Source organism: Corylus avellana, chromosome 1 (genome assembly GCF_965113065.1).
Source record: "Corylus avellana chromosome 1, dhCorAvel1.hap1.2, whole genome shotgun sequence".
Taxonomy (NCBI): Eukaryota; Viridiplantae; Streptophyta; class Magnoliopsida; order Fagales; family Betulaceae; genus Corylus; species Corylus avellana.
In genome coordinates this window covers 170,233-443,600 of record NC_142490.1, presented here as the reverse complement: position 1 = coordinate 443,600, position 273,368 = coordinate 170,233, and the positions used below count along the sequence as shown (strand labels likewise).

General features: G+C 35.8%; 34 protein-coding genes and 1 pseudogene across 52 annotated transcripts; 20 read left to right on the top strand and 15 right to left on the bottom strand.

Moving 5' to 3' along the window:
• The first annotated feature begins 1,547 nt into the window (after positions 1-1,547).
• LOC132168915 (polypyrimidine tract-binding protein homolog 2) lies at positions 1,548-6,766 on the top strand. 5 transcript variants are annotated; one of them, XM_088511879.1, is made up of 8 exons: positions 1,548-1,650; positions 2,741-2,842; positions 3,976-4,035; positions 4,126-4,199; positions 4,596-4,691; positions 4,900-4,957; positions 5,299-5,403; positions 6,148-6,766. In XM_088511879.1, exons 2-8 carry the CDS (start codon positions 2,759-2,761, stop codon positions 6,160-6,162), a joined length of 492 nt encoding a protein of 163 aa, XP_088368005.1. In that variant the 5' UTR covers positions 1,548-1,650; positions 2,741-2,758; the 3' UTR covers positions 6,163-6,766. The 5 variants fall into 5 exon arrangements, with proteins under 5 accessions (XP_088368005.1, XP_088368017.1, XP_088367958.1 ...); XM_088511891.1 differs by lacking the exon at positions 1,548-1,650 and adding an exon at positions 2,006-2,180; XM_088511832.1 differs by lacking the exon at positions 1,548-1,650 and adding an exon at positions 2,929-3,134 and having other exon boundaries at positions 2,752-2,842.
• A 7,350-nt stretch (positions 6,767-14,116) lies between these two features.
• Positions 14,117-19,326, top strand: LOC132185452 (kinesin-like protein KIN-14E). 3 transcript variants are annotated; one of them, XM_088511776.1, is made up of 4 exons: positions 14,117-14,198; positions 15,292-15,548; positions 16,905-17,232; positions 18,505-19,326. In XM_088511776.1, the coding sequence occupies exons 2-4, from the start codon at positions 15,310-15,312 to the stop codon at positions 18,505-18,507; spliced, it is 570 nt and encodes a 189-aa protein (XP_088367902.1). In that variant the 5' UTR covers positions 14,117-14,198; positions 15,292-15,309; the 3' UTR covers positions 18,508-19,326. The 3 variants fall into 3 exon arrangements, with proteins under 3 accessions (XP_088367902.1, XP_088367865.1, XP_088367881.1); XM_088511739.1 differs by lacking the exon at positions 18,505-19,326 and adding an exon at positions 17,408-17,653; XM_088511755.1 differs by lacking the exons at positions 14,117-14,198; positions 18,505-19,326 and adding exons at positions 14,642-14,731; positions 17,408-17,653.
• Positions 19,327-19,399: 73 nt separating this feature from the next.
• On the bottom strand, positions 19,400-20,912 carry LOC148587831 (kinesin-like protein KIN-14I). The gene is made up of 4 exons (XM_088512409.1): positions 20,634-20,912; positions 20,092-20,271; positions 19,775-19,890; positions 19,400-19,579 (listed from the first exon to the last, which is right to left on the bottom strand). Exons 1-4 carry the CDS (start codon positions 20,910-20,912, stop codon positions 19,486-19,488), a joined length of 669 nt encoding a protein of 222 aa, XP_088368535.1. The 3' UTR covers positions 19,400-19,485.
• A 4,890-nt stretch (positions 20,913-25,802) lies between these two features.
• On the top strand, positions 25,803-30,917 carry LOC132168738 (polypyrimidine tract-binding protein homolog 2-like). 4 transcript variants are annotated; one of them, XM_088511678.1, is made up of 12 exons: positions 25,803-25,885; positions 26,996-27,097; positions 28,248-28,307; positions 28,398-28,471; positions 28,868-28,963; positions 29,175-29,232; positions 29,574-29,678; positions 29,787-29,858; positions 29,923-29,969; positions 30,326-30,416; positions 30,523-30,561; positions 30,752-30,917. In XM_088511678.1, exons 2-12 carry the CDS (start codon positions 27,014-27,016, stop codon positions 30,806-30,808), a joined length of 783 nt encoding a protein of 260 aa, XP_088367804.1. In that variant the 5' UTR covers positions 25,803-25,885; positions 26,996-27,013; the 3' UTR covers positions 30,809-30,917. The 4 variants fall into 4 exon arrangements, with proteins under 4 accessions (XP_088367804.1, XP_088367822.1, XP_059435749.2 ...); XM_088511696.1 differs by lacking the exon at positions 25,803-25,885 and adding an exon at positions 26,338-26,424; XM_059579766.2 differs by lacking the exon at positions 25,803-25,885 and adding an exon at positions 27,184-27,389 and having other exon boundaries at positions 27,008-27,097.
• Positions 30,918-33,047: 2,130 nt separating this feature from the next.
• LOC132171325 (phosphatidylinositolglycan-like protein) lies at positions 33,048-35,894 on the top strand. Of its 2 annotated transcripts, none has more exons than XM_059582615.2 (6): positions 33,048-33,276; positions 33,386-33,606; positions 34,256-34,340; positions 34,465-34,519; positions 35,162-35,300; positions 35,581-35,894. In XM_059582615.2, the coding sequence occupies exons 2-6, from the start codon at positions 33,430-33,432 to the stop codon at positions 35,689-35,691; spliced, it is 567 nt and encodes a 188-aa protein (XP_059438598.1). In that variant the 5' UTR covers positions 33,048-33,276; positions 33,386-33,429; the 3' UTR covers positions 35,692-35,894. The 2 variants fall into 2 exon arrangements, with proteins under 2 accessions (XP_059438598.1, XP_059438597.1); XM_059582614.2 differs by having other exon boundaries at positions 33,376-33,606.
• A 441-nt stretch (positions 35,895-36,335) lies between these two features.
• Positions 36,336-41,452, top strand: VPS11 (vacuolar protein sorting 11). Its single transcript, XM_059582483.2, has 5 exons — positions 36,336-36,767; positions 37,408-37,581; positions 37,739-38,062; positions 38,162-39,922; positions 40,549-41,452. Exons 1-5 carry the CDS (start codon positions 36,543-36,545, stop codon positions 40,942-40,944), a joined length of 2,880 nt encoding a protein of 959 aa, XP_059438466.2. The 5' UTR covers positions 36,336-36,542; the 3' UTR covers positions 40,945-41,452.
• A 719-nt stretch (positions 41,453-42,171) lies between these two features.
• On the bottom strand, positions 42,172-52,183 carry MLH3 (MUTL protein homolog 3). The gene is made up of 26 exons (XM_088517395.1): positions 51,988-52,183; positions 51,664-51,800; positions 51,484-51,535; positions 51,348-51,395; positions 50,473-50,627; positions 50,303-50,360; positions 49,686-49,743; positions 49,490-49,582; positions 49,246-49,408; positions 49,128-49,143; positions 48,793-49,013; positions 48,320-48,389; positions 48,146-48,229; positions 46,436-47,908; positions 46,260-46,353; positions 46,060-46,172; positions 45,624-45,685; positions 45,341-45,538; positions 44,773-44,817; positions 44,644-44,697; positions 44,436-44,542; positions 44,061-44,109; positions 43,360-43,419; positions 43,164-43,236; positions 42,703-42,788; positions 42,172-42,575 (listed from the first exon to the last, which is right to left on the bottom strand). The coding sequence occupies exons 2-26, from the start codon at positions 51,787-51,789 to the stop codon at positions 42,402-42,404; spliced, it is 3,732 nt and encodes a 1,243-aa protein (XP_088373521.1). The 5' UTR covers positions 51,790-51,800; positions 51,988-52,183; the 3' UTR covers positions 42,172-42,401.
• Positions 52,184-54,026: 1,843 nt separating this feature from the next.
• On the top strand, positions 54,027-56,400 carry LOC132170774 (PHD finger-like protein). The gene is made up of 2 exons (XM_059581877.2): positions 54,027-54,208; positions 54,882-56,400. Exon 2 carries the CDS (start codon positions 54,969-54,971, stop codon positions 56,136-56,138), a length of 1,170 nt encoding a protein of 389 aa, XP_059437860.2. The 5' UTR covers positions 54,027-54,208; positions 54,882-54,968; the 3' UTR covers positions 56,139-56,400.
• Positions 56,401-60,403: 4,003 nt separating this feature from the next.
• LOC132171799 (Protein kinase superfamily protein) lies at positions 60,404-63,933 on the bottom strand. Its single transcript, XM_059583199.2, has 4 exons — positions 63,342-63,933; positions 61,982-62,761; positions 61,026-61,073; positions 60,404-60,942 (listed from the first exon to the last, which is right to left on the bottom strand). The coding sequence occupies exons 1-4, from the start codon at positions 63,522-63,524 to the stop codon at positions 60,622-60,624; spliced, it is 1,332 nt and encodes a 443-aa protein (XP_059439182.2). The 5' UTR covers positions 63,525-63,933; the 3' UTR covers positions 60,404-60,621.
• Positions 63,934-66,887: 2,954 nt separating this feature from the next.
• LOC132170383 (amino acid transporter AVT3B pseudogene) lies at positions 66,888-68,601 on the bottom strand (annotated as a pseudogene).
• Positions 68,602-73,179: 4,578 nt separating this feature from the next.
• MRPL11 (mitochondrial ribosomal protein L11) lies at positions 73,180-73,938 on the bottom strand. The gene has a single exon (XM_059583336.2). The coding sequence runs from the start codon at positions 73,899-73,901 to the stop codon at positions 73,434-73,436; it is 468 nt and encodes a 155-aa protein (XP_059439319.1). The 5' UTR covers positions 73,902-73,938; the 3' UTR covers positions 73,180-73,433.
• A 952-nt stretch (positions 73,939-74,890) lies between these two features.
• LOC132171122 (putative protein phosphatase 2C 47) lies at positions 74,891-78,639 on the bottom strand. Its single transcript, XM_059582352.2, is given in 5 exon segments — positions 74,891-75,571; positions 75,680-75,885; positions 76,381-76,575; positions 77,714-77,877; positions 77,880-78,639. Coding segments are annotated over 5 exon segments (1,155 nt in total). The 5' UTR covers positions 77,914-78,639; the 3' UTR covers positions 74,891-75,015.
• Positions 78,640-80,279: 1,640 nt separating this feature from the next.
• Positions 80,280-83,921, top strand: LOC132172887 (glutamate receptor 3.6-like). The gene is made up of 6 exons (XM_059584447.2): positions 80,280-80,547; positions 80,666-81,993; positions 82,123-82,400; positions 82,774-82,805; positions 82,907-83,313; positions 83,454-83,921. The coding sequence occupies exons 1-6, from the start codon at positions 80,280-80,282 to the stop codon at positions 83,919-83,921; spliced, it is 2,781 nt and encodes a 926-aa protein (XP_059440430.2).
• A 9,042-nt stretch (positions 83,922-92,963) lies between these two features.
• Positions 92,964-95,125, bottom strand: LOC132172895 (rust resistance kinase Lr10-like). The gene is made up of 2 exons (XM_088517827.1): positions 94,428-95,125; positions 92,964-94,011 (listed from the first exon to the last, which is right to left on the bottom strand). The coding sequence occupies exons 1-2, from the start codon at positions 95,123-95,125 to the stop codon at positions 92,964-92,966; spliced, it is 1,746 nt and encodes a 581-aa protein (XP_088373953.1).
• On the top strand, positions 93,681-97,138 carry LOC132172900 (uncharacterized). Its single transcript, XM_059584459.2, has 4 exons — positions 93,681-93,828; positions 95,816-96,682; positions 96,847-96,888; positions 97,074-97,138. The coding sequence occupies exons 2-4, from the start codon at positions 95,821-95,823 to the stop codon at positions 97,136-97,138; spliced, it is 969 nt and encodes a 322-aa protein (XP_059440442.2). The 5' UTR covers positions 93,681-93,828; positions 95,816-95,820.
• A 2,679-nt stretch (positions 97,139-99,817) lies between these two features.
• LOC148587830 (rust resistance kinase Lr10-like) lies at positions 99,818-100,843 on the top strand. Its single transcript, XM_088517855.1, has 2 exons — positions 99,818-99,998; positions 100,101-100,843. The coding sequence occupies exons 1-2, from the start codon at positions 99,818-99,820 to the stop codon at positions 100,841-100,843; spliced, it is 924 nt and encodes a 307-aa protein (XP_088373981.1).
• Positions 100,844-105,401: 4,558 nt separating this feature from the next.
• On the top strand, positions 105,402-115,097 carry LOC132172902 (glutamate receptor 3.6-like). Its single transcript, XM_088512407.1, has 7 exons — positions 105,402-105,468; positions 111,827-112,102; positions 112,197-113,551; positions 113,638-113,915; positions 114,183-114,208; positions 114,311-114,723; positions 114,861-115,097. The coding sequence occupies exons 1-7, from the start codon at positions 105,402-105,404 to the stop codon at positions 115,095-115,097; spliced, it is 2,652 nt and encodes an 883-aa protein (XP_088368533.1).
• A 12,577-nt stretch (positions 115,098-127,674) lies between these two features.
• On the top strand, positions 127,675-131,485 carry LOC132172911 (glutamate receptor 3.6-like). The gene is made up of 7 exons (XM_059584472.2): positions 127,675-127,788; positions 128,061-128,338; positions 128,436-129,790; positions 129,882-130,159; positions 130,332-130,363; positions 130,454-130,860; positions 130,954-131,485. Exons 2-7 carry the CDS (start codon positions 128,071-128,073, stop codon positions 131,395-131,397), a joined length of 2,784 nt encoding a protein of 927 aa, XP_059440455.2. The 5' UTR covers positions 127,675-127,788; positions 128,061-128,070; the 3' UTR covers positions 131,398-131,485.
• A 3,747-nt stretch (positions 131,486-135,232) lies between these two features.
• LOC132172922 (glutamate receptor 3.6-like) lies at positions 135,233-140,028 on the top strand. The gene is made up of 7 exons (XM_059584481.2): positions 135,233-135,278; positions 136,568-136,828; positions 136,931-138,279; positions 138,375-138,652; positions 138,908-138,939; positions 139,041-139,447; positions 139,567-140,028. The coding sequence occupies exons 1-7, from the start codon at positions 135,239-135,241 to the stop codon at positions 140,026-140,028; spliced, it is 2,829 nt and encodes a 942-aa protein (XP_059440464.2). The 5' UTR covers positions 135,233-135,238.
• A 1,854-nt stretch (positions 140,029-141,882) lies between these two features.
• LOC132172462 (glutamate receptor 3.6) lies at positions 141,883-147,406 on the top strand. 2 transcript variants are annotated; one of them, XM_059583970.2, is made up of 7 exons: positions 141,883-141,994; positions 142,543-142,848; positions 143,726-145,074; positions 145,160-145,437; positions 145,862-145,893; positions 145,997-146,403; positions 146,852-147,406. In XM_059583970.2, exons 2-7 carry the CDS (start codon positions 142,584-142,586, stop codon positions 147,338-147,340), a joined length of 2,820 nt encoding a protein of 939 aa, XP_059439953.2. In that variant the 5' UTR covers positions 141,883-141,994; positions 142,543-142,583; the 3' UTR covers positions 147,341-147,406. The 2 variants fall into 2 exon arrangements, with proteins under 2 accessions (XP_059439953.2, XP_059439954.2); XM_059583971.2 differs by lacking the exon at positions 141,883-141,994 and adding an exon at positions 142,063-142,133.
• A 626-nt stretch (positions 147,407-148,032) lies between these two features.
• Positions 148,033-161,125, bottom strand: LOC132172689 (glutamate receptor 3.6). Of its 2 annotated transcripts, none has more exons than XM_088511497.1 (7): positions 160,712-161,125; positions 160,329-160,610; positions 158,864-160,203; positions 158,402-158,679; positions 149,763-149,794; positions 149,253-149,659; positions 148,033-148,597 (listed from the first exon to the last, which is right to left on the bottom strand). In XM_088511497.1, exons 2-7 carry the CDS (start codon positions 160,585-160,587, stop codon positions 148,358-148,360), a joined length of 2,556 nt encoding a protein of 851 aa, XP_088367623.1. In that variant the 5' UTR covers positions 160,588-160,610; positions 160,712-161,125; the 3' UTR covers positions 148,033-148,357. The 2 variants fall into 2 exon arrangements, with proteins under 2 accessions (XP_088367623.1, XP_088367619.1); XM_088511493.1 differs by having other exon boundaries at positions 160,718-161,125.
• Positions 161,126-162,311: 1,186 nt separating this feature from the next.
• IRE1A (Endoribonuclease/protein kinase IRE1-like protein) lies at positions 162,312-170,763 on the bottom strand. Of its 3 annotated transcripts, none has more exons than XM_059584234.2 (7): positions 170,317-170,763; positions 169,198-169,432; positions 166,695-168,226; positions 165,820-165,992; positions 165,214-165,460; positions 163,805-164,108; positions 162,312-162,667 (listed from the first exon to the last, which is right to left on the bottom strand). In XM_059584234.2, exons 1-7 carry the CDS (start codon positions 170,463-170,465, stop codon positions 162,503-162,505), a joined length of 2,805 nt encoding a protein of 934 aa, XP_059440217.2. In that variant the 5' UTR covers positions 170,466-170,763; the 3' UTR covers positions 162,312-162,502. The 3 variants fall into 3 exon arrangements, with proteins under 3 accessions (XP_059440217.2, XP_059440219.2, XP_059440218.2); XM_059584236.2 differs by having other exon boundaries at positions 169,188-169,340; positions 170,317-170,405; XM_059584235.2 differs by having other exon boundaries at positions 169,198-169,340; positions 170,317-170,405.
• A 3,548-nt stretch (positions 170,764-174,311) lies between these two features.
• EMB2763 (ribonuclease II family protein) lies at positions 174,312-186,422 on the top strand. The gene is made up of 25 exons (XM_059581295.2): positions 174,312-174,481; positions 175,078-175,218; positions 175,306-175,443; positions 175,530-175,687; positions 176,198-176,253; positions 176,752-176,874; positions 177,023-177,153; positions 177,265-177,505; positions 178,213-178,366; positions 179,222-179,462; positions 179,691-179,847; positions 180,042-180,110; positions 180,535-180,660; positions 180,784-180,836; positions 182,309-182,415; positions 183,049-183,103; positions 183,216-183,315; positions 183,638-183,749; positions 184,288-184,408; positions 184,525-184,584; positions 184,696-184,801; positions 184,891-184,986; positions 185,440-185,521; positions 185,608-185,673; positions 185,943-186,422. Exons 2-25 carry the CDS (start codon positions 175,165-175,167, stop codon positions 186,139-186,141), a joined length of 2,805 nt encoding a protein of 934 aa, XP_059437278.2. The 5' UTR covers positions 174,312-174,481; positions 175,078-175,164; the 3' UTR covers positions 186,142-186,422.
• Positions 186,423-187,133: 711 nt separating this feature from the next.
• On the bottom strand, positions 187,134-191,881 carry LOC132170924 (protein PIN-LIKES 7). Of its 2 annotated transcripts, none has more exons than XM_059582084.2 (11): positions 191,617-191,881; positions 189,820-190,060; positions 189,513-189,592; positions 189,007-189,131; positions 188,786-188,907; positions 188,483-188,698; positions 188,269-188,388; positions 188,061-188,161; positions 187,873-187,925; positions 187,592-187,777; positions 187,134-187,494 (listed from the first exon to the last, which is right to left on the bottom strand). In XM_059582084.2, the coding sequence occupies exons 2-11, from the start codon at positions 189,952-189,954 to the stop codon at positions 187,370-187,372; spliced, it is 1,263 nt and encodes a 420-aa protein (XP_059438067.1). In that variant the 5' UTR covers positions 189,955-190,060; positions 191,617-191,881; the 3' UTR covers positions 187,134-187,369. The 2 variants fall into 2 exon arrangements, with proteins under 2 accessions (XP_059438067.1, XP_059438066.1); XM_059582083.2 differs by having other exon boundaries at positions 191,672-191,881.
• A 4,442-nt stretch (positions 191,882-196,323) lies between these two features.
• Positions 196,324-199,185, bottom strand: LOC132172125 (uncharacterized). Its single transcript, XM_059583576.2, has 5 exons — positions 198,995-199,185; positions 198,267-198,387; positions 197,574-197,673; positions 197,084-197,170; positions 196,324-196,638 (listed from the first exon to the last, which is right to left on the bottom strand). The coding sequence occupies exons 1-5, from the start codon at positions 199,053-199,055 to the stop codon at positions 196,504-196,506; spliced, it is 504 nt and encodes a 167-aa protein (XP_059439559.2). The 5' UTR covers positions 199,056-199,185; the 3' UTR covers positions 196,324-196,503.
• Positions 199,186-201,991: 2,806 nt separating this feature from the next.
• LOC132172969 (MLO protein homolog 1-like) lies at positions 201,992-206,005 on the top strand. Its single transcript, XM_059584538.2, has 14 exons — positions 201,992-202,117; positions 202,212-202,269; positions 202,371-202,612; positions 202,705-202,821; positions 202,958-203,018; positions 203,583-203,668; positions 203,807-203,881; positions 204,341-204,429; positions 204,582-204,631; positions 204,743-204,783; positions 204,893-205,066; positions 205,246-205,281; positions 205,371-205,499; positions 205,628-206,005. The coding sequence occupies exons 1-14, from the start codon at positions 201,992-201,994 to the stop codon at positions 206,003-206,005; spliced, it is 1,662 nt and encodes a 553-aa protein (XP_059440521.2).
• Positions 206,006-211,696: 5,691 nt separating this feature from the next.
• On the top strand, positions 211,697-218,788 carry LOC132168699 (MLO-like protein 10). 2 transcript variants are annotated; one of them, XM_059579719.2, is made up of 15 exons: positions 211,697-212,348; positions 213,427-213,484; positions 213,675-213,880; positions 214,279-214,395; positions 215,217-215,277; positions 215,435-215,523; positions 215,788-215,862; positions 215,936-216,024; positions 216,150-216,199; positions 216,294-216,334; positions 216,414-216,587; positions 217,248-217,283; positions 217,434-217,501; positions 217,789-217,849; positions 218,162-218,788. In XM_059579719.2, the coding sequence occupies exons 1-15, from the start codon at positions 212,145-212,147 to the stop codon at positions 218,561-218,563; spliced, it is 1,731 nt and encodes a 576-aa protein (XP_059435702.2). In that variant the 5' UTR covers positions 211,697-212,144; the 3' UTR covers positions 218,564-218,788. The 2 variants fall into 2 exon arrangements, with proteins under 2 accessions (XP_059435702.2, XP_088373681.1); XM_088517555.1 differs by lacking the exon at positions 214,279-214,395.
• A 1,457-nt stretch (positions 218,789-220,245) lies between these two features.
• LOC132171183 (RING-H2 finger protein ATL8) lies at positions 220,246-221,474 on the top strand. The gene has a single exon (XM_059582432.2). The coding sequence runs from the start codon at positions 220,578-220,580 to the stop codon at positions 221,193-221,195; it is 618 nt and encodes a 205-aa protein (XP_059438415.2). The 5' UTR covers positions 220,246-220,577; the 3' UTR covers positions 221,196-221,474.
• A 1,945-nt stretch (positions 221,475-223,419) lies between these two features.
• On the bottom strand, positions 223,420-226,439 carry LOC132172465 (GTP binding protein). The gene is made up of 6 exons (XM_059583975.2): positions 226,260-226,439; positions 225,927-225,987; positions 225,629-225,764; positions 225,185-225,512; positions 224,483-224,611; positions 223,420-224,354 (listed from the first exon to the last, which is right to left on the bottom strand). Exons 1-6 carry the CDS (start codon positions 226,345-226,347, stop codon positions 223,861-223,863), a joined length of 1,236 nt encoding a protein of 411 aa, XP_059439958.2. The 5' UTR covers positions 226,348-226,439; the 3' UTR covers positions 223,420-223,860.
• An 822-nt stretch (positions 226,440-227,261) lies between these two features.
• LOC132172373 (monosaccharide-sensing protein 2-like) lies at positions 227,262-230,147 on the bottom strand. The gene is made up of 4 exons (XM_088512042.1): positions 230,069-230,147; positions 228,309-229,765; positions 227,794-227,981; positions 227,262-227,706 (listed from the first exon to the last, which is right to left on the bottom strand). Exons 1-4 carry the CDS (start codon positions 230,145-230,147, stop codon positions 227,262-227,264), a joined length of 2,169 nt encoding a protein of 722 aa, XP_088368168.1.
• Positions 230,148-231,813: 1,666 nt separating this feature from the next.
• LOC132172974 (transcription factor DIVARICATA-like) lies at positions 231,814-232,865 on the top strand. The gene is made up of 2 exons (XM_059584540.2): positions 231,814-232,127; positions 232,649-232,865. Exons 1-2 carry the CDS (start codon positions 231,814-231,816, stop codon positions 232,863-232,865), a joined length of 531 nt encoding a protein of 176 aa, XP_059440523.1.
• A 2,582-nt stretch (positions 232,866-235,447) lies between these two features.
• LOC132171320 (mitochondrial phosphate carrier protein 1, mitochondrial) lies at positions 235,448-239,077 on the top strand. Of its 2 annotated transcripts, none has more exons than XM_059582607.2 (6): positions 235,448-235,921; positions 236,384-236,733; positions 236,818-236,861; positions 237,251-237,465; positions 237,559-237,683; positions 238,664-239,077. In XM_059582607.2, the coding sequence occupies exons 1-6, from the start codon at positions 235,778-235,780 to the stop codon at positions 238,716-238,718; spliced, it is 933 nt and encodes a 310-aa protein (XP_059438590.1). In that variant the 5' UTR covers positions 235,448-235,777; the 3' UTR covers positions 238,719-239,077. The 2 variants fall into 2 exon arrangements, with proteins under 2 accessions (XP_059438590.1, XP_088366853.1); XM_088510727.1 differs by having other exon boundaries at positions 237,559-237,687; positions 238,664-238,742.
• A 3,262-nt stretch (positions 239,078-242,339) lies between these two features.
• LOC132171877 (plant intracellular Ras-group-related LRR protein 4) lies at positions 242,340-245,546 on the bottom strand. The gene is made up of 5 exons (XM_059583288.2): positions 245,227-245,546; positions 244,357-245,031; positions 243,200-244,113; positions 242,907-243,109; positions 242,340-242,645 (listed from the first exon to the last, which is right to left on the bottom strand). Exons 2-4 carry the CDS (start codon positions 244,961-244,963, stop codon positions 242,954-242,956), a joined length of 1,677 nt encoding a protein of 558 aa, XP_059439271.2. The 5' UTR covers positions 244,964-245,031; positions 245,227-245,546; the 3' UTR covers positions 242,340-242,645; positions 242,907-242,953.
• A 4,557-nt stretch (positions 245,547-250,103) lies between these two features.
• Positions 250,104-256,549, top strand: LOC132171567 (RNA polymerase I specific transcription initiation factor RRN3 protein). 2 transcript variants are annotated; one of them, XM_059582925.2, is made up of 16 exons: positions 250,104-250,322; positions 250,661-250,849; positions 251,029-251,112; positions 251,228-251,299; positions 251,389-251,460; positions 251,579-251,812; positions 252,506-252,616; positions 252,703-252,816; positions 253,095-253,217; positions 253,307-253,375; positions 253,504-253,610; positions 254,300-254,383; positions 254,470-254,557; positions 255,056-255,166; positions 255,413-255,597; positions 255,951-256,549. In XM_059582925.2, exons 2-16 carry the CDS (start codon positions 250,730-250,732, stop codon positions 256,174-256,176), a joined length of 1,800 nt encoding a protein of 599 aa, XP_059438908.1. In that variant the 5' UTR covers positions 250,104-250,322; positions 250,661-250,729; the 3' UTR covers positions 256,177-256,549. The 2 variants fall into 2 exon arrangements, with proteins under 2 accessions (XP_059438908.1, XP_059438907.1); XM_059582924.2 differs by having other exon boundaries at positions 253,083-253,217.
• Positions 256,550-257,053: 504 nt separating this feature from the next.
• On the bottom strand, positions 257,054-262,949 carry LOC132171566 (trafficking protein particle complex subunit-like protein). The gene is made up of 7 exons (XM_059582923.2): positions 262,501-262,949; positions 262,178-262,422; positions 261,709-261,789; positions 261,279-261,620; positions 260,717-260,883; positions 259,783-260,621; positions 257,054-258,778 (listed from the first exon to the last, which is right to left on the bottom strand). The coding sequence occupies exons 1-7, from the start codon at positions 262,925-262,927 to the stop codon at positions 257,298-257,300; spliced, it is 3,582 nt and encodes a 1,193-aa protein (XP_059438906.2). The 5' UTR covers positions 262,928-262,949; the 3' UTR covers positions 257,054-257,297.
• Between the last annotated feature and the right edge of the window lie 10,419 nt (positions 262,950-273,368).

The window sequence follows — 273,368 nt, the reverse complement described above, 5'->3', positions numbered from 1 at the left end:
TGTTCGGATAATGTATTATATGATCAATTCATAGTCTTATACGCATGCATATGTTTTTGACCTGACTTGTCGATTATAAACCATATTAATGACCAAACGGTTATAAAACAAATGGTTAACATTGATTTTTATTTCTCATAAAAAAACTCATTAAGATAATATTCAATAATAAAACGTTTTCAACCAATTGAAAAATGAATGTTTGTAACACGTACATATTACAGCAATTATATGAAAAAATAGAGAGATCACATGATTTGGTTCAGCAATTACCTCCACTACAAGGTTTAGGGACTAAATATGGCTATTAGAGAGCTCTTGTACCACTCTTGGAAGCAGCAGATTTATAGAAAGAAAAAAAATATATATATATATATATATATATATATATATATATATCATATGAAAAAATCTAAATAAACCTCTATACGATAGACAAACTGTAAATACATAAATATCACAGCAAACCCAACATGCAACGTAAGAGTTGACTAGTTTTGACACGACCTGACACGTAATTAGTGAATCAGAATTAAAAAAAAAAAAATTACTCAGGAAACAAATGGGCCTTAAAGTGCCAACACGGAACACTACACGTCACTTTAATTTTTTATACTTTCATTTTCACTAATGCAGTAGCATAAATTCATGAGTCAATCAATAATAAAAAGCCAAACAAAAGATTAGAAAGATACATTGAGTTTTATATATATATATATATATATATATATATATATATATATATATCGTAAAAATGGATATAAAGGAAATTAGCTAGCTAGGCCCCATATATAATCCTTTTTCTTTATGCACTGATGATGTGATATTTTCAAGGGCCAAACACAGAAAATGCAATCGTGAGTAGTGCATAAATTTATGCAACAGGCCTTGCAATAATCAGTGGGGTCACCACTGCACTAGACGTACGTATTGTTTTTTATTTTAAGATGAATTGTTCACTCTTTTTAAATATATTATCAAACAACTCAAATCACAAAATATTTATCAAACATGTATTTTTACATGGTCGTAGGATTACTTTGACAAAACAAATGTTTAATTTGCATAATAACTAATTTATTATTTTTTTTAAAAAAAATAAGAACGATTGTATGGCCACCCTACATGGATGAGCTTTTTTTTTTTTTTTTTGAATTTTCTGAAAATAGGCAAATATACAATATAAAAAAACATTTTTCTCAAATGTGCACTCTATTAATTAGAATACACTTCTAAAAACATTTACTACACATTAAAACACTTTTTTAAACCAAAAATACTGAGATACATTAGGAAACGTAAAATCGATCTATTTTAGTCTTGAAAATATTTGATATGAAAAATAGTTATTTAATAATTAATATTATGACCCGTGCCACCCTGGACCTGGATAAGCTTAAGCCCACATAACACAAGACTATCAGGCCCATCGTCATGGACCGTTTTTGATCGGCCTCATCAAAGTCCTACCTCCACCACTAAAAATTCGCCACCTCAGCCAAGTTACGCTCCAAAAAACATAACAAAAAAAATCAGCCCTACACCACACCACGATAATAAATCGAGGGACAAAAGAAAAAAGCTCTTTATAGCTCCCAATCTCTGAAACCCTAAAAAATCAAAAAAGCTCTAGCTCCGCGAATTCTTCAGGTGCTTCAATTTATTTTTCATTTCCTCTCCAATTTGCTCTAATTTTCGCAATCGTATGTGATTGTGTGTTTGCTTATATACACGCGGAAAACCCTTACCTTTTCGCTCCTCTATTTGATTTTGATTTTTCTGCTAATCTATCTCTCCCTCTCTCTACATACGAGTGTCTGCGTTAGAGAAATCAGGAAACAATAATTTGACGTATTAAACAGCAGATTTGAACAATATGTATCTATATATCATAAAGTTAGGATAAAATTGATATAGTGAATCAGTTATATGTCGTTAGAAATTTACTTTTTAGGTGAAATGTATATATATATCTTGCGCGTTCTTTTGGTTTGCTTGCTTTTGAAATTGGAATATGTACTGCTCAGCCAAATTGAATTTTTAGGACATAAATTTGGTTTTAAATGTCTCTTATCATAATCATAGGTGATGCATGGTTAAAGTATTATCGGCCTTCTTTATGTGTTCGGATTAGGTTATTGAGAAATTCTGCCTTTCTGTGTTCTGTTTGACTTGGATAGGTAATTCCTTTGGTTGGTACTCATGGTTAGTTTTCAATTTGTTGTTGTTGTCACCTCTGTTTTTGCTTGCTCTGGCTTGTGTTTGGGGTCTTTTGCTTCCACCTTGGAAAATGTAATTTGTGCTTCTGAAAAAGTAGATTGAAAAAGGCATTCTGGGAACTTATTTTACAATTTTTCTGACCATAAAGGGTTCGATACAACAAATTGGGTTTTTAGTATCCAGAATGCATTTTTAGTACCATAAATTTGGGTTCACAATTTATTGTTCTATTTCTGTTAGACAAGAATTGAGACAACAAGTGCGGGAAACAACTCCACAGAATTAGAGAAGAAACCCATCCAACTGTATATTTAGACTATGCATACTGCTATAATACACAAGGCATGCATGCCGGGAAAGGGAAATCATATTAATATTGGAAAGTGAAATCATATTAATATTGTAAAGGAGAAGTCAATTTTATTGAAGTACATACTTCTATGTCAGAGAGCCTGACTGTGAAATGGGTTTGTTTATAGCGATCCTTAGGCCTACACGTTTTCTTGCTGTTCTTTTATAGGGTGGGGTTACTGTTCGAATGGCAGATGTTGCTGGAAATGTACTGCTGGTAACAATAGAGGGCGACGATGCACACCTTGTCAGCATCGATGATGTACACTTGGTAAGCAAATTGCATGCTTTCCTTTACAGTTGAAGAGGTAAACTTGCTACTATGAGGATGTATCCACTGAATTATGTTGTAATTAGGTTGCGGTTTGTCACGTTTTGGAAAGCTTTTGTTTGACGTATATGTAAATGGATCAGTAGGCTCATTTCAAGGCAATATCTTCGATGGCAGCTTAATGCATTGGGAGAAAGAGTGCATGTGTGTTTGTCTCCTTTCTCCTTTCCTTAACACTGGCTCTTTCTTCCCTACTCTTCCTCCTCAACTTCCTATACCTACCATTCTAATGGTACAGGCTTTTATCAGTTTCTTTTCTCTTGTACATTCCTCTTCCTCTATTTTCTGCATGCCGTGGTTTTTTGCTAGTAGCATAGCTACATCTAGTATATCTCTTATGGAATTTTGTATTAGTCAACTATTTGATCTATGTAATTATATTAAAGTCTTGGTTGTATTTATTTATTTATTTATTTTTATAATTGAGGTGTTGGCATCGAAATGAATGCAAGCTTGATGAGGTTGATCTTCATTCCCTTTGTGGAGATAAATGTCATGGACAGACATTATCTTTCTATCCTTCTAAGTAATTAACTAATGATAGCTTTAGACACTAGTTCGTAGCTGAAGTTGTTAATTTTACAAAACCTTGATGCCAATCCACATGCCCAACAGCAGTATATTGTTAGCATTTTTCCATGGTGAATGCTAAAGGGATTATCAGAAATTCTTAGTTGGTCCTTTGTTTCTTTTATTCTTCTTAAGTTTGTGGTTTTTATTTGAGGGAGTTATTTATTTTACATAAACATAGTATTAGATGAAGTTTTAACCTGCATATTTCTCGCTGCATATTTTTGGCGGTAGTGTGAATGCTAAGTGCTGTATTTTTTAAATATTCTTTCTTTTCTTAGCAAATTATTATTCTTATTACTATGATTTTATACACATGAAATGATGGTTTCTATGTCTAGTGGCTTGTGTAATTGATAAAATCCCAGTGGTCTTTGTTTGAATTTATAGATGCTTCTGGTTTTCTGCAATTAATTCTGGGAAGGGATCCTAGATTGTTATTGGGTCTTGAGTTCATAGGACCTTTTTTTTTTTTTTTTTCTGAAAGTTATTTAATGATGCAGCTTTTTTCAGCTTTTGGATATGTGCAAAAGATTATAACCTTTGAGAAAGCCGGATTCCAGGTCTCTTATCCTTTTCCTTTTTTGGTCCTTTTCCCCTTATTCTTCCAGCGTTTGAGTAGAAACTCAGTTTGTATATGATCCTTTTTTCAGGCACTGGTACAATTTTCAGATACAGAGGCAGCCTCTTCTGCGAAGAATACCCGTGATGGAAGAGGAATTCCTAGGTGATAGTTGTATTAATTGTTTGACATGGTATTTAGTCCAACTTCTATGGACCGCATGGCTGTTACGTGGTGCACATGCATTTAGACTGGTCACCATTGGACCGTTGGACAACATTTGTGGTATAAGCGATTTGTTAGACTCTAGATTGACGTAAAGTTTTTTTGCCCCACTTGTATCTATAACATTTTCGATTGAACATGTGGAAAATATTGGCTTGCTGTGTTTTTCCAACAGGACCATTCTTTATGTAGAAAATGTGCTATGTCGGATCTTTGAATGGTAGATCCTAGCACATTCATGCGCTCATCTGACATAGCTATGCGCTTTATATACCTTATCAGTTATCGACTGTGCCTGCATTAGGATTTACTGACATTTTTTGTCGTTGGTTTCAGTTATCTTCTTCCTGATGATGTGGGACCATGTACTACTAGGATCACATATTCTGCACACACAGATTTGAGCGTGAAATTCCAGAGCCACCAAAGCAGGTATTCCTGTTTCTTTTTACAAGCATTAACAGTCTGAGTCTTTTTACTCCTAATTGTTTTGCGTGTAAGATGCATATTTCCCTTTTCGGTTGTACCTATATTGTGTATGCACTTCCTTATTTGTTACCTCTTTTTCGTCCTTCTTCCTTATCCTTTGCTGCAACCCTTTTATCTCCATTTTGCTCACATTATTATAACTACATTTCAGGGACTACACTGATTCTTTCCTTCCTATTGCTCCATCAGCCATTGACAGAAGTGGTCAGGTAAGGCTTTGGGAATTGACACCTCCTTCGTTTTATATACTTCTACTAGGTGGCACTCGGACAATTCTATAGGCATTTTAGTGATGGGCAAAGGTGTTGAACAGAGTACTGATTCTTGATTTTCACATAAGAGTCTTCCTATGTCAAATATTACTATTATTCAATGTTAATTCCTTTAGATGTTTTGAATGAGTTTTCATGCACAATAGCATAGCACGGCTACTGCCAAACTTGGTCATGCATGTGATTCATGACTTGCAATTTTTATTACTTAGACATGCTTAAAATCTATGAAATTTTACGTGGTTTGATTAAATGGAAGTGTTTTGTCATCATTGCAGTCAACGGTGGCGTTGGATGGGAAAAAATTAGAACCAGAGAGCAATGTTCTTCTTGCATCTATTGATAACATGCAGAATGCTGGCACCTTGGACGTTTTACACATGGTACTTACGATCGCATTCTGAGATTAAAGTCTTGGTTGACTCTTTTGTTCCTTATTATTATTATTTTTCTTTCTATTGGCTGACACATTTTCTTGTTATGGTAGGACTCTTAAGAGGTCTGATATATCATAGCTAGAGTACTTCTCAACAACTTAATTGACAAGTTTTGCTTCGACTCCCTGTTGAAGAATATTACAACTTTTCAATAGATTTCGTTTCTAAAAAATCTACTCTTTTAATTAATTCAGTAACAGTTGTGTTCCTTTTAGAGATTTTGATTAGTTTCTACCATTTTTTTACACTCAACATAACAATGCCTATATATGATAATTAAGGAATGGGCTTTTTAATATAAAAAAGAGGCCATATTTCTGCTAAGCTCATAGCTTATCTTGTCTTCTCTCATAAACTTAACAACATGCTCTTGGACCTCTCTTTTGTCATTGTAGCACTTATCTCTTAAACCTAATTATCCTGTACTAGCTGAGTCGTTGCCCTTTGCTGGTTTTCTCTAATTGCTTCTCAATTTATAGGGATCACTTTGTATTATCACAGCATTTACTTGATTCCGCTCAAGTGTAGCGTAGCTAGGAATAAAAAAGTATCTTGCTACATTCATGTATGAACACAAAGTTACACACACATGCAGCAGACATTTTATGTATGCATATATGTATGCATTAATTTTCAACTGTGAAATCTCAACCACAATCCTGTTATTACCTCTCTGATTAATCTTTGCAGGAAACGACCACCTGACTGGAAAGATGGAAGTGCCAGGGAGCTATAGTATTTATCACCACTCAGAAGATTATGGCATGTAGTTTGACACTCATTTTGTCCAGCATTGTTATTATACTTGACGAAGTTATATTGTCACTAGAAGCCATGTAGATCGCAGATTGTGGTTTTTGGGCTTGCAAGCAGCAATCAGTGCAAATCGATTCCGTCGAACCTATATATATATATATATATCTCGCCTAACGTAGTAGAGTGGACTCATATACTTATGGTTCAGCTTCAATGATACGAATGAACTGAAAGCTGGAGTGTAGATATACCAGTATGGCATCATAATTTGGGACTGGTTTTTTGCTTTTGACTGATTAATTTTGAGTTGCTTCTGTCTTTTGTTAACAGAGTGGGCTTAGATATGTCTTGAGCAGTTTAAAGGGGTATTGATGATGATGTTAAGTTTCTTTTAGACTTACATTATGATAGCTTTGTTTGCAAGGAAACAATTTGGATGTTTGCCTATTTCACTTTTTGACATTTTGCACCAAAGATGAAGAGTTTCACATGAGTGTTGTTTCAAAGGGGAGCAGCTAAGCGCAATCAAAGTGGCCGCTAATCATGATGATTACTATTGTTGTTGGCTATTGCTGTAATTATGATAAAGTTGTGAGGGTTGATTAAAGTGATAATAGCAGTGAACGATTCTGTGTAATTTGATTTTGAACCGCTGATTTTGAGTTGATTGCCTTTGAAGGAATCTTAGAAAATGATAAAAGACAAGTCCGTCACTATTAATGATTAAAGTGAATTCCACTATTAATTGTCTTTACTAGTAATTAACTTTATTAGAAGCAAGATCTTGAAATTTCTCTCCCCATCAATTCCAACTCCAAACCAGATTGGTATCTTTATGGTTAAAAAAAAAAAAAAAAAAACTACACGTACTTATGGCATTTATTTAACATACTTGAGAATAATAAGAAATAAATTTAATCATTATTATAACACTCTTTCTCACTTGTAAGCTCAAGCTTTCTTTTAAGAATTTGGATAATCTCCAGTTCATTTGGACTAGATACTATCCCGTTAGTTTTATTGGAGGGGTATTTTTATTCCATCAAAAAGTAAAAAAGACAAAAATACTCTTCCAATATAACTAAGTAGATACTCTCCCATTCAAATAAACTTGAGTGAATCTTGTTCCCTCTTTTAATAGGTAATGTCCAACACGTGGAATATTAATTTAAATAGGATTCGAACTTAAGACATTTGACTTTGATACCATGTTAAACTGCTACTTATCTTAAAAGTTTAAACTGAAAGGAAAAGGTAGATTTAGTAATTTAATAAATATTATTACATTTGTTTTATTTTTTAATGCTTCCCTTTCATATCCTAGTTTTTTTTTTTTTTTTTTTTTGACAAGCCTGCGCAAGAGGGGGAGGAGAGATTCGAACTAGCTAATGACCTCGATCCACTTCATGAGGCATGATCCTCAGTTGAGTGAGCTACCCCTTGGGGACCCTTGCATATTCTAGTTGATCACATCTTTGGGGGACTTGAGCTAAGACAGAAAAAGCATTCGACAAAATGTCATTAATTTTCGCAGATCTCCTTGCAAACAAAGGTCACACGAATCCATTGTCGCCACTATCGCCTGTGCAATCGTTGAAGCACGTAGTGTAGCAACTAGCAAGCCTGGTCCACTTTCATCTTGGCTTCTCCAACCTCCATGGATGCTAGCAAAACGATAATGGTGAGATAAAGCAATGTCGCAATCTTGCATGAACCCATTTTTTTTTCTTTTCTTTTTTCTTTTTGTTTTAATTATTACTGCCTTAAATGGAAGAAATTGGGAGATGTAGTCAACTTGTTTGTGTTTTATATATAGCCATTGCTCAAAGGATGATCGTTTTTGTGGCTTTGTGGAGAGCAGAGGCTAATGCGGAAAAGCCACTCGTCTTAACTCTCAAACCCACACCGACAATGTTCCTCTCACTTGCACTAAACAACCCCAAAACTATATATTATGGTTTTCTATTCAAGAAAATTGACACGTTTATTTTGTTAAAAACAACAAATTAAAGTGAGTAATGTTATTTGTTGGGATCGAATTGGGCTGACAAAACCAAACCCCGAAATTAAACCCATTAAGGCATAAGATCGAGAGAGTAGACATTTGAAAACCTTTCATTTGGAAAAACATAAACCAAGAAAAAAACTACACGTCTCATTATCATAAAAATTAACATCAAGATCGAGAACGTTTTTATTTTGTGACTTGAGTATTAAGTTATATAAAGAGAAGTTATTGATTAAAATTCTCATACTATTATCAATCATCATTATTTTAGATAAAGCGTTATGATCTCATTTGACAACGCATTTTTGGAAGATTTATTTATTTATTTTTACTTTTTAGCAAAAAAAAAGTAAAAATATTGATAAATTAAAATACAAAATATTCAAAATTATTTTTACTTTTATGCCATATTAGAATATTTTTTCAATCAAAAAAATTAAAGAGTAATGCTACATATTACACAAATATCCTACAAAACTAAGATGACAAGGTTTAGTAAATTAGGATCCTCTCCACTTCATAAACTGAAGAATATTCAGTTAGATACTCTCATGTTCAAAACTTCAAATGAACTAGAGAGAATATTGTTCATTTGAAGCATTTGAATCGGTCATAATTAATATTTACTAGCTGTTAGACCTTGCCCTATCAATTTTTGTGAGATATTTAAGATGCTTTTTTATTTTTTATTTTTTATGTAACACACTTATAAATTTTTTTTCCCATAACTATCTTATAATCATTTCATCCCTTAGACACATCACTTCAAGTTTTTTTTTTTTTTTTTTTGTTTGTTACTCTTCACTAACATTAGGGGTATAGTTGGACAGTTAAAAATCGCTCCACATTCGCTATACACCTGTCCGCATGGGTTATAACCGGGTTCTCAATCCCTATCTGCACATATGCAAACAAATAGCAAAATATAAGTAGGCGGAGGCGGATATGTGATGCGGTTTACACTCCTAACACAAACAACAACATTCATTATTTGTACAAGTCAATAATAAAAAGGCAATACACAAAATTGGAAAGGAAAACAGTGAGAGTTTTTAGTTAGAGCCTATTTGAGATTGCGTATGAGAAATAGAGCTTGTAAGTCAAAAAACGTTTTTGGGCAAAAAGTTCATTTTTAAGTTTTTGCCAAAAGTGTGTTTTTGTTATTTTTAGGCTTTTTGGATGCTTAAAATCGCTTTTAATTTTTTTTACCAAACAAGTACTTTTTTCTTCAAACGGGTTTTTTGAGTATTAAAAGCACTTTCAAGCTTATCAAATGCATCCAAAACAAGCCCTTAGGACATGTTTGAGATTGTGTTTGAAGGGCCTAAAAGTGTTTTTAAAACTTAAAAAGTCCGTTTGAAAAAAAAAAAAAAAAAAAATATTCGTTTGGTAAAAAAATTAAAAGCGCTTTTAAACTAGGGTAAAAATAGCCTAATGGTCAAAACGCATTTTTGGCAAAAGCTTAAAATGAAGCTTTTGTCCAAAAGCTATTTTTGACTTAAAAACTCTATTTTTCAAACACAATCTCAAACATGCTCTTAACTATCCGCGTAACTGCCTAAATGGTAGAAAAAGGGAATTAAATTAGGCAGATATTATTAATTATTAGATCCCATGCCTTGCCATGCATGCATCACCCTTTCATGCACATCCTCGTTTATGATCATATTTTGGGCCGACTTGAAGACAGAAAAAGCATTCGACAACCGTGCATTGATTACTGCAGATGTCCTTGCATGCAAAAACCACGTCTCCATTGTCGCAGCGTCCGCCTGTGCACGTCTTGAAGCACGGATCGTAGCAACCATGGTCCAATCTCCATTTGATGCCTTCTCCAACCTCCAACGATGCCACCAAAACCATCACGCTCATCAAAACCGCGGCCGCAGCCTTGCATGAACCCATTTTCCTGTCTTCAATCGGTTGCCCTTTTATGAACCCAACACGAGGTTAGCCGGGTAGAATTGAGAGTACGTACGTATGACCTATTTGAATAAATTGTTCGGGTTATGGTTGATTTATAGTTGTATACGCATGCATGTTTTTGACCTGGCCCGACAGTTATAAACCATATTAATGACCAAATGGTTATAAACCAAAATGGTTAATGCTGATTTTTATTTCCCATAAAAAAATGATAAAACATTTTCCAAAGATTGAAAAATTAATGTTTGTAAAGCATATTACAATAAACCTTTTTAATAAGGACAAAAATTTTCTCAAAACCAGTCTAGAAGAAATATCTTCCAACTCATAATAATTCTCATACTATTATGAGAATTAAACATAAGTTATAACCTCGAGATTGCAGATCTCATACTATTATTGGTCATCATTATTTTAGATAAGCGTTATGATCTCATTTGAGAGCGCATTTTTGGAAATTTTTAGCAAAAAAAGTAAAAATATTGATAACTCAAAACACAAAATATTCAAAATAATATATACCTTTATCTCACATCAGAATACTTTTTTAGCCAAAATATATATATATATCTTAAAGATTAATGCTACATATTACACAAATATCCTATAAAACTGACATGACAAGGTTTAGTAGCCTTTGAAATTGAATCAGCCATAATTAATATATATTAGCTGTTAGCTAGACCTTGCTAGATCAATTTTGTGAGATATTTAAGATGTTTTTGTGGTATGTAACACTTCTCAAATAAAAAAACACACTTATAAAATTTTTTTATTAAAAAATAATTTGTAATTTTCCCATAACTATATATCTTATAGTCATTTCATCCTGTACACACACACATCACTTCGATCAAGTTTTTATTTGTTATTTTTCACTAACATTAAGGGTATAATTAATTTAATTGAACAGATAAAAAATCGCTCCACATTCGCTATCCGCCTATCTGCATGGGTTATAAGCAAGTTTTCAACCCCTAATTCCAAGCAGCGAATGACGTACCATACTGGCAATCCGCGAGCACATATGCAAGCAAATAGCAAAATATTCATTATTTGTACAAAATATTCATATGTAATACGGATTACACTCGTAGTTAACACACACAACAACATTCATTATTTGTACAAGTCAATAATAAAAAGGCAATATTAATTATGCACAAAATTGGAAAGGGAAACATTAATTGAGAGTTTTTATTTAGTCATCTGCATTATATATATGTATACTAATTAAGTTATAAGGTGTAGAAAAATTGAACTAAATTAGGCAGATATTATTAATTATTAATTATTAGATCCCATGCATCACCCTTTGATCATTGCACATCCTCGTCTACGACGAAATTTTGGGCCGACTTGAACACAGAAAAAGCATTGGACAAAGGTGCATTGATTATTGCAGATGTCCGTGCATGCAAGAACCACGTCTTCTTTGTCGCAACGTCCGCCTGTGCACGTTTTGAAGCAAGGATCGTAGCAACCATGGTCCAATCTCCATTTGATGCCTTCTCCGACCTCCAAGGTTGCCAGCAAAACCATCGCGCTCATCAAAACAACCGCCGCAGCCTTGCCTGAACCCATGGCGCGCCCTTTCTGATCAATATCAGGAGTTGCAAGAATTTGGCAGATCGATCTCGATCTCGATCACTAACTTTTTATGTTTTTATATCCATTTCTCAACAATGATTTGTTTTTGTGGGTTTGTGGTGCAGAGGCTAATGCGCGTGGACAAGCCACTCAATCACCAACCTTTCTCACCTTCCCTAACCAATTACCCCACATTTCCGAGAATATTGACACAAAGGATCTTAGTGTATTCTGCCCACAATTTGTTACAACACGAGATTAGCCGATTAGAATTAATTGAGATTGCGTAAGTATGACCTGTTTAATTAAATTGTTCGGGTTATATATTATACGATCAATTCATAGTCTTATACGCATGCATATGTTTTTGACCTGGCCGGTTGATTATAAACCATATTAATGACCAAACGGTTATAAAACAAATGGTTAACATTGATTTTTATTTCCTATAAAAAACTCATTAAGATAATATTAAATAATAAAACATTTTCAAACGATTGAAAAATGAATGTTTATAACACATACATATTACAGCAATTATATGAAAAAATAGAGAGATCACATGATTTGGTTCAGCAATTACCTATTTACCTCCACCACAAGGTTTAGGGACTAAACATGGCTATTAGAGAGCTCTTGTACCACTCTTGGAGCTAGGCTGCAGATTTATAGAAAAAAAATTTATATATATATATATATCATATGAAAAAATCTAAATAAACCTCTATACGATAGGCAAACTGTAAATACATAAATATCATAGCAAACCCAACAAGCAACATAAGAGTTGACTAGTTTTGACACGACTTAACACGTAATTAGCGAATTAGAATTAAAAAATAATAATAATAAATAAATAAAAAATAAAATTACTCAGGAAACAAATGGGCCCTAAAGTGCCAACACGGAACACGTCACTTTAATTTTTTATATTTTCATTTTCACTAATGTAGTAGCATAAAGTCAGGAGTCAATCAATAATAAAAAGCCAATACAAAAGATTAGAAAGATACATTGAGTTTTATTAATTTACTTATGTATGTATAGTAACTTTTGTAGCTAGGCCCCATATATAATCCTTTTTCTTTCTGCAGTGATGATGTGATATTTTCAAGGGCCAAAACAGAAATTGCAGTCGAGAGTAGTGCATAAACTTAAGCAATAGGCCATGCAATAATCAGTGGGGTCACCACTGCACTAAACGTACGTTTTTTTTTTTTTTTTTTAATTGAAAAGGAGAAAATGTTACAAGGGAGGATCTTTGTCACTCTTAATCCGGATGAACGAGAAAACGGGTGATCCTATGAGAATGCTTCCAAACACTAGACGTACGTATTGTTTTTTATTTTAAGATGAATTGTTCACTCTTTTTAAATATATTATCAAATAACTCAAATTATAAAATATTTATCAAATGTGTATTCTCATAGCATTCCCAGTAGCTTCCCATTATTTTTTTTACATTTAACTATTAAAACTACTTTTTATTTTCCTATGTCAAAATACACCCCAATAGCTTCCCTTAATCATTCCCTATATCATTAAAATATTTATTTTTTTAATTATATTATATATATTAAAGGAGAAAGGAGAGAGAATCGTAAGAGGAGAGAGGAGAGTGTAGAGAAGAGAGAGAAACATTTTTGTTATGATTTTAATAATTATAAGAATTGCAATAGTGGAAGTGGAACCCTATACTTTGGGTTTCACTGTAGTGATCCTCATGGTTGAGGCTCATTTAAGGAATCTACTGTGAGACTTTTTTGTGATTTTTTGAACATATTTCCTATACATAGAGAACAAAGAAGTTTGCTGGAAATGCTCTTACATGGTCGTAGGATTACTTTGACAAAACAAATGTTTAATTTGCATAATAACTAATTTATTATTGTTTTATTTTTTTTAAAAAAAGATAAGAACGACTGTATGGCCACCCTACATGGATGAGCTTTTTTTTTTTTTTTTTTTTTGAATTTTCTGAAAATAAGCAAATATGCAATATAAAAAATATTTTTCTCAAATGTGCACTCTATTAATTACAATACACTTCTAAAAACATTTACTACACATTAAAACACTTTTTTAAACCAAAAATACTGAGATACATTAGGAAACGTAAAATCGATCTATTTTACTCTTGAAAATATTTAATATGAAAAATACTTATTTAATATCATGACCCGTGACACCCTGGACCTGGATAAGCTTAAGCCCACATAACACAAGACTATCAGGCCCAACGTCATGAACCGTTATTGATCGGCCTCATCAAAGTCCTACCTCCTCCACTAAAAATTCGCCACCTCAGCCAAGTTACCCTCCAAAAAACATAACAAAAAAAATCAGCCCCACACCACACCACGATAATAAATCGAGGGTCAAAAAATAAAAAACTCTTTATAGCTCCCAATCTCTGAAACCCTAAAAAATCAAAAAAGCTCCAGCTCCGCGAATCCTTCAGGTGCTTCAATTTACTTTTCATTTCCTCTCCAATTTGCTCTAATTTTCGCAATCGTATGTGATTTGTGTTTGCTTATATACACGCGGAAAACCCTTACCTTTTCTCTCCTCTATTCGATTTTGATTTTTCTGCTAATCTTCTCTCCCTCTCTATATATACGAGTGTCTGCGTTAGAGAAATCAGGAAAATCATAATTTGACGTATTAAAGAGCAGATTTGAACAATATGTATCTCTATATCATAAAGTTTGGATAAAATTGATATAGTGAATCAGTTATATGTCGTTGTTAGAAATTTACTTTTTAGGTGAAATGTATAAAGATATATCTTGCGCGTTCTTTTGTTTTGCTTGCTTTTGAAATTGGAATATGTATTGCTCAGCCAAATTGAATTTTTAGGACATAAATTTGGTTTTAAATGTCTCTTATCTTAATCATAGGTGATGCATGGTTAAAGTATGATCGGCCTTCTTATGTGTTCGGATTAGGTTATTGAGAAATTCTGCCTTTCTGTGTTCTGTTTGACTTGGATAGGTAATTCCTTTGGTTTGTACTCATGGTTAGTTTTCAATTTGTTGTTGTTGTCACCTCTGTTTTTGCTTGCTTTGGCTTGTGTTTGGGTCTTTTAAAATGTAATTTGTGCTTCTGAAAAAGTTAATTGAAAAAGGCATTCTGGGAACTTATTTTACAATTTTTCTGACCATAAAGGGTCCGATTCAACAAATTGGGTTTTTAGTATCCAGAATGCATTTTTAGTACCATAAATATGGGTTCACAATTTATTGTTCTATTTCTGTTAGACAAGAATTGAGACAACAAGTGCGGGAAACAACTTCACAGAATTAGAGAAGAAACCCATCCAACTGTATATTTAGACTCTGTTATATGTAGTATGTATACTGCTATAATACACAAGGCATGCATGCCAGGAAAGGGAAATCATATTAATATTGGAAAGTGAAATCATATTAATATTGTAAAGGAGAAGTCAATTTTATTGAAGTACATACTTCTATTTCAGAGAACCTGACTATGAAATGGGTTTGTTTATAGCGATCCTTAGGCCTAAACGTTTTCTTGGTGTTCTTTTATAGGGTGGGGTTACTGTTTGAATGGCAGATGTTGCTGGAAATGTACTGCTGCTAACAATGGAGGGTGCCTATGCAACAAAACTGTTCCAGATAATTTTGAAGTACATGGGAGTTTATTCATTTGATCGAGTTACTTCAGCAAATTTAGATGAACGGATTGAGCTTGTTGGAAAATTATACAAGCATACTCTGAAAAGTTCAGAGCTCCGAGATGAACTTTTTGTGCAGATTTTAAAACAAACAAGATGTAATCCTGATAGGTATGCCTCTAATTTGATACTCAGTTTTTATGATTAATAAATTTGGGGCCTGTAATTAGGGCTGTAAACGAGCCGAGCTTGGGCTGTCCAGGCTCGGCTCGTTTATTTTTGAGTCAGGCTTGAGCTTTCGAGCCTGACTTCACTGCTCGAGCTCGTCTATTTTGCTAGAGCTCGAGCTCAACTTTTTGTTTTTTTTTTGTAATTTAAGTGTATTAGATTACAAAAATCATCCATACAGAATATTTTGCACCTTAAAATACTAAAGAACATTAACAAACATAACAGATTAATGCCAACCTTACAAAACAAGAAAAAGATTGAAAAGCAAAATGAAAAGCTCACCTTAACCCATCTCTTATAACGTATTTTTTTTGTTTAATCAATCTCTTATAACATCATCAGCATCCATTAATGTTTAATTAAAACTTTAACAATAAAGAAGGGAAACTGCAAATAAAACTCAAGACTGCTGAATTAACACAGCTTATGCATATATCATTTATTAAGTAACAAATAACAATATATAATCAACATTACTCATTTACTAAATAATAACAAATATATTACATACCTTTGTTTTTTTTGTTATTTATGCATATGTGTGTATATATATTATATATATATATGTATATATTACTATAAAAAAATATATATAATAATATATACATATATATATTATATATACACACACACACACAATATCTTATATATAAAAATATATATATATATATATATATATATATATATATATATATATATATAATATACACATATATATATATATTTTTATATATATTATATATATTTCTTATATGTATATATATTTATATTTTTATATATATTTCTTATATACATATAAGAAATATATATAAAAATATATATATATATATATATATATATATATATTGTGTGTGTGTGTGTATATATAATATATATATGTATATCTTGTGTGTGTGTGTATATATAATATATATATGTATATTATATATATATATATATATATATATATATAATATATATATATATATATATAAAAATATATAAAAATATACATATATAAAAATATATGTATATATATTTATATATATATATATATATAAAAATATATATATGTGTATATTATATATATATATATATATATATATATATATATATATATATATATATATTGTGTGTGTGTGTGTATATATAATATATATATGTATATCTTGTGTGTGTGTGTATATATATATATATATATATATATATATATATTTTATTGATTCTGCCTCCAAATACATGTCCAACCTTTACAGTTAGAACTACTATCATTTCTATGCTTGATTCTGTTTATCACGCTTGATTTTGCTATTATAGGCAATACTTGCTCAAAGCATGGGAGTTGATGTATTTGTGTGCTTATTCTATACCTCCTAGTAAGGACATTGGTGGATATCTATCAGAGTATGTTCATATTGTGGCCCATGGTGTGGGTATGGATTCCGAGGTTCGAGTGCTTGCATTAAAAACATTAAATGCTTTGAAGCATGCTGTTAAGGTTGGTCCCAGGCATTCAATACCAGCTCGAGAGGAGATTGAGGCTCTTTTAACTGGTCGAAAACTTACAACTATAGTATTTTTCTTGGATGAAACTTTTAAAGAAATCACGTATGACATGGCAACCACTGTGGCTGATGCTGTTCAGGTACTTTTAAGCCTTCTTTAATGTTTGTATCTATGTGTGTATGTGCTTTTTTGTTGAGGAACTTTTATACTCTTTCAAGATAGGCTTATTTTTAAGTCGTCTGTATGCACTTTTTTGTTCTTTATTGAGTTTTAAAGCACTTCACATCAATTAAATTCATTTATATCCATTTCAGGAGCTTGCATGGATAATTAAACTGTCAGCATACTCTAGCTTTAGTTTGTTTGAATGCGCTCTTTCAATAATATTCACATCACTGAACACTCCTTGAAATGGATATAAATGAATTTAATTGATATGAAGTGCTTTAAAACTCAATAAAGAACAAAAAAGTGCATACAGACGACTTAAAAATAAGCCTATCTTGAAAGAGTATAAAAGTACCTCAACAAAAAAGCACATACACAGATAGATACAAACATTCAGATGGACCTAACAGTAAAGAAGGCTTAAAAGTACCTGAACAGCATTAGCCACAGTGGTTGCCATGTCATATGTGATTTCTTTAAAAATTTCATCCAGGAAAAATACTATAGTTGTAAGTTTTCGGCCAGTTAAAAGAGCCTCAATCTCCTCTCGAGCTGGTATTGAATGCCTGGGACCAACCTTAACAGCATGCTTCAAAGCATTTAATGTTTTTAATGCAAGCACTCGAACCTCGGAATCCATACCCACACCATGGGCCACAATATGAACATACTCTGATAGATATCCACCAATGTCCTTACTAGGAGGCATGGAATAAGCACACAAATACATCAACTCCCATGCTTTGAACAAGTATTGCCTGTAATAACAAAATCAAGCGTGATAAACAGAATCAAGCATAGAAATGATAGTAGTTCTAATTGGAAAGGTTGGCCATGTATTTGGAGGCAGAGGGCGCAACCCTAATGCAAAAATATATACAAGAGAAACCCCTACAGAATATACAAAAGAGCACATATTCAGGAACTCTTCAGTGACTGGAATTCTTCTATATTGGGCAATTATCCTATTGGAAAGGATGATGCTGCGCAGCTGTCTGCACTGCAGATCTTTGGTTGAGATTGGATTTGTTGATAACCCTGAATCATGCACGTGAATTTTTGTTACTATGTCTTACTCCATTTTATTGCTCTTCCCTTTCTTTGTCGCTTATGCTTTTATGGTGTTTAACTTGCTTTCGTATTCATAGTGATTAGAAACATAGGGGAGTTCTTTTTTACTTATCAATTTCCATAACCAGTTCTTTTGTACTATAATAATTTTGAATTTGTTGAATGTTTTCAGTGACTAGAATTCACTTTTGGAACGATTCCTTCCGAGACAAAATGCTATAAAACGAGCAAAGCGGGAATGGGAATTAGATATTCTTTCTTGTTACCGTTCTATGGTGTGAATTACAATTTTTAAATGAGTAACTTACTCTAAAGGGAAATTGTGTTATTAGTCCAATTGGCATTCTTCCCATAAGTTTCCTTGTAATTTTACTATGAAGCATTTGCAAGATATTTCAACTCATTAGTATACGATCTTGTTATTTTATTTTAAATAATAACTCCTCGTAATTGTGTTATTAGTCATGCCACAAAGTTTCCTCAACTTGCTTGCTTGTTGGAATCTGGTGGGGGTAGGGATATCTCTAATGTCATTTGGAGGATGGTTCCTTTGTGCATCACCTGGTGTATCTGGTGGGAGAGGAATGCTTGAACTTTTGAGGATAAGGAGTGTTCGGTGATGTGAATATTATTGAAAGAGCGCAGAGGGCGCAACGCTAATGCAAAAATATATACAAGAGAAACCCCTACAGAATATATAAAAGAGCACATATTCAGGAACTCTTCTATTGTCGGAACAACAATACGGTGGTGAGCCAACGTCCACAAGTGTAGCATAGATATCATATTCTTCCTCATCCCATCCACCGAACACTCTTTATCCTCAAAAGTTCTAGCATTCCTCTCTCACGAAATACACCAGGTGATGCACAAAGGAACCATCCTCCAAATGACATTAGAGATATCCCTACCCCACCGGATTCCAACAAGCAAGCAAGTTGAGGAAACTTTGTGGCATGACTAATAACACAATTACAAGGAGTTATTATTTAAAATAAAATAATATCTTATACTAATGAGTTGAAATATCTTGCAAATACTTCATAGTAAAATTATAAGGAAACTTATGGGAAGAATGCCAATTGGACTAATAACACAATTTCCCTTTGGAGTAAGTTACTCATTTAAAAATTGTAATTCATACCATAGAACGTTAACAAGAAAGAATATCCAATTCCCATTCCCGCTTTGCTCGTTTTATAGCATTTTGTCTCGGAAGGAATCGTTCCAAAAGTGAATTCCAGTCACTGAAAACATTTACTCAACAAATTCAAAATTATTATAGTACAAAACAACTGGTTATGGGAAATTGATAAGTAGAAAAGAACTCCCCTATGTTTCTAATCACTATGAATACGAAAGCAAGTTAAACACCATAAAAGCATAAGCGACAGAAAGGGAAGAGCAATAAAATGGAGTAAGACATAGTAACAAAAACTCACGTGCATGATTCAGGGTTATCAACAAATCCAATCTCAACCAAGATCTGCAGTGCAGACAGCTGCGCAGCATCATCCCTTCCAATAGGATAATTGCCCAATATATAATCATGTTGCAACTGTAACAAAATAATTATATATCAACAATCTAAAAAAGTAACAATGAAAACCGTTTAGTTAGGACATCAAAGATACATCTCTCATTGATGAAAGCAACATTTTCTACTTAAAGACGAGAACACACTTTCATAATGTTGACCAGGCAGTACTGTAAACTTCAAAATGAGCATCACTAGTCATTGAAATAAGAAATTACATACTTGAACATAGGATAACTGCACAAACATTGGATCTGTCACAGCTTCATCTGATTCACGAAATAGCTTCTTTTTAAATGTCAGGTTGCAGTGCAAATTTTCTGCTCCAGTTTCATCCTTTGCTGCCTTGAATTCCGCTAGCAGATCGCCAACGTATTTGTTATCATCTAGCCCAATATACTCCTATGCTTGACAACAAAGTCCAGAATAGATGACTATTTCTGTAAATCTGACTCGTAGAAACAATCAAGAAGTAAATAGAATCGATACCATTCCCAGGATCAGGTGATTTATAACCAGTAACAACTTTATGGCATTCAAACAAACTAAAGCTAGAGTATGCTGACAGTTTAATTATCCATGCAAGCTCCTGAAATGGATATAAATGAATTTAATTGATGTGAAGTGCTTTAAAACTCAATAAAGAACAAAAAAGTGCATACAAACGACTTAAAAATAAGCCTATCTTGAAAGAGTATAAAAGTTCCTCAACAAAAAAGCACATACACACATAGATACAAACATTAAAGAAGGCTTAAAAGTACCTGAACAGCATCAGCCACAGTGGTTGCAATGTCATACGTGATTTCTTTAAAAGTTTCATCCAAGAAAAATACTATAGTTGTAAGTTTTCGCCCAGTTAAAAGAGCCTCAATCTCCTCTCGAGCTGGTATTGAATGCCTGGGACCAACCTTAACAGCATGCTTCAAAGCATTTAATGTTTTTAATGCAAGCACTCGAACCTCGGAATCCATACCCACACCATGGGCCACAATATGAACATACTCTGATAGATATCCACCAATGTCCTTACTAGGAGGCATGGAATAAGCACACAAATACATCAACTCCCATGCTTTGAGCAAGTATTGCATGTAATAGCAAAATCAAGCGTGATAAACAGAATCAAGCATAGAAATGATAGTAGTTCTAATTGGAAAGGTTGGCCATGTATTTGGAGGCAGAGGGCGCAACGCTAATACAAAAATATATACAAGAGAAACCCCTACAGAATATACAAAAGAGCACATATTCAGGAACTCTTCTATTGTCGGAACAACAATACGGTGGTGAGCCAACGTCCACAAGTGTAGCATAGATATCATATTCTTCCTCATCCCATCCACCGAACACTCCTTATCCTCAAAAGTTCTAGCATTCCTCTCTCACGAAATACACCAGGTGATGCACCAAGGAACCATCCTCCAAATGACATTAGAGATATCCCTACCCCACCGGATTCCAACAAGCAAGCAAGTTGAGGAAACTTTGTGGCATGACTAATAACACAATTACAAGGAGTTATTATTTAAAATAAAATAATAACATCTTATACTAATGAGTTGAAATATCTTGCAAATACTTCATAGTAAAATTATAAGGAAACTTATGGGAAGAATGCCAATTGGACTAATAACACAATTTCCCTTTGGAGTAAGTTACTCATTTAAAAATTGTAATTCATACCATAGAACGGTAACAAGAAAGAATATCCAATTCCCATTCCCGCTTTGCTCGTTTTATAGCATTTTGTCTCGGAAGGAATCGTTCCAAAAGTGAATTCCAGTCACTGAAAACATTTACTCAACAAATTCAAAATTATTATAGTACAAAACAAATTATACCAAGTAACAGGAATCATAAAGTACAATAGAATATCAGTGAGATTCAATAATTTATATCTAACATGCAAATAAATATCAGATTATATATATTCCATTTGATCACTAGTACATAGATTGTTCATCAGTCAAGAGATCAAACCCACTAAGTATCAGAGCCTAGTGTTGAAAATATATATGGAAAAGGGAGAATTATGAAGGCAAAAATTCAGACTTCAAGGCTTGATCGCAATGAGGATTTCTTTAGAACATATTTTGTCCCATTTCTAAAGTGCTAAAAGAATTAGACAAAATTGTTCCTAGATACAATGAAGCCAAATAGTTACTTTAGAATATCACCTTCTAGAGTAACAGAATAACACCCTTTGGATGATAAATTACACAAAAAGAAATTTGTATGGAAGAAAAGATCACTTATGTTGTGTCTTTGGATATGATCATTTAGTCATATTATAGTGATTTTGTACTCATCTGATGGTACTAAATGATTCAATTCAACAGTCATGAATTGTAACCACCATATCCCACTTAATGGTCACTTAAATGACTGTGCCTCATAGCTCCTAAAGTTGCCCAAGCGTGGGCGGCGTTGCCGCAGCTAAGCCGTTCTTCTCCATCACTCAAATGAGAAATATTTCCCGTAAAGTGATCAACTTTTTTTTTTTTTATATCTAGCCAATATAGGGCAACTTTTCCTCCATTCAATTCAATACTTTGGTTTTCCTCCAAAATTTTGAATTAACTTTAATAAAGTAAATCTTGCACTTATTTAGATAGGAAAAATATGTTTTCTAATTATCTTAAATACTCAAAATAATTTATTTAATAAATTCTAACACCCAGCAATCAAACAGAACCTCCAGAAAAGCACTACGCACATTCAGATCACTTCCACCCCAATAATAATAAAACACACACCAACAAAGAAAGAAAAGAAAAGAAAAGAAAAAAAATCCATGTTTGTTCAAACCCAAGAAAGAAAAAACACAAAGAAAGAAAAAGGAGATGATGACCATGCGCCAACAGTACATGCAAAAAACTACATTTCATTACTTTGACTTATTAAGATAAAATAAAAGAAAATAGGAGAAAATTAAATAGAAAGAACAAAATAAAGAAAATAAAGAGGAAATTAAAATTACAAAAAATAGAGGACAACGTAACAAAGGAAGATTTAAAAAAAAAAAAAAAAATAGGGACAAAATTAATAAAACACCATTTTCTCACCAAGAGAGGGAAAAAATTAATGAAATAAAGGTGCAAAAATTGATTTAGAAAAATTGAAATAAGACAAACGTTTTTGTAAAACAAAACAAAAATGGCATAAACAAAATAATTAAGAAGATGAAAAAGGGGAAAAACAATAATGGAAAAAAGAAGAAAAAAATATGAAGAACAAAAAAAAAACGCAACATATGCGAAGAATAACAACCCTTTCCTCATCACATAGAGAGAGAGAGAGAGATTTTATATGGAAAGAAAAAAGTTATAAAGAATCAAATAACAACATAACAGCTTAGATGCTTCCAAAAAAAAGAAAAACCATAACAGCTTAGAAAAAAAAATAACAAAAAACAACAACACAACAGGAAAAATATGAAAGCTCTTGAAAATCAGAATCACCCATACAATAACGCAAAACACAAGCATAGGAAAAAAAAAAAAAAAAAACCCCACTACTAAAGAGCAAGGAAACTTAAAGAATGCTTATATCAATTGTTGAGCACAATGAAGGTGACAATGTAACTGTGTCACTAGTAATAAACCAAAACTTGTTTACAAAGCCCATAAATAACATACCTTCATACGGCTTCGTATTTAAAAGTACAACAAACTTCTTAAGGAAATTTGAGTAGAGCTACAAAAGAAATTGCAAAAGAGCACAAATCAAACTTAAGAACAAGGAATACCCAGACATGACATATAGTAGCCCTCCAAAATAAAAATAAAAGACTCCAAACAATATAAAAATCATAGAAAAATACAGTATATATATTAACAATTATTAAAATATAAGAATGATAATTTTTTTTTTTAGCAAAAAAAAAAAAAAAAACTAAATTTGAATGCCACGCGTTCGACAATTGGGCCCAACGAATTCCTGCAAAACAAGAACCCACAAATTTAAAATAGTAAAAGAATTGATGGAAAAAAATAGAGAGGTCATATGATTTGGTTAGGCAAATAAATGATGATTAGAGCTTATAGCTATTTTGGGGAGTGAGAATTTAAAAAATTCAGCCCCGACGGGATTGAAAGCCTCAACACTCTCAAGTCATTAATTAGAGAATGCTTAAAAACAACAATAATAAATAAATAAATAAATAATAGAAAATAATGGGCTCAACGAATTCCTACAAAACAAGAACCCACGAATTAAAAATAGTAAAAGAATTGATGGAAAAAATAGAGAGATCATATGATTTGGTTCAGCAATTACCTCCACCACAAGGTTTAGGGACTAAACATGGCTATTAGAGAGCTCTTGTACCACGCTTGGAGGCTGCAGATTTATATATATATATATATATATATATATATATATATCATATGAAAAAATGTAAATAAACCTCTATATGATAGGCAAACTGTAAATACATAAATATCACAGCAAACCCAACATGCAACATAAGAGTTGACTAGTTTTGACACGACTTAACACGTAATTAGCGAATTAAAATTAAAAAAAAAAAAAAAATTACACTGGAAACAAATGGGCCTTAAAGTGCCAACACGGAACACTACACGTCACTTTAATTTTTTATATCTTCATTTTCACTAATGTAGTAGCATAAATTCAGGAGTCAATCAATAATAAAAAGCCAATACAAAAGATTAGAAAGATACATTGAGTTTTATTAATTTACTTATATATATATATATATATATATATATAGTAAGTTTTGTAGTGTGTAGAAATTTAATAATAGATATATAGGAAATTACCTACCTAGGTCCCATATATAATCCTTTTTCTTTCTGCAGTGATGATGTGATATTTTCTAGGGCCAAAACAGAAAATGCAATCGAGAGTAGCGCATAAATTTAAGCAATAGGCCATGCAATAATCAGTGGGGTCACCACTGCACTAGACGTACGTATTGTTTTTTATTTTAAGATGAATTGTTCCCTCATTTTAAATATATTATCAAACAACTCAAATTACAAAATATTTATCAAATGTGTATTCTCAGGACATTCTCAGTAGCTTCTTCATTATTTTATTTATATTTAAATATTCAAACTATTTTTTATTTTCTTATGTCAAAATACACCCCAATAATTCTCTTAATCATTCTCTATATCATTAAAATATTTATTTTTTTAATTATATTATATATATATATATATATATATATATATGAAGAGGAGAAAGGAAAGAGAATCGTAAGAGGAGAGAGGACAGTGTACAGAAGAGAGAGAAACATTTTTTTTATGATTTTAATAATTATAAGGATTACAATAGTAGAACTCTATACTTTGAGTTTCACTGTAGTAATCCTCATGGTTGAAGCTCATTTAGGAAGTCTGTTGTTAATTTTTTTTGTAATTTTTTTGGACATATTCCCTATACATAGGGAACATACTTCCTTATAAGAAGTCTGCTAGGAATACTCTTACATTGCCGTAGGATTATTTTGACAAAACAAATGTTTAATTTGCATAATAACTTTTTTTTAAAAAAAAAAAAAAGAAAAAAAAAAAAAAAAGATAAGAACGACTGTATGGCCACCCTACATGGATGAGCTATTTTTTTATTTTTATTTTTTTCTGAAAATAAGCAAATATACAATATAAAAACATTTTTCTCAAATGTGCACTTTTAAACCAAAAATACTGAGATACATTAAAATCGATCTATTTAATTTACTCTTGAAAATATTTGATATGAAAAATATTTATTTAATATTATGAGCTGTGCCACCTTGAGATATGGTTAAGTCCACATAACACAAGACTATCAGGCCCAACGTCGGCTTCATCAAAGTCCTACCTCCTCCACTAAAAATTCGCCACCTCAGCCAAGTTGCGCTCCAAAAAACATAACAAAAAAACATCAGCCCTACACCACACCACGATAATAAATCGAGGGACGAAAGAAAAAAACTCTCTATAGCTCCCAATCTCAGAAACCCTAAAAAATCAAAAAAGCTCTAGCTCCGCGAATTCTTCAGGTGCTTCAATTTATTTTTCATTTCCTCTCCAATTGGCTCTAATTTTCGCAATCGTATGTGATTGTGTGTTTGCTTATATACACGTGGAAAACCCTTACCTTTTCTCTCCTCTATTTGATTTTGATTTTTCTGCTAATCTATCTCTCCCTCTCTATATATACGAGTGTCTGCGTTAGAGAAATCAGGGAAATCATAATTTGACGTATTAAAGAGCAGATTTGAACAATATGTATCTCTATATCATAAAGTTTGGATAAAATTGATATTGTGAATCAGTTATATGTCGTTGTTAGAAATTTACTTTTTAGGTGAAATGTATATATATATCTTGCGCGTTCTTTTTTTTTTTTCGCTTGCTTTTGAAATTGGAATATGTATTGCTCAGCCAAATTGAATTTTTAAGACATAAATTTGGTTTTAAATGTCTCTTATCTTAGCCATAGGTGATGCATGGTTAAAGAATTATCGGCCTTCTTTATGTGCTCGGATTAGGTTTATTGAGAAATTCTGCCTTTCTGTGTTCTGTTTGACTTGGATAGGTAATTCCTTTGGTTGGTACTCATGGTTAGTTTTCAATTTGTTGTTGTCACCTCTGTTTTTGCTTGCTCTGACTTGTGTTTGGGGTCTTTTGCTTCTACCTTGGAAAATGTAATTTGTGCTTCTGAAAAAGTAGATTGAAAAAGGCATTCTGGGAACTTATTTTACAATTTTTCTGACCATAAAGGGTTCGATACAACAAATTGGGTTTTTAGTATCCAGAATGCATTTTTAGTATCATAAATTTGGGTTCACAATTTATTGTTCTATTTCTGTTAGACAAGAATTGAGACAACAAGTGCGGGAAACAACTCCACAGAATTAGAGAAGAAACCCATCCAACTGTATATTTAGACTCTGTTATATGTAGCATGCATACTGCTATAATACACAAGGCATGCATGCCAGGAAAGGGAAATCATATTAATATTGGAAAGTGAAATCATATTAATATTGTAAAGGAGAAGTCAATTTTATTGAAGTACATACTTCTATGTCAGAGAGCCTGACTATGAAATGGGTTTGTTTATAGCGATCCTTAGGCCTACACGTTTTCTTGGTGTTCTTTTATAGGGTGGGGTTACTGTTCGAATGGCAGATGTTGCTGGAAATGTACTGCTGGTAACAATAGAGGGCGACGATGCATGCCTTGTAAGCATCGATGATGTACACTTGGTAAGCAAATTGCATGCTTTCCTTTACAGTTGAAGAGGTAAACTTGCTACTATGAGGATGTATCCACTGAATTATGTTGTAATTAGGTTGCGGTTTGTCACATTTTGGAAAGCTTTTGTTTGACGTATATGTAAATGGATCAGTAGGCCCATTTCAAGGCAATATCTTCAATGGCAGCTTAATGCATTGGGAGAAAGAGTGCATGTGTGTTTGTCTCCTTTCTCCTTTCCTTAACACTGGCTCTTTCTTCCCTACTCTTCCTCCTCAACTTCCTATACCTACCATTCTAATAGTACAGGCTTTTATCATTTTCTTTTCTCTTGTACATCCCTCTTCCTCTATTTTCTGCATGCCGTGATTTTTTGCTAGTAGCATAGCTACATCTAGTATAGCTCTTATGGAATTTTGTATTAGTCAACTATTTGATTTATGTAATTATACTAAAGTCTTAGTTGTATTTATTTATTTATTTTTTATAATTGAGGTATTGGCATCGAAGTGAATGCAAGCTTGATGAGGTTGATCTTCATTCCCTTTGTGGATATAAATGTCATGGACAGACATTATCTTTCTATCCTTCTAAGTAATTAACTAATGATAGCTTTAGACACTAGTTCGTAGCTGAAGTTGTTAATTTTACAAAACCTTGATACCAATCCACATGCCCAACAGCAGTATATTGTTAGCATTTTTCCATGGTGAATACTAAAAGGATTATCAGAAATTCTTAGTTGGTCCTGTGTTTCTTTTATTCTTCTTAAGTTTGTGGTTTTTATTTGAGGGAGTTATTTATTTTACATAAACATAGTATTAGATGAAGTTTTAACCTGCATATTTCTCGCTGCATATTTTTGGCGGTAGTGTGAATGCTAAGTGCTGTATTTTTTAAATATTCTTTCTTTTCTTAGCAAATTATTATTCTTATTACTATGATTTTATACACATGAAATGATGGTTTCTATGTCTAGTGGCTTGTGTAATTGATAAAATCTCAGTGGTCTTTGTTTGAATTTATAGATGCTTCTGGTTTTCTGCAATTAATTCTGGGAAGGGATCCTAGATTGTTATTGGGTCTTGAGTTCATAGGACCTTCTTTTTTTCTTTTTTCTTTTTTTTTGTATATTTTTCTGAAAGTTATTTAATGATGCAGCTTTTTTCAGCTTTTGGATTTGTGCAAAAGATTATAACCTTTGAGAAAGCCGGATTCCAGGTCTCTTATCCTTTTCCTTTTTTGGTCCTTTTCCCCTTATTCTTCCAGCATTTGAGTAGAAACTCAGTTTGTATATGATCCTTTTTTCAGGCGCTGGTACAATTTTCAGATACAGAGACAGCCTCTTCTGCGAAGAATGCCCGTGATGGAAGAAGCATTCCTAGGTGACAGTTGTATTAATTGTTTGACATGGTATTTAGTGTAACTTCTATGGACTGTATGGCTGTTACGTGGTGCACATGCATTCAGACTGGTCACCATTGGACCGTTGGACAACATTTGTGGTATAAGCGATATGTTAGACTCTAGATTGACGTAAAGTTTTTTAGCCCCACTTGTATCTATAACATTTTCGATTGAACATGTGGAAAATATTGGCTTGCTGTGTTTTTCCAACAGGACCATTCTTTATGTAGAAAATGTGCTATGTCGGATCTTTGAATGGTAGATGCTAGCACATTCATGTGCTCCACTGACATAGCTATGCGCTTTATATACCTTATCAGTTATCAACTGTGCCTGCATTAGGATTTAGTGACATTTTTTGTCGTTGGTTTCAGTTATCTTCTTCCTGATGATGTGGGACCATGTACTACTAGGATCACATATTCTGCACACACAGATTTGAGCGTGAAAATCCAGAGCCACCAGAGCAGGTATTCCTGTTTCTTTTTACGAGCATTAACAGTCCAAGTCTTTTTACTCCTAATTGTTTTGCGTGTAAGATGCATATTTCCCTTTTCGGTTGTACATATATTGTGTATGCACTTCTTTCTCATTTGTTACCTCTTTTTCATCCTTCTTCCTTATCCTTTGCTGCAACCCTTTTATCGCCATTTTGCTCACATTATTATAACTACATTTCAGGGACTACACTGATGCTGACCTTCCTATTGCTCCATCAGCCATTGACGGAAGTGGTCAGGTCAGACTTTGGGAATTGACACCTCCTTCGTTATATAGGCTTCTACTAGGTGACACTCGGACAATTCTGTTGGCATTTTAGTGATGGGCAAAGGTGTTGAACAGAGTACTGATTCTTGATTTTCACATAAGAGTCTTCCGATGTCAAATATTACTATTATTCAATGTTAATTCCTTTAGATGTTTTGAATGAGTTTTCATGCACAATAGCATAGCACGGCTAATGCCAAACTTGGTCATGCATGTGATTCATGACTTGCAATTTTTATTACTTAGACATGCTTAAAATCTATGAAATTTTACGTGGTTTGATTAAATGGAAGTGTTTTGTCATCATTGCAGTCAACGGTGGCGTTGGATGGGAAAAAACTAGAACCAGAGAGCAATGTTCTTCTTGCATCTATTGAAAACATGCAGAATGCTGGCACCTTGGACGTTTTACACATGGTACTTACGATCACATTCTGAGATTATAGTCTTGGTTGACTCTTTTGTTCCTTATTATTATTTTTTTTCTTTATATTTAAGTCATACTCTTTTCTTTTGTTTTTTTAGGATGCTCTTGTTAGCGCAGAAGTTTCACCACCAATCGGTGCAAGAATACAAATGTCACGTTCTGAAATGAAGGTTAGATCAATAACCCTTTTTCCAATACATATATTTTTCAACTCATATTTTTTTGTCATTGCAGGACTTCCTTCTTCAAGAATATCTTAAGGTTCTAAATACAGCTAACAAGTAAGTTTTTATGTTTTATGCAATGTATTCAAATTAGTGACTGCTTATGTTAACGAGCTTAGCCCCATGAAGTGACACTTCATTGACACTTGCCCCTAATTAACGTAACCAATGGGAACAATAGATTCAATTATTTTCTGACTAACAGATTTAAGCATTTGTTTGTAATTAACCTTTACAGTTTCATATATTAGTCTGTTGATGTGAAATGTATATAAAGTCTATTTTGTTGAGTTGTATATAAAGTCTATTTTGTTTGCCAATTAATTTTGCCACTTAACATACGATATTGCTAACCTCTATATTTTTGTTTGATTTTTTCTTTTTCTTTTTTCTTTCAATTCTCTTATCAATAGGGAGGGTTTGAAAAGACTTAATGGAATTGGAGAGAAGAGGGCTACCTATATTCTTGAACTTCGTGACGAAAAACCCGAACCATTTAAAAGTGTAAGCTGAAAGATTTTTAAAAGAAAAATAAATTAATTCCTTAGTTGATTTCAAACACTCATAAGACTTTTTTTTTTTTTTTTAATTCACAATTTTTGTTTCACAGCTTGATGATCTGAAAGAGATTGGACTTTCAGAAAAGCAGGTAGTTTTCTTCTCCTTTCTTTTTATTTGGGATAAATTCTTTCATTTTTTCTTTTTGGAAGTTTATTTTTTATTTTTGTCTGTTGAGTGACATCATCAAGTACTAATTGCGGCACAAAAACAATAATATTAATTGCTTATAAAAATAATACTAATTACAGTTAACTGTGATTCTTTTATTTTCTATGCAGATACAGGGCTTAACGAAAAAGTTTGTTGAAGAGTTTTTTAGAGAGCTTTTTAGATAGATAATATGTAGTTTAATTTCTGATATGTAAATATTTTGTAGTCTGCCTACGGTTAGGACACTGGGACCAACTTGAGTATATAGAATTGGTTGACGTCGCAATTTATTTATTTATTTTATGCAGTACAATTTCAAAAAAAAAAAAAACCTAAATTAACAACCAACATAGTCATCGATAGGCCTATTACAAAAGATTTGGGATTTCTCAAAGTCTGCAGGATTAACAAAAATGGCTCACTAACTGAATGTGCTATGATTGCTTAGTTTTGATTGGGCCACTAAATGGAAAAAGATATATCACGTCAGGCAATTTTGTCACTCCTTTAGATGGTGAAAGGAAAAAAGACCAAAATGAACCTTTTGGAAAACAAATGGTCCAATTTGATAAACAAAAATTTTACTTTCGGTGATTTTTCAGGGACAATATATTCTTGAACTTAATATACATATACAATATATATACATATGTATCTATCCGTGCATGGGTGTGCACACTACCTGTGTATGTTGAACTTTTACAAGGTTTTAGAGGTCAATCGAAATTCAAAGCTGGTAATGAATTGAAAAATAATTATAAATTGTTATGCTTCATAATTCATATTGTTCCTTGAAATATACGTTAATGAAACAAGAAATTTAATGCCAATGAATACGCGCATTGTACGTGGCTAAAGAGTAAAGGCTAATGCATGCATGCACTTGGTAATGAAACTGTAAATTAAAAGAATCAAAGGAAATGATACCCCTGCTTCCACAAGAACGAGAAGATATTGATCTAGAAGTTCATGCAGCTTTTGCCATTCAACTTCCCGGAAGGCCTTACTAGCCTGTTGTTTGAGTCTGTCCGTTGCATACAAATATTAAGTAAAAATCATAGTTCCTAAATTATGTGATATATGATTAAATAGGTATTAGTTCCAACAAGTACCTTACACCCAAGTATGCCAAGTAAGAGGAATCATAAAGTACAATAGAATATCAGTGAGATTCAATATTTTATATCTAACATGCAAATAAATATCAGATTATATATATTCCATTTGATCACTAGTACATAGATTGTTCATCAATCAAGAGATTAGACTCACAAAGTATCAAAGCCTAGTGTTGAAAATATATATGGAAAAGGGAGAATTATGAAGGCAAAAATTCAGACTTCAAGGCTCGATCGCAATGAGGATTTCTTTAGAACATATTTTATCCCATTTCTAAAGTGCTAAAAGAATTAGACAAAATTGTTCCTAGATACAATGAAGCCAAATAGTTACTCTAGAATATCACCTTCTAGAGTAACAGAATAACACCATTTGGATGAGAAATTACACAAAAAGAAATTTGTATGGAAGAAAAGATCACTTATGTTGCGTCTTTGGATATGATCGTTTAGTCATATTATGGTGATTTTTGACAAATCTGATGGTACTAAATGATTCAATTCAACAGTCACGAATTGTAATCACCATATGCCACTTGATGGTCACTTAAATGACTGCGCCTCATAGCTCCTAAACCTCATTGCCCTTGCCCAAGCGTGGGCCGCGTTGCCGTAGTTAAGTCGTTCTTCTCCATCACTCAAATGAGAAATATTTCCTGTGAAGTGATTAATTTTTTTTTTTTTTTTAGCCAATATAGGACAACTTTTCCTCCATTCAATTCAATACTTTGGTTTTCCTCCAAAATTTTGAATTAACTTTAATAAAGTAAATCTTACCGATCAATGCACTTCTTTAGATAGGAAAAATATGTTTTATAATTATCTTAACTACTCAAAATAATTTATTTATTTATTTAATAAATTCTAACACCCAGCAATCAAACAGAGCCTCCAGAAAAGCAATACGCACATTCGGATCACTTCCACCCCAATAATAATAAAACACACACCAACAAAGAAAGAAAAGAAAAAAAAAAAAAAAATCCATGTTTGGTCAAACCCAATAAAGAAAATACACAAAGAAAGAAAAAGGAGATGATGACCATGCGCCAACAGTACATGCAAAAAACCACATTTCATTACTTTGACTGATTAAGATAAAATCAAAGAAAATAGGAGAAAATTAAATAGAAAGAACAAAATTAAGAAAATAAAGAGAAAATTAAAATTACAAAAAATAGAGGACAACGTAACAAAGGAAGATTTTTTTTTTTTTTTTTTAAAAAAAATAGGGACAAAATTAATAAAACACCATTTTCTCACTAAGAAAGGGAAAAAAATTAATGAAATAAAGGTACAAAAATTGTTATAGTCGTCCTCGTCATTGGTGTTTTCATCAGAACTGTTTGTCGTCAAATGGGAGTCATGGGACCAATTGGGTTTGACTAAAACGGGTCCGTCATCTGAGGAGGACCCTAATCCAACAAATCGGGCCGGTCTGTGTGGGGGTTTGAACCGTCCGTTTCGTTGGCGAATAAAGCCATAAACTCTGTAGCTGCTCGGCGGCAATAACAGCTGCACATCCAACGAAGACGGTGCGCTTCGACTGTAACTTTGATTTATTTTCTTGTAATCGAATATAACGATATAATTTTTGGTTTAATTATATATTTAAAAAAAAAAAACCAATAAAGGTCCTTGCAGGTATAATATGCAACAATTATGGAGATCCTGTTAATGGATTGAGAATGGTGGGTAGTAGTATAAGTGATGAGAGATATACTTATATACATGACTCTAAATGGCCTTCTGAAGCGGCCGACGTGCACCACATCGTTGTTCGGAAGAGCAGCGCAAAGGGTTTCCTTGTATACTTGTCAGCTCTTCTGATTCTAGCAAATGGGTTCCATCTTTTCCTTGTCAAGGTATGATGCTCTTGGTTTCTTTTTTTTTTTTTTTTTTTTTTTTTTTTTTTTTAAGATTCTTCCTTGTATAAGGTTAATTAATAAAGTGCCTCTCCACGCGATTTGTGTCTTTGCTCTTTACGTTCAAGTTCCGATTATGTGTAGGTGACAACCCAAAGCACTATGTGTAAACTCTTTGAGGGTGAACGCCATGAATTCATTTGATTTAGCAGTTTCAAATATGGGTTTGAAAAATAGTGATTTCCAAATGTAGTAGATGAAATGAAATTTTAAAAAACGTAGATAAGTGTTTGCTAAAATTGTGATTCAGCCTTTAAAATAGTGCACCCAAACTGCTGATTTTTTCAAATGCACAAACGGGCGTATTGCGCAATCCCCAGACCAAATGCACTCAAGTATTTCACATAATATAACTGGTTCTTCCCAACATGTTATATCAAGAGTGTTAGTTCTTAATTTCATATCCCTGGTAGTCAAGAATATGAGTTCATTGGTTTTGTTTGGCATTTTTCATGAATCTTGTTAAAGATTTTATGGATTCTTATAGAGCCTAAATTATTTGTTAGATGTTGACATTGAAAATCAACTAGAGTCGGTAGTTCTTTATTAAGCTTGTAGGTATCTAACACGATGACCTTCACTATAACAGGATAAATCAATTATCATTGTTTTTTGGAGCTTTCTTTTGGATGTATTCCTTGTCAAGCTCATGCTTCAGAAGCCTGTTAAGAAAGGTGAGAACCTGAGAAACGGGCCTTTTTGTGCTCTGAAGTTTTATTGTGTATTCTGGAATCTTGTTGAGTAATTCATTTCTAGAATCGCTGTTATTGATTGCCTAATTGGTGTTTGATTACTCAGAGTCTGTTATAGTTATGCCAGCTTTTGGAATTCAACTTGAAACTCACTATGTAAGGTAATTGTCTTTCCGGCTTTTTATTTTTTGTTTTTGTTTTGTTTTGTTTTTTTTTTTTTCATTGGGAGATATTTGCTGCATTTGGGAGTGAATCTATAAACCATTCTTTGTTTTAGGGTGTCCTACCAACATAACTATAAGTTTCTTCATGTATAGCATCTTTATACCAAAAGTTATTACAGTTTCCTTGTAAGGAAACATTGAAGCCAAGGGATTGGATGCACAACATTCATAGCATCTTATAAAGTTCACATTTGGAAGAAGAACTAGTTTGATTAGAGTTCCTTCCTAGTCTCTACTATGCTAAAATGTTGAAAAGGGTGGATTTTATGCTGTTAAAATGTGTGTCACACTACATTGGGTTTAGGATGGAGAAAATCTTGGGTTTTTCTCTTTATTTCAATCTTACCATTATGCCTTACACTTTTTCTTTTTAAGCCGATTCTCTGACTGCATATGCATTCTCCAAGGCCTGAAGATTTTTTTGTTTAGTGTTCTTGTTCATCAGAAATATGACAAACCTTGTTTGGTCCTTGATGCAAATCTGGCAATAATCAAGCAGTTATACTTATAAATATACAGTCCCAGATTTTCCTAATATAATCTTGTTTTTGTGTTTCATTCTGTTATTTTCGCATTCAGTGGTAAAACTATCCGCCGCTTTGTACCCATTGACAAGATATTGAAACCTACGCTATCAGAATGTGTGACCCCTGTTACTTGTTACTGGAGCCTGTCTTTCATTGTACGAGGAGAGGCAGAACTGATGTTAGCTTTTAAGGTAAATGAATCTTGTGTATTTTAGTGTCCTGGACTTCCTTTTCTTTAGGAATAAATGTGATGCCTATATGTGGATTTTGGGTTCTACTGAAGCTGCTTAACAAGTCAAACGAGGTGATTGATCACCTATTCAAAAATAAAGCGAATAAATTACGGATTTTGAGTTCAATTTTACTGTTTAATAGAAGACGTGATAAGCATGACATGAACTGCCACTCAGTTTGTAATGAACTTGTAATAAAAATTGTAGTATTTATAATAACACTCTTTTCATCATCCAGGAGTTACGTCCGCCGGTGAAAATGCTAGTCCCCATCTGGAAGGCCTTGTGTGCTGTCACTGGAAGTGGAGGAAGCTTCGACACACTTACTGATGATGGCCCATGGTGTTGAAGGATTTTTTTTTTTAAATTAAGAGCTGTGATGCACTTCAATTAGCAGAAATCCCACGTGTTAGGATGATGTGCATATATAATAGATGCATTTGTACTCGTTTCAACTAATACTATGTGTATATCAAAGGGAAATTCTGATTGTGGAGGGATGCTTGAAATATGTTCGTTCTAAGATCAATGGATATGGTTCATCTTCATCAAGATCAATGAACTTATTTGTCCTTAAATTTATACCATTTGGTTATGCTACAAAAGTTTAAAGTTATGGGGACGTTCTCTGTGTTTACAATTTCAAGGGGATTCATGATTTCACAAATTTAATTTATATCATTTTATATGTAGCACAATATTTAAATGACACGATACTATATATACAGTTAGATGTCACACATAAACCACATGATATTGCTGAACATTTATGTAAAGTGGCAAAAATGGGTACAAAATTTCTTACAAATTGATGTGGTAATTTAGCGTGTTATTTATCATACTAACTACTAAATAATTACATTAAAATTTTAAATTTAAAAAAATGTTACGTAAATTTATTAGAGAATTGTTTGAAAAATTTAGCATTTTTGTACATAATATATGTGAAGTTTACAGCCTAAAATGTGTCCCATTATCCCGTTTGATGCGCAATAGACGGATATAGCCAAGTGCTCGTCGGCAACCTCAGGGAAAAAATAAAGAAAATGCCCTTAGGCATATTACGTCCAAAACGGCGTCACTTTCCTCCGTTCTTCTCCATGACCAATTCCTTTCTCACAGGGATCAGAATTTTCTGATCAACCAACCGGCGAAACCAGAGCCGTCCCATCTCTCTCTCTTTCTCTCTCTGCAGGCATAATGTACCAGTGGAGGAAATTCGAGTTCTTCGAGGAGAAAAGCGGCGGGAAATCGAATGGGGTACCGGAGGAGGTGAGCGGGAGAATCGAGTGCTGCTCGAGCGGCAGAGGGAGGGTGGTGATCGGCTGCGACGATGGCATGGTCAGCCTGCTCGATCGCGGCCTCAACTTCAACTACGCCTTCCAAGCCCACTCCTCCTCCGTCCTCTTTCTCCAGCAGCTCAAGGTTCTTCCTTTTCTTTTATTTTTCTTTGCGATACTTTTTTTAGTTTCTCAGATGATGTGGGAAAATAAGAGAATATGAAAATTTCTGAAGCTTGTTTGGGATCTTGGTAATTGGGTTCGTCCATTTAGTTGCTGATTTGGGCAGCTCAAATTTTGGGTTTCGGTTTTGTGGGATTGGTTTTTGCGACTATTTGGTTGCTGAGGAAATGTGGGAAAGGAAAGGAGTTGAGATTATACAACTGGGTTTTTTTTTCTTTTTTGGAGTCGGACAGCTCAAAGTCTGAGTTTAGTCGCGTGGATTTGAAGTTGTAAAGTGTTTAATTGCCGACAAAAAATTAGATATTAGAATTGGCTTTATTCCCTTTTTTTTTTGTTCCCAAATCTTTAGTGGCTCAAGTTAGTTCTGGGCTTATGATTATTCTTGTTCTGTTTTTAATGTTCAGCTGTTCAAAGTTTCGTGCTTTGGTTTTGTGGAACCTTGAGTTTTCTTTGGTTTCTGATAGTTTAGTTTCTAGGAAAAATGAATGGATTTAAAAGGTTGGAACTAGGGTTTCTAATTTTTTTTCATATTGTGTAGCCTCTATTGAAGTTACATCATGGTTTGAAGTTGATGCAAAATTTGTTTATGTTTATAACATCAGCAACGCAACTTTCTGGTAACTGTTGGAGAGGATGAACAAATATCTCCGCAGCAATCAGCTATGTGCCTGAAGGTCTTTGATCTTGATAAGATGCAGCCAGAGGGCTCAAGCACGACTAGCCCTGATTGTATTGGTATATTGCGGATATTCACTAATCAGTTTCCTGAAGCAAAGGTAGTGTGCTGTGTAGATGCTTTTACTTGTCTCATTTCTTATCTGATTGCCTAGTTGCCTTTTTAGTAATGTCTTGCATTAAATTTGTCTTGGTCTACCTGCCTCTGCACTTGCGTTTATCTTAATGGAATTTTGAAACCTATATGATATACTGCAGATCACAGCATTCTTAGTACTAGAGGAAGCACCACCAATACTACTTATAGCTATTGGCTTGGATAATGGTTGCATTTACTGCATCAAAGGAGATATTGGGCGTGAGCGTATCACCCGTTTCAAGCTTCAGGTGGATAACATCTCAGACAAAAGCCAGTCTGCTATAACTGGTCTAGGTTTCAGAGTGGATGGTCAAGTTCTTCAATTATTTGCCATTACTCCAGCTTCAGTTAGCTTGTTCAGCCTGCAGGATCAACCACCGAAACGGCAAACCCTAGATCAGATTGGATCCAATGTCAACAGTGTTGCGATGAGTGACCGCTTGGTATGCAGTTATGGGAGCTGTTCATTTTTATGCTGCCTCAATAAATGTGTTTTATATTCTCTAAGAAAGATAATGGCTTACATGTTTTCTTCTTATCAGGAGTTTATAATTGGTCGACCTGAGGCTGTATACTTTTATGAAGTTGATGGACGTGGTCCATGTTGGGCTTTTGAAGGAGAGAAGAAGTTTCTGGGGTGGTTTCGTGGATACCTTTTATGTGTTATTGCAGACCAAAGAACTGGCAAGAATACTTTCAATATTTATGACTTGAAGAACCGTTTGATAGCCCATAGTATAGTGGTTAAAGAAGTTACTCACATGCTTTGTGAATGGGGGAACATAATACTCATAATGTCTGACAAATCAGCTTTGTGTATCGGGGAGAAGGATATGGAAAGCAAGTTAGATTTGCTCTTTAAGAAAAACCTTTATCCTGTAGCTATAAATCTTGTTCAAAGTCAACAAGCTGATGCTGCTGCAACTGCAGAGGTGTTAAGAAAGTATGGGGACCATCTATATAGCAAGCAAGACTATGATGAGTCTATGTCCCAGTATATCCACACTATTGGGCATCTTGAACCTTCTTATGTCATACAGAAGTTTTTAGATGCACAAAGAATCTACAATCTTACGAACTACTTGGAGAAATTACATGAGAAGGGGCTTGCTTCTAAAGATCATACAACTCTTCTCTTAAACTGTTACACCAAATTGAAAGATGTGGAGAAGCTAAATATATTCATTAAAAGAGAGGATGGTATTGGGGAACATAAGTTTGACGTCGAAACTGCAATAAGGGTTTGCCGTGCTGCCAATTATCATGAGCATGCTATGTATGTTGCTAAGAAGGCTGGGAGGCACGAATTGTACTTAAAGATCTTACTTGAAGACCTTGGTAGATATGACGAAGCATTGCAATATATTTCAAGCCTTGAACCAAGTCAAGCAGGGGTAACAGTGAAGGAGTATGGTAAGATTCTTATAGAGCACAAGCCAGTGGAGACTATTGAGATACTCATGAGGCTTTGTACAGAGGATAAAGAATCAGTTAAGCAAGGAGCCTCCAGTGGTGCATACTTATCTATGCTGCCATCTCCTGTTGATTTTCTCAACATTTTCATCCATCACCCGCAGTCCCTTATGGATTTTCTTGAAAAATATACCGAGAAGGTGAAAGACTCGCCTGCTCAAGTTGAAATCCACAACACGGTATTGGAGTTGTACTTGTCCAATGACATGAACTTTCCATCAATCTCACAGGCTAGCAACAATGGAGATCTTAATCTTGGAGCAGCTGGAATGTCAAGAGCTGAGTCCAATGGGAAATTTGCTGCTGATTGCAAAGATTCAGCTAAGGAAAAGGATAGCCTGGAAAGGCGTGACAAGGGGCTACGGTTGCTTAAAAGTGCATGGCCATCTGAGCTAGAACATCCGCTTTATGACGTTGATTTAGCTATTATTCTGTGTGAAATGAATGCATTTAAAGAAGGGCTGTTGTATCTGTATGAAAAGATGAAACTCTATAAAGAGGTGATTGCTTGCTATATGCAGGCACATGATCATGAGGGATTGATTGCGTGCTGCAAAAGATTGGGGGATTCAGGTAAAGGAGGGGACCCATCTCTTTGGGCAGATCTGCTGAAGTATTTTGGTGAACTTGGAGAAGATTGCTCCAAAGAAGTGAAGGAAGTTTTGACCTATATTGAAAGGGATGACATCTTGCCTCCTATTATTGTTCTTCAAACGCTGTCCAGAAATCCATGCCTCACACTCTCTGTCATTAAGGATTATATTGCTCGAAAGCTTGAACAGGAATCAAAGCTGATTGAAGAGGACCGACGATCTATTGAGAAGTATCAGGTTGCTGCTTATTATTAGCTTTCTTTGAAAGTTCATCTGTTGTACCTATTTCTGTCATGGCACCCACTTTGGGTGCATGGTGCAATGATTTTCTTTGATTTTTTATTTATTAATTACATACATTTATCAAAATGTACAGAACAGGGGGAAGTGTTACCAAAATAGAAATAGCTCCTAAATTGTGAAAATAATCCCAAAAAATCCAACGGGGAAAAGTAAAAAAATGAACTAGAATGGAATGGTGATAATAGCTTAAATGTGCCTATTTTCTTAATTAATGGCATGGCTATGATTTATTGTTCTGTCTTTAGAAGGCTTCTTTGGAAGGTTTGGTTGCAATATTTCTTGAACGTTGTAGTAAACAAGGTGGGAAAGGGATTTACATATGCTTAATCATTTATAGCATGCGTTTGAAGTTTTTCTGATCATTCATATTGATACTTCTAACTGTACCCCCCCCCACCCCTTCCCTTCCCAATAGTGTGGCATGTGAGTAGGATTTTGTTGACATTTAAGAGAAAAGAATCATTCTGCAGACAGAGTCAATATTGAATCACTATCCTCATTCTTTTTATTCAATGAAAAGACCAAATTATTAAATGAGTTGTTCCACTTCCAACTTGCAGGAAGACAGTTTGGCAATGAGAAAAGAAGTTGAGGATCTGAGGACAAATGCCAGAATATTTCAGCTTAGCAAGTGCACTGCATGCACTTTCACACTTGATCTCCCTGCAGTACACTTTATGTGTATGCACTCATTCCATCAACGCTGCCTTGGTGATAATGAAAAGGAGTGTCCCGAGTGTGCTCCCGAATATAGGTCTGTTCTAGAAATGAAGAGAAGCTTGGAGCAGAATTCTAAAGACCAGGATCAGTTCTTCCGGCAAGTGAAGAGTTCAAAGGATGGGTTTTCTGTGATTGCTGAGTATTTTGGAAAAGGGATCATAAGCAAAACTAGTAATGGACCCACGGGTGGTGGTGGTGTTAGAGCAGGCAGCGCTTCTTCCAGCAGTGGCCTCTGAGCCTTCTTGTTGCTTGCTTGTTTCTTTGTGTCAATATTCTGCCAGGAATGAGTTAGGGTTTGAATCTGCTGTTGTTATAATCAATGGATGGAGAAACAAATTGGGAGGAAGGAAAGAGGTAAATAGATTCCTGTGCCGTGTATTGCTAGAAAATTTTGGGTAGAAGCGGGTTTGTGTGTGTAGAGGCTGAAGTTTGTGACGTCGTTTTTGGCCACAGCATTGGTGAGAAGCTGCTGATGCCAAAGCTAGCTTTCTTTTATATATATATATAAATGAAATCCCATAACATTTGAGTCTGAAGATCTTTTAAAAGGAAAGCATTTCCCTGCAAGCATGTGCAATTGGAGACTATGGCGCTCGATCTACATTCGTAATTAATCATGTCATTTATTTATTTTTATTTTTTAATGTATCAGTATATTGGATTGCCTGTGACTGAGCTTTGTCACGCCTCACCATGTTGGTGATGTTCAATGCGCTATGTTCAGTTATTGTTATTATTATTATTTTTTTTAAAAAAAAAATTTCAAGTGATGAATGTCCTGATGGGCAGCTTATGGAAGAGAGCATGTGGGCCCTGTATATGCTTGGAAAGCCCACCCGAGCAGCTGAGGGCCTACCTGCTCTCTCACATTGGATCAGGATTAGCTGTAATTTTTTTACTATACTTTAGCCTGTCCGAGGAGCAAATGAGAGAGGGCTCAACCCAGGTGTGGAGTCCACTTTCTCGAATAGGTGGACCACATTAGGGCCATCTCTCTTAATTAGTTGCCAGCCAATTCTGGCAAAAAGTTAAAAAATAAAAATAAAAGAAACTTTTGAGATTGTCAGAAATTTGGAAAAAAACACTATGAACAACCCAAAAACGAATCTACCTGACCACACCCTCAAATTCAGAACTTTGCCGATAGCCTCGTGTTTGCTATAAATTAGTAGAGCCCAAAATCTTGGTTTAACAATTTCTTGCCTTCTCGGGCAAACATTTGAATGACAACACACTGTCCAATAAATAACCCTACTCCTCAACAATTTTGATTGAGAAATGCTACACTTTTATCTTTAACCCTTAGATCAATCATTGTTAAAAAAAAAAAAAAAAAAAAATCAAAAGTTGTTGATTGACATTGCCACATCAACAAAGTAGAATAAAAGTGTAGTATATATAGTCGTGATTATATCCTCCATCCCATTATAGAAGATGACGGTACAAAATGAAGAAAAGAATAATATGTAAAGAAAAATTGTGATTTATTATTATGCACACATGAATATACTTGATCATCAATGAGCTATCAGCCTACCCTAATACCTCTATACATAATATCTGGGTCCCGATTATACTAAAATGTGTATAAAGTGTGCTATACGCCTGATGACAAAGAATGGGTTACAATGAACGCGCCAATTACATGCATGTAGGGCTGCTGCAATAATCCGGGGACACCTTTGGTGTCTTCTCAACCTCTTGCAGAACTTAACCTCTCTGTTGCACGTTGAAAACTGAGTTCATGCCGGCGTAAACCACGCCACACCTTGTTAGAATTGTCATCCAAAAGTCCGAGCTTAGCTATCTGCTTGTGCAGGGCCTCCAAGTTGACAAGGGGGATAGTTGTTGGTCGTCCATGAGCACACTGCATAACAAAATTTCAGAGTTATTCAAGACGACAGCTGAGTAAGACTCTCTCACTCTCACACACTCATGAAATTTAATTCGCATAATCACCTTCGTAAAAATGTTTCTAAATATTATTAACTCACTTGGAAACAGAGTGAGGTCTGCTTTAGCTCTTCAACAATGAGGGAGCATTCTGAAGGTAACAAAGAGTCCCCAAACATAATTGCACCTTAATTACAAAGTACAACAAAAGTAAGGAAATTTGTTGAAATAAGAAGAAAATTCATCTTCATAGAAGTGCTACACCAGATTCTTCTTTCTCACAAAAAAAGAAGGGCTGGAAACTGGCTAATAGGCAGAAATTTGCAAGGAGGTAAAGTAGGAAGGAAAAAGAGTCTCAGATGTACATGTAAAATTAGAGAGACTCACTTCCCTTTAGTAACACAAATCCATATGGGAGTATTTTATGAAGGTAATAACAATCTCCTCCCACATGATGTTGAAAGCATAAAAATCTTCTCCCACATGAAAAAGCTAGAATACTTAATTCTTTAATAAACCATTTTTCACGGCTTGCATGTTTCTAGTGAGAACAAGCATGTACCTCTGCATGCTTTCATATTAAGGACTCGAAGAACTGATGGTGGTATTGTCGATGATCCATCAGTATCAGCAAGCTACAGATCGCACAATATACTGGAGTTAGAAAGACATTGAATATTGTTTAAAGTAGGCAAAGAATAGAGAATAAGTAAAAGAAATGGAAACGTTACTGTAAAAGGTGGAGTGCTAGATAATACCTGCTGAAGAAATTCTAAAAGATCTACATCAGACAAATTGACACCTAAAATGTTGGGTACCTGCATGTGTTTTATTGAAACAAATTATATCAATAAAAATAAACACAAGAGGGGGCAGCAGTTATTGCAACTTTAAAAAGCGAATGTACATTTGCAATAGATTTCAACTATGGCTGTAACCAGAACAAGTTGAATCTTTGCTCAATTTCAGTCAAGTTTATATAGGCCTTGAGCTTAGCTTGAGCTTGAATCGAGCTTTGCTTAAAAAGCTCAATCATTGCTAACAATAAGATAGTCAAGCTCAAGCTTAGGCTATTTCCTCTGACAAGCCTAATTCAAGCTTGAGCTCAAGCTTAGGGAAAGCAGCATTCAAATGTATATACTTGTTAAAAACATGTTGCTTATCCAAACATGTTTGTATTTTTATACAATAATAAACCCAAATATTATAACATATAGACTTGCAAGCTTCTGAACAATGCGTGGCTGCAGTTGAGCTCGGGGTCGATTACAAAATGGAGCCAAGCAGAGCCAGCAGTCAAGCAAGCTCGAGCAGCTTGTCTCATTTACAGCCCTTATATCAACCAATGACTTTGGCTTTAACATATAGTTGAGATGGATAAATATCTTCTCCTAACATGCTTTGAGCTCATAGAAAAATTGAATATAAGAAGCAAATAAGAAAGGAGACGGTTCTTCACCGCAACAAGTGTGATAACCGTTGGACGCTTGTGGAGAAGATTCAAATTCCTGCGAAAGCGATTAATGTCATGAACCATACAAATCAGGTAAGGAAAAGAAAAGGTGAAAAAAAAAGTTTCTCAGGAGAAGGAAACTATAGAACACACTGAACTATGAAATGGTGAAACTCCTATCTAGCCTCATTAAAAAACTCGAGCACAAGCACATTAAATACTGGCTCAGCCAACGATGCCTTCTCAGTTCATCTCCAAGCATTAAAGTTTTATTCATTTTGTTGAAATTTCATATCGCTGGAGAATGAGATGCCAACACCAGTGTTGTGTTTTTCTATTTAGATTATAAACAAGTATGAGGTTTTGATAGACAGAGAATACCTCTTGAAAGACCTTGAATCTTCACCATGACTGTTGCAGATCCAACCCCAATCTTTTATCTCTTCAGCATAATTTTGCAGCAACTGATAGGCAATCTCTGGCAGCATCTGTTATTACCATGTTTAAGTTAAACTTATGAATTTCAGATAGACCCAAATATTCCATAGGCCCACAGAGGAAGCTAGCATAGCATCAAAATCAGACATACCAACTCCTGTTCACTGTCCAGATAATTAATTGTCTTTGCTTCTCCAGATAACACCTAAATAGTCAAATAGTCTTATAAGCTAAGATAGATAAATCATGTCCACAAGTTCAAACAACATAACAATTTTACCTTTTTACGCAGTTCTTCCAGTCGGATCCTTTCATCTGCAGCATGCTGTAGAAAAGGACCACTGCTGAAGTCATTACTCCATCCAAATCCATGCAGAGGCCCTCTCTCTCCCTCCCTCCCTTCCTCTGTGTGTGTAAGTGTATGCATGCGCACGCCCTTTTGAGAGTGTGCATGCTTCTCAATGTGTGGACAAGTTGTGAATGCATGCTTATATACATCAGCATCTCATTCAACTTACGCTTTTCTCAGTAGGCGTATTTACAAGTATGTTTACATACAGACATCTACTTTGAAGAAAAGAAGCATGTCTGACTAAATTTCAATAGAACTACCTCAAATATAAAATCATCTAAGAAAGTACTATCATTATTAGTGTCCTTATTCCCCTCCAAAGACGACCATGCAATTCAATAAAATGTAAGCATCAAATCAAATGCATACGAATATTAATTGCTACACTATATATGCTCTTATTTAGTAAGAAACATATCACTGAGATATGGAAAGGCAGATATTGCATGATCAAAAAGGGAAAAAAAAGATCCGAAACAAATAATAATAAATAAACCTGGTCAATAACAGCAAGTGTCCCATCACCCACAACTGGAATGAATTTCTTATCCACCTGTTGAAGAACTTTGGCATCAACCAAGCAGCTCTTGTTGATAGATTCAGGAACTAATAAATCACCAGCAAGATGCAAGAATCCCGAAGAGATGTCAAGTATACTACTTTCATCGCGAACATCATATGATTTATTTCTGTCCTGTATAAAAAGGATAAAATCTTGAATAGTCATGAAAAGCTCATCTGTATTAACAAAATCTTCCAAATTTGCAAGATTACTCAACTGTTAGCTGGGATGAGCAATTCCGCCATTTGGACCAAGAATTCATGGAATCTAGAGTTTCCCCTGAGATGTAGACCGTAAGATGAGATTATATAGGGTCAAATGCTATGTTAATATATTAGGACATAGAAGATATGCAGGTAGCAATGAGAACAAGCCAAAATAAAACAAGAGTGGTAAAAGTTTTTCAATAACAAAACCTGATACAAAATTTATTGCTTATTGGCCAATTAATAAATGTTTCTAGCACTATTGATGAAGTTAATGTTCCAGCTCCTCAAAATTGTTATGTACATATGAAGAAAACGATTGTACAAGCTCCTATGTTTATAAATATCATATCCAAGCCTGAGATATTCATCCTTGAATTAACATTATAACTATACTGGCACCATACACCAACAGGAAGTACATTTATGCCTAAATATTGGTGTTACCTTTAACTGGAGCAGTATCTTGACAGTTGAAATAATGGGACTGTTCAAACTTTTCACCTTCTTCAATCTCCTTCAGGTTTGCTGAAATGCCTATCGTCTTGTCCATATCTGATCTGAAACCAAGACCAAGGTAAGTGAGAAATTGAGCAACAGGTGCATTAAAACTGCTATAATAAAGATATTAAAAAAGAGTGTAGTACCTAGTGTCTGACAACAAATGCTCCACAGTACTTGGCATATGATATAAATGGCAATCATCAGAAGGTTGTTTGGCACACTTTAACCCATTAACTTCTGCAAAAAATTAAAGGCTTATTTCAGTTAGTTTTTGCATCATTTTGCCAAGTCTTAAAGGGCAACTCAATCACGAAAGAACCTGAATAAGTAAGAGTATTATGAAAGGTTTTGGCTTTGGGTTTTCCTGCTTTCGTAATTGAAGGATGATTCCAAGAAAAGAACTTCCTTTTGCCTCTGTAAAACGGTGGAGCTGAATGGCTTCTTCTTGATCTTTCTTTAGAAACATGATCTGGTTCACATTCTTGTTTCCTCATCAAATCCCTTTGTCTTTTATATTTGTTAATACCTGTGAAATCATTAACACATGAGTCCACATACAACCTGCCTATCTCATTAGGTAATATATCTGGATGTTCAGGAGAAAATTTATAATCTCTATTGTGTCTTTGAAGGAATTTGCAGAACTCTCTACTAGAATCAGCACAATCATTAAAATCTAATATATTATATCTACAACTTGAGGAGCAATTGTCCTGGCTAGAACCCTTTGACATGATACCATAATGAGATTTACAGTCCATCTTTCCATAATCCACAAAATGCCTACAACTAGCGCTTTCACCAGAGTGGGAACTCCCTCCACATGCATTTTCATCCTTGAAATGTTCAACATCCCAATGTGAGGATTGAAATAAGGGATCCGAGGTCGGGGAACACCAGTCAGAATTTGATGTTTGATGACTGGAGCCGAAGTTTCCTATTTCTGTGATTGAATCAGATTCAATAAAATCTTCTCCAATGAACTGTTCTGCATAAGATGGGATTGACTTTACAAAATCTCTTGACGGAAAATCAAAATCTGTAAGCACTTCACATTTTGTAATTTCTCTTGTAAAGGCTTGAGGACATGATGCCTCGCCTTGCCAAAAGGTCCTTGTGAGGAAATCAAAACTCTGGTTACTACTATCAACTTCAAAAAAATTAGCCCTATCATGAGCACCTGCCTGCTGCCAGTCGTTCCTGAAGCTATCCCTTTGAAATTCAAATCCTTCATCATTTACAAACAAAGCCCTCTCAAGTGGCAGGCTTCTTCTAGAGGAGCAACCCTGCAGCAAAGGTTTTTTAATACCCCTGCCGATCAAATCACAAGATAATGCCACCCCTGCTGATTCATTGATCGCATCTGGATCATTTTTAAGGGACTCAATTCCCCATGCTGAAGTTAAACAGGTGTCCACATTATCATTGGCTCTGTTCTCCAAAAACTGATCTTCCACAGATAAAAAGTTGTTATCAGATGCCAACAGCTGGTTGTCAAACTTATAGGTTGCTGTGGGTATGCATTTGGCCTCAAGACCATCCCATGATTGGAAAGCATAATCAGTTTGACAAACAAATCCCACCTGAATCTGTTGCTCTTTAAATTCAGCAGAATTTTTGTGCAAGTTTACAAAAGGAATTCTATCCTTTCCTGCGTGAGATAAATGGTCAACCTCTTTGGTTAGCATATCTAATGGGGAAGAGAAAATGTCAAGAGAAGCTTTATGATTTTTTATCCTGCGCTTCTTTTTCGCAATTTCAGATGTTTCTGACAAATCTGCATCGAGAAAATCTAGCAACAAAAAAGGTGATAATTAGCTATGAGCTAAGAGAAATCAAACCAAAAGTATTCAGTGTAGTCCATAAAGTGTGCTACTCAGATAGCATAATGAGATGATAACCTTCTGCTAAAGTAAAATTGCTTTTTAACTCAAATAGCTTGATTAAGTACAACTTCTAAGACATAGATCAAGTTTAATTCACTTAATGAAAAACGAAGCTGTTTAAAATTTTAAAAATTTATTTTTACCTTCTTCTGCTGTTAAGGAGTCATCAGCTTCCTTCCAGATTCGATCTTTCCTTATTATATCAGTTACATGATTAATAGAGTCCCCTGAAAACATCTCTAAGGTTAATACAAGTTTTGGAAGTCACTGAATCAAAATAGTGTTGATAATCAGCAAGATGCATTGTAAGTGTATACCGAAAGTTATATTCTCCTTCCATAATTGTTGAATGGCTTTCTCAGTGAATGTAAGTATAGGAGCCCAATCCTGGCAAAAGCAAACAAAGAGAAAAGAAAAAAAAAAAATTTAATAACAATGGTGCCAAGAAAAGCAATGGATTCACTAACCATTCACATGTTCAAGGAGCTTTTCCTTAAAAGGAGAGACGAATAATATTCCTGAGCACTGTGACCAAGGAGTATATTCCAAGGAGGGTCGCATAATGCTATTTTCAATTACTATCCTAAAGTCGAATAACCCCAAGGTATATGGACATTTCAACAAGCCTGGATCCATAACAAAGAAGTCCTCCAGAACCATAACATGCTTTACAAACATTAAGCCACTTGATGAAGTCAAATTCAAAATAAAGAGATCCAGACAAACTCATACAATTCAATTAGCAATTACCATGAATCAGAAGTAACGATTAGGCAAGAAAGCACATTACCTTGAACTCAACATATGTCTTTGATGGTTCAAAGGTTAAATCATAAAGAGATCGAGGGCAACTTAGATTCAAAATATAAGCTGGATATGCTTGAGACCTGCTTCTCTTTCGGTTTTGGGAGCCATTGTTGACTTTCCGTGGATCCAAACACTCAAAGCTAGTAGCCAATTGATTCAGCAGTTTATGAATTGGACCTTTGCAAACAAACCGCGAGTTAATATCTGCTAATGTGAAGGTCACAACCAAATTCTTAGATTATCTAATCATCTCCAACCCCATTAAACCCATCCTAAAGACTCAGTACTTTGTTGACAGGAATACATAGTCATGGATACAGACATATTGAAAGGCCTGCAAAAAAGAGGTGTTGTGTTATTAGACACAGGGATCGTAAAATAAAAAAAGAATAAAGCATACAGTTAATTACTTAAATCATTAACAAAAATCTTCTACCTTAATTTCAAAACCATCAACAGGATCAGATATGTAGCCAGAAAGCTTTAAAACACCATCACTAATGTTTAATTTGTGAAGAGAGTCAGAGACTTCTAACCCAAAGCCACTTTTCAATAGCAACAAAGGAGAAGAAGGCTGAGTGCAAAGAAGCTCGTCCCCACTACGTGTATAGAATAAAAGTATAAGTAAACAAGCATGACAAACAAACCAGCTCCAATTTGCAAATTTGATAGGAATACACCTTTCAATATCGATAACTTTGAAGGAAACTTGTGAGTGGACAAGGGCAATCCTAAGTACACCTTTCTTGACCGAGTGCAACACCTTCTTGGGGCTACCAATTCAGTAATGCAATTTTTTTTGAGAAGTTAAGGAAAAAAAAAAAATGTCCAATGTAGAAATTGACCAAACAAAGAAGAAGAAGAAGAAGAAGAAACCTTGAGTGCATATATTTCCTTCGAACTGGTTGGTTGTAAAATAAATCGCGGACATTAACTGCAAAGAGTCAAGCAATTAATTGAAGCTTTATTGTATATCGTAACTAACAAAGATATAGAACAGAAAATTTATCTTCATAAAAACTAATTTCAAATCACATGTTCATGTGAAATTATTTGGAGCAAAATGTTACTAGCAGAGGGAAAAAGAAACTGTTAAGAGCAAATGTTATATACATGCCAAAATTAATTGTCATATTAAAAAAAAAAAAAAAAAAAAATTGTTACAAATTGCCAGAGTAACCCATAAGCAATTACAAGTTTCTCCATATTTACCAATTTGACAGATTAACAGTACAAATTCAGCACCTCATGATCAAGGTAATTCTTGTGAAGAATAACACACAACAAGCTACACGGATAGGTCAGCACAAGCATTTTACTGAAAAGTAAACTAGCCAATCAACCCCACTGCCTATTGAGAGTTGTCATAAAATGGAGAGCGAGAGAGAGAGAGAGAGAGAGAGAAATTAAAGCATAAAAATGGTATGTGCAGATCTTCAAACAAGGAAATATCCTAACATGCTAATGATAATGTTGACAAAATAATATATTACCTGTGGTGCCTACGTCCTTCCTATCATTATCAATTCCAAGATACAAAGACTTGCATCCCTGAACAGAACAGTGCAAAAGTCAATCAGAGCCAAGCTTGCATGAATAGCAGGAACAATAAGCAACTTGCTCCTGGAATAGCAAAATTGAAATAGTAATGAACTGCTCGTGCCTTAATGACTTTGCGATATCCATTCGGCCTCCCATAAGCTTTTGTTGTAATTTCCAACAATGAGACATCCGAAATGGAAGCCAATGCCTCTCCTCGAAAGCCGAAGCTTCCACCGGCAGCATCCATATCAGCCAACTGGTGGAACTTTGATGTTGCTGCTCAAACATTTTCATAGACACAAACATTGTTAAAATACTAACTAGCTAATTAAATTTTTTTTTTTTTTTTTTTTTTTTTTTTGTGGATGAAAGATAGCTAATTCAAATTCATATAATATACATGTGATTTCTGGTGCATCTCAATTTATTCCACGAGATCCACCTTTGATACTCCCTTGTTTGAGCTAACTCTGGTTATACTCCACTTCCATCCCCACTACCAAAAACCATCAAGCTACTAGTTAGAATTTCCTAGATAGTTTTCAACCTCCGTCATCCTCTTGTTGTATAAAGTCCACTAGTTAATGAGCACTACTATTCTTTTTTATAAGATATGTTTACAACCAAAGAAATCAACATATGATTTGAATGAAAATCTTATTAATGCTGATAAGAGGGCAACTGCAAATAATGATACAGACAAACTGTGAAAACAATTGAGTTAGCCTGATTAGTAGTTAGCTAATATTGACTTTGTCAGAGCTAACCATGCATGCCATTTACACCTCCTGTAATTATTAAGTATCAAGAACATGTGAGCTCCTCTCCCCAAGAAAGAAAACAAAAATGTATAATGTAAGGTATCAAGAATGACAAAAACAAACAAATGCTTAACTCCGGAATCAGTATCACATAGGCACTTGAAAACTATTACAATCATCAACCAGAAAAAATCCAAGCAAAATGCAAAAAGATAATAGCCGATAACTTGGTTACCATATCTCTCCCCCAACAAAACCAATCCATCCCGAGTAACACCAGATCCTGAAAGTAGATTAAACGGATCAAAATTTATTCAAAGTTGAGCGTGCTATACAAGATTAAACCCAGAAAAGGACAATTCAGTACTGACCATCATCCACCACTTTTACAAAACACGTGCCAACACCCACGTAAACCGATACCTGACACAACAAGCAATAGTTGATTCTCAGAATTTCAATATTGCCTTACTATACAAACAATTTAGATATAAAATTAAGTCCACTCTCCTAAAGCATAGAATGATTTAGGCGGCATTAGACTGGTTCACCTTTGTCGCACCGGCGTCCAGACTGTTAAAAACCAGCTCCTCCACAACCCTCGTCAGGTCAAAAAGGATAATCCCAGAACGCACCGAACTACGAACTGCCTCCGGCAAGGGATTGATGCTCCTCATTGAGAATCAAGCTGAATTTACCAAATAGCTTCGATCATTGCAAAATTTCGACGAATTTAACCTACATTTACGTACTTTCGCAATCTGTGGTTTATCTATTTACGAATACATGCATATATAGATACACACATACATTCATACATATATATTTAATGGGAACATGGTTGGTGTAAAAACGAATCGAATTGGTTTGCTTACCTGATGACACGATTAGCCGCAGCCGGTAGGGATTAGGGTTCTGAATGGAACGTCGACGTTTAAGCAGACCATTAGCAGAGGTTCGACGCAGTGGGTTTTGAAATGGAAGCTGAAGAAGAAAAAGGCGGTCGAGGAGTGGTGTCGATGGATGGGCTATGATAAGATCACGGGGGTGAGGCTTGGTTGAGTCACAAGTGTGATGTCAGTTGGAGGACACGTGTAATATAGTGTGCAACCACCGGACTTAAAATGGGCTTTTTCCTTTCTGATCCTTTTGACGGCTGTGGTTTTTATTTGTTGGAGCAAACAGCCCTTAAAGCCCCCGCGGGTAACGAAGGTCGGTCACTATCTATTAACTGACTTTTACGAATAACCAGTTACTCACAAGGGGCATTATATTTTTCGTTCAATTGCGATAATACCTTGGTTTTTTTTTTTATTAGAAAAATAAATAAATTATTTAGGCTGAAAAACCATGAATATGGCTATAAAAATATTTTTAGTTGTTTATATCGTGTTGAAAATAATTAATTGAAATTGTTGTCATTATTGTTCATCAACAAATGGACAAAGATCTTTGTGATCAGCTATGATGATTGATGACCTCGTGAGAGCACCATTGTCCACAAACTCCAGCGCCTTCGCTGACCTCTTCCTTTACATCCTTTTTAAGCTTGATTTCACTCCATTGACCCCATCTTCACCATTGAGAACATCCCCAAATCCCGATCTAACGATTCACAGAAAGCGAAAGTCAAATCAGTGCAATTATTTTAAAGTAAATTAATTAATTTATAGTTTTATTAATATTATTTATAAATTTTAATCCCACTTAAAGAATTAATTAATGTGGGATTTAGCAAGAATAAGTATCTTTGGAAATCACCTATCAGTTTTAAAGATTTCACTTGTTAAAGAGCCGTGAACAAATTGGTTGAGGCCGAGATTAGCCACAATCGTACGATAAAGGTCGTGAGAAGTGAGGGGCACTATACGTTGGGAAAAAAACATTAATAATTTTGTCTTTTCCTTTGCTTACTTTTTTCTTGTTGATTAGGACAAATGTTTTTAGTTGATAAAAAAAATGAAATATTATATTTTATCCCTTAAAATTTGAGGTCATTTTCAATTTGACTTATAAAGTTTTAATTTTTTCAATTCATCCCCACAAAATTTCAATTTTTTGCAATTCGTCCATTTCGATAATCAAAGCCGTTTTAACTAACGGAAATCACTATTGACCTTTTCTACCCAAAATGCCCCCTTCCCATTTATGCCTGTCTCTTTCTCTCTCTCTCACACACTCTCTCTTTCTCTCTGCCAAACATTTCAAATCTACCACTCTTTCAATGTTTAACATTGAAACAAATGGAGTTTAGATTAAGCATCACTCGTTATTCAACTAATTAATGTCACATATTCATCAATTCTCAAAAGGTTGGGCCATTATCGGATTTGATAAACATAAATGCATTGGGACAAAATTTTCTTATAAGTTGAAGTAAAATAAATTTTCTTAAATACAATCTATTAAACTGACATATATTGTTATTACAATATTGGATTCTTACATGCATTTTATACCTTATTAAGAATTTACACATGCTCTAAAAATAAACATCAAATTAATAGCTTAAATTATATGAATTTCTTCTCAAACCTTGGTTCGATGTATTATATATTATTTAGACTCGGCTAGCCAAAATAATTTGGTGAAAATGTAACCGTATCCGACTAATTACTTTAGCTCTAAAATTAATGAACTAAATATATAAAAGTAGGCAATTTATATATATAATTTTTTATTTTTTTTTTTAACTAAAATGAAAAAATAAAATAAAATTAATTGAGGCGAATGCTAAGGCATTTACTACTGTGCTTCAATTCATGTAGGTAGACAGAAACAGTGAGCCCATTTTGAGTGGAACAGGAGAAGGTTAAAATGGTAAAAGGAGGGTGGCAAAATACGTAGTTTGGACAGAAAAACGAGGATACTTAGAATAGCAAAGAAGTGAAAAAATGGTGGTTAAATGGGGATTTGGGACGTGGGGTTCTAGAACCAGAGCCCCATCCAGATTCTTTCTGACATCATATATAAGCAGATCTTCGGTTTCCCTTCATGTCCTGTATTTTCTTCTTCATCTCTCTCCCTCTCCGAAAACCCTAATTCAAAGTCTCTATTTGTCTCTGTCTCGTCTGAGACAGTAAACAAGATCGGCAGGTAATTACGCGACCTTTTCTTCCTCATGGTCCGAGCATAACACTGTTTTTGTTTTTGTTCCATTTGTTTTTTTTAGTTTTGAAATTTAATGTAATGGCGCATGAACTGTTGCTGATTTAAATAATTATGTAAAATCGAGCTCGTTGCGTGCTAGATTGGTGTTGTTTGTGATCTGATTCTTTGTGTTCGATCGTAATCTCAATGAGAAATTGGGAATTCGATGCTTTGCATGATAATTGGTGTGTAACTGAATCCGAGCATGTTTGCACGTCTGAATTCTGCTGTGCTTTCGATCTTTGGTGAATTGGATGATGCTCTGTTTGCTTGTCGAGAAGATTGAGGCTTTATTGGTTTTCATTTCCAAGGAAAACTGCATTCAGCTAAAATACTTGTGTGAGATTAGGTTGAGTTTGTTCTTGTTCTGATCCTTTTGGAAGCCAAGATATCTAGAATACGAGGTTGTGAATTTGAATTTCGTTTTTTATTCGTTGATGTTCTTTACAACCGGAAAAAAAGGCATCTTTGTATGTCGATTCAGTCTCAAAATTGTGTTGTGTTTAATGTTTGGATAAAGTGTGCAGAAATTTATGTTTTTTCAAAGATCAGTACAAGTTTCATAATAGATTTGGTATTGGATTGATACTGAAGGTGTAACTTTTAATGTTTGTTTTAGCCTGAATGTAAATGGAGCAGACGGTTTATCCATGTGGAGAATTATTCAGCTGTTGGGTGTGAAGCAAATAAATAAATAATAGGAATAATGGAGGCTAACATATGTGATGTCAATCACTTGGATGCCGATGTCCTTTTGCCTCCTCGAAAGCGACTGCTTGCTGGATTGAAGAAGCAAAGCTCGGAAGCTGATGGTGCTTCACGTCTCTCTCTAGTTGCTTCTCCTTCTGCATCAGCTTCTGCATCTGCTTTCACTTCTGCTTCTGCTTCTTCTCCTGCTTGTGCTCCGCCTTCTGCTGCTTTAAGTGACTTTGAGATCCGTCTGAACAATCTATTGAGTTCTCATTCGAGTAATCCTAACCTTACACCAGAGGAGATAGTAGAGGCCTCAAAATCAGCAGCTATTTCTGCAGCTAAGGCTGCAGAGGTTGCAAGAGCTGCAGCTGAAGAGAAGGCTGCAAAAGCGTCAAAAGCAATGGCTGCTGCCAAGAGTGCTTTAGATTTGGTTGCCTCGTTTTCTGACGAGGCAGCCTGTAAGGAAAGATCCCTGAAAAAGAATAAACTGAAGAAGCATCTCCCAGTTCAGCTCTTGTATAAAAAATACCAACCAATTGAGAATAATAGGACAGATGAAGAGTTGGCCCGGAAGTTGCATCGAGCTATAAACAGCTCCCCAAGAATCTCAAAGAATTCTTCAAGTTCTGACTGGAAGAGTCATAAACACAAGAAGCTTAAAACCTCAGCAAGTTCTGAGAAAAGCAGGGTATGCAATGGGGGTATCTTATTGGAAATACACCCCCCATCGACGTCCAATGGTCATGCTGTAGCAGGCAAGATCAACTCTGACAGCTCCATCCGAGAGTCGTACACACTTAAAGCAGATGAAAAGGTCTGCAAGTCTGATAGAGCTAGCCAACTAGAGATGGATAATGGGGAAGCAGAATCAAGTCAGCCAAGGGATAAAACTTCGGAAGATGTGTGTACTACTGGTAAAAAGAGGGGAAGGGTGAAGCTAAAAAGGTTGCCCTTAAGCATTTGTACCTTTAGGGATCGGGCAAACCCTAAGGAAGAGATGAATGTAAGAAGCTCCCCCTTGGCGGAGAACAAAATGGGAAGCCCTACTGCTGGTGGTATGCCCTTATTTTCTATGGAGCCTTCAACTGATGGTGTGATCCCAATTGGGGCTACACCAGTGTGGAAATGCCAGGGGTTCAAAGCGCCAGCATGTGTCAAACAAAATAAAGTTCTGCAGTCATGATGTTTAAATTGTAATGTGGTTACAGGTGGCTACTGTGATAGAAGTTGATAGCTGAGGTAGGATTCATGGTGCTCTTTTTATAGAAACGGCTTCATTTGATTTATCTTTTTGCTCATTTTTTCTGGCTTTGTAATGAACTTGAACTGACTGAATGTAAATTTAGATATTTAATTGCTTGCATCCGTGATTTACAGAATAGCAAAGCTTGAAGTTAAGATACGAGTGACGCAATAAATTGGATGGAATTTGTTGACTTGTTGCATATCCATCCTGCTCTTAGATCTTATTATAAATGAACAATATAATGCTACTGTGTAGTTTTTGGCAACTTGAACTTTTTTCTTCCTTCTATATACTAAAAGCTATACATGAAATTATTGCAATGGAGTAATTTGTATAACATATGATGGTATTTGTTGCTACCATAATAAATACAGTAATATTAGAAATGGAAACACCTTTAATAATATACAATTTTGATGAACTTTTAACGGTGTTGATCTCAACTAGGATTTGTTCAAGTCTATTTCTTAGCACCTTATGACTGGAGGAATACTCTTGAAAGCCTTTATTCTTTTTCTTTTTAGCATTGCCCTCCACTTTTACACTTTTGATTGTAATTTTAGGAAGCCTTTATTGTAATTCTTTTTTAGCATTGCCTTCCACTTTTACACTTTTGATTGTAGTTTTAGGACAAGTCTGTGTGTACCTTTCCCCTGTGTTCCTGACTTTCGTCTCCTGTTCTTTTGATAAATTTTTTGTTTTACTTTAGAAAAATAAGTTGACATGTCTCTACTTTTTAGAAGTTAATTTCATGTGTCGTGAAATCTTTGTCAGAAATGATATATAGAAGGTAACAACGGAGACAAAAATATAAGGATCTATTATTGGCTGAATATGGACTCTTAAGTCTCTAATCTTAAGCTTGTTAGCAGAAAGCTGAGACCCTTTGAATGCTCGCCCATTGCACTTGTTATGGATGCACCAAGATTTTTCATCTAAGGAGGCTACAAAACCCCTGCCTCTGTTGTCAGCCTGGTACACTTCTTCCATGATTTAACGTTACTCCTAAGACTAGAGACTGAATGAAAAATGAATGTTTCCAGCAAGAGATAGAAGAGGGCATTTATGGCTCAGAGAACCTTTTTATGTGTATGAACCAAAAAAGAAAGAAAATTGTGTAATCTACAAGCAAAGTTTTCTTTCAAATCTATTAAATTGACGTATGTTTAAAATGCTCGAATATCACATGCATTTATAATGGAGTGAACGTCCACCCATTATAATAAAATTTATTTGAGAATCGCATTCAACATCCACCCATTTCCTCTAATTTAAACTAGGTGAACGTCATAGAGGATAAAAAATTAATTTTAATTGGCCCATCTCAAAAAAATTTAAGTAACTTTTTACAATTTTGGGGGCCATTTTAAAATTTCAACCCAAAGGATGGTTTCATCCCTGCAACTCAACAGAGCTATCACCGGAGATCATTGCCATGGGTAAAGTCTTGGCCTTATTTCAACTTCTCCAAATACTGCCTACTATGTTGTTGTCTTTTGCTTCTTCGTTGGCAGTTAAGCGGTCTCTATGCCAAAAACACAAATCAACATTTACAGTAGTTTTGGTCAAACAATACTAGAAACCGGGTCATGATTCTAAGAACGCCGGCGTGCATGACTGTTCATGCACGCCAGGCTTCTTTTTTTTCTTTGTCTTTTTTTAAAATTAAAATAATAAAATAATAAAATTTTATTATTTTATTATTTTAAAATAATAAATCAGCCCAGCGTGCAACACGCCGAGCGTGATGTTTAGCATCACCCCTAGAAAACCACATTTTAAAACAACCTATAGCCGCTTGTGACAACGGTAAAGTGACTAAGTGAGCTTGGTTTTATAATGATTGGCATAGCAAAATAGTGGGCATTAGATTGCATTTTAAAAACATGGCATTCATCTAGTTTAAAATGGGAGGAAATTGGTGGATATTGAATGGGAGGAGAGCCTCTCGATTCGAACACATATCAGTTTAATAAATTACGTCGGAACCCAATTTAGAGAAAACTTTATGTTTGACGCTTTTTATATTTATGGAAATCCAAACAACAAATAACTGAAGATCCGGATCCGTTTGCATCACCCCATTAGCTGGAAATACGACCATGGTATGAGAAGGAAATATCTTTGCTATTATAATTGAATAAATTGGCCGCAAGAGACGTTGGGTTGGCTTTTAATTACTGGCTCTTAGCTGGAAGAGCTTGTCTAGTATTCTTTACGTTAAACAAACAACGATGAGACGAGTTGTTGTTAATACAAATTACAAGGTTAACTTGCTGCTGTTTTTGATCCCTTGTACGAGGTGAAAGCGATGCACTTCGATGGACACCTCTATTGTTTCTTGTCTTGGGTATTATTTGTTTTTTGCCCGTTAAGTTATCTGAGAGTGTGTGGCGCAGTTGTGGTGGAGATGTCATATTCTTTTGGTTTCACATAAATTGGGAGAATCTAATTTAATGGATGACTTATCCGTTATGGTCAAATTTATGCTCGTCGCATCAACATACTCATGCATCATATGGCGTGAGAGAAATGCTAAATTTTGACACGACTTGCGAATTTGATACAAACTCAACACAAAATTAATGAGTTAGAATTAAGTGGTTTATATAGTGTTATACTTATAACTCGACACAACCCAAATATGACACGTGACATATAATTTTTTACACGATCCGTAAACCTGATGCAATCTAACACGAAATTAAGACTTGTTTAATTAAATGGGTTAAATTAGAATTAACCTATATAATTTTATACTCTTAATTTTTTTTTTTTTTTTTTAATAAAGTTATTACTCATGAAAGTTTTAGGCCTTTTGTTTTGTTCACTTTGTTAAGAAACGTTATGACGTCACTACTCTGGGCCTTGTATATATATATATATATATATATTGGGTGGGGAAGTTGGGTTTGATTATTAGTTGGTTGAGTTTTGATTATGTAGAAGAAAAGGAAAATTCCAGAAATTGGTTATCCGTCAATTGATTATTTATATCATGGACCCCTTCTCACTTGTGATTAAATAAGAGTAAGATATGGTACGATCAGCATTCAAAAAGGACCACATCTTCCTGAAAGTGAAGTCATGCAAGTTGGATATCTTTTTCCTTATTTGATTAGTTTACTCACGGGGTCCTCTTTACCCAGTGCCAACTCTTTCATCCCCTCATCACGTGCCATCATCTTCCATTGTCACTGTAACGTTTCTTTCCTCTGCTTTATTAGTTGCAGTTAGTTTCTCATTCGGAGTTAATTTAACAACGATGCCCTACATAAATTTGATTGTTTGAATTCCACACAATTTGATTAGTCCTACAAAGAAAGTAGGTGCTGGGTTCACTTGTTTCGATGGAGAATAGCGTCCAATGTCATTTCTATAGAACTACTTGAATTGCAACTAATTGTAAGAAATCTGAATTTGAGTTCATTTTTTTTTCTCACCTACTATTGGACTTCAAATCAAAAGTTATTATTAGATTTGACTTTTAAATTGTTAGCAATTCGGACAACAAATATGAAAGAGTCTATACAGATTCACTTGCCTGAACAGGAGGATAGACTGTTCGAGACCTGTTCGAGCAAGTGAGCCACATAAAAACTCTCACAATTATTGTCTAAATTGTTAACAATCCAAGACAACAAAATTATAAAAGAGTCTCTATAAGGCCCACCAGCCTAAGCAAGGGACAAGCCGTTTGAGACTTGCTCAGACAAGTGAACTACATAAAGACTTTCTCATTGTTGCTGTCTAGACCGCTAGTTGATTTGTGTCCTGTTCCACGTCTAAACTTCATTTCAGTTTAGGTGTTATGATTTCACTATATTTAGCAGGCCAACACATATTGACTCACAATCAGGAAGGAATCTGTGAGGTAGGAAAACTAGTAGATTATTAGATTTTCTTTTCTTCCTGGTTGGTTGGAGCAGATAAGAAGCAGAGGAGTTGATGATGGATAAGCAGCAGCAGAGAAGTATGGAGTTGTTTCGAATAAAGCTATAAGTTACCCTTATCTTCTTTATACTTATCTTTAGGGATAGGTATCCTTCAGTGTCGGTAGAGGCATTTTCTGCGAGTGCCGGAATATAAATTATTTCCTTGAAGTCTCTGACAGGTCATATCCTAGCATTATGGTGCAATGCAAAAATATTCACTCATGAATGTTATATCAGTTTAAACAGGTGATCAGCACAGGTATCTACTGTTGCGGTCAGGTATGGCACAAGCCACCAGAATATATTATCTATAAACGCAGTAAAATCTCTCTCGCAAGAATCATTACTATTTTACATGTTATAGAGTCAATAAAAAAATTATTAGAAGTGTAACAAAACAAAAAGTAGATCACAATCAATAGTCATACGGGTGGAGGGAGGGGCTCCAAAACAGTGCGGCTGTACCAACACTTTTAGTCCCTTCATCACTTACCCACCTTAATCTTAAGGTTGCCCATCCCAACATTCAGATTTCCCAGATTAGCTTCATTCTTCATCTCATCCTGAGTTGAATTCCTGAGATTGAGCCATGGGTGTTGCAGACACTGCTGAGCAGTTGGTCGCTTCTCTGGTGAAAAATCAAAAATGGGACAAAGAAACTCTGCAAATTCACGAGCATCATTCTCCGAAAATTTGTATTTTTCAACCAGCAATCGATCAAGTGGCCAGAATTTCAGCCTCCGAATCCTCTTTAGATCCCCGTGCCTGTCGAAGAAATCTTTGGACTTTGCTCCTCCAATGGCTACCTGCCCACCCAAGCACAAGAGAGAAATCAAAATCAAAGTTATTGGATAACTATGTATGGGTAGAGGGTTACTAATGTGCTTACCTTTCGAGGCATCTTTCCAAGGAGTTCCATCATTAGAGCAAGGTGATCCTGAAACCAATCCAATCAAAAGTTCCATTAAATTGGTATATGAAAAGATTCACAGAGACAATACTTTAACATCATCATGGCTAATTTACAGAATGTTCTACTTAATAATAACTAACATCAAGTTTAGCATTTAGGCGATCAATCAATAACAGTTGATAAGGGGAAGGTGATTCAATAGCTTGCCTTTTTAGATCATTCCAAGGTAGTTATTAGGTGGGTATCAACAAAACAAAAATAAAGGTTACCATTCGATAATGCAATGGAAATTCATTCTTGACTTATATACCGTCGCTGGACAGCAAACTACACTTCAGTACAAAAATGCATATCAATTATTATATAATCTAATTTCGCTCATTCTTGAAATATATGCTCTACATAGACAAGAGCCCAAAGTCCAGTACAAACATGCATTTCAATTATCAAACAAGTTTTTTTTTTTGTTAATGTTTACTTATCTTCCATACACCCACCAAATATGCCATGACTGGAAAGGAACCTAAAGTCCACTTCAACATATATATATATTCTATGTATAGAGATTTTATATTTTCTTAGATATTTATCTTCCCATCCGCCATGAATGCCCTCTGGCTGCCATTTCCACTTCAAGGAGCCAGGGAGCATCTGAAAATTATTATGCTCTAAGCTTATCACTTGAACAAAGGACATGATGCCTAACTAAATCTAATATTAGCTGGATATTATAGATAATATATGTGTAATATAATAGAAGTATTGCATTATATTTTCCAATATCCTTCATCTTATTGTTCCTTTATTTGCTATTTCCATTTATAACTTCAAAGATAAATCATGAATCCAGTCAAACTATCTGGTCCTAATTTCCATGGTTTAGCAGATTATAACGGATCAAACAAACTAGACGACAGGCAAAACCATCCTACCTCATCCTCGCTAAAGCCTTGCCCACTATTGGGAGTAAACAACATGTCCCCAGTAGCAAGTTCAAAGGCAGTGCAAGCAAACGACCACATGTCAATAGAGAAGGAATAGCCAGCTTGTAGTACTACTTCAGGAGCTCTATACTGCCTAGTTTGGATTTCTTCTGCAAACTGCTTATCGGCCCAACATGCATTTCCAAAATCCACAACCTTGCATCTCATATCAATCCCATCCAGGGTTCTCTCACATTTTGCAGCTCCTCCCATGGAAGCTCTTCTTTCAGATATCTTCAATACTGCTCTTCTTGCTCTCCTTTTCAACTTTTTTTCGATGATACTCATGGCAACTCCACCATTTGGGTTCCCTTCAGGCCTTTCAAGAATTGGCATGAGCCCAGACCTAACTGGGTCTTTCGTAGGATCAATGGTGGAAAAGAGAAGAATATTTTCAGGTTTCAGGTCACAGTGGATTATACCAAGTTCTCTATGCAAGTAATCCAGACCCATCAAAATGCACTTGCAGATCTCCCTAATTTTATTCAATCCAAGGCCTTTGTATCGGTTATACCTGATCAGCCGGAGTAAGCTATCACCAAGAAATTCCAGGACCATGCATAGATGCTGCCCATTTGGGCCCGTATGCTTAAAGTGGTCGATGAGTCGCACAACACATTTAGAATTTGAGGGATCACCATTGGCAATAGCTGAAAGGACTTCAATCTCATGAAGGGCTGCTTCAGCAAATTGTGCTGCACTTTTCTGGATCTTGAGAGCCACATATTGCTGACAAAAAGAAAAAAAAATGTGAATGAAAACAAAATAGACAGACAGAATTCAGCTTATACAAAAAAAGAAGCTTTCACATACATTTTGCATCACGAGACAACAACCTATTTTTGTATGCGTGTGAGGAACCTATCTGATATACCACCGGACAAGAAGTGCACAACAAAAAGTTGGGTATTCAGATCAAACAACTAGATTGGATCGTTTTAACCACTCAAATCCTCAAATCTGCGTTAAACTTTAACACCCAATTCACGTCATGTCATGCCTATATATTATAATACCAACAGGTGATTGCAATCTTTATTGTCCGTGATAAATAGGGAAAGAATGAGCATTTCTCTGGCAAAATTCCAGTCCATACAAAAAGAGACAAATATGATATCTAAAAATCAATAAATTCCAAAAACTTTAATAACCCGATATAAGATTTCACAGAGTCATAGATAACGTGTGATGAATACAAAACAAGATAGATTTCAAGCAAGATCAATCCAGAAAACATGGAAACAATCCAAACCCAATAGAAAAAATATATAAAAAAATTGAATCATAAAGAAAGGGAAAAGGAAAGTACAGAGGTGCGCGTGTCGTAGGCGAGCCAGACGGTAGAAAACTGACCCCAACCCAGCTTCCTCTGAGCGATGTAGCGGCCACCGGCGAACTGATCCCCAACTCTAACAGCGTGGTACCCTCCTTTCCTGTACGACTCCATTCCCTCCTCGTCTTCCTCCGACCCTGATGACGACGAACACGACATCTCTCTCTCTCTCCTTCCCTCAACCGTCTGATCTGATTACAAAAGAGTAATCTTTTTCCTTCGATTCAATTCTATCTGTCTCTTTAGAAACAACCCTTTTCCTTTGGATGACGAGAAAGAAAATGGGTAGATATGAGATTTGGAAGAAGACCCAACAAATTAATAAAAAAAAAAAAGTTGGGTCTTTTGTGTTTACTTGCAGCTGATGATGAATCAGAAGGAGAAGAAGACTTTTCTTATGTTACTTGAGCTACTATTTGTTGGTGTTGTTGGTGTTATTGGTGTTATTTTTGGTTTGTGGCCTTCAATACAAAGAAACACCCTCTATCTCCACTTTTTTCTCTTTTTCTTTCCTCCCCCTTGACACCTTCCTCTTTGGCTCCCCCCTCCCACCTGATGAGTCTTTTTCTTTTGCTTCTCTTTTTCTTTCTCTTTTATTCTCACCTTTTTTCTTCTTTTGAAGTTATTGATATTTAACAATTATTTTGTCATTTTAATAGGTGATAAATAATCAAACAACAAATAAATCACTGTAGTTTCAAAATGATTTATAAATACCTGTGATTTCCCTTTATAACAAAATATCTATCTGTACAAGTTTCGATCATTTTCTTGACAGAATCTTTAGGAAATTATTAATTTTTTTTTTTTTGGTGAAAAAAATTAGAAATAATAACAAAAGAAAAAGAAAAAGAAAAAAAATAGTTTGAGGTGGTTTGGTCAACCAACCATATAACAGGCTAGAAGGGGGTGGCATCTCAAACCAATTTTTTGGAGGTAAAAATGTAATTTCATTAGAATTCTGTTGAAAAATGGCTGAAATTTAAAGGAGGAATTATTTTTATTGCAGAGACATTACATACCACATGAATTTATTTGATACAAGGTCACACCATAGAGATCAATTTAACAATTTCTCCATTAAAAACTAAGGATCTAATAAATATTAAAGACAAAAAAAAAAAAAAAATCTGAATAATTTGGATGAAAAATGTTAATTATTTTATTCCAAAAAATCTGAAAACATAGAAAACAATGAAAAAGCAATTAGGTGGAGTGAGGAGATCAAAATTGCATTGGAGGAGTTGATCGGTGGTTGTTGCCTGTTGGCAATGATGCGCGTCCGCCACCTGCGTTCTTATCCGTATATCTAAAGCTTCTTCTATTATTGTGAATCGGGCTTCATTCATGACGGCGGCCCACATGTGGGTCATTAACTGGGTTCTGAGGCCCATAAAAGTCAAACTGGGCTATTGATGTTGGCCCATAAAACAAATATCATACAAATATCATGATTCATGAATGTGGATATTTATTTATTTATTAAATATTAAATATCATGATTCTTTTCTTGGGCGTGTGAAAGTCAGTAGGGCACACAGCACAGGCCACCCTCAAAACAGGCCAGACGAGGCGGTCTACTAAGCAATTGATGGAGAAAAGACAGATTAATATCCCCACTCTTCATTAATTTGGATAGGACAAAGATTTATCAGAGAAAAAAGATGATGTGGGGACATAGGCTGTTGTTTCACTTTTAAAAAGTAAAAATATGTGGATATGAACAACCTACCGGAAACTGGAAAACGACATGCTGCCAACCTATGCATTCCACTTACTCTCTTTATTAAGGTTCAGGCTTTGAAAAACACATTTTAATTTTAATTTTTTTTTAAAAAAAAAAAGTTAGTTCATGATGCGTTACTATCTCATAAGATTTATTATTTTAAAAATTATGTCATCAACTCATAGGATAGTAACACATCATTTAAAAATCTACTTTTGAAAATAAAATTTGAGATGTATAATATTTCTCTCAAGTTTTTCACAACTTTAAGGTGTGTTTGGTTCACGGAATTGAGAATGATTAGAAAAATGAATAAGTATTATTGGGAATATAAGAGATTGAAATGAAACAATTATTCAAATTCTTTAATTTGAAAGCAACATATATTTCATAATTAAAATTGAACTAAACTTATTAAAAAACTCATTTAATTTTTTTTTTTTAAAAGGCTGAACATGTGGTGGCCGCCTACCCACAACATGCATTGAGGGTGGTGCGGAGGACCTCACCGTGGCTCTTTGGGGTGTTGCGGCCACCCTCAGTACCATCGGGGGTGGCCGCAACCACCCCTAGGGACCTCTGGGGGTGGTCGCGGCCACCTCTGATGTGAATCGGGGTGGTTAGGCCACCTTCGAATCTCACCGGGGGTGGTCTTGGCCACCTCTAGAGGGCCTCGCCGGTCCACTGCGAGGCCCTTTGGGAGTGGCGCTACCACCCTAAAGCTTTTTATGGGTGGCTGACCACCCACATGATTTTTTTTTTTGGAAAATCTTGTCCTTGCCCTCGGGAATAGTCATTCCTCTTATTTTTTAGATGAATGACTATTCCTATGTATAAAGGATTAGTGATTCTCACGAGAATCACTATTCTTAAAAATAGACCCTTACTAAACAAAATAACGACTATTTCACAGGAATAACCATTCCATTTCAGGGGTTTATTTTGTGAACTAAACAGGCCCTAAGAGTCTATTTGGTTTGCGAAATAGATCACTGAAATAAAATGGATTGACATATGGCTTACATAAAAGAATTTAATAACCCACATGTATGAAAAATTATTAGAATCTTTAATGCCTATGAGCTCTTAAATCACCATTCTCTTTCTCAAAAAATAAATAAATAAATAAAATCCAAAGATTGATGTACACTCCACCGGTGACATGGAAGTGAAAGATATGTTTTTGGTGTCTACATTTTTAGATAGAGATCCAAATAAAATTTTGTTGCTATAATCATGACAGATAAAGACGAACGTTGAAATTCATTGAACATTATGTAGATTTATTTTACATGGCGTAGTAAATGCCACTAGGAATGTCAAGTCAATTCGAAAGAGATCGAGTTAATAAACTCCCATTTATTTTACATGGAGTAGTATCCTGCATTCTTTCCATATTAATGTCAGTGTCTTTTTATTTGTTTACCCTTTTGGATTCAAGGTATAAAGTTTTCAATTCAATACGTACATAAGCCATTCCACCTATCTGTTGATTGTTTTCCTTTTCATTCATTCCTATTCCTGGGTCTAGATATCTGATATCCCCTGTTATTGGAAGGAAAGAAAAACAAAAAAGCAATTACTGAGGAAAGCAAGGAAAAACATTTCAAAAGGTGAGAAAAGAATAAGCTCAGGGTTGTACTGCATACCTTCAAATTGACATTGAAATGTCTGAAATCAGTGGGGTAGGGCTCAAATTGACTAGTCTCATGTTGGAAGAATTAATAGCCCACGTGTGAATTATAAAGAAACTCTTGAGAGACTGGGTTTTATAACGAATTTAGAGAGTTTCAAACTTGACTAATTATCTCAATCCTCTTAGATTAAGATTGATAGCATAAATATGAATAAATGATGATGATCATCATCATTGGCCCCCAAACGAAGGCTCAAAATCTGAAACTAATCCTTCATTACAACAAAAAACATTAATCTACAACAGGGCATGCAAATAGAAGACACACTAGCTAGCAGATCGGGTGATAATCAGGCTTTGGGTGCAAGAATCTCCATTACACAAGACCAGGTTCCAGTGACTCCAATAACGATCCCCAAAACCACAATAGCCCCGTCCAAAACCATCCCAATCCAACTCATCTCTTCCTTAAACACCAGCAAATGAAACAGAGCTGGCAACACAAAGCCCAGAACAATACACACGCTGCTCCCAACCAGGGACAAGAAATCTGCAAAGTTAGGCACCAACAAAGCTAACAAGCTCACTCCCAAAATGACCACCCACCTCTGCCATATGCAGTACCTAGAGCCACAGAAGCGCCGCTCAATCACCTCATAGACCGGGTTCATCATCAGCGGCAAGGTGAAGAACAGGTTCACACACAGCCCCAACTGGACTAAAGTGCTAATCCATCCTTGGCCGAGATTGGTGGTGATTATGTCTTTGGTTTCTTCACCAAAAGCAAGGTAACCCAGAACTCCAAATGATCCGTACAGCAGAGAAATGAAAGCCATACACAATCCCAAGACCTTTCCAAACTTGTCCTTGTCTTTGGTTTCTGATTCCAACGGCAAAATCATTCCTATCCCTTCAAATGCATACACAGCCACACCCAGACCGTAAAGGAAAACAGATAAACCCCCAAAGGCCTGCAAAGCAGGTCTGCGCTGAAGAAAAAGCGAGATGTCCTCCACCATCACCACTCCCATGGCACCCAAATCCACCACATCCGCGAAAATACTCAAGGGAGCCAAATGGGTCAGCGTGGGAATCGAGTTCAAACCCAACTGGAACGGAAAACAACCCCAGAGATACCACGACTTTGAGGTCAAACCCAGAATTCGAGTCGTGGACGAGGAATCCGAAAGATGAGAGAGAGTGTTTGATATGAAAATCAAGTAGCTGACGGAGAATCCTGCCTGGGCGAGGATGATCATGACGTCGACGGAGATGCGGCCGAGGGGCCCACAGACGGCGAAGCCGAGGTCGCCGAAGGAGGAGAGATTGGAGAGGCCCAGGACGAGAGGGTCCTGGAGCTTGCGACGGGTGCGGACGAGGAGCATCATGCAGTGGTAGGTGAGGAGGGCGACGGCGAAGAGCATGAGGGAGCCCATGAGCCAGCCGGTCCTCTTGAAGGTGTAGGGAAGGCCAAGCACGCCTGCGCCGACGATGGCGATGAAGACGTTGGCGAAGGTTTTGGGCTGGGAGGAGAGGTGGCGGTGGCCCGGTTTGGCCAGGAGAGGGGTGTCCTCTCCCGGAAAAGGTGGGATTTTTAGGACATGTGCGGATGAGCTCGCTTCCTTCTCAAATACCATGATGTTTTTTCTCGAATTGTTTCAGAATTCAGATACTACCTGGGATTTAAGGTTGAGAGATCGGAGCCAATTGATGGGGACCAACAAAGATTGTTCCTTTGAAATTATGGGATCGATTGAGTTTGAGGATGACTTTCTGGGGGGAGGTTGCTCAGTTTCCTGTCGATATTTGAAGAGCGAGGGCGAGAGAGAGAGAGAGAGAGAGAGAGAGATGGGCAAATGAGGTGGGCTTTGCTTAGAATGGGGTCGCCGTGTCGGAGGGTAAAATCAAAAAAAATGGGGACCAAGTAGGTGGAATCGTGGAGGGTCCGAGAAGGCAAATTAAGACCCGTCATTATTCCTCCACACCATTGAAACAGACTTCTTTGTTGGAACTGTATTACGCTAATAATCATATATATTATATATATAAAGGCTGAATCACTCTTATAATGTCTTAATATTGCGATATGTGATGTAAATTTTAATACTAAATCCATTTTTTAAAGCATAATATGTAAACTAGTTTTTTAAGAGTGAACCGATTTTTATTTTAAAAATAGGTTCATTAATTTAACGTAATTAATGATGCTTAATTATATTTAAAAAGTTTTTAATATATAAATTATTCAATAAATTAAATATTATTAATATCAAAATCAAATAAGAAAACAAATAATAAAAATCAAATTATGTATTATTATGGTTTAATCACTTTAATATGTATATAACATAAGTTACATAATATTGTATGTTATAGTTGACTTAGATGAATGATTGGATGTAGAAACAAAATAGAAAAAAAATTCATTGCATTATTTTTGTTTTTTTAAATATATAATTGTATAGATTGTCGGATTTTTTCTCGACATAATGATTAGATATTTATTTTTGATTTCATTAGCAAAAATAATCTTTATTATATATATATATATACACACACACATACATATGATTAGCATCTTATGAGCAATTATATATTCGATGTCCAAACCAAAGTGTGAAACCACAACGGGCATCTTGGGGCTTATTTTTGCTTAGTGTCCATTAATTTATAAAATCGTTAATTGTTCGATATAACATGCTTCTTATTTGATATTTGTCCGGGGCCTTTTTACCTATGAGATTTTTTGTTTATTTGTATAATTTATCCGGATTTTCAAATTTTTTTTTTAAGTACTTTTTATTTTTTTTTATTTTTATTTTTAATTTTTTTATGCTTTTGAAAGAAAAAGAAGGCAAAAATTTATTTGATTATTATACAAAAAATGAACTTCGAAACACCTAAGAGATAATTAAGATTAAATATAATGTGAAATGATTATTTGATTGCATTGTTGACTGAAATATTTATTATTATTTTGCTATGTACTTTTTTTAAGGCTCATAATTATATGGGTTTTATAATTTGTATGAAATATATAAGTATAACATTAATAATATTAATGATTGTTACTAATTTTCTATTAATGCTTTGATAATCACAATCCAAGTTTTCTTTTCGCTATTTTTTTTTTCTGCTTTATATTTTTCATTTTAAACTATACATACAGGAACAAAGATTTTAACATGTTTTAATTTATATGGATTAAACTAACTAAAGTTAAAGGCCTTATGATATATAGTAAAATTTTATGCGACTTATACATTTATACAATATTCTGTGTATGATTGTGTGTCATTATGTTGAGTAATATATTGATGTATAACATTTAGTATGTTTTTTTATTTAAAAGGGCGTCAATGTTTATTTATTTATTATTTAATTTAATTTAATTTTTTATTTTTACAACTTATAATGAAAAGTTCGATAGAGATGTGTTTAAATTTTGAAATTAAACTATAACAAAAAATCTCGCGCATATTTTTTTCTACAACCAAAGTACTTTTCGAATGTTCATAATTTTGAGTTTTATTTGTGTTGAAATCTAATAAGTATTACACCAACAATATTAGAGATTCTTTCTAATTTTACATTAATATTTTGATTAAGCAAAATTCAAGTTTTCCTATTGCAATTATGAAAAGTAAATTTCATAATACTTATGAAAAGTACAATTATAATGTTTTTTAATTTTATAATTAAATTGCAAGGAAGAATCTCCCGCATTGCACAGGTTATAAGTTAGTATTACATAATTCTCAGAAATATATATATTATTTCAAAACAATTATCCATCTTTAATCGTCTTCAACAGGTTCAAATTGGGAACAAAAAAATATTTGAAAGAGAAGACCGGAAAGAGTTTATTAAGATCAATATTACAAGTATATTAAGATATACAACTTTCAAAGAAATTTAGTGTTTTCAACTTACAAACTAACCAATTCGGGTCTAGTTTTAGTTAAAATTAAACTCTTTGAATTGCGTCTAATTACAAGACGGATTTTATAGCACCCAAGCCAAACCCTTATATCTAGAAAAAAAAGCCAAACCCTTATAAGACACGTGTTTCCATTCCAACCCAATTCAATTCCAATTAAAGCTCCATCCCAACCAACCAAGTCTTTAACTGTAGTATTGTTAAAGACTTGAGATACAATTTTAGTGAAAAAAACGTAACAAAATGTGCTTGACAGGGCATTATTCTGTTTCTAAAGGCAAAGTTATCATGTAAATAAACCTAAAAATTAAGTTTATAATCCTTAACTTAATAATGTTTAAACTATAAGCTCAGTGTTTATTTGAAGCTCTATTTTTAAAATTTAATTTCATATAACTTTTTGAGATCTATAAGAAGGAATTTATCTCCATTATTGCATCACAAGAAAAACAAGATAATCAGCATAACGTGTGACACATTCTCCCAAGAAAACTTTAAATATACGATAATGCATACACATTCACTATGATATGATAAAAGCGGTTACCTAAATGTTAGAATGATCCAAGTCATCCTCATTAAGCCAATAATAAGGGGACAGAAGTTAGGCAATCACTTCCATCCGACTGAAACTCAGCCATTCGCATGTGGTTATTAACCATGGGTAAAGAGGAATAATGATAAATGTGGCCACAATTTCTTATCATGCATCAATAAATTAAACAGAAAATTAAAAATTATATCGAAAGTTTCAGAAGATTTGACCTTTGATTCATTCTTTACCACAACTTTGTTTATTGTTTCTGGACATCGTAATCACACTGTTTGCACTGTTACAAAGTTAAGACAAATGAACACAACTACGTCAGATCCGACCAATGATGCAAAGCATGAAAATTTGAGGCATATATTGTATGTTTATTTGTGTTTTTGTCTTGCCTTTTGTTTTCCAATAATAAATAAATACATTAACAATCAATCTAAGATTCAAAACACTCTTTTTTCTAAATATGTCTTCTTCTCTTGTTGTAAAAGTATTTTGAGCTGTGGGGCCAATCTGGTTTCTCTGAGTTTTTTTCACAAGTAGAGCTCAGCATCTGTCTAGGTTTCTCAAAATATGCAGGCACAATTCATATAAAACACTTTCTCAGATGTGGATTCCTCTAGAAATCAGTGGTCAGTGTTAACCTTTATGTTATGTCATAACACTTTTTCAAACTTAAAACAAGAAGTAATCCCAAAACACTAACAAACATACCTAAATATGCATATACACAACAACAGTTAATGTTTTGGCATGAAGTCACTAGATATTGGATAACCCTGCAATTTTTCCAGCTTGGCTCAGGCTATTTCTAAAGTAAACACACGGCTATGGCCTATGCACCTAGGTACCGAATCAACTTCATGGTTGCTGGATACTGGCACCAAACAAATTTCATCATTGAATTCTAGTAGCCAAGGCTTGTTCATGCTTGCCAAGCATTGCAAGCAACTTAAATATTAGTAAAACTCATAAAAATAAGGGGCAAAACCATTTACATAAAAAAAAAAAAAAATAATAATAATAATTGAAGGGCTCATTCTAACATACTATATGTCTACAGATGCAAATCAAGGCGAAGCAACAAAACCCATGATTCTAAACCCAAGAACTACAGGCCAAACGAATAAGTTTCCAAAGACATCTGGCTAAAGCATAGAACCCATCTAATTGAAGTCAACAGGTAATGTGGTTTATCTCTATGCAAACCTAAGCACACAATAGAAATAACCATTCTTTCACTGTTGGACATGCTCCCCAATATTACCACCTTCATTCCCATAAATCTGACATTGCAAGCTTTATAACATAATCCAAAAGCTCAAGTCATGGCTATCCAAAATTCAAACAACATCGACGATGTACTAAAATTTATTAAACCAGACAGGAGAATGACGGACTAGGTTTGCCATTCGAAATTCACTTTGCAGTCAGACACTCAGCACTGCTGTGGACTCATGCACTGTCAGTAGGACAAGGCTAGCAACTACTATTGAACCTGATCTCTGCATATATACCACATCCCATTCCAAAAATGCAACAAAAACCTAACATTATGTGCTACACTCATTAGCTCAATTACTTTCTTCTTCTTCACTCCTCTTACATGTAATGGGTAATGGGAATTTCACCCACATCTAAGCATATTGCAGCTTCTATTTGATAATAAATACTTAAGACCCAGTAGATAACATAACTCGAGCTATTTCAACAAGAATAGGCTACCCAGACTCCTCAACTCTAGATGAAACAATCATATAAAAGCAATTCAAAAATTTTAAGACAGAAGAATCTCTCACCATCAATCATTAATGTCCAAAAACATCGATATGATTTGCACAAGTTTTCAAACTTTAGTTCATAAACGCAGCTTGATTTACATCCATATGTAAGCCACAATTCATTCAATTGAGTAAACTTTGTCTTAATGGTTAATGACTAAAGAAAGCATTCGCATTAACATAGATGAAAAAAAATGGTAAAGGTTTTCATTTCTGAGCCAATCATTGTTGTTTCATATCCAAGTAAGTGCTTCCATTTCTTATTATCAAGAAATCGTGCAAGACCCTAATACTCATTAGCACAAAATTCAAATTACAACAATTTAAGGCAACTACAACAACCCACAAGTCCATCACCACAACTTCAAGCTAATTTTTAAACAAAAATTGAAAAGACAAGGGACTGACAAACCCCATCAAAAGAACAGAACTTTAACGTTGTCAATCCAATTCCTTGACAACCTTAATCCCCATAGTGTTGGCGGTCCCAATGACGGACTTGCAAATAGACTCCAAGGGCATGTACTGGCAATAGGGATCGGACTGCTTGACCTTGGCGATCTCGTAGACGTGCTTAAGCGTGATGGTGGAGGCCACCTCGTGGCTAGGCCGGCTACTGCCGGACTCGACCCCAGCGGCCTTCTTGAGGTACCACGTTACGGAGGGGGACTTGACTGTGAACTCGAAGGTGTTGTCCTTGAAGGCTGTGATGGTCACGGCCATGGGCGTGTCGGGCTTGTACTTCTGGGTTCGTGCGTTGAAGTCCTTGCAGAACGCCATCAGGTTCAGCCGATACTGCCCCAGCGCAGGTCCCACCGGTGGTGCGGGGCGCGCCCCGCCGGCCGGGACTGTGAGCCGTATTGTCGCCGCAACGGGCCGCCGGGTTAGGATCTCTTTTAGGGTCGACATGTGTGTGCGAGACTCTCAGAGAGTGCGGGGATCCAGCTTTTTTTAACTACAGCACTGTGCGGTTAAAACAACCAATGGTTGAGATTAAATAGAACAAAAAAAAAAAAAAACCAACGGTTGAGATTAAAACAACCATTCGGCCATTCCCCTGCTTCTTCTTCTTCTTCTAAAGTATATTTCGACATATTCCCCTTCTACTTCTTCTTCTTCTTCTAAAGTCTTTTTCGACACAGTTAGGGTTGTTTGACCCATTGGAGATATGGCTTGCAACAATGGTGGATTTGAAGATTTAGTTGAGGCCCATAGGAGAGAAAATGCAGTATCTTATGGAAGGGTGGTGGAAGCAATCAAGCGATTGGTGATAATTGTGGAGTTGAAATCTGGAAGTGGTTGTAAAAAAGGGGTGACTGAAGATGAAATTCAAAAACTATTTTCCAGCAAAATTGCTTTGAAAGTTTTTGCCCCATTCCCCTTCTTCTTTGTGCAAAAAATCCCTTTCATATATTGGTTTTTATTTTTATTTTATTTTATTATTTTTTTATTATTATTTTTTTTTTTTGTTGTAAGTGGTTTATTTATTTGTTTTGCTTGTGGCTCTGGATGTGTTGTGGATGCTGCAGAGGATAACAGTGCAATATTTGATTTTGAATGAGTATCAAATCTTAATTTATAAAATTAAGAAATTAAAATTGAAGAGTTTAACCCATTTAATATTATGATTAACTTCTATAATATTATATTAATGTCTAATGACTTGATCACCTATTACCTCCTCCCCAATTCGAAGACAATAGACCAACACCACCGGTGGTCTTCACAAGACTTCAAATCTTTGAAGTTCCAAGTACGATTAGTTGTTAGAACTATAGCACTTGTGGAAGCAGGCTGAAAATAGTGACAAGGATTTTTGAAGGACAGTGGTGGTACACATCAAAATTTCTAAAAGAGAAAAAAGCTCAAAAATTCAGAGTGATACGAAGCATCTCAAATGTACATAATGATTTTTGAAATAAATCAGCAGAGTCCAGCCGCAGCAGGTGTACAGAAAAATCCCCCAATGAAAGAGGGTATAACACACCGCTTTTGGTCTATACAAGCCGTCAGAAAATGTTGTTCATATACCGTTCAAGACACCCTTGAGAAGATCCAGCCCTTCAGCTGATATACTCCTCCTCTTGTGGGATCTAGGAATTTCAATCTTAGGAGGTGGATCTGGGGAGAAACAGACCACTACAACTGTCAGATTATCGCAGGTGTTGCGTTGGAGTGCCTCCTTGACAAGTGCCCTTGAACACCTCTCAGGATCATTATGCGCCGTTAGTTCCTTCCTCACCATTGTAACTGCACACTGGCTGCTCATCACATCCCACAACCCATCACAACCCATTATCAAAAACTCATCTTCTTCTGTCAGGACAATCTCCTCCAACTCTGGCTCAGAGCTTAAGGGGCACTTTGAACCTTTAGACCCCTTTATATGCCAGTCTCCGAGAGCACGTGCCACTGATAGTTGACCATTGAGGTAGCCATCATAGATGACACCGCCCAGTTTCTCAATTCTTAGTCTTTCAGAGGTGCAGTTGGGTTTGTGGTCTTTGGACAGCTCAATTGCTCTTCCCCGTTTGCCCAACACAGCTCGAGAATCCCCGGCATTAGCAATTAGCATGGTGCTGCAATAAAGTAAACATCATAAAAGCAGAACAAATCCTTATCATGCTGTGTTAACCAATTTTACATGCAATAGTGACAGGTAGATGTGAAGTAGTACAGTTCCTAACCTTCCCGTGATTAAGGTAGTCAAAGCCGTGGTGCCGGAAGAGCTATCAAGAGAAGCAGCATCTGCAAATGCATGATCAGCCTTCACAAAGGCACTCTTAACAGCCTTTCTTATGCCAGATGGAAAATGGGAGTCTTCAACAATATAGTTGAGTATATTCTTTCTAATGAATGATGCAGCATCTTTACCGCCATGACCATCAAACACCTGTAGAAATAAAAAGAAACACAAGAAGACGACCTCAATCTGTCAATTAACTTGCAGAGTGATTGAGGAATTGTATATAGATGCTCCTTGTTGCGTGGGCCCTAAAAGGTTCGACATGATCAACTTCTGGGAAAGATGATAAATACATGCTAAAAGTAGTCAATTTATAGCCAAGTGATGTGTCTTGGGTTCAATCAATGGAAGGGCAGGAATTTGGGAGGGGGCAGGCATTCACCATCACATAGCTTACAGTTGTCAATTTATAAATAAAAAGAAAATGTCAAATAAACAGTCATGACAGGATGGTTAATCTCATTCTGTTCGGCAAAAGAATGTGAGCATTGGCAAACCAGGATCCAAATGTACCAGAGATAATTATTAAGGTTTTTTTTTTTTTTTTTGGATATATTGCTAGGAAACTTATTCCATCATAATACTATTAACCTGTTTCATGTATATAATTGATGTACACTTATCTAACAGCAAGTTACAGACCCCATAAAATGCACCAGGAGAAGAGAATTCTGCAGCTATGCCAAGATGTTCATGAAGATTATCTACACAGATGTACTCATCCTCCATGTACTGTTTTGGCCCTTTCTCAGAACAGCTTCCAGAACGAAATATAGGTAAAAATCCAGATTTCTCGTCTGGTGGTGACTTCAAGCCTATAATCCCAATATCTAATTCCTACAATAAATCAGCACAGGGAAATAATTAGTGAAAGTCTACCATGAAAAATATGGGGGCATAGGAAGATATAAACTCCACTTTTCAAAGCCTGGCACCAATTAATTAAACAGTTTATATTCCACCTAACCCAATCTGAATGCATGTGCATGCATACACATCGAAACACAAAACAGACATAGAGAGCAGATGAAAGAGAGGACGATAGAAGATGCATTCGGGTTCTTGCTCCAGATTAAATATAGGAGATTATGGCATCAACTTCACCAAAGAATGGAATGTAATTTCTTATAGAAGGATCTGCAATGATCTGAATGGGATGCTATCCTCTAACACTGCGATAAACCAATTAGCACTTGCAGCATGCACTTCGGGTCGAAATATTGTGTTTTGCTGATTCGTAGAATGTAAGATTACTGATATGACTCAATGAAGATCATATTAATAGGCTTATGCTCAAGACACCAGCTTATTTCTTAGAAACTAGCATCTCAAGAATATGAAGAAAGCCATAGCCAAAATAAGTATAGGAGCAGCAAGAACAGCACTTGCTGGTGTTTCCACTATGACTACTTTTCTCAAATGGAATTTTTTTTTTTTTTTTTTTTTTTTTTTTCCCCCCCTCCTGTAAATTGATTATAAAACAGGTCGACACAATTAGATGGTGCTAGAAAGTGTATTTTCTTGAAATACTCACTAACCTGGACCACTAAAATTTTACATTGAGAACCCAATGTTCAACAGAGTCACTGCAAAATTATGGTTTATTTGGCGTTTTGGAATTGAAACTTAACACAATGATACGGATAATGTGCCCAAAACAATCCCTAACTTGTGCCAAATGTAAATCCGTCTAAAATATACCATATTACTCCAATGATATCAATCTAGGAAACCCCCTATATCCATCAGCAAGAACACATTTCCTTTCCTGATAAAGCACATTGCAGAATTAGAAGCCATCCTCCCTTGTAAATCTGCATACAAAGATATTGGCCATCTTGCAGCACGAATTCACAATCGGTATCAAGGTGCAAACTTTTTTATGGACAATCAGTCTAAGCTAATCATTAAAAGGCAAGCCCAATTCGCTGCCAAAAAAAAAAAAAAAGGGTGGATGAAAAGGGATTTTACTCACAGATTCAGCCAAAAAAGTAGAGCTGCTGCAATGCCGCATAAGGGAGAAGTTTCTCGGGGGTTTTCCAGTATTCATTTGGATCAAGCTTCCCAACATATCATCAGCGTTATTCTGATCCTCCATGGCAGACACGCTAGTTCCCTTCAAGCACCCACTATCCTTCCGGTTATCTGAGGCGAGAACTCAGTCTTTGGAGCCATTGTCGTTCCCAACCCATAAAGAACTCAATCCATTAATCACAGCCACAAAGCAAAACAAGAAAGAGCTCCAAAAATGTGTCCTTAGCTGGACTCCAGATTTTCCCAAAAAACCAACTCTTTCAAACTATACCCATTGCTCACAATTCACCAAAAAAAAAAAAAAAAAAGGAATCCCATTTTTAGACAAACCCCAAAGGCCAGACAGCAAGAACCAGCTGTCCTCTTTCCCAACTGTCAAAGCACTCGATCCAAGAAAACTCTAGCCCACCATTTCTCGGACTTTCCAAGGAACCAAACACGTCTTCATGGCCAGCTTTTCGACTCTCCAAAGAATGCAGATCAAAATTCACAAAACCCAGATGAAAGATATCAATATGAGCAAGAATCAAAAAGCTAAAGATAACAACTTTAAAGACAAAGCAAATGTATGTGAGATATCTAAGAGACTAAAACCAAAGCATAGTAGTAGGGAAGGGAGGACCGTTAGAGAGTAAGTGGGCGAGTGGCGATTCCAGGTTTCCCGGTCGCCATTGTAGCGGTTGAAAGAGAGATTGTGGTAGTGACACGTGGGTCGCTTGCAGTTGACATATGTACTGTTGACCGGCTGGCCTTGTGGCACCACGTACTTTGTTGGATTTCGATCTGTTTGCACGCCTGGCAGGTTTTTAACACTCCAGACCAGACAACCAAATTTATCGATTTGTGGTTCCTGAACTGAACAAGAGTTTTTTTTTTTGTTTTTTTTTGTTTTTTTGGGTTAAAAATTGTAAAATAAATCAGCTTGGTTATACCAATTTACAATAAGTTGTTTGGGGTATGCCAAAAATAATAAATAGATCTCTCACTTAATTTCTGTCCTTTTTTTTTTTTTTTTTTTTTTTTTGACAAAAACCATAAAATGTTACATCAACACCAATAAAATTATAATACTTAATTATAATTCATTATATATATATATATATATATATATATATATATATATAAAAGATGGTTGACAACCACCCTTTTAACCAAATGAGATGTTACAATATATTTTTTTCATTTAGGTTTGGTTGTGATCAAATCTTGAAAATTCGATAACCACATTGACATTTGTATTTTCTTACCTATCATAATTTTTCTATAAATAGAGACCCAGCGTGCAGAGGAATTTGCTCAACTAGGCCTACAAAACCTTGACCTGGCTAAGGCCGACAGTTGGGTATTTAAGAGAGAAAAAGACCAAAGGTAAGATCAGTAGGGGGAGAGAATGTGTGTGAACGTGTGATGAGGGCACTAACTAGCAGCTACCACCATTTGGAAGTGGCTACTCCACTCAATTATAATTTATAATGCTTAATTATCAAGTGCTAGTCTTTATAAATGGCCATTAATTGGGAGAGGGGTATTCTCAAAGGTGGAAGTGGATAAGTCAACTCAATCATAAAATTATAAAAAGAATAAAATCACTCATGTTTTTTATTTTTATTTTTTAATTTTATTATTATTATTTATTATTTTTATTTTTAAATCAAACAAAGGAAACGGGGAAGGAGAATAAGTGAGGGACCTTGCCACTCAAGTAGTTATCTAAAGAGTAAGAAGGCCAGTATATATAGTTTTTACAACAACTTTTCTTATAAATTGTCCAATATGGTTTTATAAATATCCATTTGTAATTTAACTAGTCATTTTAAAATAATAATACAGATATAACTAGCTAGCATTTTTATGAGCGGTTACAATCAAGATGAATTCATTTCACCATATATCAATCTGGGTTAGAGACTTAGAGTTGGGAAGAAGGGAGCAGAATGATTTTGGTTGAATTGTTAGTGTTAGAGACATGCAAACTAATTAAAAAATTTACTATTTATCATTGTTTTAAATTTTGTTTGAAATAAATAATAATTTAACATAATATTACAATAAAAATTCTGAATTCAAACTCTTTTTGGTCATCACTCTGACTAAGAACTTGGTTTTTCACTTAGAAAATTTCCAGCTGAATTCACACATATAACCTATATATTAGATTAATGGATATCGTTTCCTGGCCTGTACGTGTTTCATGTCATAGTGATCTCATCATTCCAACCAACGCGTCTGGTTCTGACTTTTGTTAGTCCGCAATTATGGTTTTATTATTTTGTCTTCGGCCAAAAAGATCTGTTATTCCTATTCCACAACAAATTGAAAAAAGGGGAGTAGATTAAATGTTTATACATTAATTTAAGCACACAACAATATTCAACTTCACAGCTTGTAAAGAAACATACCTAGCTTTGGGTAGGATTGGATTTGGAAGCAGTAGTCTCTGTATGATGTGTTTCCCGGCTTATGTTGTTTGCAATTGGTGTCTTGGAAGTGGAAAAAGGCCGGCCACCATGAATATGTTTTGGCTTCTAGTAGTGATTTTCTGCTATTGCCTTTTCATTGGCACTGGTGCGGGTGTCCGTGTTTCTACAAGACGGAGTGTTGTTAACGTTGGCGCTATTTTCTCTTTCAATTCTTCCATTGGGAAAGTAGCAAAAGTTGCAATAGAAGCCGCTGTCGAAGATGTGAACTCAAATCCAGCACTTCTAAAAGGAACTAAACTCAAACTTGCCATGCAGGATACTAAACTATCTAGCGGGTTTCTGGGAATCGTTGAAGGTACGCACATCCTCTAGCTAAAACATCTTTTGTTTGTTCAATCAAATACTGTAGTTTTCTCTTGTCAGCGCATAGAATATCATACATAATAAATTTTCATTGTTTTTTAATTTAACAGCTTTACGATTTATGGAGAATGATACGGTGGCCATAATTGGTCCCCAACAATCAGTTATGGCCCATGTAATTTCACATATTGCGAATGAGCTCCAAGTCCCTCTCTTATCCTTTGCGGCCTCAGACCCCACCCTAAATTCACTCCAATTCCCTTACTTTGTTAGGACAACACAAAGTGACCTCTTTCAAATGTCTGCTATAGCAGAAATCGTAAGTTACTACGAATGGCGAGATGTAATAGCAATCTATATTGATGATGATCATGGCAGAAATGGGATTGCTGCATTAGGTGACAAGCTCGCTGAGAAACGTTGTAAAATCTCGTACAAAGCACCTATGAGCCCCAAAGTAAGCCGGAATGAAATCTCTGATACACTGCTTAAGGTGTTGTTGAAGGAATCTAGGGTAATTATCCTCCACATATATGCTACATGGGGTCTAGAGGTAATTGATGTGGCGCAGAAGATGGAGATGATGAAAAGTGGATATGTGTGGATAGCTACTGATTGGCTCTCTACTATACTTGACACTGAATCTTCCCTCCCTCCAGTTGCATGGGATAGTATTCAAGGGGTTCTTACCTTGCGTATGCACACTCCGGATTCGGAACTCAAGAGAAAATTTGTTTCGAGATGGAGCAATTTGACAGGCGGGCTTTTCGGACTAAATACTTATGGTCTATATGCCTACGACACTGTTTGGCTTCTTGCTCATGCACTTGATGCGTTTTTAAACCAAGGGGGAAATATTTCATTTTCAAATGATCCGAGATTAACCGAGTTTCATGGAGGGAACTTGCATTTTGATAGTCTGAGCATCTTTGATGGAGGGAACATGTTGCTTAGTAGCATTTTAGAGGTGAATATAAGTGGTATAAGTGGCCCAATCAAGTTCACTTCAGATGGGAACCTCATTGGTACTGCATATGAGGTCATCAATGTAATTGGCACGGCAGGGATCAGGGGAATCGGTTATTGGTCCAATTCTTCTGGCTTGTCAACTGTGCTTCCAGAAAAACAAATAAATCGTTCCTATTCAAATGAACAACTATATGGTGTAATTTGGCCGGGACAAACAACTGAAAAGCCTCGTGGGTGGGCATTCTCAAGCAACGGAAGGCAATTGCGAGTTGGAGTCCCAGTCAGAGTTAGTTTTCGTGAATTTGCTTCCCTAGTATATGGCTCTGATGTCTTTCATGGTTATTGCATTGATGTATTTAATGCTGCATTGGCATTATTACCATATGCAGTCCCGTATAAGTTCATTCCATTTGGAGATGGACATAAAGTTCCCATATACACAGATCTTCTGCATATGATCACAACGAATGTAAGTTCAAATTACAATACGTTGCCGTGTTTTGTGTTTCGGGTTGTTTAATAATGTGTTTCTACCAACTTAAATATTTACATAACATACTTTAAATTCCTAATTCACTGGATTTCCACTTCCATATAGGAATTCGATGCTGTGGTTGGTGACATTACAATTACCACCAACCGGACAAAGATGGTGGATTTTACGCAGCCATTTATCGAGTCAGGGCTTGTCGTAGTGGCCCTAGTCCGAAAGCTCAATTCTAGTGCTTGGGCATTTTTGAGACCATTTACTCCAATGATGTGGTTTGTCACAGGTTTATTTTTTCTTGCTGTGGGAGTAGTTATTTGGATTTTGGAGCGCAGGACAAATGATGATTTTCAAGGCCCTCCAAGAAAACAATTTGCCACCATCATTTGGTGCGTCCTTAACAAATGCTACACTTTCTTAGGATATCTTTAAGTTAAAATATTAATTAAATGATTAAATTCATTATTTTGCATCTATTTAAATTTTTGGAATAAGTGGTGATTTAACTAATATCTTAACTGTCCCCAAGAAGTAGCTCAATCGGCTGGGACCATGCTTAATGAAGCGGAGATCACTAGTTCGAATCCCCTTCCCCCCGGCCTCTTGTATGGACATGTAAAAAAAAAAAAAAAACTAATATCTTAACTACCTTCTCTTTGTGGAGAGCTAAGAAAGTTCACAGAATTACTAACTTTCTGCTTGATAGATTCTTGAATCTTGATCGAAGTCCCCTAATTGCTAATTTTGTGCTGTACTTCGCAGGTTTAGCTTTTCAACTTTGTTTACTGCTCACAGTAAGTAAAATGCATTGGCTTAATTAGTGTTCATTAGCTATTTCTCACATGCAGGCACAAAACATCTTATATGCAGCTCCTCAATTTCCTGTTTTATGTAGGAGAAAAGATTGACAGCTCTCTTGGCCGTTTAGTGCTCCTAATATGGCTTTTTGTAGTTCTAATACTCAATTCCAGTTACACTGCAAGTCTAACCTCAATCCTCACGGTGGAACAGCTTTCTTACTCTGTCAAAGGGATTGAAAGTTTAATAATAAGCGATGACCCCATTGGTTACCAGCGTGGTTCATTTACTGAAAATTATTTAATTGAAGAGCTAAACATACATAAGTCCAGACTTGTTCCTCTTAACTCGGCAGAAGAATATGAGAAAGCCTTGAACGATGGCCCTAACAAGGGTGGTGTTGCTGCGGTGGTTGACAAGCGAGCATATATGGAGCTCTTCCTCTCTAGCAGATGTGAATTCGGTATAGTAGGTCAAGAGTTCACCAAAATGGGATGGGGTTTTGTAAGTATCATATCATATTCATACCAAGCATTTCATTCTCAATCTTTACTCCGTTTTTCAAAACTTGAACATGGTTTTTGTTTTCGAAATTAAGGAGACAAATTAAACTCGTCCTACATTAATTTATGATCATTGATTAGGCTTTTCCACGGGAGTCGCCACTAGCAATTGACATGTCAACTGCTATCTTAAAGCTGTCAGAGAATGGAGAATTACAAAAGATTCACGACAAGTGGCTTTCAAGAAAAGCTTGCAGTACAGAAGGTGCAAAGCAAGACGTAGACCGCCTTCCGCTTAAAAGTTTCTGGGGGCTCTTTCTACTGTGTGGCTCAGCTTGCTTTGTTGCTCTCCTTTTGTATCTTATTAAGATGGTTTATCAGTACATGAGGCATTCGAGCCAGAGCTCGCAATCAGCACCTATACGATCATCATTTCTCTCGTTTGTTAAAGAAAAGGAAAAGGAATCAAAGGATGTTCCTAAAATGCAAGAGCCAGAAAAAAGCGGAGCCACGAGAAAGCGAAGGAAGAGGGTATCAAGTGGTAGATTTTGTGAAGATGAATCTGTAAATGTTTCTAATGTTGGTGTTTATATTGGCCATGAAACATAGTTATTTAGTTGCAGACGAGGAGGATCCTTCTTGTTGTCAGCTTAAGAGAGAGGGCTATAGAACCAACTTTTCTCTGATAAAATTCGGACAGAGAATATATTTTAGTTAAGTACGTAATATATTTCCATGTAGTGTTATTAACTTTTCTCTTATATGTTGGGCTTTGCAATTTTGTCTAGATTGGGTCTTGGGACATTAAAATTTTGCATGTGTACAAAATGTGTGGGTCAGAATGATAACAACCAAACTTTTGTTAGTCATCATTCTTACTCGTTCTTACTTAGTTTGTCTTTTGAATAAGAAGTTCGTTTTTCACCTAGAAATTTTCCAGCTGAACGTAATCTGATTCACACATATAACCTTTTAGATAACCTTTCATGTCGTAGCTTGTGATCTCGGCTTTGTTTGACAAAGTCTTTTCTTTTCTTTTGTTATTGTTCATCACCATTTTTCAAAAATATCAACATTTTAATATTTTAAATTTTTTCACTTTTTATATTGTATCATATATTTTTTATTATTATTCAAATAAATAAAAAATACTACAAAACAATTTTTTTTTTTTTTTTTTTTTTCATATCAATCTACATCAACTAGCTTTGCCAAACAAAGCTGAGTGACTTGACACTTGACAAACGGGCTTTTGGGGATCAGGAGAGAATTGGTTACTGGTCCGATTCTTCGGACTTGTCAGTTATGGCTCCTGAAAAGCCCAATTAACAAATAAATCGTTCCTGTTCATATCATCCATATGGTGTGATCTGGCTGGGACAATTGGACAAACATCTAAAAAGCCTCATGGGTGGGTAGGCAATTGCGGGTTGGAGGCCCAATCCAAATTAATTTTTGTGAATTTGTTTCCCAAGTAAATGGTTTGATATCTATCATGGGTATTGCATTAATGTATTTAATGATGCACTCACAATATTACCGTATGTGGTCTCATGTAAGTTCATTCCATTTGGAGATGGACATCTCAATCTGGTATTCACAGATCTTCTGTACAAGATCACTACGGGTGTAAGTATGACTTATAATACGTTTATTAATGTGATTTGTGGGTGTTTTTAGTTTTTGGTTGAAAAATGCTTTGATGCGAAATAAATGTGAAAACAATTTTTGTATCGTGTTTTGAGCAGCATTTTGTATTTTGAATTGTTTGATAATGTCATTCTACCAATTTAAAAAATATGTAATATGCTTTATATTCCAAATTCCCTGGATTACTACTTCCATACATGACTTCGATGTTGTGGTAGGGACATTGCAATTATTAGACAATTAATATTTATTAATTAGGGGCCTTAGTGGCCGCCTAAGGATCCAGCCAACCGTGATGGGCACCCCTCTTTGAGGAGACATTTCTTCCCGCAGGAGAAGGGTAGCCACCTTTTATCTAGTTCTCACCAATTAGTAATGGCTGGCCACATGGGTGGCGGGAGGGAATTGTCCCCTCTCGACCCCAAAAATTTTCCTTAGTTGAAATCTCTTGAATACCTTGGTTACCCACCTTCGGCCACTCATCAGGGGCATCTATATTACACCGTCAAAGCTTTTTTAGGACTAGGAGGAATGGGATCCAAAACAAAATTCTTTCAAATAACGAAGATTCATAGAAGGAAGATGATAAACTTGTTTCCAAAACGTTCCGTTATGTTGACAAAAGAGAAATGACAAACGCACCGTTTAAATAATGCAAGGTTGAATTGACCAAAACTTTAGTTGATTGCCTTAATTGGAAATTGCGTGTTGCGAATCTTGTGAATTCCAAGTTTACGAACAAGCTCTGAAATGAACGTTTTGTAACAAGTTGCATTCCTCAGGGATTTCAGTTGAAGCCTTATTACACAGAAAACAAAATTATTTTTTGAAATAAAAAAAATTCCAAAAATAAAATAAAATTGAGGCTATACTTGTAATTTAAAGCACCATTAGTACATGAAATGTACTAAACAAGAGTCATTCGACATGATTTGATTGGTTTGGGGTAGCATAATTAAATGGTAGGTTGATGAAGAGATTTGTTTGGAATCAGTGGAAACCCAATTGCTCATCTGAAATCACATGAAAGCCTAGAGACTAAATTTGATTTTTTCCGATAATTTTAGATTGTTAAAGTGGTAATTAGAGATCAAATATGTGCAAGTAGGGCTGTTAAGTGAGCGAAGCGTCTCGCGAGCAAGCTCGGGCTCGGCTCGCATAAGCTCGGCTCGTGCTCGACTCGAATATTAAGTGAAGCACTTCGTGAACACAAATCTTAGCTCGAATATTAAACGAAGCAAGCTCGGCTCGACTCGGCTAACTCGTGAGCTCGGCTCGTATAAGGCTCGCCTCGCTTATTAAGCTCGGCTCGTATATTTTTTATTAAGTAACAAATAACAATATATAATCAATATTACTCATTCACTCAATAATAACAAATATATTATATACCTTTGTTTTTTTTTAGTTATTTATGTATATGTGTGTATATATATAATATATATAATATATGTATATATTAATATAAAAACATATAAGAGCCGAGCTGTACCAATTGGATGATTTTTGTAATAATCTAATACACTTAAATTACAAAATCAAAAAAAAAAAAAAAAAGTCGAGCTCGAGCTCGAGCTCGAACATGGTTCTAATCCTGTCAAGCCGAGCTCGAGCAGCAAAGTCGGACTCGACTCGAGCTCGAGCCTGGCCCAAAAATAAATGAGCCGAGCTTGGACAGCCAAAGCTCGCCCAAGCTCGGCTCGTTTACACCCCTATGTGCAAGCTAAGGTTCAAAATTGTACCTATAAGTTCAAACCACGCGTTTTGCTTAATGATCATAGGCCCATAACCCAACAAGACCCAATTACAAGGAAGATTGTAATTGTGTGGGGGAGGAGGGATCCCCTCTTCTTTCCACTTACCCCTCCCCTTTTTTTAATTTAATTTAATTTTTTTCAGTTTATCTTTTTGGTTTTTTCAATTAGTCTAGTTGTTCTGACCATCCCTTTACTTATGCTGCGCTGCCTCCGTCTGCCCTCCACTGTGCTGCGCCGCTTTTCGCCTCCCCGGAATTGGTTGGGCTTTAGATCTAGTTTTTCAAATCTAGATCTAGTCTCTTCAACTGGTTTCGCTCAACCACGCCCCGACTATTGTAGCTACTTGCTGGCTTTTTCTATTGTGTTTTTGTTGTTTTTTTAATAAGGGTTTGACTTCTCCTTAAATCTACTTTCATGAGCGATCTTTGGAGTGAAGGTTTTTATCTTGGCCTTTGGGTCGATGAATATTAGTTTCGGAGGGAGGGTTTTACTCCAATGGCTGAAAAAATAAAAGTTGAGAATATAAGCTACCTATGTATTAGATTAAGTCTACATAGAGCAAATTTGTTCTATAACTGAAGTTTGGACATAAGTTAGCGAATGTTGAAGTCATAGATAAGACTTGATCATAAGATTTTTATTTTTTTCTCTATAACATTGTAACCTCATAACTTTAGATATACTTTATTAGAGCTTTATACTTTCTGATATAAGAGCTTTATGCTCTTATTTTTCTTAAAAATATGACCTCGCATGAAAAACGAGAAAACAAGTCTACCCATTAATCTAAAATTTGAGGTGTGAATGAGATTGCTTTTAAGTGGAAATTTCCAAGTAAAAAATAATTCATTTTTAGAAGATTCAAAAATCATATATATATATATATATATATATATATATAAACAAATTGATATATGATTAATGGGTAGACTTGTTTCCTCGTGTTTTAGAAGTGGCTTTCTAAAACACGGGTAGTGCTTAATGACCATAACCCAACAAAGACCCAAGTGGCTGTCTAAAACACGGGTCGTGCTTAATGACCATAACCCAACAAAGACCCAAGTGCATAACCCAACAAAGACCCAAGTGGCTGTCTAAAACACGGGTCGTGCTTAATGACCATAACCCAATAAAGACCCTACATGTACATGAAACACGAGGAAACAAAGTCTACCCATTAATCTAAAAGTTGCAGGGTGTGAATGAGATTGCTTTTAAGTGGAAATTTCTAAGTAAAAAACAAATTTCATTTTTAGAAGATACAAAATATATCAATTGTATTTTGTTGGGAACCACGTCTTCGAAATGGAGGTCTTCCAACAAGACTAGCTTTTTGTTGGCTCCGTTTGGTAATGATTGTGTAGAGAACTTTTTTTTGTTTTGTTAGAATATATACTAATAAAAAGTGATTTATGTGATATATAATAAAGAGAAGTTTTGAATTTTTTTATAAGGTAAAGTGAAAATGTTATGTTTTGTAGTGAATTTTTTTTTTGAATAGTAATAAAAAGTAAGAACGTTTTGAAGTTGACTTTTTAGAGAAAATTTGGGTTAATTGCCTAATAAAAAATTGACTTTTCATTAATTTCCTTTGCTGTGACACACATGGACTGGCTGAGAGAGTGCAATTCTTATGTGATGTGAGGCGCCGTTAAGTGGGCTAGATGCACATGCAAATATGGCTAACAGAGCGTCTTGCTAATATGTTTGAACTCCGCTCAAGATCGATTAATTTATTAAATAAATAGAGTTTGAACAAAAATTTAAGCTTGATCGTTTCAAACGAGCCAAACTTGCATAAAATCAATTCAGCTCATTAAACTCGTAAAACATCATTTTTATAATATTATTTTTAACTTTGTAACGGAAACATTTAAGTACTTAAAAAGATTATAAAAAAAAAAAAAAAGAATTATCTTCACAAGGTAATAAATATAGCTTGTATTATTGAATTGTGAGTTTTCACATAAATACATGCGCATTTGTGTTCATATATATGAGTGGGTATATATATATATATATAGTATGCCAAAAAACTAATTTAGACCCTACAGTCAAATTTCGTCAACTAATTTAACATATTGTTAATGTGATATTGATTTAAATAGGACAATTAAGTATCATAATTTTATTAGTTCTAACGTTTCACGCTATCAGAATTTATTAAGTTAGTGAACGTAATTTGATTGTAGGAACTAAATTATTTTTTTGGTATACCTCAAGAACTTTTGAGTTCATTTTAATAACACAATAAGTTAATTGCAAATTAGGTAAACCATAGGGACTGATTTTTCATTTTTCCCTTCTTTATATATGAAATTACTAAGTTAATTGAATAACTCATAAACAAGCTCGAACTTGTTTGAAAAATAAATTAACAGAGTTTTAACAAATTATCAAGCTCGATGACGATAAGTTCGAACTCTCGACTCGTGTAAAAAAGTTAAATCAACCATACTTGAATATTTTACGACCGATTACAACCCTACACATGAGACCCACTCAACACCTTTTTTTTCTTTCTACGCAGTATCGGGGAAGCTGGAAAGGAAGCTACAAGCAGTCTGAGAAAGCAAAACGTGCTACACGATTGCTGGTTTATCCCATTAGTCAAGGTTTGTGCATTTATCCATTTGGATTTTTCAAGTTTTGTTTTCTTTTACATATATAGTTATAATATTTTGAGAATTGCATATTATTTTTCACATTTGTTTCAATTCTTATAGTCAATCAAATGCGAGAATATTGTAAAGATCAATTTACAACATTTGAGAGTCCTCCACTACCTTGTTCTTCAATCAACTAGCTAGTGTTTACTTTTATATTATTTGTCTGCTCCCACTCACTAGTGGATCAACTACAGACTCACGAATTCACAAAGCAGCTGCCGTTGTCTAAAATAAATAAATGGGTGATTGTTTACATTTAAGTTGATAAGAGGGTGATTTATTTATTTATTTTACTTAAAATAAATAAATAAATGTGAATGCAAATAAGGTCAATAAGCATCAGTTGGCTAGGGTTTCGTTTACATGTTTCCTGCTCCACTCACTAGTGGATCAACCACAACCTAAAACAAGATGAAAAATCTAAACCTCATGGATAAGTCAAGTGTGAACGTGTTCACAAACCGTGTGTAGTAGTGTAGTAGAGTAGATAAATCAACAATCGTGTAGCACGTTTTGCTTGCACTTAAGTTGATAACTGACTATATATCAATGGTGGTAGTTTAATAGTCCAAGAAAATTTTCAACGCGGTTAGGTAAATATTAGGGTATGGGTTCAAATCCCGCAATGAAATCTTCATGTCTAATTAGTGTAAATCACCTTGATTTTTATTGATGCCCTAGTGGGACTGGATTAGGCTATAGCTCTGTTGGACATGAGAGAGCGCCTGCGATTCTAGCCATTTAAGCCCTCCTCTCATGTGCGGTTCTCAGCGAATATGTGTTACTATGATCACACCTAAATAGAATATAGAGCCACAGTTGGTCTCTTCTGCCTATCTTTCTAATTAGATAAAAAAATGTTGATAAATGGGTGGTAATGATTGCTTTTGTTGTTTTTGTAGATAATTAAAATAAATGTGAAAGCGAATATTGTCAAATAACCGTGTGGGTTGACTAGTGTTTCTTTTATATGTTTCCCGCTACCACTCGCACCACATACTCGTTGAGATAATTAATGTAAAACTAGTGCGCATGCATTCACAAAGCAAGTGTCGTAGTGTAGATAAATCAGCAATCGTGTAGCACGTTTTGCGTACATTTAAGTTGATAAGTGGGTCGTAATGGTTTCTTTTCTTTTTTTGTTGGTAGTTAAAAAAAAAAAAAAAAATGATAAGTGGGTAAAATCTGATGCAACACGTTGTCAAGATTTGTGTAATTGTGTTTTGGAAGTGTTTTTAATTTTTAATTTAAAAAAGTGTTTTAATGAGATATAAAAACAATTGTATATGATACAGTATACTATATCAAGCACAGGATTCGTATTATTTCTTTAAACCGTAGATTCTAAATTTATGTAAGTTTGAGCGGTCGGTTTGGAATATGCTACCTATTTAAAATATGACATATTATTAAGGTAGCAAAAACAAATCTCTAAAAAGGCTTATTCTTCACTTTTGAAGAGACATTTCTTCTTTAGAAAATAAAAAGATAACTTTTCTACATTATAAAGCGTAAGAACCTAATAAAAATATACTCAATTTAGATTTTTAATAGGTATCATCTTTCACCAAAGTGGCATGAGTTATGCAAGGTCCACTTACTAAGTGCTTTCTTTTCTTTTTCAAGACTTAAAACATTAAAAAAAATTAAAAACAAAAAATTGGGGGTGGCTCTTTGGCCATTTGGGGGTGGGGCCAAAGGGGGTGGTTCGGCCACCCCTAAGGGCGGAAAGCCCTTGGGGGTGGCCGAACCACCCCCATGGCCAAAAGGGAGTGGCCAACCCCCCAAATGGCCAAAGGGGGTGCCTCCGGCAGCCCCCAATTTTTTTTATAAAAAATTTAATTAAATATAATTTTTTAATGTTTTTAATTTTTTAAAAAATATTATTTTTAATTAATTATATGGAAACGTGTCAAACCGTGATTGGTGCTGATGTGACATTCCGTCAAATTTTGGACGAAGGAACCATCTTCGTCTTTAGGCAAACCAGAGGGACCTCTTGTGATAAAAAGTAAATCATAGGGGTCAAAAAATAAAGAAGTTAAATGACACGGGTGAATAAGGTATTTAACCCTACTATAAAATACAACTGTTTCAAAAATATTATAGTTACAAAAATGATTATTTAAAAAATAATAATCGTTGAAAAAATATTGTGTTAAACGAAGTAACATTGAAAAAATAAATAATAAAATACGAATTTTATAAAAGAAATAAAGATAGAATCAATAAAAAGTAAAAAAATAATATTTAAATGATATAGATAAAAATATAGCTAATCGAATGTAAGAGGCCTTTAAAAATTCATTAACTAAACTAGATAAAGTGAGTTTTGAGGAACCATTTTGCATAAAAATTTGGCTCTTCCATTGTAAATGCTCCAACTAGTGTTTTCTTTTCTACTTTTACAATAGTAGCATTTTATGTTTTGTAATAGAGAATAGCCGTTGATATGCAATAATAATATAAGTTAAAGTATAAAAGTTGTGTTTTCAATAGAGGCTCTGTGCATTATGTCTTGAGTGAATTGTGGTTTCTAAAATTTATAGAAAATTTTTATATGTTTGGTAATTTTCACTCTGTCAATTTTAGTAAGTAAATAGTAGCTAGCGCCATCTGAAAATTCAGATAATTCTACTTAAGACTTATAATTACACCGTTAAATTACTGATGCTCGAAAAAATGCCATGTCCAATTCATCTTTTTACCCTTATTTATAAAAGCGTCCATAAATATTTCACATTTACTAACAAAACAAATTACTGGCATTTTTAAAAAGCGCTAATAAGTACTAGTCACATTGGCGCTTATTGTGAATGCATGAAGAATATGAGCGGGTAATGTCCCTTTTTGTTTTAGTAGTGTGTATATATTGGGGTGATATAGATGATATATTGTATTGATCAAGAATGGTTCACTTGGGGCAAATTTTTTTTTCTAGTCTTCAAAGCATCTCTCTCTCTCTCTCTCTCTCTCTCTCTCTCGCTCTCTTTGTATATATATATATATATATATACTGGCCTCCATCCTCTAATATCAGATCTCTAGATCATAGTCATACCTTATATTTCAAAGTCAGATTAGTGATAAGGCACAATATACCCATAAGTTAAAAATGAGAGACAAAATGATATCGTTGAGTCCTTAATGTGTTATATATATATATAGTTTGCCTCAAAACGATAATGTGCATGTGTTTTATATAACATGCATGCTCCATTTGGGAAGAATTGGTTGCCATTGAACATGCTTATGGTACATGCGACTAAAAACAAATTCACTCTTAGATTATATAACAGCCCATGAAACTGACAATTAAAAAGAATAAAAGGCTGCTAAAACAGAAAAAAAAACAAAAAAAATGAGCATGTACTTTTTTATAATCCTCGAATTTTATTATACACTGATACAAGAAAAAACTTGAAGTCCCAACATTGACTACAAGATTAATAAGATACAAGATCACTGCAACCTATATAATTATCACATACACCAAGTTTACATACACTTATTGTAATTCAAAGATGACCTAAACCCATAGTTTAGATGTTTTGTAGGCATATTTTCATTAATTTTTAGGAGCTTGTAGAGGCAAAGGGATTAGGAGGCATAGTTAGTTTATCTCCTTCTCCTTCCAACATTTGAACCACATTTTTTATGGAAGGACGATCCATTGGGTGCCATTGGATGCACCAGAGTCCCACGATTGAAAGTTTCTTTGCAATTTCAGCATCTCCATCATTCTCAACAAAGATTCGTATGTCTCCTTTTTGTTCTAAGAGATTGTAGATCATTTCTGGAAAGTATACTTGGCTAGTGTTCCCAATTGTAGCATCAACAATTTTCCTCCCTCCAACTATTTCAAGTAATAATATTCCAAAGCTATAAACATCTGCTTTAGAAGACACATTTCCAAAATTTCTAGAGAACACTTCAGGTGCAATATAACCCAAAGTCCCCCTAGCTGTGGTCATGGACACTGCACTTTGATCCTTTGAACACAACTTGGCAAGACCAAAATCAGATATTTTTGGATTGAAGTTCTGGTCTAGCAAAACATTGTGAGGTTTAATATCGAAATGGAGGATTCGTTGGTCACATCCTTGGTGAAGATATTCAATTCCTTTTGCTACGCCAAGAGCAATATCTTGAAACTTATCCCAATTAAGGACACAGTTCTTGGTGGCCGTTGAAGATGTGAGCTTCTCTAGAGAATCATTTGGCAAGAACTCATAAACTAGAGCTCGTCTAAATCCATCAGCGCAGAAGCCAACCAAGCGAACCACATTAACATGATGGATCCTACCCATTGTTCCTACTTCAGTTATGAATTCTTCTCCATTTCTCTTAAAAGTGTTGAGGATCTTCACTGCAACATAAATTTCATTAGAAAGCTTTCCTTTGAATACTGTTCCATATGCTCCTTCACCTAACTTTTCAATAAATTGATTTGTAATCCTTTTAATATCGGCATACGAGTATCTCGTGGGTTTGAAATTTCTATAATCTTCCAAAAACTTTTCAATCTTTGCTTGATGCTCTTTTTCCACCTTATCATAAGTATAGAAACGGTAGAGAGCAAAGATAGCTAGTAGTAATACAAATGGACCTAAGATAATGCCTGCATAATAAACATTTATGAGTCAAAAGTTTATATTTCCACAATAAAAAGAATTTTGAATGGCTAAGACAACTTACCAGTGATCTTTAACTTTGATATTAATGCACCTGTTAAAGATTTAACACAGTTAGCTTCTTATTGTACATTACAATAAAATAAAAATTGTTCGCCTAAGGGTTTCTTGCTAATAGCTAAGTTATATATTGAATTTAGACCTTGAGTTCAAGTAATTGTAAGCTTCTAAGAGTACTAAGTGACGGTTTTGAATTGTGTTAAAGAATTTAAAAAGTTTTTTTAATATATAAAAAACCGTGCTAAGAAAAAATGAGTTTGTTCCGTAAGAAAAGAGAAAAAAAAAGAGAGAGAAGCACTTTTTCTTTAAACAAAAGCTTTTTTTATTTCCTAACGCAATCTCAAAAAGACTATAAAGGTGGAAATTGGACAGAAGACTATACCTTTGTCTTTGGGGAAGCACTCGGTGCTTTTATTCCTCTTGATTCTGCATTTCATGCCTTTTAATTGACATTGTCTGCATACTGCCCCGGACCACCTCAATTTAAGAATATTTTTGTCACTGAAAATTCTGGGATCTGGAATTGATAGAAGATTATACATCTTTTTACAAGATATGGACACATTAGCGATGCCCCTATCATATTCGACCGAATAAACATGGTAGTTGGTATAAGTAGGGTCACTAAGACAAGAGATCCGATAGTAACCCATCTCTTCTGAACAATTGAATAAGGCATAGTCACTAAGGTGATGGTCTTCAATTATTTGGAAAGACGAGGAAGAAAAATTGAGTTGTCGAAGATGGCTTGGGAAGCAGTTATCTGGATCAGATAAATGAATTTCTTGAGACGTGTAGTTAATCTCTTCGACAAAGAGCTTCACTGAAATCGGCAGCTCGAGCACCGTCTGATTTGTATCAGTGCATGAGAGATTAAACCCAAGATACCCACAGTCGTCTGGCTGGCTATTAACTCGGAAGGGAAATTGGATGGCTGGGCCCTGGCGTTCACACCGTGATTTAGCACACACATTTTGGCCTTCTCCAAAAGCCACAAACAAGAGCAAGTATGAGATTACCAATATTTCTAAGCAAATATCCATCTCTAGTTTAGCTGTGCTCTCAGGAATGGTCCATAATTAACCTCTTAAATAGCATAGATATGCTTGCTAGTTCGATCATCAGCTTTATCCGGTGATCATCATTACATCTCTCCTAGCTTGTTCAAGTCACAAGTAAATTTTGGGTGAACTAAGAACTTCTCATGGACGACTTGGACTATGTGGTGATGGCCGGCCACTAGAACTTCTCACTTATTATTATTATTATTATTATTAATAATTATAAATTATTATAACTTTATTTTCCTGAGTTGATATATATGGAGTGTTTATCAACCTTTGAATTATTATTTTTTTAAATAAGGACTGATGGGCACTGCAGAGCGACGAACCTAGCTAACACAAAACCCCCGAACCCAAAAATTTAAAAACATCTCCTAACAATTTTGTTTTATGAGGTATACCGTCATAAATTAATTTTCTTCCCCCTCAACTATTACTTTTAGTTTTGTCCCCATACTAAAATTTCTAATTCTACCCATAAATTTACTGTCACATCGATCAGCTAAAAAGAATAAGGTGAGCATTAATCCTCTTATACTCTTATCATAAATCTACACTATTTACTTTGTCTATATACTCTCTATATATAGCTGTGGATTGTGTGAAAGCTATCTATCCCTTTCTCATTATCCTCTCTCTCTCTCTCTCTCTCTCTCTCAATGGCAAGACAATTAATGCTCTTCCGTGCTGCCGGTGCCCGACTCATGGTCGTAATTTTTGCTCTTGTCTTAGTACTCCATCAAACTTGCAGTGCTGAGGATTTTCAAGGCTGCCCCCCTTCTTCCTGCGGCAATATTAGTTTTATAAGCTATCCGTTTGTATTAGAAGGAGATTCAGAAGACTGCGGCGCCCCAGGGTACACGCTGTCATGTCAGAAGAATCAAACAGTGTTAAGTTTGTATGGTGGAATATACTACGTACGGGAAATCGATTACAACAACTACATAATCCGAATTGTAGACCCAGGTATTACAAACAATACTAACTCCTTCATGCCTAATAATTCTCTAGACGAAAGTCAATTCAGTCCAAGGGATCCATATACCCTGAGTTATCCAACCACATATGTCTCTTGTGATTCGTGTGAAACTGAGAATCTTATTTGCTTTAGGAACTTTCCCGATCCGGATAAGAATATGGTTTTCGTGAAGTGCGAAAAACAAGTGAATTCTCCATCTTATTTGGACATTTCTAGTTGCCTTAAGAATGAATTGTTTTTTTCCAACTCTTCTTTATTACAATATTCCAATAGCAAGAGGTACATATATGTTATAGTTAAGGGGATAACCGTATTGGATTTGGAGTCGTCGTGCGAAATATATCACAAGACTCTGGAGGCAACATCGTGGGAGCCAATTTGGCCAAATAATTTTAGTGTTCGATATTTTCAATGTACTGACTTCTACGATGCAATGGTCTCTGGCTTTACGCTTTCATGGTTCCAAGCTACTTGTGATGACTTCCGTGATGGTGATTGCCACATCAATGACGGCGCCAAATACCCTGGGGTTCAGTGCCGCCGTCCACTACGTCCTGGTGAGTATATAAGGAATGCAACACTAGATTCTTCAGTTTAATTCTTCTGAGATATTGAAATATCTCCTTTTACATATATATATATATATATATAATGACTTGATTCTTCAATATTCCAACTTTCCAAAAACTCTGATTTTATTCTCTTATTTCTTTAATTGCAGACACTGGATTCTTTGCTAATCTACTTCGGACATGTGCCAAAGGTGAGCTAGCTAGCTAGCTAGGTTTCTATATATATATATATATGATCATAAAGTTGTACACGTTTGAGGTATACAAGTAGAAGAATTACCATGTACGTGCTTGGCCAATGGCTGCTCTCAAACTTTAAAAATTTATTTAAGTCACATTTTCAATTAATTTTAATAAGTTTTTATCTTTTTTCTAGTTCCTGCAGCTGTTTTCAACAATCTAGTACCGTTGAAGATGAGTAAGAACCTATCTGTCCGTTGATATTTTTTTCATTTTTTTTAGCAGCTCATTTCTTAATTATGACTATATGAAGCATGAAATAATTATATGGTGGAGACAAGATGAAATATTGATAAAATTTAAATGAAAAAGGCAACAAATATTTTGCTTAATTAATTACTAGGGTTTAGGAAGGAAATTAGCTAGGTCTAAGTTGCAACTAAAAGTTCCAAACGTACACTGATATATATTAATCTTTTCTTTGTGAAAGCAGGAGAAAAATTTAACATTCCTTACGTAGCATATGGTGGACATTACTCAGGTGAGGTTTCTGGGCTCAAAAATTTGTTTCAAGGATAATACAAAATAGCACAATGAATTAGAATCGGATCGATGATCGAGTTATGGCTGATGATGACACAAATACTAAAGGAATAACCATGTGCGTGGGCATTGCAGTTGAATATCTCAAACTTTTATAGCAGAAATTAATAAAAGAGAATACATATAAGATTTACGTTATTCGGTTTATGACCGACGTCCACAACAAGAAGTTAAAACTTTAAGGATTACATTGTACGTGCTCTTATTCAATTAATTTATTTTACAATAATTTAGATCTCAAAAACAATGAGGAAAACAAAATTAGTTTCCTCTCTTTATTGCTAAATGCTAAGTGCTCGTTTAGGGGCTTTAGTTGCCCATCCGGTCTATTTCCCTTGAGATCAACCCAATTTCAAGGCCAACCATATAAATTAAGTCCAGCGGTTTATAAATTTGTTTATATTTCTTCTTAGACATGATCGAAGGGGAAAGTTGTTTACCCACTAGTTTTATTTGGTCTTGTAATTTTGGTGTTTTTTTAGTGTTCTGCTAGTCTTAGATGAATATTATTTTCTAAAAAAAAAAAAAAAAAAGTTACTCTTATTTCTATCACTTGGTATTTATAAAATAATTAATATCCATGTAGGACTATGAGGATCAAGAGAGCACCTAACATTTTCCTTTTTCCAAGTACTTAAGTATTTTTTTTTTTTAATGTTTCTTGCAGAATTTTTTAGCAGCCTATTGGTGAACATGATCTACTTCGGCGGTAAGAACCTCTCTCTTTTGATCTTCTCTAATTTTTTTTCCTAGCTTTTCAGTAGATAATTCGATGTTGTGAAGCATGAATTAAAATGAAATAAAATGCAGATAAGATGAAAACGTCAATGAACTTTCAATAAAAAATGATAACAAATATAGTGCTTAATTAATGGGAATTTGGAAGGCAATTAGTTGAGCTGTAATAAAAAGAAAGGTAAATGTATGAAAAATATTCTCTAAGTAAACAGGCGATTTTAAATCGCTCATTCACTTTTTAATTTTCAATTTTTACTGTTTCAGTTTTCACAAATTCGAAATAGGTCCCGTTTGTTTTCCGTCCAATTTTCAGATGGATGGTTAATGCCACATCAGCATTTTGCCAAATTACCTTAAAATAATTTTTTTACTGTCTATAAATTAAGATAATTAAGAAATATGAATAGACAGTAGTACTAAGACACCCCAGCGAGCCCAGCGGTGGGGATTGGCCTGCGGGCAGGGGTGGTTTGCTGAAACTGGTTACATCTTGAAGCTGCCGGATCTTCTCGACCATTCCCATATTTCCCAACTCCAAATCCTAAAGCTCTTGTCACAAACGAAGAATCTCAGAGTTCTTGACCAAAAACTTCTCCCGATCGGCCAACCCACCCAAACCTCCATCAACAACTCCTCAATCAACCATCAAAGCACAAACCAAAGCACCATAATCCCATAAATTTAACCCACAAAATTCAAACCCTAAATCAAAAACCCCCAAATCGGAGCAACCAAAGAGGACATTGTTACCTTGTATTAGCTTTCTGCCTCCACCACCACCGGTTTCCCTATCATCTGACTTGCGGTGGCCGGAGCTACCCCGAGATGGCGCCACGGCAAGTACCAACCCTCCAACAACCACCCCACACCCAAACTGAGAAATAATTTTTTTTGAGAGTTTTTAAAGGTTAAAAAAAAAACCAGATTCTATTAAATAAATATTATTTTAAGGTAATTTGGCAAAAATGATGATGTGGCATTAAAGGTGGAGAGAATTTGCAAAAACTCAAGCAACAAAATTTAAAATTTAAATAGTGAGGGAGTAATTTTAAATCGCATGTTTATATATATAGAAAGGAAAACTCCATCTACCTCCTTTAAATTACTAACAAATGTCTAATGTCTCCCTTACTCTTGCAATGTCCCCTCAATTTATCAAGGTTGCAATGCCTCCCTTTCGCTGTTGAAAATCCCCTGATAAAAAAAAATTTAGAAAAAAAAAAAGAAAAAATGAAGGAAAAAAATAATCTTTCTGTTTTTCCTAAATTCTTTTGTCTTTTTTTTAAAAAAAAATAAAAAATAAAAATAGAAATAAATTCTTCTTTTTATTTTTACCATGATTATATTTGTCATTTTGGGTGCGGAAGGGCACACTGCAATCCCAATGGTAAATTGGGGGATAGTGTAAATTTATTGGTAGTTAAAAAGGGTAAATATACATTTACTTAAAAAGAAATGCTAGCAACAACATTTTTGTTTTCTTATATTTTATTTTGGTGATTTTCCTGTATAGGACCATACCTCGTAGCAAAGATTGGATTTGGGACTCCATGCGTGATTGTGTTTTTGATATATAAATGGCGTAAGAGGCATTTATCAATGTATGACGGTGTGGAAGAATTTTTGCAAAGCCACAATAATCTTATTCCAATAAGGTACTCTTATTCCGAAATTAGGAAGATGACTAAAAGTTTCAAGGACAAATTAGGTGAAGGAGGCTATGGCACTGTATTTAAAGGAACCCTTCGAAGTGGTGGTTTTGTGGCTATAAAGATATTAGGTAAGTCCAAAACTAACGGACAAGATTTTATCAGCGAAGTTGCAACCATTGGAAGGATTCACCATATTAATGTAGTGCAACTCATTGGTTTTTGCGTTGAAGGGTCAAAACGGGCTCTTGTATATGAGTTCATGTCTAATGGTTCCTTGAATAAATACATATTGTTGCCAGAAGTAAGTACTCTCCTAAGCTATGATAAAATGTATGATATAGCTTTAGGAGTGGCTCGTGGGATTGAATACCTACATCAAGGATGTGACATGCGGATTTTACATTTTGACATTAAGCCTCATAACATTCTTCTTGATGATAATTTTACTCCCAAGGTATGTGATTTTGGCCTAGCAAAATTGTATTCAGTAAATGACAGCATTGTTTCTTTGACTGCGGCAAGAGGGACATTAGGATACATGGCTCCTGAGTTGTTCTACAAAAACATTGGAGGCGTCTCATACAAAGCTGATGTTTATAGTTTTGGAATGTTACTAATGGAAATGGCTAGTAGAAGAAAGAACTTAAATGCATTTGCAGAACACTCAAGCCAAATATACTTCCCTACTTGGGTTTACGACCAGTTGAACGACAAAAACGACATAGAAATGGAAGACGCCACAGTGGAGGAAAAGAAAATAGGCAAGAAGATGATCATTGTTGCGTTATGGTGTATACAAATGAAGCCTAATGATCGCCCTTCAATGAACAAAGTCATACAAATGCTTGAAGGAGAAGTTGAATGCTTACAAATGCCTTCCAAGCCTTTCCTATCATCATTGGAAAGAATCATAACATGTGGTGGAGAGAATTCGAATAAATCACACGAATCAAGTCAATCATCTCAATTCTAAATGCAAATTAATTTATATATGAGTCTTTTGATTTATATTTATATTTGATAGCACAAATATAGTTAATATTTATGTGTAACAAATAAGAGTTTATTTGATATAAGATAACTCTCCTTATTAGATAACTTTTCTATTTTCGATTCTATTTTGTCTTACTTGACAAATGAATTAAGCTTTAAGTTTGAGAAGATATGTTGCTACTCTTCATTTTCTGCTAGTAATCATCTTCTTTGTGAATTTGGCACATTGGATTGGATCAATCCATATCATTTGTAGGGATGTCAATGCCGGCGGTTTTAACCGCTAATCATTATAACCGCTAATCGCATAACCGCTTAACCGTATTAACCGCTAACCGCCTAACCGCTATAACCGCCTAGCGATTTGTGGTTAAGGTTATTGGGTTTACTAACCGTAACCGCTAACCTCATTTTTATATAATATATTTTTAGAATTATAATTATAATAATATTTATACATATAACATAATCACTTGATCATTAAATCACAATTTTTTTTTTTTTTTAGATAATTAAATCACAATTTGAGTATTAATATATTATCACTATAATTTATATGATTATATCATATGCTCAATTGATCATTAAATCATTTGATTATATAATAACAAATTATACATATATAATATAACATAACTCATAAGTATACCAATTCATACTAATACAACAATTAAGTATCTAGAGGCTTAGTTCTAATGTATGTTATAAACTTATAAGTGTATATATGTTATAAATTATAATTACACATATATGCATATGAATAATATAAATATATAAGATCAAGACTTAATCATATGATTGAATGACAATTTAAATATTTTATTCAAGTTAATCATATTATTAATGTACAATGATAATGTGATTCGTATAATATCAAATTAAACCACAATTGAAGTATTAATGTATTATCATTCTAATTTATATGATTATATAATAACAAATTATACATATATAATATGACATAAGTCATAAGTATACCAATTCATACTAATACAACAATTAAGTACCTAGAGACTTAGTTCCAATATATGTTATAAACTTATAAGTCTATATATGTTATAAATTATAATTATTCATATATGCATATGAATAATATAAATGTATAATATCAATACTTAATCATATGATTCAATGACAATTCAAATACTTTATTCAAGTGAATCATATTATTAATGTACAATTATAATGTGATTCGTATAATATCAAATTAAGTAATTGACATTGGATTAAACAATGTGTTACTTATAAACACAATTGAAGTATTAATGTATTATCATTCTAATTTTAGTAATATTATCACTATAATTGACATGATTATATCACTTGATGAATTGATTATTAAATCATATGATTATATAATAACAAATAATACATATAATTATATATAATATGACATATAATCATATATATCATATGTTTTATTTGAACTTTTTTTATATGTTGTGTTGATTTTTTTTTTTTTTTTTAAGTTAACCGGTTATGATTTAATATTTAAGGATTTTTTTTTAAAGTACAAGTAAATGTAAATTTGGGGTCAAATATTTTTGATTTTTCAATACGGACTCTTTTTATAAAAATTGGGCCTAAGAAGACACTAAAAATACAAAAAAAAAGAAAGAAATGAGGATAAAAAATACTACAGTAGTAAAAAAGCCCAAAAAGGCCAACAAAAAAAAGCCCAATTTTGAAAATGCGGTTAGCCGGCAGTTACCTATTTCACTAACTACTAACCGGCGGCTAGTAGCTAACTGCTAACCACTAGGCGGTTAGCGGTTGCGGTTAGTGAAATTTACTAACCGCTAAAGCGGTTACGGTTAGTGGTTATTGCCAATAACCGCTAACCGTAACCGTATTAATACCCCTAATCATTTGGATATAATATTGTTTGAAAAACACTAGTTTAGACCCCAAGATGCTAAACAATGAATATCTCAATCTTTACAACAATAAAGATTGACAAAGTTATTAAATTCAAACACCATAGATATGAATACTAAAATCAAGCAAAGCATTAAAACAATATTGGTGAAGGAGTGGAAAATTTTTGAAGAACTTTTCAAAAATAAAACTACTTCAGAGCAGCCAAACTTAGAAAACTCATTCACTATAAAAGAATTCAATTACAAGCAGGATAAATTTACAAAACCTTTGTAATAAATACCCCACTTGTACCAAACAAATGATCTGTTTTTGTACCGTAGTAGCTCTAAAACCTTTGAACAAATCTTCTATATGAGCTTCCTTTTGCAATCCAAGAACTCTTATGGCTGAAAGTTTTATGTAAAAAACATGGTTGTGTGGTTTAACTAAAAGAACTCTGAGAGAGAATTAGCATGAATGCTCTATGATTAAAGAACTTTCTCTAAGAATACTAAAACATAGTGTAACACATTGATCTAAACTATAGTTAAGAGACTGAGTAATTTAGATCTTAGCTTTGGTTGGGCTTGTTCGAGATGGAGTTTGGACTAGGGAGGACCTCAAGGCTAGTTTCTGGCCTGGAGAATCGAACCTCTTTGGGGAGGATCGAACCCTAGCCCCCAGCTTCGATCTTGGGGTCTAGAAAACCCTAAGGTTCAAACCCCTCTTTTTCAACTTCGAACATTTCAAGTGATCATGCGATTTTCAGGGTTTTGCAAGCCTCAGACAACTCTTAGACCCTATATATGCATCCTAAACCTTATCCTAACCTCTTTGCAATATTTCCAAGGTTTCCAAGGTTGCCAATGAATGGTTTAAGAGTAAGACTAGAGTTTTGTTGTTCCAAAGACCTATTTTGAAGTTCCTAAGCCACGCAAGTGTTAGAATATATTCTTAGATAGGATTTAATTAAGGGATTTGATTTATATTTAGGCTCTTTGTTGGCTTAATTTATTTGGCATTTGTGGTATTGTTTAAAATTTAAGCTAATTTTAGCCTACAGTTGGTTTTTATCTCTGGCTTATAGTTGGTCTATTTTTGTTCGGTCTTTATGGTATTGTTTAAAACATATGCCCATTTCAGTCCAAAGTTGGATTTCATTTTGGCCCATAGTTGGCCTACTGTTATTTAAGGCGCATTTTTTATTATCCTCACCGGCCACCTCCACTTACTATGGTCAACAATAGTCAAAGGAAAAGATCAAACTCAAGCTTCCACAATCTTTCACCTTGAGTTTGAGGGGGGCTGTTAGAATATATTTCTATATATGGTATAATTAGGGGATTTGATTCTAGCATTTATTGTAATTGTAGCACCCAATAAATATTTTCTTATGAAATATATTAGGCAATGATAATAATTGAGGAATTTATGGTGTTATATGGATATTATATGGAAATTGGTAGTAGAAGAAGACTGGTAGATGGTGAAAAACGCTTAACAAATGATTCTCCTTTATCGAACCTTTTCGATGGACTTCTCAATAACGCTCACAATCAACTAACAAAGATCCTCTAAGAGGAACAACAATGCTCACAATAATTTTCTCTAAGCACAGCCTCTCACGAACTCTCTGTGGTCAAAATTCGTACATCTCCAAGTCTATAAGGATGTATACATATCAGTACATCAAACCCTAGACCTGGGCCCACTAAAAACACGTTTTTGGGCATAATAGGTACGGGGCGTTCGGACAGGTTAATGGGCTGTTCGGACAGGGCCTTACGGAGCAGAAATTGAGTTTCTGGAGCTGCTATCCGGACACGGGGAAGGCCTGTCGGGACAGGGCCTGCAGAGTACTTTGCAGGGAGGTTCATGACACATGAATCCACATTATGAACGGTGGAGATTTGATTCTGAGTATTCTATATCAGTGTTTGAGCTCATGGACAATAACCTCTGCATTTTGGAACTGAATTAAACCAAGAAAAACTAACAAATGGAATAGTAGTGGAGATTGGTAGATGGAATAGAATAGGAGATTAATAAATGGAAGAGTAGAAGAGATTATTAGATGGAATAGTAGTGGAGACTAGTAGATGGAATAGTATAGGAGACTGGTAGATGTGGCTGGTTTTCTATAAATAGAGCACATCCCCTTCACAAATCTCACCAGTCATCACCCTTCTTTTCCACATATTCTTCATTCTTCTGCTTTCTACTCGATCTTTCTTCTTTTTGAGAGTGTTTACACAGAACAAAGAGAGAAAGGGCGAGACAAAGCTCTGCAAGAAAGAAAGAACACGAGAGAGAACAGCCTTAAGAAATTAGATTCAGAAAAAAGTTCTACATCTCCAAAACCCAGATTCCAACTTTCGTTCTTTAGCATTCACCTCTGTCAAATTCATGTTTTTCGTTTTGTTCTCCGAATTGGAAGTTTGTGCTTCCATAGCCATGACCCTCTCTACAGTTCTTCATTTTCCTCAAACTCTGTTCTCTCTTCATCATCCTCGAAATCACTTTCTTCTTCACTTTCTTAAAATGGGTTTGGCCCTTGGGGGTGGCCAATCCACCCCCAAGGGCCGTGGGGAAAATCCTTTAAAAACCCAGTGAAACCCTCACTCATAAGACGCACAAACGCACAAATGCACACAGTGCACAGAGGCAATCCCTAGAGAATGACAACCTCGCCGTCGATGGAGTCCCTGATCCTCCAGCTCCACGAGATATCGGCCGTGAAGTTCGGTAACTTCAAGCTCAAGTCCGACATCTCCTCTCCCATCTACATCGACCTCCGCCTCATCGTCTCCTATCCCTCACTCCTCTCCCAAATCTCTCATACTCTAATCTCCTCCCTCCCTGCCTCCACCCGCTACGACGTGGTTTGCGGCGTATCCTACACCACCCTCCCCATAGCCACCTGTGTCTCCGTTTCCCACAACACCCCATATTTTTTTAATATATTTTTTAATTTTTTATTATTTTGTTTTATATATTTTTTTTAAAATTAAATAATAAAATATTAATTTTTAGTTAGTGGAACAGGTGGCGGCTTATTAATCCTTGGATAAGATTCAAGGGCTAGGATTTCAAAAAAAAAAACTGAGGGGAAATTTCCCAACTATTGCTGGGATCCCGATCCATCTCACATCCCTTCATTATAGACTACACAAATTTATTAAAATTCAAATAGCGTGACTTTAAAGGGATCCGGCTTAGGTGTGGTACTTCAAAAAAACTACCGCACCTATGCTGTTAAATCTTCCGATAGTTGGGATTAAATAGAAAAAATAAAAAACAAAAGGCTGAGAATTAATCAAAACAATTTATAAGCAAACTGTGTTGTTTTATTTTCATTAAAATCTTCTAAAGCTAACTTTGACTTTGACGCCATCCAATTCGGGGTTGATGGGGGTGCTTGTTAAACAACAACACCCCATGGCACTATTCATCTTTAAAAAAAAAATTAAAAGAGAAAATAATTATTGATATGGAAAAAATGAAAAAGTGGTATCGAAAAGTGGAAAAATTTTGTTTTGTAGTAATTTTTTTATTTAAATAGTAATAAAAAGTAAATGATGTGGTATAAAAGTGAATGATTTGATATAAAAGTAAGAACATTTTTTTTTTTTTTTTTTAAATGAAGTGAATAGTGTGGTAGAATGTGGGGGAATGGGGTGGGGTTTAACAAACAAGGCCGATATCTCCTCTAACCTTCTTCTCCCGAGCTTCTCAAAATTGAGTATTTTTACCGATCTTCTATTTCTTTCAAAATTTATCATGTAGGACAAGTTTTGGATTGCCATTTTCAAATTAATCTCTATCCAGAGATTGCCGGAGGGATGGTGTTCATTAGCCCGAGAGACTTCTCTCTTACCACCTCCCCTCTTTTCTCCCCCTTTCCCTCATATCAGCCCTCTGAAACCTCCCACCCACCGCTGATCAAGGCGGTGCAGACAATGGCTGGAGTCGCCAGCCACTCTCTCCTCCCTCAATCTTCTCCAACTCTTAACCCATCTTTCTCTCTTAAATCTCATCCGATCCTTTCTCTCTCTAAACCCATGCTCTCACGCTTCAAAATTCATTCTCAATTCATCACCAAATCAACACCCATCACAACCGAATGAGAGAAAACAAATTTTTTTAAAAAACAAAATGAAATTCCTTTACCTTCTTTCCCCTCTTCACCTTTGTCTTCTTCTTCTCTCTCTCTCTCTCTCTGTGATTGAAACGTAGTACAAGGAAATGGGTTTTGCAAGACAGACGGTGTTAAAGCATGTTTAGGCAAAATGAGCTGTCAATTATTTTAACAACATATGCTGTAGTTAAAGTTTTTTTTTGATTAAATCTAAACCTTTGTTTTTATTTATTTATTTTTTCTTTTTCTATTTAATCCCAACCGTTGGGACATTTAACAACATAGAACTACTGCACCTAAGCCGGATCCAATTTAAAGAATCTTAATTCTTTGTTTACATGTACATCAAATGGCAATTTTAAAAAGTGGGAGGATGAGAGAAGGACTAGAAGAGTTCAAATGGATTAATGACCTTGATTAAGCCTGTTTGAAATGACGTTAGGATGGAAAAAAGCACTTTTAATACATAAAAAACCGTGTCATACAAAAAGTTGACATGCTTGTATGGTAAAAAAAGCGTTTTTTAAGGGTAAAAAATTAAAAGCGTTTTTAAGGGTCCAAAAAGCCTAAAAATAGCCAAAGCACACTTTTGGCAAAAGCTTCAAAATGAAGTTTTTGCCAAAAAGTATTTTTTAACTTAAAAACTCTATTTCTCAAACACAATTTCAAATATGATCTTAATGAAGATACCATGTATTTGACATTGCCAGTTTTTTTATGACACGTCATACTAATCAATTTTTGTATGACCGTGCCAATTTTAGCCTTCTAACTCAGATTCCTAGTAGCCTGAAAGGGAAGAGGATCATCTAAATTTCAAATCTCTTTCATTTCCTCCATTTAGTGCATTTTAAAGGGTAGTGCATTTAATGCACGACTATCATTAAAAGTTTTGGACAATACTACTCTTCAAAATGCACTAAATAAAAAAAAAATGGAGAAAATTTAAAATGGAGTCAATCATTTTCCACCGGAAAGGAAAATGAGCTTCATCACTTTTAAGAATTTTTTTTCTTAGGGAATGGTCCAAAATAGCCCAATTGGACCTTTTCTAACTAGTACACTTGCTAAAGCCCAAAATACTCTAAATAGGCCAAAATATTAAAAGACCTTCAAACTAAAATTTGGACAATTACATTCTTAGGTTTTTTTTTTTTAAAAAAAAAAAAAAAAAAAAAAAAAATTAAAATAGTTATTCTGTCAACTGGCCATTAAATTAAATAATTGTATGTCACGTCATACTAATCAATTAATATTGCATGACTCTCATTTGAAATGTCTTGTACCAATGTATTTGCTATGTGACACAATTATTTTAAATTACAAATATACATACCCTAAATAAAAATAACAATAATTTTTATTTTAAAAGTTAAGGCATATATGGCCAACAGCCATTAATTGGTAAGAGGGCAGCCACTCATACAGGGGCGGCTGACCGTCTCTATACCCCTCTCTTTGAGCAGCCGCCCTTCTTTGTAAGGGACAACCACCCCTTGGTGAGGTGTGAGGAGTGACCACCCCTCTTTGAGGGGACATTGCTGGCCGCCAACCCTTATCTAATTCTCACCAATTAGTAATGGTTGGTCACCTCTATTTTTTCTTTTTAAATAAAAAAAAATATATATTATTTTAATAATTTTAGGTTATACTTGTAATTTAAAGTAATTACGTCACATAGCACATACATTTGATAAATGACTTGTAAAAAGAAGAGTCATATGACGTTAATTGATTGGTTTGTTATTACATACAATTAATTAATTGGAAGATAGGTTGACGAAAAGACCTATTTAAGATCAGATGAAAACCTAAATACCTAATTGTCGAAATTAAGAACTAAATTTGATGTTTTTTCCTATAATTTTAGATTGTCAAGTTTTAATTCAAGTGGTAAGAGATCAAATATATATGCTTGAAAAAGTTCAAAATTTTACCTGTGAAAGAAAAAAGACCCTTACAAATCGGACATCATTTCAGAAAATTAACATATACATCGGTTTTTAATGGTCTCCATGGCAACAATGTTTTTAAATTCATGGCCAAGACTAAACTTTGATATGAGTTACGACTAATTACCATGTTTTCCAATAATCCACTTAGATGGGTTTGATGAGGTTGTTGTTAAAAGAGTTATCAAAATTAGTATAATTATGAATATATAGTGATTGGATTATGACCGTTAATTTTTTACGGTCATGATCATAAGATCTGGTGATTTGATATGGATTTATTTTATTGTTAGTAAAGTCAACTGTAAGACTAAATTAAATTTAATCTAACAGTTGAAATTAAATAATTGTTACTAAAAACTACAATCTAAAGGTTACAATTGAATAATTGTTACTAAAAACTACAATCTAAAGGTTATAATTAAATAAGTGTTAATTATAAATTTAATCTAACTGTAAAGATTAAGCGCATGTTAAAATCAAATGGGCAGATTTTAATGACAGCAGAATTAGCAATTATTTCGTGATAAATTGACACTATATATAGTGTCTAGTGCAAACTAGTTTAAAACGCAAAAGTCTCTCTTCTTCTGTCGCTTTCAAAACTTTCTATAGTTTTAAAATTCGTGTCTCTGTCTTGATAGAATAAAAACTCGATGATGTTTTAGTTTGGTTTCGTTTTGTGCAAAACGCCACCAAACTTTTGAGGTTTGTTGAACCCAATTATGGCATAGAGAATTGTTTGCAAGTGTATGCCAATTCATTAGATTTGATGGAACCAATAAGTACTTCTCAAGAAAAGCAACTTTGTAATGTACCTTGGGAGCATTTGTTTATATGTTTTAGATTTATACACCGACAGTTGTTGTGTGCTACTACAAACCATTCTATTGCTTAAATAGAGTTTTCAAATTTGGTTGGAGAAATTATTCTTAATCGCAATTTATAAAATTTTTATGATGTTTCTTAAATATGTGAAAAATATATATATTTTTTTAATAAATCCTATTAAAAAGACATACTTCTCACACATTATTAGAAAAAGAACACGTACTTCTCATGTGCTACAAAATTAAGTTTGAAAAATTGGTCCGTATTATTTTGACCCCAAACACTCCGTTTTTTTTAAGAATTGGCTGACCAGACCACTTGCTATATAATTATGTGGTCTTCCAACAACAAGAAGCCGGTCAGATTTTTTTTTTATATTTGAAGGAGACCCGCCAGATATAATCCTCGTGATACCTAAAATCGTGCCCGAAACACGCAGAGCCTTTTTCTTTTCGTTTGCTGTGCCACACGTGGGCATTATTAGCCTGGTTGATGACTAAGTTTTGAGAAAGAAAAAAATAATAATAATAATATAAGTGTATGAAGTTTACCTTGAGGAAAATGCTTGGTGCTGCAATTTTTTTTTTTTTTAATGATTTTTTCACAATTTATATGTAATATTTGAATGGCGAATAAATTAAACAAGTAAATTTAAATGTTTAGTAATTGAAGTAATAAGTATTAAATTATCAATTTGTAATAACTTTTTACCTAAATGTTCAGCCAAAAACAGAGAAGTGGCAAGTCCATTTGATATAATGGTTATCAAGTGGTAAGACTATATCCATTGCCCATTATGAGTTCCATTCCTTTGGAGTTGATCCACTAAAAGTGGAATTCCCAATGATGGAAATGAATGACATTCTTGCCTATAATGCTGGTCCATCGAGGCCCTAGTCTAAGGACAACTCGAATGAAGCACTAAGCAAAAGACTAAGAGCAATATGATATAAATTACAGTTTTACCTTATAATATTGTTGATGTGACAATTTTAATTAACTATTTGATCAATCACTATTAAAAGAAAAATGTTAAAAACTATCCCACAAGTATCCTAATATGCTGACGGGATAGCGCCAATCAATTTCTTGATATGACATTACTCTTAAGGAATGGCCATTTTAGGGTAGCACGCAATAAAAATGTGATTGATGCAATACTCAAACAAAAACCAACACCAACAAAAAAAGTGTAATGTAAGAAAATACATTATAATCTCATAACTATCTCATATTGATGTGACAATTCCAATTAACCATTCGATTGAGCTGTCATGTCAGTATTATAAAATATTTGTAGGATAAAAAAATGGTATATAACATTATTAAAAAAATAAAAACAAAAACAAGTATAAAAACCAAGAAATTTGCTAGGTAGGTATTCGAGAGACATGCATGGGCTGACCCAAGCACATGTTGCATTAAGGCCTAAGGGGCAGAACAGGTGATCATTAAATCACTAACAATTAATTAACAAAGTACATTGCTTGCTATTACTTCCTAACAATTACAGTTTCCATTCCTGCATGATTGATTATATTGCTTGGGACTATATGGCACTCTTCAATTAATTATTATTTTACATCCTCTAAAAATGAAGTTTGTTTTTTACTTGGAAATTTCCGCTTAAATTATTAGAGCAATCTGATTCACATGATCTGGAGTACCTTTTAGATTAATGGGTAGATGTTGTTCCCTCGTGTTTCATGGGAGATCATATAGTCTTCCTTGTAATTGGGTCTAGATCTTGTTGGGTTATGGTCACTAAGCCCAACGCGTGCTTTGGATTTATACTATAGTCAACGTTATCATTGTTGTATTGCCTTTGGCTTTGTTAATATATATATATATGCATCTAAACATACAATAACATTTCAATTTCACAGTTCGAATACAACTGGTTTTTAGAGGTACGTACTAGCAACCATCTTGTGACATGTTAGTCTTACGAGAGCAGCTTATGTTTCAACTATTTTGCTTCATGTCCTTATATGTAGATATATATATATATATACATCTTGTATGCATGTTTATATGTGTGTATTTCTGTGTGGCTATGAATATGTACGTGTTTGTCTTTAACATGCATTTTGGTAGGCTGCAGTGTAGCTACTAGCTAGGCATGTGAAGTTTCTCCGCTAATCTTCAAATTTTCTGAGTAGACTGTTTGGTTAATTTGCAGAGCAATCCAGCACGCATATGTTTTGGCTTCTGGTATTGATTTTCTACAATGGGCACTTTATTAGCACTGCTACTGGTGCTAATTCTACCAGACCCGACGTTGTTAACATTGGCGCTATTTTGGCTTTCAATTCTTCTATTGGGAAAGTTGCAAAAGTTGCCATTGAAGCTGCTGTGGACGATGTGAATTCCGATCCTGGGGTTCTAATTGGAACTAAGCTCAAAATTACCATGCAGGATACAAAATTATCCAACGGATTTCCGGGAATCGTTGAAGGTACGTAGATCCTTCCATTTGAACAGAGTTTTCTTTTGTCAAGTACTCATAGATCAAATATGATACAGATTACACTTTGATTCTTCTTTAACAGCTTTGCGGTTTATAGAGAATGATACAGTTGCCATAATTGGTCCCCAACACTCTGTTATGGCCCATGTAATTTCACATATTGCAAATGAGTTTCAAGTGCCTCTACTATCCTTTGCTGCAACAGACCCCACCCTGAATTCACTTCAGTTCCCATTCTTTGTTAGAACAACCCAAAGCGACCTCTTTCAGATGTCTGCTGTAGCAGAAATCATAGGCTACTACGAATGGCAAGATGTAATAGCAATCTATATTGATGACGATCATGGCAGAAATGGGGTTGCTGCTTTAGGTGACAAGCTCGCCGAAAAACGTTGTAAAATCTCGTACAAAGCACCTATGAGCCCCAAAGCAGTAGTAGACCGGAATGACATATCCGATACACTATCTAAGGTAGCTAAGATGGAGTCTCGGGTTATTATCCTCCACATATATTCTGGCTGGGGTCTAGACGTAGTTGATGTGGCACATAAGAAAGGGATGATGGGCAGTGGATATGTGTGGATAGCAACTGATTGGCTCTCTACTGTACTTGACACAGAGTCGGAACTACCTCCAGTGGCATGGAATAGTATTCAAGGGGTTCTTACCTTGCGTATGCACACTCCGGATTCGGAACTCAAGAGGAAATTTGTTTCGAGATGGAGCAAATTGACTGCTTCAAAGACAAATGAGAGCCTTTTTAAACCAAATACATATGGTCTATACGCATACGACACAGTTTGGCTTCTTGCTCATGCACTTGATGCATTTTTAAATCAGAGGGTAAACAATATTTCATTCTCAAATGATTCGAGTTTGATTGAGTTTCATGGAGGGAACTTGCATTTTGACGCCATGAGCATCTTTGATGGAGGGAATGTGTTGCGTACCAATATTTTACAAGTTAATATGATTGGTTTAAGTGGCCCAATGAGTTTCACTTCAGATGGGGACCTCAATGGTCCTGCATATGAAGTAATCAATGTCATTGGTATGGGGGTCAGGACAATTGGTTATTGGTCCAATTCCTCCGGCTTATCACTAGCGCCTCCAGAAAAGCTCAATGCACAGCTAAACAAGTCTTCAAATCAGCAACTATATGGTGTAACCTGGCCGGGGCAAATCACTCAAAAGCCTCGTGGGAGGGTATACTCAATCAACGAAAAGCAACTGCGAGTTGGAGTCCCAAAGCGAATCAGTTATCGTGAATTTGTGTCACATATAGAAGGCTCTAATAATTATAGTGGCTATTGTATTGACGTTTTTAACGCTGCAAAGGACCAATTGTCATATCTAGTCCCATATAAGTTTATTCCATTTGGGAATGGACACAGCAATCCAATAACTTATGATCTTCTGCACAGAATCACAACGGGTGTAAGTATGAATTTCAACAATTTTCTACATACTATGAAACATGGTTTTTAGTACTTCTAAGTCACTAGTTTTCCTCTTCCATATAGGAACTCGATGCTGTGGTTGGTGACATTACAATTACCACTGACCGAATAAAGATGGTGAATTTCACGCAGCCATATATCAAGTCTGGGCTAGTTGTAGTGGCTCCGGTTTGGAAGTTGAACTCCAATGCTTGGACCTTTCTAAGACCATTTACTCCAATGATGTGGTGTGTTACAAGTATATCTTTCCTTGTTGTGGGAGTAGTTGTTTGGATTTTGGAGCGCAGGACAAATGACGACTTCCAGAGCCCTCCTAGAAAACAATGTGTCACCATCTTATGGTGAGTTGTTTATTTGTTTTAAACAAACAATTTTGTATAAAATACAAAAGACTTAAATTTGTTTTTCACCATTATGTGATTTTACAAATACTATTTTCAAAAAAAAAAAAAAAAAAAAAAAAAATGATGTGGTTGATCTTTCCCTTCATCCATTCGGTCATTGTTAGCAAATGATCATGGTAGGGAAGATATTGTTCCTCGAATCTAGAAAATTAAGCAGAACATATGTAATTCCCTAAATGCTAATTTTTGTGCTTCGCTTTGCAGGTTTAGCTTTTCAACTTTGTTTTATAGTAAGTAAAAAAGTTCTTAGTCTTCACTAGCTATTTCCCATATGTACAAAGCCTCCTACATAGGAATTACTCAATTGTCTGTTTCTTGTTTTATGCATGTAGGAAAGAAGATTGTGAGCACCCTCGGTCGCTTAGTGCTTTTCATATGGCTTTTTGTAGTTCTAATACTCAATTCGAGTTACACTGCAAGTCTAACATCAATTCTTATAGCCGAAAAACTTTCTTCGCCTGTCAAAGGGATCGAAAGTTTGACAACAAACAACAATAATATTCCCATTGGTTTCCCGCGTGGTTCTTTTGTCGAAAACTATCTAGCCAATGAGCTCAACATAGATAGAAATAGACTTGTTCCTCTTGGTTCGCCAAATGATTATGAGAGAGCTTTGAAGGCCGGCCCGAGTAATGGTGGTGTCGCTGCGATTGTTGACGAGCGAGCATACATGGAGCTTTTTCTCTCCACTAGATGTGAATTTGGTATTGTCGGTCATGAGTTCAACATAAGGGGGTGGGGTTTTGTAAGTATCATCTCTTCTAAATTGTCATTATCTCTATCAGCAATTGCTTATTTAGCAGTTGTCAACTTATATATATATATGATGATGATGATGATGATAATAGTGTTAATTCATGTTCTACATTTCTAATTGATTAGGCCTTTTCACGGGAGTACTCGCGACTGGCGATTGACATGTCAACTGCCATACTAAAATTGTCAGAGACTGGGGATCTACAAAAGCTTCACGACAAATGGCTTACAAGAAGTGCTTGCAACTCAAAAGATGTGAAGCAAGAAGTAGAACAAATTTCGCTTAAAAGTTTCAAGGGGCTGTTTTTACTATGTGGCTTAGCTTGCTTTGTTGCTCTCATTTTCTTTTCTTTGGATAACTGAATAAATCTTTCATATATTGACAATGATTACAATGCACTTTCTTATCCAAAAACTTAAGAAAACATTTATGTATCCTGAACGCAAAACTATACAGTAAAGAGAAGCCTAACTATACAACCACCTATATAAGCCAACAAACTTCAAATCAAAACCAGAACCAGGAAATCTGAACCTTCTCCACAACTAATGTTCTCCAAATTGCTCTTCTTTTCTGTCTCATCGAGATGGATTTAATGTTATCATTTGTTAAAAAAAATTGAATCATTTACATTTGTTAAAAGAAAAGAATAGGATGTTATTCAAGTGAAAAAGGAAGGAAATTAGGAGCGAGTCCAAGAGAAGGCCAAGGGAGAGGGTCTACCAGAGGAGGAAATAAAGGGCGCTCACCCCTCCAAAAATTTTTGAATTTTTTTTTTAAGGGTAATTTTTTTAGTTTTTTTTTACCCTAACTCCTACTTCTTCTTCTCCCGTCCCTCCAAAAAAAATTTTAAAATTATTATTTTAGTTACACCCCTTCTAATACGAATTCTTATATCCGCCGCTAAATGTTACCGTTGCTACTAACTGTGTATGAAGCCTAATTAGTTATAAGTTTCTAGGAGCTTTCCAAGTTGGGCCTAGTTAAGTTGAAAGTTTCGAAGTTGGGCCTCCATAAGTGCAATAATGCGTGTATAAGGATAGAAACATTTTTCATTTGGGGAAAAATATTAAAAAACCTTCTCAACTAACAACATTTTAAAAAAGAGACATGCTACACGTCGATGTGTGGTTGAGAAAGAGTGTGTGATTGTCCAACTTATAAGCGCTAATTTCGAGTGCAAAACATTGTTCAAACAAGACCTTCTAGCACATGAATAGTATCGTTTAAACATGGTTATTGTTCAAACGATACCTTCTAATACGTGAATAGTGTCATTTGAACAGCAACACACAAAAGACACCACTTTAGAAATGATGTCGTTTGAACCAAAAAATAAACGTTTTTAAGTGACTTGTGACACACAAAAGACACCACTTAAGAAATGATGTCATTTGAACAATAAAAAGACGTTATTAGTGACTCTTTTTTTTCTTTCTTTCTTTTTTTTTTCTTTTTTTTTTGTAGTGATTGTTAGAGGACGGACATATTGACATAAATTTTAAATATGTTAAATCACCGGTTATCCTAAAAACTTAAGTTGATAGGAAGAGATAAATTTAATTACTTAATTATTAGTTTAACACTCTCTCAAACTCCATTTTCATAGGTGAGATTCAGCACATGAAATATTTAATTTAAATAGAAGATGAATTGACGAAGTCAAAGTTCGATCCCAGGACCTTTGAATTTTATACCATGTTAAATTACCAATTGTTTTAAAAGCTTAAACTTATAAAAAAAGATAAATTTAATTACTTAATCATTAGTTTAACAAAATATAGACAAAAATAATCCTACTAGCACTAAGTTAATGGAGATTTAGGTGCGTGTCAGAGGACCCCACCGATATTGAAGTCATAGCGTATGAGCAGATGGTGGAGGCAGTGCCCTGCCCTCAAGTCTGGAGGCATGCATCAGGTGGCTTCGTCAACTAATTCCAGTAGAACCAGTTTTTAACATTTGAAGACTGAAGTGCTTAAGTTAGTGAGCCATGCTTTTACTTGGCTCACTTAAATATAATTTTGGAAAAAATCAATTATACTTCATATGATTTCAATTTAATTATTCAGTTTTTAATTTTTATAAATTAAATTTTTAAGTTTAATTTTCTCTAATTTCGTCAAAGTAATTACTTGTATATTACATCATACCGTTAGAATGATGGAGAGATATAAAAAAGCAAAAAAATCATAAAAAGAGCATAAGCATACAAGAAGACTACATTGTATTGATATGTAAAATAAAAGTGTGGAGAGGTGTGTGGAATGGTGCGGTAGAGGCCTCCTTATATAGAGGCTACAGGGGAGTAAGACTCCCTCTCCTTAGCAATGTGGGACAAGTCCCACATATACACTAACATCTCCCTCAAATTCAATGTATAATATTGAGGTTGGGAAAAATACAGGGAAAACAAAACATAAAAAATACATGATTTTTTTTTTTTGATCACCAAAAAAGTCGTTGGAGCGGTGGCCGGAGTTGGGCGGTCAGAGGCGGTGAACGGTGGAGCGACAGGAAGCAGTACCCGGTTCTAACTTGTTGAATCGGGTTAAAAAGCTTGGATCCGGGTGATTTCTCATATACTCAAATATTCTCCTTCAAACTCATGTTCGGGAAAAAATTTGGAAAATTATGATTTTTTTTGAAGTATGCCGGAAAAGACGTCGGAGTTGGGCAGCCGGAGGTGGTAGATAGAGGAAGGCAGCGGCAGCTGGACCCAAAAAGTTGGGCTTGAGACTTGAATCCATTGGGATGGATTGGACCCAACATTTTGGGCTAGAGCTTGGAGTAGCCTTGAATCCATTTGGGCTGGTTTGAATGGACCAAAGTTGGCCAAAACCCATGAACCATTAAATATGGCCTGACCCAAGGGCAGAGGGAAGGGGGTCGAGAGGGGTCAAATGCCCTCTCTCACCTCCCAAAAATTTTCCTGACACTAGCAAAAAATTAGAAAAAATCATTCATATGTCTTGGTTGCCCACCCTAAATCACTCACTCGGGGCAATAGATATCACCCTAAACCACTCATCAGACATCAGGGACAAACCAGATTTTTTATTTTTTTTATTTTTTTATTTTTTTTCAGAGTTTCAGACTTTTTAGGTTAGACGAGAGGTTGAAGGCGACGTAAGATGTGTTTTTATTCCTTATCCAAAACGCACCGTTTAAATAGGCCTTTAGTACAACGCTCGTTCGCCCAGATGCAACTCTATTTTATAAGTGTTGCGACTCTATTTTAAAAGCGTGCCCAGTTACGACACCGTTTAAGTAAGTGTTGAGACTCCTACTTTTAACGTTATTAAATAAGCCTGCCCAGATGTCCTTCTGTTTGTTTTTCTATTAGGGCCCGTTACCAGCTAATGACCAAAGGTCCAAAACGAGCAAAAAATAAAATAAAATAAAAAACTAAAAAGTACATATTTGAAACAAGTTTAATTTTATACTACCGTCATCAAATTATCAATCTTCTCACAGTAGTTCTTTCAAGCAAATTTTTTTTCTTCAAGCCGTTTAACAATTATATCGCGGTTATCAAATTGACAATTTATCTTTCTTAAAAAGTTTTAGGTGTGTAATAAATTTTTGCATTGAATAGGCTTTTTTGTATTTAAATTGTTCTTTTAAATTAATTGTTTGTAAATATATATAATTTTTGTTACATATTTTAATTGTATAAAATATATAATTGTATTTACTAGAGATTATGAAGACCAACAATGATTCCATTGAAATTATGAGGTCGTGTCGAGGTAGATTTAGCAATTTTGCCGGTAGATACTTATTTAAGAAAAAAAAAATTCTTTTTTATTTTTTATTTTTTTATTTTTTAACATTTCCGCACAAAAGGGAGAGTGAGATTTAAACTAGTGACTTCTGCTTCATGAGGTGTGGTCTCCAGCCGATTGAGCTACCTCATTGGGGACCAAACCTATGCTAATGATAGACGAAATATGAATAGCATATCTACATAAAGGATATTGCCAACCAGTTAACCATGATTTTCAAAAAATACAAATTGGAAAACACATGGTTCAAAGACTCGTCGACGACAACTGAATACATTAATGCTAGGTGTGAGAAAATAAATTGTAATGTGCATTTATATGTTTGAAACAATAATTAAGTTTTTGCTGAACTTTTCATTTATTTCGTAAATTATATTCTTTTAATATTTGTAATTATTATTTTTTTCTTATTTTTAATCTTGACCCCTCTCAGCTAAAAAGTTGGCTCCGCCACTGGCCTGACTTGAAAATAAATGATATGACCCAGGTCTAACTCGGTGGACCGGGTTGACAATTTGGATCGACTTTAAAAGATTGATTTGAATGGATCCAGCTCGGGTTGTGAAAACTAAGTGGACTGAACCAGATTTGAGACCAGTTGGGTCGGGTTGAGGCCGATGACGAGCAGGCCGGTTTAATTGGGCCAAAATGGCTGAAACCTGTGGACCATTGAATGGGTCGGTCTGGCCCGAATGAGATGATTCGGTTCTAACCCATTGAATCGGGTCAAAAAAGCTTGGATCCGGATGAATTAATTAATTTTTTTTCCCGGATCTAACACGTGTCAGCGAGCTAGGGCTGACGTGGCAGGCTCTCTGAGGGACACGTGGCAGAAGGGAAAAGAGGAGAAGAGTATGGCGCGTGTGGTGCATGCGCCAGACGCTACAACCACTCGCCGCGAGTGCACCACATACGCCAAACCCTAGCTAGGGTTTGTTGCGCGTGAGGTGCGTGGATCACACGCGCCAAAAGGTGGCCGGCGCATGGACGCATGTGGGAGGTGCTGCCGGTGCATGGTGAGACCCTCCCGGCGCATGGAGGCGCGTGACAGACAAGCAGAACCTTCTGGAGGCGCATGAGGGCGCGTGGAAGCTTGGATGGCTAGGATCTCTTCGGATTTGAACTCGGAGGTGTGTGCTCTGTCGTCTGGAGTGGAGCGTGTAGCTTTGTCAAGGCTGTGGCCGCGTGTAAAGGTGATTGCCGGTGTGAGGAACCCTGGGAGGCGCATGGAGGCGCGTTGACTGACGAACAGAACCTTCTGGTGATTTGTCTGAGTTCGTGGAAGCTTGTACGCTCCAAATCTCTTTGGATCTATACTTGGCGGCGTCTGATCTGACTTCTGGAGGAGCGTGTTGCTTCGGCAAGGATAGAAGCAGCGCGTGGTGGCTGGTGGTGGCGCATACGAGATCTGGCAGTTTCTGTTGGTGGCGCGTGGATGCACGTGCAATGCCGAAATGGGCTGAAATTGCACAAATCCACCGATCTGGGGCCGAGACACCACTTATGGTGGTTATTTGGCCGAAAGGAGTCACAGTGGTGGTGCGTTTGGCGCTTGCAAGGACTGCCGGAGGCGCGTTGGATTGCCAAGGACTGCCGCAAGCATGAATCTGGGATAAATTTTCCCAGATGAGGCTGGAATGAAGGCGTGGAAGAGATTTTGAGCGGAAAACCACTTGACGGCGCGTAGACGACCGAAAAATGGAGGTCGTTGGAGGGAGCGTCAAAGACGTTTATTGGAAACCACAGAAAATGGCTCTGATATCATGTTAGAATAATGGAGAGATATAAAAAAGCGAAAGAATGATAGAGATCGGAAGCACACAAGAGACTACATTGTATTGATATGTAGAATAGAAGTGTGGAGAGGTGTGTGGAATGGTGTGGTAGAGGCCTCCTTATATAGAGGCTAAAGGGGAGTAAGACTCCCTCTCCTTAGCAATGTGGGACAAGTCCCATGTATACACTAACAGACGAATCAATCAATCTTATGCGACTCTTGTTTAAAATGTCATGACTAGAAACAATAATTTATTTTTTATTTTTTATTTGTATTTGTATTTTTAAAGAGAGATGACCAACCCCCTTAATTGGTAAGGGGCTACGACCCCTTATCTGGTGAGTTGGCTGCCCTTAGCAGCCGTTAATGTCCCCTCACAGATAGATAGCCGCCCCTCACCATATCCGTTAATGTCCCCTCACAAATGGATCGCCGCCCCTCTCTTTTAGTTGGTGAGGTGTGAGGGGCGGCTACACCTTTGTAAGGAGACATTGCCCCTTTATCTAGTTCTCACCAATTAATAATGGTTGGCAACCTCTTTATTTTTTAAATTAAAAACTATTTTTAATCTTTTGAGGCTATACTCAAAATTTAAAGTAATTATGCCACGCAAACATACAATTAGTATTTAGTACATTACATGTCAAAACAAGAGTCATGTGGCATTAATTAATTGGTCTGATGTGACATATCATTAATTAATTGGGCGATAGATTGACAAAGATACCTGTTTGAAATCGGAGGAAAACTTAATTACCTAATTGTAACACATCGATCCCATATTGAGAAGAGTCACCCACATAGAGAGTGTGTAGTTTATAAGAGATGCTCATGGATATTAAGTCTCACATTGCTTACTAAGTGAAATTGAGTTTTATAAGTAATTATAGTGAAGCTCCAAATTGACAAGTCATTTTGGAATGATTGCACATATGTAGTTAGCATTTTTTCATGGATCGTTACACTAATTGTCAAAATTAAAAACCCATGCAATATTCAACTGAAATAGCATGAAAGCCCGGATACTAACGCTTTTTGTTTTTTCCCTATAATTTTAGATTGTTAATTTTTAATTCAAGTGGGTAAGAGATCAAATATATGGATGCTAAGGTTCACAATTTTACCTGTAAAAAAAAAAAGAGATACAATTCGGACACGATGTTGTTTTGATATATAGGGCAAAGTAACGTATGTGGCAAAAAAATTTTTAAGTTATGGCCAAGACTAGGCTCTTGATAATTGGATATGTGTGGTGACTAGTGACCAAGTTTTCCTAGTCCGCTTAGATGAGTTTGATGAGGTTGCTGTGTGCTGCTACAAAACATCCTTTTTGGTTGGTTGATACTTGGCCTCTTAGATTTCAGTCGTATAATGTCATTCTCTCCATGCTCACACTAAATTATTGTCCTTCCATGGCTTTTATAAAGTACAGCTTGTGCATAAAGGAGAGTGAAGAAATGTGAGTCCAAGATATAATTTTTAAAGTTGACGTGAAATTATTGATGGAACACGTAAAAAATGGACAAGCCAATAAAGCATACTGTACAATGAGAGAGGCGTGGTTCACGTTAAACTGTGAAGCTCGGGAAGCTCGGGCCACTTCACAATGACAACATGTATATTATATATAATCATTTTTCTTTTAGCACTTCCATGGTTATGATGAAATCGTGGAAAGTACAACTATAGTAGGTTTTTCTTTTGCTTTGCACTCCCTAGGGATGAGGAGTGCAAAAGAGTCCATGAAGGATTTTCAAAAAGCTTCACACTGCTTCAGGATTCCTTATGCACATGATTGCTTGGTAGAAAAACCAAGGTGGACGGTAATTAACCTCGATCGGTAGGCCTGGTAAAGATAAACTAGAATGTCGAATGCGGGGATAGACAAAACAAAAATGAAAGATGGGGTTAAGAATGATTGCCAAAGACCATGAGGGGAATGTGTTAGTAACTATGTGTTTCACAAAGCTTTACATCTCAGATCCAACAGTGGCAGAAACTTTGGGAGCATGGAAGGTTGCGAATTTAGTTGACACTTGAGATTTCAACATGTCATAATTGAAGGAGATGCACTAAAAATAATACATTCTTTGTGGAAGGAATAACATTGTTGGAGTCGGTACGAGCAGTTAATTGAGAATATAAAAATGGTGCTTTCTAGCATTGGTACGTGGGGCATATTAAAAGGAAAGTTAAAGAGGCAACTCATCGGTTAGCGAATGTGGCGGTTCATCAATCTTTAGAACAAGTTTAGAAGAAAGATTATCTTGTATTTATGTTTACCCATGATAGTGTACTTGCTAAAAAAATTGTATCATCTTTATATTTATCCATGATAGTGTACTTGCTAAAAAAGTTGTATCGTCTAAAAACACAGACGGTTATATGATTGTACAAAACATATGGTAAAAAATTGAATACTCGTAACAACAGTACTCTCACCAAAATACCCTAACAAGTTAGCCTTTGGGTTGAATGCGAAATGGTAGGCCTCATGATAAGTGCTAAAATATTCATATTTTCAACCCTTAACTTGCATATTTTAATCCTTTGGTTTTAGTTAATTAGGCCATTTTAATTCATTTTTGTGTTTTTTATACTTTTGTAGGCTTTTGGAAGAAAATGAAATAAAACTAGATGATTTGGGCTCAAAGATAGAAGATGGAGAAAATTGTAGCTTCCTGACACTGCGATCGATCACAGGGTACTTGCTATCGAGCGCAGTACCAAAGAGGACACAGCACAATCCAGGCCAGGAGCGATCGAGCGCATGACAGAAGAAGGATCGATCGCAGACCTGCAATCGAGCGCACACGGGTTGCAATCGATCGCACCCGTGCGCATGAGACACACCAAGTGGTGGCCAGAATGCTCCTCTTTCCATATTAGGGTTTTCCAACTCCCAATTGTAATAGGTCTCAAAACCCTACGAAATCCCTAGGTTTACTACTTTGTCTAGAACTTCTAAAACTTATAAATAGACCCTTAAGCCTCTAGAATTGATATGCCTTGCAAGAGAAGAATATGAGCTTTTCAAGTTCAAGTCTCGGGTTTATTCTTTTCCTTTCTTTTATTTTATTTTATGAAGATGTTTAATATCAATTTTATGTGTAGCTAATTTAATTAGTAGGGCTAGATTGAAGCCCTAGTTATGTTTAGTTAATATTTCAATATTGGTGCCTTTGTAATGATCTTGTTGTGCTATTTAACTTGATTAATGTCTACTTGCATGAATTCCTCATATGTGTGCGCCTGATCAACATATGCATGTGGTATGGACTAGTTAATTAAATCAATTTAGATGGCCGAGTCATGGGTTTAACATAAGTAAGAAAAGTAATCTATACCGGATTCTTGGGTTAATCAACATGGGGAACCGGGAGTATATGTCATGCCCTAGGCCTCAAGTGTTTGTTGATTTCCATAGAGTACATACTTTTTTAAGGAACAACTTAGTATACATCATGCTAAATCCCTTAGAAAAGAAAAGAGTTAGAGTATACGCCATGCCTAACTCGTTGCTTAGGAAAATCTATAGCCTTAGGAGTATACGCCATGCCCTTAGGTTGACAAACATTAGGTATGCATAACATGATCAAAGCATTGGCATATTGTTATATTAGCTAAATATAATTAGTGGTGGATATCAAAGCCCTAGCTTTTATTATCATCACTTCAACAATCAATCTTTGTTTTACTTAAGGAATCTATTTTTAAACATAAATTCAGTGATTCTCGTGGGAATGATCTTGTACTTGCACCATATACTACTATGTTGACCTTGTGCACTTACAGGTAAAACATACAATTATTTATCTATTAATTTAGGTAGATATTTTGCACATCACCTCATATGGCTTGTATTCCGTAATTAGGAGAATGTCTTGACCTTAAAAGTAAACTTGGGAGGATTTTATTGACCCAGAATGTCTTGACCTTAAAAGTAAACTTGGGAGGATTTTATTGACCCAGAAAAAGAAGTTAGGGAGGATAACATTCGGCAGCAGCAGTACTCTCACCAATTTAGAAGTGGAAAGTCCATTTGATATAATGGTTATCAAGTGGTACGACTATATACATATCGCCCATTATGAGTTCCATTCCTTGGAGTAGATATTGGGATTGATCAAATTCCCACTAATAGTGGTTTTTCTTTGATTTCAAATAGGTCTTTCCATCAACTTATTATCAAATTAATTACATGTATGCTGCTAATCATGCTAAGGTTCAAAATTTTACTTGTAAAAGAAAAGAAAATAAAAGTCATATAATTCGGACACGATGTTATAGATATATAGGGCAAATTAACAATTTTTTGAAATTTATGGCCAAGACTAGACTTGATAATTGATATGAGTGATGACCAATATTTAAATGACCAAGTTTTCCAAGTCCCCCACTTGGATGTGTCTCATGAGGTTGCTGTGTGCTGCTTCTACAAAACACCCTTTTTAATTGGTTGGTTGATACTTGGTGGAATGATCATGTCATTCTCTCCACACGTACATGCACTAAATTATTGTCCTTCCACGGCTTTTATAAAGTAAAGCTTATGCATATATACAAAGAGAGTGAAGAAATCTGACCCCAACATATCAATATTAATAACGTTGACTCGAAATTCAAAATGGACAAGCAAAGCACTCTGTAGAATGAGAGAGGCGTGGATCACGTTACACTGTGAAGCTAGCTCAGGCCACTTCATAATGGCAACATGTATACTAATTACAATCTTTTTTTTTTTTTTTTCTTTTTTTTTCTTTTTTCTATTCAAAGGGGGCAATCATTTTTCTGTTAGCACTTCAATTTTTAAGATGAAATCGTGGAAAGTACAAATATAGCACTTATTAGGGTGATCTTTCTCATCTGTCCCAAGTAGTAAGGGAGAGAGTAATGGAATTTTTTCAAAAAGTTTCACATTGCTTTAGGATCCCAGATGCACACCATCGATCGTTCCGTAGACAAACCAAGGTTGACCGTACCCCGATAGATGCGATAAAGATAAACTGAGATGCATGCTTTGTAGAAGGAAGAACTGTTTTAGAGTCTGTTTGGACAATTAATTGAGAATACAATTCCTAATCATAGTATGTGGGACATATTAAAAGGGAAATATATCTGCTAGCGAAAATATCTATTCATTAATCTTTTGCGCAAGTTTAAATGAAAAATTATCCTATATTCATTATTTTATTGCACTTGCCGAACACGTTGTTTCATCATGATTTTTATTAATGTAAGTTTTATAGCCTTACTTTAAAAAAATGGTGGAAAGTTGGCTTTTCATATTTACATGACTTGGTTCATCCTGTTTAGCATGGAGCGCTATATTATCATAACAAAAGATTTTATTTTTACACACCTTTTTGGTTGGTTGATACGTACTTGAAGCCGAAGTGTAGCATTTTTCTAATATATATATATATATATATATATATATATATATATATATATATATATATGGACCATATGGTCTTCCAATAACAAAGAGCTAGTCAGATTTTCATTTACCCGCAAATATATTTGCTCGTGATATGTAAAATGATGTCCAAATTAAACACGCGAGGCACACGAAGGGCTCTGTCATTATTTTCCTTTGCAGCTTTGCTGTGCCACACGTGGGCTATTCAATATTTGGAATAGATTTCTCCCCAATTCATTTTGGACAAGACAATATTCAGTTCATGATTAGTATTTTTTTTTTCAAAAATCTTAGAGCTACAAATGGGATACCTGTCCCACTAATAAAAAAATAAAATAAAATATTATTTATGATAAAAAATAATTAAAAAAAAAAAAAAGAGAAGGGGATGGCTTGAGAGCTACCCCCAATGGCCGGCCAGGGGTGGCCAGACCACCCCAAGGGCCAAACGAATATATATATATTCGTTTGGTCCTTGGGAGTGGCCGGACCACCTCCGTTGGGCCTAGGAGTGGCTTCAGCCACCCTAAACTGGCCGGTCTAGGGTCTCTTAAGCCACCCCCAATTAAAATTGGGTGGTCCGACCACCCCCTATGGCCAAGATGGGTGTGGCCAACTACCATTTTTTTTTATTAATTTATTTTTTATTTTTTTAATCTTAAATAATATTTTGTTATTATTTTTTGTTAGTGGGACAGATATCCCATTTGTGGCTTGTAGCCATGAAGTGGATATTCTCCAATCCAAGAGAGGATCCTATTCCCAATATTTCAGTTCCTCAAGACATAATAGCTAGCTAGCCCAGTTGACGATTAACTTTCAGATTGAGTTTACCGAAAAGTAAAATATTTGGTTAATTAGTTTAACTTTTGTTATAATTTTTTTACAAATTTCTATGGTAGTATATTACTTGTAAAAAAAAATAGATAAAAAAAATTTAATTATTTACAAAGAACGTCACACACACACACACACACACACACACACACACATATATATATAACACTCTTACCAAAATGTCCTAAGTGGCACATGCCTCATATGGCATGTATTCCGTAATCAGGGGAAGATCTTGACCTTAAAAGCGAACTTGTGAGGATTTTATTGACCCCAAAAAAGGAAGTTGATGAAGAGGATAACATTCAGCAGCAGCACTTTCACCAATTTAGAAGTGGCAAGTCCATTTGATATAATGGTTATCAAGTGGTAAGACTATACATATCGCCCATTATGAGTTCCATTCCTTGGAGTAGATTTTGGGATCGATCAAATTCCCACTAATGGTGGTTTTTCCAATGATGGAAAGGAATGACATTCTTGCCAACAATGGTAATCAATGGAGGCCGTAGTCCTAGGACAACTCGAATGGAGGATTATAAGAAAAAACAATTAGGGGAAATTTCATTTACCCCTAAACTACTAAGCAATTTTCATCTCCCCCTAAACTTTAGAAATTTGTAATGTAAAGTTCTGATCTTTTAGCTCCATTCAATTAACCCCCTTGATCCGTTTGTTAATTCTTAATGGGGGATTTTCTATTATATATGTTGCATTAAGTTGTTTTAATTTCCAACTCCAATTATTGAATATGAATGGTAAGGATATAACTCTAAGCGTGAATTGGGTTTAATCTTGACCGTCCATATTCAATAATATATAGAAGGAGATCATGTTCTGTGATTGAATAACAAGATGCTCCTCCAAGTATTAATTATGCTACTTTTTGGATTTATCTATTAGCTTATTATTTTCTATCTTATAAAAGTGAACTTTTTTTTTTTCTTTTTTAACATGGAAATTTCCACTTGAAAGTGATCGCATTCACATGTGCAGCCTTTTAGATTAATGTGTTGATCATATTTCATGGCAGGTCATGTAATCTTCCTTGTTGGGTCTTGTTGGGTTATGGTCATCAGGTCATGAGCACAACGCGTGGTTTGGACTTCTGCTAGTCAACGCTGTCACGGTTGTATTGCCTTTAGCTGTATATATATATGTGTGTGTGTGAATATATATAAACACACCACATTTCAATTTCACAGTTTGTATACAACTGGTTTTAAGAGGTACTAGCAACCATCTTGTGACATGTTAATTTTAGGAGAGCAACTTATGTTTCAACTATTTTGCTTCGTGTCTGCATATATATATATATGCAGACATACATAAATACTTCATGTATGCATGTTTATATATATGTGTGTGTATTTCTGTGTGGCTATGATGAATATGTGTTTGTCTTTAACATGCATGCATTTTGGTAGGCTGCAGTGTCGGCATGTGAAGTTTCCTAGCTAATCTTAAACGTTAATGAGTAGACTGTATGCTTTCTCTGCAGTGAATCCACCATGCATATGTTTTGGCTTCTGGTAATGATTTTCTACAACGGTCACTTAATTAGCACAGCTGGCACCGGTGCTAATTCTACTATACCCGACGTTGTTAACATTGGCGCTATTTTGTCTTTCAATTCTTCCATTGGGAAAGTTGCAAAACTTGCCATTGAAGCTGCTGTGGACGATGTGAATTCCAGTCCATTGGTTCTAAATGGAACTAAGCTTAAAATTTCCATGCAGGATACAAAATTATCCAGCGGATTTCTGGGAATCGTTGAGGGTACGTGCATCTTTTGTTTTGTTCAATTTTCTCATTGCTTCCTTTAGACAAGTCATAGAATCTCATACAGATTACACTTTCATTGTTTTTTCCATAGCTTTGCGGTTTATGGAGAATGATACAGTGGCCATAATTGGTCCCCAGCACTCTGTTATGGCCCATGTAATTTCACATATTGCAAACGAGCTCCAAGTGCCTCTATTATCCTTTGCCGCAACAGACCCCACCTTGAATTCACTTCAGTTCCCATACTTTGTTAGGACAACGCAAAGTGACCTCTTTCAGATGGCTGCCATAGCAGAAATCGTAGGCTACTACGAATGGCGAGATGTAATAGCAATCTATATTGATGATGATCATGGCAGAAATGGGGTTGCTGCATTAGGTGACAAGCTTGCCGAAAAACGTTGTAAAATATCGTACAAAGCACCTATGAGCCCCAAAGCAGTAGTGGACCGGAATGACATCTCTGATACACTGTTTAAGGTTGCTATGATGGAGTCTCGGGTTATTATCCTCCACATATATCCTAACTGGGGTCAAGAGGTAGTTGATTTGGCACATAAGAATGGGATGATGGGAAATGGATATGTGTGGATAGCTACTGACTGGCTCTCTACTGTACTTGACACGGAACCTTCCCTCCCTCCAACGGCAATGGATAGTATTCAAGGGGTTCTTACATTGCGTATGTACACTCCAGAGTCAAAACTCAAAAGTAAATTTCTTTCTACGTGGAGCAACTTGATTGCTACAAAGACAAATGACAGTCTTTTTAAACCAAATACATATGGCCTATACGCATATGACACTGTTTGGCTTCTTGCTCATGCACTTGATGCATTTTTAAATCAGAGGGCAAATAATATTTCATTCTCGAATGATTCGAGTTTGATTGAGTTTCACGGAGGGAACTTGCATTTTGATGCCATGAGCATCTTTGATGGAGGGAACGCGTTGCGTACCAACATTTTACAAGTTAATATGAGTGGTTTAAGTGGCCCAATGAGTTTCAATTCAGATGGGGACCTCAATGGTCCTGCATATGAAGTAATCAATGTCATTGGTACGGGGATCAGGACAATCGGTTATTGGTCCAATTCTTCCGGCTTATCAGTGGTGCCTCCAGGAAAGCTCAATGTACAACAAAACAAGTCTTCAAATCAACAACTATATGGTGTAATTTGGCCGGGACAAATCACTCAAAAGCCTCGTGGGTGGGTATTCTCAAGCAACGGAAAGCAATTGCGAGTTGGAGTCCCAAATCGAATCAGTTATCGTGAATTTGTGTCACAGATAGAAGGCTCTGATAATTATATTGGCTATTGTATTGATGTTTTTAACGCTGCAAAGGACCAATTGCCATATCCAGTCCCATATAAGTTTATTCCATTTGGAAATGGACATAGCAATCCAATAACTTCAGATCTTTTGCGCAAAATCACAGCGGGTGTAAGTATGAATTACAACAATTTTTTACATACTTTGTTATGAAACATGCTTTTTAGTACTCCTAATTCACTGATTTTCCTCTTCCATGTAGGAACTCGATGCTGTGGTTGGTGACATTACAATTACCACCAACCGAACAAAGATGGTGGATTTCACACAGCCATATATCGAGTCTGGGCTAGTTGTAGTGGCTCCAGTTTGGAAGTTGAATTCCAATGCTTGGGCCTTTCTGAGACCGTTTACTCCAATGATGTGGTGTGTTACAGGTATATCTTTTCTTGTTATGGGAGTAGTTGTTTGGATTTTGGAGCGCAGGACGAATGACGATTTCCGGGGCCCTCCTAGAAAACAATTTGTCACAATCCTTTGGTGAGTTCCTAAGAAACATTACACTTCTATAAGAGAGTATGCATGTACTGCAGTTAATTTTTCGGGTGGTTCAATATCCATCATTTTCGTTCATGTTCTATACACTGCATATCTTCTTCAATCTTGATCTAATTAATCCCCTAATTCCTAACTTTTGTGCTTCACTTTGCAGGTTTAGCTTTTCAACCTTGTTTTTTTCTTATAGTAAGTAAAATACTCTATAGTTTAGTCTTCACTAGCTATTTCCCATACATACAAAGCCTCTTATACAGGTATTACTCTTGAATATTGCAGGAGAGAAGATTGTGAGCACCCTTGGTCGCCTAGTGCTTATCATATGGCTTTTTGTAGTTCTAATAGTGAATTCGAGTTACACTGCAAGTTTGACATCAATACTTACAGTGGAACAACTTTCTTCCCCTGTCAAAGGGATTGAAAGTTTGACAACAAGCAACGAACCCATTGGTTACCAGCGTGGTTCATTTGCTGAAAATTATCTAACCAATGAGCTCAATATACATAGAAACAGACTTATTCCCCTTGACTCGCCGAAAGATTTTGAGAGAGCTTTGAAGGATGGCCCGAGTAAGGGTGGTGTTGCTGCAGTGGTTGACGAGCGAGCATATATGGAGCTCTTTCTCTCCACCAGATGTGAATTTGGTATAGTTGGTCAAGAGTTCACCAAAATGGGGTGGGGTTTTGTAAGTATCATTTCAAACTTGTTCCACATTTCTCACCTTATGATGATATATAATATATAGTCTTAATCTTCTACAATATTTCTGATTGATTAGGCCTTTCCACGGGATTCGCCATTAGCGATTGACATGTCAACTGCCATCCTAAAATTGTCAGAGAATGGGGGTCTACAAAGACTTCACGACAAATGGCTTACAAGAAGTGCTTGTAGCTCAGAAGGTGCAAAGCAAGACGTAGACCGCCTTCACCTAACCAGTTTTTGGGGCCTCTTTTTATTTTGTGGCTTTGTTTGCTTTCTTGCTCTCCTTTTCTATTTTATTAAGATGGTCCGCCAGTACACGAGGCACTCTGATGACTCCTCGCAATCTTCACGCGTACGGATTGAATCATTTCTTACATTTGTTAAAGAAAACGAAGAGGATGTTATTCAAGTGGAGGAAGATGGAAAGAGCGGGTCCAAGAAAAGGCAAAGGGAGAAGGACTCAAGTGGAAGAGTTCATGAAGATGAACCTGGAAACGGTTTCTTGGAGCTTTCTTAAGTTATAAGTTTCCGAGTTGGGCCTCCATAAGTGCAATATCAATGGGTCTATTAGTATATGAATATGTATAAATGTTGTTGTCTTCTATATGGGCCTACTATTTTATGACATACTATATGGAATGTTTTTAAGATCGAATTAAAAAGTAAATTTAGCTCCCGGAGCTTCAATGCGGTTTGCAAAACAGATTCACAAAAGTGTTTTATGTGAGGCTCAAAAATGAAAATTTTGTTTGTATAAGTGTCTTTGAAAATTACAAATATATATATATATTGAAAATTGTTCCCCAAAATTAAAAAAAAAAAGAAAAAAAAAAGAATAAAAGGTAAAACTATTGCTGCCATCAAATGGATTGAGCGGCCACTGCAAGGCCATTAGAAGTTCTAGTGGCCGCCGAAAGTTCATGGAGGTCACAGTGGGGCCACTAGAAGTTCATGATTTTTGAAAGGATACAAATTTTATTCAAACTAGTTTAAAGGAAATTTTCCTTAACAAGCATCTAATATGTTTGAGTTTCTCAAAAATTAATGTCTGAGTTCCTGGTCAGTAAAATAACAATAAATGACCGTTAAGAATATTAAAAAAAAATAATAATAAGACATGATACTTGACACTTATTAGAGTAGGTTTGAAGAAATTTTTGTCCTTTTTTAAAAAAAGCTTTCTAAACAGACAAACTTGTGAGATACACTTAAGGCCTAAAAATGTCTTCTAACACTCAAAAAATTTGTTTGAAAAAAAAGTAGTCGTTTGGTAAAAAATTAAAAGCGTTTTTAAGGGTCCAAAAAGCCTAAAAATAGCCAAAGCACACTTTTGGCAAAAACTTCATTAAAGTGGCAAAAGCTTTAAAATGAAGTTTTTGCCAAAAAGTATTTTTTAACTCAAAAACTCTATTTCTCAAACACAATTTCAAATATGATCTTAATGAAAATACCATGTATTTGACATTGCCAGTTTTTTTATGACACGTCACACTAATCAATTTTTGTATGACCGTGCCAATTTTAGCCTTCTAACTCATATTCCTAGTAGCCTGAAAGGGAAGAGGATCATCTAAATTTCAAATCTCTTTCATTTTCTCCATTTAGTGCATTTTAAAGGGTAGTGCATTTAATACATGACTATCATTAAAAGTTTTGGACAATACTACCCTTCAAAATACACTAAATAAAAAAAAAAATGGAGAAAATTTAAAATGGAGTCGATCATTTTCCACCGGAAAGGAAAATGAGCTTCATCACTTTTAAGAATTTTTTTTCATAGGGAATGGTCCAAAATAGCCCAATTGGACCTTTTGTAACTGGTACACTTGCTAAAGCCCAAAATACTCTAAATAGGCCAAAATATTAAAAGACCTTCAAACTAAAATTTGGACAATTACATTCTTAGGTTTTTTTTTTTTTTTTTTTTTTTTTTTTAATTTTAAATAGTTATTCTGCCAACTGGCCATTAAATTAAATAATTGTATGTCACATCATACTAATCAATTAATATTGCATGACTCTCATTTGAAATGTCTTGTACCAATGTACTTGCTATGTGACACAATTATTTTAAATTACAAATATACATACCCTAAATAAAAATAACAATAATTTTTATTTTAAAAGTTAAGGCATGGCCAACAACCATTAATTGGTAAGAGGGCAGCCACTCATACAGGGGCGGCTGACCGTCTCTATACCCCTCTCTTTGAGCAGCCACCCTTCTTTGTAAGGGACAACCACCCCTTGGTGAGGTGTGAGGAGTGACCACCCCTCTTTGAGGGGACATTGCTGGCCGCCAACCCTTATCTAATTGTCACCAATTAGTAATGGTTGGTCACCTTTATTTTTTCTTTTTAAATAAAAAAAATATATATTATTTTAATAATTTTAGGTTATACTTGTAATTTAAAGTAATTACGTTACATAGCACATACATTTGATAAATGACTTGTAAAAAGAAGAGTCATATGACGTTAATTGATTGGTTTATTATTACATACAATTAATTAATTGGAAGATAGGTTGAGGAAAAGACCTATTTAAGATCAGATGAAAACCTAAATACCTAATTGTCGAAATTAAGAACTAAATTTGATGTTTTTTCCTATAATTTTAGATTGTCAAGTTTTAATTCAAGTGGTAAGAGATCAAATATATATGCTTGATAAAGTTCAAAATTTTACCTGTGAAAGAAAAAAGACCCTTACAAATCGGACATCATTTCAGAAAATTAACATATACATCGGTTTTTAATGGTCTCCATGACAACAATGTTTTTAAATTCATGGCCAAGACTAAACTTTGATATGAGTTACGACTAATTACCATGTTTTCCAATAATCCACTTAGATGGGTTTGATGAGGTTGTTGTTAAAAGAGTTATCAAAATTAGTATAATTATGAATATATAGTGATTGGATTATGACCGTTAATTTTTTACGGTCATGATCATAAGATCTGGTGATTTGATATGGATTTATTTTATTGTTAGTAAAGTCAACTGTAAGACTAAATTAAATTTAATCTAACAGTTGAAATTAAATAATTGTTACTAAAAACTACAATCTAAAGGTTACAATTGAATAAATGTTACTAAAAACTACAATCCAAAGGTTATAATTAAATAAATGTTAATTATAAATTTAATCTAACTGTAAAGATTAAGCGCATGATAAATTGACACTATAAATAGTGTCTAGTGCAAACTAGTTTAAAACGCAAAATTCTCTCTTCTTCTGTCGCTCTCAAAACTTTCTATAGTTTTAACATTCGTGTCTCTGTCTTGATAGAATAAAAACTCTGATGATGTTTTAGTTCGGTTTCGTTTTCTGCAAAACGCCACCAAACTTTTGAGGTTTGTTGAACCCAATTATGGCATAGAGAATTGTTTGCAAGTGTATGCCAATTCATTAGATTTGATGGAACCAATAAGTACTTCTCAAGAAAAGCAACTTTGTAATGTACCTTAGGAGCATTTGTTTATATGTTTTAGATTTATACACCGACAGTTGTTGTGTGCTACTACAAACCATTCTCTTGTTTAAATATAGTTTTCAAATTTGGTTGGAGAAAATATTCTTAACCGCAATTTATAAAATTTTTATGATGTTTCTTAAATATGTGAAAAATATATATATATTTTTAATAAATCCTATTGAAAAGACATATACTTTCACACATTATTAGAAAAAGAACACGTACTTTTCTCATGTGCTACAAAATTAAGTTTGAAAAATTGGTCCGTATTATTTTGACCCCAAACACTCCGTTTTTTTAAAGAATTGGCTGACCAGACCACTTGCTATATAATTATGTGGTCTTCCAACAACAAGAAGCCGGTCAGATTTTTTTTTATATATTTGAAGGAGACCCGCCAGATATAATCCTCGTGATACCTAAAATCGTGCCCGAAACACGCAGAGCCTTTCTCTTTTCGTTTGCTGTGCCACACGTGGGCATTATTAGCCTGGTTGATGACTAAGTTTTGAGAAAGAAAAAAATAATAATAATAATAAAAGTGTATGAAGTTTACCTTGAGGAAAATGCTTGGTGCTGCAATTTTTTTTTTTTTAATGATTTTTTCACAATTTATATGTAATATTTGAATGGCGAATAAATTAAACAAGTAAATTTAAATGTTTAGTAATTGAAGTAATAAGTATTAAATTATCAATTTGTAATAACTTTTTACCTAAATGTTCAGCCAAAAACAGAGAAGTGGCAAGTCCATTTGATATAATGGTTATCAAGTGGTAAGACTATATCCATTGCCCATTATGAGTTCCATTCCTTTGGAGTTGATCCACTAAAAGTGGAATTCCCAATGATGGAAATGAATGACATTCTTGCCTATAATGCTGGTCCATCGAGGCCCTAGTCTAAGGACAACTCGAATGAAGCACTAAGCAAAAGACTAAGAGCAATATGATATAAATTACAGTTTTACCTTATAATATTGTTGATGTGACAATTTTAATTAACTATTTGATCAATCACTATTAAAAGAAAAATGTTAAAAATTATCCCACAAGTATCCCAATATGCTGACGGGATAGCGCCAATCAATTTCTTGATATGACATTACTCTTAAGGAATGGCCATTTTAGGGTAGCACGCAATAAAAATGTGATTGATGCAATACTCAAACAAAAACCAACACCAACAAAAAAAGTGTAATGTAAGAAAATACATTATAATCTCATAACTATCTCATATTGATGTGACAATTCCAATTAACCATTCGATTGAGCTGTCATGTCAGTATTATAAAATGTTTGTAGGATAAAAAAATGGTATATAACATTATTAAAAAAATAAAAACAAAAACAAGTATAAAAACCAAGAAATTTGCTAGGTAGGTATTCGAGAGACATGCATGGGCTGACCCAAGCACATGTTGCATTAAGGCCTAAGGGGCAGAACAGGTGATCATTAAATCACTAACAATTAATTAACAAAGTATATTGCTTGCTATTACTTCCTAACAATTACAGTTTCCATTCCTGCATGATTGATTACATTGCTTGGGACTATATGTCACACTCTTCAATTAATTATTATTTTACATCCTCTAAAAATGAAGTTTGTTTTTTACTTGGAAATTTCCACTTAAATTATTAGAGCAATCTGATTCACATGATCTGGAGTACCTTTTAGATTAATGGGTAGATGTTGTTCCCTCGTGTTTCATGGGAGATCATATAGTCTTCCTTGTAATTGGGTCTAGATCTTGTTGGGTTATGGTCACTAAGCCCAACGCGTGCTTTGGATTTATACTATAGTCAACGTTATCATTGTTGTATTGCCTTTGGCTTTGTTAATATATATATATATATATATGAATCTAAACATACAATAACATTTCAATTTCACAGTTCGAATACAACTGGTTTTTAGAGGTACGTACTAGCAACCATCTTGTGACATGTTAGTCTTACGAGAGCAGCTTATGTTTCAACTATTTTGCTTCATGTCCTTATATGTAGATATATATATATATACATCTTGTATGCATGTTTATATGTGTGTATTTCTGTGTGGCTATGAATATGTACGTGTTTGTCTTTAACATGCATTTTGGTAGGCTGCAGTGTAGCTACTAGCTAGGCATGTGAAGTTTCTCCGCTAATCTTCAAATTTTCTGAGTAGAGTGTTTGGTTTATTTGCAGAGCAATCCAGCATGCATATGTTTTGGGTTCTGGTATTGATTTTCTACAATGGGCACTTTATTAGCACTGCTACTGGTGCTAATTCTACCAGACCCGACGTTGTTAACATTGGCGCTATTTTGGCTTTCAATTCTTCCATTGGGAAAGTTGCAAAACTTGCCATTGAAGCGGCTGTGGATGATGTAAATTCCGATCCTGGGGTTTTAAATGGAACAAAGCTGAAAATTACCATGCAGGATACAAAATTATCCAGCGGATTTCTCGGAATCGTTGAGGGTACGTACGTATATCCTTTCATTTCAACAGATATTCTTTTGACAATTCATAGATCAAATCTCATACAGATTATACGACTTTTCATTGTTCTTAATTTAACAGCTTTGCGGTTTATGGAGAATGATACAGTGGCCATAATTGGTCCCCAACACTCTGTTATGGCCCATGTAATTTCACATATTGCGAATGAGCTCCAAGTGCCTCTGTTATCCTTTGCTGCAACAGACCCCACCCTAAACTCACTTCAGTTCCCATTCTTTGTTAGGACAACCCAAAGTGACCTCTTCCAGATGTCTGCTGTAGCAGAAATCGTAGGCTACTACGAATGGCGAGATGTAATAGCAATCTATATTGATGACGATCATGGTAGAAATGGGGTTGCTGCTTTAGGTGATAAGCTTGCTGAAAAACGTTGTAAGATCTCGTACAAAGCACCTATGAGCCCCAAAGTAGACCGAAATGACATCTCTGATACACTGTTTAAGGTGGCTATGATGGAGTCTCGGATTATTATCCTCCACATATATTCTGCCTGGGGTTTAGAGGTAGTTGATATGGCACGTAAGAATGGGATGATGGGAAGTGGATATGTGTGGATAGCTACTGATTGGCTCTCTACTCTACTTGACACAGAATCTTCCCTCCCTCCAGCAGCAATGGATAGTATTCAAGGGATTCTTACGTTGCGTATGCACACCCCAGATTCACTACCGAAAAGGAAATTTCTTTCTAGGTGGAGCAACTTGACTGCTTCAAAGACAAATGGTAGCCTTTTTAGACTAAATGCGTATGGTCTATACGCCTACGACACTGTTTGGCTTCTTGCTCGTGCACTTGACACATTTTTAAATCAAAAGGGAAACATTACATTTTCAAATGATTCGAGTTTAACTGAGTTTCAAGGAGGGAACTTGCGTTTTGATTCCATGAGCATCTTTAATGGAGGGAAGGTGTTGCTTAGCAACATTTTACACGTAAATATGAGTGGTTTAAGCGGCCCAATGAATTTCACTTTAGATGGGGAGCTCAACGGTCCTGCATATGAAGTAATCAATGTCATTGGTACGGGGGTTAGGTCAATTGGTTATTGGTCCAATTCTTCCGGCTTATCATTGGTGCCTCCAGAAAAGTTCAATGCACATGAAGCAAACAAGTCTTCAAATCAACAACTTTATGGTGTAATCTGGCCAGGGCAAATCACTCAAAAGCCTCGTGGGTGGGTATTCTCAAGCAATGGAAAGCAACTTCGAGTTGGAGTCCCAAATCGAATTAGCTATCGTGAATTTGTGTCACGTGGAGAAGGCTCTGATAACTATGTTGGATATTGTATTGACGTATTTAATGCTGCAAAGGAACAATTGCCATATGCAATCCCATATAAGTTTATTCCATTTGGGGATGGACATAGCAATCCAGTAACCGCTGATCTTCTGCACATGATCACCACGGGTGTAAGTATGAATTACAACAGTTTTCTATTGGCTTTGTTATGAAACATGTTTTTTATTTAGTAATTCTGAGTCACTAGTTTTCCTCTTTTATGTAGGAATTCGACGCTGTGGTTGGTGACATTACAATTACCACCAGTCGGACAAAGATGGTGGATTTCACACAGCCATATATTGAGTCTGGGCTAGTTGTGGTAGCCCCGGTTTGGAAGTTGAACTCTAGTGCTTGGGCATTTCTGAGACCATTTACTCCAATGATGTGGTGTGTTACAGGTATTTCTTTCATTGTTGTGGGAGTAGTTGTTTGGATTTTGGAGCGCAGAACAAATGACGATTTCCGAGGCCCTCCTAGAAAACAATGTGTCACCATCTTATGGTGAGTACGTTATTTATTTGTTCTAAACAAACAACTTAAAATACAAAAGAATTAAAATTGTTTTTCACCTTTATATGTGATTTTACAACACCTTTTCAAACAAAAAAATATATGATGTAGTTGATCTTTTCCTTCATCCATTCTGTCTTTGTTAGCAAATGATCATGCTAGGGAAGATCTTGTTCCTCGAATCTAGAAAATTAAGCACAACATATGTAATTCCCTAATTGCTAATTTTTGTGCTTCACTTTGCAGGTTTAGCTTTTCAACTTTGTTTTTCTCTTATAGTAAGTAAAAAGTTCTATCTTAGTCTTCACTACCTATTTCCCATATGTACAAAGCCTCCTATATGGGAATTACTCAATTGTCTGTTTCCTGTTTTATGTAGGAGAGAAGATTGTGAGCACCCTTGGTCGCTTAGTGCTTATCATATGGCTTTTTGTAGTTCTAATACTCAATTCGAGCTACACTGCAAGTTTGACATCAATTCTTACAGTCGAACAACTTTCTTCCCCCGTCAAAGGGATTGAAAGTTTGACAACAAGCAACGATCCCATTGGTTTCCCGCGTGGTTCTTTTGCTGAAAACTATCTAACCAACGAGCTCAACATACATAGAAATAGACTTGTTCCCCTTGGCTCGCCGAATGATTATGAGAGAGCTTTGAAGGACGGCCCGAGCAAAGGTGGTGTTGCTGCAATTGTTGACGAACGAGCATACATGGAGCTCTTTCTCTCCACCAGATGTGAATTTGGTATTGTCGGTCAAGAGTTCACCAAAATGGGGTGGGGTTTTGTAAGTATCATCTCTTCTAACATGTCATTATCTCTATCAGCAGTTGGTTATTTAGCATTTATCAACTTATATATGATTATAATAGTGTTAATTCATGTTCCACATTTCTGATTGTTTAGGCCTTTCCACGGGACTCGCCACTGGCGATTGACATGTCAACTGCCATACTAAGATTGTCAGAGACTGGTGATCTACAAAAGCTTCACGACAAATGGCTTACAAGAAGTGCTTGCAGCTCGGAAGGTGCGAAGCAAGATGTAGACCGCCTTCAGCTTACAAGTTTCTGGGGCCTCTTTTTACTATGTGGCTCAGCTTGCCTTCTTTCTCTCATTTTCTATCTCATTAAGATGGTGCGCCAGTACACAAGGCACTCCAGCAACACGTCACAATCTACACGGATTGAATCGTTTCTTACATTTGTTAAAGAAAAGGAAGAGAATGTTATTAAAGTGGAGAAGGAAGGAAAGAGGGGGTACTCCATGAGAAGGCAGATAGAGATGGTCTCAAATGGAAGAGTGCATGAAGATGAACCTCGAAATAGTACTTGGAATGTTACCGTTGCTACTAACTACGAAGCCTAGTTAGTTATATATTACATGGAGCTTTAGTTAAGTTATAATTAAGTTTCCAAAGTTGGGCCTCCCTAGCTAACTGCAATAAGGGGTCTTCATGGATATATATGAACATGTATTAATGCTGTTATCTTCTATTTTATGACATAGTATGTATTGAAATATTAATATGTTGATATGAGAAATGCTAAAGGCCCAACTTTTTTGCTCAACAAAAGTCCAACTTTTACCTTTTTTTTTTTTTGTAGAAAAAACAAAATGGAAAATGGAAAAAATGTCTAAAGCAACCCTATCAATTTTTGGCCTTTTCTTTTATTTAGTATTTTTTTAAAAATAAAAAATGGTATTTTTCTTCATAATAATGACATTTTCTTTTAAAAAAATGACATTATTATGAAAAAAATACCATTTTTCATTTTTAAAAAAATATCAAATAAAAGAAAAACAAAAAATAGATAGGGTTGCTTCAAACATTTCTTCTATTTTTTATCTTATTTCATTTTTTAAAAATAAATAAGATAAAAGTTAGACTTTTGTTGGGCAAAAAAGTTTGGGCCCTAATCCCTATCATTCCTCGATATAAGAAATATACTTCCAGAAAATTAATACACATGCAGGGTGTATGTACTATGTAGGGTAGGAATGTTTTAACAACCTAATTAAGGCGAAGCTTACTATAGATTGATTAATGTTAAACTATTCGATTAAGATATATATTAATATTTTACACCAAAATTAAACAAATAAGGCCCACAATAACTTCCACTTTTCTTCCCGACCGTCCCCAAGGAAGCGGTCCGCTGGAACAACAAACATTCTGGTTGGGTTCTAGAAAACCCAAGAATCTCAAAAAGAATCTCGTAAAGGCATGAAGTTTCAACACTTTTATCTCTAGTATTTAAACAGCAATAAAAGCTTAAAGATATGTATCTTTATTCTTTATGCCGGGGGTCCAACATACTTGATTTTTTCGTTGTACATCAGGTACGTACCCTTCATCGGGCTAGTAGTCTTTGCACAACTTTGCCTAAACAGTCAAGGGCTCGTTTGTCCTTTCCTTTTAGACTAATAAATAATTAACTAATAATAGAAGAGAAACGTCAAATTGTACGCAATCCCACAAAAAGATAAATTACTGGTGAGGCCTCCATATATCCATCCTGGACTGTCCAATGACAGACAGAATAGGCCTCTTTGCAATTTGGACGATTTGGGCCGCGAATTTCAGGATATCCTTATTCCTATTGATAATTTATTTTAAAAAATATTATACAATACACTTTTATTATATTTCTATCCAACTTTGTTGATATGATACTGTTAATCAATTTTTGTTATAAAAAAAAATAAATAAATTAAACACCCATTTGTAGTGCCATCAATATATAAATATATATAAAGTGAGATAAAATTGAAATAAACTCATTTATTTATGGTTTCATCTGAAAAACATTATGAAAATGGTCAGCAAAATTTCCAAAGAAAGCATCATGGCTTTCAATTTTCTTTTTAAACCACATGGAAATTATGCTACATTGGTGAACAATATACATAGTGTATAAAGGACCACCAGGTCCACCACCACCAAAGCACTCGACATTCCCTATCCTCTTCCAGCCTTCCAGGTCAGGTAACACTAACCTCAGCAGGAGTGATGACCAATGATGTCTCTTTCTCTTGTCTATTATGTTGACCTCCATACCCATGTATCTCCAACACATCTACATTGGTAATAAATATCCTAAAGAATTTATCTTCACCATACAATACAATAGCTGCATGACAGTTGCAAGTTGCACCATTACCAATCCCACCGTTACACTTGTATGCACTGTATAGTTAAGGATATAATTCCACTATTGTTGATTTTTGCCTCATCAAATGTTGATTGTCTCTTGGGTTCTAATTACAGCGTTAACGGTCTACTTCTGGGTTTCGCCTGCGAGTCAAGAACGGCCGCTAACTATGCTACTGTGTAAGTTAAATCTTTTTCCCTTTTACCTGCGGAATCTAAACTTCTCGAGATTTCTCTGATACCCTTTATGTAAAATCAGCACTTTTTGTAATCCCACAATTATGTCCTTCCTATTGCCTTTCAATCTTTTGGAAAAAAGGTTTCTTTTTACCAGTAGAGATTCTCCTTAAACGAACCTTTTTCGCACTTTCGTGGTTAGATTTGTTTTGTTGCTTTTCTGTGATATTTGTGGGTTTTATCTATTGTGCAGAAACACACTTGGTTTTGAGCTCATGTTGGTCACTTTTTGGTTTTTGGTTGTATCATTTCACATAAATTTATTTGTTTATTGTAGATGTTTTAGTTTTGAGCTTCAGTCTGCACATTGTTCAATGTCTACAGTCTTTGCTTCAAGTTCTTGAGTAATTCATTCATATGTTGCTACTTTTAGGTGTTTCTTAAATCTAATATAGGATCTTTTAATTGGAATATGTCAGTGTTTGAAACTAGCGTTTCCAATTAGTGCTCTCTCATTTCTTCTCGATGATATAGTTTTGTGTTGTCTGCAGAGAAAGCTGAGAATTAGGGGTTTGTAATCAGGCAATTTACCATGAATACACTGTTGCTTCTGGTGTTAATGGTTTTCTGCCATGGGATTTCCTCGTATGGGGTTGTTACAAATGTTTCTACAAGACCTGATGTTGTAAATATAGGGGCTATTCTCTCTTACAAGTCTACTATTGGCAAAGTTGCGAAACTCGCAATGGAAACTGCAGTTGAAGATGTGAATTCTGATCCAACTGTTCTGGCTGGAACTAAGATAAATCTTACGATGCAGGACTCCAATTACAGCGGATTCCTTGGCATTGTTGAGAGTAAGTTCTTTGTGATATCTCTTTTCTATTTTTTCACTTGTCATCTTCTTACTCTAAAGGTAGGTTACCTAGTGTAATGATTCCGAAAAAACACTAGTCACATATGCGCTATCACTCCAAAAAAATTAGTCCAAGTTGTAATTGGAGCTCCTTATAATCACTTATAAAACTTAGTCTCACCTAATAAGGAACCAATATGGGACTTAGTACCTATGAGCTCTTTTATAATCCACTCAGTTTATGTTCGCTAATCATTTTTTCAATGTTGGACTAAGGTGTTACAATTTTCCCCTCGCAAGGGCCTGATTATGATTGTGTTAGAGAGCTTAAAAAGTATTTTTAGTACCGAAAAAAGTTGTGCCAAACAAAAGCTAGCTTGTTTGGTAAAAATTTCAAAAGTACTTCTTTGACTTTTTTGCTTTAAAAATTGTCAAAATTCACTTTTGACAAAAGCTTAAAAATTAAGTTTTTGCCAAAAAAACGCTATTTGACTTAAAAGCTCAATTTTTCAAACACAATCTCAAACATGCTATAAGTCTCCAACGTCCTCGTCAAGGTCATATTATGTAGTGCTCTAGTACTACATGACATTACTACGTTGGTCTGATACCATTTGTAACGGCCCAAGAAAAACATTGATCACATCTAGCGCTATTACTCCAAAATAACTAGTTAAGTTGCAATTGGAGTTTCTTATAATCACTTATAAAGTTCAGTCTCACTTAGTAATTAATCAATATGAGAGTTAGCACCAATGACCTTCTTTATAATTCACTCACTCTACGTGAACTAATCTTTTTCTTTACGTGGAACTGAGTTGTCACACCTAGAATCACAAGTGGTTTATAACCTCTCTGACTTTAATTTGTCATAACAGCCTTGCAGTTCATGGAGAAAGACACCGTAGCAATTATTGGTCCCCAACTTTCAGTAACAGCTCATGTAGTATCTCACATTGCTAATGAGCTCCAAGTTCCTCTATTGTCATATTCAGCAACAGACGCCACCCTGTCTCCACTTCAGTTCCCTTTCTTTGTTAGAACTTCCCATAGTGATCTATTTCAGATGGCTGCAATAGCAGAAATTGTGGACCACTATGGATGGAAAGAGGTAATTGCAATCTATGTTGACGATGACCAAGGCAGAAATGGGATTACTGCATTAGGAGACAAGCTTGCTGAGAGACGTTGTAAGATCTCATACAAAGCACCTATGCCCCCTGAACCCACCCGGGATAATGTCACCGATGTGCTGGTTAAGGTTGCTTTAACCGAGTCTCGGATTATTGTTCTTCACACTTATGCCGGTCAGGGTCCAGAGGTTCTTAACGTTGCAAAGTACCTTGGGATGATGGCAACAGGGTATGTGTGGATTGCTACTAACTGGCTCTCTACCATACTAGATACTAATTCTCCAGTCGCTTCAGATGTAATGGGTGACTTTGAAGGAGTTATTACATTGCGTATGTACACACCAGATTCAGAAGTCAAGAGAAAATTTGTTTCTAGGTGGAGTAACTTGACTCGTGCAAAGAGTACTAATGGCTCTTTTGGACTTAGTACTTATGGTCTATATGCCTATGACACTGTTTGGCTGCTTGCGCATGCAATTGATGCATTTTTTATTCAGGGGGGAGTTATCTCATTCTCAAATGATTCTAGATTAACTGACGTACAAGGAGGGAGCTTGAATCTTGATGCTATGAACATCTTTGATGGAGGGAAGTTGCTGCTTAAGAGCATTTTGCAGGTCAATATGACTGGTGTAACAGGACCAATCAATTTTACTTCGGATAGGAACTTCATTTATCCTGCATTTGAAGTCATTAATGTCGTTGGCACAGGGTTTAGGAGGATCGGTTATTGGTCTAATTATTCTGGGTTATCACTCGACCCTCCAGAAATGCTTTACACAAACCCACCTAATCGTTCCAGTGCAAGTCAAAGGCTAAGCGTCGTAATTTGGCCTGGAGAAACAACACAGCGACCTCGTGGGTGGGTTTTCCCAAACAATGGAAGACAATTGAGAATTGGAGTCCCAAAAAGAGTTAGCTTTCGAGAAATGGTGTCAGAAGTGAGCAGTGACATGTTCAAAGGGTATTGCATTGATGTATTTACTGCTGCAGTGAACTTGTTGCCATATGCCGTCCCATATAAACTAATTTCATTTGGCGATGGTCGTAATAACCCAAGTGGAACTGACCTTGTGCAGCTGATCACAACGGGTGTAAGTAGTGGAAAACAAAATTTTGCTTACAACTTTGTGAAGTTGTATTGGTTTTCTGACCCTCTGGTTTTCTTCTTCCATATAGGTCTATGATGCAGCAATAGGGGACATCGCAATCATCACCAACCGAACAAGAATAGTGGATTTTACACAACCATATATCGAGTCTGGGCTGGTAGTAGTGGCCCCAGTTAGGAAGTCAAATTCTAGTGCTTGGGCATTTTTAAGGCCATTCACTCTACAGATGTGGGGTACCACAGCTATCTTTTTTCTCATTGTGGGAGCAGTTGTTTGGATTTTGGAGCATAGAATAAATGATGAATTCCGGGGTCCCCCAAAAAAACAAGTTGTCACTATTCTATGGTGAGGGAATATCACATCCTATGACAACTTTTTATTACTCTTTGCTTGGTTCAAATCCATCGAGCTATGTGTAAACATCTCAACAATAATATCTGCTCTGAAGTTATCCTTTCCATTCTTCTTTGTTGAGATAGGATCGTGACAATGCCGATGACTTTTATCTATCTGATTCAGGGAAAGCAGAAAACTCCCCCTTACTCTTCTTTGCTGTAGAAATCAGAGTTTTCATAGATGTGAGATAGTAATTTGTTAGGAACTGTCGATGGGTAGAGCTTCTATTTATAATGACAAAAGTACAAAACACTAGTGTTATTGAAAATTGCATCAAGACAGAGAGTCTTGTGTTGGGATTTTTCTTCTTTCTATCATATTTCTTAGTCTAATCCGCATATCACTCACATTTGTGCTTCGATTAATTTTGCAGGTTTAGCTTTTCAACCTTGTTCTTCTCCCATAGTAAGTGAATTGGCTCTAATTTAGTTGTACTTTCTAAATGCAATAGGTATTGGTGGCAGCTTTTGTTTACTTATCAAGTAACACATTTTTCTGCTTTCTGTAGGGGAAAATACAGTCAGCACTCTTGGTCGGCTAGTGCTAATAATATGGTTATTTGTGGTACTTATAATCAACTCAAGCTACACTGCAAGTTTGACCTCAATCTTGACAGTGCAGCAGCTTTCTTCTCCCATTAAAGGCATTGAAACTCTGATTAACAGCAATGATCCCATTGGCTACCAGCAAGGTTCATATGCCCGAAACTATTTAGTTGAGGAACTTGGCATTCGCGAGTCCAGACTTTTTCCTTTTAATTCACCAGAAGATTTTACTAAAGCCTTAAAAAACGGCCCCCATAGGGGTGGTGTTGCAGCAATTGTTGATGAGCGTGCATATGTAGACCTTTTCCTCTCAACCCGATGTGAATTCAGCATTGTAGGTCAACAGTTCACCAAAGCCGGGTGGGGATTTGTAAGTTTACACTTCCCTGCACTACTTATTTTTAGAATTCATGTCAGGCTCTTGTGGACCTATCATAACACAAAAAATGCTAGCCGTACGTACAATTTATGCACTGATGTGACAATGAGATGTAGCATTGCTGCGTCAACAAAAAAAAAATGGGGGTAATGAGGTAGTTGGTCCACTCCACCGAACCTCATCCCCCGTAATTGTGACCACCTCCAACAAACGAGATTTGGTAGTCACGATCACGATCACGACCAGAAGAGGGTTTGTCATATCTCTTCAATGCTGCATAGAGATATATAAAATCTTCTACAGTAGTCCAATGTACCTGTTTTTAGTTTTTAGTGAAGGAATGAAATTTAATTGCTCTGGAGTCTGGACTAGTATCATCATTTTCTGGTAGTTATTGTCTTATAACAACTTGGTTTTATTCTTAATGCCTCATGATCAGGCCTTTCCACGGGATTCACCTCTAGCAATAGACATGTCAACTGCCATTTTAAAACTGTCGGAGAACGGAGACCTTCAGAGAATCCATGATAAATGGCTTATGAGAAGTGCATGCACTAAACAAGGCACAAAGTTTGAAGTGGATCGCCTTCAGCTTAAGAGCTTCTGGGGCCTTTTTGCCATATGTGGAACCGCTTGCTTGCTTGCTCTCATTGTATATTTGTTTCTGATGATGCGCCAGTTCAGCAGGCACTATCAAGAGGAACTTAAGCCTCCTGGTTCAAGCTCAGGGTCTAAACGTCTTCGGACATTTCTTAGTTTTGCTGATGAAAAGGTAGAGGAAGTTAAAAGCCGCTCCAAGAGAAGGCAAATGGAGAAGAACTCAAACAGAAGTGTAGCTACTGAAGATGAATCAATCAACAGTTACAAGAGAAGACATTTGGATTTATCATCTTCAAATAAGAGTCTTGATAGTTGCAATGAAGCCTAAATATATCCACCTTCTGTACCTACTTTTACACAATTACATATTCTTAATAGACTTCCAATTCATCTCCTTGCTATTATCATAGAAGGAAACTGTCGTATTCCCATCAAACCAGGGGACTACCACCAGGTTCAGATCTCTATATGTCACCCAAATTTGAATTTGAATTCAAAATAAACTTCAATCAATTTAGAATATCAAACATATATTTTTCTCTTTATTTCTACTTCTCATCTTCTCCTTGCCTCTGATATCTAAGCAAAAAAACTCGGTCAAAAAATTTAGAAAGAACTCATCTATTCCAATTGTAGTGGCTTAATTTCTAGGGAATAGGATCCTTGAAATGGAGATGAACTATTTCACGGTTCAGATTTTGTTTCATTGAATCTAACGGTATGTACATGTATGTATCGATATCTTATTTTAAATGACCTTTTTTAAAGGAATAATTTTTAACGAAAAAAGCGTATATATCTTCCTCCAACGTATTGATCAGGACACTGTGTATGTACCCCTTTTCCACGAAAACTAAACCCATGTTTAGGAAAGTGGTAAGATCAAGAAGAGTCCATGGTTTTCCACACACTGCTTAAGAACGAATGTTAGCATATAATTTCTGTCAAATAAATAGCATAGATGAGGGAGCAGTCATGATAATGGGAAAGAGGACCTAAAGGGCCATTTTGTTCTCTTGGTTTTAAGCTGTTCGAATTTTATTAGAAAGAAGTTGTGAGATCCATCTGTCTTACGTAGGTAGGTTCTTCTCTCTCTTAAATTATCAACAAGAAGGATACTCGTATAGAACTAACTATGCCTCATAGCCAATATAACATCAATATTAGAAATTTATAGATTCATGTTCTTGGACTCTTCCATTTGATACCATCTTCCTTCGTTTTCTCTTCTCCTTCGTTTCTCTTCGCTACGCTTTCTTCCGACCCTTCCATTTTATGACCATGGTTCCTTTTCTTTAACAAATGAGAGAAATGATTACGAGCCCCGGCCAGAATGTCTCATGTACTAGTGAACCATCTTAACAAGATACAAAAGTAGAGCAACCACACAAGCTAAGCCACACAATAAAAAGAGCCCCCAGAAACTTTTAAGTGAAAGGCGGTCTATGTCTTGCTTTGTTCCTTCTAAGTTGCAAGCTTTTCTTGCAAGCCACTTGTCATGAATCTTTTGTAATTCTCCACTCTCTGACAGCTTTAAGATTGCAGTTGACATATCAATTGCTAGGGGCGACTCCCGTGGAAAAGCCTAATCAATGAGAAATGTACAACAAAAGTATATTATCATAAGCTGATAATAGTAAGATCGATAACCAATTTTTCATAGACATAATCTAACAAGTTAAACATGACAGGTTGATTATGCTTTATCATTATGCATGGGTCAAATTATATTTACTATGTCTAATTAATATGCAATCTAAACATTTACCATAACCAATTTAATAGAAATATTTTTTCTCCTATCAAACGCAAAAACCATGTTCAAGTTTGGAGAAGTAGCATAGGTTTTAAAAAGAGTTTTGAAAAAGAAGTGAAAATTAAGAATTGATTTGATAGTTTTAATTTTTTTTTTTTTTTAAAAAAAAAAAAGTGTTATATGTGGAATTTATTAAGAAAAAAAAAAATTGGTTTGATAAAGCTTTGATCAGTAGTGTTTCTAGAAGCTAAAACCTAAATAATGTTTTCATTTAAAAAAAAAAAAAAAAAAAAAAAAAAAAAAAAAAAGTTGTAGTTTTCATGGTGGTGGCCGCCTCGTGCGTGACTAGCTAGCAATCACACTGGTAATCTAACGACCATTGCGGGATCACTAGATAGTCCTGGTGGCCACCACCACGGTGTTGCTAGACGGTCTCTATCCACAAGACCAAGAGGAATAATGAAATACTTGGTATGATACTTACAAAACCCCATCCCATTTTGGTGAACTCTTGACCTACTATACCAAATTCACATCTGCTGGAGAGGAAGAGCTCCATATGTGCTCGCGATTCAACTATTGCAGCAACACCACCCTTGTTGGGGCCATCGTTCAAGGCTTTCTCAAATTCTTCTTCCGAGTCAAGAGGAACAAGTCTGGACTTATGTATGTTGAGCTCGTCAATTAAATAATTTTCAGTATATGCACCACGCTGGTAACCAATGCGATCATTGCTTGTTATTAAACTTTCAATTCCTTTGACAGAGTAAGAAAGTTGTTCAACTGTGAGGATTGAGGTCAGATTTGCAGTGTAACTGGAGTTGAGTATTAGAACTACAAAAAGCCATATTAGAAGCACGAAGCGACCAAGAGAGCTGTCAATCTTTTCTCCTACATATTACATGAAAGAGGGAAGGAGTTGCATATATATATATAAGATGTTTTGTGCCTGTGAGAAATAGCTAATGAAGACAAAGTAGTGCATTTTACTTACTATGAGTACTAAACAAAGTTGAAAAGCTAAACCTGCAAAGTAAATCACGAAATTAGCAATTTGGGGACTTCAATCAAGATTTAAGAATCTACAAAGCGTAAAGGAAAAGTTTTTAAGTACATAATTTATCTTCTTGTAGTGTAGTAGTCGTGTCTAAACTACTCAAATATATAGCCAAAGAGGTAGTTAAGGCTTTTTTTTTTCTTTTTTTTTTTAATTTATTTTTTTAAAAAAAAAAAAAAAAAGTAAGATGTCTATACAAAAAGGAGGTAGCTAGTTAAGATTTAAATTGACAAAAAAATGATTAATTTAATAATTTAATTAATATTTTATCTTTTTTCTTGTAATTATTAATATTCTAACTTAAAACATTTTGAGAAAGCATAATATTTGTTAGGGACTTACCATAGGATCGTGACACATTGTTTTCTTGGAGAGCCACAAAAATCGTCATTTTTCTTGTGCTCCAAAATCCAAAAAACTATTCCCACAACAAGAACAAATAAACCTGTGACACACCACATCATTGGAGTAAATGGTCTTAGAAATGCCCAAGCACTAGAGTTCCGCTTTCGAACTGGGGCCACTACGACGAGCCCAGTCTCGATATATGGCTGTGTAAAATCCACCATCTTTGTCCGGTTGGTGGTAATTGCAATGTCGCCAACTGCAGCATCGAAGTCCTGTATGGAAGTGAAAATCCGATGAATTAGGATCACAAAGCATATTATTGCATACTTAAGTTGGTAAAAAAAAAACATTATCAAACAATCCGAAATACAAAACACTGCTCAAAAAAATAAAGCACGAAAATTGTTTTCACATTTATCTTGGGTCAAAACATTTTTTGACCAAAAACTAAAAACACCTCCAAATCACATTAATAAATGTATTAAAATTCATACTTACACCCGTTGTAATCTTGTACAGAAGATCTGTGAATATCGGATTGATATGTCCATCTCCAAATGGAATGAACTTATACGGGACTGCATATGGTAATATTTCTAGTGCAGCATTAAATACATCAATGCAATACCCATGAAAGATATCAGAACCATCTACTTGGGAAACAAATTCACGAAAATTAATTTGGATTGGGACTCCAACCCGCAAGTGCCTTCCGTTGCTTGAGAATACCCACCCACGAGGCTTTTCAGTTGTTTGTCCCGGCCAGACTACACCATATAGCTGATTTGAGTGGGAAAGATTTATTTGTTCGTTGAGCTTTTTTGGAGGCACAACTGACAAGCCGGAAGATTTGGACCAGTAACCGATTCCCCTTAACCCTGTGCCAATTACATTGACGACTTCATATGCAGTACCAATGAGGTTCCTATCTGAAGTGAACTTCATGAGGCCACTTACACCACTTATATTCACCTCTAAAATGTTAGTAAGCAACATGTTCCCACCGTCGAAGATGCTCATAGCATCAAAATGCAAGTTACCTCCATGGAACTTGGTTAATCTTGGATCATTTGAAAATGAAATATGTCCCCCTTGATTTAAAAATGTGTCAAGTGCATGAGCAAGAAGCCAAACAGTGTCGTAAGCATACAAACCATAAGTATTTAGTCCGAAAAACCCGTCAGTCAAGTTGCTCCATCTCGAAACAAGTTTCCTTTTGAGTTCCGAATCTGGAGTGTGCATACGCAGGGTAAGAACCCCTTGAATACTATCCCTTGCTGCTAGAGGGAGGGAAGATTCTGTGTCAAGTACAGTAGAGAGCCAATCAGTAGCTATCCACACATACCCACTTTCCATCATCCCTATGTTTCGTGCCACATCAACTACCTCTAGACCCCAAGTAGCAAGTATGTGAAGGATTATTACCCGAGACTCCATCAACGCCACCTTAAGCAGTGTATTGGTGATTTCATTCCTGCCTACTTTGGGGCTCATAGGTGCTTTGTACGAGATTTTGCAACGTTTATCGGCGAGTTGGTCACCTAATGCAGCAATCCCATTTCTGCCATGATCATCATCAATATAGATTGCTATTACATCTCGCCATTCGTAGTAGCTTATAATTTCTGCTATCGCAGACATCTGAAAGAGGTCACTTTGTGTTGTCCTAACAAAATAAGGGAATTGGAGTGAATTCAGAGTGGGGTCTGTGGCTGCAAAGGATAAGAGAGGGACTTGGAGCTCATTCGCAATATGTGAAATTACATGGGCCATAACTGATTGTTGGGGACCAACTATGGCCACTGTATCATTCTCCATAAACTGCAAAGCTGTAAAAGAACAATGAAAAGTATAATCTGTCTGATATTCTATGAGTGGTTAGAACATAAATAGAAAACATAAAATTAAATGCTTAAGGTGCATTACAAAGTCATTTTCCTTAAGAAAATAGTTGCCCATATCAAATTTGTTGAATTAGTATGTAAAGAGTTACAACAAATATTTATTTGGGATACAATGAAGCTCAAAAACACCTTTGTAGTTTAATTGCATTTTGCACAAACAAAACCAAACTTGAACACTCAGATTTTTTATTCTAAGCAAGTAAGAGACTCGAATTTTTTAGAATATAGAACATTTTTGGAAAGACTGAAGAAGATAGTTTTTATGTGTTACAGGTTTGAAGTGGACAATTTATAGTGTTATTTTAACAGACACTTACTTTTAATGAGTAGATTAAATTATTATTAACGATTATTTGATTATAACCGTTAGATCGTAATTGTTAGTAACGGTCACTTGATCTCAACCATTTGATCAAACTTGATTTGATCTTACAGTTAACTTTACTAACAATCCAATAAATACAACTGTTGGATCCACCTAAGAAGGATCATGTGGCTGAGATGAAACCACCATATTGTATGATCACGACCGTTTATTTGATCACTTTAAGCCCCGATGCTTCGTGCTAAGTGCCAAGTGCACCATCAAGCCACCACTAGCACCATACAGTCCACTGTCACGGGCTGGTCCGGTGCAGACAAGCATAGTTTGATTTAAAGCAAATATACACAAGCGCATATACACACCCACTTAGATGTACTCTCTTATTTTAAAGTTCTTTGTAACCTTCAATTTAAAACATTAATTGTCAAACCACAAAGTATATATATATATATATGCTAATTTTAAAAGTTCTTTAACATGACTTGTCTAATTAAAGGAAGCAATGAGAAAATTGTGAACGGGGAAACAAGAGATGTTTAAGAGGATGTACCTTCAACGATTCCCAAAAACCCGCTAGATTGTTTTGTATCTTGCATGGCAAGTTTGAGTTTAGTGCCTTTTAGAAGTGCTGGATTTGAGTTCACATCTTCGACAGCAGCTTCTATTGCAACTTTTGCAACTTTCCCAATGGAAGAATTGAAAGACAAAATAGCGCCAATGTTAACAACACTCGGTCTTGTAGAAACACGGACACGCGCACCAGTGCCATTGAAATGCCCATAGCAGAAAATCAGCAGCAGAAGCCAAAACATATTCATGTTTTCCACTACCAAGACACCAAACAACCTAGTCACAATGGTGAAGCAAGCATTAGATAGATAAAGATCGAAGAAAGAAAAATGTAAACATCAGAGAAGGCCAGATAAAGAAAGAGACGTTGATGCATGAGAAGTGCAAGTGTAAAGACTGGAATGGGTGCAAGAGTAGAAAATGTTAGATGGAATTAAATGCGAGTGTGAGATATTAGGTGAAAATATTAAATTGGGAGTTTTAATTTTGAATTATAACGTACACCAAACAATACGGTCACGTGGGCCCTTTAGTGGAGCCGTGATTCAGAGCACGCCGCGTGCTAAGCATGCCAGGTAGCAAAAAAAAAAAAATTAATATTTTAATAAAAAAAAAAAAAATTGCCAGTGTGCTAATTTATCTTCACCCCCTTTAGCGTGTTGTTGAAGTAGCAAAAGGTTAAAGGCTCACGTGAATTTTTCATATATATCAATGTTATAATTACACTTGTGGAGGCACAAGCACAACATAATCACCGTTACATTTACAACAAGTTAAAATATAAATTAAAAAAAAAAGATTAAAAAGGAAAATCAAAGGCTATGGAGTATGGAAGAAGATATGTAGTGTATGGACAGGGGAGTTGGGAAGGTTACATCGAGTGGAGTGGGCAGCATGCATGAGCTATAGTGTCACGGGGCTAATTTTTCACCTTCAACCAGCCACGTGATGGCCCTAAGCAACGCACCACACAGCGCCTTAGGCAGCCAACTCACCCTCACCAACTGAGGTTAGTGGAAAGCCAAGCACAGCACGCTTTCTTTTTACGGGAGCAACACCTCCCAACCTTTACAATTCACTCAACGAATCTGTACAAGGACGGACTAGGGTCCACAGCACACTTTGGAGCCCTTAGTCTCAACACCAACTCAGCCCTAAGGCTTACAAGAGATACATGAATGACCCAGCCACCAAGGCTTTACAAGACAACAATGAAACTCTCACACAGCCCACTGTTTCTCACTACAAAGTCACTCAGCACTCCCCCAAGTGTGTGGCCCTCTTCCACAACACTTGTCTGTTACAAGCAAACCAGAATCTCCTATCTAGCAGCAAGCAACATCGGCCTCCAGCAGCACTTCGGCAGTCTCCAGCACACACAAGCCTTCTCTGCCCTTGGTACTCCTTCAGCTCACTTTGAGCTCTCAAGCTACAGCCAAGCTTTCTCTCTTAGCTTTTCTGTACTCTCCAGCTTCCTGAGACTTCTCAGCCTTCTCCAACAAGCAGTCATGCCTTGCTTAAATAAGCCCCAGCATGGTTCTCAACTCATGGCAGTGGGCTGCCACCTGGCTCCAGCCCACTGCACCCAATGTAGCTACCAACAGGCATGCTGCCTCTCTTCAGCATGCCCTGCACCAGCCAACCACGTGTTGCAGGCCCCCTTGGCCCATTTGAATTCGTCCAACCCCTTCAGCTTGTGCACTGCCACAAGGCAGCCAACTTGTAGCCATCAGGAGGAATGGCTTTGCTGCAGTGGGCTGCCACCTGGCTCCAGCCCACTGCCTGTTGCAGCTTCACCATTTCCAGCAAGCAACCAGCCACCTGGACCATGCTCCTTGGTCCATTCGAATTCAGCCAACACCATCAGCTGATACTGCTACAAGGCAACTCATTTGTAGCATGCTTTGCTGCAGTGGGCTGCCACCTGATTGCAGCCCACAGCATGGTGCAACATGGTCTCCTCCAGCAAGCAGCCTGCCACCTGGACCATGCTCCTTGGTCCATTTGAATCCAGCCAACGCCCTTGCTTAGCTTGCTGCCACAAGGCAGCCCTTGCAGCTCCACTGCAAGCTCCAACTGCACCATTGAGGCTCAGCAAGCTTCCTGCCACTTGTCCAAGTCCTGCAGGCAAGGCAGAACACCACTCTGCCCACTGTAGCAGGCTATGATCAGCCATGGGGCTTGGCCAGCGCCCCACACCATCCCCCTGCTACACTCAAGGTCATTCAGCCTTCCAACTCCACTGCAAGGCAATCATAGCACCCTGGCACAGCAGGTCTTCTTGAACAAGGCAAGGGCACCATGTGGCTGATCCAGCAAGCCACACCATGCTCAACAGCACCATCACTTGGGCAGGACAGTGCCACCACGTGGCCACTGCCTGCAGGCATTCTTCCAGCATAACTCAAAGGCATCCTGGGCGCCATGTGGCCCCTCTCAGCAGCATACTGCACCATGGTCCAGACAGACAAGCATACAAGGGCCTGGGCCACGCCCAGCCCACTCACACAAGCCATCCCAGCAATCCATGCGCCCCACAGCAGCTCTTGGGCCAACAGCAACATGCCCAAGCACCTTGACAGTGCATGGGCCACTCCCTTTGATCCTTTGCAGCAAGCTTTAGCCTTCTCCAAGCAGCATCCTCAACCTTGGCATGCCCCTTCATGCCTTGGCTTAGTGGCCAGCAGGGGTGCAAAGCACTCGTGCCCCTGCTGCCACACCACAGCCACATTAGGGCCGTGACATATAGGCTATAGCCTATACATAAGGGCCAAGGCTGAGACTCGTGAGGGAAGGGAACCTTGTGCTATATAATTTATATGCCACCAGCCACTACTTGCACTTAATTTCTGAAATTATAGCCACTTAATTGGGCTTCATGATATATTTACTTAATTAGTTAGTCTTTTTTCAATATGCGGGCCCCACCATTGATTTTGATGCCCACCCGTAAATTGAATCATCCCCAATAATGCATGCATCTAGGCCACTCAAATCATGTCAAGTACTCTCTCCCATTTCAATGGTTAATTGTCACCATTTATGATATCTAAAATAACATCATCGAAATTTTCGATTTTTTAAAATATATATATTTTCTTGATAGTACAGTTTGCGTATCCTTAATTGGGATTTCAATTTTTTTTTTTTTTTTTTTTTGAGCAAAAAAAGTAGGACGGGGAGATTAATTGTGGTTATCCTATCTGAGCATGATCATAGAAACACCTACTCGCTGAGAGTCGCACAAAAGAGGCCTAGATTGTGAAAACCGCAGGCGCTCTCTTAAGTCTGACTGAACCATAGCATGATCCAACCCCATCAAAACATCAATAAAAATTCAAGGTGACTAATACTAATTAGACTTATATGATGATTCAATTTTTGTTAAATATTTGTGAGTACTGCTCAAATATACCTAATTAGTGGCCGGCCTAGAACAATAGTCTCTTGCCCCACTCAACTCTCAAGGAGAAGTTTTCGACTCAGGTTAACCAAATTCAAAATGATCCTCCATGAGCCCATTTTCCTACCCTTTCCTTCTATAAGACCTGAAAACCCTAGCTACAAATTTGAATCTTATATAAACTTCTCTCGATCTTGAAAAATAAGTCATCTTTCATAAAGTAATTGTTGGAATGATATCATGCATTGTAGCACCATGGCGGAGCCAAATTAAGGGGCAAACGCCTCTCCTACCTATCTATTTGCCCACCCTAAAAAAACAAAAGTGACCCACTATAAATAAATATTATATAATTTGACAAAGTCCTTAACAAACTTGTCAAAGTAAAAATTAAGCAATTATAGCATCATGCATGTTTTGCATTATATTTTTTATCCATGTTTCTTATTATTGTCGTTATTCTCTTTTCAAGATTCACGATGGTAGAGAAAAAGAAAAAAAAGAAAATCAATTGAACAGGCTGAGTTTTTTTAAGTATTCTCACTGGATCTCCTATTATCTCTTCTATTCAGATCAGGAATAGGAAAGATCCTCCCCTATAATCTTTTCTTCCTTATTCAATTAAAAAAACAAACAAACACACTGAACGGGCTGCAAAGGAATGCCAATTAGCACCATCCAATAAATGGTCATGCTACGGTGCTAGCATATACATGTGCATCTATATCTATGTATGTACAAATATAAAAGTAAAAGTATCCATAGACACACAAAACCATATATATAAAATATATATATATATATATATATATATATATTTATATATATATATATATATATATATATATATGAGATTGATAGTTGACTCAGAGGGTTAGGGTTAGGGTTGAATTTTCCAATCCAATTTCATAAGTGGATCAGATGGGATCAATGAAACCTTTCACTTTCCTTAGCGAAAAATAATCTATAAATTAATGTATAATTTTTATTTCGAGAAACAAACCTAAATTTGTTTGGGATCATGTCCTCGATAATTCAACCTCTCTCGCATCACACGCAATAAGACTTGACAATACTGTCAAATTTATTGAAGAGTTCGCATATTCTCTCTCGATTTAGAGTAATTGTAGAAAGTCTGCTTGTGTCCTACTAAAAATGATGTGGCTATTAAAATCATCATTGAGCTTGTAATTGATTATTATTAAATTTTGATCAAAGAGTGATTTTAATAGCCACATCATTCTTAATAGGACACAAATAAGCTTTCTAGAATTAATATTCCTCGATTTAACATACAATTTGCAATGTTTTCTGAACTATCTTAATTGAAGCCATGTTTTTTCAAGCTATCAAAAATTCGCAATGTACTTTTTTTTATCCTAAAAAAGATAAAAGATTTCCTCAAAATTTTTTAATTAGGAAAAATATCTTTATAAATTAAAAAAATAATAAAATAATAAAAATATAATGCACATTGAAGACTCACCACCGTAGCAGTGGATCACCAGTTTTTTTTTTTTGTTTTTTTTTTTTTTAGGGGAAACTTCACTTGGGGGGTGTTTGGCAAATGGGATGGCTTAAACACTATAGTTGATGTAGATTGATGTGAAAAAAAATAAGAATGTTTGGTATAAAAAAAATGAAAAAGTGGAATGGAAAAGTGAAAAAGTTTTGTTTTGTAGTGATTTTTTTATTTGAATAATAATAAAAAAATGAATGATTTGATATTAAAAATGAAAAAGTTAAAATGTTTTGATGTTGATTTTTTTGGGAAATGATGATGAACAGTGTTTGGGCCAACCCCATCCCCATTACCAAACAAAGCTTTACCCCCTCTATACTTTTGGATTTTTTGCAGACACTCCCCCATTATTCAAAACCTCTCACTTTTGTGTATCAAACTTTCGTTTCCTTTCAAATACCCCCTACCGTTAGCTTTTGCAGCGTAAAAGACCTTTCTACTCATTTATTTAATATTTTAACTTAAAATGTCCTAAGAAAGCATAGTATTTGTTAAGGGGCTCACCAAACGATGGTGGCAAACTGTTTTCTAGGAATGCCCTGAAAATCATCATTTGTCCTGCGTTCCAAAATCCAAATAATTACTCCCACAGCAAGAAAAAATAAACATGTGACAAACCACATCATTGGGTTAAATGGTCTCAAAAACGCCCAAGCACTAGAGTTGAGCTTTCGAACTGGGGCCACTACGACGAGACCGGACTCGATATATGGTTGTGTAAAATCCACCATCTTTGTCCGGTTGGTGGTAATTGTAACGTCACCAACCACAGCATCAAATTCCTATATGGAAGTAGAAATCCGGTGAATTAGGAATATAAAGTATATTAATTAAATACTTAAGTTGATAAAATGCATTATCAAAAAAACGTCAAACACAAGACAAAAACTGTTTTCACTTTTATCTTGCATCAGAACTTTTTTTTCAACCAAAAATTGAAAACATGCCCAAATCACATTAACTTACGTTTGTTGTGATCTTCTGCAAAAGATCATTGTATATGGGAACTCTATGTCCATCTCCAAATGGAATGAACTTATACGGGAGTGCATATGGTAATAATGCCACTGCAGCATTAAATACATCAATGCAATAACCATGAAAGACATCATCAGAGCCGTATACTAGGGAAGCAAATTCATGAAAACTAATTCGGACTGGGACTCCAACCCGCAATTGCTTTTCGTTGCTTGAGAATGCCCACCCGCGAGGCTTTTCAGTTGTTTGCCCTGGCCAGATTACACCATATAGTTGTTGATTTGAAAGGGAACGATTTATTTGTCCGTTGAACTCTTCTGGAGGCACAGTTGACAAGCCGGAAGAATTAGACCAATAACCAATTCTCCTTATCCCAGCAGTGCCAATGACATTGATGACTTCATATGCATTGTAAATGAGGTCCCCATCGGAAGTGAACTTGATTGGGCCACTTACACCACTTATTTTCGTCTCTAAAATTCCACTAAGCAACATGTTACCCCCATCAAAGATGCTCAAATTATCAAAATGCAAGTTCCCCCCATGAAACTCAGTTAATCCTAGATCATTTGAAAATGAAATATTTCTCCCCTGGTTTAAAAATGTGTCAAGTGCTTGAGCGAGAAGCCAAACAGTGTCGTAGGCATACAAACCGTAAGTATTTAGTCCGAAAAGCCCGCCTGTCAAGTTGCTCCATCTCGAAACAAATTTTCTCTTGAGTTCTGAATCCAAAGTGTGCATACGCAATGTAAGAACACCTTGAATACTATCTGTTGCTGCTGGAGAGAGGGAAGTTTCTGTGTCAAGTATAGTAGAGAGCCAATCAGTAGCTATCCACACGTATCCACTTTTCATCATCCCCATCTTTTGTGCCACATCAACTACCTCTAAACCCCAAGTAGCATATATGTGGAGGATAATTATCCTTGACTCCTTCAACAACACCTTAAGCAGTGTATCAGAGATTTCATTCCGGCTTACTTTGGGGCTCATAGGTGCTTTGTACGAGATTTTACAACGTTTATCAGCGAGTTGGTCACCTAATGCAGCAATCCCATTTCTGCCATGATCATCATCAATATAGATTGCTATTACATCTCGCCATTCGTAGTAGCTTATAATTTCTGCTATCGCAGACATCTGAAAGAGGTCACTTTGTGTTGTCCTAACAAAATAAGGGAATTGGAGTGAATTCAAGGTGGGGTCTGTGGCTGCAAATGATAAGAGAGGGACTTGGAGCTCATTCGCAATATGTGAAATTACATGGGCCATAACTGATTGTTGGGGACCAATTATGGCCACTGTATCATTCTCCATAAACCGCAAAGCTGTTAAAAGAAGAATGAAAAGTCGTATAATCTGTATGATATTCTACGAGTACTTGTCTAATTAAAGGAAGCAATGAGAAAATTGTGAGTGAACAAATTAACAAGAGATGTTTAAGAGGATGTACCTTCAACGATTCCCAGAAACCCGCTAGATTGTTTTGTATCTTGCATGGCAAGTTTGAGTTTAGTTCCTTTTAGAAGTGCTGGATTTGAGTTCACATCTTCGACAGCAGCTTCTATTGCAACTTTTGCAACTTTCCCAATGGAAGAATTGAAAGACAAAATAGCGCCAATATTAACAACACTCGGTCTTGTAGAAACACGGACACCCGCAGCAGTGCCAACATAGCAGAAAATCAGCAGCAGAAGCCAAAACATATTCATGGTGGCCGGCCGGCCGTTTTCCACTATCAAGACACCAAACAACCTATCAGTCATAAACCATGAAAATAAGACAAAACATATTCTGTTAGTTTTTGGCTACATCACAATGGTGTTGCACCCGTACCCGTACCAGTGCCAATGAAACCTCCGGGGTTGGTCTTCTTGATCGCTCAGATGGAATAGTGGATCGAACTGAATTGATTTCAGGACCTCCCTCAGATTTTCTCTGCGGCTAGCTGTCACAAGAATCTAAAGAGAGAAGATGCCAGGAGGCAGGAGCGGTTAAGTTTGAAGATGAATTGAAGATATATGAAAGAAAAAAGTAAACATTAGAGAAGGAGATGAAGATGTATTAAATGCAAGTGTGAGATTATTAGGTGAAAATATTAAATGGTACTTTTAATTTTGAATTATAACGAACACCAAACAATAGTGTCACGAGGGCCCTTTAGACTTTAGTGTGTTGTTGAAGTTGCAAAAGGCTCACATGGATTTTTCTTATCAATGTTATTACACTTGTGGAGGCACAACATAATGATCACCGTTACATTTACAACGTACAACCTAAAATATAATTTAAAAAAAGATTAGAAAGGAAAATCAAAGGCTATATATGGAAGAAGATATGTAGTGTATGGACAGGCTAGCTAGGGGAGTTGGGCAGCATGCATGAAGTACATAAGCTAGGCTGATACTCGAGAGGGAAATGGAACCTTGTGGATCTTTCAAGGTTAGGACTCTTAAACAGACATGCACATACAAATACGTGTATGCTTATTTTTTATGTATATATATATATATATATATATATATATACATAAAGCCATGAAGGAAATGAATGAAACTTAAAAGACTTAGCTCTTTCAAGCATATATTAACATGTCGCAAGAAACAATTACCGTACCCCTAAAAAAAACTACGTTCTTTACAAAATGGGAAGTTGAATGTTAATGTTGTTGTGTGTTAATGTTAATGGCAAACAGGTGGAGTCGTCAACATCCGGGGACACGGGTCATTGAAGTGTGAAGATGAGGTGTTTGTGGCTTGTAGCAGCCCCCACGTACCATCAAATTGTGTTCATATAATGAAGTAGAATAATTCAATTTGTTGTGACATAACAGGTCTTTATGGTGAAAGACGAAGTAATACAAACATGATATCGACAAGGTTACATCAGATGGACAAAGTGCTAGCTAGATGGAGTGGGAAGTCGTATGCATAAGGCCATGAGCGACATAAGGCTTGATGGATACATACTACACATTTCATCCAAATAAATGCCACGTACGTACTAGCACTATCTGAAATTATAACCAGTACTTAATTGGGCTTCTTTATATTTTTACTTAATTTGTTTAGTCTTTTTCAATACATATGCTCCACTCCTGCCCCGCCTGGGTACGTAATGCACTAACACTGCATTGCATTATTGACTCCCCAATAATGCATCTAGGCCACTCAAATTATGTATATACTCCCTCGCATTTCAATCATTAATTGTCACCATTTATGATATCTAAATTAACATCATTGAGATTTTCAGTATTTGGAAATATATTTTCTTGATACTACAGTTACCCTTGGGATTTCAATTTTTGTTGGATATTCGTGAGGTCTGCTCAATGAATATTCAAGGTCACAAGAATATCAATACAATTGATATTGAAAGAAATTAAAAAGAACAATAAAACAAAACGAATGTTCCATTCGTATGTAGCACCTAATTTCAAGGCCTAATGGCACAACACATTTATTAAAGTTGATTGAAAGAAATTTTTTACATTATTATATTACCACTCCATTTACTTAAGTTTTTTTTTAACCACTCCATTTACATTTATAAACAACCTGTTTCAATAACATACACCAATATTGAGATACTAACTGCAGCCACAAGTAGTTCTTAATTAAGCAATTAGAAGAGGCCAAAGAGGCATTCAACATTGGTTTTGAAATACTTCTGAAAGCATTCCTCTTCCCTGCAGTATCTGTAAATAACTTTGTATACTTGGATTAGAAGTTTTGGAAATCGACTTGCAAAGTAGTTATCATATCCTTCAGGAACTGGTCCTACAAGCTCCTAAAATATCCGCCAAAAACAGAAAAATTAATATCAGCTACAGGTGTACCAAAAAAAGATTTACCTAAAATAATCAAATTAAATGGCCTGAAGATATCCAGATTGTACTATCACACCGATGTGTCACAAATGGAAAATAAACTTCTTGATTGGAGTAGCAGCCTAGTTTTTATAATTAAATGCTCTAGAAGCCTTAAGCTATCAGAGTGGGATATAATTTATCTATTTTATTTTTAACACAAATAAGTTATCTTTAGAAGAAGAAGAAAAAAAAAAGGAATAAGAAGAAGAAAACAGAGACTTCAATGATTGATTTCTGTAGGGTCCAACTAGAACACTTGAGAACATGGATCAAAAACAGGGTAACATGATTGCATCAAGGAGATCTAATTTAAAACTAATCTTACAATTCACAATCGATACAGAAGTTTAGATGATAATAAGACTAATATTAACCAATTTAAGTACCTAAAGCATTTCTTAGTAGGGCCAAATAGCCTAACAATACCAGATGAAAGTACGGTTATGCATTTGAAAATTGCATGAAGGAGATCTAGATTAAAACTAGTTTTACAATTCAAGAACTGTCCAAAAGTTTTTAAAATATAAATCGAATATTTTTCAGTCTAAGTAACCAGGGCTAACAATAGTCGTTTCAAAATGGATTATCAAACTGTCCAATCCTACAAAGAATAATAGTTAGTCTCTTGACCTATTTAAGGAAAATGTTTCAGTTTCGGTTTAGGTTTGGGTTTACCAATACAAATTCACTCATAAACAGACCAAATTCAGGATAAAGACCATAATTCTACCATTTCATAAACTTTTTCTTTTAAAAATTAAGTCATCATTCATAAAGCAACCATCTCGTAATAATATCATTGTAGCACCATCCAATAAGTGATCATGCTACTATATACGAGTATTTGTGTGCAAGTATGTGTGTATATGTAGGATTTAGGGTTTTAGCTTGATTGTTGCCTCAAAGAGGCAGGATTGAACTTCCCGACCCATTTCATATATGGATTAGATCTCATCAAAATAAGCAGCTATATGCGAAGCCGATAGGCTCAATGTAACTCACTGTCCCAAAAAAACCAACAAATTAATGTACAATTTTCAGTTTGAGAAACAAACCTGAATTTCTTTAGGGAGCTCTCCATAATGGTTCAACTTGTTTCGCATGACACGCAATAAGTCTCGGACACTGTCAAATTTATACCGCCTATAACGACCAATGTTAGTGATAAATGCAGTTTCCATCTTTTCATCCCATTTCCCACCTAATGCCACCACTCCAATTCTTTCTAATGCTTGCAAGAGATTAGAATGAGTCTCCCTATCCTCCAATTCTACCCTGTCACTAGTGTCCCGAAGAAATGAGAGTCTCATCTCAGAACTCCAGAACAGAGGATGGTGCAACACCTCCGATGCCTTTGGCCTGAGAGCAAATTGGAAGAACTTATATCTTAGTATATCACAAAAAGAAAACATGAATAACTGGAATTGCAGTAAAGCTCATATAAGAATAAAAGTTCACTATACGTAAGTAACAATGACCAAATGCAATAGTCAACTATTGACTGATTCATTGTGTTGCATATTACATACAAGACAATAACTTTCTCTCAAAGCAATGAAAACAACTTAGGCTATTTGTAAATGGAACCATAAAAAAACGCCATTTGATTGTTTTGAATATCAATAAAGTCAAAGGAATGAATTCATGGTTGGGTTGTCCTGCTACCAGAAGGCCTTCAGAAAATTTGGCATGAAATTAAAAAATGTTGACTAGAGGTCAAGTCCAATCATAGGTGGCGTTTGGTAAATGGGTTGGCCTAGACACTGTAGTTAATGTAGATTGATGTAAAAAAAATATATATATATTTTGTATAAAAAAGTGAAAAAGTGGTATGAAAAAGTGAAAAAGTTTTGTTTTGTAGTGATTTTTTATTTGAATAATAATAAAAAGTGAATGATGTGATATAAAAAGTGAAAAAGTTAAAATGTTTTGATGTTGATTTTTTTGGAAAATGGTGATGAACAGTATCTAAGCCAACCCCTTTACCAAATAATGTGTCCATACTACCAATAAACTTCACCACAAATAGTTGGTAGCAGCTAGAGATATTCTTCTTTTCATTCTCAATACCATCTCCCCACCATCTCTTCCAAGTGCATCTTGATTTTTTCAAAATAAAAAAATTTAAGGGGAGAGATGGTCTGGACATGGTCTGGAGAATGCATAGAAGCATTCCTCGTAGCAGCTAGGTTGGTTCTGGTTTTGTTCCTTCAATTGCTATGGGAAACAAAATGAACTCTTCGATTTTAATGGAGCGTCTAGGTGCTGCCTTATTCGATGAGCAGTAGTTTTAGTCAAAAGGTATTCTCCACCTACAGAACAACCACTCATCATAGAATAACGCAAGCTAGAATGATTAAAAATTATTCAAGATAACAGGCTAAACATCCGTAGTACGCAAGAAAACCATTATTAACTATCAAAAGGAAAATATTTCCTATTTGAAGAAAAGTAATACTCAAACCTTAATTCAGGGTCAGGGTTTAATAAACGATAAATAAGATCCAGAGCTTCAGGGATATGTTCAACCAAAAAGAGGTCCATTTGGTTCTTCACAATGTTGATATCACGTTCAAGATGATTGCCAAATGGATGTCTACCTCCAGTGATGCAGAAAAAAATGACACAGCCTAAACTAAATAAATCTACAGCACGGGTTTGGCGCCCATGAAGAAGTTGTTCTGGTGCTTGCCAACCAGAACTACCACAACCTGCAATAAGTCATTAAATATTAAGCTAATAATTTGAATAATTGTTAAGATTTCATGGATAGATATTAAGATATAACGATGTACAATGCACATTAAGAGAGTTCGTGACACACTGCTCCTAGATCATCTAGTTCCATCATAAACATTCTAGCAATTATCACAACTTGGATCCTACAAACGAGGCCTTAATCACCAGATGGAAAGGTCATCCAATGGGAACGGTCAAACCATGGATATTTTTAGAAAACTCATCACATAATGGCTCCCATTAGCACTGCATGTAATCGATGTTGTAACTTGTGCATGAAGGGTGCAAACCATTGACACCATTGACAGAATAACTAGGTAAGAGTACTTGCCAGTAGCATGATGACCCAAGGAAGACATATTCTCAACAAGGCGCTTGCTAATGCCCATGTCAGAAAGCTTTGCACATACAGAACTTTCCTTGATTATCAACACATTTGGAGGCTTTAAGTCCCTATGAATTATTCCCAATTCATGCAAATGCACCAGCCCGGAAACCATATCCCTGTGACACAAATTAAAGATTGAGGGTTATGAAGATGCTAATCAAATCTGAACAATGTGATATGAACATCTACCAAACTTTAAAACTGAACAAGAGTATTTAGCCTCCAGTTGTATTCACACGAATCTATACAAGCCCAAAAGCCACATTTAAAGCATTAAAAGCAAATATCAAATAAAATATGCTTCATCCACCTAGTCAGTAAACTTATGGGCAGTTCAGAAGACCTACGACATGAGTAGGGGCAATTCAGAAGACTTATGGGGCTCAAGGAATATCATGGCTTTTTTAAAAATGTATGTTTGTGTATATGTGTGTATATGAGTGGGTTTAGGTGAGAGAGGCTACGTAGAAAACATAGCCTCCTATTTCTCTATTTTCTTCTCATGCAAACCTTACAACATGGTATTGTAGCAAAGGTTCTAAATTCAAACATTGTCTCCATTATTTACCCCATATTTCAATTAAAATAGTCCACGTATTGTTTGGTCCGCATGTGACAGTGGAGTGTTAAAGTATTAATTAAATGAATAAATTCAACTATTTCTATCAACTTAAGCTTTTGGGATTAGTGGTGGTTTAATAGTTTGGATAAATCAATGCATATTATCATAGAAACAATAAAAAGTTTCATAGAAAGCAAGACATGTTAACAATCTCTTAATGTGAAATGTTATATCATCAATGAGACTTCTAACCAACCTCATAATCTTTAATAATAAAGGTGACGGATAGCCATTTGCTTTCCACAAATTAAGACCGGGCATAATATCCTTCATTGATTCCAAGTGGGCTTTATACTCGACCATACCTCTCATAGCTTGGTCCTTTTTGAACATTAGGTATTGTGAACAATCTAAAGAAATCAGGATCAAATCGTCCAAGCTGCAAGTACAACGCTCTAGAGAGAGATAGACAAAATCTTGATCATACTCTACTCCATACCATCTAACAATGTTTGGATGCCGGTCAGATGCAATAAGATTCTGAATTTCTTTAAAAGCCACATCATTATGAGCTTGGACAAGACGTTTCACAGCAACTGGTCGACCTTCATAGATTCCCTCGAGGACAATGGTACCATTGCTTCCCTTAGCAATTTCAGTGTTTGATACGAATAGTTTACCTATCCTACGTCCATCAGAGCTACCATCTAGAAGCTTATCAAGGTGCAACGATATTTTATTTTCACCATCAATATGTGAAAATACATCTCCAATTTCAGATGAAACATGCTTATCCTTTGTCTCAACAATATCCTGCTTTCCCGATTTTCTATTTTTCTTCCTCTTGGAAGATGCAGTTTTTGAGCTAGAATCATGGGGCCGCTCATTCAACAAAGCTTGTTCTTTAACCACCCGAACATAGCCTTTAACAAGGACAACAACAAGAATGATCACGAACACAATGATAGACAATGATGTTGACCATTCAAAAAACATGCTTAATACGCGCTTAAGATAAATTTTAATGCCATGCACATTCACAATCCCGGTATCGTCAATCTCCATTGGAGGCAGTGGAAGCATTGCTTCCCTATCATCTCTGTGATGAATGTTTGTTTTTGGTTGCAAAGGCAGCATAGAGTTTGGAGTAGGGGCCGGGAGCATAACATTTTCATGTTGAATATCTACAAATTCATCAACCTTGGGTTGTGTAGGAATCATCAGACCTGAAGGAGGCATTGGGAGCATCATATCTTCAAGATGAGCCCCAGGGATTCTTTCAGACCTAGAGGATTCTAGCAAAGTATGACTCCTATGGCGGAAAACAGCGGCTCTTGTGTGACATGACAAAGGGATAGCAAAATCAATGCCAATTTCAGAACCAGGCTTATCTGGAAAATTCAATGGAGCCCCACTAGAAGCATCTAGACAAAGCAAAGAAGCCCCAACTTCAGCAATTGTCATATTCCATGAAGTTTTTTCTGAGTCTCGAGCAAAAGACGTCAATGTATAATCTGTCCTTGTGATGTGTAGTCGCAAATCAACAATATCTGGGTTCTTAGGACCAGATTTTACCAACTCCTTATTGGCTGTATTATAATATGAAACACTTTGAGTTTCATCACTAAGCAATGTGGATGGAGAATCAAATCTATAAGTGCGGATCAGCTTTCCGGTCCTAAGATCAACCTCAAACACAGTAGTTTTCTTAGATCCAAGCGTAACAGCTCCATCCTCTGATATGTATGGCGTATTTTTGAAAAATTCATCAATAGTCATTGAAAGTTTCTGCATTAGCAACAGTAAAACAAAAATAAGGTATATCAAAGAAAGTAATCATGGCCAAAAGCTGTATTTACACATAACCAAACCTGGTATCATAATAGCTGAACTCATAACAAGGACATCTTTTAGGCAATGCCCAAAAGCATTAATTGATCAGAAGAAAAATAAACCTACGTACATGACAGTTTCTAGCGATTATCAAAGTCAAGAAACTACAGAGGTTAAGCCACAATGAAGCGCCTAGAAAATCCTTAGGTGCTAACAAAGCAATAATACATGCATTGGAATAAATACCAAACTCAAATTCTTCTCCAAACACACTTTTATAAATTTATTTTCCATTGAAAAAAATAATTGTAACAAAGGAATAACACAACTTGTGATGTGTCAATATGAAATGCTCAAAACTTTTTATTTATGGGTGGGCCTGGGAGGAAGTGACAAGGGGAGGGGGAGGACAAGGAGGAGAGTCAACTTATCAATTAAACCCATTGTGCCACAAAAGCCGCCTGATCTTCATAATTCATCTGTCATTTGCTTCCCTCGCACCATAAAAAAGATATAAATGCCTCTTAAGAACTTCTCAGAATGAAGTTGGCCTTAGGATCCATCAAAGTTCTGAGTCTCAAGGGGCATTAGTCAAGGAAAGGCAAAGTTTTAACAGGACAAAGGATCCATTAATATGGACAGATTAATTTTTCTACACCTAACAAAAAATGCTAAAACAAAAAATCTTCTTCGAATAGCTATGTAGATGGTTTATGCCTTCAGATATGTTATGAGATGAAATCGTGTTCACCAAGAGATCAAGGTTAAGGAAAGTAAAAGACTAGAGAAGACTGGCAAGCAGATGTGACTAAGTTTGCAAACATGAAGATATGGATCCAGAACCTTTAGCTATAGACCCATATTAGAAGACCTTCATCTCAGAAAGGCATTGATATAACAAACACAGAAAACATACCAAGACATACCCTTCTACCAAAGTGCTCGGTGTGCATATACAAGCTCCAGTCATCTCCACAATCTAAGAAGAATCTGCCATTTGGTCCAGGTGCATTTTCTTTATCATTATCTTCTCTGAAAGGAGCCTGATACGAAGTGTAAATTGGTGTTCCTGATGCAAAAGACCAGATAACTCTCTTAGAATTACTCTCCATCAAATGGACTGTCCCATCCAGGCCAGCAATCAGTGCGGTACTATGTTCACTGCTCCCAAAGAAAACCAAAGACAAGGAAATGTAACAGAGTTAAATACTCATTTACCAAGGTTCATTATAATGACACGTGCAAATTACAAAGAACATATCAGGTGACAATTCCTAACAGTATGTTTAGATTGGGAGAGAGGAGAGGAGAAAAGGTTGCGGGTAGATGGGTTACACTCACCCCTGCTTGAATTTTTTTTTTTTTTTTTTTTTTTTTTTCCCTTTGGGAGGGGAAAGGATTTGAGAGGGCACGATACCCTCTCAAAGCTCCACCTTTCAATTCCCTCAAATTGGCGAAATTTCAATGAAGAGGATACCTTGTTTAATGAATTTTCTACATTTTCCTTTTCACGCTAGCAATTTATTAAAATATCAACAATGTCTAAACAAACCCTTATCAGTTGTCTCATTCTATTGTCAATCCACATAATATCTTAACCTCTCCTCTGCTTCCCTCCCTACAACCAAAACAAGGGGATACTTTTTATTGTTTGAAACACCCAAACAAAAGAAAATGGATAACTATTCTCCCTCCAAACTTCCCAACACATCGTAAGTAAAACCCCATCAATGTGGTTTCTCCGAGAGTCAGGCCCAATTACCTACGAAAGGCCAACTAAAAACGATATTGACTGACTATAAGTTAATCAAAAGCTTTCGAAGCCAAAGAGACTACAATTTGGAACTACAACATATCAATTCAAGCATTTTATCCAAACCCTATTGCCATGTCATTTCAACCCAGGCCTGTCTTATGCATCAGCTCACTATATAAAGAGTTTGTGCGGTAATTGCGGGACACATTCAACATAATTAAGCAAAACCATGGTCCAAACCATATTCCTCAAAGATTATTCAAAAAATAAGATAAAATAAAGAACTTACGGTGCGAGAGACAAGAGAGATCGGCCTGGGCTTCGAGATAAGCCATCCCCATACGGATTCCAAAGCGATAACTCGCCTACTGAGCTCGAAAACACCGAGACTACGATAAATAATAATACGCATAATATATCAACAAATTGGAGTTTCATCTGTGAAACGAAACGAGGTAAATTGGAAATTGATGTTGTGGGGTTTGAAGAAAGAGAGTCCGGGAGTGCGAGAGAAGGTTGGAGCCGTGGGAGCTAAGGAGAAGAAGGGTTGAGGCTTTGGGAAGTCATGGGAGAACAGCAACATACAGAATCGAAGATTCCAAGCTTCTTCCCATAATCCGACCCTGCAATTTTAGGATCTCCGAATCCGTAACCCTGCAAGCTTCTTCCTATTTCCGTCTTAGACTTCGCATCCTCCAATCAATGACTTGACCTTGTAACAATGATAATGGTTGGAAATAGTTGTCAGGTTGAAAGGTTCCATTAACGTCTAATTTTGGATTTTGGGTTGTAGCAGCGACTCTTTTGTCGCCTTAACATCAAGAGAGTGGGTTATAAACCTTTCTAGAGTCATCTAAAATGTGATGTGACTTTTAAAATTATTAATAGATTAAAAGTCAATAAATTATATCACATTTTGAATGACTCAATGAAGACTCTATAAAAACTTATAGCATTACTCGCTCTTTAAATGTAAAGGCGATAAAAGTTTTCAGACAAATATATTGAATCATTGATGTCATGATGTGGATAAAAGTTATGGACAAAGTTTTTAAAAAAAACAAAAAGCAAAAAAAAGGGTAATTACACTTTTAGTACTTAACTTTGCACATTTTTATTTTTCTCACCTGGGTTTCAAATTGTATCACAAATGATACCTAATTTATAGGAAAATATCAACTTAATACCTTTGTAAGGTTTCGTTAGCCCAAACTAACAGAATGTCACATGTCATCACAGAGAAATTACATATGTCATAAAAATTAAAAATTAAAAAACTAGACCCTTAAAAAAAATTAAAAATTTTTGGCCGACCACCCCCATTTTGGCCATTGGGGGTGGCTCAGCCACACCCAATGGCCGGTATAGGGTGGCTTCGGCCACCCCCAATGGCCGATCTGGGGGTGGTTTTCTAAGGACATTGGGGATGGTTCGGCTACCCCTAAGTTAGCCTCAAGGGTGGCCAAAGTATTTTGGGGTGGTTTCGGCCACTCCCTTTTTGGCCATTAAAGGTGGTTCGGCTAACTTCAATGACCAAAATGAGGGTGGTCGGACCACCCCATAAATTTTCAATTTCTTTTTATTTTTTTATTTTTAATTATTTATGACACGTGATATTTTTATATGATGACACGTGTGACAGAACCTAACAGAAGTACTAAATTGATATTTTCCCATAAGTCGAGTACCATTAGTGATAGAATTTGAACCCTATCTAAGCAAAAATAAAAATGTGCAATCAACCAAAAATTAAAAAATTAAATAAAATTAGAGAAAGTTTTCTTCCAATAACAGCAATTTTTTTTTAAAAAAAATCACTCTATTGAATGACCATTGTTTTTGTAACATGATACATTTGATATGTCCCATGCTTTGTTAATTTTATTTAAAATTATATGTTTTATAAATAAATATTAATAAATTGAATTAAAAATGTTTCCTCCATTCTAATTTGGAAGAGGCATTTATCCTTTAGACAGATATATATAGGCCATTGCAGCAAGGTTTACAAAGAACATCCATAAACATGATGTATTTACTAAGTGCAAATACTATAACTCATAATCTACACCAAGGAGTCACTGTTTTGGGGATTACGGTCCCTTGTGATTTCGAAAGATTCAGGAATGAATGATTTAGATTGAATCACGTCATCAAATAAATCAAAATTAAAGTCAATAAATCAAAAAGAAACTAATGATTGTCAGTCACTTTTTTTTTTGGGGCGATTGAACACCTTAATCCCATATATGAGAAGATAATTAGTCTACATAAAGTGAGTGAGTGAATTATAAAAGATCTCATTAATGTTAAGTCTCACGTTAGTTTATTAGGTAACACTAGACTTTATAAATAATTATGTAGAGCTCTAATTACATCTCAACTGATCATTTTAGAATCATAAACATATGTAAAGAGTTGTTTGAGAAGGGAAGTGATATGGGAGTTTTCTTTGTTGAATAGTTCAATAATTTGGTGCAAAATGAAAGATAAAGGGGTGGAAGTTCTACTTATCCCTATGTCCCAGGGTTGGGGGGGGGGGGGGAGCCCTCCATGACCATTCTTGAAGACTGAGGAGGTGGTCCAACTATTTCCTTCGCCACCACCATCTAAGGGTTGTTGGCTACCGCCTTGCCTTTTAAGGAGGTGGTGAGGGGGTGGTTAATTAGATATGAGTAATTCTACATACATTTTTATTTTCATACTTTTTAATATATTTTTTAGGGAAAACTTTACTTTAACTATCTGAATTTTCATGTAATTTGATAAATCTCACCTAAACTTTCAAATCTCTTAATTTATACCCCTAAACTTTTAATTGCTCTCAATGTGAACAATTTCATCAATTTTAGCCTTTAAAAATACAAAAAAGACCAAAATATCCATGATTTTTTTATTTTTTAAATAAAAAAGGCTTTGGAATTAAGGTTAAAGTTGGAATTTTATACAAAAATCAGGAGTATAAACATCATGTAACGTTTAAAATTTGGTTTTGGGGGGTTTATCAAATCGCGTGGAAATTGAGGAGGTTAAACTGAAATTTTTCCTATTTTTTAAAATTATTATTTAATTTTGATTAAATAATTATTTTAAAAGTAATGCTAAAAAGTGTGGGAGGAAGAACGTAAATAGCATTACTCATTTTCTAAAGGGTGGTCCTGTCGGTTGTTAGTTTAATTAATTAATTTATTTTAAATATCTGTTAACTTATTACTATTATTATTGGCCCGATTCAATTCAGATCGTTCATTTGAATGAAGGTGCAATTCTTGGGGATGGATAGGGGTGAGCAAATACCCACCTCGCACAGACTGGGTTCAAGGTTTTTTTTTCGTAGAAACGGGTTGAATTTTGTCCAACCCTGGCAGGGCGGGTTGCAGGTTAAAAATATTTTTGACTTGTGGGTACCCGGCCCCTCCCCGCCTCACTTAACACAAAAAAACCCTAATTTCACTTCCTAGCCTAAGTTGCCCCTCACTCACGCCTGCCTCTCTCAGACTCCCTTCCATTTTCTCCAGAAACTCAACATCTCTCTCTGTCTTAGTATTATGCACGTCAGGTATCTCTCTCTCTCTTATCCGCCTCGCCCCCACCTTACCCGTACTACCTATAACCCGTCAAATACTGCTTATTTTTGCCGAGTCGCAGCCCTAAATTTTAAGACATGCAGCATGTGGGTCGAGTAGCGAGTATGCCCAATATCCGGCTCGATCCAACCCGTGCTCAGCCCTAGGGACTAGGGTTGAGCAAATTACCAACTAACCAACTTTCGACCGACACCGACCGTTACCGACTAGATGGAGGATGATAGGCGGCATGATTTTTTTTATTTCGAATTTTTCGGTTTGGTAGGTGGAAGAGGTTTTTTAATCGAACCGACTTTACTGATCGACTGTCGACCTACTTTATCGACAAATTTGCCACTTTTCCATATACCGACATTATCGACCGCCATTCGGTTCGAAATGTGAAATAAAATAAAATTTGATGGAAGAAGTCGGTGAAATAACAAACTTTACTGATATTGTCGGTTTAAAAGACGAAAATAAATTTTTTTTACCGAAACCGACATTACCGACCGACGCTCAATCCTACTAAGGACAGACCTAGGCAGATGAATGTACCATTTTCTTTCTCTATATTATTATTATTATTATATACCAAAAGACAAAAAAACAAAAAACAAAAAGTGCCAAGGCAACTAGGCAAGGGTAGCAAGTGGCAAGTAGCAACGATGCGAGCAAGAAAAAAAAAAAAAAAGCTATAAAAGAAAAGAAAGGATGAAATTTTTTTAGTTTTCTGTCGCCGTCTCACTCTCCCTCGCGCGCTTTACTAGTCTCTGAAACTTTTTGTTGTTCTTCTTCTCTCTCGGCTGAATAAGGGGCCTTGCTGTCGCTGAGTCTCTTTTCCAATTCTCCACAGTATACTAAGACAGGCGGCCATAGCTAGATCAGGTACTGTCTTTAATTAGTTTTCCTCTATGATTTCTCTCGGATTACGTTAATAACCTTAATACTGTTGTCCCTTTGTCCCTTTTCCTCAGTTTGTTTTATCAGAAAATGTATTAAGAACAAAGTACGTTTTTAAGTGTAAAGGTTTGGTCATTCATGAATCTAGCTGGGTTCTGAAGATTCCCTTACTTCCGGCGAAACAAACACTGCGTCTGGGAATATAATGGGTTGATTGGAAGCTTAAGTTCAATATGATAGATATTTATTCCTTTGCAGTGTATGAGAATATGAATTTAGTCTAGGGTTATGAATTTCCGTTTAATAGCCGATGATATGTGCTGGTGCTGCCACAAAATTTGGATTTATTTTTTTCTTCTTCTCTGAAACATCAATCAATGGTTTGATTTTAAATGTGTTGTTGGGTTTTCTGTTATTGTGTTTGATTTCAATTATATAAAGAAAGAATGAAGAAAAATATTTAAATGGAGTAGAGAAAGATCTAGAGAGTAGGATGCAAGTGGATAGCTAAAATAGAAAAAAGTGACTTTTTAAGCTAAAATTTGGAAAAACTTTGTTGAGTGGAATGTGAATGCTCTTAGGGGAAGAAAAGCCTTCAAACTCCACTTTCGTAAGACACAGACAGAAACAGAAGACAGAGCACGAGTGAGGCACACTGCTTCCAAAACATGTTGCACAGCAAGACATTCGTCAAGAAAACCAGAGGCGGCAAAGTGAACAAGGTCTTTTATTATTAAACCTAATTCTAACTTTTCACTCTTCTTTCTCTGCCTCAATCCTTTTTTTCTTTTTTGTTTTCTTCATCACAGCAAGTGAGAGAGCACTATCTCAGAGACGATATTTACTGTGGAGCTCCCATCTGCAAAGTGTGCGATTCCTCTGCTGCTCGGTTGAGTCCTTCTGCTTCCACCATTCTCATTGTCGACACAAATGTTGTTCTCAATCAGGTAATTGTCAATTTTCAAATTTTTGTATGCTTACTGATTTTTTCCTACTATTTGATATTGTTTTGTTTCGAATTATTTGATTGCAGATTGATTTGCTTGAGAACTCAGCTATTGATGATGTTGTCATGCTATCGATCGTGCTGGACGAGGTTAAGAACAAGAACATGTCGGTGTACAATAGAGTTAGAGCTCTCTGCAGCAATTCCTTGAGGAGGTTTTTTGTGTTTGCTAATGAACACCACAAGTATGCTCCTTTACTTTATCATGTAATTATTTTAATCTATTTGAATGCTTCTACCGACATGTGGTGACCATGGCTCATATAATCTTTAGCTTGCAATAGACTAGGTATCATATTTGCCATGCTTGTTCTATTGGGATGCCTTTGAGCTTTGAATGTGTACGAGTCTCTATTGATGTTTTACACTTGATTGAAGCAAGCTCACACGGGGTAGTAGTACAATTTTCATAGGATGTGCAGCTGTGATCCTTTTGGCTTTGGTAAATTTTATGGGCCTAGTGGACTTGAAATATATGCATGAATTTTTGAGTTACAAGACAAAAATGAATGTTTATTAGTATTTTCTCTTCTTCCTTTGTGGTTATCCCAGCAGTTGTGATTAATTTCTCAACTTCAATTTGATTTCATGGTTATTGCTTTATGTTTTTTCTTTTATAGTTGTTGGTGATGATGCTGTTTTCACCATTGGGTTTTATGCATTATGTGATATTGTTTCCGTTTCTTTATTTGTAGGGATACTTTTGTCAAGGAAATGAATAAAGAAAGTAAAAATGATCGTAATGACAGAGGTTTGCTCTTTGCATGATTACAGAATTCTGAGAATTTATGATATGCTCCACGGTTATAGACATTGTTTTATATCAGTAACTTGCTTGTTCATCTATACTCTTAATTAAAGAACACCCTCAAGCAGTGTTCACCCTTAAAGTTTGCCCTTTCCATTCTATGGAAGTCCTTCAAACTTGAAATTTTAGTTCATAGGAACAAATGGTAAGTGAATCTTATTACAATGATTTGATAACTATAGTAGAATGTAAACTTTTCATGCCACTAATTCCCCCCTCTTTCTGCTCTCCCCTCTCTCGCTCTTGCAAATAATTACTAATTTCAATTAATTATCTTCCACCTACCTTCTCTCCTTCCTCTCCAACAACACTGAAATCATAAATTTTGTTCATGCACACGTAAGTGTGTGATAATCACTGCTTGGTAGCTATAATGTTTGACTTACTTCATGATGGCATTTTCAAATTTCCAAGTCTTGACATCTATAAGTCTCAATTCAGCAATTCGGGTGGCTGCTCAATGGTATCAGAGTCATCTTGGTGGTGCAGCTCAGGTTTTACTTATTACTAATGATAGGGAGAATAAGAGGAAGGCTATAGAAGAGGGCATTTCTGCAGAGACAAGTAAGAATGTTTTGTTGTAGTTCTGGCATCTCATCACCAGCACCAATATCTGCATAGTGCTTATCAACATTGCCATCATCATGATTATGATTATTTATCATAATTATTGTGGATGAAGCTTACTTGTGAATTGTTGTCTTGTTTTCAGTTGAGTCATATGTGAAATCATTGGGTCGACCTGATTTGCTTGACTTGCTGGTGCAACCTTCATCAGAAGATGTTGACATGGAGGAAGTTGAAGATTTGAGACCTTCCAAGAGGAAAGTCATTTATACCGAGGTTTGTTGTTTGAGTTTGCATATCTTCATTGTTTTTGGGTTGAGTTATTTCTGAGGTCCATGAAAGAAAGAAGTGGTTTAATAATTTTATTTCTCTCTGATCTCTTTTTAGCACAAGCCCATGTCTGAGATTACTTCTGGATTGCATCGTGGAATATACCATCAAGGAAAACTTCGTGTTAACCGTTATAATCCATTTGAAGCTTATGTCGGGAGTGAGAGTATTGGTGATGAAATAATTATTTATGGGCGTACAAACATGAATAGGGCTTTTGATGGTGACATAGTGGCAGTAGAACTTCTGCCCCAAGATCAGTGGCATGAGGAGAAGTCTCTATCTATAGCAGATGAAGGTATGTTAGTCCTCACACCTTTTGGGTCTTTTAGAAGGTAGATACCTGTTTAAACATATTATTATTATGTACGCGGTCCATGTCTGTGCAACTGATGCATCTTCAAACTGCGAAAAATAGGCTGAAAAAGTCGCTTAGGTGTGAAGGACAGTGGATGGATCCTTCTTGTTTGTCTTTGTCCCATTCATTAGCAACAATAATTATGCAGGTGGAAAATGGAAAAATATAATTATATAGTGTCCTGTTTGGGTTGGGGTTTGAATCTGTGCGCTGAGGTTGGCTTGAAAAGTTTCAAGTCCCTTTTTGTTTTTAAAGTTTCATTTGGGATGGGAAATGAGCAACACTAACAATAGAGAGGATACAGAGGGGAAAACACTTTTGCTGAGAGAAAGTGAATAAAATCAGGAAAGATATAACTACATCAAAAGAACAAGCAGGGGAAAACAGACTCATAGGACCTGTGTTGGTTTTATCTATCAAAGCCCCCAGCAAGTTGGAGTTTTCCTTGACTAGCCTGAATTTGCAGGAAGACAGAACAGGTTGCCTCCACAACTTCCCCTTTCAGACAATGGCTCTTGTTGAGGGTTAAACAAAATGACCTCTCTCTTGCCAGCTCAAACTTTGCGTTTGGTTGAGAGTAAACTTGAGTCCATCCCCCCCTGCGTCCAAAATAAAATCTCTTAAATGGTTCTTTTACCACCTTGCAGAGGATGTGGAAGAAGATGTTCATCTAGCTCCAAGCAGTGCTGATGATGCTCCTAGAACTGCAATTCAAGTGCAGGGTTCTGCTGGAGACACAAATGCTGTCTCATCTCGTCCATCCGGCCGTGTTGTTGGTATTATAAAACGTAACTGGCATTCGTAAGTTGACTTCTTATTCAGAGACCTTCTGTGTTTTACAAAATTATTGTGATTGTATTACCATGTTCAATTATGCTTTTGTTTATATACATTTCTCCGTTGAAAATTATGTGGTCATCATAGTTTGACCTTTCAGTCTCTTTGGTAGTATGTAGTATTCGTATTAGCTGTTCTTAATTCTTTTAGGATTCTTATTTTTGTGGAAGAATAATAGTGGGTATGTTTTTTTCTTAGTTGGCTGATGCCTTTTTTTTTTTTTTTTTTTGTTCTGAATATTGATTAGTTGTGGAACTCAGTACCTATTCTAATAATAGTGGGTATGTTATTTTCTTAGTTGGCTGATGCCTTTTTTTTTTTTTTCTCTGTTTTGAATATTGATTAGTTGTGGAACTCAGTACCTATTCTTATCATGTGTTCTGGCAATTTATCTTTGTTATCACTAGTTTGCTTTGGATGTCCCATCCTTCAATGCATGGTACTGCACTAATAACATCTAAATGATAGACTCTTCTGATTTAATATTTGTCCTTATATTCTCTAGTGACATGCATGCCTGACATTCATGGAAGTCAATAATGAACTCTGATTGAGCCTTGTGCAAATGATGCTTATAGCTTACCTCTGTGTCATATTTGTGGCTGGCTAGATGCATGTGAACCACTTGTTATTCATGGTGCATTGAGTCTTATTCTTGTTGGTTAAAAGTACTTATAGCATCCTTTAGTTAACTAATTATAATATTTTAGCTTACAAATGCCTAATCTTGTTTAATGCTCTGGCTAGTGTCAGCCACTTGCTGACATTTTTTAGTAATGGGTTCAGTTTTCTGATATAAGCTTAAATGATTTTGTGCAGTTATTGTGGATCTTTAGAGCCAATGCCTATGCCTGCAGGTAGTGGTGGTACAGCCCATGCCTTATTTGTCTCCAAAGATCGCAGAATCCCAAAGATTCGGATCCAAACTCGGCAGCTTGAAAATCTTCTCGACAAGAGAATTATTGTGGCAGTTGATTCTTGGGACCGTCTATCTCGATATCCTTCTGGCCACTATGTACGGACCATAGGAGAAATAGGTGACAGAGATACTGAAAGTGAGGTATGTAATCTCAATGTCCTTCTGGCCACTGTGTACGGACCATAGGAGAAATAGGTCTGAAAGTGAGGCATTTTAGAGAGAGAGAGAGAGAGAGAGAGAGAGGACACCGTGTATGGAGTGAGGCATTTCAGACAGAGAGAGCAGACCTAGATTTTAGGGTGATATACCTATCAACTGACTGACAATTTTAGATGAAAACAATGTCAATTAGTTTTGTTGGTGCTGCAGGTGGTCTTGATAGAGAATGATATAAACTCGAGACCGTTTTCTTCTCAAGTTCTGTCATGCTTGCCACCATTACCATGGTCTGTGTCTTCTGAAGATTTGGCAAATCCTATTAGGCAGGATTTGCGACATTTGTGTGCCTTTAGCGTGGATCCTCCAGGTACGTTACCCATTGGTTCATCTTTTCACTTTTCTTGATCAATAGCCATCACCATTGTCATCTATAATGCTTCTTCTCTTTTTTATATATTTATTGGTTTGTTTTGTTATGATATTTCTTGATTTTGGACATGTTTTGGATAGTTTATTAGATATTAAACATAATAATGCATCCATCTTGACTGGTTTGTGCAGGATGCAAGGATATTGATGATGCACTGCACTGTACCTCTCTTCCAAATGGAAATTTTGAAGTTGGAGTTCGTATCCTATAACCTGCTGAAAATGTCAATATTAATGGAGTTTGATGTTGATTGCATTTTAAGGTTGACTGTGCATATAAAGGAAAATATACATATTATATGTTTCTATCCATGGGTTGCGAAAGGAAAAATCTTTGGCTGTCAGTAAATAGTTATTTTTTTTTTTTTTTAAGTTTAAATAGTTATTAGTACTAGGTCTTTGGATTTCAAATGGTATTGCTTATATAGACATTGTAGCAGATTGCAAATTATATAACCCCTTAAATTTATTATTGTTATACATATTGGATCACTTAGTATTTTTATGGGAAGAGGCTTTTTGATGTTGGTATGTTATTCTTCGCCACATATAGTTCCTTGTGAATGTTTGTTGTTCAAGTGTAAACATATAGCCACAATGTTCATCTTTAATGACATTCAATTAGATATTGCTGATGTAACGAATTTTGTGCACCCCGGCACCCCACTTGATGATGAGGCTGCACAAAGGGGCACATCTGTGTACCTTGTTGAGCGTCGTATTGACATGCTTCCTAAACATCTTACAGAAGGTAAACTGTTTTCCTCCTATTCTTCTCATCTTATGAGTACACTATGCTATATGGAGTGTTCTTGTTCTTGTGGTTGATTGTTTCTTGGTGTAAAGCTCATTCAGTTTAGTTTTTACCTTGCAGATATATGTTCTCTTCGAGCTGATGTGGAAAGGCTAGCATTCTCTGTTATTTGGGTATGTGTTACTTCACTATTAAATCATGATAAGACATCTGGTAATTCTGATTTTGTTTATTTTCTAAGAAATAAGCATTTCTCTTATAAGTGAATGTTTTAGAAGGAGCAGAATTCTAGATACCTGCAATTTGTTAATTGGTGATATTTAATGCGAGAAAAAATCCCAGTTTATAAGCTCTCTCCCCCACTATTAAACGTGCTTGCAGTGGTGGATGGAGGGCCCTCCCTGGCTTTTGAAATTCCTCCCATATATTATGCTGAGATTTATAAATTTAGATTTTTTTTTTTTTTTTTTTTTTTTTTTTTTTTTTTTTTAAAAAAAAGAGTAAAACAATTATATTGGCTCTTTATAATCCAAAGATAATCACTTACATTTTATAAGTATAATTTAATTTACTTATGTTAAAATTGATTATTACTAACCATGTAATCTTAATGTTCAATGCCTTATACACATGGATGGATAGTAGCACATCATAACTTGCTTCTTTCTAGTTTTTTTTTTTTCTTCCTGGTTCTTTTTAACTTTTGTTCATTTGTCTCTCCTTATTAGGGGGTTCTTTTGTATACTTCCTGTGTACTAGGGTTGCATTCTTGTACGCCTTTTTGATGAGATTATTACTTATAAAAAAAAGAGTTACTTTTACAAACATCGTGTTCCAGAACTTTACACAAACTATATTCTGCCATTGATTTTGAAGATTCAAATTAGGTATCTAGAGATGCAAAATTGAGGTTTGTTTGAGTTTTGTGAATGAGAATTTTAAGAAAGTGACATTAATTCTATTTTCATATGAGGTAGTGGTTAATCGCTGCTCAATGGGTTATCTGCTTACACGGTGTCCATTAATTTCACTTTTGTGCGACACCTAGATAGGGTTAGATGAGCTTGTGATCTTTGTCTTTGTCTCCTTGAGACTAGGCCATTAAATATCAATATAGGCAATATTGTGACAAGCTACTAATGCTAAAGTATCTAATCTCAACATATAACCTGGCCCCCTTGGAGAAAGTTTTGGCTTTGCCTCTGCGTGCATGACACGCCTATGTGGTTTACGAGTGTGTGTTTATTGTGGATACACATTTGTTAAATTACTTCTCAAGGACAAAAGCTTATCTCTCAATACATATACTGTTCCTTGTATGTAGATGCAGTTTATCTTGAATATGGTATTATGTGTTTTTGGTGGGAGGTGATTCACTTCAGATAATATATTTTGTATTTCTTTAGAAATGTTGAGGAACAAATCATCTTTGCCTTTACCTGAGAGGTGTTATGCACCTAATTGAACTGATATCATCTGACCAATGTGACAGACATGCATAGCCACATTCGTATGTAGACAAATGCATGCATATGCCTTAATGCGAATTGACATGCGCATAGGTGGCATTGCTGATTGAGCTGAATGTGTCTGAGATGTCTGTTTTTTTTTTTGGTTTCCTACTTTCATATTTGCCTAATTTCAGGAGATGACACCTGAAGCAGAGATTATTTCTACAAGATACACAAAAAGTGTTATAAAATCTTGTGCAGCATTGTCTTATATTGAAGCTCAGGCAAGGATGGATGACAGGTGCTATTCTATTCCAATTTTGGTTGATTTCTGCAAATTAACTTAATTGCTAGGTTGGTTCTTTAGTAAAATGTATGAACCTTTGTATTTCTTCTCCAATTATAATGATGATGCATCTTTTTATTTAAGGAGCTATTCACACCCCCACAAGAATTTCCTCATCCCCACATAAGTCTTTATAACCAATTGACTAAATTGCCCTTTGTTTCTGATTTCCCTAACAACTAGTTGCCTTGTCATCTGTTTCACGTTGGTGGCTATTGACCTCTATGTTTTCCCTGTCAATTGACAAATTGGTAGCTCTTATATTTAAGCACTAATCCTTATTTTTTTTCCCTTAAATTATTCAAACTACCAAGATACAGGTCGTGGTGGATCTCAACCTTTTTTTTTTTTGTTGAAGTGTATTGTCTCTTCTCTTCTCTTCTCTTCTTTTGTCTCGGTAGTATGAAATTGTTTTTATTGTCTTTGTTGATTACTGCTAATCATAAAACCCGCGGGAAAGATTGAGCATGTCTCGTCTGTTCCATTTTCATAATGAAATATAATGCGGTCTTATTTCCATTTGTAATGTTTTTCATTTCATTTAATTTTTATTTTGAAACTGTTTGATTGCTTTCATGTTATTTTCAGTCGGTTGGTGGATCCATTAACCACAGATTTGAGAAATATGAATGGTCTAGCAAAGGTAAGCTTTCTTTGGAGATTACTTTAGCCATTTGTTCATGATATGAATGGACTGTATCGTACTTTTTTCTGTTTGGATTTCCCTGAAAGGTCTGGTTTTTATTTGCCTGCAGATAATGAGGTTGAGGCGTATTGATAGAGGAGCCTTAACTCTTGCTTCTGCTGAAGTCAAGTTTCAAATTGACACTGAGACTCATGACCCTCTTGATATTGGTATGTTTTGAATGGCAAGTTTTCTTTTCCTATAGATCCCAATTAAAAAAAAAATGGTTTTTTAATTATGGTGAAAATGAGTCACCTGTCCTAATTCCTTGGTCAATTTCTAAATAATCATCTGGATCCGTAAACTATTTACTAATGGCCTAGTCCAATGGCCCAATGATTCTTTTGAAATCTTTTCACTAGCATAAATGATATAGTGTATGCAGACGGGAAAGGTTAGAACATTATATGGTATAGGTTTATGGTTTTCTTGATTGGTTCCTATTTTAAATTTTTTTTTTTGATATTGCTAATACACGAGTTGTTTCTGCAGGTATGTACCAGATTCGGGAAGCAAACCAAATGGTTGAGGAGTTTATGCTTGCTGCTAATGTTTCAGTTGCACAAAAAATCCTCAAACATTTTCCTTTGTGTTCACTGCTAAGGTAAATTGGTGGTTTTACATTGTCATCTCTGCTCTCTGTCTCTCTTCTGGAATGACCTCTTTTTCTTGCTAGATAAGCCATGAGGGCAAAGGGCATCCCCATCCAAATAGGCATTAATGTTGGTTATGGTTCATATTTTGACTAGTCTTCATTTAGAATTTAATGTTTAGTGTGTACAAATGTAACTCCCCGCCTTAATAAATACTATAGGTGCAAGGCTTATTATCACATGGAAAACTATGCATGCATTTGATTTAGTCACATATGCATGGTTAATCATCTTTGTTTAAATCTTTATTGCCCTTTCCAATGCTGGGCGTTACACAAAAAGTACACATGAGAACATCATATACTTGTTTTTTCTCATTCAAATTTAATATCCATTTTACCATTTGTTGGAAGAGCATTGGATGTATCTACCTTTGCCACAAGTACATACTTTTGTCCAAATTGTGTGGTTGTGGCAGGATATAATGTCATTGCTGTTTTCAAACCGTGCCAAACTATGTCTCCTTATGGGTGCTTTTTCTGTGTGCAGGCGTCATCCTATTCCAACCAGGGAGATGCTTGAACCTCTGCTACGCACAGCTGCTGCTGTTGGTATCAACTTGGATGTTTCTTCATCAAAAGCACTGGCTGATTCACTTGACCATGCAGTGGTATGTCTTGCAATTTGGCTTATTTAAGTTATGCATGCTTTGTCTGGCTTTTTTATTTTATTTTTCAAATAAAAACTTGTGGTGTTGCTTACGTTGATTTCACATTAATTTGCCAGGGTGATGATCCATACTTTAATAAGCTGATCAGGATATTGGCAACTAGATGCATGACACAGGTAACTCCACTTGAATAGTTGACTGAATTCGGAATTATTTCTTTTGGAGACATTTCTAAGATTATTTATTTATTTATTTTTCATTTTTTTTTCCTTGGATTACAAATTTAGGCAGTTTATTTCTATAGTGGGGATCTCAGCCCTCCAGAATATCATCATTATGGGCTTGCATCACCTCTGTATACTCATTTCACTTCTCCTATAAGGAGATATGCTGGTTAGTGTCAGTTTTTATCATGTAGTGTTTGGTGGATGCATGGTGAATGTTTTATTGTAAATTGAGTTTGGGACTTACTGTTCTTGCAGATGTCATTGTACACCGATTGCTTGCTGCTTCTTTAGAGATATACAAGCTTCCATCAATATTCCAGGACCGACCCCAACTTACTAGTGTTGCCGACAGTATGGAATACTTTACCCTGTTAAAACTTTGTTTCCATGCTATATGATTGTTCAATCATTCTTCGTATTGGTTTTGCTGCTGGATGCTGAATAATTTTGCATGATACAAGAAAAAATCATTTGCAGCTAGTTTGCATATATTATGCATACATTTTTGAAAGTCACTTTTTTTTTGTCTTAATGAATTTAAAGTGCATGTACTTTCACTTTCTGTTCTTATGTACTGTTGTGAAAACTTTGATTTGGTTATTCCAGATTCCATGTCTCGTATTTCAGAATTCAAATATGTTTTCTATATTGAATGTATTCAGTTTTTGAGGTCAACTCAATTAATTTTCTTTCTCGATTTCCCCATTATCATGGTTAGTTTATTGTATGCTTTCTCTATAAAGTTTAAATTGGCCAATGTGTATGTCGAGATTTAAGAATGCTGATTGCTGTAAATTTCTTCAGATTTAAATTATCGACATAGAAATGCCCAGATGGCGAGCAGGGCCTCAGTAGAGCTGCATACTCTTATCTACTTCAGAAAACGGTATATACCATGGGCTCTCTCTCTCTCTCTCTCTCTCTCCCTCCCGTTAGCACAAATGCAAATGTAATTTGTCTTTGCTCATGTAGGCCCACAGACACCGAGGCCAGAGTAGTGAAGATAAGAGCCAATGGCTTTATTGTATTTGTGCCCAAGTATGTTTCTAACTTCTCGCTGGATTATCTCTTGGCGTTTTTATCGTTTATGTAAATTCTTGCTTCAGTGATCCAGCTTTTGCTCTGCCATACTCCAAAAAGTTAAAAAGGAAAATTTGAGAAAAATAAGTAAATAAATAGAGGCAAATACGTTTGTGTAGCTTGTCAAGATAATTACTCCAAAATGACAGATTTCTTAGTTCTGGATAACTCCATTACTTTGCCATTGCTCCATTAGCTTTGTTTACTTTTTTCCTTTTTTCTTTAAGGTATGGTATTGAAGGGCCTGTGTACTTGACACCAAGAAGCGAGAAGGGCAGTGGAGAATGGTATGTCGACGAGCAACAACAGAAGATTAAAAAGATGGATGGTAGCGTTTCTTATAATGTTCTGCAGACAGTACAAATTCACATGGAGGTTGTGGAGCCACAGCCCAACCGGCCGAAACTCCAGCTCACCCTTATTTAGAGGAGTCGATGACATTTTCCATTGTATCTCAATATCAATGTTTATGAAACTGCAATTGTGTTTGGTTTGAAACATTAAGTGGAGTCCAGTGGGATAGATTAGGAAATCAGGCATACTGTAATGTCTTGATTTAATTTTGATCGATTTATTTGTTTGTTGTGTATTCCTGGTTTCAAGTGTGCTTTTGATGAACGAATGTAGTCAGCATGGCAATATTCTGATAAAATTAAATATTGGCCAAAGCTGTCATTATGCTCAAAATGACAACGACCTTAGCTCAACTGATCTTCGCGCAGCCATTATTCGATCTGGTTAGTCTTTTTTGGCTGCCCTTTTCTCCGTCCTTGGGTCAAAGAAGTTACTGGACCGTGTCATTTTCTTACCTACGGTTTTTTTTTTTTTTTTGGGTTTTGATTTGGCACTATTATCTTGTATTCTGGGGAGCTAGTTGGGCCCCCCACCCCCTGCATGCGTATCCTTTATGTTTAGTTAATGAATATATATATATATATATATATATATATATATATGGGAAGTACATATACCTTCCTCATCCAGTATGAGTCATACTATTACTTAATTGATAGTGATACTATCATTTAATTGACAATATATTTTTTAAACTTTTAATTCTGACAATGTTCTTTTCAAACTACGTCCCCCTTAATGACAAAAATATCCTTAATAAACAAAATTAAAACTAAAACTAAAAAATTAAAGAAAGGGAGTGGAAATTAAAAAAAATATTTGTTTTTGTTAAAGAAAAAAAAAATTATTTGTTTTTTTTTTTGGTAGGGGTATTTTTGTCTTATTGATCAAATTTAGGATAATTTGTCATTTTATTGGCCTGAGAGGACATTGTTAATTTTATAGTAATTTGAAAAAGACATTGTCTTAATTAAAAGTTTAGGTTTAGGCGATGGATTACCAATTAGGTGGTAATTTGAGATATTTCAAAAAAAAAACATAAAAAAAAAAAAACAGACACGAACTGAATCCAAAGAAACAAAGTAATAGAAAGAATATTTCATAGAGAGTCTACATCAACGGTCGATCTTGTTGAGGTACAAGCGTATAAGCAATTACACGAGGACGTGAAAGTGAAAGCATGGGAGTTTGAGGATATTATGCCTAAAATCTACAAATAACACTCGAAAAGAAGACAATATTCTTATAATGGTGATTATGGTTTGATGTTTTCAACCCGATCGAGTTGAAGGTGGTCTCCTCAAGACAAGATCCACATGAAGACTGTTGACCATACCGTCAGTGCAAGGCCTGCAACCACGTATGTCCACAGAAACAGAACAGAACACTCTTCTTGAGCCACATCAAAGAGCTGGGTCATGGTCCCTGCAAAATTATATATATTTTTTTTGTTTAGGGTCACAACACTCTTCTTGAGCCATATATATATATATATTATGAATGACCAAAATTCATTACTAACCAATATTCATGGCAGGAGGCAGGGTGAACTGAATCATCAACACAAAGTGGTATAAGGGGTCTGATGGGAGGAATCCAAGATTGGCAGCTGCTTTAACAATCCAAATACCGATTACAGGAAGAAGAACGTATCGAACGAAGACCACTCCAATGATGATTGACAATTTGACTTTTGATGAGCGCAAGCCTATATATAATTTGAGAGTTGAAACACAGTAACAACCAGTTAGATTTTGCTTCTCCTGGCCTGGTTTAAATGTTGATCAGCAGGAGGATGATTACCTTGAGTTAGGTTGCCCCCCAGTATAAGGGTGATGCAAGGAATTGTCCCATCCCTACACGTACACAACTTCTGCTGTTACGTACTTTAATTGGTCATATATATAAATGTAAAGTATATTTGATATTCCATCTATTAGATATACTTGGTAAAAGGTTTTGGGAAATTTATGAATGATACATAAACATACCCGAGTAATTGAATAGAATCTTGGATGACCCGCAGCGGGGCGCCGTCCCCGACCATTATGTTCCTCAGCCATGTTACTGCCCCAACGATGAGTCCCACAATCTGATCATAGACAAGAAAGCAAGCTAATTAAGTAGATCAATGCTAGCTTCTAAAACCTTCTTGTTAGTTAAGTATGTGGTTGAAAATGAAATGTTGAGAAAACTCACAGCAGCTAGTGTTGGGGGTGCCAAAAGCTCATCCAGAATCTGGTGAAAAAGTGCAACTAGTTTAGTCTTGAATGACACATTTCGCTTCTCCACTGTACTGGCTGATTCTTGGGCTATAATCTGCAATTATGAGGGGTGTCAAATCCAGAAAACAGATTAACATTAGACATTAATTAGTTCATTTTATGTTAACACATTCAATATGATGACTCACAACTTGGTTTTCAGTGTCTTCAATAGATTTGATCGGTGACACACTTATAGCAACATGTTCTTCATCGTCTCCCTTGAGAAGGTGACTTTCCCCATCAGCATCTAAATCATTGTTAGGTGTCTTTGAGACCTCCCCTGTTGCTTCAAGTGCTTTGAATTTCATGGACGAGGTTCGTATCAGCTGGTAAGTGTAAGTCCAGATGAAGAAACCACCAAGCTACAATAATAGCCAAAAAATTGTGGGGTTTAATGGTTTTTTTGAGTTTGACAAAAAGCATAAATGGCTGCAGGTTAGGAATTGTACCGCCATGGAGAAAGATGCGTAAGACAGTCCAACAGAGCTGCAAACATGACGGTCACCAAATGGGCTCCCAGCCTCGTTACAGATTGCAGGGACAATAATAAGGAGAAGGTTTCCCAAGTTTCCTGATTAACAACCTAATTATGAGGACTTCAACTAACTTCACATAAAAATGGATCCTGAGAATTAAGGAGCTCATCAAAGCTCTCAACAATCAAAAATACCTGATGAACATGTAGCGATGATCAGGCCTTCCAGGTGAGGCTTTGGCCTCAATATTTTTACAACTATCCATCCAAGAATTCCTCCAAATAAAAAGGTAAGTCCAATGTTTACTGGCATAAACCACCTGAAGAGATAATGATAAAAAGATACAGTTAATAGCCAGAGCCAGAGCATTTGGAAACTTATAAATAATGTAAGCTTTTACACATCATATATCGTCTTAATATGTTTGGAGTTGAATAAATCATCTTCAGCCATTGTTTTCTTTCTTTAACACTAATACTACATACTACACTCTCATCCCACATTTTTTTTTTCTGCCTGTTCTGCATTCCTATTCCTGATCGCAAGAGAAACGCATATATATCAAATTCAAATACACATTCTAGATATCACTGCCTTCAACAAAGTGATTTCATCAGAAGAAGGCAAAAAGAATGCCTAGTTTAACAGAGAAAAAAGAAACCCATGGACAAAAAGCACAAAGAATACAAAAGTAACCTACCATGAAATGATGTCTTGGAGCGTAACAGTCTTGGCCAGACTGGCAAACATCAGCGATGGAGTGAACACCATGAAGACAATCTGCATTAAGCAACAAGGAATTAATACTCATAATTCGAAATTTTTAAGATTTAAAAAAAAAAAAAAACATATTAATTGAAGAGAATGATCATCTCGACCCTGTTTTCCCTTGCACTAATCAAAAGAGAGATCCAAAAGGCTTAACTTTTCTGAATGTGATCTAGCCACAACTATAACCAGGTTGCCACAAGTATATGTATGTATGCATTGCATGCATGATGCATTACCTTGTTTAAGGATCGTCGAGCATCCGCAGGGAGAAGATTTAGATACTCAGTTGCCATGAACGCTCCCAATATACTGATCAGGAGAACTTGCAAGATTGGCATGGATGCCACCTCAAAGAGTGACCAGAAACCCATCTTTGTTATCAAACTTAATTTGCAGTTCTAGTCTGAAATATGATCGATCTACTTGGAACCTTTTTGTGTACTACTATTTCAGTTCTGATAAAAGAGAAGGAAAATCCTGCGAAACAGCACCAAAGAGAGACAAAGTATGTTCATCAGAATTCAAAAAAAAAAAAAAAAATTTAAAAGAAAAAGTTACAAAAGACAAGTTTATAAGGAAACCAAAGCTACATAAGTGTGAATATTGTACAACGGTTCCCAGCTCGGAGAGGAAGGAACCCATGAAGGTAACACCACTTGTCACGACTTGGGTGGAGTACGGTCTCAATGCGCCACTATTAATATTGCTTGTGATTAATTCTATATTTCTATATATATCTACCTTCTACAAGGAAATACTCATGGCTATGCTAATTTTTTTTTTTTTTTTAATGATGGAAAACTCCCAAGCAGGAATCTTCCTGTACGTACGTACTTGCCTCGATCGCCTTTGAAAGACAAGGCGAGTATCGGATCTGTACAAAGCACCCCTAAACCAATAAAAAATACTCGATTTCGGGCAAGAATTGTTTGTTAATTTGTTGTAATTAAGTTTTATGAGATGGGTATGCATTTTTAGCAAGTGTCAACTGAATCTGTCAATAAAAAAAGTAATTGGGACGATGAAAATGAATAAGTTGCAGACATATGTAATCACAAAATGAAGGACATTACTGGACCCATTAAAGTGGAATTGCCAGCGGCTCAAACAAAAAAAATAAAAGACTACAAGAGTAGAAGATGGGTGGGTCCAAGTCCAAATCCAATCAAAGGGGGTACAAGGCAAGTGGAGTGGGAATTCTTTTTGTTACAAAACAAAAGAAGCGGATGGTTGAGAGGGGGGACCTCATGGGCCATGACCCATGTGAGTACAAGCATTAGCGAATCAACTTGCTTCGGCATGCCTAGTCAGTAATTACACTCATTTCTAATGGGTAGCTTAATTTACTGTGAATCACGCCTGATAAAGTAAAAATTACGAGTTCAAATTTTCTACTCCTTTTCTCGTGTGAAAGATGTCAAAAAAAAAAAAAAAAAAAACTTGGCTTGTGTCCGGGTATAAGAAGTTAGATCCAACTGAAACTTGATTCGACCCGAATCGGTCATAATATGAAAAAAAAAAAAAAAAAAAAATTTGAACTAAATACAAGGGATGAAAACAATTATTTAATCATAGTAAAAGAAAAAGAAGAAGAGTTTACGTAAAATTAAAACACAATTAAGCTGATATATCTCCGGCCGCCGTCAACCACAAGAAGAAAAACATAAAGCTTTAATGACGAAAAAGCCAAAAACATTTAGAGAGTAGAATTCGGTGTGTGGTTGAGAAACAAATAAGGACTGTCGAGGTCCGACTTCTAAGGTCATTAAACTAAATCCCTTGTGATTGGCTAACAAAGGAATTAATATTAATTAGATCAGAATTATTAATTAGAAGAATGATTTGAGGTTAAAGGCTTGATTAGTTGGATTACATCACTACTCATTCAATTCCTCCTACAAACACACAAAATCAGAAGCGACGAGAAACATGCAGTTGGATCCGATCGATCTAATATATATTATATATTTGTAAAAGAAAAACGGCTAGCTAGCTAGCATGAGATATGATATATATTAATTATTGAAAACTACCATGAAAGAATTGAAGAAGATCGAGGATCAGAGGGAGATCGAGAGATGGAGAAACCTGGAATCAAATATTGAAGAAGGAGCTGTGAAAATCATGGTGGTGGTGGTGGAAGACTCGGAGGGGAGGAGTTGGAGAGTGGAGGGGAAAAGGGAAGGAAAAGCCATGAAGTTCGCCTACAATGTTGGAACAATCTAGTATTTATAGCGCCTTTGTGAACCCTGATGGCTGGTGAGACGTTTTCATGGTAAAGGCCTTGCTTCAAACATCTCATCACCTTCCTTCCTATATATAACCCTACAAACAAACAAACAAACAAACAATGGTTTTTCACATTTTTACTTTCGCTTTCACTTTCCTCTAATAACTCATAACTCAGGTAGGTAGGTAGGGGGAATAATAAATTACTGCTTAATTATAATTTTAAAAGTTTAAATTTCAACTCAACTCAACATCTTAATTTGTTCGGATATATCGCTATCATATAAATTATCACTACATACCTACTTTTTTCAAAAATTTAAACTAATAAAAAGATCGAGATAAAATATATATGACTAGTACTTTTGAAAAAACGAATTCTTATCTAGCTAGAATAATTAGGCATGTGCTATATATATATAGTAAGTTTCACAAAATTGAGTAAATTTTCTACTACTCATCGATCTTACCGTACATTTGTCTTCCGGCCTGAAATGAAATTATCTAAATATAAATAAAATGAAATAAAAAGAACTAAATAAATATAAATGCTCCATATGCGTGCGTGGCCAAAAAAGAGATTTACTAATTAATTGCAATATTAATTTTAAATAAGATATTCCTAATTAAATGATGAATAGTGTTCATACAATTGATCCTACACTAGATAGATGGATTGGCTTAGAAGAATCAAACATACAATAATGACTCACCGAACATATCTTTAGAGAACACTTCAATGCCTAAGTCCGTAAGGTATTTTAAAGATAATGCATGCAATGAATAAGAGAGTGAAAAGAAATTAGCAATGTACTTACATATATACTTAAAAATAGGGGCCATTACCTTATCTTATAGGATTGTCGTCATTATAATTATGGTAAATGGTAAATGTGCTTGATATGGCAAGGATCGGGGGTGTCAATGGCCTTGTTTGGCAATGGCCCTGGAACGGTACTGTTCCAGGGCCGGTACTGTAGCCTTTTTTTAGGAATTAGTGTTTGATTGGTTTTAGTGAAAATATTTTGTGGAGAAAAGTGAAAAAATATATTTTATATGAAAAAATGTAAAAAATTTGTTTTGTAGTGATTTTTTTATTTAAATAGTAATAATAAAAATGATTGATGTGATGTAAAAAGTAGAGATGTTGGGATTAATTTTGAGGTGAAAAGAATTTTTTTTTGAGATTAAGGGAGGTCCTGAAACAGTACCATTCCAAGGCCATTCGCAAACAACCCCAATGTTTCAATGTGAAATATGGCATCTTTTGTTTGTTGAAATCAACAAATTCCTTTATTGATTTTGAATGTGTCCTGTGAGGACCCTCTAATTAATAAAAGGTAACAAGAGATAGCATTACTAGATGGGTGGAAAGAATAGATTGTGGAAATTACAAGCATGCGTCTGATGCCATTGGCCTGACAGGCAAGCACTGAGGAAGAAGAGTCTGAATTTGTTTGTCGAAGCTAGCTAGCTAGCTAAGAGTTTTGAATTGGCTATGAACGTACGCAATCATACTTGCCTTGCCCTCTTCAACAGTTGAACCTTCCCCACATGTCCACTGGCATGTCAGAATCCATGAAATGTGGAATCATAATAATTGTTGTCCCACTCTTTCTATAAATGACTAATAATGCAAATAAAATATTTGGTTGATGTGAGTGAACGATGCATACACTCTGGTTAATTAATTTGGACGCTTCTCCATGAATGTGTGTATATATTAATATATATACAATTATACATGACTGACAGGACATCAATGTATGCGCGCACCCAACCAGACACTGACTGCAATTTTCCAACAAATTAATGTCCCTATTTCTGAGCTAGCTGATCATATATACTATTAATTACCCTCTCAAACGTTTTTAATCATGTGTTTTTCTGTAGAATTTACAACGCTCTTTTTTCTATCAAGCTAGAAAATTAATATATATATATATATGTGGTTTTATGATCAATCCAAGGACAAAATAACTAGAAGAATTGGGTGGAACCTTAATTTACTTCTGCAATGATGTACTACTGTACGTGTAGTGGATGGTGGGGTTCCTTAATTAATTAATTATATGCATTATTGCCTTTATTGGTGTGTGAGTGATAGTTATGATATGATGATGCAGTCAATTCGTGTTCTTTGGAATATATAGGCTAGAGCATACGTGGTCTAACCTTTTTTTGGCTTCAAATATCACCATTCCTTAATTCTCGGATCAATCCCATTAATCTTTATGCCTGTGGCTGTGGTTCATCCGATCCATGCATGAATTCAAAACCAGAAAAAAAAAAAAATAGTGTTTATATATTATTTCCATTCATATATACTGAAACTAGATGTATTTGAAAGTTTTGATAGAGACACGTACGTGCGGTCAGACAATTTGTGGTGGAAATTTGATTAATGTAAATATTTCCCTAGACATTACGTTTTGGGTTTGGCCATCTAATTCTAATATTCCACCAATTTCAAATACAGGAAGGATGGGCGTTATAGGTGGGATATCAACATCGATCTTTTAATTAACCCCATGTGCTTCAACTCTAGAAGGAACTAGCTAATTACAGATCAAGTGGTCAAAGTTTGTTGGCTAGCTTCTATTATTGTTATTGTTGAGTATATATACAAATACATGTATGAATTAGTAAAAAGATTGAATCTCACGTTGAAAATATATCATAAATGTGGGTAATTAGTATAATATAATTGGACTCAAACATATATATATATATATATAGGCTTAAGGTTTTGGATTAACTCGTGTCCCTGCCAATTATATATACATCAAAACGTGAAGGAATGATTGGACTGATTAATTCCTGATCATATTAATCTAGAAAACTCTTGTATTGTATTTGGTCAGGGTACGTAAGTTGATACTCAGGCTATAAATCAAGATATTGTTGATTATTTTTGAAGAATCAATTATTCTGGAAGAGATCAAGATAAATGGTACTCTATAATTTTGCACGGGTTTCATGATGATCATGCAATATTATCAAATAATTGTTTGTCAAGTTGCTCTTTTAGTGTATATCGTTGATATTTATTTTGATAGGGATATATTTTGTTTCAATCCTCAACTTGAATACAGCGATATACTGTACATGCATCATCTCAATTGAACATCACTAAAAAAAAAATGTTTTTAATTAATTTTAATGAGAGAGAGGGAGAGAGAATAAGATAATATTAGACATCTCAAATGATTATTTCTAAATGCTTCTAAAATGATGTGAGAAGCATTTTTTTCTTAAAAAATTCTCATTATTTCTCCTTTGTCTCCTACTCATTCTTAAAATAATGTTTTCCACATCATTTGAGAAGCATTTTAGAAAAAATTTTGGAACACTTAGCAGCCCTCGAGAGGATATGCATGCCAAGTGAAGCAGGTGATTGAAGAGCTTGCGTGTGTGGACTTGTCATGCGTCATGCATATCTGTAATTGTTATATTATTATTATTACTATAATTTTTTTGAATACAAAACGTGGAGGATTATCTCAGTTGTTATCATCCTTGTTTCTTCTTCGTGCTTGTGACCGGACGAGAGAGGCGTTAGAAAATTGAAATATCTTACCATTTTCCTCCTTCACATTGCTGATTTTTGGCATTCAAATTGGTGGATAACAATTTTTGTTTGGACAAATAATGCGAGCAGCTGAAGAGATGGTAATAATTGTGATGAGTGGCCTGCAGGCTGCACCTATCACATGACGCCTCTCAATTATCTAAATTGTTTGTCTCCTCATAATGGAATGCCAGGATTTATGGTAGGGCCTAACATGCCCAGCCCAAAAGGCCCGTGGGCCTAACACTGGGTGGTGTGACCCTGATCAGTCACCTACATGGATGGAAACATTTTCTCTTTTAAGATCTGAGCCCACCAAAGGGAAACATTTCCCCTCAATTGAAGCCCCAAACGGAAACAAATTGAATAAAGGAATTAACATCTCCCCCATTAATGTCGGAACATGATTCTCTACAGTTTAAATGAATTAGAGAATATCTAGTTAGTTATAGTGAAAAAATATTTTTATTTTTTCACTTTTGAGGAGACAAAAATACCTCTCCACTATTATTTGAATGGTAGAGGATTCTAATTCCATTATATCAGGAACCTTCTATTCTTCCATTTTCCAATCACTTCCATTTATCTCTTTTTCAAATTCACCCATAAATATAATACCACCCAAACGCCTTAAGCTTGATTCAATCCATTATTCTCCCTAGTGACTCTTTGATTACTAATTATGTTTATTTTCTAAAAATAAATTATGTGAACAAAATATCATTATTCCATCAGCAATTACGATTCACGAGTCATGCAGTGTGTAATGTTTCCCTTCCAGTCGAGATTATACAAAACTCACTGATGCAAAGATACACGTCTGCTGAACATTTGATAGGATCCCATTTGTCTGATTCCCCCTTCTACCTCCTCTCCCTTCTAAAAAGAAAAAGGAAGAAACAAAGAGAAGGAAAAGAAAAGATTTATGATGCCCATGCTGAAGTAAAGAGGTTCCAGCAATTGTGATGGTTTTGCTGCTACAATCTTCAACAATCAACCTGAATCCATCCACCCAATAGAAAATTAAAAGGATTAAAAGATATGTATAACATTATTTTCCAGTAGTAATCACATGTAACTCGTGATAGTTGTTTATATTGCAATTTGGACAAGTATTATGTTATATAGAAGCTTCAACTTCATCAGAATTCACTGCAGCTCCATTTGGGGCATCATCCGCACGCAGCTGAGCAGATACATCATCTATGGCAGAATTCAACTGTGCAATCTTCTCAGTTAAAATTTTGCGGGTCCTCTGTCGTCAAAAATCACACAACCAAACCACAATATCAGTGCATTGTAAATGTCACAAGCGACACAACTAAAACAATATCGATCGGAGTTAAAAGACAATGAAATTACAAGTAGTGTTTTCCTCTTCTTGAAGGTTTCCATTCATAAAAGCTACAAAGTATAAGGGCTCACCTATACATGATAATCATGGCATTTTAAGCCTAAACAAGCCGCAGTATATCTCCTCCTACCCCCTTACAGGGGAGACTGTTTATGGCTCTTGCCCTTGTTGTGATGCTTAACAGCCTAGTATTCTAAGAGGGACAACCATAATTTTTATTTTCTTCGTAACCACAACCCAAAAGGGTAGTCCTTTTCTATAATTTAATATTCAAACACTTTACCAAACATGAGGACAAACGCAATGAGCACTATTAAGGATTACAAATGCAGGAACAACTTCTCACCTCCAAAGCCTTTTCCTCATCATATATGAATTTTGGCAACTTCCTCATCAGATCTTTTCTGTCAGTTCCAGTTAGTGCCTTGCTTATCTGTGAAAAGCAAAATATATCAGTTGGCATCTTTTTTTTTCTTTTTTTGGATAGGGGAGGGTGGCAGCATCTGAACTGTTGCTTAGATGAGCAGTATCTAAACCATATAAATGGCCCAAAAATGAACTGCTGGCGAAGGACCCATCCAAGTACTACCTGATGCATCAAATAGCTGCTCAATTGAACTAAATGACTTATATATTTATCTATCTTGGGAAACTAAAACTTACATGAAATATTTGTATCCTACAGCTCAAAATTAGATTAGATGGTTATTGTGAGAAAACAAACATATACACTACTCCACTAAATTTAACATCCTAAGTAAACACAGACAAACAACACCAAGCAAGTTTTTAAGTTACAATCAATGCAGTTAAAAAGCCAGATACTCCAACAATACCTGGGGTGCGTATATGCAGCCTAATGCTCCAACAACTATGCCTCCCAGTACAAAGCCACCCACAAAGATACTTGCACTATTTGGTTTTCCACCATCCCCACTGTACTTGTACAAAAAAGCAAGTGATCATAATTTAGAAAAACGATATCATTACAGAAGTCTCAAGAGATAGTAAGAGAGGACTAACTGTTAACTGCATTGATTGTAAATTTTCCCTGTGTTACAGGTGCAGTGTGTTTATCTGCTCCCGCCCCCCCCCCCCTTCTCTTTTTTTTGTGGAACTTACAAAAGAAGATGTGAACATATTTCGTAAAATCATTTATAAGAGAGTTAGGGGCATTCATCCTATGGAGTAAAAAGAAGACTTTGAGGCTACAGAAGCACAACAATGTATTGGGGGAGAAAAAAAAGGGGGAAGAGCAAAAGCTTAATCCCATGAGCTGCTCAATTGATCAAATGTTCCAAAGCTTTTAACAGTGTGTAAAGCCAACTTGTATGTGTTTGCAACTGTGAGTGTACAGATCTGAAAACGCTTGGAAGGCAAAAAATAAGCATGCAGTACAATACATGTATTGAAAAGATTTGACCAGAGTACCTATTTTATGTGTATATCCATTAATCCAAACTTAAATCTACACATACCTATACTTTACAATGAATCAAACAAATCTTATGACACAATTATACACGTACCCTGCTCGGACTGTAAATCGCCTCTTATAAGTAGTGAGTTTTGCTTTACCCTGAAAAGTGGGACCTAAAGACCGATCATTGGAGCTAATGTTCAAAAGACATCGGTCAGGCTTCAAAGAACCTGGCTTCAAATATTTGGCATTAATTAGACAAAGCATTCATTAGCATGCCATAAATGGCTACACTGGGAAGCAATTTAAATTCGTACGCGCAATTCATAAGTGAAAAACAAAAACAAAAACAAAATCGAGCGATTTATATATTGCGACCTCTATGTTTAATCAGAGAGCATACGAGACACAGTGTAAGAGTACAAGCCAATGCAGTGTATGGTTGACAAATATCAAAACTTTAAACTGTAAACTGCCTTATGGTGAACTGAAATCCTCATGGAGCTGTAAGCGCAGCACTTGAAGATAAGCTTACTATATGGTTGTGGGTGTAATACAACATTAGCAATTAATTAATAAGCTACTTGCATAAAAGATCATAATATTTTTCTTGGCCTAAGTTAACATAATTGAAAGAAATTGAGAACCCACAAGTACATGAGGTAATAATTCACATATGTGAAAACGCTTCACAGAGATCTGTGAGTCAGAATAACAATTTCAAAGGTACCCAGAAGATGTAATTTTCACGTAGCGTAGAAAAAACAGCGAAATTCAATTGACAGACATGAGCAGAAAAGACTGATAAAAGGAAGAGAAAGATGGATGATAAATTACCGGATAAGAAGTGGGTTTGAGGATTTTGGATTGGAGAGAAGGATCCGGGCAGAGCAGCCATCACGTTTGGAATTCTCAGCAATCAAGACAATCCCACAAGAGAATACACACTTCCAACTTCGCTCTTTCTTCGATGTTATCGAATTCTCGTTTTTGCCGATGCCCAATGAAAATAAAGTATAACAATAAATGCAACAACAACAACCAAAAAAAAAAGAAAAGAAAAAAGACAGATTTTAGTGGTAAAAGAAAGAAAATATTGAACCTCAAATGGGTGGTGCTAAGGAGCACCATTATTCCGGAATTCATCCGGCAAAAGTCGTGCTTCATGGCACGCTTGTAAATACTATGTCATGGAGTTCCATTATTTCCCGATGAATTCCGGAAATAATGGAGCTCCCGAGCATTAGCCCAAATATAGGCTAAGGTATAGCTTGGGCTGAGATTGGATGGGCTATTCTCAGCCCGGGATTCGGCCTGGTCCAATGTAATTATAATATTACATTAATTCCTTCGTTTAACGATTAGTAACTGTTATAACTTATAACATTTGTTATTGGATAAATATATTTAGGGTAAAGTCTACATACTCCGCGTAAACTACAACTCAATTGATAATGTTTCCTTAAACTTTCAATTATGACAATTTTTTTATAAACTATCAAAATATTGTCAATGTTATTATGTTACACTCAAAGCTTGCAAAAATATAAAAATGCCCCTATACATTTTTTAATAAGATAAAAATACCCCAATAAATTTGAAAACAAAAAACCGGAATCGGGTGCATATATATATATATATATATATATATATATATATATATTATGGTGACGCTCATGTCCCAACCTTACCTTTAAAAATACCAAACCTACATTAATATCTTTGTTAAGAACTCTGGCTTATAAAATGAAATTGCGAAGACCGATCGAGCTATGTATATAGATATATATATATAGGCTTTAACTCCATTTCTCTTTTAAAGACAAGAATAATTCATTGTAATACCCAACATACTTTCTTAGATGCATGCCTGCAGGCTGCAGACCTGAATGTAAGACAAACATATATTTCTTCCTAATTACCCAAATTAATAGAGGAATTAATTAGTTTAAATAGGGCAGGCAGAAAACAACAAGAAATTAATTAACATGAATCAACAGAAAACGCCATAAAAACGCGTGCATATATACGTACCCATAACCCGACATTCTCCCAGCTATAAACATGTCCACGTACACACAATTCGAACGTACAAGAAGCCAAAACAAAGTTCTTCATCATGCAAAAACAAAACAAAAATATATAATAAAGAATTAATAAATAAATAAAAAAGAAAAAGTAATCACTTAAGAATATTGCTTTACGCATGAATGAACGAAGATTGATCACTACAATTACAATTAGATCATTATTTAAATTTTTTTGAAATTCGAGCAATTTAATTAAGAGAATAAATTATAAAGCCAACTACTCGAACATTTTAGGGTAAAGTCCACAAACCCTCCTCTAACTACTACCCAATTAATAATGTCCCCCCCAAACTTTCAATTATGATAATGTCTCTTCCAAACTACTAAAACATTGTCAATGTCCCTCCAAGGCTAGCAATAAGACAAAAATGTCCCTATAAATTTTTTTTTAAAAAAAAAATGATTTTTTTAAAAAACAAAAAATTTTAATTTAAAAAAACAATTTTTTTAAACAAAAATTTTTATTTTTTTAAAAAACAAAAAAAAAATTCATTTTATGAAGCAAAAATTTTATTTTTTTAAACGTAAATTTTTTATTTAAATAAAATTATAAAACAAAAATAAAATAAAAAAACGAAAATTTTCAATTTTTATTTAAAAAAAAAAATCAAATTTTTTTTTTAATTTTTTTCTTATAAAATTGATTTTTAAAAAGAAAAAATTGGCCAAGTTTGGATTTTTTTTTTTTTTTGTTAGTTTTAGGTTTTTTCTAGAAGTTTTAGTTTTAGTTTTTTTTTTTTTATATATTTTACTAGGGGTAATTTCGTCATTGGAGGAATATTGACAATTTTTTGTAGTTTGGGGAGGACATTGTCGCAATTGAAAGTTTGGGGGGGACATTGTCAATTGAGTGGTAGTTTGAGGGGGTTACGTGGACTTTCCCCAACATTTTAGGATGATGAGCTCATCCTGCTTTACACTTACACGGCCTGGCTTAATAATGTTAGATTGGAACACATCATCGGTCGGTGGCAGCGATACGAAAAATCTTTTTATTTTTTTTCTTGGGAGCAGACTATATATATATCTCGCAACGAACATATATAAACCAAAAATAGGAGATTATTGACAATTTTTTTTGTTCCTGTTATCTTAACAAGGTAAAATTTGTTGGACTTAATTAATAAGCTGAACATTAAAGACCATCACGTACAGCTATATTTATCATAGCGTAAATCATACAAATAATTATATTAATGTCTCATTAATGCGGAGTGAATGCATTGTTAATTAATTGAATCACATGCGTGTATGTTAATTCCTATTAATTTGGTTGGCAGCAAAAAGCAAGAAAAAAAGAAAAGAAAAAAAGGTGCTATATATATATATATATATATCATATCCAGATATTATTGTTTTTCATATTTTAGGGGAATCCGACGTTTAATTTATTCAGCAAATATAAAAGGGTGACAAGCTCCGGTAATAGATTGCTTCGCCCTCACTACTATATATATACGTACGTACCAATAATATTGTTTGCTATATATTAAATGTCACTTTTGTAGAACTACTTTAATGGCTTTTTGCAGACGTCGTATTGTTCTTGGCCTGTACAACCGCCGGCATCCATTTGTTTATATTTGTAGTCTAGTCCTAGTATGCATGCTTCCTCTTGTCTCTTGTCAAGTATATATACGACTCCTGTCACTCCTCTGAAGCATTCTTTAGCGTCGATCATATTTTGCAATAAAAGTTGCTTCGCCTGGATCGAGCTAGCTAGCTGCTTAGCAAATTAAGGCATATGGCTCCAGCTGCTGCAGGGGAGAGGACATTGAAGGAGACAGCTACATGGGCTGTTGCACTTGTTTGTGCGGTTTTCGTGATCATTTCTGTTCTTATTGAACATGGGATCCATTCTCTTGAAAAGGTACGTAAGACCTTTATTAATGAACAAGTCATGATCATCATAATATATATTGGTTCTTATCTTTAATTTCTTTCCTCTTAATATATTATGACAGTGGTTTCAGAAGCACCACAAGAAGGCCATGTCTGAGGCTTTAGTGAAAATCAAAGCTGGTCTCTCTCTAGATCTCTCTCTCTCACACACACACACACACACACGCGACACGACACACATCATGATTGATTTGATTTTTTTTCCTTTTTTTTTAATGTAGAGTTGATGCTGCTGGGGTTCATATCTCTGCTAATTACGGTGGGCCAAAAACCCATCTCGAAGATAAGCATCCCTAAGGGAGCGTCAAACATCATGTTTCCATGCAAGAAGGTGGACTCCCAGGAGGAAGATGACGGTGACAATGACAGGAGAAAGTTATTGTGGTATGTCGGAGATGATGTAACATGGCGCCGAGGCCTTGCCGCCCCAGCTGGTGGTGGAGATGATTACTGTTCCAATCATGTTGGTAAAAGTAAATTAATCATGTGATCTGCTTTGATTTCTTCACTTGATGTCCTGTCTAATGTGTATATTGCTTTGTTTATGGAAATTAGAACAAGGTAGCATTGATCTCACAGTCGGGGGTGCACCAACTGCACATCTTCATATTTGTACTTGCCGTCTTCCACGTTCTCTACAGCATTATAACCATAGTTCTGGCAAAAGCCAAAGTATGCTCCTGCTCTCATTTTTCAACATCAAAATTCAATTCCATGCATGCGCATGACTTTTAAAAAGTTGAGCAATAATCAATTTCAACTACATGATATTAATTCTAATGTTTAAATGACTTGTACGTAAGTACAGATGAAGAAATGGAACGCGTGGGAGCGGGAGACAACATCTCTGGAATATCAATTTACTAACGGTAATGAGCTTATTACATATATTGGACGTATAAAGCTTTCCTGGCCTTTCCAATTGAATGGTAGAAAATTCTTCTAATTAATTTATTAAATTGATATCATGTGTCTATTAAAAATTACACGCTAATTTAGGATGAAGATTTTCATTATTAGGTTGCCCTAATTAAAAATAAAAAAAATAAAAAAGTTGCCCTAATACACAAAAATTCAGACAATCTAAGAAATTAAAAGGATGCCCCGTCATTCGCCCATGCCAAGTAACCTAAAAGATGTGAGCTAGACCCTTGTGTCCAAAGAAGTAGATCTTGCAAGTTGCAACCCCCTCTCATATATATATAGGCAGTAAATTTTTATGTGTTATTGGAGTAGCCTAATAATAGGAGATCCAAATCTAACAATTTAATAAATTGATTTGAGTTGAATAAATTTTCTTTTAAAATCCATAGGAAAACATTTTTCTTTATGGAGTACTTGGAGTTTCACTTTCTTATTCATTTTAAAGTAACATAAAATAAAGGTAAGAGTTATATATATATTAAATGGTGGATTGGGTTAATTTGTTGTAGATCCATCGAGATTTAGGCTTGCTCATCAAACATCATTTGTTCGGCGGCATAGCGGCTTATCAACAACACCTGGCGTCAGATGGATTGTAAGATCAACGTATTAATTCTTCTGAAATTTTCATGATACACATTGAAACAAAGAAATGTTTTTGTGGGTACTCATCACAATAAGCTTGCTGTAAAACCTTAATTGAGATATATGAATTATCACTTTGCTTTCTCAGGTGGCATTTTTCAGGCAATTTTTTCGTTCCATAACCAAGGTTGACTATCTGACTATGCGACACGGATTTATAAATGTACGTAAGCGCATGCATCTCGTTTTCTTTGTCTATATATATGCCTCCCTAGCTCAGATCTCTTCCTTTTTCATATCTTATAATATCATTTTATTAATTAATTGAAGCTTTAAAAAAAATAAAAAAATTGGTAATTTATGTTCTAATTTTGAATCCTAGCTATCTTTCATTTAAAATTAAAAATTTCATTGACTCCGGCTCCACACCTTTACAAATAATGACAATATTTATAAAGGAAAGTACGTGTCCTTCCTCGTATAGGACACGAGGATCGATGATTTATTTTACAGTTGAAATGAATAATATATACATCATTATATATGTAAAAGGAAAAATAATGCCAACCCAATCCAAATTTACATCTCTTAATTCAATCTCAGATATCTAGACTCCAGTAATTTTCCTCCAATCTTTAATTAATCATCGTCTAACACGACAAAATTCCTGTTAACTTGGCAGGCCCATCTTGCACCAAATAGCAAATTCGACTTTCATAAGTACATTAAAAGATCAATGGAAGATGACTTTAAGGTGGTCGTCGGTATCAGGTTGATCTCTCTCTCTCTCTCTCTCTCTCTCACTCTTGCTGTCTGTGTGTGTGTGTATATATATATATATATATATATATATATATGTGTGTGTGTGTGTGTGTGTTTGTGCTACGTACTAATATAAATAATGATGGATGTTGATACTACAGTATACCATTATGGATATGCTGTATCCTTTTTCAGCTTTTAAACGTCTATGGTATGTATGACTTCTCTCTAGCTAGCTCCTCTTACTAATAATTTTTAGCTTTTATATATGACTTCGTTTTCACTGACAAAACCATGATGCTAGCTGCACTTCTTTGAACAGGATGGTACATGTTATCAGCATTGTCATTCATACCATTGGCAGTAAGAAATTCTTACCATTACAAAAATATTGGATTACTAGAACAGCTAGCTAGCAGATCGATCACATGAGTTTGATTGAGTGGACTGTACTAATTAATTTGTGAAACAGATACTTCTACTAGTTGGAACGAAGCTTGAAATTATAATCATGGAAATGGCTCAGCACATCCAAGATCGAACAACCGTAGTGAAAGGAGCCCCTGTGGTGGAGCCTAGTAACAAATATTTCTGGTTCAATCGACCTGATTGGATTCTTTTCTTGATACATTTTACCTTGTTCCAGGTAAAAAATCCTTTAAATTAACCTGTAAATACATCACATAGGTAGATATAGATAATTCATTTCTGATGAGTCAATAACTGCAAAGTAATTAAATATATGTTGCAGCTTAATTGGATAATGCATATTAAGTTCGAGCTAGCTAATTAATTAAATATTTTGCTTAATTTTCAAATTTACAGAACGCGTTCCAAATTGCTTACTTTCTGTGGATATGGGTACGTAATTAAATTTCTATAAAATAAAATAAGTCAAATTATCATTTATAATTAACTAATTAAGATGGTCCATTATTGATTGCATGCAGTATGAGTTCAAGTTGAACTCGTGCTTCCATGAAAATTTGGCAGAAGTATTGGCAAGGGTTTTCCTTGGTGTAGCTCTTCAAGTCATGTGTAGCTATATCACCTTCCCCCTCTATGCCTTGGTGACTCAAGTGAGTACTTGACAACATGTATATAGAAATTTGAAAAAATTAAAAGAGAAAAATTAAGAAAGAGTAATTAATATTAATATATATATACATAAATAAATAAAGTTGCACAATCATGCATTAATCTGCAGATGGGATCTCACATGAAGAAGGCAATCTTCGAAGAGCAAACGGCAAAAGCTCTACAGAAATGGCAAAAAGCTGCAAGGGAGAGGAGGAAGCAGATGAGGAAGGCGGCGGGAGGGGCGGGAGATGTTTCAACATCTGGGTTCATGAGTGGAGAGAATACACCAAGCCATGGCTCATCGCCTATACACTTGCTCCACAAGTATAAAACCAACCATCATGACATTGAGAGTGTTGTCAGCTCTCCGAGGGCTTACCACTCTGAAACCGAACTCTCTGAGACTGAAGGTCCTGCACGCCTCTCTGCTGACGATCTTAATGAACCAACAAGACATAACTATTCCGAAAGGAATAATGGAGATTTCTCTTTTGTTAAGCCTTGAACAAATTAATTAATTAATCATCAGCCTATCTATGATATTCATCATCTTACAAACTGATCAAATAAGAGAACAAAAATCATAATCACTGCTACTAGCTACGTCATATATATGAAAACATTACTTTGACCAATATTTGTGATTGGGATTCCAGAAAGCATATATATTAGTTTTGGTTAAGAAAATCATATATATATATATATATATTAAAAAAAAAAAAAAAAAAAAAAAAAAAAAAACAATCGACATGTTGTACACATGCAGACTGACTGAGTAGGGGTGTCAACCCGGTCCGGTTTCCCGGTTTTTGGCCAAAACCGGAACCGGAACCGGGGTACCCCGGTTCTTGGTTTTGGGAAACCGGGACCCCGGTTAACCGGGGTCCCGGTTTCCGGCCGGTTCCGGTTTTACCCGGTCCGGTACCCGGTTTTTGAAAATAATTAGTGTTTGAGACTTATTTTAGGTATTGGGCCTAAAATAAGCCCATTATTTTTTTCATAAGTTAGCTCATTTAAAAAAAAAACTATTAATCTTTTTGTCTAAATTAAAGAGGCTTGATTGTGATTGTTTCAAATAATTAAAAAATAAACCTAAAAAAGCATAAAAATCCTAAATAATCAATGTTTTTGCCTATATGAGCCTTAGAAATAAAAATTCAAATTTTTTAAAATACCCTAAACATAATTTTAAATTAGATACATAAAGAAAACATTAAAACAATAAAAAGTAAAAACAAATATGTAAACAAACCAACATGCACAAGAAATAAATACCCCTTACTACAACAATTCAAAACCCAAAAAAATAAAAGAATTAAAATAATAAAATATATATATATATATATATATATATAAACACCGAAAGGCGAAAACCTTCAAAAGACGCATTGGCAGTATTGCGTAATACTAAGAGTAAAAGAATTAAAATATATATATATATATATATATATATATATATATATATATATATATTATTTAATAAAATAATACCCGGTTCCGGTTTTCCCGGTTTTGACCGGGTGCCAAAAACCGGGACCGGAACCGGGGTCCCGGTTTTTTTTTTTTTTGGAACCGGAACCGGAACCGGGTCCCGGTTTTCCGGTTTCCCGGTTTCCCGGTTTTCTGGTCCCGGTTCCGGTTTCCCGGTTTTTTTTTTTGACACCCCTAAGACTGAGATTGGTAATCAAGTACTCATAGACTTGGGTAGTGGGTAGCTTGGACCAATCAGATGTGGCCCATGCACGTAAGTCCACAGATGTGCACGTTTATGGTGGAAAAAGCAGGGCTTGGTGGCCTTGGGATGCGCACTTTGTCACATCTCAATTTTTGTCCTCCTCCTATGACTTATGAGGCCCAAATATTGCACTGAATTAATATTTATCCCAAAAAAAGCAAAACATTTATCATTTGAAGTGTTGGTGAATGATATTATATAGGACAAAGTTTGGTTATTGGTTTTAATTACTCTTATTTTCAAATTCACAAAATAGAATTTATTGGAAAGTCATTTGCTTTTAAGAGAATTTATTATTGTTGAAAACGACCTGGTTTTTGGAAACATCAAACTCAGAGGATTATCATCGAAAACAATCCCACAATATGTTGAACTTTCTGAGAATATCGAAATCCAAACGATATTAATTTGGACAATAATAATTTTAAAAAGAAAAATGCTAGAAGGCGTACGTTATTCCTGTTTTTTTTTTTTTAGTGTTGTTTTAATTTTAATTATCACATTACCATAATTATATAACATAAAAGTTGATGAAAGTTGCTTCTTGCTATGCTCTAATTAAGAATATTTCTCCCCGCTAATTAAGAAAGGCGGTATCATTCTTCAGCGCCCTTCCAGGCTGCCATGACGGAGATGGACACGCCTGATGTCGACGTTTCTGCAATACTATTTGTTTTTTCTGTATTATTTTGACCACAAGAAATATCTATTGCGCGATTGAAGGTCACAAAAGCGTTACAAGTCCTATCATTACACGTGGTTTTTTTTTTTTTTTTTTTTTTTTTTAAGTTTGACAATGTGAATAGACGTGGTTGAACGTACAATTGTTGCCAAAATTGTATATAATTAAATTTTTAATGATTTTTCCGGTGAAATAACATGAAATTATAAAGTGTGTAGTTGCAAACAAGATTATTTCCATTCAAATTAATTCGTGAATATTTAGTTAGTTATAGTGAAAGGTATTTTTATCTTTTTACATTTTTAAAAGATAAAAATAATTTTTTATTATAACTAATTAAATATTATTCGATTCATTTAAGCCAAAAAATCCTAATTTCGTGAATTTTTTTTTTTATTTTGTCCACTTGAAATTTAGGACGGTGAAGGGATCCACGGATCAATTGGCACATAATGGCCCTGTTTGTCAATAGCCCTAGAACGGTAATGTTCTAGGGCCGGTACTGTAGCCTTTTTTTAGGAATAAGTGTTTAATTAGTTTTAGTAAAAATATTTTTTGGAAAAAAGTGAAAAAAATATATATATATTTTATATGAAAAAATGTAAAAAATTTGTTTTATAGTAATTTTTTAATTTAAATAATAATAATAAAAATAATTGATGTGGTATAAAAAGTAGAAATATTAAAATTAATTTTGAGGTGAAATTTTTTTTTTTTTTTTTTTTGATTGAGAGAGGCCAATAATACCATTTCAGGGCTATCGGCAACACACCCAATATGATAATATTCCCAACTTTGAACCGACATGACTGGCCCCCCAGGATTTCGAGCTTCAAACGTCATTAATAAGCTCCGATGCAGTTTCCAAGAGTTTCTATTCATTTAATAAATGAGTTGACTGGAAATATAAAATTAGACTCTATTATTATATCAACCAAATTCATAAATACGTATAGCTTTAATTCTTATTGTTGTTAACTTTGTAATAAAAACAGGTTTAAGTATTTAAAAAGATTAAAAAAAAAATTATCTTTATAATATAATATATATAACTTAAATTTATTTAATTATTAAAAAATATTAATTAACTAGTAATTAGTATAAATTTATAAAATGACATTTACATTTAGAATGAATAAATTAATTGAATAGTTTATGAACAAAATCAAGATTGTTCGAAAATAAATGAACTAGCTTCGACCATATTATCTAGCTCGGTAATAAATTTGAGTTCCACTTGTGTTAAAAAAAAATTAAAAGGAATTGAGTTTGAACATTAAGACTATGTACAATAAAGTTGTCCAATCCATTGCATAGAATAATGGGTATATATAATAAGAAATTCATGTGAGATAACGCTTGGGGGTCTGAACGCATGACTAAGCTCTTGTCCAAACAGAGTAAAATTAAAATGCCCTTTCACATAAAGAGTAATGTGTACTCATTACACGTCATCGCATTCAATCCCCATGTTTGTTTTGTTCCAATATGATTCCACTGGGTCAAATAAAACTCTAATAATTAAATGACGTTCCTAATTATATAAAGTAATTTAAAAAGAAAAAAAAAAAAAAAAAAAGCCTCGAGTTTGTTAAAGTAGGTGACCTAAGGAACCACTTCATTAGACTCAGCATATAGGGTAGTAATTTTTAGCACATCCACGTGCTTGAATAATAAGCATATCAGTATTAAATATGTTTTTATATTTTTTAACTGTTCAAATATTATTTTTATAATATTTTATAATATTTTAACATTGTCGTGCTTAATGTTCAAGCATGCCGGTATACTAAAAATCATTACTCCAGCACACAACCTTCCACTCCATATCTATTATCTCTTCATTTACTCTTAGGTAATAGCCAATAAATAGGGAACAGATCTTCTCTCGTCTATTTTGAACTAGAGAATATTCAGTTAATGGTCAGGATCTCTTTAAAGAGATCATAATGTCATAAATAGGACATTTGTCTTATATATATAAGAAAAAAAATTATAAAAAATTAAGGGGTGGCTGGAGGTGGTCCGGCCACTCCCAAGGGCCAGATCTTAAAAAAAAAAAAAAAAAAATCCTTCTGAAAGTGGCTGAAGCCACCCCATGTTAGGGTGGTCCAGCCACCCTCAAGTGCTAGATCTAAAAAAAAAAAAAAAAAATTTGTTTGGCCCTTAGGGTGGTCTAGCCACCCTCAAGGGCAGACCACCCTCAAGGGCCAAACGATATATATATATATATATATATATATATATTAGTTTGGGTTTAGGGGGTGGTCGGACCATCCCCAAGTGCCATGGGGTGGTTCACCCACCCTAGGCTAGCCATTGGGGTGGCTAGAGCCACCCTTAGCTAAAATGGGGTGGTTCGGCCACACCCTCTGGCCAAGATGGGATGACTAACCACTCATTTTTTTTTTTATTAATTTATTTATTATTTTTTTAATCTAAAATATATATTTTTTTTTTGTAGTGGGATATGTATCATATTTATGGCAGTAGAATTTTTAAAAAGAAATTACAGCCATGAACTTGATATTCTCCAGTCTATTATGGGCTAGAGAAGATTCTATTCCAATATATAGGCTCTTAACATAATGGGGTAGATTAATTAAAGTAGTAATATTTGTTTATTGGGATTAGGATTAGGATTACATAATATGAAGTTGGGATTAACGGATCCTGGAGGGGCCGGGTTTGGAATCACGCGAGATATCAAAGTTGAAAGTATTAATCCAAACAACCGCTGCTTTCCCTTTACAACATCCACGCAATCAGATTTTTTTTTTGTCTTTTATCTAAAAAATTCATAAACTAAACGTAAAATAAACTAATAAAACTCCACTGACATTTAAGAAAATATTTTTAGTTAAAATAGGGACAATAATGGTGATGAGAAAGACAAGGTAGACGAATAAAGATTATTATTATTATTATTTTATTTAATTTTATAGTTAAAATAGAGACAAGTCAATCCATGACGAGTTTATATCATAGCTTAAATACGGTAGAGTGCATTACAATTACAAATTTACAAGCAACACGAGTCATATTTGAATGAGAGATTAATGGGTTGTGTTTTATGTTTTTAGTTTTTTGATATGACGCAAAAATTATTTTTATGTTTTTTTATTTTATTTTTTTAATAATATTTGGTGTCTCAGTTGTTTAGATCGAAAAGAGAAAATAAAAATTGTTGTAATTTAAAAAATTTCCTTTTAGTGAGAATATTGTAGGTAGGCTCATATGTTATGTAAATCAATATTGCTAGTATCTTCACTTGCAAGTTAATTTCCATATTAAGACTAATTATAAGAGCAAATAATATATATTACTATAATCAATCAATATATATATATATATATATATATATATATATAAGCGTTTAAGTGTTTAAGGTAAGAGATATTTTTTAACACGTTAAATTTAAAGCATCGACAAGAAGACTTCCCTACCAACTAGTCCTAGTCGTAAGAGCATTTTCATGTAATTAAAGTTGGAGTTTGCTAAAATATTATTGTTCTCTTTGTTAAAATATTTAATTTTTCTTCTCAAAATAAAAATATTAACAAAAACAAATTAAACATAAAAGCATAGAAATAATTGTCAACTTCATATGAGAGCACTTTCGTTCTTAAAAAAGAAAGGAAAGAAACAAATTCAAAACACATACAGTATTAATCAGTAATCACAGTGTCTAACAGATTCAATTCATGTCCGACAAAAACTTTTTGACCCTTATCCCACGCACACAACCACACAAGTTCCGTCTTTCCTTTGATCAATGGCAGCTCGTAGACGCGTGGTTTCAGGATGAGCCGTAGCCGTACAGTAGTGCAAACTATTTCCTTTTTGATTTTCTTTTCTTTTCTCACTGCTCGTACGTTACCACCACAAACCGCGTACTGTCGGGTTTGAGCTGCTTACCATTCACCTAACCAGAAACGCTTCAAAAACCGACGACAATGGAATGATGGATGTCGTCTGTTTCTTTCTCGTACGTTCAACTGGGTGTGGGTGCGACTACTTCACAGCAGTCACCAACCAGGGGCTACTGCCTATTACACGCTCTTTCTGAGTCCAAAGGCAAAGCCAATAAATGCATGGTCTTTAATCTTTATTCAAGACGAGCATCGGTTTTTATTTAGTTTTGTTAATCTCTCTCTCTCTCTCTCTCTCTCTTTTATCTCTCCGCCGTGTGTATGAAGCTCCTCGAGAAATAAAGCAAGAAGAAAGATGGTGGCTTTGGCTTGGGCTTGGTACTATGCGTGTTTGTGTGTGTGGGTTCTGGTAGGAGGTAGAGCTATGGCAGCAACAGAGAGCTCTGGCGCGCAGACGAGAGAGCTGGACAAGACGCCCACATGGGCTGTTGCTGGTGTCTCTGCTGTGATCATCATCATTTCCATCGCATTGGAAAAGGTCCTTCACAAACTTGGAGCGGTAAGTGGTTTAATATCAGCTTTAATTGCTTCTGAGTTGTGAGTAACTTCTTCCTTTTTTTATTTTTTATTTTATTTTTTATTTTCCCCTGCCTTATGCTCTTTAACTGTTTTGCTGCAAATTAAAGAGGCTTCTCAAAATTTTATCTTTTAAACTCCAATTTCTACAATTTTTTTTGTTGGTTGATTTTAGATTATCCCACTAATTCTGGTGGGTGGCCAAATGATATTTTCTCTGTTTCGATGAGGGTGTCTTCAATTCTTTTACTGTAGCAGCTATAGACAATTCCTAGCTAGTTACTATCTCTGCCTAACCAAAGAAACCAAGTGAAATTTGCCAACCCGCCCTCAGATCTCAACTCTGCAACTTTCCTCTGCTTCGATTCATATCCCCGTTAATGGCAACTGAGATGACCACAACGAAAAAGGAGATTACGGGGGATGCTCTCCCCTGTAATCAGCTTGAACTACCATGTCAAGTGCTCCATCTTTTCCAAAATTTGTTTAAGTCGAGTAATATACAAGAACTGAAAATCCAGAAATTTGGCATTTTTTTTTTAAATAATAATAAAATAAAATAAAAAAAAGAAAAAGCAGAGAAAAGTTTTTGGGCAATTTCCTGTCTGTAGGTGTAGCTGTGTAGGTGGCTTCTAGGAAACTGAAACCCGTGATTTCGACGACAAGACAAGAACAAAAAAGGCCATTAAGAAAAACAGCCAAACACCACTAAAAGAAAGGGAAGTTTTGAGGTGTTAGTGTAATGGCCCGCACTAAGTTTTGAGAATTTGAGGTGTCATCTTCCCAAAATGGGATTGTGATGGCACAGCTAGTCAATTTGAAACTTTTGTAAAGCTTAATTTCACCTATTAAGTAAGTACTCTATATGAACTACTTGTATTCTCAATATAAAACCGTGGTATTAGAGTTAGTCTACTTAGTTTAGACTTAAGAATAATAGCTTGTACATAAAATAAAATTACAAAAAAAAAAAAAAGAATAGTTTGTTGAGTTTATGATGTTGCTCTATTTTGGTTCTTCGGATTAACCCTGTTCTTAATGCTTTCAAAATCTCAATTCAGTGGCTGACAGAAAGGCAGAAGAAAGCTTTATTTGAAGCTCTAGAGAAGGTTAAAGCGGGTAAGCACATAGTTCATGATTACTCGTTGTAAATTTTGATCTCATGGAACTTTGGTTGGATTTTTTTCTTTAATTCTTGTTGTTTTCTGTTTTGAGGTGTTTTTGTGGGAACCACATATTGTTAATGATATATATATATATATATATATATATATATATATATATATAACCTCCATTGCAATTACTGCAGAGCTGATGGTTCTAGGTTTCATCTCACTACTCCTGACCTTTGGGCAGAGTTACATTTCCAGAATATGTCTTCCTGTAAAGGTTGTAAACACTATGTTGCCATGTTCTTCTAGTGGTGATGACTCAACTACAGAAAGTCGTCGCAGACTATTATGGTATGACCGTAGATTTTTAGCGGCCGGTAGCTATGCTCCCAGTTGTAAGGAGGCAAGTGTATCTATCTATTGCCCATCTTATTCTTGCATTTTGAATTTCAGCTATTTTTAAAGCCGAACATAGAAAAAGAATACTGTTTATTGTCTCGAGGAGAATTATGGATAAAAATTCACACCTATCCTTGTATCAAATATGTTGGAATTGTGCATGCTGATTCTTTCAAAGGAAATTTCTAAAATTTGTGTTACTTTATTAGTAATCCTGAAGCCACTGAGTTTGTGATGCTATTACTCTTGTATGCATCCTTGCTAACCCAACTCCCCTCATTCATAAATTCATACATACATGCACATATACTTTTATCTTCTCCTAAAAAAATGCCTTTAGTCACCACATGAGCGAACAGCATTCAATCTAGTCCAACTCCCTAATTATATTTTTGTCAACAGGGTTATGCACCACTTATATCTGTCAATGGATTGCATCAGTTGCACATCCTCATATTTTTCCTAGCCGTCTTTCATGTGCTCTATAGTTTTATCACAATGATGCTTGGCAGACTAAAGGTAAGGGAGCTTTTTATTTTTTATTTTTGTTTTTGTTTTTGTTTTTGTTTTTTATACTTCCAATGTTATACCGTCTGTATACTGATACTCGAAAGCTTTGGGGATAGTGTTAGTTCTCACCTTCTGATGCCTCTCAATTCATTGGAAATCAATCTGTGACAGGAAAATCATTTGTTTTCTGTTGTTGCATTAGCTTTTGGATGGAAGATTAATCTAAGGCTTCTCAAGAATGCTATAATCTCTAGCTAATTGATTTTTATCTCTGGGCAGTTACTAATGAAATACGCCCAAAGACCCAAAAGAACTCCTACAGGGGTGAATAGGTGTTCTCAACCAATCACAACAAACATCAACAATTTAAAAATTAATTACCATACATAACGTCACTAAAATTAATCAAAGCCCAAAATAAATCTAACACACAAATTTTGGTGATGAAGTGGAAACTTCTTCCAAAATAAAACCTATGAAAAGAATGCCACTAACAAGATCAATTAGTATAGCTATGGTCTCATTCATCTATAATTATTTTAAACTAAAACCAACAATGTCTGATATAGTGGCTTGGAATTACGTGAAGTGGATCACCTTCTGATTATTGGATATATGGTTTCTGGCTCCACTAATAGTAAATCGTGAGAGCAAGACTTAAATGCACAAATTTACCCAAAAGAGTTCTTTATGCCATCTGAAGATATAATATACCTTTTACACGCTTGGGCCTCCATAATGAACTTATAGTGGACATGACCCATATTGAATACTGGATTAACCACACTTTCAATTATATGTAATGCATTTTTCAAATTTTCTTCGCACAGATTCGAGGCTGGAAGGAGTGGGAGCAGGAGACCACATCCCATGACTATGAGTTTTCCAATGGTATGCCAACCAATGATGTAGAGAAAGCTTGTCTTTTTATGTTATAGCTTGAAAGTTGCAGTTCCTTGCTCTTGAACATGACACTCCCCATTTCAACTCTCAATAGTTGATGTATGTGCCTTTTGGAAGTTAAACTTTAATGTCTTTTTATGTGCAGATCCTTCAAGATTCAGGCTCACTCATGAGACATCATTTGTTAGAGCACACACCAGTTTCTGGACAAGGATCCCATTATTCTTCTATGTTGTAAGAATTATGTCTTCACTAATTTGCACATCTTGATTTTTGTTTTGTTATTTGCATTATTATGCTATAAGCTGGAAGTATAAATGACGTGATAACGAGGAATGAAACTTTTCAATTGCGACTGCAATAGTTGTAGTTACACTAGAATCGCAAAGAAGCTTGTAACTGCTTAGATTACACTGTAGGATGCTTAAAATTTTATAGTTATTGTCATGTTTTATCTATTTAGATTGACACTGAACTTAAAGTATTTATCTTTTGCAGGGATGCTTCTTTCGACAATTTTTTAGGTCTGTTAGTAAGTCTGACTACTTAACCGTGCGCAATGGGTTCATCACTGTGAGTCTCTGTTTCATAATTTTGTAGTCCTACTCAAACATGTCACCATTTTATGACATTACTACATGTATAGGTCCACCTAGCTCCTGGAAGTAAATTTAACTTCCAAAAGTATATCAAAAGATCATTAGAGGATGACTTCAAGATAGTCGTTGGAGTAAGGTAACGGTCACTCGATTTAATATCTTTTTTCATTTCATTACAACTGCAGCTTCAGTAGCCAATCCCCTATAATCGATTTGGAGTATATGAGTTTACTGATTTTTTTTTCTTGATGTTGTTGGCAGTCCTGTGTTATGGGCATCATTCGTGGTTTTTCTGCTATTGAATGTTAATGGTAAGGAACTTGTTTTCTTGGAAATTCCTTTTGGAGTAAATTCTGTATGTTCAAGTAAAGGTTTATTAACTTTGTCAAAAAATGTCATTTTCAGGATGGCAGGCATTGTTTTGGGCGTCCTTAATTCCTGTGATTGTGAGAAATCTTTTTCTGTGGCAGCAAGATTTCCAAATTGTTGGAAAATGAACAATTCTGACCTTGTAATTGATTGCAGATAATCTTGGCTGTTGGAACAGAACTTCAAGCCATTTTGACGAAGATGGCTCTTGAAATCTCAGAAAGGCATGCAGTGGTCCAAGGGATTCCACTTGTGCAAGGCTCAGACAAATACTTTTGGTTTGGTTGGCCTCAATTAGTTCTTCATCTTATCCATTTTGCTCTGTTTCAGGTACTCAATAGCCACCTTTATTGCAGATTCTAGATGTAAAAGTGTGTACCACTTAGATAAAATGGGTACCCTACATTTGTTGGAGTAGAACATTGTTTTTTGTACACTTGTTGAAAGTAGAGGAAATTCTGGTTTGCTGCACATGAGGTTTCGGTTATAGTATAGAAGTTTTACTGTAAAGATATCTTAGTTGTTCTTGTGGTTAGAGTGACCCGATTAGTGTCAATGTTACTCAACCGGATCTCATAATAAATGTTAAGACCGTTAAAGAGGAAATATTCGGTCATTAAATTTATCTAGTTGAGAGATCAATCAATTGAGATTGTAATGACTAAAAATAAAATTGCCTGTAGCTGGATTTGATGATTTTTAAGATGGATATATTAGATCTTATGCTTTCTAAACACAAACTATGTCTTTTGGTGAAGAGACAGCAAATTATCATCTTAATCTTTATCAAATTTTGATCCATGATTTTAGTGCTTTATAGTAATGACTGTTTAACAAAGGTTCTAATGCTAGTACCTTTTTCTCATATCAAATTCTCAATCAAACCCCGTACAATTAGCAATTTTTATGGTTTTATGTTTTTGTGGTTTTGTCTTCTAAATTGTCTTTCGTGCATGTAACTATTCTGATAAGCTTTTCCGTTACATGCAGAATGCATTTCAAATAACATATTTCTTGTGGATATGGGTAATGAAGCGTTCTTCACTTAACTTTGCTAACTGCTATTGATTGTTCTTTCTTTTTCTTTTTCTTTTATTCATTTATTTCTCTTTTCTATTATCTATGTACTCCATTGCTAATATTATAGTTTGGAATTGCAAATTTCTTTCTGTGCAGTACTCGTTTGGGCTGACTTCTTGCTTCCATAACAATTTGAAGCTTGCTATTATAAAACTTTGTATAGGGTAGGCCTTTAAATAATCTTTTTCCCTTGCAATGGAAATAGCCACATGAGAAATGGATCTTCTTGCTTTGCTATAGAAGTGTATTTGCTTAGCTGAAAGAAGCATTAGGTTGTAAACACATTTCACATAAAGCCTGATCAAATGGCTGCACGTCAAGAAAGTAAATAACTAAACACATCAACATTATAAATCAATAAGATTGAAGCCAAGAGCATTACCTTGAATTGATGTGGTGAATCTTTACTTTACCTTGGATTGATGGGTTGAACTTTTCGTACATTTCACAGGGTTGCCGTCCTATGCGTCTGCAGCTATGTCACACTTCCGCTATATGCCCTTGTTACTCAGGTATCTTCACTAATTCTGTGAGACTAATGTAATCTGTAGAACGCTTAGACAACATTAACGACAATGTTGGGGGAATGGTTATAAATTCTCAAGCAGTTTATATTATCCCACTCATGCTTTCAGCTGCATCAACCTTCTAAGTATTTACTGGTACTTAGATTTGTAACAATGTAAAAGCACTTGCATCTAACAAGAGAGCTCCATTCTAACACGAGACACATAAGCCTCACAGTCAACGTGATATTTTAAAGAGAGCTCCATTCTGTAAGATATGATTGAACTGCTTGATAATTTTCTTGGTGGTGACTGCAGATGGGTTCATCCATGAAGAAATCCATTTTTGACGAACAAACATCCAAGGCCCTTAAGAAGTGGCACATGGCTGTTAAAAAGAAACGTGGGGGCCGGGGAGGAAAATCCCCTGCTATAACACTTGGTGGAAGCCCTGCCCTATCAACGGTGCACTCCTCCGGACACACATTGCACCGCTTCAAAACTACTGGTCACTCAACCCGCGCGTTCGCCTATGAAGACAATGAGACCTCTGATTTTGAAGGTGATTCTGTGTCTCCCAGCTCATCTACAACCAACTTGATTATAAGAGTAGATGATGATGAGCAACAAACTGAGATCAATGAACCCCACTATGAAGAAGAAACCAGAAATGAAGATGACTTCTCATTCGTTAAGCCTGCACCACTAAAAGAACCGTGATGCCTGCATTGACAGTTACTATCCAAAATTAATATCAATATTTTGTTACATGTATTGTGAAAAAAAAAAATTATAGTTATTGGAATCCAGCCAGCTAAATAGAGGAAGCATTTTTGTACATTTACAGGCTTGTTCATAAATTTAGTAGCAATTAAAACACAGTTGACTTTGTTCTAATTTGTTTTAATAGTTAAAGAATGCCAAATCTTCTCCTTCCTCCTTACATCACTTGTTTGGCTTGTTCAGTTTTGCTGTGTCGAGCATTTTCTCTTGGTATTGTTCACTAGGAAAGGTTGACGAGATTGGACGGAAGGCTAGGTCAAGACATTTTCTATTTACCCAGTAAATAGGTCTGGCACTCAAAAGTCAAAACCAAAACCCAGCGAAAGGTGTTTGGTATTATGCAATTGACTTGGACACACAATTGAAAGAGGCTTTTGATGGGATGGGAGTCACGTTTCCAAACAAATTTCGGGCTGCAGGTGAATTGCAATCGGGTAGACTTAAATCTAGGTCGGGGATTGCAGTTAATCCTGATCAGATAGACAATTGAGAGAGGCTCCCAATAGGTTTCACGTCTCTGTTCAATTGTCTAAACAATGAACTTCATTAGGAGGGAAGCTCACAATTACTACAATCCAATCCACTCCAATCCAGGTGGTTCATTGCTATTCGAAGTTGGATATAAAGGTAGTGATTGACAGGTGCCCAAAAGGAGTAAGGGCCCCAACTCCTAAGCTACCTGCCAGACAGTTGCACATGTTGAATAAGGCTCACTCACTCACTCACTGCCACTGGGTGAGTGGAAAAAAGCTTCGGAAAGACGTAACCTGCCAATCCAGGTTGGAGTCTGGAGATGATGTACTTGGGACATTTTCATGATATTTTGCCTCAAATATCATCATGGTGTCGAAAAATAAGATGGCCTGAATTTAGCCAAGGGGAACGGCTAAATTCATATCTCTTTTCTTTATTTATTTATCAAACTTTTCTCAAACCTCCTCATTGACTCTTTGTTGATGTTCTTGTTGTGTTTTTTTTTTAAAAAAAAAAAAAAAAGAAAAAAGAAAAAAAAGGAAGACAATAGAGAATTTTTTTGAGTTAATAAATTAAATGGATAAGGATTGAATGTAGAGATCGAGGAGAGAAGAAAGAAAGGAAGGGGGAATGGGGGATCCCTTCCCCCAAAGACAAAACAAAACATCATCAATGACAACTAACAACTGGGCCACCTCATTGCCCGCTCTCAGATGTAACCACATGAACCTCATTAACTCCCCCATCAGACCTGTCCTGCTTTAAGATAAGAAACTGTCGTTTTAAACAATGACAATTGCTCACAATTTCTTTATATTTATCTTCATTCTACACTAAACAGTACGCACCATGCCTTTTTCAAATTTCTGAACTTCAATCAAAACTACACAATGCCATGAGAAGATGGTGTAATTAATCAGCGGTGCAAGAGGGACCTCCTATAATAATTAAGTACAGAAAGAAAAAAAAAAAAAAAAAAAAACCAGAAACATCAGATACAAGTAAGTAAACAGTATTATACCAAAAATATGAATCTATACTCTGTATTTGTATGGCGGATGAAGAAAGTAATTAACAAAAAAAAAAAAAAAAAAACATAGCAGCAGGTTCAGGCAGGGTGTAGGCAAATTTGTTGTGTTATTTGTCCTCTTCTATAAAGAGCGCGTCGCTCTCTACCCAGACCCAGCGAGTACGAATTGGCCTACCTCTTCTCTCTCTTTCAGCGTGTGTATGCTGATCGAGTATCTTCTTATCTCTTGTGAGAGATTTTTTTCACTTTGAGTTCTTACATGAGGCGAACTGAAACCACCTAACTCACCCACTCACCCACCCACAGCAGGACACAGTACCATCACCCACATCCTGATCCACCCTCTTTCTACGTATATATTCATTTACTCTTTTCTTCCAAACCCACAATCCTCACCCCACACTCAAACACTTGACACACAGACACGCTCAAACCGTATGAGCCACCATGACTCCCTCTCTAACTCAAACTACTCCCGCAACCACCAACACATCTACGCTCGAGGCGTCCGCGGCGGCTCCTCCTCCTGAGGCGGTCACAGTGGAGTCCGATTTTGTTGTCATACTGGCCGCCCTGCTATGCGCCCTCATATGCGTCGTGGGGTTAATCGCGGTGGCCCGCTGCGCCTGGCTCCGCCGCGGCTCCGGAAGCGCCGCGACCCGCTCTCCGGCGCGGGCTCTAGCCAACAAGGGCCTCAAGAAGAAGGTGCTCCAGTCTCTCCCAAAGTTCACCTACGACTCGTCCGAGTCGGACAACGCCAAGAACCCAAAGTTGGGGGCAGCCGCCGAGTGCGCCATATGTTTGGGAGAGTTCGCGGATGGGGACGAGCTCAGGGTGTTGCCGCAGTGCGGTCACGCCTTCCATGTCTCTTGCATCGACACGTGGCTCGGTTCCCACTCCTCGTGCCCCTCTTGTCGGCAGATCCTGGCGGTGTCTAGGTGCCAGAAGTGCGGTCAGTTTCCCCCTGCTCAAACTCCGCCGCAGGCCGAGTCGAGGGCCAGACAAGATTTCACCGCCATTACCATCAATTCTAACGCTGATAATACTCCTACTTTCTTGCCTTAGAACACACTACACTAGTTGGTCATCGCCATCATGTATATAGAGACCAATAATTCTTCAACCATGTTTAGAATTTTTCTTTCTTTTTTCTTTTTTCTTTTTTCATTTCCTCGAGTTAATTGCGAGAAATATGAGAAGGATAATTCCGCAGTATTTGTTGCTGCCCAAAATCTGTGTGCTCACTTTTTTTATTTTCCTTTGGCTTTGAGCAACTGGGTATTATTAGGGTGTCTCATGTCAGGACCATGCCAATCTAAAATGTGCTCCTTTTTGTTTTGTTCTGCGGAGGTTTTTGTATTGGTAATCCTGGTATTTGAATGGGTTTTAAACGGACAAAAAGAGAGGAAATTTATTAAACAAAAATCTGCATCATTTAAAAAAGCAATCTTATCTAATCTAATCTAATCTAATCTAATCTATCCTTGACATCCTGTAACCGTAAAATGCAATCTGGATTCATGAAATGATATTCTCCCTATTTTGAGAATCTTGGACCCGCTAATTGGATTTGTAATGTATTCAAGGCCTCCAATCTCCATGTTCAGCGGACAGCGAAGAAGTAGTACAGGCTGGGTGATGGATTGGATTTTTTTTTCGGCCTCCACAGGCAGCTCAAATAAAACAGAAGTCACTAGTTTGAATTTCTTACCCCCTCTTATGGAACAAGTAAAAAAAAAAAACAAAACAGAGGCATTACTCTTATTAGGAAAGCAGAGACAGCTCTGGTATTTTTAACAAAAGAAGAAAGCATCTATCTTTTTTTTTTGTCGCCTTTTTGATAAAGTTGAATTAGTATGAGCTTCTTAGTGAAGGGGTCCCTCATTTGTAACTTTTATCATCAGGAATCCCACCAAGCAATCAGCCAATACAACTCTGCCAACATGACTTGATTGTCACTAAGAATCCAATTAAACGCAATTATAATTAAGCCTTTAAAGATTATTCTTAAACCTAATACAATCATGAATATACCCCAGAAACAAAAACAAAATAAATAATATAATCATGAATAAGGGCGAATTATTAAGTCAGAAAAGAAAAGGTGCCAATGGCCTACGAGTCCCATCACATTGTTTGTAAAGGAAACAAATTTAGGAATCCTAATTCCTAACCTATATCTATATGGAGGAGATGGGTGATGGGGATGAGTTCACACACAATTTGTGTAGCTAATTACACCGGAGATGAAAAAGGCAACCAAAGCCTATTCTATTTGCTAGAAATCAATAAATAATGTATTGTTTTCTTTTTTTTTCCCTAAGCATCAATCTTTATGTTTCTTGAAACTCAAGCTTCTTAGAGTTATTATAAAGAGTACATGGGAACTTTTTCAAACAAAGAAAAACAAGCAGAACTTTTGTCCAAAAATAAAATCATGATAAAGACAGATAAAGTAAAGGGAGATGGTGAAGAACAGAAAAAGAAAAAGGAAGAGATGCGGTAGACTTGCGAATACCTTCCGCATTTATCCGATCTAATAAAGTCGCCCTCCTAAATGATGAATTTGGAGACCGCTGGAGCTGGATTTGCTTTATCCTCGAGAGGGCAATATTATCTCCTACTTTTTGTTAGTTCAGGTGAGGGTCCACCCACCATTAAATCCGAGGTTATCTTTCCAGGAAGTAGCAACTAGCGAGAGATAAGCTGAGATTGTCTAAATATCTCAAACAGGTCAGGAGGAAAAGTAGAGAGCCGATGTGGGTTCTTCCATGATTCCATCTTCCTGCTAGAAATGATTAAAAAGGGCACTACATATTACCTCCATACTCCAACTTACTTGTTTCTCATGTCGCTCTCTCTCTGCAACCACGTCAACAGCCTCAGACTCATTCAAGACCTATTTTTCGTGCTTCTTTGCCCACTTTCCCCTACCATTTACCCGATGTCTTCGCCTGCATACTACCTTTCTGCTTGACTGGAAGGGAAAAAGTGAGTCAACTTTTAGCTACTCAACCCTTTCTTTTATACAAAATAAAGAGAACATCAAAATATAGCATCGCACCTACTCTCTCCGCGTGATGTGCATATCAGAGAGTACAAGAAAGATAACACAGGCAAGAATTTTAAATAAACAAGTCCTTCTATCCCACCTTAAATGCTTTATTGTCTTTTTATAGGGCACAATTTTTTTACATTTTTTTTTTTTTTTTCAAGCAATCCATGCACAAAAATTCAGCAAATGCAGAGGCAATACAGGCAATCTACTTAACGTGTAAAACTAGGCAAAGTTTACTGTCATTCGGAGGCATTACAGACAATCTAAATTAACATTTAAAACTTGGCAAATATTTCTTATCACTGTCAGTATATATATATATGATAGCATTTAACCATCATTACATAACCCTCCATCAGGACTCTCATATAAATGCCTCTAAAAGACATCTAGTTAATCTTCCCAAGTCCCACTCATGTAGTTTATTACAATAAGCATGTTTAACATTTTCAATGTTGGGGTCTAACTGATTAAGCACATCACATGCATATCAGATCCTGACTAACCATCTTAGAGCAAAAAGCAACCCAGAAGATGAGCTTTGTATATAAAAAAAGACTGCTCATGGCCTTCCCAATATCAGCTCATGGATGACACCAAGAAAGATATTCTGGGACGATCATGTTTCAAGGTGATTACACAGTCCAGCAGAGCGGTAATCCCATAAATGGATCAAATTTCTTCATCATCATCACTGCCACCCCCAAACATAGCAGCCATTTTCATAGCTAGCTTTGCTGCCATTTCCCTCCTCTGAAAATCAGGCATCAATCTCAAGCTTTCACGCATGTTCCCAATCTCAGACATCAACTGCTCCAAATCCTCAACGTCAAAAGGTGTATCCTCATCCAGCTCCGCAGCTTGCTCAGATGCATCAGGTATCACACTCTGGTCGTTCTCATCAGGTATCACACCCTGGTCATTCTCATCCTGCAATGGGGCCACCGATGTCGAAGGCTGCAACTTTTCTTCATCAGGTCTGGTTAAGTTCTCTAGATCACATTCCTTGACAGAGCTATTCTGAGCAGCAAGCCCTGCCATATCTGAGCTTGAAGTACTACCACTTGCAGAAACCCATCCGTTATCTGTGTCCTCCCATGGTTCAGCTGAGCCCGCAGAGAGGATTTCATACTCCAATTCAAAATCAGATTCTCCTGAAGACAACTCTGGACAGAGAGGATGGGATGAAAAAGTTTAGCCATGTAACTAGCGAGTAACAGTTCAACCTGAACATAATTTTTTTCGAGTACGTAAACTCTACTATTATTCTGAAAAAAAAAAAAAAAAAAAGAACCTTCTTTTTCAGGTAACGACGATTCATTTATCTTATCCCCAGATTTGAGGATCATTCCAGGCCACATATGAGCAGAAAGAGCCCCAAAGAGACGTTCAACTCCTTGTGAATCACCATCAACCGATAAACCTGTCAAAAACAGCTTCTTTATTCAGAGCGAACGGATTCTTATATAGACATATATATACACATAGAAATATATAGTTGTGAGAGTATCTTTGTACATTATTTGTAGCTTACAAATATTATTTAAGCCAATTACATCCCTTTATATTGTGAAAAATCATCACGTTATCTAGAAAAAGACTTCATCGTGTTCTCTCTTACTCTAATTAAAAAATATACATGAAATGAAAGTCTATCCAGTTCTCCTTAAACCTCTCAATCAGTAAAATATCTTAACAAAAGATGATGTCCATGTAACATCACAATAATGGTCCTCTTTCACACAACAGGTTCTATGAAATTAACGGCCTTAAGTATAACAAAGTAATACAAAAACAACAATACAAGGTAGTAGTTTGTCACAACGGTTGTGACTCTGAAAGAAAAAAGTCATGTTTCCAATTGAGCAGCAAGGTATTTCATATACCTCAGTTATGTATATATATTGTAATTGCAACATGTGAAGGGAAACATCAGAAATCAAAATGATTGCAAACCAGCTAGCCAATTGCAACTCAAGGCAAAGAATGTGCTTACATTTGTCAAAATCAGCATTGGAGGCGCAAGCTTCGATAAATTCAATGTTGTGTTGAGTGCACCATTCCAAACACGACCTCCTAATCTCCCATGATGGTTCTTCATCCCCCAATAAACTACTTCCTTCAGATTCAGATATCCCGTATTCAGTAAACTCGTCATAAGGATCGGCGGAGTCATCCCCAAGCCTGAGAAGGCGTCTTCTGTATTCAGCATGAACTGGATGGCTCGGAAGGAGATCCACCTTGTTCCCAATGCATAACAATATCTCAAAATTTCGGATGTCAGTGCAAGCTACCCAATCCTTAAGTGCAGCCAGAGATGACAACTGCATGTAATGGAAGATAAGAAACATATATTGAATCAAACCCATCACCTATTGAAGCATTTGCAATTTGCAAAAAGAAAACAATTTGCAAGGATGTCAAACGGGAAGAGGCCAACATCACTCATGTCAAAAACCATGACCAAGGCAGCCAAGCGGTTGAACAACGGCAGTGTCCCAATAGAGAATTCATCGTGAAGATGAGCCATCCTTACAGAGACCTCAGCTGTGTAGTACTTTGTGTCGATGGTCCAGCTGAAGATGAGCCAACATCACTCATGTCAAAAAAAAAAAAAAAAGCTGTTTACAGCAACATAATGTGCGTTTTTGGAAATCCCAAAATGAAAAGGCAAAAAAAAAAAAAAAAAAAAAAAAAAAATTGCACAAAGTAATAACTTCAGTAACCCAGAATCGCACCCATGGACGAGCACTTCGGACGATGACTCAGAAACATCCTCAAAATCGACAGAGAGTAATCCTACAATCGACAAAAAGCTCTTAAAATCATCAAAATCAGGCACTTGATTATGCACAAAATTGAACACTTGCGTTGTATAGGGGGGTTTTCTGAGTCGTTTAACAATATGCTTTTTGTAAGAAAACTAAGAAAGGCATCGAAGAGCAATCAAAGATCGAGCAGAAGCAGTAAAATAAAGAGAAAGCAACCAAGTTGGACCGGCTATCCAACATACAGAGCACCCGATCCATTATCTATGAAGGTAATAAAGAGAAAAAGAAACGGAACATTACGGGAGAGGAGGGTCCTTTTGCCGACGTTGGAGGATCCGACCATGAGGATGCCGGGGCGGTTCTGCAAAACCCCATCTTCTTCACCCATTTTGAGCTTTGTCTTTCGCTTTCCTTTTCTCGCTCGGCGGCTTTTCTACCTACGGGAAGCGCTGCGACTCGTGACTGTCACGGCGACTCTCGTCGTCTTAAATCAATATCTTTATTCGACAAGTTTTCTTTCAAGGAAATTCTTTTTTTTTTTTTTTTATTAAATTCATATGCATTTTAAAAATATATGATTTTTACATTTATTTATTTTTTATTTTTATATAAATTTTTAATAGAGCGTGTGATTTTGCATCTCAATATATATTAATATTAAAATATTTACGGTAATAAAAATCAATGCTACATTTTTCACATAATCACTTGATTAATAATTTAATATTGGTGTTTTGTGTGAGAAATGTTATTTTTAATATATATCACTACAATTGAGTCCTACAGATTCAATAAGAATTTATTTGTATTTGAAATCGTTCAAATCATCTAAATATATATATAGAGACCTTTTTTTTTTTTCCTAATCGAATAGAGCCTTGATTGAAAATTTGACAACGTTGGTGCATCTCTGGGCATCCAAACTGAGTTCCATCACCTATCTAGTGACTGATTTTTACTTGTATGTGAAGAAAATGAAATGTAAGCGGTTCACTAATCTCTGTTAGCCTTATGCAACTGGGTTTTCAAAGGTTGTAATCATTACAAATTATCAATATCTACAATGCAAAACATATAAGAAATTAGAATGTTGATTATGTGTGCATTAGAAAGGGCGATCTCAATGCCAGATTCATGATTTGGTTGAAAGTTTTTGCCTATATATTTAATATTTATATACACACCCACAGACAGATAGACAGACAGAACAAATCTTTTAAGAAAAAATTTGGCGGCTGACATTCCAGCCTTCCAGGAGAATCAAAATGAAGCAATAGTTAGAGAAAGTCCTGGACAATCAAGTCAGTTGTCCTTAGCATCAGCAGGCTGCTTCGCACCCACAGCGAAGAACTCACAAATGACTTCTAGAGGCATGCCCTTCGTTTCAGGAACCTTCAAGTAGACAAATATCCATGAAGTGATGCAGCCAATAACGTAGAGACTGAAGACACCCGCTAGGCCAATGGATTTGAGCATAAGAGGAGTAGAGTAGGTGACCATGATGTTTCCAATCCAATACGTCAGAGCACAGATAGCAATGCAAAGGCCTCGAACACGAGTTGGGAAGATCTCTGAGCAAAGGATGTTGGGAATTACACCGAAGGCCATGACGAAGATGGAGGTGTAGAGCACAGCACCAATGGTGGTAATTGTTGCGTTAACGACAGAACCCATGTTGACAATGCTGCTAAACACTATGGCAATGAGTGACACTATTAGGATTGGTATTGTGTACAGCAGCAGCGATCTGCAAGAACAAAATAATGTAGACTAATATAATATATATAGCATGTAATTAGACTTCCATTTCAAAATCACTTGTTCTTGTGATTACCTTCTGCCAGCTATATCCATTAGCCTCATGGCAAGACCTATGCAAGGAAGCATCAAGAATGTTGTTAGAGAACTTATCAGGAGAGATGCAGAGGAGGAACCTATCCCCATATTTGATAGAAGAACTCCAACACCTGCTTGCTCAAGAATCTGAGGACCATAGTAGAGAAGCGCATTTATACCAGAAATCTGCCAAGACAACACAAAAAGAAAAAAAATGTTAGGCATAAACATATGAAGTAAAGAAGAAGCATGGACTCCATTTCAAGATACCTGGCCTGTCTATTAATATACCTTGAAATTGGAACTGGGAACAGAAATTAAATTTCAGGATGCAATGGGAATGAACATTAATGAATTCATGATAAAAAAAAGGAGACAATTTTAGTTACTTTAGATGGATAATTTGGAACCGGACCCAGTCAACCTTGAGCCACATATAGATTTGAATTGAAAAGAGAAGTGGCATCATGGATTATTGGATTACCAGTACTGCTACATATACCAACTTTTTACCTGCTGAAGCATTTGGAGTCCTACCCCAACAAACAATGCACGCTTAACTCCTGTTTCTAGAAGATAACTCCAATTACTTGGCCCTTTAACAACAGTTTTCGGTGCTTGATCCATTGCTGGTCCAATTGAATGTCGGCTGATTAAAGCTTTGGAAGAAAGAGCTGGCTGACTAACCAAAGCAGCAGCCTGAAAAAATTCACCTTCTTCAGGCATTGCAGCACTAGGAACTGACAATAGGGACCCATGCCGAGACCCAATGGCAGCCTCCTGGTGCAAATAAATTCTTTGAAATCCTCCTTCCTTTTTCCCATCTTCACCCACTTTCTCAGACCATTTCCACACCAGTTGCCAATCCCCACCAATATCTGCATGACTGACTGCTTCACCAGCATTGGCGCTTAAATGGCTACCATGAGATATCATGTCCTTATCCATATCGGTGGTGGTTTGACGTGAGAGCAACGGGCTATTTAAATTGGCATCAGATGTGTAGCCCTGATAATCATCATCCCTTTGTCTATCAACATCCCACTGTTCTTCATTTTTAGCATCATGCTCTCCTAAGTTGGGAGTGCTGCCCATGTTTGAAAAAATCAGGCTGCGCATACTTCCAGCTGTCTCAGGGAGTCTCTCATGGACACTACCAAAGAGAGACACAAGAGGATCCACAAGAGCAATGCTTCCATTACCAAGAGGACTCTGTCCATTCACAGGTTTGGCAACCCACGAGAGACCCTCTCCAGAAGGGCCAGAACCATACAACTTTATCTCATCCTCCCCTGCAGCTGTGTCGTGGTTACCAGTTAGCTCATTAGCGGGGTTAATTATGTAGTCTTGTATAGATGCTTCAGCCCCAACGCCAAGGCCTTCAACCAGCAGAGCTAACTCACCTGTCACGTCTTCCCTGCCGAGTAGTCTTTGCAACACCTGCTCAGCCTCAATCATCCGCCCTTTACTAGCAAGCCACCGTGGAGATTCAGGCAGGTAAAATATCGTTGAAGCGAAAAAAAGCAGGGAGGGAATACAAAGAATACCAAGCATCAATCTCCAGCTTGGTGAGTCCAAGAGCGACATTCCAAACAGCATGCAGTAAGACAAGAACATTCCAGCAGAACCAGTGAGCTGAGGAATGGTATTCAATTGTCCCCGAATTTCAGGTGGAGCTGTCTCAGATATGTAAAGTGGAACAAGAGTAACCGCAAGACCGACTGCGAAGCCATCTAATAGCCTCGCGAAAAGAAGAACAGGGACACTGGGAGACCACAGCATTATGAGACCACTGATAAAATACATAACTGAAGAGATTATCAGCATAGGACGCCGTCCAAGCCGATCAGACACCGGCCCAGAAAATGTTGTAATTACAGTGCCTCCGATAACAGACATGGCTAAAATTAGGCCTTCAGTTGTAGGTTCGGTTTCCAAATTATACTCCTCCTTGATGTAAAGAATAGCTCCTGCAGAAGATGAGAGATGACCAACATTTTTTTTTTTTTTTTTTTTTACAACTCATCCATTAAATGCTTTTCTTGCATCCTAATAAGACATGCAATGTATAACAAAGAATATCCATAATTCAGAAGCCAATCAGCGCGCAGTTGATCCTCTGAAATTCTCTGTTCGAATTCCAGGTTCTGATCAGTCAATCTCAATCATGATGAGATTGAGAACAAATTTAAGATTCAGAAATTTGAAACCAGATCGAGGGCATCTCATCTGAGACAGATATCAAACTTACGTACGTAAATGATGACAGATACCTGCAATGGTTGAATTGTCCCATCCTTGCAACAGGTTCCCTATTGCAGCAGCAATCGCTACAAGCACAACTTGGCTCATTTTCATATATTAATGTGTATATGATATATGGAGATAAAACTTTGTGAAAGCTCAATTATCAATATGACAGGATAGAGATAGAAGTCATCGTACGTATGAGTCGTATGACCATTTACCAGCAGTTCCAAAGGAAGACCAAATGCAGTGGCATACAGCCGATCGAGGAACGTTAACGCGCATGCTTTGTTTTTGTTGCTTTTTTTAGCAATATATGTAACTATAAAATGTAGAGAAAATAAAATCTAAAATATATAGGAGGGAGGGCAACATGCATTAATGCAAACACCCCAATCCATCCAGTTCATTACAATTTACAATGCACGTAAAAAAGAAGAGAAATATAAATATAAAAACTTCAATTAAAATATATAGGAAATCGATCCATATATAAAGATTTGGTCCGGCCTATAATTTATTTCAATTAAGGACTAAAGAATTCAAATTCTAAAAGAGAGAGAAAGAAATACATGAAAATTAATTAATATGATCGATGCAGTTTCTTAATCACTCTTATGTTTTTCCTCATCTCTTGCTTAATTTGTCTTTTTGATCGAATCCAATTAGTACTTGTTGATCATTCATTTTCTTCTATTGCTTAATTACAAGGGTGTAATACGTGAATTGAATACACGAATTTTCTAAATTAATTACAACCTCTAAAGATTTATATGCCCCATCTATAAGGTGACGTACACAAGAAATGTACATGATCGATGTCACAAAAAACTCCAACGACCAAAACTGGTACGTACGGTACATATGGTTTTTCGCTTTATATTTTTATCCGCGTTGACATGCTTTCTTACCATTTTCTGTGTGGACCTTATAAATATAGTTGACTTGAGGATATATTTAATTAATTAGTAATTTAACAACAATTATTAATACTCAGGATTTAAGCCTCGTCGATCTGGTAATAGTAGTATTGAAAACAATTTTTTTTTTCCTTTTTAAAAAAAAAAACAACAACAACAACAGAAAACAGTACATTTTTCTCAAAATTATTAATAAACAATTCAAAACACAATTTTTTTAAATATAGAAATCATATCAATGAAGAAATTCATAATCAAATGAAAAAATAAAATAATAGCGGAATTAAAATAAAAGAGACACAAAAGATTTTATCGATCAATGACGTCCTACGTCTAGATAAAGCCCTAAGGACTATATTATGCTTTTATTGAATGAATAGTTTACAATACATAATGATCTATTTATAGAGTTTGCATATAAATGTAATTTTATAATCAAATTCCTTAATTTAGGATCATCAAATCATAATTAAATTCCTAAATTAAGCTAATCTAATTTTATTCGAATCTCTAACTTTAGAGTCATTTAAATATATTCCAACAAAACATTTTTTTCAAACCAAAGCTAAAAAAAAAAAAAAAAAAAAAAAAATCGTGAACCTTATCAAACCCTCTCTCGCTCAACTGTTCAAAATTTAAAGTAATTCAATAATTGATAATCCAAATCTGATATTATTGTTATTATTGGGTCCAAGGGTTAAGGTTGCCACCTCATTTATATATATATATATATATATATATATATATATATAGAGAGAGAGAGAGAGAGAGAGAGAGAGCGGTAGCAAGAGAGAGAGAGCGAGAGTTGAGATGAATTAATGTGGGTATTGTTGATAGATCTGTTTTGAAGAATGGAAGCAGCTCCATTTTTGCGAAATATACAGCAAGCAGCAGCAGATACGGAGACGGAGTGGAGTTTTGAGGAGATAAAGATATTCGAGAGAGCGATAATACCGGAGGAGTTGGGTTTTGATTGTGACAACCCTTTTGAAAGAATAGCGGCAAGGCTCCCTCGGAAAACTGAAGCCCAAGTGAGGATTCAGTGGCAAATGTTGGTTAGAGATATTGAGATGATTGAAGCTGGTTCCATTCCACTACCCCACTACAACACTAGTACTAAACCCAAACGAAGAAGAGGGGTGCCTTGGACCAAGGAAGAAAATGAGTATGTATCTTTTTTTAATTTCTTTCTTCTTCTTCTTCTTTTAATTAATTTGCATCGATCGGAATCATCGGATAACAAAACTTTCAAAAACAATAAATAGCTAAACATTTGTACAACTATATATATATATATATATATATATATATGTTTGCGGCAGATTGATGAGGAGAATTTAAAAATGTGAATCTGTTATATATTAATGTTGCTTCTGTTGCACATGCAGGAGAATTAATTAATGTTGTGATTAATTAATTAAGATGATGATGCATGAAATTAATTAGTGGTGGTCAAATAATTTTTATTTTTTATTTTAAAAAAAAATGGTTGTTAATTATTTTATTTCCCTCCATTTAGTGATATATATATATATATATGATTATGACCCACTTATTCTTATTACAACTCTAATATCTATAATCTTTGTTAATTAATAAATAGTGTCTTATAATTTTAATTTATTTTATTTGGTAATTAAAAAAGAAATTAATCTAATGAATTTATAAGTGGCATGACTTGAATAGGTTGTTTGAAAGAGGTTTAAAGAGGTTCGGTAAGGGAGATTGGAAGAGCATTTCAAGGCATTTTGTGGAGTCAAAGCGCCCATCACAAGTTGCAAGTCACGCCCAGAAATACTTTCTTCGCCTTGAAAAGTCCAGAGCCAAACAAAATCTACATTCAGCTTCCACGTCCAACCACTTCCGCTCAACCTCATCTTCTGCACCCCCTTCTTACCAATAAAGCTTTTTACTTACTTTCACTCTCCTCCCTCATCTACTCATATATTATTATGCATCTATTCTATATATATGTCTTCACTCACTTTTTATTGCCAATCTCTCTCTCTCTCTCTCTCTTTTTAAAAGACCTTCAGTTGAATTTTTTTTTTTTTTTTATTTGAATAAAAGCCTAAAACTACACACATATATATATATATATATATATATAGGGGGCCATAATCCCTTGGCTTATATGTGGTTTCTTGTCTCTACTGTTCATATTGTTTGCAATTTAGGCACATAATTGTGAGAGGGTCTTGTAAGGCTCACTTATCTTAAAGGGTGTTCTTGCAACTCAATACTTAGGGGTAATTATCTTTTGTCTCCATGAACTACAGCGTTTTAGTACTTTCCTCACATGAACTACCCCATCAAACTACCATCTTATGACAAAAAGCTTTATTCCGTCAGTCAAATGGGTTAAAATTGACAGTCAATGGTCATATGCAAGTCATGTGCCATTTTAAATTTTTTTTCTTCCACTTTTGCCCTCATTTTAAATTGCTTTCATGTGTTGGATTAGGGTTTAGGAGGGTATAAGCATCATTTTCTCGGTCTGAAGTGAGGGCAAAAGTGGAAGAAAAAAATTACCCCCAATACTTATTTGGGCAAATGATAAATTATCTTCTTTAGTTTGATCAATATTTTGTTTATTCTTGCTTTGTTTCATCTATAATATTGTAATTACAAAATATATATTCAAAAAATATTTTACGCCAAAACAAGTGGAAGTAAGCAACGTTGTTGTTGTTTTTTTTTTTGAGGGAAAATCAATCTGATTTCGTTAATAGTGCTCAAGAGCATAAAATTTCTTACAATCACAGAATATACAGTTTTGCAAGATCATAGCCAAAGTTAAAAGATTACACGTCAAAAATTCGAAAACATAACAGATCTTCCAATGAACATGTCTATGTCGTCAAACATCCACTATTTCAGCTCGATCTTCAGATAAAAGAACAGATTTGCTAAAGTAGACTCCTTTCGGGAGTACGGGAAGCCATTTCCTAGGTATGAGCAAAATACTCACACCTAAACCATTCCTCTCTCGACCCGAAAACCAGAAGCATTATTCACTTCCTCAGCCCAACGGCTAGGACCATAAAATAAAAACAACAACAACAAACAAACAACAACAAAAAACAAAAACAAAAACCCCCTCAAGCAGCAGTAGAGAAGCACAACATCGTAAACATTCTTTCGAAAGATACGCCTTCGTTGAAGAAAATAATCAGATCTAAGGTTGAAAAGACTAAATCTAGATTTACAAATTAGATCTAAAGCAACCCGCCAGAAACGGAGACCGGTGGAGTCTACAGAGAAGATGCTGAGCACTACTACCATGAAAGGGGAGAAGGGAAGATCGAGATCTAAATCTTCCCTCCTCTTGAAGTTCTTTTTAATATTGTTTAGATGAAGAGAGAGAGAGAAAAATTCTAGAGAGAAGGCAGTTAGGATTTAAGCAACGTTGATTAGGAATATTAGTTAATATAAGATTGTCTTTGGAAGACTTGCTTATGGTTAATATCCACGATTAATGTTCCTACATCCAACGAATCTAACCTAAACCCATATAATAAACTGTACTAATAATAAATATGGCAGAATCAAATATGGGTCAAGCTCATATGGGCTCTTGTCAGATCCAAGCTCAACAAGCAAAAAGCTGAAACCCAGTGGAGCAAGAAATGGTACATGCACTCTTCCGTTTATATTTTCAAGTTTACATTTTTTTTGACATGGTAGGTAGTGAATTAAATTATTAGATTTGAATGAATCACCCTTAGATTTTAAATTCAATTGTGATTTTTACTGTCATGCCATAGAATATACAATTGGAAGCATGAACTTGAAAGTGCATATAACATTTCTCAAATCTAAATTCCACAAACCCATGGGGTTGCAGACTTCTTTTTTTTTAAAAAAAAATATATATGTACACGTTCGCACTCCCAAGTACTTGCTCTCTAACATGACATCTAAGATCAGTATTGAATTCAAACAATCCAAATTTAATCATAACTCCTTTTTTGTCATGGAAAACAGATTCAAACAAATCAATTTATTCGAAGAATTGATCAAAGCACAAAGATCACTTATTTCTGATTTTTTTTTTTTTTTTAATTGCAAAAATCCTTGTCGGAAAACAACTTTACCCTAATCCAACATTATTTAATATCTATTCCTTTTATTTTTCTGTATGCCCTCCTTATGCGTTGAAGGTAAAGATATAGAAGAGGAAAGATTCATACCTTCAATTGGTTTTTCACGAGAAAGAGAGATCATGATTAAATTTGGACCGTTGATTTTTTTTTTCTTCTTTTTTTCTTTTTTTTAACAGAAGATCTTCTTCTACCGCACCTAAATCAGATCCTTCAGTAGTTTCTTGTTAACTAAGTCAAGGGGGAAGAAAAAAAAAATAATAATAATAATAATAATGAGGCCTAGGTTTAAGTCCAAGTTCATGCCAAAAATTAATTTGATCATGATTCATGCTTTATAACACGACGCCGTGTTTTGTTTTCTTGACCTTGATAGCTAATGCCAAACGTGGCCTCCTGCGTTTTTGGAACTGCGATCTCCCAAGTGATCTGTCTGTCATAACAAACATAGTATCCTATTAGCAGAGGAAGGGAGGGGGAGATCTATCATAGGACTGAACAAAATATAGCTTTTGTGTGTGCAAAAAGACACGGATGCAGGAATTTTCTCTTAACGCAGTGAGCCAGTGAAATACTAAAAAATGGGGGCTTTGTGTTTCTCAGGGTCAGGGAGAAAGAGAGTGAGAGGGGTCTGCAGTCGCTAAGAGTAGTAGCAGAAGAAATATATAGACATTGAGAGAGAGAGAGAGAGAAAGAGAGAAACTTAAACAGGATGGGAGGGGTTGAAGGAAGAAGAGTAAGCGAGGAACTAAAACCATATGGGTATTTCGGGCTTTGCGCCGTCGGAGGAATGCTCAGTGCCGGCACTACCCATCTCGCTATCACTCCTCTCGATGTCTTGAAAGTCAACATGCAGGTTTCTCTCTCTCCCTCACCTTTTTTTTTTTTTTTTTAATGATAGTTTTATCTTGATTTCTCTAGGAGGGGGAGGAATGTGTGTGCTTTTGCTCTTTCCCCTTCCCTTTATGACATTTTATTCTTGTTTGCTGATGCTTCAACAATATATGCGTTCTTAAGAGTCCATCTCTGCTAATAAAAATTGAATGTTTATTTGTTTGTGCAAATAAATTTTACTTCTTATGTATTATGTCAGCGACAACACCCACCTAGTGATTATTCGTATTGATGCTTTAACCGTGTAATATAAATAGTCTCTGTTGCCTGTTGATGTGATTTTCTCTTGTCTAAAAATGGGGATGTCTTACTTAAAAAAAAATTAAAAATGGGGATGTCCCATGAGCTCTGTTGGTGACTCTCTCTAGGAAAAATATTATTTATACATTGCTTGGACGCTTAATGGATTTAGAGGTATTTATAGGTGCACCCAGTCAAGTATAACAGCATTTACTCATGCTTCACTACCCTATTGAGGGAACAAGGCCCTTCTGCCCTGTGGAGAGGTTGGGCTGGCAAGTTCTTTGGATATGGTGTTCAAGGAGGCTGTAGATTTGGTTTATATGAATACTTCAAGAGTCTCTACTCCAATATCTTGGTAGACCACAACAGAAGTGTCATTTTCTTTGTTAGCAGTGCATCTGCTGAAGTATTTGCCAATATAGCTCTCTGCCCATTTGAAGCGGTTAAAGTACGGGTTCAAGCGCAGCCCCTTTTTGCTAAGGGTTTGCTTGATGGCTTTCCCAAGTTATTTGCATCAGAAGGCCTCCTTGGGTAAGCTTTTTTGTAACATAAATTTCCATTTTGTATTTTAGCTTCTGCCATGTTTCTATTCTATTGATAGATATCCTATTGCAGATTTTACAGGGGACTTGTGCCACTTTGGGGTCGAAATCTTCCATGTGATTCCCTGATTTCCTGTAGATTTGTTTTCCTATTCTGCTAAATGTTTGCACTACTAATTTAAATGAATCATCTTTTGATTGGAACTGTGAAATTTTCTGCTAGACGTAGGTTTTGAGAGTAACTTGCAAATCTTCATTTCCTTTTAGTTGGACCACAGGCCATGAGATTGCTCAATGGAACAACATAGGTAAATCTTGTATGAGCTGCGAGACATTTGAATAAATAATGCTTGATATTGAGAAGTACAAATCTCGTATTAAAGTCACTCTGATATAAACGCCACCATTATATTAGTTTAAAAGTTGTTTGAAAGTATAAGTTAGTAACTTATTAATTTGTTCATGTTCCTTTTACATGCTCATCCTTTGAAATTTTTCTTGGGCAGTCTCCATAGTAATGTTCTCGACCTTCGAGCATTCTGTTGATTTTCTTTATCGAAAGGTTGTTCAGAAAAGAAAGCAGGATTGCTCAAAAATTCAACAGCTTGGAGTAACATGTTTGGCTGGCTATGCTGCCGGATCCATTGGTAGCTTCATTTCCAATCCTGCTGACAACATTGTTGCTTCTCTTTATAACAAAAAAGCTGATAGCCTCATGCTGGTATTGTCACTTGCTTACACTATTGGTTGGTGATACTTTTTTGACATAATTAGGGAACCGAATTAGGTCTAATTTGCAATTTCACATGAGCAGGTGGTGAAGAAAATTGGGCTTTTCAATTTGTTTACAAGAAGTCTTCCTATTAGGATAATGTTGGTCGGACCTGCAATCACTTTGCAATGGTTATTCTATGATGCCATCAAAGTTCTAAGTGGACTGTAAGTACATGTTATGCACCCCTCCCCTCCTCCCTCTCTTTGGCCCCAATTATAACTATCTTCCTTTTTATGTGCTTGGAATGATGTGTTGTATAATTTAGGCCCAAGTTTCTGATAGTTCTTTAGGTCTGTCAATCATGACTTGAGTGCCTTTGAGGCACGAGTTTATATGTTTGATTGGGGATTGAGGCATTGGCATCAAGCATTGCACTTTTTAAGCCAGCAATCATGATTATCTCTGGTGTGAACTTCCCGCAATGATAAAAATTTGAAGTATATATTCCCAGTATTTTACATTTCAGGTTCTTATCAAAGAAAGTGCCTGATGCACAGACATGGTGGCATGCATCGGCCATATTCTTTGGTTTGGGGGAAGAAAAAAGCATGGATGCAGTTAGAAGAAGGGAATTATGGTGTGTTGGATGCAGTTGATGGTTGGAAATATCTCTTGTTAGAGGCATAGGTGTGTCCAGGGGTGGACCTACCTTATAAGTTGGGGTGGGGAGGTCTTTGGCAACCCCAAAATGTTTTAAAATTTTTATACCATAGCTCCATCAATGATGACTTTTTCACTCCTAGATGACTAGATGATTTAGCTTTCTACTCTTTCTATCTATGTGTTTATTTATTTACTTAGGTTCAGAGTCCCCACTCAAAAAATACTGGTTCTACCCTAGTGTGTGTCCAACAGTGTTGTAAAAAAGGGTGCTGGCATATTTGGCCATAATATGTTAGAAAAGAGTAGCATAGGAGGTCAGCTCCTGACCAGCTATAGTTTCATGACTTATAAGGTAGTTCTGGATTTGTGCATCTCAGGGTTGAACTGGCACGCTAAGGGTTGTAGATGGTAGTCATGAGGTATTTTGTACAGACACGAGTCGTTTTGCCATGTAGATTGTCAAAATTCGAAGTTTTTAACCAATCTTTCTTCTTTGTTTACTGCTGTTTAATGACATGGTTTTTGCGATGAAATTATACAGGCCAACTAGTGGAGAAGTTACAACTGACATCAGAGTAGATGGAGCAGCAGCCTAAGATCATGTAATCTTCACATCCAACACACAGTGACAGTACCATAGGACTTTTGTGATGGCAACTTTTGATTCTTTGCCATCAGTTTTCTTTTGGATGCAACAATTTTATTTTTATAGACAAATCACCTACTTGGAAGCTAAAAGCTATCATGTAGTTCAACTTAGAAGGATGGTGGGAACTCGTAGTTCAACTTATGAGTTCCAAATTCTACATCGGCAATCTGGCCGGATACCTAGAGCTTTTTCTGCAATGTAAAATTTATATACAAGGCTGCTTCTTCATATTTGGTATATTATTGCTAATACTGCTCGGTTACAGTTTAGGAGGCTGTTGAAATGGGTTGGACTGGCACCCTTTCATTTATGCCGATCTACATTTCATAAATTTGGTGAATGATTGACATTCCTGTTTATGCTTCAAGCCATAGATGGTCTTCTTTCTTCTCCTGCAAAATCACTTATCTGAAGCCACCAAACCACCATTTCATCATACGATTGTGTTGGCATTTGGTTTCTTAGAGCACGTTTGATTTGCAGAATAGACCTCAAAAATGAAATGGAATGGGTATTCCTATAGAAGGACCATTCTTTTGTTTGGTTTGGTTGCACCACCATTCGTGGAAATAGCTATTCTCTTAAATGGATGAATGGTAATTCTTAGAAAATGGAGTTTTCAAAAAATGAAAATATATATATATATATAGAGAGAGAGAGAGAGAGAGAGAGGTGGCCAACCACCCTAACAAAACATTGGGGGTGGTCACGCCATCCATGGTGTTTTTGTTAGGGTATCCGGGCACCCATAGAATATTAATTATATATATATATTTGGGTATTTAAGGATTTTGATTTAATTTTAGTGAGAACATCATGTGTTATCACAAAAAATAATAATAATAATAATAATAATAATAATAATAATATTCCAAATAATTGTATTGTTAGTAATACTTATTCTTAATCCTAAAGGAATGATCATTCCATGTACCAAATGTGTTGCATCAGGAACCAAAAACTTTGATTTAAATGCAATTATCATAATCATACGATTTTCATACTTTTCCACATTTCCTTACTCAACTCACTTTTGATATATGATTCTTTCCATTTCAATTGTAATAAAGAAGAACTATTTCATAGATTTAATAGTATATATGTTGCTACAAGGTGAATATATTAACATAACATTTAAAAAATTTAAATAACGTATTCTCTGAATTATCATCAAGCTATATATTAATTGTACCCAAGCAGCTCTCCCTAAATATTCTTTAAAGCCAAAAACTCTCTCGCTCAACCTTTTTTTTTTATTCATGAAAGTGTTTTCTCTCTCCCTCTCCCTTTCTCTTTCACGACATTCCCACAAGAATTTCAAGAAGATCACTGCGTTGCATACCAATGAGAAGAAGCTCATCAACGGTCACAACAATTTTACGAACAAAATTATGATAACATATACACAACCCAAAGCACACACCAAGTAATAACTAATAATAAAAAATAATTAAAAATATATATATACATGAAATTCTTCAAAACCTTTTATCATCAATTCATAAAGCCAAGAAATTCCAAAATTCAAATTACCATCAAGATTGGATCTACCAGTATTTTCAACCCATTAACATCCTCCAACTAACTATTCCCCTGGCCCTAAAGAGAGAGAAAAAAATCTACACGTATAGTTAACATAAAAAATAAAAATACTGTTTCGATTGAATAAAATATATATATATATATATATATATATATATATATATATATAAGAATAAATAAATAAAAAATAAAGAAACTGTGTGCGTTGTAATAGGCAGTACTGTTTGACTTGATAGAAGAGGTTGCTTGAAGAAGCTTATAAGGGACTTTTAGGTTTAGGTTCGATCTAACTATTATCCAATTCATTAAGTTTTATAGCTTTTAACCAATGATTTTAATTTTAAGAATAGCTAGCCAGCTGTATTGAAAAATATATGATATCTTTTGGAAACAGATAATTAACTTTTCAAATGAAGAAAAGCCAACTTAATACAATATTATGTAGTAATTATTATTATTATTAGTACTTAATGTGTTTAGGCCACTACCTCTCTATCGTCTGCGGGAACCTTCATTAATTTAGAGATGCTACATGTACAAATAAATAAGCATCTTTATATATAGGAGAATGATATAAAAGACACCTGAATATGCAATTATTTAAATTCATATACGCCTTTTGTTTTCGAACCAATCAGTTACATGGTTCCAATTCAGATATTTGTAACTCTTCCAATGATGTGACAAGTGATCGGCGAGGTTGGTTGCAAGATTCCCATTTTAGATAATTGGCATTTGGCAATACCTCTTCAAGCAGTTAGACAAATGCCAACCACCTGAATTTATTGAGGATTCCTAGTTTTTCACTGCCGCAAATAAGTATTTGCTTTTATACGTCCCTTCCAGAAAACTCATAATAGGTTTTCAACCCCTTCGGCCTTTGGCCCAGCTGTAAAGAAGGGGATGGTGAGAGATTGCCCACTGAATTACCTTCTCATTGTTTATTGGCAGTGCTGACGATTTGTGTTTATGTGTCAAGTTCGGTTTGTGCTGAAGCAATGGTATCAAATTATATAGGTCAACTCTAATTCGGTCTATCTAATTAAACGAGTCAGACTCCTCAACCCTAACTTGTTAATTTCGTGTCGGGTTTGGAGGTAGTGTAAAAAAGTTTGTTAACCTTTATGTCACGTGTCGAATTTAGGTAGGGTCAAAACACGAGTATAATAACATTATATAACTCAACCCTAATCCAACTCTTTTTTTTTTTTTAATTAAGCAAACCCCTCAACCCTAACGCATTAATTTTGCTTAAGGAATTGCATAAAAAATTGACAGCTCTATGATGCATATGGAAAATGTTATCCGGCAAATTAGGATTTACGAAATCAAGTCCTACGATTTAATCGGTCAAAACTAGACTACTGTATGCAGATTATAAATATCACTCGAACCTTGTATAAGGATTTGCATACCATAAACATAACACACTCTAGTGTTTTGCATATTTTAAACATGCACGGTTTGCCTTTGCTTTTCAAGTTGCAAATATTCAAAGTCTTACGATGAAACTGTAATGGTATACACTTGATCGCACCTTAAAGAAGATGATAATGTCTAGCGAAGTACTAAGAGTAAGCCAACAATACAGAACTTTTATGACTTCTAGCCTTCTAGGCGTTGGGGAAGAGAGAGAGAGAGAAAAAAAAAAATAGAAATTGAAAACTTGACTTGCACATAGATCCTTTTCCAATCACACACGTGCTTCGGCTTTGCAAATGACTATGGTTTTGGCGAGAAGTGGGTCAAACTTGCTGGTGTAGTAGCATAGCTGATTACAAAAATTTTGTCAATTTTGACAGGCCAGGCTCTAAGACATCATTGAGGATTTTGTGCTGCCGCTGTAGATATCCTGACTGTGAAAGTCACAAGCAGATTGGGACAACTTCCTTCACTGTAAGGATAGACGAAGGCCTTGACCAGAGGCCCAGTAAAATACAATGTTCGACAACATTAGCATCATATGCTAATGAATGAAATACACAAAGAAATATATTCTGACGAGTTCTGCTGGAAGTGCTAGAAATGTTAAAACTCAAATTTCATCAACAATGGAAGAGAAAAACAGATTACAACATTATCTCCCCCATCTTCCCAAGCTTTTTTCCGCCTAAATTGTACATGCTCGATGGTAACAGAAATAGTAACAGTACAATAGAGAAGAACAGACTAGAGAATAAAATGATGGAAAAAAAAAAAAAAAAAGGTGGGAAGGGTGGGAGATGAAAAGAAATCTACATTTTGAGATATAAAAGTCAAAGCCACCCACACCAGATGCATAGTCATTGCAGCGAGATCTCCGCTCTCGTCGACCCACCAATGGCAAATATCCCTGCAATTAAAATAATGATGAAAACATTCAGCAGCAAGGAATGTCACATATTTGAGAGCATCAACCCTAGCAGTTACCATCTATTTTGATTACTTATGCTCTACTCCTGTCCTGAGTGCATATGGTAACACTAGCTCGGTAGGGTAAAAGAGCCTAAACCATGGTCTTAATCTACTGTAAATGATAAATATATCCTCTCAACTCTATTTATAAGGTCAAAACACAGAAATTGGTCAGAAAGTAAGTCAACAGCTAGCTTACCAACAGAAAGATGATGTCACATTTCTAGTCAGCAATGCTGTAATCAATCAGGCTTTCACATAATCTGCACCATTGCGCTTCCTTTTGTTAGACCTGGAAAAGAAGCAGATCTGAGCCCAGCTTTTTTTCTGCTTAACCGATGGTGGTCTAACATCCACTTTTTTCCTTTTCTCAAAAAGGTCAGCCATGTATTGAACAACAGCCTGATGCAGTAATAACCCATTAATGAGCTTTCGGGTAGAAGCAAGAGCTACTCTCTAACCCTAATAACGTAAGCAATAGACACAACTTACCTGTGCACCCATTTCAACTACGTCTCTTGGTGGAACTTCCAGAGGATTTCCTTCCACGCGTAGTACACGTAAATTTGTGAGCATCCTAAAGGAATCTGGAAGCATCTGTATCTGGTTATTGCTAATATCCAACTCTTGAAGCATCTCAAGGTTCCCAATAGACCTTGGTAGAGATTTCAGGTCCGCAAAATTGTTTCCTATATTCATCTTCACAAGTGTGGTTGCAAAACACAGGCTCTCAGGCACTGATTCGAGCTCGTTAAAATTGACATCAAGCTCCCTCAGGCTTGATAGAGATGACATTGTCGTTGGTAATTGTTTGATATTATTGTAACGGACTGACAAAACCTCAAGGGTCTCAATCTTCCCTACAGCTTCTGGAAGAGCTTTAAGTCGGTTATAATCTGCATGAAGTTCTTTTAGTGAAGTACACCGGCCAACGGTATGCGGAATTTCTTCAATATCATTCGTGTCAACACTCAATTTCTTCAGGCTAACAAGTGATCCTATCGACTCAGGAAGCAAAGAGAGCCCATTTGAGCTCAAATCAAGCTCCTGAAGACGGACCAATCTGCCAAAGGTAGCAGGCAGAGATGATAACTGGTTTCCACTAAGGTCCAAATGGATCAGGCTAAGGAGGTCTCCTACAGAATCTGGGAGTTCAGAGATCTTGTTCGAATGCAAATCCAACTTTGTCAAGGATGAAAGGCCTCCTATGGTGTCCGGTAGGGCCACAATCCGATTCTCAGATAAATCTAGGGTGATCAAACCCGACAACTTTCCTATTGAGTCAGGCAGCCATTCAATTTGATCCATCAACTTGTTCTGAAGATTGAGATCTCGAGTGCCTTTCTTTGCAGACACTTCAATTAAACTAGCAAGCTTTATCAAACTCAATTTTTCTCCATCTTGACCTACAAAAACCACAATTATATTTTGTAAATAGATAATCTTATAAAACTCTTGCTTCAATCTTATTAGTTATTACACTCCTCAGAACAATTTAATCCGAATCTCAGCCAAACCTTAAGATACTCAGTTATATACCTAAACCAGTTACAAAAAAGAGTAACAGTTGTTTTAGGGTAGCAGGTTAAAAAAGAAAACCCGAAAATGAAAAAGAAGAGGAACAAGATCAAAATGCAGAGAAGACTTGCCTGAAGAAGTGGTAGGAGGTTTTAGAGAAGGATCCAATATCTGGGCTGTGGACGAAACACTGTGGCCAATCCCAATCCCAATCCCAAGGCCATCCGCGTAGAGCGTTGACTTGGCCTTGGTGACATAGCTGTCATCTCTGGTGAACAATTCAGAAGTCTTTACGGGTTCTTTCTCGGAGTAGTACGAGGTCGACGTCGAAGTAGAAGTAGAAGTAGAAGTAGGCGCAGGAAATTTGGGCTCATTAGAGAAACGGCGTCCTGAGCCTGAAGTCGTGGAAGGCAGACATTTGGAAGCTCTCTGAATAAATTCATCGAACAGGGAGTGGAGGTTGTCGAGGTCGAGCAGTCTCAAAGCTTCCCGCTTCTGCTCTTTGCTTTGGAAAAACACCAAGTTCTTGCGCATCTCTTGCAACACCATGAAGAGCTCCTCCGGTACATCAGGGCTCTTGGTATGCCTCGCAATGGCATCGAGTCTCGCTTGGTCCTCTTTCTCCACGTTCTTGATCAAGGCCTTAGCCGCCTCCACCTCGTCAATTCCGGGTCTGGCCGGCAACGATCTATGAATTCCCATAATCTCCTCCACCACCACGTCCACTGGCGATTCCATTTCTCCTCCTCCGTTCAAATCCCGGATTTCTTTTTTCTTCAAATTCCAATACTCCTTATGCTCCTTGTCTGCAATCAAAAAAATCAAAATCGAAGAAGCATCCACCGGTAACTACTCTAAGCTAATAAACAAATAATTACTCCGCTTAATCAATGAAACAACCATTCCAACTTCAAAGCCAAGTAAAGCATTCAAAATTCCTTATATTACAGGAGTAACACTTTCTGTGAAAGAAAGAGAGAGAGGGGAAAACAAATTGTTACCTCCGTACGACGAACGGAGAGGGGGAGGCTATGTAATTTGGAGAAAGAGAGGCAATTGGGTAGGGGCTTCTTCACCTGAACGGAAATCCAGAGCCTTCATCCGTCGTCTGAGCAATCCAGCTATTTCCATTAATTCTCTCAATCTTCCTTGTACTCGCTCGATTCCCTTTGGCGGATTCTTGTTTCTTTTTATAAGTATACAAATTTGAAATTTTTTGGAAAAATTCCAATAATAATGTGCTGAAAAATGCGATCAGTTGATCGAAATACCGTGAAATCGATAATGACTGATCGGTTATCAGCGAGTCAGCGAGATCTGCTCTTACACCCCCCCACCCCCCAACTTTTGTCTTGCACCGGGTTTTCTGCGCTTGGTCATACATACCCTTACTCTACCCCCTGAATTACCATCAACTGCCCCTACCTCCCTTTACCCTTTTGTCCAAAAACTGAAAAAAGCAGCAGCGAGCAATGCAATTTATACAGACACCGTTTATTGTTTTCGCTTGGATGCACGCAGATGGTCCACATCCTGAAACGCACTGGATTATTATTCTATTCCAAAGGTGGGACCCATTCCCACAGGCAGAGGGTTGTGCTTGTGCGTCCGGCGCCGTGGTAAAAGTGTAAATAAAAGGAAGAGCCGTCATTTTCTCAAAATCGGTTGCGAAGGGACTGATTGGAGGGGTGGGTTATGTTATGCTACTCCTCTTGCCACTCCCAACTGACAAAAGAAACGAGTGGGTGACAGGAGGAGTAATTGCAGTGTCCAGGTGTCCACGTTCAGATGGGGTACACGTGTTGCTTCACGTCCAGCTTCTAGCCAACCGTTTCCAGCTGGCACTGCTCCTCACGCCATAACCGTTTTCCTCTCTCTTTCGGAGACACAGGCGCACAGCGACTTCTTTTGAGCTATGGGCCATTTGATGATTCGAGAAGTGATATTATGAGGACGCCCTCACGTGCTCTGCTATCTGAGACCGATGAGGACTGCTACATTGCGGACACACTCACATGTTAACCCCGTGCCTTTGCTTTCTTTTTTTTTCTTTTTTTTTTTTTTTTTTTTCTCTCTTTTTTGTTTCTTTCTACCTTTCACTCATCGTGTAAATTGATAATATATATATATATATATATAAATCACGACTTACTTAATAGCTTGACATTGATAAAAAGAAAACTAAATTTAACCTTTTAATTAATGCTTTTTATATATATACTCTTTTTCTTCTCTTTATCTTTCTTATATAATCTATACTTAGCACGACCCTACTATTGTATTTTACTCTTCATCAGTAAGAAACTCATAGCAAGCTTTTTTTAACCCAAAAAAAAACTCGTCTTACTCATATTATTCATAGATATTTTCTTCTCTTATGAAACATCTAAAAAACAACACCTTAAACGAAGGTTCATGGAATTAATGGAAAGCTCATTCAACCATAAAACACCACCTAATTTTTTCTATCATACATGGCCCATGATTTATTAAAGGCTCAACTATTATCGATTTAAGTTTATGCCACTCAATGTCAATGATGCAATATCATACAGTCATATCATCTCTTCCTTAATCACTCAATTTTTCTCCATTTCATGTGACTATTTAGATTAATGTTGCAGTTATTTTCTCATTGTTAACACTATAGTTATATATATATATTTTGAAGAAATATCATAAATTCTCATTAATCATGAAAAAATCAGACGGAAACATTTACCAATATCAATAAAGAAAAAAATTTGATCGATAACTATAGTTATATTGATATGTTATCGATCAAATTTTTTTCTTTATTGATATTGGTAAAAGTTACTATTTATTGTTGTTGATGAAATTGTTACTATCATTACTCTAAGTTGTTATCATTGCTATAAAGTTATGATTATCCTTGCTAATAAAATCACAACTATTATTATTATTATTATTATTACTATTATTGGACTTGTCATTACTTCTGAATGTGCAACACGCATTCACTATTACTAATGGACATTCAGTTACTATTATTGTTGGACTAGTAATACACATCCATTAAATGCACATCATGCATCTCTGATTTGTATTGAATATACAACTGTTATTACTGTTGAATGTGACATTAGTTCACTGATGAACTCATTAATATTATTATTGTTGATACTATAAATATTATCTTAATTGGAACAACCATTATTATTACAATTTGATTTATATTTATTCTCAAGAGGTAGTTCAATCAGTTGGGACCACGCCTAATGAAGCGAATGTCATTAGTTCGAATTCCCCTCTCCCTCTTGTGTGGACATGTAAAAAAAAAAAAAAAAAAAAAAAAAAAAATTGATTTATATTTATTATTACTAATAATATTACAATTATTGTTGCTAATGAACCTATTATTAACACTAGTCTTTCAACTAAATGTAATGACCATTGATTGCATTCAAGTGAGCTTATTGATCTTACGTGATTTTGAGTTTAAAGTCTTTACAAGCCTATAGTGCCTAGTAATTGCTAACTGTCTTAACTGGCACAAGTTTCAGACTTGACTCATTCTCTAATGAGCTCGGACTCAAAAAAATAATTGTCCACCCAATTTCTTACACCTTAAAAAAAAAAAAAAAAAACCAACACTCTTCTCTTCTGTATACAAATTGTATACAAGAGGCACTAATGATCTTGGCAAAAAGTCTTGCACAACTCCTGATCCAAGATTCTTCAACACCAAGAGCAGCCCATCTACTTCCTTGAGTTATGTGCCATTATGCAATCATTTAACTATAGATGGCCAGAGATGCTATCACCCTTTGGTGATAATGCCTCAAAAACTTTAATAGTCCACATTTCGGCTTTTGGTCAACCCTTTAAGGATTTAGTCATCCTAAGTTACTAATGCCTCAAAACTCATTTATGGTTTCAAAAATAAAACCTAGGGATAGAAGGTTAACCATTTGGAGATGATATCACCCTTTGGTGCTAATGCCTCAAAACCCTATATAGTCCACCTTCCTACTTTTGGTGACCGATTCCTTATGTAGTCCAGCTTCCTCCTTTTGGTGGACTGTAAGAAACAGCAAACTCTTGATAAGAAGAATTAAACATCGATCCATAGTTCTTCACTGTAATTCTATCATGGTTTTTGAAAATTCTCTCAAAATAATTCTTGCTTTTGGTTACCGATTCTCTATATAAGCAAGTTTCCTGCTTTTTTACCCATTCCATATAGTCTGCCTTCTGGTTTTTTTTTTTTTTTTTTTTTTTTTTTTTTTTTTTTTTTTTTTTCAAGGGGTTTTGGTGGTTTTAGGGTTTAAACCCTAATGTTAGGGTTTAGTGTTTTGTTTTTAGTGTTTTTACGTTATTATTATTATTATTTTTAGGTTTTTTGTGTTTTTGGAGGGTTTTTGTGTTTTTAGAGGTTTTTTGTGTTTCTTTCGTGTTTTTTTTTTGAGGTTTTGCATGTATTCAAACTCAATCAAACCTGCCCTTGTATCCTCAAACACGCCTTCTTGGGTAGCATTGCCATCAAATACATGATCATGTATATGCTGCTTGGCTTTATCATCTTTCCATGGATGTTCAACTGTAAACTCATCAAGACTTGTGAATACATCTCTTTATTTTTCAATAGTCTCTTTCTCATTAAAAGGTCTTAATCGACAAAAAACGATGATCTGGCCTTTCATATTTGAAATGTATGAGAGGGACAATATTTTGCTCTTGTCATTTATAAAGATTCTTCAAGACTAACAAAAATAAAGACCAACACATCTTATGCTGTTGAAAATGCCCTTAATTTTGAAGGTTTTAGAAAATGCCAACCTTCAATAGTATTAAAATAACGCTTTCTTAAAACTTGTTCCTCCTTATAAAGCACTTCCAACTCAACAAGTTGAGCCCCTTGCATCTTCAAAATGGCAGTAGTTTGCTCATTCTTTCTATCGATGTCCTAAATACAAGTAGAAAGTAATAAGCAAAATGCACTCCGTTGAAAATACATCCATATCAAGGCTTGAAATATTGTGATGCAATTAAGGTAGAAAATGAGACATAAAGAATTAGGAATGAGATGAAAAGTGTCAAACCTCTTTCATTTCTCTCAATTCCTCTAATTCCCTTAGATTATTTTGTAATGAAGCCAAATCAGAGTTCCTGACAGCAAGAGTTGACTCAACAACAGCCAACTCTTGTGTGACCCCTTCAAGCTTCTTTTCAAGTTCAAGTACCTAAAAAATAAAACCCGAAAACACTAAAAAGAACGAAAAACCTCCAATAGCACTCAAAAAATACGAAAAACACTAAAATGACAAGTAAAACATTAGCACAAAAACATGAAAACCCTCCAAAAGCACTAAAAACATTATAAAAAAAAAAAAACACGAAAACTCTACAAACCTATATACAAAAAGAAGAAGCTGAAAACCCTAAAAAAAAAAACATGAATAGCCTCCAAAAACACGAAAAACACTAAAAAAAAAAAAAAAAACCACATGAATAACCTCCAAAAACACAAAAACACGAAAAAAACACGAAAAAAGAAAAATGAAAAAAAAAAAAAAAAAAACGAAAAACACGAATAACCTCCAAAAACACTAAAAAAAACACGAAAACCCTCCAAAAACACGAAAGACCTTAAAAAAAAAAAAAAAAAAAACACGATTAATCAGTGTAAACATGCCAATTTTTATTTATTTATGGATACCAATTACTAACTAGCTTAATTTGAGCTCAATTGGGCTTTATAATAGCCCGTCTGTAGTTGGGCCACACGTCAATTTGTTGACGACGAGGGTAACCGAAACCGAATCTGCAGGAGTTAGAAATAAGGGCCATGGGAGAAATACAAAAGATACTGAGGGGTCTTTTTACAAATACGAAAATGTGTGTGATAAAGAGGGTTTCGCTTCCTTCGAAACCCTCCTAAGCTTGCTTTCCCACCGCTGCAGCCGCTCCTCATAACTTAGAAGAAGGGGGCCGCGCCTCAAAGAATAATTTGAGAGGATCTGAAACGACTTTTAGGGACACGCAGAAAATAACGAAGAAGACAGCTGTTGCGGCGTATGGAGTTCATCGGTGGAGGTGCTACCAGCTGAAACCTGAATTAGGACTCTTCAACCAGGTACAACTTAGCCTATCGGTTTGGTTTTAGTAAAAATTAGGGCTGGGCAAATCCACCGTGTGCCGCGTACCGATTAGACACTGATTGGCTTCGAGTTTCTATGCCTTTTTTGGTTCAATTTGTGTTCTCTGATTGAGTATTTTTAATCTGATTTCGAATTCTTTTTCTTGCTGCTGTTTGGTTGCCAAGAAAGTGGAGGAATTTTTTTTTTTCTTGCAGTTTGGGCTTGATTTTCCAATCTAGCCCATCACTGATTGCTGGGAGCTAAGGCTGTTGCTGGGGCTCCCTTTATCCATGCATTACGATGAATGTTGATGCTAATCTCTCTGTTTTTGCAGGCTTAATTAAGTTATCCCTCCCAGGCCACGTCTGGAAAGACGGGATCAGTTGGGTCTGGGTCGGAGACCATGGGAGCTGAGGAATTAGTTAACGGCAAGGCAGAGTTTCATGAAATGGAGGAGGACGATAATTTCAGTGACTCCGAGTTAGTTTATCATGTCAGGGATGCTCTTAGTTCAGTCTCATCGGTAAGCATTCTGCCACGTGCAACATGCTGTCTTCGAATTTGTCTTGTTAACATTAATGAATCAGGAAACTGTTGGAGCATCTCTCTTTATCTTGCTACTTAGCTTATGATCGTCATCTGTATGAAATTGTTATGTTAATGTTGATGAGCATGCTTTAAATATAAATTCTACTCGTTCAGGGTGATAGTGACAGTTATAACCAGCTTGTTGGGGTTTTGCATCATACGGAGCGGCTCGCTCCTGAGGATGTTGCGCTACTTGTGGTAGGCTCTTTACCAACATTCCTGTTTTTTTTTTTTTTTTGGCAAAACTATACTCCTATTCACATCTTCAATGATTTTTCTGAGTCATTAATTCTTATCTATATATGCTTGGCAGACGAGTTTAAAGGCACTATCTGGAGCAGTTTCTTATATAGATATTGTTCTTCATGAGACTCTTCTTTCTTCAGTGAGTAGATGATATTTGGATCTGTGTGTTTATTGATGCTGTTTTGTTTTCTTAAATTTCATTAATTTTTTATGACAAATGTTTTTCAGATTTTTCGAATGAACATGTGGAACTACGGACCTGATGTGATGGATGCTTTGCTTGAACTAATCATATCCTTGGTATGTGGTTCTTAGGCAGCATTTTATTGTGATGCATGAGGAATAGATTTTCCCCACCTTACTTGGGAGGACAATTTGATGAACCTTTTATGGTTGATTATTGCTGAATATATTGCAGGCTGCTTCAAATGGAAAACATGTCAATTCATGTTTGGAAATGCTTGTTAGCAACTTCACCCCACCAAACTCTTTTGTTAATATGCTGAAGCAGCCACGTGGTCTTGCAAGAAAGGACCAAGTTCTGTCTCGTGTGCATTCAGCTCTGAAACATATAGCTGATTTGGTGCCTCTTGCTCCCTCAATACTATGTCCAATAATTTCTCAAAGAATGCCAATCTATGACAAGGAACCTGTGAGTTCAATAAGCTTTTCACTATCTGCAATCCAATTATGAACATGATACAGTTTTGTGCGATGCATTTGTTGTAATTTTGTTAGGTCTTAATGCCTTTGCATGTCGCTTTGAGTCGCATGTGGCACATATCTCTGGTCAAGTTGGCGGGGGCAATGTGTTGTGCCTCTTGAGAGCCCCCATGTCAATCTGCTTGGCATTAGTATGCTTTCTGTCTCTCTTGCTCATCATTGTTGATTGTGGCATCTAGGGGGGAGGCAGTGCATATTCTTCATTTTATCACTTCCTTAGTTTTAACCTTCTCTTTGTCAGTGTCATTTCAGTCTTGTGGTTTTGCATTTATCTGGGGCTATGAAGGGTTAATGTGGAAATTTAAGCAACTGCTTGAAACAGACTCTCTTCCAGTTTCAGAATCTCAGTGCTGTACCCATTGGATAGTTTTAAGAACACTGAGGATTGTATTTTTTTTGGATCTGGTTTTGGCATATACTGTTTGTATCTCTGTAGTTCACGTGTACCTTGCTAAATTTTGATTGTTTCTTCTCATAAATTTCATTATTTTGTTATTCCTGATTGCAAATTCCTATTATGCTTGCGACTGTTTTGCTGCCTTAAATTGTCTGCTGTTACAGATCTGAATATTGTTACAGTGTCGGTCATTAGATCTGAAATTATACCAACCTCTTCTTGTAGTTGGCGGTTATATATGTGGAGAACATGTTAAAGCTGGAGAGTGGTGCAATTGGAGAATTTGTTATGAGCACAATGCTTATGGGGCTGATGGACATGCTTATAGAGTTTGATGTAAGTAGTTTGAATTTCCCAAACAAATTAATGGCTAAAAAAATTTATCTGCATTTATATGTAATCATGTATTGAGCTTCTTTTAGGTGGAGATTGGATGGGAGGACATTTTACAAGATGACTCTAGTAAAGGCATATTTCAGATGGAGCTTGAAAATGTGGACGAAATTGCAGATTACGATGAGGAGGATGGTACTGAGGTATTATCCATACTCAACAATAAATTGGCTGATATCTAGTTTCATCTATTAATCTTTTTAAATAAAAAATGATAGCAGATTGTTGGAAATGCCTCACTGGTTGAATGTGAGGAAATGCCTCACTGTATTAGTTCCTGCTAACTTTTGAACCTATGGTATACTGTATTGTTTGAAGAGGGATTTTGTTTTCTGATATGATCTTATTTATTCCTATTCTTCTTGAATTCTTATGATTATTTTACTCTGATATTTAAAGTAATTTCGAGATGTTTATGCAGCTTTCAAGAGAATTAACTCGGAAGAGTTTAGGAGGAAGCTTAATTGCTGAAAAATTAGATAGCTTGATGGCGCTAACTTTTGAGCATCTGGAATCATGTAAAGACAGTGGCCGTTTGGTTGAGGTACTCTTGGATGTTCAAATTTTCAATGGCTTTGATATGCCATCTTCTGTGATGTCCAATCGTATTATATTATTGATATGTGTCATTAGGTCTTTGAACATCTTTTAGACTCATTCCGGATTACAGTTCTGACCGCATACAAGTCAAAATTTGCTCAGGTAACGTATACAATGTTTCTCACCAAATTGCCCTGCTTTCTCTCATATTTGTCTCTATTGAATACCGAAAAGTTTTGTTGGTAAAGCCAGCATTAAAATGCATTGCTTTTGCTTTTTCTGTATTGCAGTTTGTGATGTTCTATGCCTGTGCTCTAGATCCTGAAAACTGTGGTGTGAGATTTGCCATGTTACTTGCTGATATTTTTGTTCGTGAAGACTACCCTTTGCCTTTCAGGTAATGTGACCATGCTTTGATTAAAGAAAACAAAATTGCTTGTTGGTGTGTAACTTCTTGTTTTGGGAAAGGAAACATTCATTTGTTGTGTTGATTGTTAGGGTTTTTTGCCATTAAAACACTTGAAGTTAATCTATACTTAACTTCTTGAAATGATTCTTTTCTGCACTTATAAATTAGATATTTAATACTTATTTTGGTTGTGTTTTCTGTCATGCATTTGTATGGGTACAACTCTAGCACTTTGTTAAGGAATCCTTCCACTGATTGTTTGAAGTAGCTGTTATGGTTGTTATTTTGAAAATTGATATCGGGCATGTCAGTCTTGCCTACTGTTTGGTATTGAGCTTGCCAGACACGTCAGCAAAATCATGTGCAGTTTAAATTATCTTGTTTTATATTCTTGATTTTCTATCTCACACTAGTATCAGATTAGACATTTTCTTTGGGTAATTATCTTGGAGTGATTAACCACCTGATTTGAAATCATTTTCTCTTTGTACCGCTGACATGGATGCAATTCTCAATCCCCTTTAATTAAGTTCTCACATCTTCCCTTCCCCTACATTTAGCTTTCCCGTTCTTGTCTGATTTATGGTCAAACTCTAGTTACTTGAAAGTTCTGCGGTGTAATTTTACTTGTTATATGAGCTTGATCTGTGATGCTGATTTTTTCTGGTTCTATACAGGATGAGTGCTGTTGCTTATCTTGCTAGTTATTTGTCTCGTGCAAATTTTCTGTCTGCCCCTTTGGTTGCTGGGATGCTGAAAAGGTTGTGAACCATAACATCCCAATGTGATCCGTACTGCTGTTATAACTACTTAAAATTAATGTGATCTTGTGTTTATGTGTTCTCAGGCTGGTAGATTGGTCTTTTGAATATTGCAAAACGAAAGGTGCTGTAATGGACCCAACATCCCATAGACTTTTCTACTCTGCATGCCAGGTATATGTTGCTTTGGCTATAATTAGGAGGACTGGGAGCTTAGATTTTTGCACCTTTCATCATTGATGAGAAAGCCTTTGGAGACAGTAATGTTATCAAGCATATTTGCATCCTGAAATAATGATATCTTCATTATTTATTAATTGGCCGTTATACTGTGCATCTTTTGGGAATTGAGAAAGTGACCCACAATGAGTAGTTAATGTTAGTTGACTGCATAATATGTAGTTGAAAACATTAAATTTCCTGCACTGTTAATTCACAAATCCATTTTTTATTGTCATTTTATGTGTGGTAGATGAAAATGGTTACTCACAACACATTCTAAATTGTTAAAATCATTATTGGAGATGACCTGAGAATGTTGCTGTTTCTTTATGAATAGCATTACATGATCCCTATGTTTTCATTGTTATATTAATATATGTTCGCTAATTTAAATCCAATTCTGTACTGTTTTGGCTAATTTCAAATTAATGGTTATTTGTCTGTTTACAGGCGATCATGTATGTGCTCTGCTTCCGAATGAAATCAATGATGGATGTTGCTTGGTTCAAATCACATCTCTTAATAGAGCCAATATTGAATCATAAATTGAGCCCATTGAAGGTGAGGAGATTTTGGGGCACTGCCGAAGACACATAAAAAAGAGTACTCAGCATGTACTATTGTAAAATTGACGTGTGATAGTTTTTGTTTCCACATTGAGAAAGAATTTATGTATTTACTCTTGTTTAGTCCTTGTCCTTTATCTTTTCAATTTATTTTATTTTTCAATGGTACAGGATAGCGATCAAGCAATCCAAACTTTATCAGAATACACGGCTTATTTCAGTTTTTTTTTTTTTTTGACAGGTATGTCTGCCTTCCATTGTAGATGAATTTTGCCGACAAGCAGAAGCAGCCTGTCTATTCACCTCATCTGAGGAATTTATTTTTAACTACTCGCTGGAGTCAGAACATTCAAGGGCTTTCGGTGGGATAGAAAGACTTGACATGTTCTTCCCATTTGACCCATGTTTGCTGAAAAAAAGTGACAGGTATACATTCTTAGCTTTTGGATTGATTAATGAATGAAATACCTCTATTTGGGAATTCAGACACTAAATAGGGAGCTTGTTTGAATTCCCAAGACACTAAATACCTCTTACCTACGATTTTGCCTGGGGGGTGGGGTCTCTAGTTTCCAGTTTCCTAAATAGTCCAACATCAGATGATAATGTGGTTGTATAAAATGATCACCTCCGCATTCACCAATAAAATTGTTCTGCAGATAGGAAGGGGACTTTTCTTTTCTTTTTCTGTTTCTTTTTTTTTGGTGAGAAATTTGTTACTTTTGTTTTTTGAATGGTCTGCTGACATGACATTAGTTCATTTCTCTATTAATCTGAAGATACATCCGGCCACACTTCGTGTATTGGTCAATGGTCAGACCTCCATATGATGATGATGATGAAGGTAGTATTGATGAAGATGTTGAGCAAGAGCTTGATCTGGATGTGAGCAAAATGTCCATAACACCCAGGAATTCCATGGCTTATTGGATTCAGAATGGATTAGAGGAGCCAAGAGGAATGCCTGCAAGAATTAGACCCTCGACAAGTCCAGAGTCTTTGTGATATCAAACTACATTTTTTTTAGAGTCTCTTTGTGCTGGAAGATCGGAAGACATGAACACGAAGTCTACCTTGTGCCAGAAGGAAGAGTAGGCGGACAAAGGTGTGCTGCACCTACATGAAGAAAGGGTTTTGCCATTACAATTTTGGATCTATAATTGTGACTTATGGAACTCTTATTTTTATTTTATGTAATTTTTTCATCCACAGGCATTGTAAAATTAAATGAAGATGTGCATGTCCCATAGTGAATTTTGATTTAGTCAAATATCTTTTGTGCCTGTCTTGATTGTAACCGAAAAAAACACACTTGATAGAGTGGTAACTTCATTTCAATGAAGCAGTGGACCTCTACGTCCTGTACAATTTTAGCATATATGACGAGATTTCCTCTTTAGGCAGTTGGCGCCTTGTAATCTATTTAGTCTGAAGAGTCATGTGGTTTACATGTGTGCAATAGATTCAACACTTTCACCGGGGCTGACTCAGCCTCTCTTACCAATTCCTTTCTACGCCCTTCGTCTTCCAACATCTGTGCCCAGAATGGAGCAGTCTGGAGAACAACTTGCAATTGCTAACACACACGTGGCCCATTTCTCATTACTTACTCCATTAGGAGGCCATACATAAGAAGGACATGTAGTAAGTGTTATATTACCACCAAAATAGTACCACCAACACTGTTATTTTATAAAGAAATAGCCTCATCGCATAACCTGCCATTCTAGTTTCATAGAGATAAAAGACAAAAAATCATTGATTTAAAATGCCTGTAGACGATGATTCTCTCGCTATAGTATTAATTGTATCTTCAAAATACAATATATATATATATTGTATTTTGAAGATTTCCAGATCCTAGATTTCCAAGAACGTATGCGACATTAGTAATCAACCCTTTACCAAAAATTTCTCATATCAGACAATTTCCTTTGAAGATAAAGACCTTACTGACAACACCAAGATCGCCATGAGACACAAACATTACTTGACAAATTGCAACAATATGACATCCCTGAAAGAGGTCGGTGAATATCAAATGAAGCTCCTGAACTTTGAGCATTTTGAATAGCTTTCCCTTTGAGCCCCGAATAAGAGGGGTTAAGAAACAGGCCTTCGCCCATTCATTCAGCCACAAGGGATTCCGTTCTCCTGTCTCTCACACTAGCCACCTTGAAATGAGGCTTGGATGGAAACACGAATATAGTAGATGCAGCAATTGAGGGTAGAAACCCAGCTGAGTATCTTACACAGGTCACAGAAAATCTGGGCAATTGTTGGACACCTGAGGCAAGTGGTACAAGTTTGTAACTGAGAATATGCTCAGATTTTGGGAGGACAAAAACCGTGTCAATGTGAGACCCAGATAACACAAAACTTTGTGCATCTCCCAATGAGAATTCTACTTCTTGAAGCAATTGTGTTTGGTTCCGAATTTTGATCAAGTATGTGAAGGGATCACCAAGGATGGCATAAGGGGGACAGTCCAAACTCACAACCAAAGGGGGTAATTCCACATTTACATCAGGAAGGATTTGTTCAGTCAAAACTGAAGTCACCGTAGAACCAGATTGCTCTTCAGTACCAGAATCCCTCCTCCATCTTACACACATTGTCCCTAACCTGAGCTTTGAAGAATTCACTTCAGAAATGACAGTAAAAACCTTTTTGAACTCTTCCCCTGGCACAAGAAGGGCAGGATCTAGGTCTTCAACTTCATGCGGCGTGGAATATGACCTTACAACGCTGTCATTGTCTAATTGGAGGGACATGGATAGTAATCGCAATGGGACCTCAGCAGAGTTCTTAGCACTAACTATGAGTATACTTATTTCATTAAGAGGCAGTGATGCTGGCTGATCAGAATCAGAGACTGGCTTGATCCTTGAGAGCAACAATGGGTCCCGCCGAAATGGCAGCATAAACTGATGGTTAATTAAAATAGCAGTTTTTCCTTCAATCTGCAAGCTCTTGTGAACGTTAACCTTTTGTGCAGTTGATTCATTGCTCTGTGGAGAATAACCCAATGATACAAAAAGCATTACCGGTTTGGGTCGATGCCACTTTATTTCTAGTTTGCAAGACCACGATTCTCCACATTTCAGAGATGGAACAGAAACCAATCCAAAAGATTTCTGAATTTTTTTTATTTCATCTGTACCCAATTGACTTTCATCCTCCCCTTCGGGTCCAGAAATGCCGACAAGCTCAACATGATGACTGTCCAGAGAGTATGGTTCTGCTTCCCTTGGACTAAATAAGCCACCTCCTTTTACATCTACCAGGTTAATCTTTAACTCCCCAGAGTAGACTGCATGGCCCATGGAGATCACAGTAACAGGTACCATGAAACTCTCTCCAACAAATGCAGGGCCAGAAGCACCTAAATAAAGATCCACTTGTGGATCTGGTTCTTCGACCTGAGCAGCCTTTTGACCATTGAAAGCTAGAGCAGCATCCTTGGTTGGAGAGGTCTCTACACGGTCTTCAAACTTCCAAAGAGGTAAATCCTCCATTGAAGCTGGACTTTCAGCTCTGCAACAGATTGTGAAGTGCGTTCCAATTTTTGCAATAACAGATATACATTCAAGCTTTCCACTTTGATCTGAATGTGTCGTAAAAAATTATCATAACAGTTAGAACCATACTTTAATTACACGACAGGAGATGGGACATAGGAACAATACTTTAATTTACTTTGAGAAAATCTCACCAGAGGGATGGTGCATATCTAGGAGGAACAAAAAGAGAAAGAAAAGAAAAGGCAAGAATAAAGCAACTCCTTTTAACTGGATAATAGGTCAATTTAACAATAGAATGGGGTCAATCAATTCAATCAAATTGCTGGAAGAACCACTGCAGAACTTGCACAATTCGTGCCATTTGAAAAAACAATATCATAATGCACATATCATAAGCAAGGCCATATCAAAAGAATGCAAGGCCCAAAAAAGTTTGACTGTATCAGTTAAAACAAACATATAGGGTGGATCATCTTCATGGTATTTGTTAATTCAAAAGCCCCCACCCCTCCAAAAAAAAAAATAATAATAATAAAAGAAGTTGGTGGGAGGAACATGCTCAGTGTGCATCCCCAGAAGTATAATATATATATATATATATATATATATATATATATATATATATATATATATATATATATATATTTTCTTTCTTCTCAATTATCCCCCTTTAGAGCATTCACATCCGATTCTTCAAAATTTGAAGAGAACAACCCCTCTTTTTCTATTTTGAAGAATAACTTTTGAAAAACACTCTACATCCCATTCTTTATTTTTATTTTTCTCTACTTCATTCTTTATTCCATTCAAATATTCAACCTCAAGCTCAAATTTTGAAGCTTTTGGAGAGAGATGAGCATAGGAAGAGTTTTTTATTAGGCTTAAAGAGGGAAATGAATAAAATAAAAGATGACATTTTCTTTAAAATGAAGGATGAGAAACAACCGAATATAGGGTGATTTTAAGGTGGGTTTCTTCAAAATTTGAAGAAAAAGAGTGTTTGAAGGACCGGATGTGGATACTCTTAGAGATTGAACAAAACAAACAGCCAAAACCCTAAAGAAAGCAGAGGAGGTAACTGATTTACCAGATTTGATGTCATAAGTGAAACGTAGCCATTTGTTTGTAGCAAGTGCCAGAGAAGAAGAAGTCTCTACTCGGTGCCCTTGTTTATCATCAGATGTAGCAGCTGAAGAAGGTCTTTGGGCATTCATGATGATAAAGTTACAATCAGATTGATTGAATTGCAATTCTAATTGATCAATTTCAACACTAACAGGTAACTGTGACAGAAGTGATATTGTAATCAAGGTGGATACACTGGGCTTGATTATCTGTTCATGAAAAGCAACTGAAGCAAGAAGTACCAATCTAAGTGGACTGACAAGATCAATCTCAAGGTGAAGTGGATTATCTCCAGTTATTTGAAGATTATTACGGCTCTCAACTTGTGGCAGCTCTGATTCTCCACAGACAAGCCCAAAAACCTCCTTGTGTATTACTTCTCTCTCTGCCAGACTTGCAGGACCAGCTGGGCCACATTCTTTAAATCTTAAAGACTGGGTATCAATACCAGATGATACTGGCAGCGCAGCCATTTCAAGTGAGTACTCTACAAATTCTTTCACTGTACCACGTTTCCTTGCACACTCCCGCAGGTAACCCAAGACCTCCCAAAGCAAAATGACCCACCCCTCTCGTCTGTACAGACTTGCAATATCATCAAAAAGCTGTTTTGCATTAGTAAAGTCACCAGCAGCATAATATTCTCTGGCCATCTGGAATCCACAAAAAGAGCCCATCCTCTGGACTTTGAGATCACCGTATGATTCGTAAGATTTTTTTAGCAGAGCAATTATTTCAAAGGAATCTTGAAACCTTTTTCCTTCCGCAACAGCAAATCGAATATACTCTTCATCTGTGATACTGCAAAGCCAGATGAAAAGAAATGTAAAGCTTTAGTGAGAAAAGAGAAGTTAGTATCAAACTGAACATTTGGAGTATTATTTGTCAAGACTTACGGCAGCATAGAAAATGCATCCCCTTGCTCAAGTAATCGAGCAAACTGACCCACATAAGCTGAAGGTACCACAGATTCGGCACTATTATCCATTTCATTAGCGGTTTCTAGCATTGACAGTGCAAGTTCCAAAGAGGATCTCTTCTCCTTTAAGTAGTGAGCAGCTAACTGTTTCAAGATGAATCGTGGAGATTCAAGTCAGTAAAATGTATAATTAGATTCAACTAAAACATGTCTGTGTGTGTATGTACATACTTAAAGAAAAGGAAGCATGGTGTTTCATACTGTAAACAAATCCAACGATTGGAGAATTTCAATAGAGGAAACAAAAGAAAGGATGGAGACTGATCATAATAGGTCCATGGATTGACATGATAAAAAAATCATTGCAATTCGAATGAAGTCCTTGAATGATCTAATATATTTTCTGTTGACTTAGAAGAAGAGTAGGCCATAAGAAAGGGCAACACAAGAACGAGTATGCATATTCATGTGACATCTCATCTGATTCCAGTGATTGCTTTTCCTCAAGATAGGAGGAAGGCAAAGAACACTGCTCCCACCTGATAGTAATAGGCTGGACGAGATTCCCACTCTGTCAAAGGCGTGTCTTTTGTAGCTAAAACTAGAGATGAAATATTTTGAATGGCTGCTGAACTTTTATCCAGCAATTCTGCAAATACCAAAAATTGCCTACTCATCCACTCCCAGTGAAGAAATATAGTCTCTGGCGCCCCAACCAGCCTTCTATACGAAGCATTGTGCCGGCGGAACCACAAAACTGCTTCCCCAACCTTCCCACCATGCAATAGCAAAGTTGATATCTTGAAGTGCAATTGCTCTGCAACAGTTTTTATCTCAACTAGGCGTTGGAGTGCTGGCAACCTTTTCGATGTCCCAATCATCTGCATCATCGAGTTCATGCAAGTTTCCTGAAGAGTTTTCTACAATTTGGGAAACTGAAAGTGAACAAAGCGTGAATGTGGATGGTACCTCTCGCAGTGTCTGATAGGCATCTTCATAAAACCTTAAAGCTTCAACCCAATCCCTTCGGAACTCTGCATATACAGCAACCTACCAATTCATCAAAACAGCAACATTTAGATCATATATAAACAAACAAGTTGAGAAGATGTAATGCATCCGATTACATCTCCAGCTATCATTCTTGGGCCAGATACTTGAATCAATGGACAGAATTAGTTAGCTGTTAGAATGGTTAGAAGTAAATTGTAGTTAAATATTTTGACTGTAATCATTTGAAGGCATCGATCAGTTTGTGAGAAATACTTGTAAGGAGGTTTTTGCTGCCTCGAATAGCCATAGTAATTCCAATTCTTTCTTCCCTAATTTCCTATTCTTTTCCATATAAATGCTTACAATTTCATGAAAATCATACAAAAACATTGCAAAGAAAAGGTAGTAGAAGCGGAAAGTATTTTGAGAGCAAAAAGGCGCTTACTTTGAAGCAATAGCGAACGTGCAACTCAATGCTAGAAGAGTTGAAGGTCTTCTTTTCAAGACGCAATTTGATCCTTCTCCCCTCGTCTCTATAATAGGCACTGGCCAATTCAGCGAAGGCGGATCCCAGCCTTTGTAGAGACTGTTTGAGCTCGGAGGGTTCGTCCGGCTTAAACAGGAGAATGTATTTGGGATCCAATTCGGCACGCTTGCGGAGCGCAAGCATTCGATCTTCGCCGATATCATCTACAAAATGGGAAATTAAATTGGTTAGGAGTAAGAGCAGCGCATCCAATTCCAATTCCAACTCATAACACTACCAACCATTGAGAGGGTTACTGGATTGGTGTGGCACCACCACAAGAAGAAGGAATTTGACGTTCCTGGGACGAAGCAGGGCTTTGAGTTGATCGAGGAGGGAGCAGACCTGGAGCCACTGGGCGGGATCACCGGAGAGCTGATCGTAGGAGAAGAGAGCGGCGAGTACGGAGGGAACCTTAGTGCGGTGCTTGAGCAGCCAATCCCTCTTCAAGATGCCACCGACAGCAGTCTCATGATCATCGTTGTCTTTGCTCTCTTTGGTGGTGGAGAAAAGAAGAGAGGCCTTAGAGAAGTCAGGGAGAGCGAGGGTGTTGATTGGTGGCTGCTCCGAGTGGAGGTGCCTCGACAAGGTTGCGTGAAGCTCCGGACATCCCACCACCGCTATCAGACTCACCGGTGGTGTCCTCAGCTCTTCCGGGTATTCCTCCATTTCCGATTCAGATTGGGATTGGGATTGGGGATTGGGATTCAGATCTTTCCCTCTATCTATCTCTGGATTCGGCCCACTAGGCCCGTTAAGCTCTTGAATTTGTATACGGCCCTCTATTAGGTGCGGATGGGCTTGAGTATCATTGGGTCCAGAAACCCAACCTAACGGTGGCCTGGTTGAAGCTCCAAGCCTAGAAGCAAATCCCATTTAACAGGTTGGTTGAAAATGCCGCAACTGCGGTGTGGTCATTATGTTCCTACTAGTACTATTACATATATAGGGTCTGGTCATTCTAGTAAATTTATTCTTTACGCTTATTTATTATATTCATTTCACATTTACTCATTTCATTCATTTAGATATTATTACTACTAGAATTTTATTTTATTTTCTTTTTCTTTTTTAAAAATATAATTAAGTAGCATTGCTTTGCTCTCTCACTTATCAACGGGGCGTTAAGTATCCACAAATATTGACAAAAAGAGAAGAGTTGGTAGGTTAGGTAGGGCGATGCATATTTACACTTGAGAGCGCAATACGTACTAGTGTCGCCTTCAACCTTAATTGCCCAATTTGAAAGGAAAAATAGTGTTTTAGCCACATGTTTGTTAATGGGCCATACAAGCCCAGTCATCATGTTTTAGATAGCTTTAGCCAACCCTTGATTATAATTACTATACTCTCCTTGATTTAAAACAAGAAACACTAGAAAAATAAACATTTAATAGCCATTCATACATCCTAATCATATTGAATTGATGGCACTTCAAAAGTCAGCATTTTATTTATTAATTCAAATTACTTATTTTACTAATTATTTCAACGTCGGGGTTGGTAAGCTATGATCAAGATGGTTAGTTGGCCAAACAAAATTGGTATCAAAACACCGATCGAAATACAACTTTTTTCCATGCATGGGAAAGTCACAGGTGAAAAATTAATCAGTTTTGCACGATAAAAGATGAAGAAAGCATTGAGTGGAAAAGGCCAGTTGAGATCAGCCAAGCTTTCATCCAATTTTATGAGGAACTTTTTAGCACAGATGGGTCGACAAGGATGGAGGAATGTATGGAAGCTATCGATACCCATGTGACTATGGCCATGAACAAAAAATTGTTAAGATCATTTGAGGCAGCTAAGTGTTGACTTAGCACTATCACAAATGCATCCTCTCAAGTCACTTGGCCCTGATGGTTTTGCAGCTGTGTTTTATTAGAAGTCGTGGGCAACCATCCGTAATAAGGTATGTTTAGTAGTCCTTAATTTTTTGAATGGAGGTAGTTTTGATGAGAAGATAAATGAAACATATATATGCCTTATTCCAAAAATCAAAAATCCTACAAGAATAACTGAGTATCGACCCATCAGTTTGTGCAATGTCTTTTACAAGCTAATTTCCAAAGTATTAGCTAATAGAATGAAGAAAATTCTAGCCACCATAATTTTGCCTAATCAAAGTGCCTTCATTCCTAGGAGGCTTATCACGGATAACATCCTAAATGCTTTTGAAGCGTTACACACTATGGATACAAGAATGAAAGCAAAAGAGAGACACATGGCCCTAAAGTTGGATACGAGCAAGGCTTATGACAGGGTCGAGTGAGATTTTTTGGAAGCAATTATGAGAAAGCTTGGCTTTGCAGACCGATGGGTTAAACTGGTTATGACTTTTGTTTGAACGGTGACATACTCGGTGCTTGTCAATGGGCACCCATATGGGAGAATTGTTTCATCAAGGGGTTTGAGGAAAGGTGACCCTTTATCACCATATTTCTTCATTCTGTGTGCGGAAAGGTCTAACAGCTGCCCTTAATAAGGCGGCAAGTGAGAAGGGCATCATAGGGTTGCCAATTACAAGAAGACGCACAAGGATAAATCATTTGTTCTTTGCAGATGATAGCCTTCTTTTTTGCAAAGCCAATATCTTTGAATGGATTCGGATTCAAGAAGTTTTGGCTATGTATGAAAAGGCATCGGGGCAAAAGTTGAACAAGGAAAGGACTTCCATTTTTTTTAGCCAAAATACCAAGCAAGAAGCCCGAGCTCTCAGTTGCAGGAATTAGTTCGACACAAAGGTATGAGAATTATTTGGGGCTGCCTGCGCTCATAGAAAGATAAAAAATCAGCACCTTTTCAAGGATAAAGGGGCAGATTTGGGATCAGATGCATGGATGGAAGGAGAAATTTCTATTTCAAGCAGGTAAGGAGCTCCTATTGAAAGCAGTTGTGCAGACCATCCCTACTTACACCATGAACGTGTTCCAACTTCCCAAGACTTTATGTAAGGAGATTAACGCAATGATGGCAAAATTTTGGTGAGAGCATTAGGGTGAATCGAAAGTAGCTTGGATGAGCTGAGAAAAAATGGGAAGGGCCAAGGAGAAGGGTGGATTGGGCTTCCGTGACTTGGAAAGTTTTAATATGGCGCTACTTGCAAAACAAGGGTGGAGGCTGATTCAATATCCGGATTCTTATGTGGCAAAAAAATTTAGGGATAAATATTTTCCCAATTGAACATTTTTGGATGAATCATTGGGGAAAATAGCTTCCTATGCTTGGCGTAGTATTTGGATTGCAAAAAAATGTCTACAAGTAGGGTTGACATGGGGGGTGAGAGATGGGAGGAGGATAAATATATGGCATGACCGATGGTTGCATTCACCCGCGACATATGCGGTACAAACCCTTGTACAGGTTTTAGAAGGAAATGCTACGGTAAGCACTTTAATAGATGAGGCAACTAAGTGGTGGAATATCCCTTTGGTTGAGGAGGTTTTTCAATAGGGCTGATGCAGAGAAGATATGTGAGCTAGCCATCTGTCCAACACCGCAAGTAGACAAGGTGGTATGGGCAGGTAACAAGAGCGGTGAATTCTCAGTACGCAATGCTTACCACATGGCCCAGGAAGAGAAACAAATGGAAGCAGACTCTAGTTCTACTGTACAACCTCTTTACAATTTCTGGAAGGGGGTATGAAGGCTTAGAGTACCACGGGTGGTGAAGACTTTCACTGGCAGGCTTGTAATAATATCCTCCCTACTAAGGAGAACCTCCATCGATGACATATTAACAATGACCCATTATGTCCAATATGTGAATCTGCTATAGAGATGGTGGGGCGTGCTATTTGGAGTTGCCTGGCGACACGGGATGTATGGTTAGAGTGTTGCAAAAAGCTCCAAAAGAACTCCAGTAGTGAGGAAGCTTTTATAAATATACTTGACAAGCTGTTCAACAGATTGGAGGAGGAGGAGATTGAGCTTGGAACAAGTGTGGCTAGACAAATATAGCTTAGGAGGAACAAAGTAGTCTTTGGAGAGTGTTTTTTCCCCTCCCAAAGTGGTGCTACAATGGGCCTGTGACCAATTGGAAGTGATGGCCAAGGCAGTGCAGATAGAGCAAGAAGGTCCCCAAGCCAGAAGCGATACGTGCAAAGAAAAATGGAAAAAGCCATGCGAGGGAATGGTGAAACTCAACATGGACATAGCTCTTGATAAACAACTAAGGATAATGGGAGTTGGTATTATTGCAAGGGACCATGAAGGGCGTGTTTTAGAGTCAAAATTCATGCAACGGCCTCGGATATCAGATCCAGCCGTTGCTGAGGCTTTTGCAGCATGGGCGGCGGTGGACTTTGGCTTGCAGATGGGGTCCACCGGCATAAACCTTGAGGGCAATTCACTGGAGGTGGTAAAAGCCTTTCATAGAGAAGAATAGTTGCTAGAATGATTATGGTCATTTGGCAGACAATGCCAAGAGTACTCTTCTCCAATGAATATTCCAGCTTTGGCGCATCAATCATGTGAAAAGGAAAGTAATTGAAGCTGCACACTGAGTTGCGAAAATGGCTTTGCACACCACTGAAGACATTAGCTGGAGGGAATACATACCCCATGCATTAGGGATATTGTAATCACGGATCAAGGCATTTTGGATTAATGAAATTTTGGAATCCCTTTAAAAAAAAAAAAATGGTTAGTTGGCTTTAAAGACTTGATCCCTATTTCTTTACTCTATTATGCCTTTTGTCACCACTCATACATACAAGTTTGCGACCAAAATATTAAGATTCTATTGCAAATATACACTAATAAATATTAGAACCTCTATATATAACTAGCTTATAACCCACGCAATACGCGGGATTCTTCATTACAATTTAATTATAAAATTTAAAAATATTATAATCGTACTTTTCATAAGTATTATGAAATTTACTTTTCATAATTGCAAGAGGAAAACATGAATTTTGCTTAATCAAAACATTAATATAAAATTAGAAAGAATCTTTAATATTGTTGGTGTAATACTTATTAGATTTCAACACAAATAAAACTCAAAATTATGAACATTCAAAAAAGTACTTTGGTTGTAGAAAAAAATATCTGCGAGATTCTTTCTTATAGTTTAATTTCAAAATTTAAACACATCTCTATCGAACTTTTCATTATAGGTTGTAAAAAAAAAAAAGGAAAAATATAAAAAAACCCCCCAAACTACCAGTCGTTTTCGATTTAGCCTCCTAATGTTCCAAAAGTGATAAAGTAGCCCCCCAAACTACCAAACTATTTCATTTTGGCCATTCCGTTAATCAAAACCGTCAGTTTGGACGAAAACTGCAAAACTACGTCGTTTTGTTATGGGTAAGTTACTACAATGCCCTTTTATGAAAAAAAAAATTTTTGGGAAAAATATAAAAAGGCCCCTAAACTACCAGCCATTTTCATTTTAGCCCCCTAATTTTCAGAAAGTGATAAAGTAGCCCCCAACAAAACGACGTCGTTTTGCAATTTTCGTCCAAACTAACGGTTTTGACTAACAGAATTGCCAAAATGTAATAGTTTGGTAGTTTGAAGGGCTACTTTATCACTTTTGAAACATTAGGGGGCTAAATCGAAAACGGCTGGTAGTTTGGGTGACTTTTTTATATTTTTTCCAAAAAAAAACTATCACGCCCTTTTAAATCAAAAGATATACTAAAGGTTATACATCAATATATTATTCACCATAATGACACACAATCATACACAGAACATTGCATAAATGTATAAGTCGCATAAAAAAATCTTTCAGTCAACAATGCAATCAAATAAAAATAATCATCCTACATTATATTCAATCTTAATTATCTAGGGGGAAAAATATAAAAAAGCCCCCCAAACTAACAACCGTTTTAAATTTAGCCCCTTAATGTTTCAAAAGTGATATAGTAGCCCCCCAAACTACCAAACTATTGCATTTTGGCTACTCCGTTAGTCAAAACCGTCAGTTTGGACGGAAACTGCAAAACGGCGTCGTTTTGTTGGGGGGCTACTTTATCACTTTCTGAACATTATGGGGCTAAAATGAAAACGGCTAGTAGTTTGGAGAGCTTTTTTATATTTTTTCCAATTTTTTTTTTTTTTTTTTTTTTTCATAAAAGGGCATTGTAGTAACTTACCTATAACAAAACAACGTTGTTTTGCAGTTTCCGTCCAAACTGATGGTTTTGCCTAACGGAGTGGCCAAAATGCAATAGTTTGGTAGTTTGGGGGACTACTTTATCACTTTTAAAACATTAAGGGTTAAATCGAAAACGGCTAGTAGTTTGGAGGGTTTTTTTTTATATTTTTCCCATTATCTAGGTGTTTCAAAGTTCATTTTTTGTATAATAATCAAATAAATTTTTGTCTTCTTTTGCTTTCAAAAGCATAAAAAGTACTTTAAAAAAAATATATGAAAATCCGGGTAAATTATACAAATAAATAAAAAAATCTAATAGGCGAAAAAGCCTTAGGAAAACATCATATAAGAAGCATGTTATATTGAACAATTAACGATTTTATAAACTAATGGATACTAAGCAAAAATAAGGCTCAAGATGACCATTGTGATTTTATACTTTGGTTTTGACATCGAATATATAATTGCTCGTAAGATGCTAATCATATATATAAACCATCGAATATATAATTGCTCGTAAGATGCTAATCATATATATATATATATATATATATATATATATAAAGATTATTTTTGCTAATGAAATTAAAAATAAATACCTAATCATTATGTTGAGTAAAAATCTGACAATCTATACAATTAATAATTAATATACAATTATATATTTTTTTAAAAAAAATAATGCAATGAATATTTTTTTTGCTATTTTGTTTCTACATCCTATCATTTAGTTCATCTAATTCAACTATAATAATAATAATAGTAATAACAATAATTCAACTGTAAAATATAATATAATGTTTTTTTGTTGTTGATAAAACAATGCTAGCTTCTTATTAAACAATCAAATAGCAGGAGCAACTTGCTCCAACAAAACAGTTTCACGAATACAAGTTGGGAAATCCTTAGTCCAAGACCTATTTATCAAATTGGCTACAGCATATTTGGCAAGGATGTGAGCGGCAGAGTTCCCTTCCTATCGCACGAACTCCATCTTCCACTGATGAAGACCCTGTAACGCTGTCTTAATATTTTCTATTACATGCCCTTCTCTGCAGAAGGATTTTTCAAGAGATATGACAACGGCTATCACCCCTTGAGCATCACCCTCCAAGTGGACACAATGAAGCCCCATCTCCGAACAAACCTGGATCACTAGCAGGCACGCCATGGCTTCAGCAGCACATGGAGTGAGCCAACCTTTTTGGGACCTGCAGCAAGCCGTTTTCACCAGCCCACTATGGTCCTAAATGATCACCCCAAAGCCCATCATACCAGTCTTAGTCTCCAATGCCGCGTCCCAATTCGCTTTAACCCACCCTTGGACAAGAGCTTTCCATCGTAAACAAGTAGAAGGTATCTCAGCATGACGGTCCCCCTTCACTTCATGAACCTGCGCTTGTTTGAACTCCCTAATAGAGCTGAGTGTCCGATGAAGAATATCTCATGGGTGAGAGAAAGCACCCCCATGCTGAACTTCATTTCTCCGCAACCAAATGCGTCGGGACAGTCCTGCAAACAAGATAATTTCCTCCTGCGTGCATTTGCGAAGATACCTTCCACCACCTGTAGATAATTTGGACCAGGGAAGCAACTTTTCTGCATCTTGATACTACCCATACTCCATACATCTTTGGCCGACGGACACTGCCATAATATATGGAACCCGGATTCAGCCTTCAGTCCACTAAATGGGCAAGAAGGGTCTTCTATAATTTTCTTTTTCCACAAGTTCTCAGGAATTGGAAGTATCTTATGACACGCACACTAGAGAAAATTCTTCTCTACATTAGGAATTGGTAAGGCCCAGAGAATTTTCCACACCTCCCTAGTACTCACTTGATTAGAGCACCCTGCCAAAGCTTGTGCAGCAATTTCCTGTTGAATGTAATAGGAAATTCGGACTGAAAATCTCCCATTGGCCGTCCCCCTCCAAATTAGTACATCTCCTTGGTTGGTTCTACTAAGGGGCAATGAAAGAATCGCCTGGATCTCCTCCTTAGAAAACAATGAGTCCAAAAGTTGAAGATTCCACAATTTGGTATCCGGGTCAATAAGCTCATTAACTTTTGCAGTTGGATCAAGTAAAAGAGGAGGTGATAGAATCTGAAAATTATGGTTGTAAGAGAGCCACCTATCCTTTCAAATTCGTACCGTGGATCAATTTCCCACCCTCCATACCAACCCTTCCTTCACAATATCACGGGAACTAAGAATGCTCATTCATGCAAAAGAGGGGCGTTGTCCCACTTGCGCCTCAAGAATAGAACCACCCAGTAGTATTTTGCTTCCACAATTCTTGCAATTAAACTATCCGGTTGGGACCATAAACGCCAACATTGCTTGGCTAACAAAGCTTTATTAAAACAATGGAAAACCCTAAAACCCATACCTCCCGTAGCTTTCGATCTCCCCATCCGCCCCTAACTCATCCACTGCACTTTTGAATTGATTGTCTAATGTCCCCACCAAAACTTCTGCAAGTGTGAATTAATTTCCGAACAAAGAGTTTTCGGAAGGAGAAAAACACTCATGCTATACGTGGGAAGCGCCTGGATCACAGCTTTTAACAAAATTTCCTTTCCCGCCTGAGAGAGGAATTTTAGCTTCCAATCTTGTAGTCTCTTCCAGACACAATCAATTATGCCTCGAAAAGCTGCCACTCATGATTTCCCTACCAAGGCTGGGAGGCCCAAGTAGGTGTCATATCTATGGGTTATTGGAATACCCGAAGCCTCCACCAAAGCATCCTTATCCACCTGTTTTGTATTCTTGCTAAAAAATATTGAGGTCTTATTGTTGTTAAGGCGCTGTCCTGACGCTGCCTCATACTTTCTTAAAAGTCTCGTCAAATAATCTCATTGGGAGAGAGTCGATCTAGAAAATAATAAGCTATTATCGGCGAAGAAAATGTGACTTATACGAGGGTCCCTCTTAGAGGTAGGGACACCCGTCAAGTGACCTTCCTCTGTAGCTTTGCTTAACAAAGCACTTAACCCCTCCGTGCAAATAAGGAACAAGTATGGCGAAATAGGGTCCCCTTGCTTCAAACCCCTCTTTGGAATGATGCTTCCACAAGGTTGGCCATTCACCAACACTGCATGCTGCACCGTTGTCACACACATCATGATTAGCCGAATCTAATTTGAATCAAACCCCAATCTCCTCATAACTGCCTCAAGATATTTCCATTCCACCCGATCATATGCTATACTCATGTCCAATTTAACCGCCATAAATCCCTTTTTGCCGTTCATCCTAGTGTGCATGGTATGAAGAGTCTCGTAGGCCGCCAATATAATAATAATACATAATTTGATTTGTATTATTTGTTTCCTTATTTGATGTTGACATTAATAATACTTAATTTATTTAATAATTTATATACGAAAAACTATTCAAATATAATTAAACACCATTAATTACGCTAATTTAATGAACCGATTTTTAAAGTAAAACTCGGTTCACTCTTAAAAAGTTGAATAAAAAATTATGTTTTAAAAAACCGATTTAGCATTAAAATAAAAAGGGTTCACATGCCACATGTCACAGCATATATATATATATATATATATATATATATATATATGATGTGTGCTTTATTGTTATTTTTTGAACCTATATATTTCGCGTGCTTTATACGGTAGTTGAAGACAAAAGAGGAATTGGTCTATGGATAGTTGCAAGCTGGTCTTGTCGTGGCCGGCTAGACTTGAAGAAAAGAAGCATGGGCAGATCGTTTGACTTAAGCAATTTGCTAAAAATGTATCTTCATCAAGAAAGAGCCAACGAGTGGGCCACGCTTAGCTAATTATACCCTGAACATGTAAAAGTGGACTGGGCTATCACGTTCGTTAAGGTTTTCAAGCGTGCATTACCATTACGCTAATTTTATTTATTTATTTATTTATAAATAATTTAATTTATTATTATTATTATTATTATTTAATTTATAAATAATATAAAAAATAAATATTATATATATATATATATATATATATATATATGGTTAGATGTATAAATTTTATTTAAATTTGCACACTATTTATTTCATTTAAAATGATAATGATAATGATTTTATTCTGCCTTACTCTGACTTGGTTATTGTATCTATTAGATATAGCAATAAATTGGTTGTTAATTTGCCGATTTTAATTTTCCTTTTTTTTTTTTTTTATTCAATGTGTGGGAAGAGAAAAAAATAGGTTACAAGGGAAGATATTTGCTACTATTGCTCTTTAAGGAACAGAAAAAAGGAGAGAAAAATGAGAAAACTTTCAAACACAAAATAAAAGTGACCCATCTTGCAACTAATTAATTAAGCGTGCACAAGAATTTGCAGTCCAAGTCTAGAAGAAAGAGATCGAGCCAGCAGTGATGATGTATATCTGAGAGAATAGTGGACCTTTGTTGATGGTTATGGATATCTAAGACAGTTAGTAAGGAGTCCCCTTCAATCACAATGGAAGAAGAGTTTTGATTTATTGCCAACTGGGTGGCCAACAAAGTCGCATCGCATGTGCTTCCCCTAAAACAGCTTTCATGGGAGTCAGTTTCTTGGTACACTTGCTTTAACTTCTACATTTATCAATCAGCCAAATCATCTTGGTAATAGTATACTATGATGCAGCACCGACGTATGTGTTGGTGTTTTTTTTTTATTTTTTATTTGAGGATTGAGTTTTTTTCTTTTTTCATTAAGGATTGAATTTTCTTTTTCGAAAAAAAAAAAAAAAAAAAAACACCAAGTTCACCAACACTAGTGTCGGGGCTGCATCATACTACTCCGATCCCTATTCTTTCTCTTTGAAGAGAAATAGATATGAATCATTTTATGATTTAGATTAAATTTTATAGATTTGATAACGTGTATGTTATTATGATATTTAAAATTTTAAATGATATGATGATATATTAAAATGATGTGACGACACTATGTAAACCATTAAATATATTGAATCACAACATCCAACCAATAAGCTCAAGCCATTAATGCAG

What these genes read in the sequence shown, in the direction of transcription:
- LOC132171325 (XM_059582615.2), top strand. Translation starts at nt 33,430, where the DNA reads ATGGTGGGTAGTAGTATAAGTGATGAGAGATATACTTATATACATGAC. An exon ending in TCCATCTTTTCCTTGTCAAG is followed by an intron (nt 33,607 to 34,255) that starts GTATGATGCTCT and finishes TCACTATAACAG; the next exon opens with GATAAATCAATTATCATTGT. An exon ending in CTTGAAACTCACTATGTAAG is followed by an intron (nt 34,520 to 35,161) that starts GTAATTGTCTTT and finishes TTTCGCATTCAG; the next exon opens with TGGTAAAACTATCCGCCGCT.
- LOC132168915 (XM_088511832.1), top strand. Translation starts at nt 3,024, where the DNA reads ATGCATTGGGAGAAAGAGTGCATGTGTGTTTGTCTCCTTTCTCCTTTC. An exon ending in GATGGAAGAGGAATTCCTAG is followed by an intron (nt 4,200 to 4,595) that starts GTGATAGTTGTA and finishes CGTTGGTTTCAG; the next exon opens with TTATCTTCTTCCTGATGATG. An exon ending in TTCCAGAGCCACCAAAGCAG is followed by an intron (nt 4,692 to 4,899) that starts GTATTCCTGTTT and finishes ACTACATTTCAG; the next exon opens with GGACTACACTGATTCTTTCC.
- LOC132171566 (XM_059582923.2), bottom strand. Translation starts at nt 262,927, where the DNA reads ATGGAGGAATACCCGGAAGAGCTGAGGACACCACCGGTGAGTCTGATA. An exon ending in CCTATCAGACACTGCGAGAG is followed by an intron (nt 261,621 to 261,708) that starts GTACCATCCACA and finishes TCGATGATGCAG; the next exon opens with ATGATTGGGACATCGAAAAG. An exon ending in CACTTATGACATCAAATCTG is followed by an intron (nt 258,779 to 259,782) that starts GTAAATCAGTTA and finishes CGACACATTCAG; the next exon opens with ATCAAAGTGGAAAGCTTGAA.
- LOC132168699 (XM_059579719.2), top strand. Translation starts at nt 212,145, where the DNA reads ATGGTGGCTTTGGCTTGGGCTTGGTACTATGCGTGTTTGTGTGTGTGG. An exon ending in TGATGCTTGGCAGACTAAAG is followed by an intron (nt 214,396 to 215,216) that starts GTAAGGGAGCTT and finishes TTCTTCGCACAG; the next exon opens with ATTCGAGGCTGGAAGGAGTG. An exon ending in TGCGCAATGGGTTCATCACT is followed by an intron (nt 215,863 to 215,935) that starts GTGAGTCTCTGT and finishes CTACATGTATAG; the next exon opens with GTCCACCTAGCTCCTGGAAG.
- MRPL11 (XM_059583336.2), bottom strand. Translation starts at nt 73,901, where the DNA reads ATGTCGACCCTAAAAGAGATCCTAACCCGGCGGCCCGTTGCGGCGACA.
- LOC132172974 (XM_059584540.2), top strand. Translation starts at nt 231,814, where the DNA reads ATGGAAGCAGCTCCATTTTTGCGAAATATACAGCAAGCAGCAGCAGAT. An exon ending in TGGACCAAGGAAGAAAATGA is followed by an intron (nt 232,128 to 232,648) that starts GTATGTATCTTT and finishes TGACTTGAATAG; the next exon opens with GTTGTTTGAAAGAGGTTTAA.
- LOC132172373 (XM_088512042.1), bottom strand. Translation starts at nt 230,147, where the DNA reads ATGAGCCAAGTTGTGCTTGTAGCGATTGCTGCTGCAATAGGGAACCTG. An exon ending in GGACAATTCAACCATTGCAG is followed by an intron (nt 229,766 to 230,068) that starts GTATCTGTCATC and finishes CATCTTCTGCAG; the next exon opens with GAGCTATTCTTTACATCAAG. An exon ending in GACTCCAAATGCTTCAGCAG is followed by an intron (nt 227,982 to 228,308) that starts GTAAAAAGTTGG and finishes TTGTCTTGGCAG; the next exon opens with ATTTCTGGTATAAATGCGCT.
- LOC148587830 (XM_088517855.1), top strand. Translation starts at nt 99,818, where the DNA reads ATGTATGACGGTGTGGAAGAATTTTTGCAAAGCCACAATAATCTTATT. An exon ending in TGTGGCTATAAAGATATTAG is followed by an intron (nt 99,999 to 100,100) that starts GTAAGTCCAAAA and finishes TTTGCGTTGAAG; the next exon opens with GGTCAAAACGGGCTCTTGTA.
- MLH3 (XM_088517395.1), bottom strand. Translation starts at nt 51,789, where the DNA reads ATGAGGAGCATCAATCCCTTGCCGGAGGCAGTTCGTAGTTCGGTGCGT. An exon ending in TGGACGCCGGTGCGACAAAG is followed by an intron (nt 51,536 to 51,663) that starts GTGAACCAGTCT and finishes TTGTTGTGTCAG; the next exon opens with GTATCGGTTTACGTGGGTGT. An exon ending in CATTTGTTGTCAGACACTAG is followed by an intron (nt 46,173 to 46,259) that starts GTACTACACTCT and finishes TCTTGGTTTCAG; the next exon opens with ATCAGATATGGACAAGACGA.
- LOC132172922 (XM_059584481.2), top strand. Translation starts at nt 135,239, where the DNA reads ATGCTGGTCCATCGAGGCCCTAGTCTAAGGACAACTCGAA. An exon ending in AACTTTGTTTTTCTCTTATA is followed by an intron (nt 138,940 to 139,040) that starts GTAAGTAAAAAG and finishes TGTTTTATGTAG; the next exon opens with GAGAGAAGATTGTGAGCACC. An exon ending in CCAAAATGGGGTGGGGTTTT is followed by an intron (nt 139,448 to 139,566) that starts GTAAGTATCATC and finishes CTGATTGTTTAG; the next exon opens with GCCTTTCCACGGGACTCGCC.
- LOC132171567 (XM_059582924.2), top strand. Translation starts at nt 250,730, where the DNA reads ATGGGAGCTGAGGAATTAGTTAACGGCAAGGCAGAGTTTCATGAAATG. An exon ending in ACAAGTCAAAATTTGCTCAG is followed by an intron (nt 253,376 to 253,503) that starts GTAACGTATACA and finishes TCTGTATTGCAG; the next exon opens with TTTGTGATGTTCTATGCCTG. An exon ending in GACTACCCTTTGCCTTTCAG is followed by an intron (nt 253,611 to 254,299) that starts GTAATGTGACCA and finishes GGTTCTATACAG; the next exon opens with GATGAGTGCTGTTGCTTATC.
- LOC132168738 (XM_059579766.2), top strand. Translation starts at nt 27,279, where the DNA reads ATGCATTGGGAGAAAGAGTGCATGTGTGTTTGTCTCCTTTCTCCTTTC. An exon ending in CTATACCTACCATTCTAATA is followed by an intron (nt 27,390 to 28,247) that starts GTACAGGCTTTT and finishes TTAATGATGCAG; the next exon opens with CTTTTTTCAGCTTTTGGATT. An exon ending in GATGGAAGAAGCATTCCTAG is followed by an intron (nt 28,472 to 28,867) that starts GTGACAGTTGTA and finishes CGTTGGTTTCAG; the next exon opens with TTATCTTCTTCCTGATGATG.
- LOC132170924 (XM_059582084.2), bottom strand. Translation starts at nt 189,954, where the DNA reads ATGGGTTTCTGGTCACTCTTTGAGGTGGCATCCATGCCAATCTTGCAA. An exon ending in CATCGCTACATGTTCATCAG is followed by an intron (nt 188,908 to 189,006) that starts GTATTTTTGATT and finishes GTTGTTAATCAG; the next exon opens with GAAACTTGGGAAACCTTCTC. An exon ending in GGGGGGCAACCTAACTCAAG is followed by an intron (nt 187,778 to 187,872) that starts GTAATCATCCTC and finishes AATTATATATAG; the next exon opens with GCTTGCGCTCATCAAAAGTC.
- LOC132172887 (XM_059584447.2), top strand. Translation starts at nt 80,280, where the DNA reads ATGAATATGTTTTGGCTTCTAGTAGTGATTTTCTGCTATTGCCTTTTC. An exon ending in CAATTTGCCACCATCATTTG is followed by an intron (nt 82,401 to 82,773) that starts GTGCGTCCTTAA and finishes TGTACTTCGCAG; the next exon opens with GTTTAGCTTTTCAACTTTGT. An exon ending in AACTTTGTTTACTGCTCACA is followed by an intron (nt 82,806 to 82,906) that starts GTAAGTAAAATG and finishes TGTTTTATGTAG; the next exon opens with GAGAAAAGATTGACAGCTCT.
- LOC132172902 (XM_088512407.1), top strand. Translation starts at nt 105,402, where the DNA reads ATGACAACCTCGCCGTCGATGGAGTCCCTGATCCTCCAGCTCCACGAG. An exon ending in TGCACAGAATCACAACGGGT is followed by an intron (nt 113,552 to 113,637) that starts GTAAGTATGAAT and finishes TCTTCCATATAG; the next exon opens with GAACTCGATGCTGTGGTTGG. An exon ending in ACATAAGGGGGTGGGGTTTT is followed by an intron (nt 114,724 to 114,860) that starts GTAAGTATCATC and finishes CTAATTGATTAG; the next exon opens with GCCTTTTCACGGGAGTACTC.
- LOC132170774 (XM_059581877.2), top strand. Translation starts at nt 54,969, where the DNA reads ATGGAGGCTAACATATGTGATGTCAATCACTTGGATGCCGATGTCCTT.
- LOC132185452 (XM_088511739.1), top strand. Translation starts at nt 15,310, where the DNA reads ATGGCAGATGTTGCTGGAAATGTACTGCTGCTAACAATGGAGGGTGCC. An exon ending in ACAAGATGTAATCCTGATAG is followed by an intron (nt 15,549 to 16,904) that starts GTATGCCTCTAA and finishes TTGCTATTATAG; the next exon opens with GCAATACTTGCTCAAAGCAT. An exon ending in CTGTGGCTGATGCTGTTCAG is followed by an intron (nt 17,233 to 17,407) that starts GTACTTTTAAGC and finishes TATCCATTTCAG; the next exon opens with GAGCTTGCATGGATAATTAA.
- LOC132172465 (XM_059583975.2), bottom strand. Translation starts at nt 226,347, where the DNA reads ATGGGTGAAGAAGATGGGGTTTTGCAGAACCGCCCCGGCATCCTCATG. An exon ending in CAATGCTGATTTTGACAAAT is followed by an intron (nt 224,612 to 225,184) that starts GTAAGCACATTC and finishes TGTTTTTGACAG; the next exon opens with GTTTATCGGTTGATGGTGAT. An exon ending in GTCGTTACCTGAAAAAGAAG is followed by an intron (nt 224,355 to 224,482) that starts GTTCTTTTTTTT and finishes CTCTCTGTCCAG; the next exon opens with AGTTGTCTTCAGGAGAATCT.
- LOC132172125 (XM_059583576.2), bottom strand. Translation starts at nt 199,055, where the DNA reads ATGGCTGCTCTGCCCGGATCCTTCTCTCCAATCCAAAATCCTCAAACC. An exon ending in CGATTTACAGTCCGAGCAGG is followed by an intron (nt 197,674 to 198,266) that starts GTACGTGTATAA and finishes GTACAAGTACAG; the next exon opens with TGGGGATGGTGGAAAACCAA. An exon ending in ATGAGGAAAAGGCTTTGGAG is followed by an intron (nt 196,639 to 197,083) that starts GTGAGAAGTTGT and finishes TTTTGACGACAG; the next exon opens with AGGACCCGCAAAATTTTAAC.
- LOC132172900 (XM_059584459.2), top strand. Translation starts at nt 95,821, where the DNA reads ATGCTCTTCCGTGCTGCCGGTGCCCGACTCATGGTCGTAATTTTTGCT. An exon ending in CCGCCGTCCACTACGTCCTG is followed by an intron (nt 96,683 to 96,846) that starts GTGAGTATATAA and finishes CTTTAATTGCAG; the next exon opens with ACACTGGATTCTTTGCTAAT. An exon ending in ACTTCGGACATGTGCCAAAG is followed by an intron (nt 96,889 to 97,073) that starts GTGAGCTAGCTA and finishes TCTTTTTTCTAG; the next exon opens with TTCCTGCAGCTGTTTTCAAC.
- LOC132172911 (XM_059584472.2), top strand. Translation starts at nt 128,071, where the DNA reads ATGCATATGTTTTGGCTTCTGGTAATGATTTTCTACAACGGTCACTTA. An exon ending in AACCTTGTTTTTTTCTTATA is followed by an intron (nt 130,364 to 130,453) that starts GTAAGTAAAATA and finishes TGAATATTGCAG; the next exon opens with GAGAGAAGATTGTGAGCACC. An exon ending in CCAAAATGGGGTGGGGTTTT is followed by an intron (nt 130,861 to 130,953) that starts GTAAGTATCATT and finishes CTGATTGATTAG; the next exon opens with GCCTTTCCACGGGATTCGCC.
- LOC132172462 (XM_059583970.2), top strand. Translation starts at nt 142,584, where the DNA reads ATGAATACACTGTTGCTTCTGGTGTTAATGGTTTTCTGCCATGGGATT. An exon ending in CAAGTTGTCACTATTCTATG is followed by an intron (nt 145,438 to 145,861) that starts GTGAGGGAATAT and finishes TTAATTTTGCAG; the next exon opens with GTTTAGCTTTTCAACCTTGT. An exon ending in CCAAAGCCGGGTGGGGATTT is followed by an intron (nt 146,404 to 146,851) that starts GTAAGTTTACAC and finishes CCTCATGATCAG; the next exon opens with GCCTTTCCACGGGATTCACC.
- LOC132171877 (XM_059583288.2), bottom strand. Translation starts at nt 244,963, where the DNA reads ATGGAATCGCCAGTGGACGTGGTGGTGGAGGAGATTATGGGAATTCAT. An exon ending in ACCTCCTACCACTTCTTCAG is followed by an intron (nt 244,114 to 244,356) that starts GCAAGTCTTCTC and finishes TGGTTTTTGTAG; the next exon opens with GTCAAGATGGAGAAAAATTG. An exon ending in TAGTTGAAATGGGTGCACAG is followed by an intron (nt 243,110 to 243,199) that starts GTAAGTTGTGTC and finishes TTACTGCATCAG; the next exon opens with GCTGTTGTTCAATACATGGC.
- LOC148587831 (XM_088512409.1), bottom strand. Translation starts at nt 20,912, where the DNA reads ATGCCTCCTAGTAAGGACATTGGTGGATATCTATCAGAGTATGTTCAT. An exon ending in CTGTGGCTGATGCTGTTCAG is followed by an intron (nt 20,272 to 20,633) that starts GTACTTTTAAGC and finishes TGTCAAGCATAG; the next exon opens with GAGTATATTGGGCTAGATGA. An exon ending in TGCAGTTATCCTATGTTCAA is followed by an intron (nt 19,891 to 20,091) that starts GTATGTAATTTC and finishes ATTTTGTTACAG; the next exon opens with TTGCAACATGATTATATATT.
- LOC132172969 (XM_059584538.2), top strand. Translation starts at nt 201,992, where the DNA reads ATGGCTCCAGCTGCTGCAGGGGAGAGGACATTGAAGGAGACAGCTACA. An exon ending in TTTAGTGAAAATCAAAGCTG is followed by an intron (nt 202,270 to 202,370) that starts GTCTCTCTCTAG and finishes TTTTTAATGTAG; the next exon opens with AGTTGATGCTGCTGGGGTTC. An exon ending in GGAATATCAATTTACTAACG is followed by an intron (nt 203,019 to 203,582) that starts GTAATGAGCTTA and finishes AATTTGTTGTAG; the next exon opens with ATCCATCGAGATTTAGGCTT.
- VPS11 (XM_059582483.2), top strand. Translation starts at nt 36,543, where the DNA reads ATGTACCAGTGGAGGAAATTCGAGTTCTTCGAGGAGAAAAGCGGCGGG. An exon ending in ATCAGTTTCCTGAAGCAAAG is followed by an intron (nt 37,582 to 37,738) that starts GTAGTGTGCTGT and finishes GATATACTGCAG; the next exon opens with ATCACAGCATTCTTAGTACT. An exon ending in GATCTATTGAGAAGTATCAG is followed by an intron (nt 39,923 to 40,548) that starts GTTGCTGCTTAT and finishes TCCAACTTGCAG; the next exon opens with GAAGACAGTTTGGCAATGAG.
- LOC132172689 (XM_088511497.1), bottom strand. Translation starts at nt 160,587, where the DNA reads ATGAATATGTTTTGGCTTCTGCTGCTGATTTTCTGCTATGTTGGCACT. An exon ending in GTTTCTGGGAATCGTTGAAG is followed by an intron (nt 160,204 to 160,328) that starts GTACATCCTCTT and finishes TTCTTTTAACAG; the next exon opens with CTTTGCGGTTTATGGAGAAT. An exon ending in CAGTTTGCCACCATCGTTTG is followed by an intron (nt 149,795 to 158,401) that starts GTGAGCCCCTTA and finishes TTTACTTTGCAG; the next exon opens with GTTTAGCTTTTCAACTTTGT.
- LOC132172895 (XM_088517827.1), bottom strand. Translation starts at nt 95,125, where the DNA reads ATGGATATTTGCTTAGAAATATTGGTAATCTCATACTTGCTCTTGTTT. An exon ending in ATTTCCACCTTTATAGTCTT is followed by an intron (nt 94,012 to 94,427) that starts TTTGAGATTGCG and finishes TGTTTATTATGC; the next exon opens with AGGCATTATCTTAGGTCCAT.
- EMB2763 (XM_059581295.2), top strand. Translation starts at nt 175,165, where the DNA reads ATGTTGCACAGCAAGACATTCGTCAAGAAAACCAGAGGCGGCAAAGTG. An exon ending in ACAGAGATACTGAAAGTGAG is followed by an intron (nt 179,463 to 179,690) that starts GTATGTAATCTC and finishes TTGGTGCTGCAG; the next exon opens with GTGGTCTTGATAGAGAATGA. An exon ending in CAACTAGATGCATGACACAG is followed by an intron (nt 184,585 to 184,695) that starts GTAACTCCACTT and finishes TTACAAATTTAG; the next exon opens with GCAGTTTATTTCTATAGTGG.
- LOC132171183 (XM_059582432.2), top strand. Translation starts at nt 220,578, where the DNA reads ATGACTCCCTCTCTAACTCAAACTACTCCCGCAACCACCAACACATCT.
- IRE1A (XM_059584234.2), bottom strand. Translation starts at nt 170,465, where the DNA reads ATGAAACTCCAATTTGTTGATATATTATGCGTATTATTATTTATCGTA. An exon ending in AACCCTGACCCTGAATTAAG is followed by an intron (nt 164,109 to 165,213) that starts GTTTGAGTATTA and finishes ATTTGCTCTCAG; the next exon opens with GCCAAAGGCATCGGAGGTGT. An exon ending in AGCTCCCTAAAGAAATTCAG is followed by an intron (nt 162,668 to 163,804) that starts GTTTGTTTCTCA and finishes CGGATATTTTAG; the next exon opens with GAGCTTGTAGGACCAGTTCC.
- LOC132171320 (XM_059582607.2), top strand. Translation starts at nt 235,778, where the DNA reads ATGGGAGGGGTTGAAGGAAGAAGAGTAAGCGAGGAACTAAAACCATAT. An exon ending in TCTTGAAAGTCAACATGCAG is followed by an intron (nt 235,922 to 236,383) that starts GTTTCTCTCTCT and finishes AGGTATTTATAG; the next exon opens with GTGCACCCAGTCAAGTATAA. An exon ending in AAGCTGATAGCCTCATGCTG is followed by an intron (nt 237,466 to 237,558) that starts GTATTGTCACTT and finishes TCACATGAGCAG; the next exon opens with GTGGTGAAGAAAATTGGGCT.
- LOC132171799 (XM_059583199.2), bottom strand. Translation starts at nt 63,524, where the DNA reads ATGTCGTGTTCGTCGTCATCAGGGTCGGAGGAAGACGAGGAGGGAATG. An exon ending in AAGGCTTTAGCGAGGATGAG is followed by an intron (nt 61,074 to 61,981) that starts GTAGGATGGTTT and finishes GATTGGTTTCAG; the next exon opens with GATCACCTTGCTCTAATGAT. An exon ending in TTGGAAAGATGCCTCGAAAG is followed by an intron (nt 60,943 to 61,025) that starts GTAAGCACATTA and finishes TTGGGTGGGCAG; the next exon opens with GTAGCCATTGGAGGAGCAAA.